The sequence below is a fragment of the Aquarana catesbeiana genome, linkage group LG09 (genome assembly GCF_042186555.1).
Source record: "Aquarana catesbeiana isolate 2022-GZ linkage group LG09, ASM4218655v1, whole genome shotgun sequence".
In the NCBI taxonomy this organism is placed as follows: domain Eukaryota; kingdom Metazoa; phylum Chordata; class Amphibia; order Anura; family Ranidae; genus Aquarana; species Aquarana catesbeiana.
Genome location: NC_133332.1, coordinates 116,585,268 through 116,873,625, shown reverse-complemented (window position 1 = coordinate 116,873,625; position 288,358 = coordinate 116,585,268). Strand labels below are relative to the sequence as shown.

The following is a 288,358-nucleotide window of genomic DNA, read 5'->3' as shown; positions in this document are numbered from 1 at the left end:
AAATATTAAGAGCTCAGTTTTAGGTTCAGTTTAAGAAAGTGGTTTGACATTCAGGCTGATATGTCTTAATGCAAATTATTCACTAAGAGCGTGTTTGTCCCTGTGGTGACTATAGTGATATTAGTTCACTTGCAACAGCACAGCTTAGTACTATCTGTAATACTTCTGTAGCACCCTCCTAGTTAGGTGCTAGCTAGGTAAATTTAGATCTTTAGCTCCTCTGTAATCAGTGGAGCTGCTTGTGATTGTCCTGTTCTACTCTGAGTTTCACTGACTGTAGGTTTGACTGCTTTCCCCTGCCTTCTGCATAGTTCTGAAAAATAGTATGCTGGATGAAGCAAATCAGCAGCTAAATATTTATGTTGTCTCAGCCAATCCGTGGGGGGGGGGGGTTCCCAGATGGTGGCTGGGACAGTGCATAAATAGTTTGAGGCCTGGAGCAGAGGGTTCTTGTCCAGGATGAGGAGATCCCAGCCTGAAGAGCTGCTGCCCTTCTGGGCACTCCAGCTGTGCTTCTATACTTTCATCGAGGTCCCAGCTGTGGCAGAGCTGGGGGCCTATTCTACTGAATTTTGCTGGAGCTGATCAAAGGATTTAATTGGGGATCTGGTCTGGAGACATGTCTGGCTGATATTGGAAGAAGGCACCTAAATATCCAAGGACATTTGTGAGTACAAACTGGTGTGTGAGATCTCAGTGACTGTGTGTTGCTAATATTCCTCTGGCATCAGTGTCAGCCTGTGCTAAGAAGTGGACATTCCTTTTGGTGTCCCTGAGAGGCTCATTCCTTTATTTGCTGTTGCAAGGACTGAGCTAGGAATCTTTGAGAAAGTGTCTTCGGGTTAATACTTACCATTACTGGAGTATAACATGGTTACCCTGCACTCATTTAAGTTCAAGTTTAATAAAACATCAGAAATAGGATATCCCTAGACCAGGGATCTCTAAACTATGGCCTTTCGGCTGTTGCAGAACTACACATCCCACAAGGCATTGTAAAACTCTGACATTCACAGACATGAATAGGCATGATGGAAACTGTAGTTCCTGAACAACTGGAGGGCCATCGTTTGGAGACCCCTGCCCATGACTAATTATTGAGCTAGAAAAGTGACTGAGACGGTGTGCCTGGCTTCTAGTACACTAACTGGGGTACGAACCTTGAGACCAAAACAGCGGGCCCTTTCAGGGGTGAGCACTACACATCTTTATTTGCATATTGCGCAAATAAAAAAAACATCATGTACAGTACCCAACTGTGTCCTTGTATTCAGCATATATTTTGGGAAATCACATTCATTTGAGTGGCATCTCTTTGAGCATACCCTGTAAATGATTACTTTCTGACCCTTCATTTGTTTTCTAAAGTACTGCTCTTTGGTGCTGAAGAGTTAAATGATTTGATGTATGAACAAGACATTTGTAAAGTCAAAAACTCTTAGCTCCCACCAGACACTGGCAGTTCACTTATCTTAGAAATGATAGTTAAGTGTAGAAGGATTTCATTATGGTGCTAGTGGTAGTTTATTAAGTCTGAAATGATGCAAAATTGCTGTTCCCCGTAGACTTGTTTAAGGACGAATTGCAATTCTGCATATCAGAAATAATGGTGGCAAAAAGCGATGCCTTTTAAATGGGTAATTTCAAGTTCTTTAATGGGTCTAATTATTCTAGAGGCCTATTATCCTGCAATGTTTCTCAGCCACTGGTCTACAGGGAATGGGAATAGAAAGAGATGTTTAGCATATCCCTAATTACCACAGCTGTGCCTCTGCAGGGTGATAGGGAAAATACAGTGTTCACTATTAACAGCCTCTGGGGACTGTACCTGGTAAATACAGAGAAAGGGGCATCCCATTTAGCAACAGAAAAAAAGGATAATATAGATATGAATTAGTTTCTAGTACAGATAGCAATAATATAGACGAAGCATTAGAACATCATCAGACTGAAACATTATCTCAGGACTGCAGCTATAGAGTGTCAATTCATGTGATGTTTATTGGAATAGAACGATTGCTTTTGTTTTAATTTGAATTGAAATCTCTTCAAATCAGGAGTGCCTAGTTTCTGGATTTTATCTAAAGCCCAAACTTATTTTACATTTTTCATTACATAGTAAATGATCAAAACATATTTTAGGTTTTTTGCCATCTGTATCCCATTGGAGAGATATCACTTCCTTTCCTATAAACACACAACACACAAACACAAAAAGTGGGGGAAACTCTCTCTTGGACTGTTATCACTTAGAACCATTGCCTTCATTGGAAGCTTTCGTCTCTATTATTGTTGACAATGGTCACCAAGACAAACAAAGAAAATGATTTTCCGTATCTGAGACATAGACTGCAATAAAAGGTTCTACTGTTTCTCCTCACAACCCTTTCTGAAATGAAAAATATGTTTTGACTTTAGAAACACTTTACAGGTTTGGAGAGCCTAAAGCCTTGTACACACTAATAGTTTTATTTTCCGTTCAACCCAGGGATCTAAGGTGGGAGTTTCTGTGCTAACAAACCGATGTTTGTACAGCAATCCTCCCTGCTGTTCTATTGTGTTCTGACAGGGGGACGGCCTTCCCACCAGAACACTCTGGTCAGCGCTCTCAGCCATTGGCTGAGAGCGCTGACGGGGAGCCGGTCGGCAGACCCTTTTTTCGGTTATGCCCATTCGGCCAGCTTCTGACGGACCGGCGGCAGTACACATGGGTCGAATGTAGACGAGTTTCTATTGAACCGGCCGATGTCGCCCAACATTCGGCCCAGATGTACTAGGTTTAAGCAGGCCATACATTAAGCAGTTTTCTTTCCTTCAACCACGAGTTGAAGGAAAGAAAATTGCTTAATTCCCCCTTTAACACATTCAGTGCTGGTGTGGAAATCCCTCCCATGAAGTTATTGTATTCTGACAGCAGGAGGTTTCCCAGTCATCAGAATGCAATGATCACTTCTTGTGGCTATAGTCTCAGGCAGTGATAGCATGAAAAAAAATCCAAGAGGCTGGTTGTACTGAAGTTGATCGATGGATCAACTTCAGTACAACTAGCCTGCCCATACATGGATTAAAATTTGTCTGGTTCCTGCTGAGCCAGCTGAACTTCAATCCATCTATGGCCGGCTTAAGATGCTAAAGCATGCAATGGTTGTTGAATAAAGATTGGGTTGTAGGAAGCAATCCAACCACTAAACAAATTCTCCTTTTTGTGTCTTCTGCAACACAACAATGGTCTTGAAGGAACAAAAGCTATTGGCAGAGAAAATACAAACTCCAATAGTCTTTCTCCTCAAAATTGAATGGATGTAGGTTTCTGCAAAGGTGCCCACAGAAGGTGCCATATCCAGTAGGTACCCATAGCCAACTTCTATGCAATGTTTTAGCAAGATGCAACCCACCATTTTCAGCAAGAAGGTTTGTTATCAAATTACAGTTTCCCATTTTCTTCATTACAAACAAATCAAGTAAGCCACACTTTTCATACATGTTTAAATATCCAAGCAGTATTAAAAACTTTTAACACTTTAAATTAAAGTACCTTTTCACTGTCAAGAAAACATATGTTACAAGTTTTTCTAGTCTTGGGAAACTGTCTCTTGATTTATGTTGTTGTATGTCCACTCTCAGCTGTAATAGGAAATACTGCCTGGAACTTTGAACCATTTTACGACATCTCTTGACCCCAAGGACCTTCTCCCGACAAGCTATAAAGTGACATTTCCTGTAAATATGGATTCACAGCATATTGCATTCAATGAAATAATTTGAACAGATGTCATACTAGAATAAGGCACATTTTTCATACATGCTGTGCCGTGTTTCCAAACAGCTTGTGCCCTCAATTAATGTGCAGGAACCAGTTAAGCAGGCTAAACAAATAAATAACTAAAAATAAGTTTGTGTTCTGAGCACAAAACTGTTACATTGCCCCAAGGAGGAAGGCTCTATGGCTGCCAAAAGGAAGCAATATCCTGTCCTACACCTCCCCCGGGTTTGCAATGTGAGCTCCACAATACCTACTAGTTACAATACAATCTGAGAAGACTCATTTAATACTAATGCACACATGTATTTGCATTTTCTGATCTAATATTAGCTGAACAAGGACATTTGTGACATAGTCTGACCATCTCAGGATGTCTTAGGGGCCAAGGTCTAAAATGCTTTAAATGTGAGCAGTTCTTGTTTCAAGAGTGGAGTGGGAGAGGGAAGCTGCTTAAAAAGAGAGTCTTGATGAAGAGTGTTTAAGGGAAAACAATATCTATACTCCATGTTTTTCTAACCTGTCCAGTCACTATATCCACTAGGGCTGCTTATTTGGGGTTGCTGGGCTCTGTCCCATAGACATAGATTGTCGCACCTGATCTCAATTAGGCCCCATTCACATGGGTGTCCTACAGCATGCACCCGTGCATCCCCACACAGGCAGTCCCATTCAGTGTGCTTGCAGGGTTGTGTACCTTCACCCACACAGCTGTCAAATTGGGAGCAGGGGCTGTGTCCATGCAGCTTGAGCATCCCAATTGATATAAATTGCACTGCCTTTTAATCCCCGTACAGACAAACATGGTCCTTGCACGGGTGTACGCAGTAATACGCTTGTATGAACGAGGCCATGAAAACTATGGGAATTGGAGACTCTAAACGAATGTCTTTGATACCTTGGATAACTTTAGACTTTTAACTTCCCAGTCCTCGTAACCTATTCTAAGGGCTCCCCGTGGCTTATCTGTTACCTGTGTTGGCGGCCTTCCATGGTTTTTACATTCTTCATAGTGAATTCCAGCTCAATGCTGTCTGATCCTGCACAGCACTTTCCATAGACTTAAATGGACAGCCCATTCAAGTCTATGGGTAGTTACTTTGCAGGCAGTGTCAGATGGGTATTGTACATAGAGGATTTAAACACTGTGGGAGGCTGAAAGGAGGTGACTAACCACTTGGCTTTGGGTTTTAGCTTAGAATAGGTTAGGCAGCTGGGGGGGGGGGGGGGCTAGGAGTGTTTAGTAAAGTGAACTGTCCTTCAAAACTACAGGAAAGAAAACTTAAGTTAAAGCAAGTGTTGCCCATAGCAATGAATATAATTTTGTGTTTTGCTTTCCCATTGCAATCTGCCTGGTCAGTCTAGATAATGCTATTTTTTTCTTTGGTCATAGGAAAACTCAGCAGTATCGTGTCAACAAATAGTGAGAATAAAAAAAGCTGATGACACATGTGCGGACCTTTTCATATTAATAAAGAATCAATATTTGCTTTTTGCCATTCAGTGAATGAACCACAGTGGGAAGTCATACTTTCTTATTCAAACTAAAGTAATGTTTTTATTGTAAAAAAAAAAAATGTCCCCAGTCCATGTTTGCACTTGAATGGCATACAGTACTTTTTTTTAAAACGTCAGTCAACTCAAAAGTGACATTGCACATTCTCATCTACAATTTAATATGGTATTGTAATTTTAAAAGTAATTTTAAATAATGTTGAATCTGCAGCTTTCCTTACAGTGTATGTTTTATGATGACAACGTTCATGCAACTGACTCCAATTTATTGCAAGAACGTCATTGCTGCAAATCCTACCTATCACTCCTGTACACACCCTGCCCTGTGCTGCTTTGCTCATAGAGGCTTCCACCTACTGCCAAAATAAGGTGATGCCAGTTTTTTCTAGCCTCAGTTCCTGAAAGCACATATTGGTCACATGGCTGCTGAGCAAATTAATAAAAGATATTAGGAATAATTTTAACTTTTTTGCATGTAGGGGGACTATATATGCCATCATAGAACTGTGCGTGTTTGTGTGTTATATGTAAACATTTAATGTGAAAAGTACAACCAAGAGATGCCTGCAAAGAAAAAAAGAATTTTGGCCCTCCCGCATGAAAATTGTGGATTTGCAGTGTGGCCATTTGGGAGAGGTAAGTATTTAACCTTTAATTTGTAGACTTGGCTTTGTTTATATTTTTTTACATGTCGAAAGAGTCACTGTAAAATATCTAGTGATCCTGCCATGCAGGTCTTTGTTTAGACACCTCCTGTTATAGACAATGCTCTTTCCCTCTGTTCCAGTCTACGTTCCTGCATTGTTACCCTATCATATGGGCTCTTGATAGATGCTATAAGTGGCCATTTCAACAAACATTATGAAGACGTAGTCCACAGTGGTTACCCTCAGGAAACTTGCACCAAGGGCTGCAGAGAGGCTGCAGGAGACCAGCACCACTGAGAAGCAACTAAGAATTTAAAAAAGGTAAATACAGTATTTTATACAAAAAAAAGTCACTTAGGATACACAGAGCTTTAGCAAACTAAATATCATGCTATTTAAAAAAGACAGATCAGCAATAGCAATCTATATATTTTTTTAGCACAAGACCATTTTACAGCTGCGCTTTGATGTGGTGAGGAGTAATAAAAAATCTTGCTTGGTGAGTGCGGTACATAAAAAAATGTTGTTTCCTGCATCTTTGCGGCGGTTTTCAGAAAAACTCACCTTCCTTAGGATGAATGGTAATATTTGTCTCAGTGGGCGACCTCTTCCTTAATTCACACTATAATGCGCATATTGTAGTGTGTTGCCATTCAAAGTTAATTAAAGTGGTTGTATACCCTTTTTTAACCTTTATCTACAGGTATGCCTATAATAAGGCTTACCTGTAGGTAAAATTAATAAATAGATATTTACTTTGCATGCAGCCGCTGACATCAGCAGCACATACGATGTGCAGGCCCCACTGATGGTCCGGCAGGCGCTGCTGGACCTTGCCGGGAAGAAGACTGCCGTGCACATGCACGGGAGTGACGTAATCGCAGCTTCGGCCACTCACAGCGCCGGAGCCTCGATACCCAGAAGACACACCGAGGGAACATGTCAGCTCCCTCAGCGTGCATCGGGATCAAATGCCGAGGCCTCGTTCTAAGGTATTTCATAATGAGCTAGTTGCTGCAATGGAACTGCTGTTGCTCGTTCCGCTATGTATCCCCTGCCCATCTTTTGACTAGGACAGCTTACCCGTTAACCCTCTGACTGTCTGCTGCATAGACTCTAAAACAGCTTTTGCAGACCAATTGGCTGGTAATGGGATGACCCCGCATGCTCAGCATTTAGTGATTTGAGAGTTGGTGAAGGTGCAGAACTATGTCTTTTCACTGATGAACCCTCACTGCTTGCATGGTATTCTGATCTGGATGGTGTGCCCTAGCTGGGGCCTTCATAGGCTTGTTTATGTCACCTTGATGTCCGCTTGGACTTCTTCTGGCATACAAGGCTGAAATACATAAACGTACCAGCATAAGTGCTCTTTTTTTAATGTTGGAGAGGGTCTTGTTCGGGTGGCGTACTGCTTATTTTAGGCAACAGACAGGTAAACTCATAATGGTGGGGGATCTAAACTTGAGCATAGATCCGCAGATAGGTACAACAGGGGGCCCCTCTCGCTATACAGTTAAAAGATAGAAGGCCGTGAAAAAATTACTATTGGAACATCAGCTGGTAGATACATGGAGGGTAAGTCACCCAGGAAATAGATTACACTTTCTACTCCCCAGCCCACGGGTCATTTTCCAGGACTGATTATATCTTTACAGAACATCAACTATTACGGTCTCTTAAAAGTGCGGAGATTAAAGCAATTACTTTATCTGACCATACCCCAGTAGTGATTAAGTTAGAAATATTAAATACTAGGTTGGGAAGGAACTGGAGACTAAACAACTCGCTTATTCAGGACCCGGTGATAATTAAGAGGATCGAGCAGGAACTTGAAGACTTCTCTGCGGTAAATGATACACCAGAAATCCCCCGCTCAGCCAAAATCGTTCCTTTATCCCTAGAATTAAGAACGACCAGGGAGAGATGGTTCACTCGTCCCCGAAAATAGCGGAGGTCTTCCATGAATACTTTAGCTCATTATACAATGTGAATCAGAGAGAGGTACGTAGGGAGGGAGAAATTTACGAGTACCTGAGAGGCCTTGACCTTCCCATGGTGTCTAAGGAGGAACTGGATTAACTTGAAGCTCCAATTACTCCAGAAGAATTAAGAAGAGCAATAAATAGTATGGCTCTGGGAAAGTCTCCTGGCCCTGATGGGTACTCTATCTTATATTATAAGAGATTTCAAAAGTTTCTGATCCCTAACCGAATGTGAATATCTTAACACCCTGGCCGAAGGAGAGACCCAGCGGGAGGAATCATTAATGGCCTATATAACCCTCATCCTAAAAGAAGGGAAGGATCCAACAGCCCCAGCGAGTTATCGTCCAATATCTCTATTGAATACAGATATAAAGATTTTTGCTAAAGTAATAGCAGAAAGATTAAAGCCCCTACTACCAAGTTGGGTAAACAGCGATCAGGTAGGGTTTGTATCAGGAAGAGAGGGGAAAGATAACGGTCTTAAGTCACTGTGTTTGATTCATGAAGTAGAGGGGGGAAGACCCCAGTCGTATTCCTGTCAATTGATACTGAAAAGGACTTTGACAGGGTGGACTGGGGCTTCATGTTGGGAACATTAAGACATCTGGGTATTGGGGTAAAAATGATGAAATGGACATCGGCCCTTTACCATCACCCAATGGCGAAAATCAGAATAAATGGGAACTTATCCCCCCCCTTTGGACTTATTTAATGGGACATAGCAGGGGTGCCCCCTGTCGCCAATGCTGTTTGTAACAGCATTGGAACCCCTGTTAGCGGCTATCCGTAAAAACCCAGATATTGGAGGCGTAAAAGTAGGGGAAAGGGAGCTTAAGGTAGCTGCATATGCCGATGACCTGCTTTTCTATGTATCTAACACTAGAATAACAATTCCAGTTATATTAGATGAGTTAACTAGATACGGGAAACTGACTAACTTTAAAATAAATATGTCTAAATTGGAGATTTTGAATATTACTTCTCAGGGGAGGAACAGCGGGCGATCCAACATAAATTCCCCTTATTATGGTGTAAGGAGGGATTGGGGTATCTGGGAATAAAACTGACTGCATCCGTAGGGACTATGTTCAAGGCCAATTATATGCCAGCGCTCAATAAAACTAAAGAACACTTGGAGAACCTGAGACATAAGCCCCTCTCATGGACAGGAAGAATTAACGCTTTAAAAATGAATATTCCACCAAGGTTGACTTATATTTTCCAAATGATTCCAATAACAGTACCCCAGGAATATTTTAAGAAACTAAGATCAATGATATTAAAATATATCTGGGCACATAAATGGCTCAGAATCGCATATGCAATACTGGTGAAAGCTAAAAGGTCGGGAGGATTAGCAGCCCCAGATTTCGAGAAATACTATCAGGCGATTTGTATTTCTCGGATGGTGGAGTGGATTCATAATAAAGAGGGGAGAGGCTGGGTAAATATGGAGATTTCACAAAGTAAGGTAGATTTAGGGAAGATGGTTTGGATACCACAACAGCACAGAGAATTAGCTAACAGTACAAATCCACTAACTAGAAACACCTTCAAAGTTTGGGATGGTTTGGGAAGAGTGCACCATTGGGACCATAATTCACCATTATTATCGATACTGGGCACAAACTATTTCAAGCCAGGGAAAGAGGAACACATATATTTCACTAGATGGGCAAAAAAAGAAGAAATACTATTACAAGATGTAATGAAAGGAAATATGATTTGCACGTATGAGGAAATCACACAAAAATGGGCAAATTTGTCACTAGATAAATGGAGGCACACTCAATTACAGCATTTTACATAATCACTGCCACAACCGCTACGGGGAAAAGGACACATGAGGACAATAGAGAATTTTTTTTTGCTCTCCCCTTAGTTTAAATCAAAGTATATCCAAAATTAAAAGGATACTAATTAAAGAAACAGAACCAGAATTCCCTCCATATTTGGGGAAATAGAAAGAGGAGATAGACCCGCTCAGAGACAAGGAACATAGAAGGAAAATCTTGAAAATGGTGTGCTATTCCTCAGGAGATACAAAGACAGTTGAAATGTGTTATAAACTCCTGACGAGATGGTATGTGACCCCCCAGAGGGTGCACGGGATTGGGGCAGAGGGACCCCCAACTTGTTGGAGGGGATGCGATGCCCCGGGGACCTTTGCGCACCTCTGGTGGGAATGCACAAAGATCCAACCCTATTGGGAGGGAATCTTGGCAGTAACCTACCAAATCACAGGAGAACAGATTCAGAAGAACCCTTGGGATTGTCTATTTCATGATACAAGGAAACAGCTCCTCAATATAAGAATACCTTAGTTCCATTTCTTTTAAATGCGGCCAAAAGCATAATCCGAGTCTCTGGAGGTCCCAGGAAGTTCCGAGTATGAAGGACTGGGTTGCAAGGGTTGAAACGATAAGAATTATAGAAGAAACTATCCACATAGAAGAAGACTCATTGGAGAGATTCCCGTTAACCCTCTGACTGTCTGCTGCATACACTCTAAAATAGCTTTTGCAGACCAATTGGCTGGTAATGGGATGACAACAACATTTAGGGATTTGAGAGTTGGTGAATGTGAAGAACTATGTCTTTTCACGGATGAACCCTCACTGCTTGCATGGTATCCTGATCTGGATGGTGTACCCTAGCTGGGGCCTTCATAGGCTTGTTCTTATGGTGTACAAGGCTGAAATACATAAATGTACCAGCATAAGTGCTCTTTTTTTTTTTTTTTTTTACTCACCTGGATGACGGTCCCTACCTTAAATGTTGGAGAGGGTCTTGTTCGGGTGGCGTACTGCTTATTTTAGGCAACAGACAGAAAAAGCAACTAGGGAAAGATAAAGGAGTTAGTGACTGATATTTCAGCTGGAGCAAAGGAACAGTATTCCTGAGTAAAGAAAAAGAAAATTACATTTACCATTGACAAAAAACAGGATCCCCTCCAGGGGCTCCCCGCATAGGCAACCTCCTCAGGCTGCCATGCTGAAAGTCCCCAAAAATAAACAATGGAGAGGGGAGGGACATCTGTGGAAGATACAACCCTCTAAAAAAATGATTTTGACAAACAAGGGCAAACAATGTAAAATTCAAGATGGCCACCACAACCTCAGGCCAGAGCGCACATGCGCGGCCGGCGGCACTAGGACCTATGCAGCCCGTCCGACTCAGCCCGGCCCACCGAGCCATCTCCTGACGTCCGCGCATGCGCAGAGCAGGCAGGAAGACACTGAGGGTCTCAGAAAAGCCAGTGCTAGATGCGCGCCGCCCACTATAGTAACCAGGAATGAAGGTACAATATCACAAGGAGGGGAAGGTGGTGGGGGAGGAAGAAAGTGAAAAAGAGAGAGAGGAATGCAAAGAAAGGAAAGCGAGAGTGAATGTATGACAGGAGGGAGAAATGAAAGGCTGAGGCTATGTGAAAAATAGATATAGCTGCCTTTTCTGCTGCAGGCTTGAGCAAATGCCAATATATAAATACAGATAGGAGCTCTTTGTTAAGAGACAACTGCAGTCCCAAATGACCCACAAAGGGGACACCTTATCTTATCAGCACATTTAGCTGCCCAAGAATAGGTACTGCGCCTGGGAGAGGCTTGAACCCAGCTGGAAGCTGCCGACGGCAGAGGAAAGGGGCTTTCGAACCACCATTCATTGACCATGAGGTATGAGGGAAAAAAAGGAGAATGCTGGGAGTGCACTAATCCTTTTCTTCTATAATATTCACGGGTCCTGAGGGAGGAGCCAAGGCGGAGCTTGTCACAGGTATGCTGCCATGGAGGCACCAGGAAAACGTTTTATCTATAGTTCTACTATAAGTGTTATAAAAGATTAGTCTGTCTTCAATCGGCTTTTTACATCTAAAATGGTTCCATTGGAGATTGACATCAGTTGTTTTTGTTCATTGTGGATTAGTAATAATAATAATTATTAATTCTTTCAATAACAAATTTAGCCTTGCTGAATTTTCTAAGGTTGAATAATCTTTTTCTCATTCATGTTGTGACTTGTGGAGAACATGCTGGGACATGTGAGACAGAGGGAGGAGAAGGTGGATCTCAGTGGGTTGCCAACAAAAGACCAAAGGTGGGGGTAGAGACTTTCAAATACAGGAAAAGGTTATTTGTACAGCATTTAGTTGCAGATTTGCTGGAGTGAAACCCGAGAACAAGATGTCGCGAAACAGCTTGAACTGGCCTGGGATATAGATGGGCTTCTTTGTGGTTGGTAACATGGGAAGGTCAAATATACAGAGGAGATAAAAGCCAGTGAAAAGGGGGCTTTACTCAGATTTCTCCACCAGTAGCTCAATATCAGATAATGCTCTCCCAGCTCTCCCTGCCTGCGGTTTGAAAGGCATTGTGCTCTAGGCTAATTGCCATCAACTTGCTAGCTTAATTCGTTTTTAATGTCACAGCGTGCGAGATTTTGATACAAAATGTTAATGTGCTAAAAATAATAGGTGAAAAGTTGGGCGAGCTCTATATTTCTGAATGACGTTTACGCCACACTCTTAGATATTCAAATATCTTGAAAAATGACCTATTAATGATGTTGTCACTTTTTTTTTTTTTTTTGAGCTGGGAGGTTTACTACTATAAAATTAGCTACACAACTTTGTAATTTGTAATTTGTTGTGCGTTCACCTAGCTTGTGATAATAGAGAGTCAGAGAGCCATGCTGTGTCTATGCCAAGCCCACCACTGACAGCTGCATCATGGTGAGGAGGAATGGCCACACACAGTCCCTTTTAAGTCCAAAACAAATCATTTATTTTGGGTGAATGATGATTCGAGAACTTTAGGTGTCATTTATAGACGTGTCCATGAAAATAAAAATGTTCCTATATGGCATTTGCAGGATGAAAGAAGGAGGCTCTCCTACTGCTGCGAATCATAAAAATACTGTAGGTCTTAAAGCAAAGGTCCACCCACCACTGCAAAAATTAAAAGCCAGTAGCTGCACATACTGTAGCTTTTGACTTTTAATAATAGGATACTTACCTGTCCTGGAGTCCAGCGATGTCGGCACCTCAGCTGATGTTTCCATCAGCTGTCGGGTGCATGCCGTCTCCATTGTGAGCAAGGGAACCTGGCAGGGAACCCTACTGCGCATGCGCGAGGCTCCGCTCCTCTCTCCTACTGGCGGGGAAGGAAGAGGGAAGAGGAGGGAGCCCGGGCGCTGACGTCAATACCCACGGCTGAGGCTCCCAGAAGTGGGAATAGGATACCTGTATTAGACAGGCATCCTGTCCCCCCTCCCCCCAAAAGGTGCCAAATGTGGCACCAGAGGGGAGAGGAGTACAACGAGCGCAAGTTCCACTTTTGGGTGTAACTCCGCTTTAAAGACACTATTTGCATGAGGCTCATGTTATTTAGAATGTAAGCCCAGTCAAAGCTTTTTTGTTTTGGTTTGCTTTAAGGAGGGTAAAGCCTAGTACACATGAGACGAATGTCGGGGTGGCATTGACCGGTTCAATAGAGACCGACCGACATTCGGCCCATGTGTACAGCAGCCGTTCGGCTGGCTTCTGTCGAAGGCTCATGACCAAAAAAGGCCTGCCTACCAACTCCCGATTGGCACTCTTATCCAATGGCTGAGAGTGCTGACCAGAGTGTTCTGGCTGGGGGCCGTCCCCCAGCCATTGTGTCAGAACACAATAGCACAGCGGGGAAGATTGCTGTACTAACATCAGATTGTTAGTAGGGCTGCTTTGACCTGAGCTGTCAGGTTTTTGTTTGTTCAACCTGCTGGGTTGAAGGAAAAAAAACGAGTAGTGTGTAGGAGGCTTTAGAATATTAGTCAGGGATAGTTCACCTAATTTCCTGTCCATCCATCCTGGCCATTGTCACCAAGACAGGAAGTAAGGGAAATCGACTTAATCGGAACACAAGTAACCACAAGGACATGACAGAGGTTCTACTAGAAAAAAAAAAAAATTCTATCCAAAGTGAGGAAAAATCTCTTACAGACATTAGAAAATGTCCCTTTTACGCCTTTTCTGGTGACAACCCAAAAGTTTACCCAGACAAATCAACTTCTGAAAGACACCAATAAAAGATTCTAACCTGTCCCTACTTTTAATCTCAAATTAAAAACACATTCTTAAACATACTAAGAGCTTGTTCACACAGTATATGTTGGGCTGCGTAGTGCCTGGTACATGCTATGTGTTTTTTTTTGTTCAGCCCATTGGCTGCGAGCGCTGATCAGATGTCAATCAGCAGATGATTTTCTGGCATACCTGTTCTACAGAAGCCGAATGTTTGTCCTGTTTCTGTTGGACAGGCTGCTGTACACATGGGCCGATATTCGACCTGTGTGTACCATTCTTTAGTTAGACAGTACTGATGTATGGACAAGGTACAAAGTCTTGTCTTCCATTGTTTTAGTTTACACCAACATGGAGCAACAGTGAGGCAGGCAGATTTTTATTGCACCACAGCGTCTTGCAATGTGCTGCAGTGCATCATAATGTATGCATGTTAAGCAATGTGTCTTAAAAAAAATTAAAAGTGCATGTAAAAATCAATTGGAGCACATGTAAAAATGCAACATCGACACTTTTCAATGCATTTGCTGCACCTAAAGCAGCACCTGCACGATTTTAAAAACTGCACTCAGTTACGCTAAATTGATGTGAACGGAAAATACAGAGAATAATGTGATTTCCAATGTTGTGCACTGCAGTGCAACAGAGACGCAGGAGAAATTGCATGAGTGAATGGGGTCCTAGGCAACTATAGATCACTGAGGTTGTTTGTTTTGTAGTCTTAGATATGCGCAGTAATAGCTGCAGTAGGAAATACTAAATTATAAAGTACAGTAAGGAAAATAATTCTGTAGTGCAGATTCTTAGTTCATATTCATATTCTCAGTTCATAGATAAGTCAGTTTGCTCCACGGTGTAAAGCGCGTTAGGACAGTTATGTCAGAGCTGTCTTTGCCTACATAATAACAGTGTCAATTTAAAAAAAAATTATGATTAATTAGGCTTCTGGCCAACACATCACTATCACATCCATATTTTACCTATCAGTTTCCTGAAAACGCTTTATTGACCTTCTCAGTGTTTGTTAACCCCAAAAAACTTATTCAGATTCTGGTCCTTTAAAGCAGATTACACAGCCAGCACAGTGCTTGTGCTGTGTATTCTCCCCCCCTCCAAACTGTAAAAAAAAAAACCTGAACCTGGCACTTCTTGTATTTCCCTCTCTAAACAGACCACAATAACCAGAGCAGCTCTGCCCTGATCACCGTGGTCAAAGTGCGTTCCTCCGTCAGACGTGGCTGTCCTCTCTCTCCTCCTCACCCCCTTCCTTCCTGCATGTCAGCGTCTTCTGTGTCTCTGTCTCCATCCCCCCCAGCCACTACTGTTACAAATAAAAACTCTAAAATTGTCACTGCCAGCCCCTCTATTAGAGGCTGGCATACAACACTATCCAAGTCCTTTGTAAAAATGAGTGCTCTAAATACCTCTTTAGAGCTGTCTTCAGGCCAGTCACGTCACTCGCGGCCGTTTTACAGCTCCGAGACATTGCTTTTGCGGGAGGTCACGTAATCTCCCCCACTGATGTCAGAGGGAGCTGTAAAGCGGCCGCGAGTGACGTGACCCTCCTGAAGACAGCTCTAAAGAGATATTTAGAGCGGACTTGGATAGTGTGGTATGCCAGCCTCTAATAGAGGGGGCTGGCAGTGAATAATATGTTAGAGTTAACAAACACTTTAAGATGCTATCCTGAAGTAATGATGACATTGCAGCCAATCATGATGTGAAAAAAGACAAAAAATGTGTGGTGTAATTGAAAGGAATAACAATGTTTTTGGAAAAATAACTGTTGACACCAACAAATATAATCACTTAACATTATTGCCTTTGCTAGCAGTACCTAATACGCAGTCCTTCGACTGACACCCTTAAAAACTGTCTGCCTGAGACCACCCACTCCACTAGCCCATGGTGGCTGAAAGTATCAGGCAAAGCTTTGAACTCTAGTCAGACCTGAGTCTTCAGCTGTGGTATGCTTCAGAGGAGGCCCTATTCTTTTCAATACTTCAATGTGGGCCTGACTGTTACAGTTAGGCTCTATTCACACTAATGCGTTTTTTGATGCATTTTGCAGAAATGCAGGGAAATTTGTTAACATGGGCTCCTATGGAACATGTTCACATCAATGCATTTTTGTGCCTCTGAGTTTTTGGAAAGGGTCGGGGACTTTTTTTCCCGCAAAATGCAGCATTTTGCATGTAATAGACTTCAATGGACCTGCATTCAAAACGCAAGTACTGCATTTTTACCGCGACTTTGACGTGATTCTCCCGCTATTTGTGTTTTTTTTTTTTACACTGTATATAGCTGGTTGCTAAGGAGGGGGACGGGAAGCCGGCCGCTGCATCCTTAACAACCGATGAGTCATCAGCTGTCAGAGGACTTCCCACTGAATGTAAAAAAAAAGAATTGGCAGCTAAAAAAAAATCGTGAAAAAAAAAAGTGTGGGGTCCCCGGAGGTCCATACCAGGTCCTTGGGTTTAGTATGGATTCAGAGAGGGCCCCCAACGCCATAATTTTTAAAAAAAATGGCGTGGAGTCCTTCCCAATATCCATACCAGGCCACATGCCCCCAACATGGGGGGATGGGTGCTTTGGGGCAGGGGGGGCTCTGCGCCCTCCACCCCAAAGCACCTTGTCCCCATGTTGATGGGGACAAGGGCCTCTTCCTGACAACTCTTGCCCGGTGGTTGTCAGGGTTTGAGGGCGAGTGGTTTATCGGAATCTGGAAGCCCCCTTTAACAAGGGGGCCCCCAGATCCCGGCCTCCACCCATGTGAATGAATATTGGGTACATTGTACCCCTACCCATTCACCAAAAAAAAGTCGTGTAGTGTGAAAAAATACAGTACACAGTCTTTTATTAAAAATATCTTTTTAGTGCATTTAGTGCATTTTTTGTGCTTTTTGCATGTTGCAGATTTGTACTACAGTCCATTTAACATGGGTTCCTATCGAACACATTCTGTAGTGCAAATCTGCAAAATGCAAAAAGCACTAAAAATGCATAGGTGTACACCCCTCCACACTTCAGGAACAGATCTCGGTGATACCGAAAGAGGGTAAAGACCCGACCCAATGCGGCAGCTACCGCCCGATTTCCCTTCTGAATACTGATCTGAAACTCTTTACCAAAATTATAGCCTCCAGACTACAACAACACCTGCCATATCTAATACACTTGGATCAGGTTGATTTTGTACCGACAAGAGAGGCTAGAGAAAACACCATTAAAGTTCTGAACTTACTCCACATAACAAATAAAGATAAAACACCGTGTATATTTCTTAGTACTGATGCTGAAAAAGCGTTTGATCGGGTACAGTGGTGATTCCTATTTGAAACACTGAAACACATTTGTAACACATTTGAAACAAAGTTGTTTAACTGGATTTCAGCAGCATACTCTAACCCATCAGTCAGAGTCAGGGCTAATGGTGTTGTCTCGGATCCATTTCCATTACTAAATGGAACCAGACAGGGATGCCCACTCTCGCCCTTACTCTTTGCTTTGTCATTGGAACCCTTCCTATGCCATGTGAGATTAAACCCAGACATCACAGGAGTTGCAGTACAGGGCTCACAACATAAAGTGTCCGCGTATGCGGATGACTTGATGTTTTCCATCACGAACCCAACCACCCCCCCCCCCCAACTTAATGAAAGGGTTCGAGATCTACGGACAACTCTCCAACCTGAAAATAAATTTTAACAAATCAGAAGCAATGGGAATAGGAATACCACAATCACAACTTACAAATTTTAAACATAGCTTCAACCTGAAATGGACCGATACAGCACTGAAGTACCTAGGTACTTACATCCCCCCGAAACTTTTCCAGCTATTCAAGCTCAACTTCACAATTGGAACAGCGGCCTACATTCTTGGTTTGGCCGTTGTAATATATTGAAAATGATGATGTTACCCACATTTTTGTACCTCCTACAGGCCCTACCAATACATATACCCGCAACTTATTTCAAACAAGTACATTCCATATTTTTAACTTTCCTGTGGGCAGGGAAGAGACCTCGCCTCCCTAGGAAAACGCTGTCACTCCCAAAACAACATGGAGGGTTGGCCATGCCGGAGATCAAAACATACTATCATGCAGTACACTTAAGTAGACTTATTGTTTGGTGCCGACATAAGGAGACCAAACTATGGCCACAACTAGAACAAGCACAATCTTAGATACCTCTCCATAGAGCCCCATGGTGCTGTTCAACACTACCTCCACACCTCCAATGCCAACCCTTGATTGGCAACACTATGAAAGTGTGTGCACGCCTACTAACGCAAGCATCTCTCTCCACCAAGAACTCACCACTGAGACCCATAATAGGTAATCCCCAATTTGAACCCGGAATAAAAGATCCTACATTCCACTTGCTGAAAGACTCAGGTAAACATCAAGCCTCCCACTTTAGTACTATGGGAAGATGGGTGACGCTTGTCGAGCTCTCGGATCCGAATGGCCTATACCGCCTGGATTTTCTGAGGGCCCGACAACTCTCACATTTCCTCAACAGTATGACTCCTCTGATTGCCAGCAGTCAACCTCTCACTACTTTTGAGGAAATATGTACAGAAACTGGAGTACTACTACACATGCTATCTCTGACTTATAATATGCTAATCATCCATCGGAGGATTACCAACACCCCAGCTTCACCAAATGGAAAAGAGACCTGAACTGTCACTGTCACAAGTTCCAGGCAACTAACTACAAGATCTTTACACGTTGGTACAGAACCCTAGCACTTTTACACAAATTCTTTCCTGGGACATCAGATTTATGTTGGAGATGCCAACAGGACATAGGCACATTACTACATATCTTTTGGTCCTGCCCCCAGATACGGAACTTTTGGGAGGAAGTCCGCCGGATAGTACACAAATTCACTGACCATATTGTCCCTGATGACCCGGCATATTTTCTCCTACACGTTACTAACACCCCCTCACGTATATATAAGAAATCAATTGTACGTCATCTACTTGACGCAGCCAAAGCCTGTATTCCTCTTAACTGGAAATCTCCCCAACCGCCCTCCATTGCTTGCTGGCTCAAAAAAATAGACGAAATTGGCAAACTGGAAGACCTAATCCTCACAAGCCAAAACAGGAGTGACACATACTCCAAGACATGGCATTTATGGAATGTGTTTCAATACTCGGAGGAAGGACAAACCCTCAGAAGAGGAGACCCGAGTACCTGAGGGTGCCGGAATAAATTATAGAGGGCCCTCATACTAAAATGCTATCCAAACACCCGATCCGAGGTCTCAGATAGCTAAACTAAGGGCTCCTAGTTCGCGAATACTTACTCCCCCCCCTTTCTTCTTTTACTTTTTTTTACCTCTAATTTCCATCCCCCGCTCCCCGGTCCATACTTTAGAAACGGACTGCCTTTTCTTTTATAGTCAAATTCTGTTTTAAAAAAAAAAAAATGTGAAAATGGAAGGACACACAAAGGGACACCCCACAGACCTGATACATTTATCCTCATTAGATAATCACATTGCAATAGAGATGCATATCAAGTGATTGGGATAGCATTTGGGATACATCCCACTTCGAGAGCCACTTCATATTCTGAGCTTCTGATATGTATCAGCTTCAATTTACGTGGCATTACAAACTTCCCTCACAATGTACACACTAATATTCCTATGTAATGTCTGTGTAAATGTTTATGTTGTTTTGTTACGTTTCTAATAGTGTTGTATTGGTCCTTGTGGACATGTTTCCTGTAATAAATAAAAAATTAAAAAAAAAAAATGCATAGGTGTGAATCAGGCCTAAAAACATTTTTTCCAGAAAGGCGCATATTTGAAAATATGCCAGGGATGAGCAAATCTGCCCAGGATTGATTCACCCAGGGTTTTGCAAACCCTTTTTTAAATTCGGCAAACATGAACTTAGTAACCAACCCTATTGAAGTCTGTGGGGGACAAACCCTGTTAATCAATTCTGTCCATTAGGGCTAAAAAGGAAGGTATTTTAATAAACATGGCAATTTTTTTTCAAATACTGTAAAGTAGGCAGAGGGTTCTTTTCTTGCAGCTTTGGGGGCAACATGGAAAAAACACTAATCCATTAGGCTACAGGTGTAGTGCATGTGGAACGGTTTAACTTTCATGGATAGGCTTGGTGACAGTGTACCCTGGCAATAGATATTTTGGCTGGGGAATTGAGTTTTAATCTTACAATTAGCTTGGTTTACATAAAGTAAAAGTAACAATCTGAACCCTCTTGTACTAAAATGTATTGTAACTATATTGTCTCCCTTTAAAGAGGAAGTAAACTTCCATCTTTAAGTTTTACCTATAGGTAAGCTTATAATAAGGCTTACCTTGGGTACGGTAAATATCTCCTAAACATGCACCGTTTAGGATATATTTACTGTCTTACAGCCAGTTACGTCACTGGCGCATGTGCCGTTTCTTCAGAGCAGTGTGCCATGACCAACGGATCCCGTGCGCATGTGCGGGAGTAACATTATTGCGGCTCCGGCCAGTCACAGAGCTTGAGCCACAAAACCCGGACGGAAGAACGGGTATAGATGGACGTCATCTCCAGCGATGGCATTGCATCACTGGAAGGCTTTGTTTTCAGGTAAGTTTCACATAATGTGCTGGTATGCGATGCAAAAGACGCAAAATTAGACAGATTTTATCTTGCACTAAACATGAGTGTAGAATTTGCGTTTCAGCATTTTGAATCAGCATTCAAAAATATTTTACAGCAGCGGGACAGTGTGTACACCTTTAAATTGACTGCAAATGAGAAAAGACAATGCAGGTTTTATCCTGGAAAGGAAATTAGAGTGTAGCATCTGAGACACAGTAGCCAGAAATATTTTACAGCAGCAGAAAAATGTGTAACAAGTTTCTGAGATCTAATGGACACAAAATTGACCAATAGCAGACCAGTACTTAAAGCGGATTTCCACCTACTTTTATGAGGTGGTCTTAAACTAAAGATACCTATTTTTTTATATTCCTACCTTTTTAGAAGTACAAAGTGTACTTCCGTCCTAGCCGAAGTACGTCATGTCCTCTTCTGCGGCAAGCCCTCCTCCTTCTCCCCCGCTGCCTTCTGGGACCTGTGTGTGTCCCAATCACAAAGTGCTGCACGACTCGCACATTTGCAGTAGGAAACCGGCTGTGAAGCCTGAAGGCTCCACTGCCTGTTTCCCTTAGTTGTAATGGCGGTGCCTGCACCTGAGCTGGTGTATGAATCGGCCTTGGGGGGCCGACATCGCGGGCTCCCTAGACAGGTAAATGTCCTTATTAAAAGTCAGCAGCTACAGTACTTGTAGCTGCTGACTTTAAAAAAAAAAACTTTTTTGTGGCTGGAACTCTGCTTTAAGCAGCTTGTTTAGGCTGCAGAGAGGGAGACACAAGAAAATTGTATCTTGTAGTATCTAAAACATAGTTGCCATGTATATTTTAAAGCAGAAGGAGAGAGAGTGTGAGTACTTCAGTAAGCCCAAAACAGGGTTAGACAAAGCAACTTTAATCCTGTAATAAAATTAGGACGTAAAATATGAGAGATAAGGCCGGGTTCACACTGGTACGACACAAGAATTGTACCACTTTGGATCCAACTTTACCCTGTGACTTGAATGCAACATGCGTCTGACTTCAATGAACAGGGATCCGACTTTGATCCCTGACAATACCAGGCACTGTGTCTGGCAGGAATCGTTAGAGGGAACTCCACGCGTATGTTAAAAAAAAAACGGCATGGGTTTCCCCTGGGGGAGCATTTCAGGCCCTTCGGGATGAGGACAAGGGCCTCTTCCCGACAACCCTGGGGTTTATCGGAATCTGGAAGCCCCCCATCCTATGTGAATGAGTATGGGGTACATTGTACCCCTACCCATTCACCTAAAAAAAAGTCAAAAATAAAACACATTACACGTTTTTAAAGTAATTTATTAAGGCAACTCTGTCGTCTCTTCTGATCTCTTCTCCCCTCTTCGGCTCTTCTGCCTCCTCCGCTGATGTCTTCTGCCTCTGCCGGTTCTTCTCCCCTCTCCGTTGATGCCTTCTAGCCCTCTCCGGTTCTTCCCCCTCTGTCCACTTTCTTATGCCTCTGCTGGGTGTTTTCCGCTATCTTCTCGCTCTTTTGCTGGGTCTTCTCCGCTGTCTTCTCCCTCTGTTCTTCTTCCGATGTTGACTCGACGCTCTCTCCTGCTCTAATGCCAGGTGCACGGTGTGTTACTACTTATATTGGCATGGGACGGGGTCACCAGAGGCCTACCCCTTATGATGTCACCGCCTATCATGCCCCGGGCAGTGACATCATAAGGTGTGGGGCCTCCGGATGACATCGCACGGTGACCCCGCCCCATGCCAATATAAGTAGTGGCACACCACGCACCCGGTATTAGAGTGGGAGAGAGCATCTAGTCAACATCGGGAGAAGAACAGAGGGAAAAGACAGCGGAGAAGACCCAGCAAAAGAGCAAGAAGATAGCAGAGAAGACCCAGCAGAGGCAGAAGACAGTGGACAGAGGGAGAAGAACCGGAGAGGGCTAGAACACATCAGCAGAGAGCGGAGAAGAGATCGGAAGAGACGACAGAGCTGCTTAATAAATTACTTTAAAAACATGTGTAATGAGTTTTATTTTTGACACTTTTTTTAGGTGAATGGGTAGGGGTACAATATACCCCATACACATTCACATAGGGTGGGGGGCTGGGATCTGGGGGCCCCCTTTTTAAAGGGGGCTTCCAGAATCCGATAAGCCCCCCGCCCGCAGACCCCGACAACCAACGGGCAGGGTTGTCGGGAAGAGGCCCTTGTCCTCATCAACATGGGGACAAGGTGCTTTGGGGTGGGGAGGTGTAGGGCCCCCCCTGCCCCAAAGCACCCACCTCCCTCATTTTGAGGGCATGTGGCCTGGGATGGTTCTGGATTTTCACATGTCATGCGACATGAGCTCCCAATGTTGGATCGTTTGTCATACCAGTGTGAACCCGGTCTAATAGGCAAACATTTAGCAATGGCAGACCTGTATATAAGCATCTTAATTAGGGCAAGGACAAGGCAGGTTTTATCTTGCAATAAAAATCTGAGTGGGACATCTGAGAAACACAGTCTAAATTATCCAGTGAAGAAAAGTCGAAGTGTATTCCACAGCATCCAACTGGATTCCAGTTGTTAATACAAACAATTAGAAAACAATTATCTGCCATATGTGACCCAGTTTTCAGTGTTGAAAACTGAGTCCATCTGTGAGCATGTAGATATCCTGAATGAGGCATGTGTTATAAAGTATTGTGAATTTTAGCCCCATTGTTTAAACTTGAAGAGTGTTAGGTACTGTATGTGTTATTTTTTTTTAAAGCAAACATAATTAGACAGCATAAAATACAACCACACCTGTTTGGTATCACAAAGCATAAAATAAACAGATGCAAGGCTTGTACAGACAGTGCCTCATGAACATCATGACAGGTGGTATAATACCATTTTATAAAAACAAATTTGTTGTAGAGCGGAACCCGACATCTATTAATCTTATTGCATGATTTATTAGTTTGGTAATCCCATTTCCCATTAAAACCAGAAGCCAATTTATCATAATTGAGAGACAGGTAAAAAAGTGCTGAGCCATGAAAGTTGGCATGTAAGCCATTGCCTTCATGGCCCAAGAAACACCTTTAACAGGGGATATGTGAAAATGTGCTTGGGCACCATTCCCCTTAGCTGTCTGAATACAGTTTTGTCACAACTTTATAAAACCTTTACAAAATAAATAAAAAAAGTATATATATATATATATATATATATATATATATATGTGATTGGTATCTGTGTATGTGGGGGGGGGGTTGGCTGTCTTGTCCTCCATGAGCAACAGTCACATGATAAGCCTACCCTGGGATGGGTTCTTTTGGGCTACACTAGGCACTTTGTATGGGGTCACTGTCTTACACATGGGGTAATGGAACAGACAACCTGTCTGTGTTCATCTGGAACAGATGACTGTTCACTTGTGCAATTAGGAGGGACATGCAGAGCCCTTGCCATCGCCACCTGTCCAGCGTATCACTGCTACCTCACTCCCAGTAATGGTATGGAGCCCCATCTTGTACCTAGTGCTGACTCCATGCGTGCAATTCACTTGACTCTTCCTCTCCCATACCTGTGTACAGGCTGGGGACCTCTGTAGTGCTGGTCTGCTCCCGTTGCTATGGGAGATGGACCTGCTCACTACCGAGTGCTGACAACAACTACTCCTGCTAGAAGCTGTCCCACCTGTCACATGTACATTGTTACCCTTGATAACCACTGCATCTTCACACTGTATTAACTTTTGTACCATTATCTTCATACCCCACTGTGCTTAGTGACCCAAGCTGTAGACTATATGGGCCAGTTAGTTGCGTAACACCCCTTTAGCAACTTCAGACCAGGCAAAGGCAAAGTTTCAAAAGCTTTACTGAAGAATAAATTAACATGACAGTACAATATTAAGTGCAGTCTTTTCCTAACATCCCTAGTCCCTAACTCAGGTTTGTGGCTGCCCCAGTGTACCTGCATGGAAAAGAGTCCATTCTTGGCAAAGTCCATATTGTTAGTGTCCAGGATTGGCATCTTTAGGGTGGACTTCAAATCTTTTTTCAGACTGTAGCTGGATCCTGAGGGCAGGAGTGCATTAGTTGTCATCCCAAACTTGGCATGTTCAGCAGGCTAAAAGGACAGAATTCGGCAGCGGTACCAACAATTTCTCAGCTCTAAGCTCCAATCCCCAAGCGGGTACAGACCTGTCCCTTCTTTAGTACACAGAACCAGGGGGTCGGACCCAAGAAAGCCCACCAAGAAAAGAACCAGTAAACACAATTAACCCTAACCTTCCTAACTGGGCCAGCGTTAAGCTCTACCTGCCTACATGTGCAACAATTTACCTTTCCATTTTTTGTCTTTTGTTTTGCGACAGCAAAAGATGTGATGCCTCAAAGCAGACAAGAAAGCCACATCTGCAAATAAAACCAAAAATTGAACACCAATGATTTAAAGACCACCTGCGGACTTGGGTGCCCTCCGAGACCTTGAAATCTTGGACACATGTAAAGTGAGTTAAAGCCCAACTCAAGGAAAATAAAAAAAATCCACTCTTGCAGCTGTCTGCAAGGATAAAATGCTCCCCACAGCAGGCTCCCCACTGCAACCACCCCACTTGCAGTTGTTTTGTAAGTTGTGAAAAGCCTCCTCAGCATACCATACAGGGTTAATATCCTTCTATGGTACATGATGAAGCTGAGGCTCCACCCACAGCTGGAGCCAGTAATTAGGTAAATGAAGGAGGTTGTTCTACAATTCCTAGTCATAATGAGAGATTAACCCTTGCAGTGCAGAGGGCCTCATTGCTAGAGTGTATTTTTATTGTTCTGTCCTTGGGCTTTAAAAGATAAAGGGCAGTCGATGATGATGATGACTGCACAGCTATATTTAGACACCTTGCTTTTGTAACAGTGGAGGCAAGACTAGGGGCATGGAGGTTGTTAGCACAATATCTGTGTGACTGAATATCTATTTATGTGTCCTTGACTTAAAGAGATTGTAAAGGCAGAAGGTTTTTTATCTTAATGCATTTTATGCATTAAGATAGAAAAACCTTCCGTGTGCAGCAGCCCCCTTCAGCCCTCATAATACTTATGTGAGCCCCATCTAGATACAGCGATGTTGTAGGAGTGTCTTGGCTGCCCGGGACACCCCTCCTCATTGGCTGAGACAGCAGTGTGACGCCATTGGCTCCTGCTGCTGTCAATCAACGTCAGTGAGCCAATGAGGAAAGAAAGGAGGCAGGGCCGGGCCGCAGCTCCGGGTCTGAATGGACACAGGGAGCTGTGGCTCGGCTTGGGTGTTGCTTGCTGTGGGGGCACTCAACAGGAGGGAGAGACGAAGAGCATCGAAGAGGGACCCGAGAACAGAAGGATCCAGGCTGCTTTGTGCAAAACCACTACACAGAGCAGGTAATTATGACATGTTTGTTATTTTTAACTAATAAAAAACAAGACTTTAGTATCACTTTAAAGGATATGTGTTCTGTGCTGACCAAACATATAACAATAAGATAGGCTCAATTCAATAAGCTTTAATGTGAGGATAATGCTATGTACACACGATCGGACATTCCGACAACCAAACCGTGGATTTTTTTCCGACGGATGTTGGCTCAAACTTGTCTTGCATACACACGGTCACACAAATGTTGTCGGAAATTCCAATTTGCAAGAACGTGCTGACGTACAACACGTACAACGGGGCTAGAAAAAGGAAGTTCAATACCAAGTGCGACACTCTTTGGGCTCCTTCTGCTAATCTCGTGTTAGTAGAAGTTTGGTGAGAGACGATTTGCGCTTTTCAGCCTCGTGCTTTTCAGTTCGTTACTGTTCTTCAGTTTGTGCTTGTGGGTTCATATCTGTTTTTCAGTGCATGTTGTCAGTTCGTATCTGTTTTTCAGTGCGTTCTTGTCCGCTCGTTTCTGATTTTCAGTTCGTTCTTATCAGGTTCTTTCTGATTTTCAGTGCGTTCTGTTAGTTCATTCTGACCAGCCGACCGTTTTCTAGCCATGTTGTGGGTACGTACTCGTTGTAGAGTTAGTGCTGTGCAGGGGCTTGGTGTTGGGGTTCTTACTTTGAGCCAAGCCCAGTCCATGAACAGGGCGAGGAGGAGTTCATGGACGAAGAATTGGTTGCTCCAGCGTGACCAATTCTCGCAGATGCCTTTGTTGCGGGAGATCCGTGAGAATAATCCTGATGATTTCAGGAATGATCTCCAGATGACGGGCCCCGTTTTTCACCATCTGTTGGCTTTGCTGTCCCCTTTTATTATGAAGCAGGACACCTGCATGCAGCAAGTCATCACTCCCGTGCAGAGGCTCGTTGCCACCTTGCGGTACTTGGCGACGGGGTCTGCAGGACATCAAGTTCTCAACAGGCATCTCCCCCCAGGCTCTGGGAATCATTATTCCAGAGACCTGTTCTGCCATCATTCAGGTCCTGCAGAAAAACTATATTAAGGTAAGTTTTCTACATTAATATCACATTCTATGTATTTAATGTTTGCTAATCTATTGTATTTCTTTCATCATTCCCTAATTACCATGATTGCAATATGCTGTGAATGTCCTCTTTGTCCTCATGCATGCTGGAAGCTTTTAAAGTTCCTTTTTTGTCCTTCATGCATATTTTCCTTCACTAGCCTCCCCAGCATGCTATCCTGGGCCCATACACACCTAGCCTAGTCACTTAACCACTTCAGCCCCGGAAGGTTTTACCCCCTTCCTGACCAGAGCACTTTTTACAATTCGGCACTGCGTCGCTTTAACTGCTAATTGCGCGGTCATGCAATGCTGTACCCAAACGAAATTTGCGTCCTTTTCTTCCCACAAATAGAGCTTTCTTTTGATAGTATTTGATCACCTCTGCCGTTTTTATTTTTTGCGCTATACACGGAAAAAGACCGAAAATTTTGAAAAAAAATGATATTTTCTACTTTTTGTTCTAAAAAAAATCCAATAAACTCAATTTTAGTCATACATTTAGGCCAAAATGTATTCGGCCACATGTCTTTGGTAAAAAAAATGTCAATAAGTGTATATTTATTGGTTTGCGCAAAAGTTATAGCGTCTACAAACTAGGGTACATTTTCTGGAATTTACACAGCCTTTAATTTATGACTGCCTATGTCGTTTCTTGAGGTGCTAAAATGGCAGGGCAGTACAAAACCCCCACAAATGACCCCATTTTGGAAAGTAGACACCCCAAGGAATTTGCTGAGAGGCATGTTGAGCCCATTGAATATTCATTTTTTTTGTCCCAAGTGATTGAACAATGACAAAAAAAAAAAAAAAAAATTACAAAAAGTTGTCACTAAATGATATATTGCTCACACAGGCCATGGGCATATGTGGAATTGCACCCCAAAATACATTTAGCTGCTTCTCCTGAGTATGGGGATACCACATGTGTGGGACTTTTTGGGAGCCTAGCCGCGTACGGGGCCCCGAAAACCAATCACTGCCTTCAGGATTTCTAAGGGCGTACATTTTTGATTTTACTCCTCACTACCTATCACAGTTTTGAAGGCCATAAAATGCCCAGATGACATAAAACCCCCCCAAATGACCCCATTTTGGAAAGTAGACACCCCAAGCTATTTGCTTTGAGGCATGTTGAGTCCATGGAATGTTTTATATTTTGACACAAGTTGCGGGAAAGTGACAAATTTTTTTTTTTTTTTTTGCACAAAGTTGTCACTAAATGATATATTGCTCACACAGGCCATGGGCATATGTGGAATTGCACCCCAAAATACATTTAGCTGCTTCTCCTGAGTATGGGGATACCACATGTGTGGGACTTTTTGGGAGCCTAGCCGCGTACGGGGCCCCGAAAACCAAGCACTGCCTTCAGGATTTCTAAGGGCGTACATTTTTGATTTTACTCCTCACTGCCTATCACAGTTTCGGAGGCCATGGAATGCCCAGGTGGCACAAACCCCCCCCAAATGACCCCATTTTGGAAAGTAGACACCCCAAGCTATTTGCTGAGAGGCATGGTGAGTATTTTGCAGCTCTCATTTGTTTTTGAAAATAAAGAAAGACGAGAAAAAAAATTTTTTTTTTTTCTTTTTTCAATTTTCAAAACTTTGTGACAAAAAGTGAGGTCTGCAAAATACTCACTATACCTCTCATCAAATAGCTTGGGGTGTCTACTTTCCAAAATGGGGTCATTTGGGGGTTTTTTTTGCCACCTGGGCATTCCATGGCCTCCGAAACTGTGATAGGCAGTGAAGAGTGAAATCAAAAATTTACGGCCTTAGAAAGCCTAAAGGCGGTGCTTGGTTTTCGGGGTCCCGTACGTGGCTAGGCTCCCAAAAAGTCTCACACATGTGGTATCCCCATACTCAGGAGAAGCAGCAGAATGTATTTTGGGGTGTAATTTCACATATTCCCATGGCATGTTTGAGCAATATATCATTTAGTGACAACTTTGCGCAAAAAAAAATAAAAAAAATAAAAAATTGTCTCTTTCCCGCAACTTGTGTCACAATATAAATTATTCCATGGACTCAACATGACTCTCAGCAAATAGCTTGGGGTGTCTACTTTCCAAAATGGGGTCATTTGGGGGGGTTTTGAACTGTCCTGGCATTTTATGTACAACATTTAGAAGCTTATGTCACACATCACCCACACTTCTAACCACTTGAAGACAAAGCCCTTTCTGACACTTATTGTTTACATAAAAAAATAATTTTTTTTTGCAAGAAAATTACTTTGAACCCCCAAACATTATATATTTTTTTTAAAGCAAATGCCCTACAGATTAAAATGGTGGGTGTTTCATTTTTTTTTTTCACACAGTATTTGCGCAGCGATTTTTCAAACGCATTTTTTGGGGAAAAAACACACTTTTTTACATTTTAATGCACTAAAACACACTATATTGCCCAAATGTTTGATGAAATAAAAAAGATGATCTTAGGCCGAGTACATGGATACCAAACATGACATGCTTTAAAATTGCGCACAAACGTGCAGTGGCGACAAACTAAATACATTTTTAAAAGCCTTTAAAAGCCTTTACAGGTTACCACTTTAGATTTACAGAGGAGGTCTACTGCTAAACTTACTGCCCTCGATCTGACCTTCGCGGCGATACCTCACATGCATGGTGCAATTGCTGTTTACATTTGACGCCAGACCGACGCTTGCGTTCGCCTTAGCGCGAGAGCAGGGGGGACAGGGGTGCTTTTTTTTTTTTTTTTTTTTTTTTTTCTTTATTATTATTATTTTTTTATCTTATTTTTAAACTGTTCCTTTCATTTTTTTTTTTTTTAATCATTTTTATTGTTATCTCAGGGAATGTAAATATCCCCTATCATAGCAATAGGTAGTGACAGGTACTCTTTTTTGCAAAAATTGGGGTCTATTAGACCCTAGATTTCTCCTCTGCCCTCAAAGCATCTGACCACACCAAGATCGGTGTGATAAAATGCTTTCCCAATTTCCCAATGGCGCTGTTTACATCCGGCGAAATCTAAGTCATAAAATGCTCGTAGCTTCCGGTTTCTTAGGCCATAGAGATGTTTGGAGCCACTCTGGTCTCTGATCAGCTCTATGGTCAGCTGGCTGAATCACCGGCTGCATTTTCAGGTTCCCTGTTGAGACAGGAGAGCCAGAGAAAAACACGGAAGACGTTGGGGGGGAGGGGCATTCCCTCCCACTGCTTGTAAAAGCAGTCTAGAGGCTAATTAGCCGCTAGGATTGCTTTTACATGAAAGCCGACCGCTGGCTGAAAAGAATGATACCAAGATGATACCTAAACCTGCAGGCATCATTCTGGTATAACCACTCAAAGTCGTGAATGGCGTACCTGAAGACAAAAAAATGGTTAACAATAAAGCACAGTAAACGGTAAGGTATAAAAAATTGCATACCTGAAAAGCAAACATGATAAAACATAATAACAATAAAACATTGCAGAATAGAATACAGTAAAAAAGAGCAGAACAATAGAGAGAGAATAGAGAGAGAGAGAACAATAAAACGACAACTATTTTTTTTTATTTTATATTTTTGTATGTGTTTTTTTTTTTTTTTTTTTACACTTTTTTTTGTAACTAACTTTTATAACTGTAACCGGTTCCAGGTTCGGGTCTCTCAAAATGCGATGGCATCTTGGGAGACCCTGTGAAAGTGTGCCTAGTCTGTGCAATGCTGTACCCTACGCTAATACTCAACTAGTGTATGGTAGCGTTCAAAACATTCACCAATGCAAAGACCAGGATTGTCAGGACAGGAGGGACAATAATAGAGGGTGTCACGCCTATATCCGCGCTTGCTGCAGACACGACATCTTTTTTGGGGGTTCGTTGGGTAGGGGTACTCGGGAGGACATAAAGAAAATGCCTCTCATGCAGCCGACTGCATTTGGTTGGGGATGTGAATGGGGGAAGTACGGGCGCTGCAGAAGCGGTGGGTTCCCAATTAGGATTGGCGAATGCAGCAGGAAGGGCACTATGGGCACGACGGGCCTGTGTTTGTCTTCTTGGTGGCAGCGGGACACTACTTGTGCTTGCCACCTCACCAGCTTGAACTGCACTTATGGGACTCGCCACGTCACCAAGTGTTACTGCAGTGCTGGTTTGACTACGACCGGGGTGTACTAGGCCGCTGGTGCTTGCCAGTTCACCAAAACGCTACCAAAAAAACTGTTAGCGATCGCAAGGATCAGGCCTGACTCTGCGAACGCTGCAGTTATGCGTTTAGTGTTTTGTAAGTGACAGCGATCGATCGATACTGCACTTGGGTGGGCTGGGCTGGGCCGGGCGGAGGGGCAAAACGCAGGTGCTAGCAGGTATCTGGGCTGATCCCGCTAACACTGCGTTTGTGGGAACCCTAAACTGCTGGGGACGCTAGTATAGATCTGATCGGATCAGATATTGATCCGATCAGATACTATACCACTAAGGGAGGCGTATGCTGCGTGCGTGGGTGTTAGCGGTACTGGCGCTAACCTGACACTGCTTGGGGCTGGTGCTTGCCAGTTCACCAAAACGCTACCAAAAAAACTGTTAGCGATCGCAGGGATCAGGCCTGACTCTGCGAACGCTGCAGTTATGCGTTTAGTGTTTTGTAAGTGACAGTGATCGATCGATACTGCACTTGGGTGGGCCGGGCAGAGGGGCAAAACGCAGGTGCTAGCGGGTATCTGGGCTGATCCCGCTAACACTGCGTTTTTGGGAACCCTAAACTGCTGGGGACGCTAGTATAGATCTGATCGGATCAGATATTGATCCGTACAGATACTATACCACTAAGGGAGGCGTATGCTGCGTGCGTGGGTGTTAGCGGTACTGGCGCTAATCTGACGCTGCCTGGGGCGACGCATATCACCGCCGGGCGATCAGGGGGCTAAACTTTTATTCGGTAATAAACGGCGGGTGCCCTGACACTATAAAAAATAAACAAACTAACCAGCGTCACCCGTAACAGTTATACGGTGATCAGTGGTGAAAGGGTTAACTAGGGGGCAATCAAGGGGTTAAAACATTTATTAGGTAGTATATGGGGGTCCCTGTCGCTATAAAACGCTGACGGCAAACCTAAATATTTACCTCACTAACTAGCGTCACCAGCGACACTAATACAGCGATCAGAAAAATGATCGCTTAGTGACACTGGTGACAGGGGGTGATCAAGGGGTTAAAACTTTATTAGGGGGGGTTAGGGGGGTATCCTAGACCTAAAGGGGGCCTAACACTCACTGCCCTAACACTGTAACTGTCACAAACTGACACTATGCAGTAATCAGAAAAAAAAAAAAAAAAATACTGCTAATGTCAGTTTGTGACAGGGGGGGGGGGTGATTGGGGGGGGATCGGGGGGCGATCGGGGGGGGGATCGGGGGTGTAAGGTATGCCTGGCATGTTCTACTGTGTGTGTTTGTGTTGTGTGCACTTACATGTCTTCTCTCCTCGGCGCTGGACGGAAACTGCCAGACCGAGGAGAGATGACATCACATCCTCTGCCTGTGTGAAACTACACACAGGCAGAGGAGGATTCCCATTGGCTGGGAGCGATCGCGAGGGGGGGGCCACGATCGGATGGTCTCCCCCTCGCCTCCCGACGCTCCCAGTCAGATGCCGACCGCCGCTGGCACCGGGGGGGTCCGATCGGACCCCCCGCCCGCGGGAGGCAGATCACGTATATATACGTGATTCTGCCTGCCCGTGCCACTCTGCCGACGTATATCTATGTTAGGCGGTCGGCAAGTGGTTAACAATGTTTTTTGTCAGCTCCATTGTAGTGCTTACCCTAAAACCCCCTAAAATGTGTACAAATGTGATTTTTGTCCTAAAAGTCAGGCAGAGTGCCAGAGGCTTTTTTTTGGGAGGGGCAAAACTCATTTGGAACCCTCCCCCCCAATCGCTAAGTCAGTTGATACCAATACTCTATCTGCTGACTTTGCCAAACCAATACACACTATACCTACCTCTTTTGTGTTCATATTTATGGATGAATTCACCAAAACATGTAGTGCAAGGGCCTGCCTAAATACTTTCAAATGGTACTGTTAAAAGTTTTGTTCTCCTATTATCTTGATAGGTAATAGCAGAATGTAAAAATGTGCTTCAATTTGTACAGTGTGTATTCATGTTTTTGGATTATGACACTTCTTACCTGCCCAGTGGGCTGCCAATAGTTTAGGCAAGGAGGGGCTGGCCAAAGTAATCCACATTATTTATGCATTCAGCTCTTAATGAAGTGGAGACGGTTACCTGTCCAAAACATCTCCCCCCCACCATGAAATTACAATGGGCCATCAGAGGGGGGGAGGAATCTGATAAGTGTACCTTATACTTTTGTCTTAAAATACTCGTTTCAATAAATGTTATAATTATGTTGGCCAAGAATGTTTGTGTCTAATCTGCTTGCAATGTTTATGTGCAAAAGTACTATTTTTTTTTCTTGTTTGACTCTACAGTTTCCTTCAAACCCACAGGAATGGCAGACTGTGGCATCCGAGTTTGCCCAGCAGTGGGACTTCCCAAACTGCAGAGGGGCAATCGATGGGAAACACGTCAGCATCGTCCCAACCCCCAACTCGGGGTTATACTATTATAATTAAAAGGGGTTTAATAGTATTGTGTTGTTGGCGGTGGTGTCGGTGACATACGAGTTTTTGTATGTGGACGTGGGGAAGAATGGCCGGATGTCGGATGGTGGAGTCATCGCCCAGACGGAATTTTACAGACGGCTCCAGAATGGTGGCTTGGGCTTGCCACCTGCGGAAGACAACTAGGCTGGTCTTCCATTTGTGTTCATCTCTGATGAAGCATTTGGGCTAGGTGACCATCTCATGAGGCCATTTCCGATGAGGACCCTCACCCTGGACCAGAGGGTTTTTAACTACCGGCTGGCCAGAGCCAGAAGAGTGGTGGAGAATGCTTTCGGAATAATGGCCAGCCAGTTCTGCCTATTTCTGACACCAATCCACATGGCGGAATATAGACTGAACCATATTGTACTTGCCTGCTGCATGCTACACAATTATCTCTGCAAAAATGCTACAAACTATGTGGCCTCAGTTGGGACTGAGGCCGGATTACCAACTAGTAATTTGACGGCACTTGAAGCTGGCCGTCCTGGCTTGCCCCCCAAAGCGCCCATGAAGTGAGACAAAATTATCTGGAGTACTTTACGGGTAGGGGGTCCAATAATCTGCCAGCAAATGTGTAAAACATTTTTAAATACATTTTTATTATCAACTAAACTAATATTTCATTTGATTTACTGCTTGTATTTATTTTAGCTGTCTCCTAGGTTCTCCGATGGGCTTTTCTTTTTCATCCTTTACTTTAATAGTGCAAACGTAATTTATTTGATACATGAGGTGACAATCTCTTCTTCAGTTAACTATGTTGTGGTTATGCTACACACACACATTGTTTTTGTTGTTAATGTATGTAATGCATTAATGATAAAAAAAAATCATCCTTTTCAGCACCATGAATTAATAATTCCTTAAAAAAGTCCTTAAAATGGAATGATTGGGGCAAATTTTAGAGCACTGTGGGGGTTATTTACTAAAGGCAAATACACTTTGCACTACAAGTGCACTGAAACTGCACTGAAAGTGCACTTGTAGTGCAAAGTGGATTTGCCTTTAGTAAATACCCCCATTGTCACTGTAAACTACACCAACTTACTCCAAAAACTGGTATTGAGCATTGAAAGAAGAAGCCACACATTGTTGAGTAAAAAGCATTTTACTCCGTGCACATTCACATGTGTGTTAGAAAAGGGTTTTTGGACAAACCAACATCTTTAGTGTATAACATTTTTATGGTTGACATTAGAAATAGCCTTTTTTTTGGTTAAACAGGCATGTTTAAAACCATAATAACATACACAACTCAGGAACTTACAAAGTTCAACTTTGAAAAAGTGAAGGCATTAGTATGTCCAAACTGTGTTGATGTTGCCTTCATCAGATGGGGTGATGTCACCCCTGTAAAAGCCACATTTTGAAGATACACACAAATTAGGAGTCAAAATGTGGATTTCCCTCCTGATCCCATGCCTAATGTCAACATGTGCTAGCTCCCATCATGGGGGATCAATGGATGTGTTTCGGGGGTGCAACCCCTTCCTCTCACCTACTTGAGTTGCGAGGAAGGGGTTGCACCCACAAAACGCGTACATTGATATCCCGTGATGGCAGATAGCACATGTTGACACACTGTGCATCTTCAAAATTTGGCTTTCTATTTACTTTAAGACTTGATTTAAAAGAACAAATTCCATGACAAAACGATACAATTTTTGTGTTTTATATTCTGCCTAAAACATCAATGATGTTCTTCATTTTTTGTTGAACATCATTGATGTTTTCCTTTATCTTTTCTAAATCACGATTGCACACCAATAATTTCCCCCATGAGGACATGTGCACTTGCACTAGTGAAATGAGTTTCTTCTTCCACAACATCCACATCACCTAAAATAAAAAAAAACACCATGTATTATAAATATGCATGCATCCATCTATTACCTGAAGCTGTGGTCTCAGACACTCATCTGTTGTGGTCACTATTTTGCCCACTTCATGTACCTCGGAATCCACATCCTCAGGTTGTGCTGTGGGGATTTCCCCTTCTTTAGGAGGTGTGGTGTTCATGGTGTCCTCTGATGTCCCGAGTCTTTTCTCCCCTATATGAATAAAAAAAAAAGATATACTTAGCACACAGATATTTGAGGCAAGAAATTGGAATATGAAACGTTGCTTGGAAGTGTCGTACAATTGTCTGTTTTGGCAGAGTTCCAAGCTGAAGACATGATTTTTTCCCTTTCTTAAAGCTTGAATACTTACCTTTTTTGTTAAAGTATCACACATAGAGAGACCCCTAGTATCCACTGGAGCACCTGCGTGGGACACCCTAAAAAGGGTGTTCTGGTGTCCCACACTAGTGCTCCTGCGTTCAGATGTGTGAACAGCTGCTGAGTGTCCTCACCTTACACATCTAGACAACAACGTCATAAACTTCTTTTAACACAAATAGGCCTGAACAAATGTAGGTAACCTGCATTTGTCAAAAACATTGTATTAATGGGTGAACAAACAACGTTTACTAAGAACGATTACTGTCCCCACAAACCGGAAACTTGCCATTTTAAATGCCATTTTAAACTGTACAACAGTAAAGAAAAGCACATGGAGCTGCATGCAAGTACTAATAATAATAGGAACACATGACAAAATACTTACTTTTTTGCAGCACTTTCTTGATCCTTCTGTACTGATCCTGCTCCCTCAATTTGAGGTCTGACCATCGTTTCCTCAGTTGCTCCTTGGATCGTCGTACCCCAAAATTCTTCTGCAGACTTTTCACTTTAGTCATGATTTTGGCCTTTCTCACATTTGGGTTGCTGTACGGTCCATATTTCCCATCATAGTTGGCCCTCTTCAAGATGTCCACCATCTCCACCATCTCAACAAAGGATATATTTGACGCCTTAAATCTCCTTCTGGTTCGGGACGTTTCTAGCTCCGGGCTCACCTCGTCATTGCTGCTTTCCTCTGCATGCACCTGTTGTCTCTCCACCATGTGCTCTCCCACTGCGCCGAAAGAGACAGGGCGGGGAATATACTAGAAAGAAGGTCAGGGGCGGAGTAGCGCTAAGCGCCGATCGTGCAAACAAAGGTACCATTTTAACTTGGGGCATCAGTGGCCTATACTGCTTATAGATTGAGGCCTAAATTGGGACAAGATTAGGAGAGTTTAGCCTGACATTTGGGTTTGTCTTGTGTTGTGTCTTGCAGAGAATATGGATAAATTCAATGACCATGACTTCCTCCCTAACTTCATTGAATTGAAACACCCATTTTATAATAACAAACTAAAGAGGAAGGCAGCGCTTGATCAACTGTTGGAATTGGTGAAGCTAGTGATTCCCATGGCAAACATCAACTATTTGAAGTGCAAAATTAGTGGCCTGATTAGCACATATAAAAGAGAGCGCAGGAAGGTCCAGGATTCCATGAGATCAGGAGCAGCAGCAGATGACGTTTATGTCCCCGGGCTCTGGTACTACAACAGACTGCAGTTTTTGTCAGACCAGACTGAAATCAGGCAATCACTCTCAACCCTTCCTTCCACTCTTCCTTCCATATATAGCATTGTTCAACATATTTCTTGACCAAAAATTAATGATGTTAACTAGATGTTATTATTGAGCACTAATTTCAGATTTAACAAAGTGGTTTACATATCAATAGACAGTAGTAGCCAAAAATGGACATTTTTTGGAATGAAAAATGCTGGGGTCAGAAGGATAGTCTTTTCTATTTGTTAACATTCAATTTGCAACAGTCATGAACTCTAAATTGTGTGTGATTGATGACTAAAAACCTAAAACTATGTCCCATTTTCAGACACAGGAAAGTCTCAGCCAGGAGGAGGCCGTGGAAAGTCTCAGCCAGGAGGTGGCAGGGGAAAGTGGCAGCCAGGAGGTGGCCGTGGAAAGTGGCAGCCAGGAGGTGGCTGTGCCCAGTAGCCTGATCGAATCGCAGGTTCCTCACCTCCACCTTCCAACAAAAAGGCCCAGGAAGGGGAGGAACATGGAGGAGTCAGCGCTTGGTTTGATTGGGCAGGCTACTGCGGTCCTCACAAACACCCCTAATGTCCAGGAGGCCTTTGCGAGTATGACGGCCAATAAGATGCAGGAAATGGAGGTGGGCCAACGCCTCATCAGTGAGGAGCTCATATTTCAGGTCCTAAATAAGGGGGTGAGTCACGTATCACCAAGAAAAGTCATGTATGTGAGTTGGACCATACTCCTCCTCCACCTCCTGACACAACACCAACACCACAGCCACAGCCTGGAAGGAATCGTGGAAGGAAGTCTTGAGAGTGATGGCCTGGGTTTGGTGTGGTCTAGCAAAAGACGCAGACTGTTGTACGACCACAGCCTGGGGACATGTATGTCATCTGCTGCTGCTTCTGATCTCTCGGAGTGCTCCCTATTAAATGGACTCATCAGATTACCAATTTGGCCTGTCAAATAATTGATGTCTGCCCTGGGGTACAAAGGCTTTGCCAATTTCAACAGTTTATCCAGCGTTGCCTTCCTCTTTATTTTGTTATGACCCCTAATAAATTACTTTTTTTTTTTTTTACAAATCCTTGGCTATGTGTTTTAGTTCAAAAAGGACAGTTTGTTTGTGAGTAGGCAGGTACATTTCAAAAATACAATGTCAAATTAACAAGGGACACCAACACCAACCAACCTCTTTGAGGTTAAAAAATACAAGATAATAATGGTGTTGTGGTAACTTGACACACAAAACGACAAAAAATATTATGGAGATCACAAAAAAAATCAGGAGAACTTAACAAAAAAAAAGTAGATCACTCTAAAAAAAATAAAAAACATTTATTCTGGAGATCTGGCAAAAAAAAAAAAAAAATTATTCAGGAGATCACAAGAAATAATAAAGAAACACATTTGTCAGAGCTCTGTGTGAATATCAGCAGCAAAACAACTTCATTATTTTAGCATTATAAAGAAGAAGAGAATGCGCTGCATTGAAATATTTCTAAATTTGTAGCGTGATGAATGTGCTGTCTCCTTTACGAATGCTAGTTTTACCAGACCGGGCGCTTCCGTCTCATAATTGATTCTGAGCATGAGTGGAATTTTGTGCCTCGGAATTGTGTACACACGCTCAGAATTTCCGACAACAAAGTTTTTGGTTGGAAAATTTGAGAACCTGCTCTCAAACAGTTGTTGTCGGAAATTCCGACAGAAAATGTCCGATTGAGCATACACACGGTCGGAATTTCCAACAACACGCTCACATCAAACATTTGCTGTGGGAAAATCTGATCGTGTGTATGGCCCATTAAGCTCTAGTTAAGCCATGTGACTACAATTGTATTGCACAGAGATGCACTGAAACTCCTCTTCTGGAGTCCCCGCTGATGCTCTAGGCTCCTCCTCTTCTGTGTCTGCCCCCAAAACAAGCACTTGCTATGGGGACAGATGTGCGGGCTCGCTTCTGAACCGTGTATGTCCATAAACATAAACAGCCTGGCTCAGACCCACCTTGTTAGGGCTGGGCTCAGTGCTCAGCTGTCAGTTAATTGCCAGCACTCATCGTTCCACAGTGCCTCACCTGGTGATCATTTCCTGCTCGTCAGCCAGCCCCTTCTGGCTATTTAGACTGCTTGGTTCATTTCTCCCATGCCTTCACCTTGGTCAACATCTGAAGATTCTCTGCTGTGTTCCTGTTAAAGACTTGTCTGGCTGACGTCCCTTCTGGTTCCTGATCCTGTTTGCCATCTCCGACAACGCTCATCTCTGGCTTCCTGATTTACTGGCTTGTTCTGACTACCTGCTTTGATTACCATACTCTGGCTATGTTTTGACTACGTTTACTCTTTGTACCATTTATACCACTATATTAAAAGGTGTGATTTTTACTGCATTTTCTGTCTCCGTCTGATTCATGGTTCCGACACACCTTCTCCTTCCAGCATTTGGCTCTCACTGCTACCTTTGTCCTGTGAGGAGAGAGAGAGCAGCGATGTTGTTCTTGGACACAGTGCTGGATCAAAAGAGGAGCCGGGTAGGTATTTAGGGTGGGGCTGGAGGAGAGCTGATCATGGAATGGAATGGATTTACCTAAATCAGAGAATGCATTAGGGTAAAAGAAAAATCTTAGGCTTTGGCAATCACTTTAAACTGGAGTTCCACCCAAAAGTGGAACTTCCGCTCGTTGTACTCCTCCCCCCTCTTGTGCCACATTTGGCACCTTTCTAATACAGGTATCCTATTCCCACTTCCAGGAGCCTCAGCCGCGGGTATTGACGCCACCGCCCAGGCTCTCTACTCCTTCCCCGGCCACCGGGCCAGTAGGAGAGAGGAGCGGAGCCTCGCGCATGCGCAGTAGGGTTCCCAGCATGAAGCCGTAAGCCTTCACTGCCGGGTTCCCTTAATCGTAATGGAAACATCAGCTGTGGTGCCGACATTGCTGGACTCCAGGACAGGTAAGTGTCCGATTATTAAAAGTCAGCAGCTGCAGTATGTGCAGCTGCTGGCTTTTAATTTTTGCAGTGGTGGGCGGGCCTCCGCTTTAAAGTCTGATTGGGCCAAAAATACTTTTCACTTATCCTGGTGTGTTAGATTTCTGAATCGTGAATAGAAATTGATTGCACTAAATGTGCAGGTCATTTAATCAAATGTCATTTTCATTAAAAAAGATCCATCACTCATTACAGAAAGTCTGGTCTTATTGCTCCAAATCAATCTTTTTCCTTGCTGTGTTAAAAGATGATTGAGTCGGTGATTAAATGATCATTTATGCTTACATATTGCCTGCATAATAAATCATATTCATTAACCCTCTAATAATGAACAATATGTGTATACATTCACACACATATTTGTAGGTATCTACAGCTGGTATCTAGAGCTGGGTATATACTAAACATTGTCTGGTTCAGCAGAAACTGGGCAAAATTCGCTATGTGTGTACCCCTGTCTATTCAACAGAAGCTTGTCTAACGACTGACTTCTGTGGAATGGTCCTGCTAGAAAACCAACATTCGAGCAATGCATGCAGCCAATGGCAGGGGCAGGGGGAGGGGGGAGTTCTAGAATACGATAGCGCAGCAGGGAAGATCCTTGCATTAACATCTTGTGGTGATATGGGGATCTGTGGGTTTTGTTTTTGTTCAACTCCCCATGTATACCCAGCCTTTAAGAGTATTAGCTACAGATGTTATACACATTTCTCTATAATCCATACATGTTTTTATCTTTCTTTGTAGTTTACCTTTTTATATTTGTATATACTATTTTTTTTTAACTTTATTAAAATGTAAAGCGATTTTCAAAAGGCAGTTTAGATATACTGTATGAAAAATATCAAATGATTAGCAATAAACATGCCATATATAGACCATTGATTAGTAGTTTGGTCACCTGAATATACTTTTTTTTTTTTTTTACAGTTTGATTACCAATATTACAATACATCCATTCAGCTGCAAGTATATCTAAACCCACAAACAAAACTTTTATAAAATATATTGCAGCTTACCAATAGGGATGAGCCGAACACCCCCCCGGTTTGGTTTGCAGCAGAACATGCGAACAGGCAAAGAATTTGTGCGAACACGCAAACCCTATTAAAGTCTATGGGATGCAAACGTAAAAAATCAAAAGTGCTAATTTTAAAGGCTTATATGCAATTTATTGCCATAAAAAAGTGTTTGTGGACCTGGGTCCTGCCCAAGGGGACATGTATCAATGCAAAAAAAAGTTTTAAAAACTGCAGTTTTTTCGGGAGCAGTGATTTTAATGCTTAAAGTGAAACAATAAAAATTAAATATTCCTTTATATATCGTGCCTGGGGGGGTCCTTAGTTGCCTGTAAAGTAGCGCATCACCATCGAGTGCTTGATAGCTGCTGATCCAAGACTGATACACTTCAGGTGGTGTATTAATATATATATATATATATATATATATATATATATATATATATATATATATATATACAGTCTCGTATATATATATATATATATATATATATATATATATATATATATATATATATATATAAATATATATACTAGACTGTATGTATTTATATATATATATATATATATATATATATATATATATATATATATATATACAGTGGGGACGGAAAGTATTCAGACCCCCTTAAATTTTTCACTCTTTGTTATATTGCAGCCATTTGATAAAATCATTTAAGTTCATTTTTTCCTCATTAATGTACACACAGCACCGCATATTGACAGAAAAACCACAGAATTGTTGACATTTTTGCAGATTTATTAAAAAAGAAAAACTGAAATATCACATGGTCCTAAGTATTCAGACCCTTTGCTCAGTATTTAGTAGAAGCACCCTTTTGATCTAATACAGCCATGAGTCAATTTAGGAAATATGCAACAAGTTTTTCACACCTGGATTTGGGGATCCTCTGACATTCCTCCTTGCAGATCCTCTCCAGTTCTGTCAGGTTGGATGGTAAACGTTGGTGGACAGCCATTTTTAGGTCTCTCCAGAGATGCTCAATTGGGTTTAAGTCAGGGCTCTGGCTGGGCCATTCAAGAACAGTCACGGAGTTGTTGTTAAGCCACTCCTTCGTTATTTTAGCTGTGTGCTTAGGGTCATTGTCTTGTTGGCAGGTAAACCTTCGGCCCAGTCTGAGGTCCTGAGCATTCTGGAGAAGGTTTTTGTCCAGGATATCCCTGTACTTGGCCGCATTCATCTTTCCCTCGATTGAAACCAGTCGTCCTGTCCCTGCAGCTGAAAAACACCCCCACAGCATGATGCTGCCATCACCATGCTTCACTGTTGGGACAGTATTGGACAGGTGATGAGCAGTGCCTGGTTTTCTCCACACATACCGCTTAGAATTAAGGCCAAAAAGTTCTATCTTGTTCTCATCAGACCAGAGAATCTTATTTCTCACCATCTTAGAGTCCTTCACGTGTTTTTTCGCAAACTCCATGCGGGCTTTCATGTGTCTTGCACTGAGGAGAGGCTTCCGTTGGGCCACTCTGCCATAAAGCCCCGACTGGTGGAGGGCTGCAGTGATGGTTGACTTTCTACAACTTTCTCCCATCTCCCGACTGCATCTCTTGAGCTCAGCCACAGTAATCTTTGGGTTCTTCTTTACCTCTCTCACCAAGGCTCTTCTCCCCCGATAGCTCAGTTTGGCCAGACAGCCAGCTCTAGGAAGGGTTCTGGTCGTCCCAAATGTCTTCCATTTAAGGATTATGGAGGCCACTGTGCTCTTAGGAACCTTAAGTGCAGCAGAAATTTTTTTGCAACCTTGCCAGATCTGTGCCTTGCCACAATTCTGTCTCTGAGCTCTTCAGGCAGTTCCTTTGACCTCATGATTCTCATTTGCCCTGACATGCACTGTGAGCTGTAAGGTCTTATATAGACAGGTGTGTGGCTTTCCTAATCAAGTCCAATCAGTATAATCAAACACAGCTGGACTCAAATGAAGGTGTAGAACCATCTCAAGGATGATCAGAAGAAATGGACAGCACCTGAGTTAAATATATGAGTGTCACAGCAAAGGGTCTGAATACTTAGGACCATGTGATATTTTTGTTTTTCTTTTTTAATAAATCTGCAAAAATGTCAACAATTCTGTGTTTTTCTGTCAATATGGGGTGCTGTGTGTACATTAATGAGGAAAAAAATGAACTTAAATGATTTTAGCAAATGGCTGCAATATAACAAAGATTGAAAAATGTAAATGCACCACCTAACTATAACCAGCATTAGTTATAACAGTATACCACCAAATGCACGGTAGATATAGGCTACACTGGATGCAGAGTGTATATATATATATATATATATATATACAGTGGGGACAGAAAGTATTCAGACCCCCTTAAAATTTTCACTCTATGTTATATTGCAGCCATTTGCTAAAATCATTTAAGTTCATTTTTTTCCTCATTAATGTACACACAGCACCCCATATTGACAGAAAAACACAGAATTGTTGACATTTTTGCAGATTTATTAAAAAAGAAAAACTAAAATATCAATGCAGCTCACCTTTGCCCATCTGCGGCCTCATCATTGCCCATCTGCAGCCTGATCAATGCCTATCTGCAGCTTCACAATTGCCCATCAATGCAGCCTGATCAATGCCCATATACAGCCTCACAATTGCCCATAAATGCAGCTTGATCAATGCCCATCTGCTGTCTCACAATTGCCCATCATTGCAGCTTGATCAATGCCCATATGCAGCCTCACCATTGTCATGAATGTAGCCTGATCAGTGCCCATCTGCAGCCTCACCTCAGATTACTGCTGCCTCGGAGGGGACAGGAAGGGAGGCAGGACGAGCGCCATCAGATTACATAAAGCAAGAATCTCCTGTTTACTCGGCGGCCTCTTTAATACAAAGTTCTATGATAGACAGAAGAACACTGGTCCAATGCTGGCCCAGGATAGGGGATTTACTATTACAGAGGCCACTGAGTAGACAGGAGATTCTTGCTGTATGTAATCTGATGGCTCTCGTCCCGCCCCCCTCCCCGTTCCCTCCTAGGCAGCCAAAATTGCAGTATTAGCGTATAACACGCACACACTATTTGCACCCGATTTTCAGGGTGAAAAAGTATGTGTTATATGTAATAAATACAGTGCATGTATATATATATATATATATATATATATATATATATATACACAGTATCTCACAAAAGTGAGTACACCCTTCACATTTTTGTAAATATTTTATTCTATAGTTTCATGTGACAACACTGAAGAAATGACACTTTGCTACAATGTAAAGTAGTGAGTGTACAGATTGCACAACAGTGTAAATTTGCTGTCCCCTCAAAATAACTCAACACACAGCCATTAATGTCTAAACTGTTGGCAACAAAAGTGAGTACACTCCTAAGTGAAAATGTCCAAATTGGGCCCAAAGTGTCAATAATTTGTGTGGCCACCATTATTATCCACCGCTGCCCTAACCCTCTTGGGCATGGAGTTCACCACAGCTTCACAGGTTGCCACAGGAGTCCTCTTCCACTCCTCCATGATGACATCACGGAGCTGGTGGATGTTAGAGACCTTGCGCTCCTCCACCTTCCGTTTGAGGATGCCCCACAGATGCTCAATAGGGTTCAGGTTTGGAGACATGCTTGGCCATTCCATCACCGTTACCCTCAGCTTCGTTAACAAGGCAGTGGCCTCTTGGAGGGGTGTTTGGGGTCCTTATCATGTTGGAATACTGCCCTGTGGCCCAGTTTCCGAAGGGAGGGGATCATGATCTGCTTCAGTATATCAACAGTACATGTTGGCATTCATGGTTCCCTCAATGAACCGTAGCTCCCCAGTGCTGGCAGCACTCATGCAACCCCAGACCATGACACTCCCACCACCATACTTGACTGTAGGCAAGACACACTTGTCTTTGTACTCCTCACCTGGTTGCCGCCACACACGCTTGACATCATCTGAACCAAATAAGCTTATCTTGGTCTCATCAGACCACAGGACATGGTTCCAGTAATCCATGCCCTTAGTCTGCTTGTCTTCAGCAAACGGTTTGCGGGCTTTCTTGTGCATCATCTTTAGAAGAGGCTTCTTTCCGGGACGACAGCCATGCAGACCAATTTGATGCAGTGTGTGGCGTATGGTCTGAGCACTGACAGGCTGACCCCCCACCCCGTCAACCTTTGCACCAAAGCTGGCAGCACTCATACGTCTATTTCCCAAAGACAACCTCTGGATATGACGCTGAGCACGTGCACTCAAATTCTACGGTCGACCATGGCGTGGGCTGTTCTGAGTTAAACCTGTCCTGTTAAACCGCTGTATGGTCTTGGCCGCCCTGCTGAAGCTCAGTTTCAGGGTCTTGTCAATCTTCTTATAGCCTAGGCCATCTTTATGTAGAGCAACAATTCTTTTTTTCAGATCCTCAGAGAGATCTTTGCCATGAGGTGCCATGTTGAACTTCCAGTGACCAGTATGAGAGAGTGAGAGCGATAACACCAAATTTAGAAAACCTGCTCCCCATTCACACCTGAGACCTTGTAACACTAACAAGTCACATGACACCGGGGAGGGAAAATGGCTAATTGGGCCCAATTTAAGGGTGTACTCACATTTGTTGCCAGCGGTTTAGACATTAATGGCTGTATGTTGAGTTATTTTGAGGGGACAGCAAATTTACACTGTTATACAAGCTGTACACTCACTACTTTATATTAAAGCAAAGTATCATTTCTTCTGTGTTGTCACATGAAATATATCAAATACACTGCCACTAACTGAATAATCTAACTCAAGCCATCTCTCTGTCCACGCCAACAACACTACACATGGCCGCTGTGTAAGCAGCCTTATATAGTGTGGGGCGTGGACTTAGTCCCCCTGAGCCATGATTGGCCAAAGGCATCCTGCCTTTGACCAATTATGGCTCTCTCAGCAGAGTACGTTGTGATTGGCCAAAGCATGCAGACCAGGTGCATGCTTTGGCCACTCATCATACAACAATGCACTGCAATCTTGCTGTGCATTATGGGGCGTTCCGCGGCGCTCGAATTTACTGCGAACGCCCCATAATGTTCGCTGTTCTGCGAACTGGCAAACACCCGATGTTTGAGTCGAACTTATGTTTGACCCAAACATCAAGCTTATCCCTACCCACCAATCCCTAGATATGGTGGCTGATAAGGATGAGGTTCAGGTTCAACACTCCAATAGGTGAATCTTGCAGGTTTGAGATTTGCTGTGCTGGCAAATTGTTTTGCAGATTCACCTAAGAGAATTTTTAAAAATCATAATGCACTGCTTGGCCCTTGGACTATGGCCAGCATTTTTTATTAAGCCAGCCCCCTCACTTAACCAGTTGTCAACTGCCCTATAGCAGTTTTACTGCTATAGGGCAGCCGCACTGCACAGGATCAGGTATATATACCTGATCCTGCACTTCTGGGTAGCGGGCATGAGTGTGCGCTGCCTGCGGCTCCGTCCTGCTGTGACTCAACACTGCAGGAGCCGATCAGCAGGTCCAGCAGACTTCATGTCCGGCACCCACTGATCGTTCATTACACAGACAGAACAGCAGTCAAAGAAGAATATCGTTCTGTCAGTAAGGAAGGATTAATGCCTTCCCCTAGTAAAAGCACCTCACACAGTACACTAAAACACTATCTAGGCACACATTTAACCCTTTGATCGCCCTCTCATTAGTACAGTCACAGTGCATATTTTTAGCACTGATCACTGTTTTAGTGTCATTGGTCCCCAAAAAGTATCAAAAGTGTTATGCCCTGTATACACGGTCGGAATTTCCGACGGAAAATGTGCGATCGGAGCTTGTTGTCGGACCGTGTGTGGGCTCCATCGGACTTTTTCCAACACACAAAGTTTGAGAGCAGGCTATAAAATTTTCCGACAACAAAATCCGTTTGCGTAAATTCTGATAATTTATTCACGCATGCTCAGAATAAATTTCGAGATGGAACTGCTCGGTCTGGTAAAATTAGCGTTCGTAATGGATATAGCACTTTCGTCACGCTGCAATGTTTTAAATTGTTTAATGCAGCGCACTCTCTTCTTCTTTATAATGCTAGAAGAATTAAGTTGTTTTGCTGCTCATATTTACACAGACTTCTCACAAACGTCTTTCTTTATTGTTTGTTGTGATTTCATGAATATGATATTTTTATTTGTCACATCTCCCGAAAACAATTTTTTTTTATGTTTTTATATTTTGTATTGCTTATTTGTTTTTATTTTTTTAAATCCTGATCTCCTGTTATTTTTTGAATTTTTTTTTGATCTCCAGAATTGTTTTGGGTGTTTTGTGTGTCAAGTTACCACAACACGATTATTATCTTGTATTATTAAATCTCAAGGAGGTTGCTTGGTGTTGGTGTCTCTTGTTAATTTCACATGGTATTTTTGACTTTGTATTTTTGAAATGTACCTGCCTACTCACAGACAAACTGTCCTTTTTGAAGGAAAACACATAGGCGAGTATTATTTTTAAAAAAAACTTTTATTAAGGGGTCATAACCAAAGAAAGAGGGAAGGCAACGCTGGAGAAACTGCTGAAATTGGCGAAGCCTTTGGCCCCCAGGGCACACATCAACTATTTTAATGCAAAATTGGTAGCCTGAGGAGGCCATATATAAGAGAGTACAATCTGGTCCAGAAGTCCAAGAGATCAGGAACAGCAGCAGATGACATACATGTCCCCAGGCTGTGGTCATACAAGAGCCTGCATCTTTTGTCAGACCAGACTGAACCCAGGGCCATCACTTTATTGTCTACCTTCCACTCTTCCTTCCGGGCTGTGTCTGTGGTGGTGGAGGTGTGGAAGGAGGAGGAGGAGTATGATGCAACTCACACAGGTGGGTATTGGGTGTGATTTGGCCCCTCACCCCCTTAGTTAATGTTTCAAAAAGGATTTCCTCACACATGAGACGTTGGCCCTCCTCCATGTCCTGCAGTTTGGTGGCAGCCATGCAGGCAAAGGCCTCTTCACGAGTGGGGGTGGTTCTGAGAGCCACGGAAGCCTCCCCAATCAGCCTGAGCGCTGACTCCTCCACGTTACTCCCCTTCCTGGGTCTTTTGGTTGTAAGGCGGAGGGGAGGGACCTGGGATTGTGTGAGGCTCCTACTGGGCCCGGCCTCCTCCTGGCTGCCACTAACCCCCGCCTCCTCCTGGCTGCCACATTCCACAGCCTCCTTCTGTGTGCTACATTCCACAGCCTCCTCCTGGCTCAGGTCTTCCTGTGTATGAGAAAGGGACATAGTTTTAGTTTTTTCTTCATAAATCACACACAATTTTCATCTCATGACTGTTGCAAATTGAATGTTAACAAATATAAAAGCCTATCATTCTGAGCCCAGCATTTTTCATTCTTGTCCCAATTATTTTTGCTCACTACTGTCTATTGATATCTAAAACACTTTATTAAATCAGCAATTAGTGATCAATAATAACATCTAGTAAACATAATTTATTTATTGACCAGAAATCTGTAGAACAATGCTATACCTGGCTCAAGCTGGGCTCCTCCACCTCTTCCTGGCTGGAAGTCCCAGGTTGGACATCGAAAGCCTCAGCTGGGGTGGAAGATAGGGTGGAAGGAAGAGTGGAAAGTAGGGTTGAGAGGGATTCCCTGACTTCAGTCTGGTCTGACAGAAATCACAGTCTCTCATAGTACCACAGCCTGGGGACATAAACATCATCTGCTGCAGCTCCAGATCTCTGGGAATCCTGGACCTTCTTGCGCTCCCTAAGATAAGTGCTCCTCAGGCCACCAATTTTGGCTTTTAAATGGGGGATGTTTGCCGTGGGGACCACCGGCTTCACCAACTCCAGCAGTTTCTCCAGCGCTGCCTGCCTCTTTTGTTTATGATTATAATGCAGGTGTTTGACCTGCCACAGACAGGGCAGCTCCCTGTATTTATCTATGAACAGGGGGAGGAAGTTGTGGTCATTGAAGCCATCCATTTTATCTGCAATACACAAGACAAACCCTAATGTCAGGCTAAAGTCTCCTAATCTTGTCCCAATATAGGCCTCAATCTATAAGCAGTATAGGCCCAAGTTAAAATTGTACCTTCGTTATCACGATCAGCGCTTCCAATACTCCTTCCTCCGCTCACAGATTGTACGTACGATGCACGCATGTTACGCTTTATATACACTGTGCATGCATGAAACTCTGCCCGCCCCTGACGTTCTTTCTAGTCTATTCTCTGCCCCTTCTCTTTCGGTGCAGTGGGGGAGAGCACATGGCAGAGACACAACAGGTGCATGATACTTCCAGCAACGAGGAGGAGGAGGAAAACCCGGAGCCAGAAACGTCATGATCCCGCAGGAGAAGATTTAAGGCCTCAAATATGGCCTTTGTTGAGATGGTGGAGATGGTGGAGATGGTGGACATATTGAAAAGGGCCGACTATGACGGGAAGCATGGACCAAGATGGGCCAAGATCATGGTGAAAGTTGTGAAGAGTCTGCACAGGAATTTTGGGGTACGGTGATCCAAAGATCAACTCAGAGAACGGTGGTCAGACCTCAAATTAAGGGAGCACGATCAGTATAGAAGGATCAGGAGAGTGCTGCAAAAAAGTAAGTAGTTGTCCTGTATTCCTATTCTTTATTTTTATTACGTTCGTGCTGTTCCATGTGCTTTTCTTTACTGTTGTACAGTTTAAAATGGCAACTTTAACACATTATTCATTCGTAGGAAACATTGTTCGTTCGGCCACTAAAACACCATGTTTTGGCCAGATGCAGTTCAATACATTTTTTCTGGCCTACTTCTCTTAAAATAAGTTGGTTGTCTATATGGGTTTGTAACTAGAATGAAATGCAAACTAGATTCTGTGTAAGGAGAGGACACTCAGCAGCTGTTTACACATCTGGACACTGGAGCACTAGTGTGGGACACCAGAGCACCCTTTTTATTAGGGGGCTCACACAGGTGCTCCAGTGTATACTATAGGGGTGTCTCCATCTGTGAAGCTTGTACAAAACAGGTAAGTATTCAAGCTTTACAAAGGACAAAAATATTTCTTCATCTTGGAACTCTGCCAGAAGAGACAATTGTACCCCACTTCCAAACAATGTTTCATATTCCTATTTCTGGCCTCAAATATCTGTGCTAAGTATACCTATTTTTTTTCACATAGGAGAAAAAAGACTCAGAGGACAACACTTATCAGAGGAGACCACGGCCCCCCCCACCTCAGGAAGAAGGAGAAATCCCCCAAACCCAACCAGAGGAGGAGGAGGGAGACGTTATAGAAATTGTCACAACAGGTGAGTGTCTGCGACCACAGCTTCAGGTTATAGATGGATGCCTGCATATTTATAATACATGGTGTGTTTTTTTGTTTTTTTGTTTTAGGTGATCGTGATGTTGTGGAAGAGGAATGTCATCTCACAAGTGAAAGTGCCCAGATCCTCATCGGGGAGATCATGGGGTGTAATAGGGATTTAGAAACCCTAAAGAAACACATCAATGATGTTCAAAACAAAATGAAGAACATCATTGATGTTTTAGGGAGAATATAAAACACCCAGAAATCCCTAACTTATTGCAGATTTATTTTTGTTTTTATGACTAATTTTTGACATATTAGAAAAGCCAAATTTAGAAAATGCACACAATGTGTCAACATGTGCTATCTGCCATCATGGGAGATCAATGTACGCATTTTGTGGGTGCAACCCCTTCCTCAATTATAAAGTAGCTGAGAGGAAGGGGTTGCCCCCCCAAAACACGTCCCTTATCCCCCCATGCTGTCAGCTAGCACATGTTGACATTAGGCAATTTGTGTGCATCTTCAAAATTTGGCTTTTCCAGGGGTGACATCACCCCATCTGCTGAACGCAATAATGAAACACAGTTTATAAATACTCATGTCTGATATTGCCTTCACTTTCTATAAGTTGAACTTTATAAGTTCCAGAGTTGTGTATTGTTTTATGGTTTTAAACATGCCTGTTTTACCTATTAAAGGCTATTTTGTAGAAATGTGAAATCAAATAATTTTAGACAACAAACATGTTGGTTTGTTAAAAATACCTTTTATAAACACACATGTGATCGTGCTTTAAGTAAAAATTTGGATAATGACCAATGTGTGGCTTCTTCTTTCAATGCTCAAAAGCAGTTTTTGGAGTAAAGTTGTTTTTTTCCCTGGCAATGGTTTACTAAAGGCAAATCCACTTTGCACCACAAGTGCAGTTTCAAGAGCACTTTTAGTGCAAAGTGTATTTTCCTTTAAATAACACCCACAGTGCTTTATAATTTTACACAATCACGCCATTTTCAGGACTCCCCAAATTTCGGTCATGGTGCTGAAAATGATGAAGATTTTTCTCAGTAATGCATTACATACATTAACAACAAAAACAAGGTGTGTGTAGCAGACCCACAACATACTTTTATAATATTAGCCGAATAAGAGATTGTCGCCTCATGTCTGAAAAAAATTTTGCTTGCACTGTTGAATCAAAAGGCCAACTAAATAATACCATTAAAAGAAAACCAAGGAGACAGCTAAAAGAAAGGCAAGCAGGAAATAAAATAAAATATTTCTTAAGTTTGAAAGATATCTTTTATTCAAAAATGTCTCAGACATTGTCTGGCATATTGATGGCCCCCCTACCTGCAAAGTATTCCATGTATCTTAAATGGACCTCATGGGCACTCTGGGGGGGCAAGCCAGGATGGCCAGTTTCAAGTGCCGTCAGCATTTGTTCATTAGGAATTCCGGCCTTAGGCCCAACTGAGGCAGCATAGTTTAGAGAATTTCTCCTTAAAAAATTGTGGAGAATACAGCAAGCCAGGATGATGTGATTGAGTTTATATTCCACCATGTGTATGGGTGTATGAAATAAGCGGAACCGGCTGGCCATTATTTCAAGCGTGTTTTCCACCACTCTTCTGGCTCTGGCCAGCCGGTAATTAAAAACCCTCTGGTCCGGGGTGAGGGTCCTCATAGGAAATGGCTGCATAAGATGGTCCCCCAGTGCAAATGCTTCATCTGCAATGAAGACGAATGGGAGTCCTTCCACATTGTCTTCTGGAGGTGACAAGCCCAAGCTGCCATTCTGGAGATGCCTGTACAACTCCGTGTGGGCAATGACTCCACCATCTGACATCTGGCCATTCTTCCCCATGTCCACATACAGGAACTTGTAAGTAGCCGACACCACCGCCAACATCACAATACTATTGAACCCATTGTAATTATAAAAGTATGACCCAGAGTTGGGGGGGGCAATGTGAACATGTTTCCCATCAATTGCCCCTCCGCAGTTGGGAAAGTCCCACCGCTGGGCAAAGTGGGAGGCCACAGTCTGCCATTCCTGTGGCGTGGAAGGAAACTGTGGAGTCAAACAAGAAAAAAAATAGTAATTTTGCACAAAAACATTGAAAGCAGATTAGACACAAACATTCTTGGCCAACATCAGTATAACATTTATTTTTGGGAGTACTTAAAGACAAAAGTATAAGGTCCACCTATCAGATTCCTCACCCCCCTCTGATGGCCCATTGAACACATTTTAGGGGGGGAGATGTTTTGGACAGGTAACCCTTCTCCACTTCATTGAGAGCTGAATGCATAAATAATGTGTGTTACTTTGGCCAGCCCCTCCTTACTTTACACTATTGGCAGCCCACTGGACAGGTAAGAAGTGTCATAATACAAAGATATAAATACACACTGTACACATTTTATCACATTTTTACATTCTGCTATTACCTATCAAGATAATAGGATACATAAACTTTAAACATTACCATTTGAAAGTATTCAGGCAGGCCCTTGCACTACATGCTTTGGGGAATTCATCCATAAATATGTCCACAAAAGAGGTGGGTATAGTGTGTATGGGTTTGGCAAAGTCAGTAGATAGAGGATTGGTATCAGCTGACTTAGAAGTTGGGGGGGGGAGGAGGGTTCCAAATGATTTTGGGACCCCCCAAAAAAAGCCTCTGGCACTCTGCCTGAATTTAAAGCACAAATAACATTTATACACATTTTAGGGGGTATTTAGGGTAAAGCATTACTATGAAGCTGACAAAATACATAAGTGACTAGGCGAGGTGGATATAGGCCCAGAAAGGCATGCTGGGGAGGTAAGTGAAGGCAAATATGCATGAAGGACAAAAAAAAAATAAAAAAAATTCCAGCATGCATGAGGACAAAGGGGACATTCGCAGCATATTACAATCATGGTAATTAGGGAATAATGAAAGAAATACAATACATTAGTAAACATTAAATACAATAAAATGTGATGTTAAAGGATAAAAATCTTACCTTAATATAGTCCTTCTGCAGGACCTGAATGATGGCAGAACAGGTCTCTGGGATAATGATCCCCAGAGCCTGGGGGGAGATGCCTGTCGAGAACTTGAGGTCCTGCAGGCTTCTCCCTGTCGCCAAGTACCGCAACGTGGCAACTAGCCTCTGCTCCGCAGTGATGGCTTGCCTCATGCAGGTATCCTGCCTGCTGATATAAGGGGTCCATCATCTGGAGAAAGTTCCTGAAATCCTCAGGATTATTCTCACGGATCCCACAGAGCAAAGGCATGTGACAGAATTGGTCACGCTGGAGCAACCAATTCTTGGTCCATGAACTCCTCCTCGTCCTGTTCATGGACTGGGCTTGTGTCAAAGTAAGAATTCCAACACCAAGTACCCGCACAGCACGAACTCTACGATGAGTACGTACATGCAACATGGTTAGAAAACGGTCGGCTGGACAGAACATAGTAACAGAACGCACTGAAGAACAGCAAGGCCTTTGAAGAGCGACCTGAAAATCAGTAACGAACGGACAATAACACAATGATAAATCAATGCGAACTCACTGTACACTCTGAAGACCAGATACAAACCCACAAGCACAAACTGAACAGCAGAAAAACAAACTGAAAACCACGAGTCTGAAAAAGCGTGAATCGTCTCTCACCAAACTTTTACTAACATGAGATTAGCAAAAGGAGCCCAAAGGGTGGCGCGCTTGGTATTGAACTGCCCTTTTATAGTCTCGTCGTACGTGGTGTACGTCACCGCGTTCTTGACGTTCGGAAATTCCGACAACTTTGTGCAACCGTGTGTATGCAAGACAAGTTTGAGCCAACATCCGTGGGAAAAAATGAATTTTGTTGTCGGAATGTCCGAACAATGTCCGACCGTGTGTACAGGGCATTAGTGTCCAATTTGTCCGCCGTAATATCGTAGTGTGGCTATAAGTCGCTGATCGCCGCCATTACTAGTAAAAATAAATAAATAAAAATTCCATAAATATTCAGGGTATCCCATAATTTGTAAACGCTATAACCAATCTATATATACGGTTATTGTGATTTATTTTTAACAAAAATATGTAGCAGAATACATATTAGCCTGAATTGATGAAGAAATTTGATATTTTACATTTTGACAGTCCTTTTATTTGAGTAGGCTGCAAGTGCACTGGACCACGCAAAAAGTAGTGTTTGCACTACTTTTAAAAACGCACTGCATGAAACCACATTGTACTCTGATACCATGAGATTTGGTGCCCACAAATGCAGTGCGCTTGTGATCTGCATTTGGGGTACCGTTAAAAATACATTTGTATTGTAATACATGCAGATCCCAAGGGCAGTGAGTTTACGCATAGTGTGATAAACTTGCATGGAACGCGCTGCCTTCTGACATGAACCAGCTCTAAAAATGGCCAAAATTTAACAAGATTTGCCCCCCCCCATAGACTTTACTGGGATTCAATAAACTTATGGCAAATCAACCTGGGCAGAATTGCCCATTACTAGTAGCTGCATTTGATTACTTTTTGAAAGTACAGAAAACACTTATTCATTGTACCAGAAATACAGAGTCCTTATAGCTTTTTGTATACTTAACCAAAGTCTCAAACATTAAGATAAATGGTTTTGAGGTATCACCACAGAGTGGTGCTGTGGATACCAAAGTAATATATAAATGTGCCACGTACCATTAACTGGAGATACTATTGGTAGGATTGGTACTGGACTTTATAGGCACTGAAGCTGAACTACTGCACACTATGATCAACTCACACCAAGCCTGATAGAACAATAACTGTTGCTTCAACAAGGACATTGTCATAATTATTCAGGAGTACTGTATATTCCTTGGTGTATGGGTTGTGTGTTGTAATAGCACATAGGCAATTCCTACTTTGCAAAGTTTTTTAACTAGTGTTTGTCTGTTTGTACTTTTTTAATCAATCTGTAATGAAAATATTTTTATCTTTAATATTGTGTATCTATTGTGTAAACTACAAAACAATTCCCCCCCCCTATAAAATGGGGATGATGAGAAGGCGAGGTGTTTGTAAATCCAAATCAGAAGAGCAGAGCGGGGTGACAATGCTGCTTATCCATGGATACAGTACAGTGGGTAATCATTGTTGAAAGTGTGTTTCTAGCAGGAGAAAATAAAGAAAAGAAGGCCTAAAAAAAAATAATAATAGAACCACCACACTCAAGGGCTAGAAAGCCTCAATAGCTTACATTTTGATTTAAATATATAGTACTTGCATTGTCAACTTCAAGATAATAGATATTTTCTAACTATTCAGTTTCCAACATCACTTATATAAAACAATGAGAAACATTAGATTAAGTTGGTCATGTACTGTACATTAGATAAAAGTTAGATTTCCTGCACAATATAACTGTTTTTTGGGGGGTTTTTTTTGCAGATAACAATTACCAGTGAGCCTCTGCTCTACTTATAGATATCGCAAACTTTTATGCTCCTTCCAAAATCAGCAGAATAGGCCGCTAACTATCTAATGTCTCATAAATCCCTAAGAAAGACAATTTCCTTTACTCCAGTTTTTATATATGTGGCTGGGTATGATGCTAGCTTGTCATAATTCATTAGAGGCCATATGGTTTCAAAAAATTGCATTGTGCATGGCTAATTTTAGTTTGCATTAAACTTTTCTAGGCAGCTGGTAAATCATTTTCCTATACTGCTTGATGGTTATCAGCTCATCAGCTTGGGAGATATCCTAAACAAATGGTGTTTTCTAGTCATGGTAGCTGGAAACATTATTTGCACAGCTCTTGTTTATGTATTAAAGAAGCTGTTTAGAGAAAGCTGTGCATGAACGCCTTTGCAGATCAATCAGGCTTCCCATCAGAGGATGACTTCTGGTTGGAGCAGAAACACACCTACCATAGGAATTCTGGATCTTAGTTATTTGTAGGGGACATTTTGAACTCTTGCTTGGAAAACTATTTCATCTAACAACAACGGACCTCAAAGAAGTTTATATAAGATTTTTTTATAGATGGTTTGAGCAGAAATTTCTGTTTTTATTGGCCCAAAGTGGATTCTCTTTCCACTAGAAAAGCAGTGTTGCCTACATAAAGCAGAAGGTATTCACATATCAGCCTTCTCATCACAAATACAAAACTAAAGGGCTAATCCCTCATTTAAGATGGGTGGAGATGTGCAAATGACTCCCTTAACACAAACCTGTACTTTGCCTATGTGGGAAAGGGATCAGGTTAACATGATAGCTTGTCACTTCTCCTGTAGATTCTTACCTTCCCTGTAATCTACCATTACCCCATTTGCCGTATAATTGAAATACCCACTGTTTCTCAGTATGGTAGAGCATGATGTTCTCCTCGTCCTCCTGTGATGCATTGATGGGTGTATGAGTAACCATTCACAATGCCTGAGCACTGTACCCTGGGTGCATTTATCTGTGATCCTGGCTGTCCTGAATCTTACAAAGTTATTTTTCCTAGGGCTCCTGTGGCTGAACGGGATGGTAAAAAAAAACAGTGCTTAAGTTTCAATAGAGGAGGTTGCAAGTGTTTCATCAGATTAGGCGACCCGTCAGATTTTGAAACGGAAGTGACAATCGTCGCCGCCATCTTGCTACACCCCACACTCGTCCACAGTAAGGATACAGTAAGAAGGTGGCAAGCAGACATCTTGTTACACTCACTGGAGTCTGGCATTTCACAATTATTTTTACCACTAAACGGGGCTTATATAATGAAATACAGTATTTGGAAAACCTGTATGACTGCTTTGCTGTTAAATTCTAAAAGCAGAGGTGTTCTGTCAGATCAGCAAACCTGTGAGATCAGCAGGCTTTCTGCTGCTTTTACAATTTAACATCAAAACAGTCAGATGGATTTAAAAACACTGAATGTCACTATATAAGCTCAGTTTAGTGGTTAAAATAAGTGTGAAATGCCAGACTCCGGTGGGTGTAACAAGATGTTCACTTGCCATCTTCTCACTGTATCCTTACTGTGGTCGGGTGCGGGGTGTAGCAAGATGGCGTCACTTCCGTTGCAAATTCTGACAGGTCGCTGAATCTGACGAAACACAGGCTGTCAAGTGAACCCTCTTGTTTTGTCCTGAATGAACAAAGTACAGCTTTGCTTTAAGCCACAATGACCAATTGCTCAGGGAGATAAAGATGGTTGGCAACACATCCTAAAAATCTGTATAGCTTTTTTGAGACATTAATAGATTGTGCGGTTGACACTACGTCAAAGATGCCAAAATATACCCCCACCTCCAAACTTAGGTGGATGGAGCTTGCACATCTGCAAGACAGGGACCAGGCCAGTTCAGGGTGCAGAAATGGCAGCAGCTGTCTGGTAACCCTAAGGTTCCCAACTTTAGGTCCAAGGACAACCAAATGAAATGAGGAGAGGTGTTGTGACCTAGTTACACCATTGTGATTTAGTCATAACCATGGTAAAACAGAGCCAGATTTAACATTATCACAACCAAAAATTGTTAAAAGGTCCAAAAAAATGGGCTCTTTTCATCTGGAATTACACATCAAAATAGCAGATTTTATTATGTGATTAGTCCCTCTTATGGGCACAAAAATTATGTTTATAAGCAAGGTCTGTATGCTTATCACTTACTGAACCAAGCTATACAAGGAAGCCATGTTTTCATTTCATTTTTGACATTTACAAACTATAGCTGACTGCAGTTTGAACTTGAATGTCATATAACTATATATACATAAAAAATGATCTACCCTAAAAGGCAGTACAGTATATACAGTATATATACTGTGTGTGTGTGTATATATATATATATATATATATATATATATATATATATATATATATATATATATATATATATATATATATATATATATGAGGGGTGTACTCACTTTTGTGAGATACTGTATATATATATATATATATATATATATATATATATATATATATATATATATACAGTATCTCACAAAAGTGAGTACACCCCTCACATTTATGTAAATATTTTATTATATCTTTTCATGTGACAACACTGAAGAAATGACACTTTGCTACAATGTAAAGTAGTGAGTGTACAGCTTGTATAACAGTGTAAATTTGCTATCCCCTCAAAATAACTCAACACACAGCCATTAATGTCTAAACCGCTGGCAACAAAAGGGAGTACACCCCCTAAGTGAAAATGTCCAAATTGGGCCCAATTAGCCATTTTCCCTCCCCGGTGTCATATGACTCGTTAGTGTTACAAGGTCTCAGGTGTGAATGGGGAGCAGGTGTGTTAAATTTGGTGTTCGCTCTCACTCTCTCATACCGGTCACTGGAAGCTTAACATGGCACCTCATGGCAAAGAACTCTCTGAGGATCTGAAAAAAGAATTGTCGCTCTACATAAAGATGGCCTAGGCTATAAGAAGATTGGCAAGACCATGAAACTGACCTTACAGCGGTTTAACAGACAGGTTCCACTTAGAACAGGTTTTGCCATGGTTAACCAAAGAAGTTGAGTTCAGCGTCATATCCAGAGGTTGTCTTTGGGAAATGCATGTATGAGTGCTGCCAGCATTGCTGCAGAGGTTGAAGGAGTGGGGGGACAGCCTGTCAGTGCTCAGACCATACGCTGCATACTGCATCAAATTGGTCTGCGTGGCTATCATCCCAGAAGGAAGCCTCCTCTAATGATGATGCACAAGTAAGCTCGCAAATAGTTTGCTGAAGACAAGCAGACTAAGGACATGGATTACTGGAACAATGTTCTGTGGTTTAATGAGACCAAGATAAACTTATTTGGTTCAGATGGTGTCAAGCGTGTTTGGTGGCAACCAGGCAGGGAGTACAAAGACAAGTGTGTCTTGCCTACAGTCAAGCATGGTGGTGGGAGTGTCATGGTCTGGGGCTGCATGAGTGCTGCCGGCACTGGGGAGCTACAGTTCATTGAGGGAACCATGAATGGCAACATGTACTGTGACATACTGAAGCAGAGCATGATCCCCTCCTTTCAGAGACTGGGCTGCAGGGCAGTATTCCAACATGATAATGACCCCAAACACACCTCCAAGACCACTGCCTTGCTAAAGAAGCTGAGGGTAAAGGTGATGGACTGGCCAAGCTTGTCTCCAGACCCGGGGCCAGGACAAGGGGTGGACAGGAGGGGCAACTGCCCTGGGCACTGTGGTATAATGTGAGGTTTGTGTTTAGAGGAGGAATTTGAGAGGGGTGGCAGGGGGTAAGAATTGTTCTAGGGAAATCTGGGTAGGTGTGCTAGGAGTAGTGATTTGGGGGGGATTTGTGTTGGGAGGGGAGATGAGTGAAGAGGATTTGTGCTAAGATCAGATTTTTTTGGAGGGGGGTATTTGTGCTAGTAGGGTTGATTGGGGGGTATTTGTGCTAGGAGGGGGGGATTGGAGTGGGGGGGAATTTGTGCTTGGGGGTGAAATTTGAAGGGTAGAAGATTCGTGCAAGGAGGAGGAATTTTTTGGGGGGGGGGGTTTGTGCTGGGGGCATATAGGGTAAGATGATTTGTGCTGGGGGGGTTGGATGGGGAATAGTGATTTAAGCCAGGAGGGGGAATGTCAGCAGGGAGTGGATTTGTACTGTGAGGATGGGTGATTTATGCTTAAAGGACAGGCATGCAGATTAATGCTCGATTTTATTTTTTTTGGTGGGAGGGGGATTTTTGCTGACACATAATTATACATCTTGGGGGGGCACAATTTGGTATGTTCGCCCTGGGCTCCAGATGACCTTGTCCCTGCCGTGTCCAGACCTAAACCCTATTGAGCATCTGTGGGGCATCCTCAAATGGAAGGTGGAGGAGCGCAAGGTCTCCAACATCCACCAGCTCTGTGATGTCTTCATGGAGGAGTGGAAGAGGACTCCAGTGGCAACCTGTGAACCTCTGGTGAACTCCATGCCAAAGAGGGTTAAGGCAGTGCTGGAAAATAATGGTGGCCACACAAAATATTGACACTTTGGGCCCAATTTGGACATTTTCACTTAGGGGTGTACTCACTTTTGTTGCCAGCGGTTTAGACATTAATGGCTGTGTGTTGAGTTATTTTGAGGGGACAGCAAATTTACACTGTTATACAAGCTGTTCACTCTCACTACTTTACATTGTAGCAAAGTGTCATTTCTTCAGTGTTGTCACATGAAAAGATATAATAAAATATTTACAAAAATGCGAGGGGTGTACTCACTTTTGTGAGACACTGTATATATATATATATATATATATATATATATATATATATATATATATATATATATATATATATATATACAGTTTATATATATTATAATATAAAAGCACCTTAATGTAAACAATATTGTCGATTTTCAGTTTTAGTTCACTCACAGCCATGCCCAGCGCAGTCCCAAGGCAAGACAAAAAAGACTTGTTCCCTATTAGGCCAATTCACACCACCATGTTATGTTGGTGTGCTTTGTGTTGGTCAGTGCAGCATAAAATAAACGGAATGAATGGAATGTTACTTGTGATATTTTAATAAAGTTCTGATAAAAATAAAGAACAACAAAAAAAACAGTGTGATTTGCTGGGATCTGAGCATCGGCACTGTTTCCTCCCAGCAAACACCAGAGATTTTCTGGTGTAAACATGCCTTTAATATTTTGCTAAAAAAAATTCTCTGTATATATAGTTTATAAAACTATATGTACAACAGGGAAATCATATTTGTCCATTACATATGCAAGTTTGATTTGACTTCTCTACTGCTGCTTCTAACAATGCAAGTCTGTGAGTCAGCTAACTTACTGAAATTATGCAATATCTGTGAAATTGTATCTCTAGCTCCCTCATCACCTCCTCCCATATCCGCCTCCAGGACTTCTCCCGAGCCTCACCCATACTCTGGAATTCCCTACCCCAATCTGTCAGACTGTTTCCAAATGTATCCACTTTTAGGCGATCCCTGAAAACTTTCCTCTTCAGAGAAGCCTATCCTGCCTCCATCTAACAACTGCACTATTTTCTCCATTAGTTCATCCCCCACAGCTATTACCCTTTTGTATAACTTGACCCTCCCTCCTAGATTGTAAGCTCTAACGAGCAGGGCCCTCTGATTCCTCCTGTATTGAATTGTATTGTACTTGTACTGTCTGCCCTAATGTTGTAAAGCACTGCGTAAACTGTCGGCGCTATATAAATCCTGTATAATAATAATAATAATATTCCTTATGTGATTAGGCAGAGTAAAATGTGGTAAAGAATCTACCCAGTGGTGGATTCCCTACCTAGTGGTAGTCTACAAATAGCTACATTTAAAGCCAAACACTGGCACAAAAAAACACCTTTGCAGTTTGCTCCCCCAGGGTCCCTTCAGCTATGCAGTGAGTCCCACAAAGCCCCCTCTCTAAAGGTGCTCTGGCTGTGGTTGCACACTTGCCTCCTCCCTGTACAATGGAGGGTTAACAGCCCTGTACTGTATGTGAAGATGCCCATTATTCTAGTCCGGTCGTACATCATCACGTTCGAATCCGTCGGACTTTGGTGTGATTGTGTGTAGACAAGTCCGATTTGACGGAAGTCCGTTGAAAAGTCTGACGTGATTCAGTCCGTCGAAAGTCCGGTCGTGTGTACACAGCATTAGGGTAAGTAATACTGCCTTTTCCTTAATCCCCTAGACATGAGGAGCATTTAATCATTGTAGTGTGGGAGGGTAGATTTTGTCTAATTTCCAGAGCCAGTGTACCAATGTACCAATGTTTGGTAAAAGCTTTTTTGAATAGGTATAGCACTTCTTTTGTCACAAGCTGTTCTACCACAGTGCCAGGAGCAATGTTTTTAAAGTTATATAATTTTTTTGCAGGGAGAGAATTAAGTCTGCAGTGAATTCTTGTGTACTTATCCAGTACTATGTCCACATTAAATATACTCAGGTAGCCAATAGTCTGTACACTCTAATATACTCTAATTGGGCACTTGCAGAAATCTCCACCAGACTGCAGTAACTTCCAAATGAGAACAAGCAGTGCACCTCCTTCTAAGCAGCTGGCTCTGTGGTCCTGACAACATTTCCTACTTGCAATACTTTCCATCCCCTCAGCCCTGGCTCCATCCTCCTTTGGTCTAGCTAGAGGGGAGATAGGAGATTAGTGAGGAATGTGGAACAGATGCTGTGGCTAGAAAGGAAAGGGGGCTGGGATCCAGAGGGGTGGCAAAAGAGGAAGGACTGGGTCAGGGGTTTGTCAGCCGCCAATAAAGGTCAGCTTTGCCAATAGTAATTACATGGTGCTCCTCATTCAATTCCTTTAAAGTCAGGCGGCTATCCCAGCAAGCCTGTTGCATTGTTGCCTTAGGAAACCACGGCATGTATTTGATTCCCCATTACACGCAGTCTCATATGTCGCCTGGGTTTTTACTAAAAAGAAGCGATTCATCTTTAGCAAGGTCAGCTAATTTCTCAACAAATGCCAGTTCCATAGTCTAGATGCTGGTTTATTTTAATTTACTGATAAGTTAAAATAAAAATTTAAAAAATCATCTATTTTAATATTGCTTCTTAAAACAGACCTGCTAAGTTTTATTTTAATTTTGGATTTAAATATATTAAAATATGTATTATAAAAATATTTTCGACCTATAAAGACTAAGTTGCTATTAATAATACAGCAATAAGAGCAAAAACATAAAACACTAATAATAATAAAAATAATAAGTAGATGTAAACTCAATTGCTAATATCAGTTTTATCATGTCATAGCCAGATTGGACCCTCTGTATTTATGACTGTAGTTTAGTCAGGTTGAATATACAGTTATAAATATGGTTGCCTTTTAGGTTTGTGTCCAGGGGTGATACCATTGCTCTCTGGTTGCAAAGGATTCCTTTGCTTTGCCTTTATGCCTCCTCTCTGCCTCTTCTTTATCCATTGTGTCTGCATTTGTCCTCTGGGCATGTTGGGTTCTCCTCTGCCGAGAGGGATATTGATAGGATAGGATTCATAGGATAGGAAGTAATTCTACTTTTGATGAAAAAAAAAATCCCCTCTGGGTGATCTATGTACATTGCAAGGATTCTAGCAACTTTTTTTTTTCAGATTCCAGATTCAGATCTTTTTTCTGTTCTGAAGAAATAGCTGTTCATCTCACCATATCCTTTACAGACTGATCCTGGAATGAGAGGGCATGGTTCATTAAAGCCACAGGGTGAAATCTCACTGTTCTGATGAAGAAAGCTGCAGTGTTATGCCCTGTACACACGATCGGACATTGATCGGACATTCCGACAACAAAATCCATGGATTTTTTCCGACGTATGTTGGCTCAAACTTGTCTTGCATACACACGGCCGCACAAAGTTGTCGGAAAATCCGATCATTCTGAACGAGGTGACGTAAAACACGTTCATCAGGACTATAAACGGGGCAATAGCCAATAGCTTTCATCTCTTAATTTATTCTGAGCATGCGTAGCACTTGTGCGTCGGATTTGTGTACACACGATCGGAATTTAACCGATCGGATTTTGTTGTCGGAAAATTTTATATCCTGCTCTCAAACTTTGTGTGTCAGAAATTCCAACGGAAAAAGTCCGATAGATCCCACACACGATCGGAAGTTCCGACAACACAATCCGATCGCACTTTTTCCGTCGGAAAATCCGACCGTGTGTACAGGGCATTAGAATCCCTTTAGAAGTAGTAAACTCTTGGGGAATGTCTCACCAAAACTGAAATTCCTACTACATTGAATATTTTGCCAATTTAAAAAAAATAAAGCTGCTGCAGTTTGAAATGGAATGGTAATTTTAATAACATTAAATTACAAAATAAATTGTGTAGCAATTGTATATGTTTTATTGTTGTTTTGTTTTTTTTTTCTGAAAGTGTAATTATCTTCTAAACTTGCTTACTATCCTTGACTGACAGAAATGTGTTTTTACTGCGTAAGGTCCTCATGTGCCCAGCAGTTGATGACTCCTAGTGTTATTTTTTCGGCTGCTATGCAGGTTGGGTGATGAGGGGGAATGCCAGTGCCTTTATTATATGATCTCTTAGGTTTATATTCCTGAGGTCTTCTATTCCATTCTTGCCTTCTTTGGTATCCATTCTTCTTATTTTGAGCCATGGACCTGGCACCACCTATGTGCCACCAGTCTTTGCTAAAAAAAAGTAAGCAGCATCTTTCAAGTATGGCTTTTTCTTTCCATGTGTACAGACTGGCTAATGGGCTCTTGGTCATTTGTCTCCCAGATAAAGATGATGAAAACCAACAGGTAGTCACACCTATCAAGCACTTATCAAGCAGAGCTCACTTCCAGTTGCCCTGTGCAAGAACCGTCTATCATGACAACATCTAGTTCTCCTCCCAGAACCAGTCAACCAAACCAGAACCTTCTCAGGACATTCAACCTTTTTCAGGTACTTATGAAGGTGAAGATGCATATGACAACTATCTCTATGATGGTTTTGATATTATCCTTTTTCATCCTTTGTAAGGGCTATTAAAATGCCTAAAATGGGAAGATCTTGCAGAGTCCCTGAGAAGCAGCGAAAATATTTCAAACAGCTTAAAAGAGCAATGCAATGTTTACATGATATTTGAACTAAAAGAAGAATATTTCTGAAAGAATTGAAAAACAGTGCAAATCATTTCTTCGCAATACAATTTGTTTTTAAGAAAAGGATGTTCAGCATCTGTAGTCACCCCCATTGGAGAATATAGCTCTACAGATGAGCTCTAATGAGGTTGACCCTACATATAAGTGGCTGGAATGACCTGAGCTCAGGGGAAGTGAGTTGAAAAATGCTGGTCATCAGACTGAGGCCATCTTGTGGTGAAAAATGTACTGTGGGGGAAATCTCTGGATTGAAGATGAATATTGCAGCAAAATCTGGTTTTGTTATTTTTTTTTTCTTTTATTGAGCGATTCATTTTTATCTTGGTATTTCTGGCTTAAGTCCTGCTTTTAAATACATGATTTTGCTGAGCATCTACAGTTTTTTAAGCTGGTGACAGGGACTCTAATGCCCTGTACACACGATCAGACATTGATCGGACATTCTGACAACAAAATCCTAGGATTTTTTCCGACGGATGTTGGCTCAAACTTGTCTTGCATACACACGGTCACACAAAGTTGTCAGAAAATCTGATCGTTCTGAACGCGGTGACGTAAAACACGTACGTCGGGACTATAAACGGGGCAGTGGCCAATAGCTTTCATCTCTTTATTTATTCTGAGCATGCGTGGCACTTTGTCCGTCAGATTTGTGTACACACGATCGGAATTTCCGACAACGGATTTTGTTGTCGGAAAATTTTATATCCTGCTCTCAAACTTTGTGTGTCGGAAAATCCGATGGAAAATGTGTGATGGAGCCTACACACGGTCGGAATTTCCAACAACAAGGTCCTATCACACATTTTCCGTCGGAAAATCCGACCGTGTGTACGGGGCATTAGTCATAAGCTTGAAAATGAAGGGCCTCTTTCCTATTTTTACTTTGTTTTTCTAAACATGCATCCTCATCTCTGGAGAATGTTATTCATTGCATTATCTGCACCTAGTTATATTGTAGTATTATTATTATTATTACTGTTATTGTTATTATTATACAGGATTTATATAGTGCCAACAGTTTACACAGTGCTTTACAACATAAGGGCAGACAATACAGTTACAATACAATTTAATACAGGAGGAATCAGAAGGCCCTGCTCGTTAGAGCTCACAATCTATTTATTATTTTGTATAATGGAGATGAGGGCATTATACAAATAATATTAATAATCATAATAATAATTTACCATCTCAGCTATTTGTGGGCTTTGTAGCACTTGCTGTAAGGGTGGCAGGTACCCAATACCATTAGCTTTTGGCAACAATTGCCACGTCTGGCAAGTAGTGTAGCAAGTGACATTAACTGCCACTTGTTACAAAACCCACAATTAGTTGAGGAGCTGGTTATAGAGATTCTAGCTCTTGTAGCAGCTACCCTTTCAAATCAAGAACATGTAAACAAATCTTACTCTTTACATTGTCTGAATTGTTTTGTATTGAGTCTAATATTGCTCTGTGAATATGTATATTGCTGCCATTGTATAAAAGTAAACTCAAAATACTAATTACAGTCATCTGACACTATATGCAGGAACTTCTGTTTATTGTTTTTACAGTGTCATTTTTTACAAGACTCAATGCTGCAAAAAAGCTATCATTTTCTTCTGCATTAATATGGAAATTTTCAGCACTGGCAATTAATAGGAGAAATCAGAAATGATTTCAGAAAACAGATGAATCTTAGGTAGAAAGCACATCTGCTAACAAAATAAAGAAATAAGCAACATGCAGCTTTTTACTCTCTGACGCATTGTTCTCTTGTGCTGGAAGTTTTCAATAGTTCAGCAATTAAACTTGTGAAAAAATACAATAGACCAAGCACTGTGTTATCTCTACAGAATGGAATGAACTTACCAAGACAATACTCCTTTTCAGCACATTGATTACAGAGATTACCCTGCTATCCAACTCCAAACAGCTGGTAAAACAGTCACATCATTTTGCTAATAAAATACAGTTGTTACTATCATTATAATACCATGTTGCTACATATGTATATGGCATACAGGTGTCCTCATTATTACCCGAAAGTGCTTGTTGATTATTTCACACATTGATCTCACAGCCAAATCTGCAGGGGCCCATAGACATACAATGACGCCTGGATGTTAAATAATAACACCAGCTGCTTGAAGATCTTTTACCAATTCAGCTTTTATTTACACATTCATTGTCATATCCCCTAAAGGTGTATGTGACAGGCAGAAAACCCAGCTGACCCTCTCTTATGATACTAGTGGCATTGTGGCAATCAGATGAAAATTTCCAACCCATGTAATAGATATTTTATCAGTCGGTGTCATCTGCTGAGATCTGCCCAGTTGTTATGGAATCCTGCTTAGATAGAAGGCTTTAGATCCACCTTTCTCAACAAGGTCCGTCCAGAGGTTGCTAGGGGTTCTTTGAGCAGTGGACAGTGGCAGATTGACCTTCTGCCTGATATGCAAGGGGGCACCATACTGACCGTCCTTATTGTAATGACCACAAATTTAAGGGACACTGGTCCCACCAACCAACAATGCAAGGGATTACTACACTGACCAGTGCAAAGGATTACTTCTTCTTGTTCAAATGCCATCAAGGTTACATGGTACTCGCTTAAAAAAAAGGTTAAAGTACATCTGATTCCTCCTCTATTGAATTGCTGTAAAGTGCTGTGCAAACTGTTGGTGCTATATAAATCCTGTATAATAATAATAATGTGTATACATATAATAAAGGATTTGGGGCAACCAACTTGATTGGTAGTAGGTATCTGAAATATAGTAAACCGTAAAGAGAGGCAATCATGAATTCACAAGGGGATTAGTCCCAAAATCAGTGTCTTGAAATGACAATAGAAAAATAGTGGAGAACACCAGTCCTAAAGTTTGGTATGGCCTATACATTTCCTGCTTGTGTAATTGGTTCACTGATTTTCCCAGAAGTCTTCACTAATATACAAGTCAGATTTTTGGCATCCCCTACAACAAAACAGTCATTTTTGGTAAGATAGGCCCAATAGGAAATCACGTCTAAAGGGATGCAGACCCTGTAATTTTCCTCATTAGAGCCCTGCAGCTGCAACAGCTGGTTGATAATTATGAAACCACTCCCATTAGACTCACTCAGCCCAGGGGCACAAAGGAACAAACAGTGGGGGAGAGTTACTAAAACGGGAGCATTCAGAACTGGTGCAGCTGTGCATGGTAGCCAATCAGCTTTTAACTTCAGCTTGCGCAATTAAGCTTTGACATTAAACCTGGAAGCTGATTGGTTTCTATGCAGAGCTGCACCGGATTTTGTACTCTTCATCAATAGTACAGTAAATCTCCCTCAGTGTTTTCTTAATTTCTTTAGAATAACAAAAGGAAGTAATCTGCAACAAAGTTTGTTAAAAATCCCTGCAATGTACATAGATCACCCACAGGGGAGTGCTTTTTTCTCAACAAAAGTGGAGTTACACTTTAAGATTATTATCTAAAATTATACAGTATAAGTGTTTTTTTTTTTTTTTACTGATGCGCAAGACCCAGAAGATACCATGGTATTTGTATACATACGTACTTTATTTGCAGTTTTTTTCCCCCTAAAACTCCAGGTCAACTTTAGACATATGGTTGATTTTAGGCAGATTGGGCAATGATCTTTGTTTATTGTTTAGGGCAAACACCCTAAGGCAACATTCAATTGGCAGGGCTTGATATCTTAACTCAATTGCTATTGTTTCTCCAGAGATAAGAGTGGTTTGCAAACTACCCTCTATTGCATAAACATCCATGAGTGATACAGTTGTTTGTCAAAGAGTATCATTCATCAGTCACATTTACCACATGTCTGATTACTATCTAATGCTTATGGACTATGGTGTCCGTTTATCAAACTGTGATCAGCGGCGATCCCGAGTATCAACGCTCATCACAGGTCATAAACAGTTTATGAAAATGAGGTAATCAGCGGAGAACATGTTCTCCACTGATCATCGCAGCACACAGAGAATCTGTAATTGACTGTCACAGAAACGGCCAGTTTATGAAGGTGTGATCTCGGCACCTCACTGGCGATCTGTGACAGAATTCTCGCTCTCTGATTCACCAGCTCAGAGGTGGAGAACCAGAGAGAGAAGCGCGAAGCTGGCTGAGTATTCTGGAGAAAGCAAGAAGTCTTTTGACTTCCTTCTTTCATCCAGTGGTCGAACAGTCAGAGCACATCTTCCCCACCATTACACACCCCAAAATGAGCAGGTTAGGAATTTATAGTGTATATATATCTATATATATATATAGATATATATCTATATATCTATATATATATATATAGATATATATATATAATGTGTGTGTGTTTATTTCAATGTGTATATATATCTATATATATATATAGATATATATATAGATATCTATATATATATAGATATATATATAGATACCTATATCTATATATATACAGTGGGGACGGAAAGTATTCAGACCCCCTTAAATTTTTCACTCTTTGTTATATTGCAGCCTTTTGCTAAAATCATTTAAGTACATTTTTTTCCTCATTAATGTACACACAGCACCCCATATTGACAGAAAAACACAGAATTGTTGACATTTTTGCAGATTTATTAAAAAAAGAAAAACTGAAATATCACATGGTCCTAAGTATTCAGACCCTTTGCTCAGTATTTAGTAGAAGCACCCTTTTGATCTAATACAGCCATGAGTCTTTTTGGGAAAGACGCAACAAGTTTTTCACACCTGGATTTGGGGATCCTCTGCCATTCCTTCTTGCAGATCCTCTCCAGTTCTGTCAGGTTGGATGGTAAACGTTGGTGGACAGCCATTTTTAGGTCTCTCCAGAGATGCTCAATTGGGTTTAAGTCAGGGCTCTGGCTGGGCCATTCAAGAACAGTCACGGAGTTGTTGTGAAGCCACTCCTTTGTTATGAGCAGTGCCTGGTGAAAAATTTAAGGGGGTCTGAATACTTTCCGTCCCCACTGTATATTTTAGATGTTCACGTCTCTGGCTGGGTTTACGATTGTGCGAACCAGCGTGATTCCTGTGTGGGTTTCCATATCGCACCTGCATTGACATCTGCGCACCACTACGCGTGTCAATGTAAAGTTAATGACACCCCCAGATCATTTCACAGATGCGAACTATGAAATGGTGCAGGAATCAGATCGCATGGGTGTGAACACCCATGCGATCCAATTCCATTGCAGACCAAATAAAGGGTCCTGTACCATTTTGGTGCAAATGCAATATGATTTAAATTTACATCGCACCAACATTGCATGTGATATACACAGCAATGCATCACATGCAATATCTGTGATTGCACAATTGTGATGCCAGCCTCTTTCCCTCTCCCTCTATCTATTTACAGTATCTCACAAAAGTGAGTACACCATTCACATTTTTGAAAATATTTTATCATATCTTTTCATGTGACAACACTGAAGAAATGACACTTTGCTACAATGTAAAGTAGTGAGTGTACAGCTTGTATAACAGTGTAACAATTTGCTGTCCCCTCAAAATAACTCAACACACAGCCATTAATGTCTAAACCGCTGGCAACAAAAGTGAGTACACCCCTACGTGAAAATGTCCAAATTGGGCCCAGTTAGCCATTTTCCCTCCCAATGTCATGTCACTCGTTAGTGTTACAACAGTGGTTCTCAACTCCAGTCCTCAGGACCCACCAACAGGCCAGGTTTGCAAGATAGCTGAAATACATCACAGGTGATATCACTTGCTGCTCAGCGATTGCAGTATTCTAGTCTGCAACTCCCCAAGGTAATACTTAAAATCTGGCCTGTTAGAGGGTCCCGAGGATTGGAGTTGAGAACCACTGTGTTACAAGGTCTCAGATGTGAATGGGGAGCAGGTGTGTTAAATTTGGTGTTATCGCTCTCACTCTCTCATACTGGTCACCGGAAGTTCAACATGGCACCTCATGGCAACGAACTCTCTGAGGATGTGAAAAAAAGGAATTGTTGCTCTACATAAAGATGGCCTAGGCTATAAGAAGATTTCCAAGACCTGTAAACTGATCTGCAGCACAGTGGCCAAGACCATACAGCGGTTTAACAGGACAGGTTTCAATCAGAACAGGCCTCGCCATGGTCGCACATAGAAGTTGAGTGCACGTGCTCAGCGACATATCCAGAGGTTGTCTTTGGGAAATAGATGTATGAGTGCTGCCAGCATTGCTGCAAAGTTTGAAGGGGTGGGGGATCAGCCTGTCAGTGCTCAGACCATACGCTGCACACTGCATCAAATTGGTCTGCATGGCAGACCAAGAAAGAAGCCTCTTTTATAGATGATGCACAAGAAAGCCCGCAAACCGTTTGCTGAAGACAAGCAGACTAAGGACATGGATTACTGGAACCATGTCCTGTGGTCTGATGAGACCAAGATAAACTTGTTTGATTCAGATAGTGTCAAACATGTGTGGCGGCAACCAGGTGAGTAGTACAAAGACAAGTGTGTCTTGCCTACAGTCAAGCATGGTGATGGGAGTGTCATGGTCTGGGGCTGCATGAGTGCCGCTGGCACTGGGGAGCTACAGTTCATTGAGGAACCATGAATGCCAACATGTACTGTGACAAACTGAAGCAGAGCATGATCCCCTCCCTTCAGAAACTGGGTCGCAGGGCAGTATTCCAACATGATAAAGACCCCAAACACACCTCCAAGATGACCACTGCCTTGCTAAAGAAGCTGAGGGTAAAGGTGATGGACTGGCCAAGCATGTCTCCTGACCTAAACCCTAGTGATCATCTGTGGGGCATCCTCAAACGGAAGGTGGAGGAGTGCAAGGTCTCTAACATCCATCAGCTCTGTAATGTTGTCATGGAGGAGTGGAAGAGGACTCCATTGGCAACCTGTGAAGCTCTGGTGAACTCCATGCCCAAGAGGGTTAAGGCAGTGCTGGAAAATAATGGCGGCCACACAAAATATTGACACTTTGGGCCCAATTTGGACATTTTCACTTAGGGATGTATTCACTTTTGTTGCCAGCGGTTTAGATATTAATGACTGTGTGTTGAGTTATTTTGAGGGGACAGCAAATTTACACTGTTATACAAGCTATACACTCACTACTTTACATTGTAGCAAAGTGTCATTTCTTCGGTGTTGTCACATGAAAAGATATAATAACACATTTTCAAAAATGTTAGGGGTGTACTCACTTTTCTGAGATACTGTATATCTATGTATATATATGCACATACACATCTAAATAACATATCCACATATCCACTTGATCACCAATGACATAGCAGTAAGTCGCTGTACTGCAAGTGGTTATACTGTGATGATGGCAGCTGAAATCACTGTTATTAACGATTCTTTATATATACATATATATATATATATATATATATATATATATATATATATATATATACTGTATATATATATATATATATATATATATATATATATATATATATATATATATATATATATATATAAAATTCTACCTGCATTAAAATGCTATTATTAAAGTAATTTTATATAATTTTTAATTTATTAGTAAAAAAAATTGTGTAAACCCTAAAATATGGTTTTATCCAAGGACTGTTCTGTTACAGTTATACGGGGGTTTATCAGTTATGAAACACATTTTATTTTAATCTATTAATAAATATTTATATTTGTATACTTTATTAAAAATATTTTTTTAATGATTATAAATGTATTCTTCATTTATTTGAATGGTGTTTAGCTACATTACATATGTGGATTCAATTAATTTACTGTACACCATTCACCATTTAAATAGGCACATATATGATCTTTAAATATTGATAAAAACAATGTTTTTGAATAATTAGGTTAATGTATATTGTGTAGGGGGAATGTAACTTTATTATTTTATTAATATGAGGTGTGTAATGTGTGGTGCTTTGTGTTAAACTTCCTATTACTGTAATCCCGCTACATCGCGCGAGATTACAGTGAGAGGAGCCGTTCTCAGGATTTCCAGGCGTTTGTAGATCGCTTCACAACTCAACAGGAGAAGCGATCTACAAAGCTTGATAAACAGGCACTCAGAGGAGAGCGATCTCCTCCGAGTAGGGATGAGCTCCGGCGTGTTCGCATGGCGCACGTGCCGAGCCCGCCAGGAAGTCGGCACGGAGCAGCGCTAATCACAAGCAGTGAGACATTTCCCGATGTGCGGCTGCAGAGATCGGGAAATGTCTCCCTGCCTGTGATTAGCGCTGCGCCGTGCCGACTTCCTGGCGGGCTCGGCACGTGCGCCATGCGAACACGCCGGAGCTCATCCTTACCTCCGAGAATGCCTGAGAACTGAGTAGCAGTATTTTACCGCTGGATGATAAACGGACACCTATGTAACTGCCAATAGGTAGATGTGTGCAATGTCTACTCTGCTTGGCTCAGCTTTATCAGCTCAAAACAAGAATATTTCAAACAATATATTCTAATCAATCATTTTGACACCGTACACAAGCATACAGTATAGGCACATTTTTCCTAAAAACTGTCCATAACCTGTCCATAACCTGCAACAGTTTGACTATTTTTTTTTAAAGAAAAGTAAAATTGTTGCTGGTTTACAGTATGATAAAGGTTACAGTTGATTTTTTTTATTTGAGTGATCATCCACCATGATCTCCAGGCGAATAATCGATTCAAATAATAAACAATGTATTTGTAGCACACTTGGTGCTACTACATGTTTAGTGAGCATAAGCAATTAACTACGGGGTTATCATTGGTGATATAGAAATCATTGGGAATAGTTGAAAATAGTTGAATTCGCTATGAATTTAGGTAACGAGATAGCAGTTAGGATTAGATTGAGGTTTTATTGATTTAGGTTGATTAGGCTTAGGTCTCAGACAGGTTTAAAGAGTAACTCGACTTTTCCCCGAGAAAAAAACAAAACAGTCTCACCTGGGATTGCAAGGATTTTAACAAACACTGTTGCAGATTCCTGTTTTTTTCTGCTCTGAAAAAACAAAACAATTTGTTCCCCTTTGTGTCTTTGGACACTGGTTCTGAATGGGAGTGACTATTTCATTTTAACCACTTAACCCCCTGGGAAGGTTTTACCCTCTTCATGACCAGGCCATTTTTTGCAATACGGCACTGTGTTACTTCAACTGGTAATTGCGGCGTTGTGCGACGCTGTACCCAAATAAAATTTATGTCCGTTTTTTCCCACAAATAGAGCTTTGTTTTGGTGGTATTTTTTGCACTTGAAACAAAAAAATAGGGACAATTTTGAAAAACAAAAATATTTTTTACTTTCTGCTAATCCAATCCAATAAAAAAATTTAAAAAATCGAATTTCTGCTACATATTTTTGGTAAAAAAAATCCCAATAAGTGTATATTGATTGGTTTATGCAAAAGTTATTGCGTCTACAAATGATGGGATATTTTTATGGAATTTATAAAAAAAAAATCTACTAATAATGGCGGTGATCAGCGATTTTTAGCAGTAGTGCGACATTGCGGCGGACAAATCAGACACCTAACTGACACTTTTGACACTTTTTTGGGGACCAGTGACACTAATTCAGTGATCAGTGAAAAAATATGCACTGTTACTATACTGACACTGGCAGGGAAGGGGTTAACACCAGGGGCGATCAAAGGGTTAGGTGTGTCCCTAGGGGGTGCTTACTAACTGTGTGGGGATTGCTCTGAATGGGAGAGCAGAAACACGGATCTCTATGTTCTCCCCTTTCAGAACAGCGATCTGCCTTGTTTACATAGGCAGATCTCTGTTCTTCCCCTCTGGGGAATGAACGTGGGTGGCTGGCAGACATTGCGTCCACCGGACCCGCTGATTGGCTCCCCCTCTGTCCCCAGAGGCTACTGCATGAAACAACATACAAGTACGTTGTTTCGCACAGCTGGGTCGCCTTGCCACAGTAAATGGTTAATGGTGGGGTTATGACGTGGTTAATCTGCTGGTGCACTTTCATGGTTCTGATGAGAAAACTTGCAGTGTTTGCCTCCCTTTAGAAGTAGGGATGATCCCGATGTTTGAGTCGAACATAAGTTCGGCTCAAACATCGGGTGTTTGTTTGTTCGTAGACATATGGGTTGCTCGCGGGACGTTCATGCGCCAAGGAGGGCCCCTTAATGCACTGCGAGATCGCAGTGCATTGATGGCTGCTGATTGGCCAAAACATGCACTTGATCTGCATGCTTTGGCCAATCACAGCGCGATGTACTGTCAGAGCCATGATTGGCCAAAAGGCAGGGTGCCTTTGGCCAATCATGGCTCAGGGGCTAAATCCACACCCCACACTATATAAGGCTGCTTACACGGAGGCCATATGTAGTGTGTTAATGTGGAGGCTGGAGAGAGATTAGGCAGGTTAGTTAGTGGAAAGAGCGTGCAGTCAGTGTAGAATATATAATACAGTGCAGTCAGTGTAGAATATATAATACAGTGCAGTCAGTGTAGAATATATAATACAGTGCAGGCAGTGTACAGTATATAATACAGTGCAGTCAGTGTACAGTATATAATACAGTGCAGTCAGTGTACAGTATATAATACAGTGCAGTTGGTGTACAGTATATAATACAGTGCAGGCATATAAAAAAATAGGCGTGGCGTCCCTCCCAAAATCAATACCAGACCCTTATCTGAGCATGCAGCCTGGCAGGCCAGGAAAGGGAGGGGACGAGCCCCCCCCCCCCTGAATCATACCAGGCTGCTTGCCCTCAACATGAGGGTCCTAAAGCCTGACTTGTATCTTAGTGCAGGAGATGACATTTCTGTGGAACTTTTGTACACCAACTGTGTACAGAACGCCTCCAGGTTGACATATTTCATTGAATTTCAGACAAAATGACAGTACTGCAAAAGGAAAGGTCATTTTTAAAAACATCAAAAAGCAGTTTTAAACCCAAAACCAAAAATGTAATGTTTTGCAGCTTACCAATCATTAGATGTGGTGGCTGCATTGGTTTTCCTTTTTGCGCTTTTCCCCCTCTGTTTTCACCTGGTGATCTGACCAGTAACACATCTCCTGTATTAGGCCGGGTTCACACCTATGCGAATTAGATGTGGGGTTTCCCCGCATCCAATTTGCATAGCAGGAGAATGTGACTGGCTCTGTATGGAGCCGGTTCACATATCTCCGTTGCGGCTGCGGAGCACACTGCACAGAAATGCTGTGCATCTTTGGCTCCATTTCAGGGCCGAATTCAGGCATAGAATCCGCCCTGATTCATCCCTGAAACAGGGAAAAGGGACGCACAGCACTCCTTTGTGATCCGCAGCGGGTTCCAGTGTGAACCCGGCCTCAGAGTTTCATTCACTCTGGATGAAGGAGAACAGGGGGCACCTTTGGACAGCAGCAATTTTAGTCTGGGGGCAATGTTAGATGTACTAGTAGATTTAATTACATTACCAAATTGAAAACAAATTCCAGCTCACATTGCAGTTACACAACCAGTTACAGCAACAGTTTTTTTTTCTTTTGGGATAAAGGTTTTAAAGGATAAATAAAAGCTGATCATTGTAAGCATCCCAGGCAGTGGTAAAGGTTTGTCTCAACACTCTAACTGGTACATTTGCAGGAGAGCTTGTTTTGTTGAAAAACAAGACTTACTGACCTGATCACCAGATGGAAATAAAGGAATAAAACTAAAATAGAAAATTAATTGCAGCCATCACAACTAAGAATTGGTAAGCTGCAATATAATAAATGTTTGCTTTTGGGTTTGACACTTTAAATTACAACATGACTTGTGCAACAATTGTATACGCTATATTCATTTTTATTTTTTATTTTTTCCGTGAAAGTTGAGTTACTCTTTAAAGTATTGCTTGAATTTCAGGCTTAAAATATATTTTTAGGGTTTAGGGCCTAGAGGTGGGGTTAGGATTACTGTAATTGCCATAGTTTTAGGTTTTTAGGTATGAATTTTGTTGATATGAATTACCATTTATACTGTATGTGCCAATACCTAATACATATTGAGGGCAAAAATGTACTCATTTACAAAGTATTGGTATTGAAATTTCCTGTTGCAAAAACTGTTCAGCTGATGGAGCAGCACCAAAAACAAGAACATCAACTTTAAGAAGTCACCTGTAAACATATCATGACTTTTGACTAATCGCCAGAACATTTTTTTTGTAAATTAGAAACAAGCATTCATATCTTGTCCTTATATGACAAATGTTATGAAGTGGTGAAGTGATCTCTGCCTTAAAGCAATGGGGAAAAAAATTCCATCCTGTCTGTTTAAGATTTCCTTCAGAAATGATGCTTCAAGGTACAGCATAACTGCCAAGTTATTAATGGGACTTGACAAAAGTACAGGCATCAGCCTGTAAACACAATTATGTGCACAGGTATAGCTGGATGAACTATTGCTACAAAGCTCCGTGATGTAGAACTGCTGACTTATTTGGGTTTTTAGCAAAAATATGCTAAGCTAGAGCTAAGCACGCTAACCTGTTGTCATTGTGATATGGTTTGTGTCCCTTGGCCAGACAGCCAAAATTTGCCCATAGAGTCTTGGCTGTGATGGGGAGTTGATGGTCATATCTATACTCAGGGACACAACTGTACTCAGGGCTTTTTTCAAAGATAACGTGGGGGAACACAGTTCCAGTACCTCCAGCACTGAATGTATGTAATGACAAGGAGTGATGGGGTGTGATGGGTGGTCTATTGATACTGGCTGCTGGGGGATCTATTGTCGCTGGTAGGGATCTATTTTTGCGTGGGGGTCTGTTGTCGCTGGGAGGGATCTACTGTTGAGGGAAAGGTCTACTGTTGCTGGCTGCTGGGGGATCTATTGTTGCTGCAGGGTGGCTATTTTTGCGTGGTGGTCTATAGTTGCTGGGTAAGTTTATCTTTGCTTGGGGGGGTCAACTGTTGCTGGGAGGGAACTACTGGTGAAGGAAAGGTCTATTGTTGCTGGCTGCTGGAGGGTCTATTGTTGCTGGCTGTTGAGAGATCTGTTGTTGCTGCTGGGGGTCTATTGTTGTGGGAGGGGGCCCACTGTTGCTGGGGGGTCTATTTTTGTGTAGGAGATCTATTGTTGCTGAAGGGACTGTTGTTGCTTGCGGGGTCTAATGTTGCTGGGGTGGAGTCTATTTTTGCTCACTGCAGGGGATCTATTTGACTGTTTTATCATTAACAAATTCCATACAAATTACTTAGTAGCAGAAAATGATACTTGTTTCTGTATTCTCTAAAGGGGGCAGTACTGGGAGGTGGGTAGGGGGTGGAACCAAGGGATGGTGCTCATAGGTGGGTGGGTGGCAGAGATGAAGGGTGACTGAGAAGTGAGGAGTTCCTGCACCTGTTCTCTGAGAAAAAAAGCCCTGACTGTACTATATAATTATGCAGGCAGCATACATATCATCCAATATACTGGTCCTTTTCATTTATAAGTGGTATTTCAATGAGAAAGGACAATAGGTAACTGTTTCAGGATCGTTTAAGTTTGCAAATGAGGACTGGAACTAAGATGTCAGGAGAGCCTTGAATGCTGCTGGTAACTTAAACTGGAATATATTATTTTGCACTTTCAGATATTCGTCCTGTTATTGAGAACATGTAGTCCTGTAGTAGTATAATTAGTGGGTAGTTGCATAATGACCTGCAGGTGCATAAAACCGCTAATTAATAATGGTATCTCCAATGTAATTTTCCTAATCCACTGTTATGCCCCGTACACACAGTCGGATTTTCCGATGAAAAATGTCCGATCGGAGCGTGTTGTCGGAAATTCCGACCGTGTGTGGGCTCCATCGGACATTTTCCATCGGATTTTCCGACACACAAAGTTGGAGAGCAGGAGATAAAATTTTCCAACAACAAAATCCGTTGTCGGAAATTCCGATCGTGTGTACACAAATCTGACGGACAAAGTGCCACGCATGCTCAGAATAAATAAAGAAATGAAAGCTATTGGCCACTGCCCCGTTTATAGTCCCGACGTACGTGTTTTACGTCACCGTGTTCAGAACGATTGGATTTTCCGACAACTTTGTGTGACCGTGTGTATGAAAGACAAGTTTGAGCCAACATCCGTCGGAAAAAATCCTAGGATTTTGTTGTCGGAATGTCCGAACAAAGTCCGACCGTGTGTACGCCCTATTACTGTTAATGTGAAACTAGTGTTGCATTACCATGGGCCACTCACCTTTATACAGTATCTCACAAAAGTGAGTACACCTCTCACATTTTTGTAAATATTTTATGATATCTTTTCATGTGACGACACTGGAGAAATTACACTTTGCTACAATGTAAAGTAGTGAGTGTACAGCTTGTATAACAGTGTAAATTAGCTGTCCCCTCAAAATAACTCAACACACAGCCATTAATGTCTAAACCGCTGGCAACAAAAGTGAGTACACCCCTAAGTGAAAATGTCCAAATTGGGCCCAATTAGCCATTTTCCCTCCCCGGTGTCATGTGACTTATTAGTGTTACAAGGTCTCAGGTCTGAATGGGTAGCAGGTGTGTAACGTTCAACATGGCACCTCATGGCAAAGAACTCTCTGAGGATCTGAACAAAAAGAATTGTTGCTTTTTTGCCAAAGCCATACAGTGGTTTAACAGGACAGGTTCTACTCAGAACAGGCCTCGACATGGTCGACCAAAGAAGTTGAGTGCACATGCTCAGTATCATATCCAGAGTTTGTCTTTGGGAAATAGACGTATGAGTGCTGCCAGGATTGCTACAAAAGTTGAAGGGGTGAGGGGTCAGCCTGTCAGTGCTCAGACCATACGCCGCACACTGCATCAAATTGGTCTGCATAGCTGTCATCCCAGAAGGAAGCCTCTTCTAAAGATGATGCACAAGAAAATCCGCAAACAGTTTGCTGAAGACAAGCAGACTAAGGACATGGATTACTGGAACCATGTCCTGTGGACTGATGAGAGCAAGATAAACTTATTTGGTTCAGATAGTGTCAAGCGTGTGTGGTGGCAACCAGGTGAGGAGTGGAAGAGGACTCCAGTGGCAACCTGTGAAGTTCTGGTGAACTCCATGCCCAAGAGGATTAAGGCAGTGCTGGAAAATAACGGTGGCCACACAAAATATTGACACTTTTGTCCCAATTTGGATATTTTCACCTAGGGGTGTACTCACTTTTGTTGCCAGTGGTTTAGACATTAATGGCTGTGTGTTGAGTTATTTTGAGGGGACAGCAAATTTACACTGTTATACAAGCTGTACACTCACTACTTTACATTGTAGCAAAGTGTCATTTCTTCAGTGTTGTCACATGAAAAGATATAATAAAATATTTACAAAAATGTGAGGGGTGTACTCACTTTAGTGAGATACTGTATATGTATGTCACCCAGGCCAGTAGAAGTGTAGTCACACATGTGCTGACATTAATTAGAAAACTATTGTAAAATATTAAATTACATTAAGTGCCCGGGAAGATCAGATGGGCATTTATTGATCTGGGATTTTTTGGCTGGATTGGGTGCTGACCAATGTCTATGGCGCAGTGCACAACAACCCCAAATGAGTGATCTTGAATAAACAAAGCAGTTGGGCAGACTAAAGCCAAGGATTTTTGTACTTGGTTCTTCTTCCACCACCTTTGCCCTAAATAATATGACTTGTGCCAACAAGAAAATGTTATAAGATGGTTGGATTGTGAATACATGTACAACTGTTTACTAATATCTATAACCAGCTTTAATACAAAGTAAGAGTAATCAGCCTGTGACAGGCGGTGAGGGGGCATTGTATCACCTCTGCAATACCTGTTTTAACCACCTAAATGCCTCACTGACACACCACAACCGCAGTTTCAGTGCTACCCCATTCCCTTGAATAGGTCGCATTCGGTGGGCGGTAGTGCCCTCTGAAGGGCTTGTTTACACTAGTGGTTGGGGGACAGTAAAACCACACAAATGAGCTGAATTTTTACTGCCCCCCAGCTGCTCCCTCTTTGGCTGGAAAGACAGTGGCCGGGGGTTGTATACATGTCATGATTGCAATGCTTTGCTTTGTGGCCTTGGCAAGATTTATACCTCCTGTCACATTTGATGGGCACTACCACCTGCTGAATGCAACCCATTCAAGTGTATGTGGTCATGGCGTGTTAGTGCGGCATTTAGGGGGTTTAAAACAGGCAGTTAGGAGGTGATACAATGCCTCCTCAACACCTATCAACTGCTCTCTGAGGAGCGATCTAAATGTAGTCTGCTCTTCAGTAAGCAACGCTACTATAAACTAGCCCGAATGCAACAGGGGGGTATAGTTCCTGCTGTGGCCATGGCATGTGTACACCCTCACCCACTGCCTTGCCAGCTGAAGGGGTGAGCAGTTGATGTGCAGTAAAAACGTGGCTCAACTACGTGGTTTTACCACTCCCAACATCCTTTATATACAAGCCTTAATTGTGAAAGATACAACTGGAAATATACAGCATACTAATTTTACAACACCAGGTTACAGAAACAGGGACATGGAGCTTATAAATGGTAATATACCATCCCCGTCCTTTTCTAATGACATCTGTTAAGTAAAATTTCCCTTTGGGAAGTGACGCTAAACAAGTAGCAAAACAAAAAGGATTACTAATATGTGTTTCGACTCATTACACTGTAATCATTTTCCTTTAAAGGCACGCTGTATTCTTTTTTTTTACAGCCAGTAGCATGTTTACTTCTCCCATTTATTTGTACATTTGGAAGACAGCTCGAATGTTATTTAGTGGCTGTTGCAAGAATGAAGGAAATGCCTCACATGATCCATGAACACATTCTCTGAGCAGTCACAGACAGCCGGCCCAACTGTCCTGGCACAGTGAGAGACCTCAGTCTAAGAAGCCTCATAAATCACATACCATATTACTCTGATACTTTTCCACACCTTGAGAAAATAAAATGTGCGCACTGTGGAGTGTGTCTGCTACTGGCAGCCAATCAGACACAGGCAGCTGGATAAATGATTCTTTTTTTAATAAAGTTTTCTCACATTTCTTTTGCTTAGGTTACAGTCAACCCGTCTTGTGTAATGAGTATGACTTATGATGATCGGACAGTATAGACATTAGCTAGACAGCGGTGATTAGTGCTTGTCAAGTATCAGAAGTGCTCATTATCTCATAGGTGCTCATTATTGCACACAGTCACAGAGATTTTCCTGTATTTTTCGAAGATCCTTGTATGACCAAATGCTGATCTTTACCTTATGTGAGCAAAAACCTTTAATATATTCCAACCCGACAGCATCTGGCGGGGGAGACGATTTCACAACAGATCGGCAAGCAGGCCCTTTAACAGGAAGGCTCCTGCTTGGCACACAGTGACAGTCCCCATCCTGTCCCTCCTCCACAGGAACCTGACCCTACGCTAATCCCTCTGTCCCTAGCCAGTGGGAGATCTTTCCCTGTCCTACCCACTACGCGGAATGCATGCCAATCCAGAGGGGACAGTGCTCTTTATAAGCACTGAATAAATAGATTTTGAACATTTGAAAAGATCACCTCCCCCTTATGTTATGGAGTTGGAGGGGTGTTCTGTAGTCCAGCAGAGAACTGAACAGGGCTGTCAAAGAGTTACCCCAACACTTCATATTCCTGAAATGTGCCTGATGTACCATGTACTTATATGTGAAAGTATCCTGTTCTCATTGTATTGCTTTCTTTATGTGAAATCCCTGGTGTTCCTGCCAGTCCCTCTGCTGTCCTATTACAAACTGACCACACTAAGCAGAGAGCACAGCATGGTCTGTTCTCTAGCTATGCTGGGAACTCAATATGCTCACCTCTAATGATCAGACTTGTCCTGACACATCCCCATTGCACAGCCATTCACTGGGAAGCTCAGTGTGCTGCTGCTTCTCCTCCCCCCAGCTTATATGCAGCTAAGAACAAAGGGAAGGTGATCACTTATAACAAAAAATGGAAAAAAGGTATTAAAATTAGTTTTTTATATCTATTTTCATTTCTATTTTAAATGGAATGGGTTGTTTTACATGGTGATTGTTTACAATCACTTTAACACTACTTGGGATATCAATGCAGCAGAGACACTGTGTTGTCAGTTTAAAGCAGTATTAAACCCAAAATCAATTGTAGAGCACTCCCTTAAGGGCCGCGGTTGAACTGGGATCCCCCACGTTGTACAGCCAGACACACCAGAGATTATGGGATGCCCACTTGACAACCACAAACTTCTGGGACAACTCTTTTTATATACAGTGTCTATGTACAGCTCCTCTTCTTCCTCCAACATACACTTGCTTGCAGAACCTAGCTGGAACACTGTGAATATCTGACAGTCACTCAGTCACATGAAGCAATAGTCCATTACAGGTAGGAACCCGAGGCCTCTTCGTTGTGTACCAGAATGTCAGTGTCCAGCTTGCATCATTCCTGTGGCTACTGATCCCAGCACCACCTCTTCATGCACTGCCAACCCACCTGGCTGCAGCTAACCCTTTCACTAGCCCTCCAGGCTAACTTCTCCCCACAGACTTCCAGACTGACACTCACCAGCCCACCCGGCTGACTCTCAAGATCTCCCAGACGTGCTGACATGCTCCCACTGTCATCTCTCCTTGCTCTCGTGCTTCCAGCCAGCACTTGAGCCCCAGACCGGAGGTCACCCCCCCAGACTAGAAGGCACCCTCAAGGGCCACCTCAACACTCCATCTCCATCTTTCACCTGACTGCCCCTGTTGGCATGGCCCATGTCTATTTATTAGGTAAGCTGTGCACCCTGCCGGCCTAATTCTGGGGATTGGCTGAGGCCTCATAAATATGCATGGCAGCCCTTCCTTACTCCCACCCTCCAGCTCTGGAAGTTTCTACAAACTTCCAGACCGAGGAAAGTGCTGAGAGAGCTGCCAGATGAGTCATCCAGCCCTGAGTCACTGAACCCTGACCCAGATTCACAGCTTAGGCCTAGACCTGAGCTAAACTAATTTTTACCTACACTAACAGTAAAACCTATCTACTACATCTATCTACCTATCTACATCTAGCACACATACTAGAGGGTGCTACACAAACATTTCTTATATTGCAGCTTACGAATTCTTTGATGTGATGGCTGCATTTGTTTTCTTTTTTTTTCTTTTATTTTCACCTGTGATCCTGACAGTAAGTGTTGTTTTTCAAAAGTGCAAGCTCTCCTGTAGGTGTAGCAGTTACAGGAATGAGACAAACTATTTACCACTTACAGGGATGCTTACAATGATCAGCTTTTATTTATGTAAAACCTTTATCTCAAAAGGAAAAAAATGTTTGCTGGAACTACTTAAGGCGGAAGTCCACCCACCCTGGCAAAAATGAAAAGCCAGCAGCTATACATACTGCAGCTGCTGACTTTTAATAATAGTACACTTACCTGCCCTGGAGCCCAGCGATGTCGGCACCGCAGCTTATGTTTCCATCATGCAACAGTGTATACAACAATGTCCGTCAACGTCTGATCAGTTAAGATCCGTTTTGAAGAAATCATTTTTTTTTTTTTTTGTTGTTTATCTGTGAATTCAACCTATGACCCAGGCAGTAGTTGGACAATAGGAAGTACATTGGAAGTATATACCCAAGGAGAACCATGGCCAGAGATGTCTCCCAGGAGAATCTCCTAGTCACAATCTGCTTTATCTTGCTCTCCTTTCTCCACATATAGGCAAATATGACAAACAATGTCACGCTGTCCCAAAAATTGTTGGAATCCATCGCACAACGCAGATAGCACACACAAGGACAAGGACAAAGGAAGGACAAGTCACTCACTTAAAACTATAATGCAGCATGGGAGGAGCAATGCTTTCTGAGTAATGTCATCAAAGCCACAGAAACAGATGCAATAACGGATAAATTACATAGTTGCCAACAGTCCCGATTTTCCCGGGACAATCCCGATTTTGGGACCCTCGTCCCGATTGGAGGCTGTCCCGAATCGGGATTTTCCATAAGGAAAATCAGGAATGTTTGTCTTTTTGTTTTTTTGGAGCAGCGGGCTCCAGCAAAATGGCGGCGGCCGCCACCGCTCTATCTTCCCCTAGTGTTGAGTGGAGAGAGGAAGGGGGCTCGATCCATGCAGCCAATGAAGCGGCTTCTTTAGCTGCACGGCCCCTCCCCTCTCCACTGAAGCAAGCAGAAGACACGGCGCCGTCGCCGTGTCTTGCTGAAAGTTCCCCAGCCCCGTACTGTGCAAGCGCTGCGCCTGCGCAGTACAGGGGGTCCTCCATTACTTTCTCGGCAGAACACCGGCCGCTCCTGCACTGAGCGGGGGCCGGGCTGCATTGAGGGGGGGCTGCACTGAGGGGGGGGGCTGCACTAACTGAGGGGGGCTGCACTAACTGAGGGGGGGCTGCACTGAGGGGGGCTGCACTAACTGAGGGGGGGCTGCACTGAGGGGGGCTGCACTAACTGAGGGGGGGCTGCACTGAGGGGGGGTCTGCGCTAATAGAGGGGGGCTGCACTGAGGGGGGGCTGCACTAACTGAGGGGGGGCTGCACTGAGGGGGGGCTGCACTAACTGAGGGGGGCTGCACTGAGGGGGGACTGCACTAATAGAGGGGGGCTGCACTGAGGGGGGGCTGCACTAACTGAGGGGGGGCTGCACTGAGGGGGGGTCTGCACTAATAGAGGGGGGGCTGCACTGAGGGGGGGTCTGCACTAATAGAGGGGGGCTGCACTGAGGGGGGCTGCACTAATAGAGGGGGGCTGTACTGAGGGGGGGCTGCACTAATAGAGGGGGGGCTGCACTGAGGGGGGTCTGCACTAATAGAGGGGGGGCTGCACTAATAGAGGGGGGCTGCACTAATAGAGGGGGGGTCTGCACTAATAGAGGGGGGCTGCACTAATAGAGGGGGGCTGCAATAATAGAGGGGGGCTGCACTGAGGGGGGTCTGCACTAATAGAGGGGGGGTCTGCACTGATGGAGGGGGTCTGCACTGATGGAGGGGATCTGCACTGATGGAGGGGGTCTGCACTGAGGGGGTCTATACAGACTCTGGCGGGGGCACCTGATGCAAGGACAGACTCTGCCGGGGGCACCTGATGTAAGGACAGACTCTGCCGGGGGCACCTGATGCAAGGACAGACTCTGCCGGGGGCACCTAATGCAAGGACAGACTCTGCTGGTGGCACCTGATGCAAGGACAGACTCTGCCGGGGGCACCTGATGCAAGGACAGACTCTGCCGGGGGCACCTGATGCAAGGACAGACTCTGCCGGGGGCACCTGATGCAAGGACAGACTCTGCTGGTGGCACCTGATGCAAGGACAGACTCTGCCGGGGGCACCTGATGCAAGGACAGACTCTGCCGGGGGCACCTGATGCAAGGACAGACTCTGCTGGTGGCACCTGATGCAAGGACAGACTCTGCCGGGGGCACCTGATGCAAGGACAGACTCTGCCGGGGGCACCTGATGCAAGGACAGACTCTGCTGGTGGCACCTGATGCAAGGACAGACTCTGCCGGGGGCACCTGATGCAAGGACAGACTCTGGCGGGGGGCACCTGATGCAAGGACAGACTCTGCCGGGGGCACCTGATGCAAGGACAGACTCTGCGGGGGGCACCTGATGGAAGGACAGACTCTGCCGGGGGCACCTGATGCAAGGACAGACTCTGCTGGTGGCAGGCGACGTGGCTAGTGACACGCTCAGGGATCCCACTGATTCGGCATTATGGTGAGTTGAATGATTTAATTTTATATTACAATGTAATAATAGAAATAATGCGCTTCAATCATCCTGACACCATAACAACCATGGTGCCGGGATGATTGAAGCGTTAACACCAGGCGTTTGGAGTATCTTTATCTGCTGATTGTTAAACTTTCTAGAATACACATATTTCTATTGTGTAGGATCTGGGGCTGCTGTCCTGTCATTTCCCTCTCCCCCTTTCCTTCTCCCCCTTTCCCTCTCCATCCCTCATTCATCTCAGACTCTAACTACACCCTCTTGAGCCACTCCCATTTAAGCCACACCCACTTTCACGTAAACCACGCCCACTTTCACGTATGTCATGCCCACTTTTCACGTAAGCCACTCCCATTTTTGCCACGCCGCGCTTCGCGAGCCGCACTTATACATTTTTGCTAAGCCACGCCTACAAACAAATGCCCCGCCCCCCTAATTATTGTATGGCTCCGCCTACAGCCAAAAAAGTGTCCCACATATTTTTTTTTCAATGTTGGCAACTATGAAATTAATGGATGTAAACGGATGTTAACCGAACGGAAGATGGATGAAAATGGAAATTAACGGAATGGGATAGATGAAGCAATGGATAAGAACTGATACCTTTTTAACGTGGTTAAACTGATGGTGCCCATGTGAATGAGGCCTAAATGTTTGATTTATTAGTGTGCTGGTAAACATTCTCTTTTTTTTTTTTTTTCAAATGTCCTATCTATCTTGTTTAGAGACAGTAGAATTTAAACTACCTTTAGGCTAGGAAATTATGTCAATACACTCCATAATGCATTGTACATTAATGCCACCATATAAATGAATAAAATATATATCCAAAGCCAGGATTTGTTATCTGGCTTGTTAAATGATGCCTGATTTAGGTATATTTTTAGAGAATTGTGATAATGTACAGGAAGGGTGTTCGACCTTTAGACATTCTTGGGCCAAATTGGAATAAGAGGAATTGTCATACATAAAATACAAAAACAATAAGGATAGCTGGTGAGCAGAAAAAGTTGGGTAGATCACAAGTTAACGATCACTGAATAATGTACCTATCTGAGTAATCAAACTTAATTTTCTGTAATATTTTCATTATAAAAGTAAAATAGGGCAACATAAAACTAGTGCAATATTCGTTTTTGATAAACCTTTTGATAAAACACATCAGTATCTGGTTTGATGCACGTAGTAGCAATTCTCAATGAATTTTCAAAGTACTCATCAGATATTTTGGTTGTAGTTTTGCCTTCATGCACTTCATCCTTAAAAATAGTTGCTCACAGCTATAGGTGCTGCCAAAACTGATAACGTGAATAAGGCGTGCGTGTTTGTGAAGAGTGGGATATTTTTCTTTGGGGATATAAAACTTATAAAAGTCTAGTAAAGAGACACTGTAATTTCTTTTTCAACGGCATGTGTTCCAAAAAGATTAAAAAAATAAAAATAACATTTTTTAAGGAAGCTTACGATTTTATGTTGGGCCACATTCATAGTCGTCTTGGGCTGCAGGTTATACACTCCAGATGTACAGTAAATGAACAAAGGTCATTTTAAAATTTAAAAGTGTAGAATAACATTTTTTGAGGCTATATGTTATTTTCACAGTGGTAACTAGGGATGGGCCGAACAACCCCCTGTTCAGTTCGCACCAGAACTTTCAAACATCTGGAAAGTTCAGAACTGAATAACAAACACCATTAAAGTCTTTGGCACCCGAACGTGAAAAATCAAAAGTGCCCATTTTGAAGGCTTATATGCAAGTAATTGGGCATACAATGGTTATGGGGGTCCGGGTACTGCCCTGGGGGACATGTACCAATGAAAAGAAAGTTTGTAAAAAACTTCATATTTAAATGAGCAGTGATTTATTGATGCTTAAAGTGAAAGTATAAAAATGAAAAATTCCTTTTAATACAGTGCCTGGGGGTCCCCTTAGTCCGCCTGCTGCTGCAGTAATAATTGCATTTATAAAGCCCCAAAAATTACATTTTCACTGCAAGCTTTCTTTATTTTGTAAGCAATGGCTTGGGGAGCCATTCTGTATAATGACGCCACATGGTAGTGCACTGGGAACAAGATTAGAGGTTTTTTAGATAAATTCTGGTGTCTCTACCACAGACTTTGAATTTCTACTTCTGTAACGGGTGCAGAAAAATTGTTCTTTGGGTGTCGGTGGTGCCTTCACACCATAACCCTATAGAGGTATTCTTGATGAAAGCAAGAATTGGCCTTGCTGTCAAAAATTGTAATGATATGCACCTGTCAAACAGGTGCAAAAAAATTGGTCTTTGGGTGTTAATTGTGCTCATGAAACCTATATCAAAAACATTCTTCCAGATCAAATGAACACTCACAACACTAGGTAGCCTAGAAGTCCTACAGAGATTCCTTAATCAGCAACATCGGCACCAGGGGCTGCATAGCTGCTGGTAATCCAGGACTGATTAATTTTGATAAAAGTCAGGCAGTCCACGGAGTATGTGGACAGATGCGTTCTATGATCAGCAACAAAACCTCCAGCAGCACTGAATGCCTGTTTGGAAAGCACGCTGGATGCAGGGCAGCCCAGCAGCTCAATAGCATATTGGGCAAGTTCTGGCCAGTGGTCTGTTCTCATGACCCAGTAAGCCAGTGGCTCGTCGACTGGAAAGCTCTCCATCTCTGTTTTCGCCCCTAGATAATCTCTGTGCCCTGATTGGGCGACTCTTTCATTGCCTTACTAAATCAGGACTTTCAATGCACTGTGCGGTGAAACAGTGCATTTGGTCGTTCAGCAGGCCGAACAAACAGTCGAACGACCCTATAATTCAGTTGTTCGGAGAACTTCCGAACAGCCAATGTTCGGCTCGAATTAATGCTCGGGCCGAACTGTTCGCCCATCCTTAGTGGTAACTTATGTGTAATTCATTTAGGTGCAAATACTTTGGTGCCAATTACTTTAAAAGACAAGAAACAAAATAATCTGAAAAAAAATAAAAAGCAGCACTAGCTAAGCAACCCTTAGGTTCCATTCATTCTTGCAAATGGGACCATTATCTGGGGGAGACGTTCAGGGACGATCATTCACTGGCAATCACTGCATCAGCAATTATGGGAGCTAATGCTTTCAATGGAGCTGCCCACCTGCAGTAATCGCAGGGAACCCTTGCTGTGTCTCCTGCAGCTAATGGCAATCAGCTCCTTTCGCAAGTGTGAATGGGGACTTAATGTGTATTTCCTCTTTTGCAGTCACATTTGAGAAAACCCCACTAGATGTTTGTTATGTGGTCCCATACTCATAGAATACATAAAAAAATGTTTACAACATTGTAATAGTTCTTACATTTCAGATGTTTCTTAGGAGAAGGTGTCATGGCTGGCTGCAAGCATTTATGAACAAGTTCATTGTGTGTGGCCCGGGTAGAAATGTTAAGGATGGGCTCAGTTTCCTCTCATTAACATACATTACAGGAGGCCAGCTTCTAAATCTGGGTTTCCTCCAGGTATTCCTGTTTCCTCCCACTCTCCAAAGATATGCTGGGAGGTTAATTGACTTCTGTCTAAATTGGCCCTAATATGTGTATGAATGTGAGTTAGAGACATTAGATTGTAAGCACCTTGAGGACAGGAACTGATGTGAATGTATAATATATGTAAAGCGCTGCATAAATTGAAGGCGCTATATAAATACCTGTAATGAAAATATAAATACATAAATCATTCTTGACAGAGAAGTGAGGGGATGGGGCACGTGGCGGAGGAAATAATATGAGCTCAGTTTTGGATAGTTTGAGGAAGTGGTGTGACATTCATATTGATATGTCTATTAGTAAATTAGTGATGCGTGACAAGACTGATGGGGTGAGCTGAGGGGTAGAAAATTTTAGGTTTGAGTGCAGTCATTTACATGCATACGCATGTATGTGCTTGTATATTGCAACACTGGAAACTAGGAGGCTACATTCACATGGAGGTAAAAATGATACTGATGTTCACAAGTTCCTGCATTAAATGATACCTGCTTTTAGATCTGTTTTTAAATGCATAAAATTGTTCTGTTTTTCTTTTTCAATACCAGAATGCATTTGCATGTCCTCAGATGTAGATTTTTGAATCTTGTGCTATGAATCTGAATGCAGAGCATGTTTACGCACCTGCGTGAATATCTCAATTGAAAATAACGCAGCTGCATTCAGATCCATAAATGAAGAACGCTCGTAAATGAGACCGAAGAGCGTAGAAAAATTTTACGCATCTATATGCATATACACGTGTATATGCAAGGTCTTTATGGAACATTTTACTCAGGATCTTTCTATCAATAAGATCTTGAGTATAAACATTACTAAGTGATTATGTCTGTGAATGTAAAAGGGAGCAAATAAGAGCAGTTTATTGTTAAGCTGTAGATACACCCCCGACCTGCTATAGCTCATCTTACCCACACTCCCTCTCAGCTCCATTCTTCCATCAGGGCATTGAGTACTAACCTTGAATAAGCTCCATGTCAGTGTCAGAACTTGCTTAGAGTTTATGATGTCATCCCCTTCTCCTTTAACAATGGCTTGAGTACTACAAGCTCATCCGTACCTGGAGGGTTTGGTATTTTACAATTTTTCTGTCAGAACAGGTGGCAGGGTAGAGTTGTGAGGGTAATTATACAGTATGGCTATATTCACATATACCTGCAGTGGATTCCTGTGGCAAGAATCAATATATTCTTGAAGCTGGGATCACAAACAGCTATAGCCAGTAAGCCTGTACAAAGCAAGGACAGGCTGACAGGAGCTGGGGCTGTTTGCATGCATTTACACATCTAACAGTTACCTGAGGTAAGGGATGGATGAGCAACCCTAGACACAGAAAGAATGCGTCCAGAGTCAGACATCCCTAACCACCCATATCCGATGGATGTGGGAATACAGTACATGCGAACAGCGGTGGCTCCTGTCAGCCTGTCATTGCTGAAATCCAGTGTGTCAGAGATAAAACCCTTGGCCGTTTGTTTTTTCAACTGATATGCACCCAAACAATAAAATTTAGGTGAGATTCCCATAGTGAATTATCTTCCTTCTCTGATCACCCTCACAGTCTTCTTAGTATACAATACCAGTCATTTGAAGTGACATTTTTGCCCATTCTTCTTTGCAAAATAGCTCAAGCTCTGTCAGATTGGCTAGATAGCGTCTATGAACAGCAATTTTCAAGCCTTGACAGTTGGATTTTGGTCTGGACTTTGACTGGGTCATTCTAACACATGACTATGCTTTGATCTAAACCCAGTGACGTCACTAGGGTTGGTGTCACCTGGTGCGGTAAAACATGGTGTCACCCCCCCCCTCTGTGTATCCTGCCCAGCGCCCTACAGGCAGTGCACGGCTACGGGGCACACCCCAAACCGGTCCCTGTATATGATAGTATAGGGTGGTATAGGGGCAGGTTAGAGTAGTATAAGGTGGTATAGTGGCAGGCTAGGGTGGTGTAGTGGCAGGTTAGGGTAGTAAAGGGTGGTATAGGGCAGATTAGGGTGGTATAGGGCAGGTTGGGGTGGTATAAGGCAGGTTAGGGTAATATAGGGCAGTTTGGAGTGGTATAGGGCAGGTTAGGGATCTATGCAGTGACAGTTTGCAGCACCTTACAGCATAGCTGCAGATGAAGACACTTGAGGCTGCTGTGTCCTCGCCTCTTTCTCCTCCTTAAGCAGTGGGATCAGCTTGAGTAAAGAAGTCTGTGGAAGGAGTGGAGGAGGCAGCCACACCCCCAGCTCCGCCCACCAACCCCGGCTGAAGGAGATATTGAAGATCCCCAAGGGTTAGTTTCACTGACTGGGGAGTGTTATAGGCAGTCTCCCTCGCACGGCTACGTGTCCTACTCACACCGCTCCACTGCAACTCTGCAAGTGCATGCAATATAGTGCACTGTGAAGCGACGGCCCCCAGGGTCACCCCTCTGGCGGGTGTTACTCGGTGCGGGCCGCACCCCCCCACCCCCCCATAGCGACACCACTGTCCAAACCATTCCATTGTAGCTCTGGCTGTATGTTTAGGGTCGTTGTCCTGCTGGAAGGTGAACCTCTGCCCCAGTCTCAAGTCTATCGCAGACTCTAACAGGTTTTCTTCTAAGATTAACCTGTATTTGGCTCCATCCATCTTCCCATCAACTTCTGACCAGCTTCCCTGTCCCTGCTGAAGAAAAGCATCCCCACAACATGATGCTGCCACCACCATGTTCACGGTGGGGATGGGGTGTTCAGGGGGATGTGCAGTGTTAGTTTTCCACCACACATAGTGTTTTGCTTTTAGGCCAAAAAGTAAAATTTTGCTCTCATCTGACAAGAGCACCTTCTTCCATATGTTTGCTGTGTCCCCAACATGGCTTCTCGCAAACTGCAAATGGGACTTCTTATGATTTTCTTTCAACAATGACTTTCTTCTTGTCACTCTTCCATAAAGGTCAGATTTGTGGAGTGCACGACTAATAGTTGTCCTGTGGACAGATTCTCCCATCTGAGCTGTGGATCTCTGCAGCTCCTCCAGATTTACCATGGGCATCTTGGCTGCTTCTTTGATTAATGTTCTCCTTGTCCGGCCTGTCAGTTTAGGTGGACGTCCATGTCTTCGTAGGTTTGCAGTTGTGCCATACTCTTTCCTTTTTTGGGATGATGGATTGCACAGTGCCCTGTAAGATGCTCAAAGCTTGGGATTTTTTTTTATAGCCTAACCCTGCTTTAAACTTATCCACAGCTTTATCCCTGACCTGTCTGGTGTGTTCCTTGGCCTTCCTGATGCTGTTTGTTCACTAAGGTTCTCTAACAAATCTCTAAGGCCTTCACAGAACAGCTGTATTTATACTGTGATTAAATTACACACAGTTGGACTCTATTTACTAACTACGTGACTTCTGAAGGCAATTGATTCCACTAGATTTTAGTTAGGGGTATCAGAGTAAAGTGGGCTGAATACAAATGCAGGCCACACTTTTCAGATATTTATTTGTAAAAAAAATTGAAAACCATTTATAATTTTCCTCCCACTTCACAATTATGAGCCACTTTGTGTTGGTCTATCACATAAAATTCCAATAAAATACATTTTCGTTTTTGGATGTAACATGACAAAATGACAAAGTGTTAATCCCTTCCCTGCCAGTGACATTTTTACAGTAATCAATGCATTTTTATAGCACTGATTGCTGTATAAATGCCAATGGTCCCAAAAATGTGCCAAAATTGTCCGACGTGTCCGCCATAATGTCGCAGTCCCATAAAAATCGCAGATTGCCGCCATTACTAGTAAAAAAAAAAATTAATAATAAAAATGCCATAAAATTATCCCCTATTTTATAGACGCTATAACTTTTGCGCAAACCAATCAATATATGCTTATTGCGATTTTTTTTTTTACCAAAAATATATAGAAGAATACATATCGGCCTAAACTGAGGAAAAATATATATTTTTTTATACATTTTTGGGGAATATTTATTATAGCAAAAAGTTAAAAATATTGCGTTTTTTTTCAAAATTGTTGCTCTTTTTTTGTTTATAGCGCAAAAAATAAAAACCGCGGAGGTGATCAAATACCACCAAAAGAAAGCTCTATTTGTGGGGAAAAAAAAGGACGTCAATTTTGTTTGGGTGCAACATTGCATGACCGCGCAATTGTCAGTTAAAGTGACGCAGTGCCGAATCGCAAAAAGTCAGGAAGGGGGTAAAATCTTCTGGGGCTGAAGCGGTTAATTAATATATATTGAATGTTTAATATGACCACTTTTAAACTTGATCTTGTGAATTTAAATTAGCATTTTGGATTACATGTCCTACAGTGAATTTAGTGCTACCTTATGTTTTTAATTTTTTGTAATATTTGGTATTACAAATTAAGTGGTGGCAGCTTTATTCGTCATTTCTAATCTTGTTTACCCCAGTGAGGATTATTATTTTTCTTTCTTTTTTCTGTTTTTAAAAAAAGCCTTCAGTCACACTTTAATGTGATGAATCCTATCACTGGAGTTAGGCACTGTTCACAAGAGTGTAAAGGACAAGCCTGGCGTTGCATTAATGAAATTTGTGTGATGTTTAATCATTAGGATTGAGTTTCCTGCAGAAAAAAAGCTTTACCTGTTTACCTCTTCTGTGAACATAACCTTTAGGGCTCATTTACATCTGTTGCATGCTAATATGCATTGCTTTAAGACAGTCTGTTTATTTGAATGGGCTTCCTAATGCACCCACAAGCGCAAAAAAAAGTGTTACGACCAATTTAAGAGAAACACTGCACCACAATACAAACATGTGAATCTGGCCTAACGGTTCAGAGTTTTGTTTTGCATCATCCATGAGGCCCAGCTCCTGGAAACCTAAAAAAGAATGGCTCATTTAGATGGACAGTAAAAGCACTTTACTTACCTGATCCCCAGTTCCCCCAGCAGTACATGCTCCCCCATGCTCTGGCAGTGGACTGTGCCTTGGTGTCTTCACCTTCTAATTAAGGAGTTCTGATAATGCCAAAATACTTCATACTTCAGACCGCCAGAGCATGGGGGAGTAGAGGCTGTGGGGACTGATCTAGCAGTGTGGAGGAGCCTGCAAGAGCAGAGGATCAGATAGATAAATGTACATTTTACAAGACCCCTAGACAGAAACGGTAGACAGTCAACCTTTGCAATGCACATAGTAAATTAACATCTAATTGTGGCATCAATTTTACATTATGTTTTGTATCTCTCATAAAACTAGGTATGCTTTCTTAACATATAATCTTTAATTATACTTGATGGCAAGCTCCATTTTATTTCCTTTGGACAATTGTAAATAAAAAGTAACTTTATGTCTGGAATTCAGCTTTTAAAGCTCTCACATGGGCAGCTGGGGGGGGATAGTGGTGGTAAAAACAGGCGGCCCCCCCGAACTGTATCAATACTGCCGGACAAGATTATACACAAGCCATAGCCATAAGGCTTTGCTTTGTGGCTGTGGCATTTTTTATCTGGGACTGCATTGGATTCAATGGGGCTGCACCGTAAGGCTTGATTCACACAGGGGCAACACGACTTCAGCGCGACTTTGCAAGGCGACTTCAACACGGCTTCAACGCGACTTCAGCGTGACTTTAAGCAATTTACAGCGCGACTTCAAGTTGCCTCCAGGACAGGCGACTTTGGCTGTGGCCAATCACAGAATAATCAGCTCTCTGGGAGGGAGGGGTTTGCCTGGGCAAACTAATTTTTTTAACTGTAAAGTCGCTTCAATATAGATGGAGATCCAACTTGGAGGCGACTTCCATTGAATTCTATGGGTACAGGTCGCCTAGAAGTCGGATCCAAGTAGTACAAGTAGTACGCTCTGAAGTCGGAGCGACTTCAGTAGTGTCAATTAAGACGCTCTCATTCACTGTAATGTAAATCTCACAGTAAAGAGACTTGGGGCGACTTGAGGGCTTACAAGTTGGATCCCAAGTCGTCCTAGTGTGAACCGACCCTAAGACCCCTTTCACACTGGGGCGGTTTGCAGGCGTTATTGCGCTAAAAATAGCGCCTGCAAACCGCCCCTAAACAGCCTCCGCTGTTTGTTCAGTGTGAAAGCCCGAGAGCTTTCACACTGAAGCGGTGTGCTGGCAGGAGAAGAAAAAATCTCCTGTCAGCTGCTTCTTTGGAGCGGTGAAGGAGCGGTGTATTCACCGCTCCAAAACCGCTCCTGCCCATTGAAATCAATGGGACAGCGCAGCTATACCACGCTATACGAGGGGTTTTAACCCTTTTTCAGCGGGGGGTTAAAACCGCACCGCTAGCGGCCGAATACCGCTGTAAAACAGCGCTAAATATAGCGCTGTTTTACCGTCGACGCCCCCTACCGCCCCAGTGTGAAAGGGGCCTAACTGCAAGCCAAAATGTAAAATCTAAAAAAAATTAAAGGCAGCTGATGTTATAAGCAAACTGTCAATGTGATGGGTGACCAGTAAGAAGACTCATGAGATGGGTGAGATAGGCCAAAAGAACATTTGCTGGACACGTGTAGAGTTGAATTAACCACGTCAGCCCAGGAAGGTTTTACTCCCTTAATGACCAGAAATTTTTTTGCGATTTGGTACTGCGTTGCTTTAACTGACAATTGCGAGGACGTGTGACGTTGTAGCCAAACAAAATTGATGTCCTTTTTTTCCCACAAATAGAGATTTCTTTTGGTGGTATTTGATCACCTCTAAGGTTTTTATTTTTTGTGCTATAAACAAAAGAAGAGCGACAATTTTGAAAATAACACAATATCTTTTACTTTTCGCTATAATAGATATCCCAAATTTGTTTTAAAAAAACTAATTTTTTCCTCAGTTTAGGCCAATATATATTCTTATACATATGTTTGGTAAAAAAAAATCGCAATAAGCATATATTGATTGGTTTGCGCAAACGTTATAGCGTCTACAAAATAAGGGATAGATTTATGGCATTTTTAAAATTTTTTTTTTTTACTAGTAACGGCAGTGATCTGCGATTTTTATCGGGACTGCGATATTGTGGTGGACAAATTGGACACTTTTGACACATTTTTGGGACCAATGACAATTATACAGCGATCAGTGCTATAAAAATGCACTGGTTACTGTATCAATGTCACTGGCAGGGAAGCAGTTAACGCTAGGGGACGATCAAGGGGTTAACTGTGTTCCCTAGAGTGTGTGTTCTAACTGGGGGGGATGGGACCGACTAAGAGGAGAGAGAGATAAGTGTTCATACTTAGTATGAACACACGATCTGTCTCCTCTCCCCTGAGAGAACCGGGATCTGTGTGTTTACAGTCACGAGTCACGAGCGATCAGTCACGAGCGATCGCGGGTGCCCAGCGGTCATCACGCCCGTCGAGCACTCGCACCGGAGGCGAGCCGCGGGCGCGCGCATGCCTCTGGCGGCGCACGTCCCCTGGTGGTCAAAAGGTAATGTCGTTTCGCCCACCCATGCCATTCTGCCGCAATAAAACTGAATCGGTTAAACAAAACCCTCTCTTGTGACAGCCAGGATTAAATACGGGAGCTGCCATTGCTGCTTTGTATTTAAAGTTGCAGGCTCCAGGGCTCTTACTGTGATGTTTTCGTTCTCTGCTTGGTGATTTAGTTACCTAGAATATAGATAACATACTGTATATTCTGTCAATTCTTCACTAACTACATAGGGGATGTACATGTACTGCATATTTTTTTGTTTGTTTGTTTTAATTTTCCTGAGCATATACTTTAATCTGAGTGTTAGCTGTAAGAAATGTTTTGGTTTTAAAATGTTATAACATCAAACTTCCTGTATGTGAGAGAGAGCAAGGGGACTTCAGTAGGTGTGTTTCCTGTAACACAGCTTTACCAGAATGCCACATGGAGGCCTGGACAGGTTTCCTATCTATTTACTAATGCTAGCAGCATTAGGCCCCTTTCACACGAAGGGTCCAGTCAGGTCTGCCTGTGAGAGTTTTGCCCCGTACACACAGTCGGACATTGATCGGACATTCCGACAACAAAATCCATGGATTTTTTCCGATGGATGTTGGCTCAAACTTGTCTTGCATACACACGGTCACACAAAGTTGTCGGAAAATCCAATCATTCTGAACGCGGTGACGTAAAACACGTACGTTGGGACTTTAAACGGGGCAGTAGCCAATAACTTTCATCTCTTTATTTATTCTGAGCATGCGTGGCACTTTGTGCGTCAGATTTGTGTACACACGATCGGAAATTCCGACAACGGATTTTGTTGTCGGAAAAGCCTGCTCTCAAACTTTTTGTGTCGGAAAATCCGATGGAAAATGTGTGATGGAGCCTACACACGGTTGGAATTTCCGACAACAAGGTCCTATCACACATTTTCCGTCGGAAAATTCGACAGTGTGTACAGGGCATTTGAGGTGGACCTGATCAGACGGTCCTTTTACACCTATGGACTGGTGGGCATAGCTCCCAACTGTGCCCAATTTTGAGGGACTGTCCCTGATTTGGAGCAATGTCCCTCTGTCCTTCTTTCCTCCTCATCTGTCCCTTATTTTGGTCTGATCTATATAGTTGTATATAAAATACACTTTCTATCTTTCAAAAAATGTTTCCCAGTGCTAAACCTTTCTTCCGATTTCTAAATTGCTGGATTTGTAAATGTCAAAAGCCAATATAAAGGAATAGTAGTGGTAAAAAAAAGAACAAATCATTTTTTTAATATAATTCTCCTTTAGACCCCTTTCACACTGAGGCGGTTTTCAGGCGTTTTAGCACTAGAAATAGCGCCTGAAAACCGCCTCCCATTCATTTCAGTGTGACTTTTCACACCCGGGCGGTACAAAAAATTCCTGCAAGCAGCATCTTTGGGGCAGTTTGGGAGCGCTGTATGCAGCACTCCCAAAATGCCCTGCCCATTGAAATGAATGGCTAGCGCTTCCAAAGCGCCTGAGAAGTGTCGCAGCACGAGTCCTTTTAACCCATTCTTAGGCCACTAGCAGGGGTTAAAAGCGCACAGCTAGTGGGCGAAAAGCGCCGCTTAAACAGCGGTAAAGCGCAGCTAAAATGAACAGCGCTTTACCGCTAATGCTCGGGCGGCCCCAGTGTAAAAGGGGTCTTTAGGGCGCATGGCAGGCAGCTCTATTGAAGTCGCACCTGAAATCGCCAAAAGTAGTGTGGGAATTACTTTTGCAAAACGGTGCGGCGCCGCCGCAAAATCGGTGTCGCGTCGATTGGAACAGTGCCATTGCCTTCAATAGGCTGCGACTTGTCATGCGATTTGATCTCTCAAATCACATGACAAATCGCTGTAATGTGAACCTAGGCTAAGGCATCAAGTGAGTTCAATTACCACCTTAATCAGCAGCAAAACCCGTGTAATTCATAGGTGTTTGGTTTTAAAGGGATGAGATAGCAACCCTAGGTATGCTGGTGGGTGTAAATGGACTTCTGTTCGTTTACACCCACCTCTGATCTGATCTAGTAGGGGATCCATCCTCCTTTGTCTAGGTGGAGCGGATCAGAGGGAAGTCAGGTATAAACCAAAAGCAGAGTCTGTTTATTCTCGGCTGCCCATAAAACAGAGAGGGCTGTGTCAGGATCTACTCTGCAGACATGGATGGCTCATCCTTCCACTCTGCTCTGATCAGTGGAGAGATCCCCTGCTGATCAGAACCAAGCCAGCCCTGTGTGAAATGGGCCTAAGGTTTAAAAATAGTCAATGTTGATTAAGGCCTGGTTCACACCTATGCATTTTTTAGTGCGTTTTCAGTTTTGCAGAAACCAACTACAGTCCAATAAGTTGGGTCACGTTCACATCTATGCATTTTATGGAAAGGGCCAGGGACTTTTTCCTGGTTTTTGGTTCCATAGACTTCAATGGATCAAAAACGTGTGTTAAAAAAACACAAAATGCACCTGGATTATGCAAACTGCAACCTGCATACATGTGAACCAGGCCTGAGAGAGCGAAGTCCAATTACACCCAGCAGCATACCTTCCACCTTTTTGAGATAGGAAAGAGGGACAGCTATTAGCAAAAGTATGTAGGCATAGGATACATCCCTTACCATGCCCCGTAAAGACCCCTTTCACACTGGGGTCGCCCGAGCGTTAGCGGTAAAGCGCCGCTCGTTTTAACGGTGCTTTACCGCTGTTTAAGCATCGCTTTTTCGCCCGCTAGCAGGGCACTTTTAACCCCCGCTAGCGGCCGAAGAAGGGGTTAAAAGGACCCGTGTTGCGGCGTTTTGGAATCGCTGGCCATTCATTTCAATGGGTAGGGCATTTTGGGAGCGCTCCCGGGTGTGAAAAGTCACACTGAAATGAATGGAGGGCGGGTTTCAGGTGCTATTTAGAGGCTATTTCTATCGCTAAAACGCCTGAAAACCACCTCAGTGTGAAAGGGGTCTCAGCCTGGTTTCACACATGTGCGGTGCGAATTGAAGCTCAGGTTTCACTGGGGAGATAACAATCTCCTGTTCAACGGATTCATCGCGTTTTTGCTCAGGATTAGAGAGCAGGGAGAGGGGGAGGGGGGGGGGGAGAGGGGGAAGTGTAGTGAGGAGAAAGAGAAAATCCTTGTTCAGAACGCAATGCATCTGCGAATCAGATGCGTTCCCATAGGAGATAATAGGCTTGTAGTTCGCACCGTAATGCCCAAAAAACGCACACGTTTTTTGTGCAATGCGCAGTGCGAATGCAACGCACATATGTGAACCAGATACATTCATATGAATGTATTTTAAAATGTCCTGCGAATTAGATGCGGTGTAAGCCGCATCTAATTCGCATAGGTGTGAACCCGGGCTAAAGGGGAATTATATGAAAAAAATGATTAGTTCTTTTTTTTTTACCACTACTATTCCTTTATATTGGCTTTGGAAATTTACAAATGCAGCAATTTAGAAATCGGATGAAAGTTTAGCACTGGGAAACACTTTTTGAAAGAGAAAAAGTGCATTTTATATGCAACTGTATAGATCAGACCAAAATGGGTAACACCACTTTTATGGAAAAAAAATAGCAAATAAAGAAATTAAATAATATAGCGTATACAATTGCAACACAAGTCATATTATGATTGAATGATATTAAAATGTTCCTTTTCTTTTCAATCTGCAGCTCTGTAATTTTCTGTAAAATGTAATATGGCTACCTGGAGGTGTTCTTGGTGTACAGAACGCACCCGAGAAACATCATTTCCTGCTTGTGTGATTGGCTCATCCTGCTTGTGTGATTGGCTCACGGATTTTCCCAGAAGTCTGCAGTAAGATACAAGTCAGATATCAGGCATATCCAGCAACAAAAGTGTCATTTTTGGTGAGATACCCCCAATAGGAAATCACATCTAAAGGGATACAGACCCTGTCACTTTCCTCATTAGAGCCCTGCAGGTGCAGCAGCCGGTTGATAATTACAAAACCACTCCTATTAGATCACTTTTAACATGGACACAGACAAACACACAGAGATTTCTTTAGAATAACAGAAGGTAGGAATCTGCAACAAAGTTTGTTAAATCCTTGTAATATACATAGAACACCAAGAGGGGAATGTTTTTTGTTTCTCAACAAAAGAAAAAAGGGGTGCAATCCTCACATTCCCACTGGATGACTGACACATAGAAAGAGGCGTATTAGCTGTTGTAATGGCAGCCATCATCTCTGGTGAGTGTTCACTTCACTGGGATGCTGTGACTAACCTCTGAGCGCTGACAATTATATGTTCACTTCAGAAGGTATTGGATACAGTTTCACTTCACTTTTTTACTTGACTTTTGAAATAAGACTTTTTTCTTATCTATCATGGAGGACTGATTTTATTATCTGGTGACTATTCACTTAGTTGTGTTTTGTTTATGGTAAACCGATTAATGGATTGTTTTCTGGCGCTACATATTTTTGTACATAACAAAAGTAGAGTTATTCTTTAACTGAGTCACTACGACTCAAGCAGCGATATCTTACACCAAACAAATAACAGTTTACCAACCACTGTTCACCCACAAAGTGGGCGACATTACCCCATAACGCACCGCGACAAGGAAAAATCGAGAGCAAAGAGAACGGTGAGTGGGGGAGCAGGTCAAAATATCCAATAGGAAGTCTAAATATAATCCAGAGGTGAGTCCAGGTAACTCCTGAACCTGCCCAGTGACAGGAGAGGATATTCAAGTAGAAGGTTACCCTCATTGGCTAGCTGGTTTCCCAGCCAAAAGATTTGTCACCAATCCAGCGCTCAGCTGACTAAAGATCTACCACAGCAGGCAGCTTGTAAACTGAAACACAAAACACAAAAGAAACAGCAAAGCAGCCTAGAGAGACGTGTACCTCACAGTCACCATAGTACTCTATTAAGAATATACAGAAACTAATTTAAGGTAAGACTAAAGGCATTTTTTTTTTTCATTTTAGATAGAATAAGGGAGAGTTATAATCTCTGTCAATGTTTTTATTTTATTTTGTTGCCATCTGTTTCCCATTGGCGAGATTTCCCTTCACTTCCTGTCCCATAGCCAAAACAGGAAGTGCCAAGAAATCCCTACAAAGTAAGGGAATCCCTGGTGGTCCCTGGGGTCACCTAGGACATGGGTCCCTATTGGAAGATACAAATGGAATCTCCCTGAGAACACAGACAGAAATAAAAACCTGACAGAGGTTCTAATCGCTCTCCACTTTATCCAAAACTAAACATAAAATTGCCTTTAGGTATACTTTCAAAACAAATGGGCAATAGGGGTGACAATCCCATGGGGCCACTTTTCTATTTTTTTCTTTTGAGCCTATAACATTCTTTTCCCACTGCCAACCAATGTAAGGAGCACTACTCCTACTGACTACCACTCTAAGGGCATTTCTCTCCTACCGATCACCAATATAAGGGGCCCTACTCCATTGACTACCAATCTAAGGGCATTTCTCTCCTACTGATCACCAATGTAAGGAGCCCTACTCTATTGACTACCAATCTAGGGGCATTTCTCTCCTACTGATCACCATTGTAAGGAGCCCTACTCCATTGACTACCAATCTAAGGGCATTTCTCTCCTACTGATCACCATTGTAAGGAGCCCTACTCTATTGACTACCAATCTAGGGGCATTTCTCTCCTACTGATCACCATTGTAAGGAGCCCTACTCCATTGACTACTATTCTAAGGGCATTTCTCTCCTACTGATCACCAATGTAAGGGGCCCTACTCCTACCGACTACCAATCTAAGGGCATTTCTCTCCTATTGATCACCAATGTAAGGAGCTCTACTCCATTGACTACCAATCTAAGGGCATTTCTCTCCTACTGATCACCAATGTAAGGGCCCTATTCCTATTGACTACCAATCTAAGGACATTTCTCTCCTACTGATCACCAATGTAAGGGGCCCTACTCCATTGACTACCAATCTAAGGACATTTCTCTCCTACTGATCACCAATGTAAGGGGCCCTACTCCATTGACTACCAATCTAAGGGCATTTCTCTCCTACTGATCACCAAACTAAGGGGCCCTACACCTACTGACTACCAATCTAAGGGCATTTCTCTCCTGCTGATCACCAATGTAAGGAGCCCTACTCCATTGACTACCATGCTAAGGGCTTTTCTCTCCTACTGATCACCAATGTAAGGGCTAGACGTGCAATTCGTTTAGTTCCAAATTAGTTTTTTAACAAATTTAGACAAATTTGTTAATTCAGAAATATCGGAAATTCGAATTTTAGAATTTCCGAATTGTTCCAAATATTCGGAAATTTGAAAATTTGGAAATTCAGAAATTCGAGAATTCGGAAATTCAAAATTCGAAAATTTGGATATTCGCAAATTCGGCATTCAAAAATCAAAAAATTAGAAATTTCGGAAATTCTGTCATTCGAAATTCGGAAATTCAAAAATCTGAAAATTGTAAATTTCAGAAATTCGAAAATCCGATAAGCACTGGTGGGCACTGATGGGTGCTGATATACTGCACCAATGAGGTGGCATTGATGGACAATGATAGGCTGCATTAATTGGCACTGGTAAGGCTGCATTTTATTGGGGGGTTGGCGCCGGCGTGAAGCGTCACCTCCCTGAAATGAGTTTTTGCAGGTTGGGATGTCTAGATTGGCATGAGACAGATCTGCAATCATGACAAAACATGACTTTGAAAATTGTGTGAAGCTTGTCACCTAAAAAAGAGGCAGGAGCTTATTTTGGGCGACAAATGCACATGAAGCAGCCCATTGAAGTGAATCGCATGAAAATTGCCCACGCAAAATCGCGAGCAGGATCGAAAGTTCTCGCTACGTGACGTGTGAACGGGGCCTATATATATATATATATATATATATATATATTTATATACACACACAAGATGAGCGGCGTCTTTTGGCACCTTCTGGAGTATAAAGTCCCCATGCCCTGTACATGGAGTCCAGCTTTCAGGAAGTCTAGGACCCTCTGAGAGATTTTGCTCCAGGGAAGAAGGTGTTAAATGTAAATTGCACAGATCCCAATGAGTGAGTGAAGTGCACATTCCTGAGCGCTGTGTACACACAGCCAGCATTGTACGGGCACACACGTATTCCCTGCAGGGGTTAACAGCTGACTCCCCCCCACCCCCCCTCCTCTCTCCCGCATTCCATGCTTCTCCCTGGCCACACCGCGCATGCGCTCCTTGTGCTCCTCGCACCCAGTGCCAGCTCCGTATACACAGCGCCCCGGACAGTCTCCGCCGGAGGAGGGATCAGTGAGCAGAGCTCAGCTCTCCGCCAGGGGCCCCGCCACACTTGTAGAACTTCTCCCGGACATCCCGAGCCTTGTGTCCGAGCCGGAGCCTAGAGGAAGCGGGCTGAGTATCTCCCAGGAGTAGAGTGTCCCGGTATCCTCAGCCTTTGTCCCGGTACTCCTCCGCCATGCTCCGGACGTCTCTCCCCCCTCTGCTGCTGCTTTGTATTGTAGCGCTCAGCAGCCTCTCCGCCGCCGGGGCCAGCAAAAGTTGTTCGGAGGTCCGGAAAGTTTACGTGTCCAAAGGCTTCAATCAGAACGATGCTCCGGTCTATGAGATCAACGGTGAGTCATCCCAGGGGGTACCTACCGACCTCCGTGTATGGGGGAGGGGTGAAGGGTCTCCACTATCATGTGCAAGACACGTCAGTATAGAGGACTGATCTCCGCTCCTGTGTCCAATGGGGGGTCCCCTGGTGTGCAGTTATGGGGGGCCTGCTGTGTGTGGTCATTTAATGAAAATGGGGGGGCTGTGACCCTTACAATGTTGGGGGCTGTGATCTGTAGACTGTTGGGGGGGCTGTGACGCGTAGACTGTTGGGGGGGCTGTGACGCGTAGACTGTTGGGGGGGCTGTGACGCGTAGACTGTTGGGGGGGCTGTGACGCGTAGACTGTTGGGGGGGCTGTGACGCGTAGACTGTTGGGGGGGCTGTGACGCGTAGACTGTTGGGGGGCTGTGACGCGTAGACTGTTGGGGGGGGGCTGTGACGCGTAGACTGTTGGGGGGGGGCTGTGACGCGTAGACTGTTGGGGGGGGGGCTGTGACGCGTAGACTGTTGGGGGGGGGCTGTGACGCGTAGACTGTTGGGGGGGGGCTGTGACGCGTAGACTGTTGGGGGGGGGGCTGTGACGCGTAGACTGTTGGGGGGGGGGCTGTGACGCGTAGACTGTTGGGGGGGCTGTGACGCGTAGACTGTTGGGGGGGGGCTGTGACGCGTAGACTGTTGGGGGGGGGCTGTGACGCGTAGACTGTTGGGGGGGGGCTGTGACGCGTAGACTGTTGGGGGGGGGCTGTGACGCGTAGACTGTTGGGGGGGGGGCTGTGACGCGTAGACTGTTGGGGGGGGGCTGTGACGCGTAGACTGTTGGGGGGGGGGCTGTGACGCGTAGACTGTTGGGGGGGCTGTGACGCGTAGACTGTTGGGGGGGGGCTGTGACGCGTAGACTGTTGGGGGGGGGGCTGTGACGCGTAGACTGTTGGGGGGGGGGCTGTGACGCGTAGACTGTTGGGGGGGGCTGTGACGCGTAGACTGTTGGGGGGGGCTGTGACGCGTAGACTGTTGGGGGGGGGCTGTGACGCGTAGACTGTTGGGGGGGGGGCTGTGACGCGTAGACTGTTGGGGGGGGGGGCTGTGACGCGTAGACTGTTGGGGGGGGGGGCTGTGACGCGTAGACTGTTGGGGGGGGGGGCTGTGACGCGTAGACTGTTGGGGGGGGGGCTGTGACGCGTAGACTGTTGGGGGGGGGGCTGTGACGCGTAGACTGTTGGGGGGGGGCTGTGACGCGTAGACTGTTGGGGGGGGGGCTGTGACGCGTAGACTGTTGGGGGGGGGGCTGTGACGCGTAGACTGTTGGGGGGGGGCTGTGACGCGTAGACTGTTGGGGGGGGGCTGTGACGCGTAGACTGTTGGGGGGGGGCTGTGACGCGTAGACTGTTGGGGGGGGGCTGTGACGCGTAGACTGTTGGGGGGGGGGGCTGTGACGCGTAGACTGTTGGGGGGGGGGGCTGTGACGCGTAGACTGTTGGGGGGGGGGGCTGTGACGCGTAGACTGTTGGGGGGGGGGGCTGTGACGCGTAGACTGTTGGGGGGGGGGGCTGTGACGCGTAGACTGTTGGGGGGGGGGGGGCTGTGACGCGTAGACTGTTGGGGGGGGGGGGGCTGTGACGCGTAGACTGTTGGGGGGGGGGGGGCTGTGACGCGTAGACTGTTGGGGGGGGGGGGCTGTGACGCGTAGACTGTTGGGGGGGGGGGCTGTGACGCGTAGACTGTTGGGGGGGGGGGGCTGTGACGCGTAGACTGTTGGGGGGGGGGGCTGTGACGCGTAGACTGTTGGGGGGGGGGGCTGTGACGCGTAGACTGTTGGGGGGGGGGGGCTGTGACGCGTAGACTGTTGGGGGGGGGGGGGCTGTGACGCGTAGACTGTTGGGGGGGGGGGGGGGGGCTGTGACGCGTAGACTGTTGGGGGGGGGGGGGGGGCTGTGACGCGTAGACTGTTGGGGGGGGGGGGGGGCTGTGACGCGTAGACTGTTGGGGGGGGGCTGTGACGCGTAGACTGTTGGGGGGGGGGCTGTGACGCGTAGACTGTTGGGGGGGGGCTGTGACGCGTAGACTGTTGGGGGGGCTGTGACGCGTAGACTGTTGGGGGGGCTGGGCTGTGACGCGTAGACTGTTGGGGGGGGGGGGCTGTGACGCGTAGACTGTTGGGGGGGGGGGGCTGTGACGCGTAGACTGTTGGGGGGGGGGGCTGTGACGCGTAGACTGTTGGGGGGGGGGGGCTGTGACGCGTAGACTGTTGGGGGGGGGGGGCTGTGACCCGGCATGCTCAGCTCCTAAGGCTGCGTTCAAACGACGGTGAGACCGGAACGCCCACAGAGAGTTGGTTTTGCGGTTTAGATGCAATTTGGAGCTGATTTCTGAAGATATCCAAATGTCTGTTTTTGTGGGAGGAAAGCAAAGACTCACCATAGTGCCCTGCATATGCGTGCCAGGCGCCTTTGGAGCATTTGGCTTCCATTTATGACATGCGTCCATTGACTTGGATGGCAGCATTTGGGGCACTTTACTATTGACTTGAATGAAAGTATTAGGGGTTAGCCTATTGACCTGAGTGGAGGTGTTTGGGGTGCTTCTGTTGATTTGAATGGAGCTGCAACTGTTGACTTGGAGGTGGTTGGGGCACTTCTGTTGACTTGAATTGAGGTGTTTTTGGGGCGCTTCTATTGACTTCAGTAGAGGCAATTGGGGCACTTCAGTTGACTTGAATGGAGGTGTTTGGGGTTCTTCTGTTGACTTGGAGGCTTTTGGGACACTTCTGTTGACTTTAAGGTAGGTGTTTTTGGGAGGCGATTGGCAAGCTTTGAAAGTGGAAACACCTGGCAAACATTGCAGTTGATCTGACATTTAGCGCAGTGATGCAGACGCCCCGTGTGTACCAGACTGTTCCCTATTACTGTACAGCGCCAACGTTTACTTTGCATCTAAATGTGAATCGAACGCCTGTTCTTTCTGACTGTGAAGGAGGCCGAATGTGCTTTTCCAATAGTTCCTGTAGTTAGTGTGAATATAACATTCATTCTATTAGGAGGCACATTGATCCCAAACTTGCCAGTTTACGCTACACATACACCTGGTGATTTCTGAACGATGTTTAATTGATCTATCATTGATTAAAATATGGAATGATGCAGTAGTGCACTCGGGATTTTGTGCTTTCTGAGACATTGAAAACACTCTTCGAAAATATGATCTGCTGAAACCAATCAGTATCAATTCGAATCAGTTCTGACAATCGCAGATTGTTTAATTGGAAGTGATCTAAAAATTGTTTTGATAACTTGGAAGAGTTAAAAATGGATTTCAAGTCGCATCAAAGTCTGACCAAAGTAGTGCAGGGACTACTTTGAAGTCGCACAAATATGAACTATACTTATTGGAAATGATGGGGTACGACTTGTCATGTGACTTTGCAGCCACAAGTCACACAAGTGTCAAAGGGGGATTAAATGAAACTGCGGAGGGTCTTTGGCCTACAATCCTTATCAGTTTAGTTGCAGCGAATGACGACTTGTATAGATGTGTGTGGCCACCATGACCTTTAAAATATGAGCTGCGTTGGTATACAGATTCTTGTATAGACACAGTATTCCATTTGTCTAGAGTTTTTCCGTGACAGCTAGCTAAAGTGCAGATTATTTCCTAGCACAGATGCTTGTGCTTGGTATATGTAGCCTGTTGCTAATAATTATAGTTTTATTGTAGTGGTTGTTTGTGTTGTATGAGATGTGAGCTGGTACAGCTGCCTTGTGATGGCACTGATAGGCTGTATTGGAGGGGGGTGTCCTAGATCCAGTATACCCCACATGTGGTGGTAGGGCCAGGTAAGTAGGGAAGCCTCCCCTCCCTTGGCTGCTCCTCTGCTGAGTGATTCATAAAGAAGGGGGTGCTTTGGGGAATCAGTCATATAGTGTGCCATAGAGCATGTGTAATTCCGGCACAGTCTGCTCTTCTATGCAGTCACACTTGTAAAGCGTACCTCGAGGCAAGCTTTCCTCATTTTACCTTGTTACTCCGTGGATGTGTTCCCTATTGTTCCTACTAATGTATTCAGCCATGTGCAGCCTGGCTGGCTATTGTTCAATGTCGCACCTCTTCCCGTGCCCTTTCACACTCCTAAGGCGGCCAAGGTGCACGTTAATGAATGTGGATTCACATTAGTTTGTAGGAATGTGTTCCCCCTGAATATGATTGGCTAGTTGTTGTGGTGTTATTTGTGAAGGAAGTAGTCATCCTGTATATAATCGTTTATCATCTGTGTTTGCCATCTTCAGTTAATCTTCTAGATTGTAAGCTCTAAGGAACAGGGCCCTCTGATTCCTCTTGTATTGTAACTGTATTGTTTGCCTTAATGTTGTTAAGTGCTGCGCAAACTGTTGGCGCTGTATAAATCCTCTATAATAATAATTACTGATCCAGGCACTAGAGTAGAAAGATTATTCTTGGAGGAGGATACCTTGTTGCCCTTTGCAGGCAGAGAGGAACCTTGTTGGATTTGACAGTTGCTAGGGGCAACAATATGTTGTCAGCATGATGTTCATACAGAAGCCAGGTCTCCATGAACATGGGGGTGGGGGGAGATTTCCATGTTTGCAAACATCCTGAAAAAGGAACAAAAAGAAGACAAAACTTTAATGTGTAGTCTGATGTTACTGTAACTCTTTCAGTCCTGGTTATTAATGGGAAGGAAGGAGATCGGAATTCACAAATTGCGTACTTGTCAGCTGTGCTGCGGATTTAAAAACTTTGTACTGCAGCGTTAAATCAGATATTTTACTATCTGTTTCCTCCGCTTTTGTTTTTTTTCTTCCTCCCATAGCCATGATTGTGGTTTTCTTTAGGACTTCTTATTTGTTATACTGAAGCCATCTAAGAAGAAAATGTTCTCTCTGGTTATCTGAGCAGTGGAAAGTCCGATTAAAATCATGGGATCTCTGACTGGCTCTGATAAATGACCAACCTTGGGGGCTATTGTGAGCTCTATAGAGCTGACCATATGTTACAAGTCACTTTTCAGTACCCTGTGAATGTAACGCTGCCTGCAAACAATATGACATTGTGATGTCATTGATCTTATACAGTTTACTCTCCAAAGTTATTACTTCCTATTAGCATAGCAAACTTTCTATTCTAAAAGCGTCCAAAAAAAACTCACCTATGCCATAGGACACTCATTTTAAAGTTTACTGCAAAATCCTTTTTTCTTTAATTGTTTGCTTTGGTATCAAAGTCCACTTGAGGCCTGGGGAAAACATATTGCTAATAGTGATAAGGTTTAGCTTCATGCTCCACTCACACCTATGCAGGCACGATGGAGCGCACATGTTTTTGCATGGTTTTCATGCGCTGCATGGTGGATAAAAATCGATAATTAAAAAAAAAAAAAAAACAAAATCCAAAAAAATCGGATTTTTGATTTAAATCATTTTTATTTATTTTTAATAAAATGCTTTTGTAGTAAAAATATAGTTTTCTATTTAATTAATAAGTTTATTCAGCATGAAATGGCTCTTAGTTATGTAGCATGAGGCTGTGTATTCTGCAATACTTACATTTTTGGTAAACTTCTTCAATGAATCCAAGCTCTGCAAGCTGAGATAACATGTTATGGATTTCTCCAGAGCTTCTCCTATCTTTTGGAATTCCCTACCCCAATCTGTCCGACTGTTCCTTAATCTATCCATCTTTAGATGATCCCTGAAAACCCTTCTCTTTAAAGAAGCCCATTCTGCCTCTAACTAATACTGTTTTATTTCCTCCATCAGCTCATCCTCCACAGCTATTACCTTTTGTATCAATTGCCTTTTTAGATTGTAAGCTGTAATGAGCAGGGCCCTCTGATTCCTCTTGTACCAAATTGTAATGTAACTAATGTCTGCCTTTATTTTAAGTGCAAACTGTTGGTGCTATATAGATCCTGTAGTATAATAAAAAAGTTATTTTAATTAAAAGAATTTGAGCAGTTCTCCAACTATGTGTGATTAACCTAAAATCGTTTCTGATATCGCTGTTTTACTAACCTGACAGCTTGTTTTTCTAAATAGGAAACCTTCATGTTGGTTGCAAATATTAGATTCTAACTATCAGCAAGAATAAGTCCTTACATTTAAAGAGCGCCTTTCATTTCAGATCCATCATGGCAGCTAGGGATGCACTGATACCATTTTTTTTTTTTTTTTTCAATGAGTACAAGCACCAATACTTTTTTTTTTTTTTTTTTTTTTTTTTTTGTGCTCATCGATACCAATTACCGATACCTACTGCAACTGTTTTGTTTTAACTTCAGCTATCAGCAATGGTACAAATGGAAAAGTTATTTACAAATGAAATAAATAGATTTTTTTTTAATTTAGCGCTTTTTCAATGTGAAATGTGTAAATATATGTTAATATATATGTGTAAAAATATTCACAAACAAAGCAAACAAAAAAAAAGTGTTTGTTTATCGTTTTATAAAATAGACGTGAACAAAAGAAAAAAAAAAGCAGGTAAATAATAATTAAATGGAGAATAGGGAGCTAATTAAGGCTGATTAGAGTAAATTAAGGGGTTAAACATTTGTTCATCCCTTTTGATCTGCAAATGAAGAAACAGAAACATACAAAAAGAAACAATGTTTTTTTATTTTAGTGTTTCAGGGCTGAGCATATGTTGTTAGTAAACATTGCCGGCTGCTTTATTTTTTTTTTTTTGTGACAGCTCCAATTACCGGACTTCTTTAACACTGGGGAGACCCACTGACAACCTGAAAGTATCGGTTTTAGGTATCGGTGCATTTGCACGAGTACCAGTACTTGTGCAAATACTTGGTATCGGCACCGATACTAGTATTGGTGCAACCCTAATGGCAGCGCCTGTTAGCGGGCATCCGCTCGCATGCTGCCGCCATGTCCCTCACCTTGTTGTGTCACTGCCACATCACCAACCATCCCATTAAAGAGGAACCACTGTGGGACAGAGATGACAGTTGCTCTTTAAAAAGTGATTTAAATCAAATCCACCCTGATGCGCTGTGTTTAGGGCAGCCTTTTCAGTTTGCTGCCCTATGCTCAAGAAACATGCAAAATAAATGCCTGACCCTTTTTAAAAATCCTCGCCACACCAAAACGCACGGTAGATTCTTCCTATGCAGTTTGGTGTGCGCATTAGCAAGATGTTTGGGCATCTATTGGGAAATAATGGCTGCACATTTCTGTGTGTTGCGGGAAAGCGCACAGTTTTGTGCCTGCAACACATGAGTGAATGGAATCCTTTGGCCTCATTCACACTGGAAATGTGCATTTTTGCACATGTTGGCGGAACATGTGAAAAAAGTGTTTTATGCTTGCAGTGCCATTGATTTCTAATGGCATCCTAAACGCGGCCAGCAGACACGTGTTTGTTGCACTACAAAATGTGTGAAAATCGCACTGCAAATGCACTAAAACATGCTTTTTAAAAAAAAAAAAAACCCAAAACTCGTAGATCCAAATCTCTATGCCTGTAAAGGTTTCAGAACCACTTTGGTGCATTTTGTTGCGCATAGGGCAGCCAATTCACTTGAACGGGATGCCCTATGTGCAAAAAAATTTGCATTCATCACCTTGCGCTAAGCGTGAATGGCACCTTAAAGTAGAAATCCAGCCTAACACTAAAATCTCTGCACCTACAGGCATCCACAATCTAACACTAACCTATCTAGCCCTGTAAAGAAGGAATCAGTATACATACCTTTTTTGAAGCCGATCCGGGCTCCAGCGGGGGAAGCTCTGCAGAGGACTCTATTATTACTCTACTATGGAGCTTCTGTTGTCGGCTGTGTCCTCCTGCACCTGCCTACACAGCGAAGCCGCAGCTGACAGCTCAACGTGGCATTGGGTCAGATCAACTTCAAAAAGGTGTGTATACTGATTTCTTCTTTGCAGGCTAGGTAGGGTTAGTGTTAGATCGTGGATGTCTGTAGATGCAGGAATTTTAGTGTTAGGGTAGACTTCTACTTTAAGGTAAAAATGTCATCTTCTATTTGGTTTTTGTGGCCAGTAATCATCAGATGTTGTGACTACATTATTTTTCTTTTCTTATATTTCTATCCCTCTGTTTTTACCTGGTGAATGGGGAGACACACTGTTCCTGTATTAAAGTGCCCCCACTCTGGATGAATGCACACAAGGGGCACCTTTGGACATTGTCAGTTTGGGGGAGGGCTCATGCACACTGTAGCTCAAAAAAAAAAAAACAAAAGTTGCTTTTACAGGCATTTGAGATTTAATTAATGTTGACATGAAGATTCTCACCAAAATTTTGGCTAACCGTTTGAACTCCTTCCTCCCCCGTTTAATTAAAAAAGACCAAGTAGGGTTTGTACCACAGAGACAGGCAGGGGATGCCATTAGGAGAATCATTCAATTGCAGCACCTTGCCCATAACCGTTCCCTGGAAACTATGCTTTTCTCACTGGATGTGAACAAGGCCTTTGACACTTTGTCTTGGCCTTATCTCATGACAGTACTCCCCAACTACGGCTTTGGCACTTCCTTTCTAAGTTGGCTGGCAGCACTGTACGGTGCCCCTCAGGCTAAAATGAAATACTACGGATTTGAATGCTCTATTTTTCCTATCCGGAGGGGCACACGACAGGGCTGTCCGCTTTCGCCTCTCTCGTTTGTCCTGGCTATGGAACTGCTGGTGGAGGCGTTCCGTTCACATCCAGATAAAACAGGTATTGAAGTGGCGGGTTCTGCTCATAAGATCTCCTTGTATGCAGATGACATCCTATTGACTCTGACAGCACCCAGAATCTTGCGGCCTAATTTATTCTCCCTTTTGGAGACCTTTGCATCTCTTTCCGGACTACATGTTAACCCTACTAAGTCTAAGGCGATGTCCGTAAACCTTTCCTCCTCGGAACTGACCTCTCTAAAAGCCAATTTCCCATTTCAATGGCTCCCCTCATTGCCCTATCTGGGTATACGTCTCACTCCTAAATATGACGGACTGTACAAGGCCAATTTCCCTCCTCTCTTTAGAAAGCTCACTAACATGCTATCCTCCTGGTCCCACCTCCCGCTATCCTGGTTTGGCAGGATCTCTGCGGTTAGTATGACCTACCATCCAAAAATGTTGTATCTTTCGAGTATCACCAGTCCCAATCGCTTCCTCCATATTACAAATTCACCAACGCAAGCTCTTGAAATCCGCCTGGGGTCCCACACAACCGCGGATCAATAAACATTCGGCGGATCAATGGGGGTCTTTTGGTCCCCAATCTTCAGGCATACTACACGGCAGCGAACATAGCCCCACTATCTCACCTTCATGACACATATCAAATGCGGCTTTGGACCACTATTGATCTGGTCAAATGTCACCATATTCCCATTTCCTCTATACCCTGCCTCCCCCTCCCCCCACAAAGCGCCCACGTGTGTTTGGGCTGTGTATGACACACTCTCTTTGCCTATGGGGCTCTGTTAAATTCTCGGACTACTATTCCCCCTCCTTACCATTACTGCGTCTTACTGCACTTTATTTCCCCCCCAGTTGTGAGAATCCTAAACAATTCTCGTGGTGGGCGGATAATGGATTCACTGACGTTCATTCTCTGTTCACCCCTACGAGAATAATAACATTTGATGTTCTCAGATCTTCCCATGATATCCCCCTTTGAGAACATTATAGTAACCTCCAAATTAAACACTTCCTCCAACAATTTACAAAGGCCCGACCTACCCCATACACCTTAACCCCCTTTGAAAGCATCTGCAGGGCTAAACCCCATTCCCCGGTATTAATATCTTTACTCCTCAATCATTTCCTCTAGGAAACCCTCAGTGAGATCGTATCATCTCCAATGGGAGAGAGACTTGGGTAAACAGTTGGACCCAGAGGACTGACAGATCATGACAATAGCCTTTAAGAGTTTTAGGAAGACTAGCTTGTTTTATTCCTTCCTTTTCCCCTCACTGTTACCGGGGTTGTTCGCAGGAAGGTACCATTGCCCACATTCGGTGGAGTTGTCCCAAAGTATGTAGACTATGGGTTAGGGTCCTATGCCCTTCTTCGTTACATGCTCCATTCCAACCTTAAAAGAGACCCCTATGAAGCCCTTCTGTGTAAACCTATCTCTGAACTCCTCCACCCGGAACGCCAATTGGCCCTGCGCCTTTTTAATGCAACCAAGTTGACCATTGCGAGGGCATGGAAAACCCCAGTACTCAGCTTCGAAGCAGTTAAAAACCGCATGATTGACATTATGATTAATGAGAAAATGGCGGCCCTCACCTCTGCTTCTCACAACTTTCTCGGGTCTGGCAACCATGGATATCATACAACCAATCTTCCAGGTTCAGCAGCCTACATTCAATGTAAGGGTCTTTGGAATGCACCCCCCACCAGACTCTTCCCTCTTTCTCTCCTCCTCCTCTTTTTTTTTTTTTTTCTCTCTCTTATATCCCCCCTTGTCTACTACAGAGTCTAACCATTCCCTTTCTTTTTCTGTATACTTTCTCTGACACTCCTGGTTTTCAGGAGTTAATCCAGTGAAGATGGGTACAGTGATGGGGAAAAAATAAAATAAAAACCAAACAGTTATTTTTCTCTCTTATCCATAATCAATATGCAGTTAATCTATGTATGTATGAACCCCTCTTTATTGCTTGGGGTTTCCGAGCCTTTGCCTACCATACAATATACCTGGGACATTAAATGATCTTCATCGTTTTCTGTTGTACTGATGAATGTTGTACCATGTATATAACATCCCTTTGTTGGGATCTTCCTCTCCATCTTATGTTTCATGTAACCATCACACTGTTGCACTAATCTGTTGAATTTACTTTTCTACCAATAGAGACTTTGTAAAAAAAGATTTTATTTCTCTGCCTAAAAGCTTGAAGAAACTTGAGATCATTTGAGCTTTTTTGAGCATAAGCATTTTTTTTGGCGGATCGGATGAAAACGGACAGTCCTTAATCATCCTTAATCATCCGAAAGTGGACTTTCTGGCAGGTCGTCCCTGCACAGAGTGCAGAGACGGACTTGTCATCCACCGGCTCAGCTGGGATCAACGGCGCGATGCCCGCTGAGTAAGTGGAGTAGTGAAAACTGACAGCCCTGTGTGAAAGGAGCCTTAATGTTTTACCAGAGATTTATACATTTTTCTAATTGGATTCAGTTGCAAAATATGAATCTTTTGGTGACAGTTGTATAAATTTTGTGTGAAATCGATTATAAATTAGATCCCAAAGTGTCTGTAGAATGTATTTTAATGTTTTAATGTATTTTTGGCAATTATTGTTCCTTTACTGCACACGTACTTCAACTGTTTAAGTATAGAGTAGTTTTAGCTAACGTTACAATAGTGTTTACATGATTGAAGCAGCATTTAATTAACAAGGGTAACGACACGACCGATTCATGCTTAATGGTGATGGCTACCTCAAATCTTCCAGTTTCTGAGTGGAGAAATTAGCATAATCTTTCTACATTAAACATTCCAGATCAGATGGAAATTCTAAAGCTCTGCACAGACCCTCCAGTGTTCTCTTGTGTAGGTATATTTTACTGTGCAGCTGGTAAGCTCATGTGTTTCTTTCCAGTGGCAGCATTTGGACCATAAATAGTCGCTGTTGAAAATGGGAAGTGTCAGTCTTTATTCTGCACAGTATCATGCATTTTAATTGAAGTGAGACAGTTTGTTAGCTTCCAATGTAAATGATGCTGCCCTCCCCATCACTTTCTACTGTAACAGGGATTTACTCTTTCCATTCTCAGTTCCTTGTTGCAGTTTCAGGGCCTAATGGCCACGTTACAGCCCTGATTTGTTCAATAATCAACCTTTGTTTTTGTGGCTTTTACAAGGACCTTGGAGCCTAAAGCTGGCCATAGATGATGCGATTTTCTTTGCAACCACATGTTGCAGGAAAGCAAATTGCTCAATTTCCCCCACCAATACAGGCAGTGTTGAGGGGCGAACTTCTCCCGCGGAGCTATTGTGTTATCCCAGTGAGGGGAACCATCCCTGCTGGGAGTGATTATTGCTAGTGGCTGTAGCCGCTGGCAATAATCGCATCTAAAAATCTAGCATGCTGGTCGTACCCAAGTCAATGGATTGACCTGAATACAATCAGCCTGCTAATAGGTGGTTCAAATCTCGGCTGGTCCCTGCTGAACCGGCTGAGATTCAAACCATCTTTGGACGACTTTTTGGGGTTTTGGATAAACAGTGTTTTTTATTCTGGGATTTTCCCTCCCTTCATGTCCCTTCTGATGTCCTTGCAAGAAATGAAGGAGGATGAGAGCCCCCAGATAAGAGGACAAACTGCAATAAAAACTTTGTCAGCAGTGCTATTTTTTTCTAAAGCCAGCCATAGATGGAGCGATATTCTTTCTTGCAACCACGGCTTGTAGGAAAGAAAATCGCTTGATTCCCCAATCAACACAGTCAGTGTTAAAGTGGATCTTCATTGCATCACAAACCAAAAGTACTATCTAATTTTTAATATTCAAAGAAAACTCCACCCCCCCCCCCCCCCCCCAATCCATCCATTTTTCACTGTTTTATTTTGTTGAGAAGTCACTTTGAAAAACACCCCCATAGCTTTTCTGGCCGTGGCCATTTTGAGTAAGGGCGGGTGATCTATGTAGCATTTACTTCCTGGAATGCCATCTGCCACTGACTCAGCCATGCAGGTAAGAGGGTTTGCTTAGCTGAGAGAACCCCTCCTGCAGACTCCTGGGATGTATGACATCATTTGCCTAGGCAATAAACCAGAAAATAGCTGAAGAAATGTGAAAAAAAATAAAAGTAATTATGATATATGAAGGGATATGTTTACTAATGCTGTCGGCATGGGGTTTAAAAATATTCAGTGTTTGAATAGCCGCTAGCAGTGTTGATAGCTCAACTTGGGTACAATTAGCCTTGCCAGTACATGGTTCAAACCTTGGTTGGTCCCTGTCGAACAAGCCGAGATGTGAACCATCTATTGAAAAAAACAAAAATGATCTGCTCACTCTGATGATGGGTCGGGTTCAGTGGCTAACCATGCAATGAACAAGGGGAAGTTACACCAAAAGGAGAAAAGGTGTAGGAAAGATACCACATATAGAACTACAGAGAGATAGTGTCTGAAAAAATGACTAATGAATTATAACAAAATAGAAATGTGTGTGTATAAATACACAGTAATTGACTACACTAAAAGTATAAAATCAATAACCGCCACCATTAACTATCTAATGACAATGTTGATGTGAACCATCTATGGCCGGCTTAAATGAACTAAAAATGTGTTCTCTCTCATTTGGAGAGACATTCCCTCTATTGTCATTACAGGAAGTGAGAGGAAACCTCCCCCATTGGGGCACTAATGGTAATAAAGCCTGATAGTGGGTCTAACCCTTTCCCACTCTATCCTATCCACAATTTAATAAAATGTTTTGGCTGGAGCTGTGCATGTGTGGACATAAGTAAATTATTATTGGGGTGTAACAGAAAATTTTTCATTTTGCATGATCAAGATTAATTAAAATCATGAACATATGGTTATTTTGTACAGTTGATTACAATATTCCCGCATATCAGTTTTTTTGTTGTACATTGGGTGACTTTTTGAGTTTAGGCCAATGGGAAAAGGAGAGAAGGCCTGGGAGTTGCACAGCTGACCCATGAAATGTCTGAATATCAGGTGGATAATCGTGGTCAAAGTTCTTCAACCAATCTGATATCGATGACTTAAAGTGTTACTAAACCCACAACAGTGAACCTAAGGACTTAAAGCGTTTGTTAACCCCCAAAAAAACACAGATTCTGTTCCTTTAACGCATGTTACACAACACAGTACTTTGCTGTGTAATTTGGCACCCTGTAACACCTGTAATACCTGGCTGAGCCCCTGACATCGTGGTCTGTTTAAGTGCCTCCGTCATCCGCAGCCTGCTCTTCTGTGTCTCCTCTGTCACCCCCCCTGTGTCAGCGCCCACTCCACCCGCTGCTCTCACATTTCATTAAAAAACATCCCATCTGTGCTCTAATATACCAGTAAATGTGCCTGTGTTGGGTAAAAAATATATGCTTATCTGTGTGTATAACAGGCGGCTCCCAGCGCTCAGCTGACTCTGCTTTTACTCTCTCCTCTCTGGCTGCACATGCTCAGTTTGGTGTGTGTTGCTAGAGGTTTTTTCCTTGAGAGAGTGCATATGATCAGCACAGGGCCAATCAGCACTGGGGGTCAGGGGTCCTGCATTCTGATAGGACAGCCAGTACAGTATGAAAACTCCTCCTACAAGCTTTAACCAGGCTCTGATAGAAGCCACAAGACTGCTAAATACTGCTGATGAGGAAAGGTATTTAGCAGTTTATATTTACTAAAACAGTTGCATTTCCATGTTTTGTGTACTGCGTGAGACCAGATATAGTGATTGCAGGGTCCTGAGTTTAGTACAAACTTTAAGCTTTGCTTTGGGGAAGGTGTCTGAGGTTTCTTCATAGACATGGAATCCTTGCCAAAGAGCCTGTTATCTAACTTGGCAGTAAAAAAATGTCAAAATACACGTGAGCAGCTTTACCATGTTTGTGACTAGATCAAATTAAAGAGTCAAGCTTATCTATGATCTTTCAGTTTAAGAAGAGAAGTGACTGAATTAAGTAGCAAATGGCAAGCAATCATGGCAGGAATTGCTGTGTGGTCCAAGCAACATATGTTCAGTTTGTCAAACAGCGTCACAATGGGCACTAAACGATGACATCAGGCTAGTGGCGACTGCCAGGAAGATGATCTTCAGTGTTGGAGAATGGCTGCATAATTGCCTTCTGCTGATTAGGCAGTGCAGTGGATTGCTTGTCTGATGTGAACTATCCAGTGAATGTATATATTTGATGATATTATAATTGGTTTAATGTCTGTTCCCCATTGTATGATATAAAGCTTGTGCATGGGGGCTTACTACTAAAAGTATTTGTAGATTGGCATGGCAGACCTAGGAGATAAGCATCTTCCAGATCTTGTGACTTTACAGAGAATGTGATTGTAAAGGGATTTCCGCTTTTATGGTTACCACAATATGGCTCTCTTTATTGCGTTAAACTCTTATATTTAGAAATGCTATAGAAACTTACAAACTTTTGGTATACTGCGGATGAAATATAACGCTTCATATAGCTTTATGGTCCTATGCGTGTTCTGTTAAAGTGAATGTCGCCCTAAAAAAAAAGGAATAAAAAGTGCCTGTTAAAGACTAGTTATTGCCTCTTCTGCCACTGTCTTTGTTGTCTTGTAGCACTACACCCAACGGCAGAATTTCCAGCATCCGACACTTCTGGGTGAGTCCAGTTCCTGTGGTCAGAGAGCTGTAGTGGTCAGTTACCCATGGCAAGCATCAAGCTTTTAGCATTGTGGTGTAGAAGGAACGGTGGAAGATGTAGCTGCTGGTTAATGCACTCTGCAATGTACAGTTCCCGTAGAATAGTCAAAGCAAAAGCTGTCCTTAACAACTACTATTCCAATAATGTTAGGGCTTGTTCACACCAGAACCACCCATTTCATTCATATCCATTAATCATAGCTCTGAAATGTACTGTATGCACCATGTGGTAGTGTGAACTGACACAACAGGAAAAAAGGTCATTTCCCTTGACTATACATTGGACTTCATTGGCTGCTTATTGCGGTCCCTTTGCATCTGGTGTGAACGAAGCCTATAAATATTCTTCAGGAAAACTAAAAGTCCAGTTCCCTCATCGCATCCCCCCCCCCCCCCAATATTCACATATGTGTGGGCTGGTTTGCAGTGCGATTTCAAAGCTTGGTCCGGTGCAATTTTGTTCAGCCATCCAGGTATGGTTCCAATGTGGATTGTAGTGTATGAGATTAGAAATTACTCCTGAACTGAAACCGCACAGGACTCCTTTTTCTAATCGCACTGCGGCCGGCTCGCACATATGTGAACAGGCTGTAAAAACTCCCTGAAACGCACATGAAAACTGATGTCTCTGCGAGTGATATCATCTGTGCAGTTTTCCGAACAATTTTCATGCATGTATGGTGTGAATAAAGGTAGTGGTATTGGCGAGTACTTAAAGTGGTTGTAAACTCTGTTACACCACTTGTACCTACAGGCAAGCCTATAATAAGGCTAATGCCCTGTACACACGACCAGTTATAAGATTTTTCCGACGGAATTCCGCTCAAGCTGTCTTGGATACACACGATCACACCAAATTCCGACCGTCCAGAACGAGGTGACGTACAACACGTACGACGGCACTAGAAAACAGAAGTTCAATAGCCAGTAGCCAATAGCTTCCGTCTCGTACTTGCTTCAGCGCATGCGTCGTTTTTGGTCCGTCGGAACAGCATACAGACGAGCGGTTTTCCCGATAGGAATTGGTTCCGTCGGAAAAATTTAGAACAGGTCTAGGTCCATCAGAATTTTCAACATAAAAAGTCCGATGGGGCATACACACGATCGGAATATATGATGAAAAGCTCCCGTCTGACTTTTTCTGTTGGACGTTCCGCTCGTGTGTACACGGCATTACCTGTGGGTACTGTGAATATCTCCTAAACTTGCACCGTTTAGGAGATATTCATGAATGCATGCAGCCGATGATGTCATTGGCGCATACTCTCTGATGGTCTGGCTTACCGTCAGAGCTCATGCGCAGGAGTGACGTCATCGCGCCCCCGGCCACTCATGTAGCCGGAGGCCACGAACCCGGAAGTAAGAATGGGTGAAGGTATGTGATGCATACTAGCACATTATGACATTGCCTGGCAGGATTTTTTTTGTTACAACTGCTTTAAAGCGGAGTTCCAAACACATACACTTTTTTTCTTTTTTTTTTAAATCCATCTCTTACTATCATATGTATATTTAGCATTGGTTAGTCTCGTAAATGCCGCCGCTTTTCTTAATATCCTATTTAAAAAGTTACCTTAAGATGGTAAGCTCACAAGCATAAACTTCCTGGATACGGTGCTGCTGTATAACCAGCATGCACCGCTATTCTTGTGCATGTGCAGTAAGGACACCTAGCGGCGCAGGAAACTTCTCAGGTTGCCATCACACTGGGCGTTGTCGGAAGTGCCCGCCCTGTTGTGATGTCAACCAAGATGAGCCTTAAATCGCGTCATTTCCTGTTGGGAAATAATGCAATTTTTTTTTTTTTTGCACACAGTCCTGCCCACTGATTCCTGGGAAATGACTCCCATTTCCCAGGAGCACAGTGGAGGGTGGAAGTGATCAGAAGTGGCAGTTCAGGAGCCACCACCTAGCAACAGGGCACTTCTGGTACGTTAAAAAAAAAAAATTTCACTCCAAATGTTTTTTAGTATTAATAAAGGACTGGGAAAATGTGAAAATATTTTTCAGGGTGGATCTCCGCTTTAAGAAAAAGCATTAGTACTTGGTCTTAAAAACTGGTATCGGTGTATCCCTAGCCATATCTATTAGTATAAATCAGTGTTTCTAAACTCCAGTCCTCAAGGCGCCCCAACAGGTCATGTTTTCAGGCTCACCATTATTTTGCTCCGGTGATTTGATCAGTTTCATTGCCTTGGTAATTACCACAGCTGTTTCATCTGAGGGAAATCCTGAAAACATGACCTGTTGGGGCTTCTTGAGGACTGGAGTTGAGAAACACTGGAGTATATATAATGAGGGCCTACCTAAACAGTCCTTTAAAGGGATAGTCCATCTTTTCACCTACATCACCCATCCTGTCAGTGCTCAGTGAGGCTGGATTTCTCCCAGTGAAATTTACTCATAAACAGAAGGATTGTTGCACTTTTGTAGAACAAGATAAATACATGTAATATCCTTACAGAGTGCAAGTTAGAGAACGGCAGGGCTGACATTTCCCACCTGGCTTTGCCAGGGGATACAATATTTTTTAAATATCCTGTTCTATGCATTTAATCTGTTTATGCTTCGTCTCTTTTCATATTATCACTAGAGAGGCATTCTGTGATATGATTTTTACTTAGTAGTAGTGAAAATGAACATGCTACAGATGTTTTGAAAAGGTAAACACAGGAAATGATGATTTCTTTTGTTAGTAATACATGTGAGTAAGGGATTAGGTGTTGCTCGGTGGGTGTTTTGTACTTGGTGTATATGAGGACTCATGCATCAGCTCCAAACTTGTACTTTGCCCCTTTCAGCTTGCTTTAACCCTCCAATTCCCAGAAATGTACCTTTGCTCTCCCTCTGGTTTCTTCAGTGATGAGAGGTGAAAGAAATACATGATACCTCCTAGTATAGAGGAACTTGTGACTTATCCATGTAACAGCGGGGACCATAGCCTTCTGTGAGCGACAACTCTGGTTATTTGTAGCTTGCACAGGGCTTTGATTTCACTGCTACCAGCAGGGAAGTGAAAGGAAGAGAAGTATATGTGCCTGTTGGGGGTCTGCATGGGCAAAGCACAGATTCACTTTAATACATGCTGTGGTAGCAGGACAGATGATTGGGCTGTAGTGTCAAATTTGGGCAGACACCTCACTGATTGCATGTGCTGAACTATTTGTTTCTACACATTTACATCTTCAATGGAAACTCAGATGTGTTTGGAAAATGTCACAAATGTGAGCCAAGTGATTTCCCATCACTTCCTGTCCCTGGACAAAAAATGGCATCTCACCAAAGTAATTAAAGTGGAACTTCACTCCGTATCAACATTGACTATTTTTAATCCTTATGCTGCTAGCATCAGTAAATGGATAGGAAAGTAAATTATATTTACTTGTTTTAAACTTTTTTTTTTTTTTTTTTTTACATTTCTTCAGTTACTTTCTGGTTTCCATACCTAGGCAAATTGTCATACATCCCAGGAGTCTTTAGGAGGTTTTTTTTTCTCAGCTAAACACACCCTACATGCCTGAGCAAAGGGCAGATGGATTCCAGGAAGTAAATGCTACGTGAATCATCTACCCTTACTCAAGATGGCCATAGCCAGAAATGCTTGGGGATTCTTTTTCAAAGTGATCTGTCAACAAAATATAGCATGGAGAGATGGATGGATGGGGGAGTTTGTTTCAAATATTAAAAATCAATTAAATGGCTTTAAGGTTTGCGGTGCTTCAGATGCAGTGTAGTTCCGCAAAACTTTTGCATGCGGTTGGCCTTTAAAAAAAGATTCTATATTGTTCTAAGCTCTGGTTAAATATTTCAAAAATGCTTTTAGCAGGGTGCCAGCATTCAGTTAAGTCTCTAGGCCATGGGCCTATCTGATTAGCAGTAGAAGTTTTTATACTTGATTGTAGAGTCTTGAGTTTAGCCCACTTATTCTCCAGAGAAGCAAACTCAACTTGAAAAAAATGTTTGTTATCCTTGTCTAACCTTTTTACTTTTCGTTTTAATGTCCAGCGTGAGCAAATCTGACAATGTAAAATCTCTTCACACACACCCGGGAAATGGGCCTGCAGTGGGAAGGATCTAGACATGTTTGCTGGCTCTGTTGCATAGACCTCTTGTGCTAATTGAACTTTTTTTTTTTTTCCCCCCATGGTGCTCAGGAAATCCTGGTCTAAAAGAACAGTTTACATTTTCAGTCATATTTTGGAATTTTGGACGGCTCCCTTCATACCAGGGATTCGTTAGGAGTGGAAAGTCTGCTGCCGTATTCCTTGCCTTATAATGCAGCAATTGATTCTTGCTGGGATGTTCTCAGCTATTTGCTTGTCTTGGTTTGTGGCTTATTACCTGCACAGGACATTTATTAACATTGGAACTTGGCAATCAAACAATCTTATAGGAGTTGATGGAATTCTCTTAGATATATTAAACTGTGGGCATAGTGGGCCTCATGTATGAAATGCAAAGCAACCATCAAATCTCAGACTGGTAATTTCCAGTGCAAGTTTTAAAAAGAGAGGAAGATTCTGGCTGCTGTGATTGGCAGGAACGCTTTTCACTTGGCTTGTTTCCATAATGGAGGCCCACTATGCAGATGTGTTGGGGAGAAACATAGCAAAACCTAAAGTTAAAGGGCTTCTGTGCCTGAGAACTGACTGCTCAACCTCTGGCTTTCCTCCATCTTCAGAATGGCCGTTGAGATCAATATCGGGTTGCCAGAGTGAAAATCCTTACTTTTCTGAGGTGTTAGCGCTGTTAATGGAAACGCATGTTTCACGTATCCAGCTCAAATGTTGTATTTCAGTTAAAGTGATATTAAAGGTAATAATAATAAAAAAACCAAAACATTTTATAACTACCTTCTGTGCATTGATTTTGCACAGAGCAGCCCTAATCCTCCTCTTTTCAGGTCCCGTGCTGCCCCTCCCTCCTGCCGAGTGCCCCCAGAGCAAGTAGCTTGCAATGGGGGCACCCAAGCAGTTGCTCTCTCCCGAGCCGCTGCTCTATGTGCCCATTCAGACACAGAATTGGCTCACTGGCTGTGGTGGACAGCAGTGGGAGACAATGGCTGGGGGTGATGCTGCACAGAGAAGGTTTTTTAACTTCGTGCATAGAATAGATTAGGGTAAAAAAAAAAAAAAAAAAAAAGAATTCTGGTTGAGCCTAGGTTCACACTGACGGCAGGATTGAAATCAGCTGAACTCACACGATTTCATAGCTGCATGTCAGTCTGACTTCGGGAGTGATTTCAGAAGCATCTGGGCGAGTTTCTGCGCAGATGTCTATACAAATCGCACCCTGAAGTCGCCAAAAGTAGTACAGAAACTATTTTTGGGAAGTGGTGTGGCGAATGGAGTGAGAGAGCCCCTGGATATTGATTCTAAGGGCTGAGGCAGGTGTACAAATCGGGGGTCTTCACTCTCCCAATCAACATTGATTATTTTTAATCCTCATGCTGCTAGCATTAGTAAATAGATAGGAAAGTACATTATATTTATTTATTTTTTTTTTTGTATTTCTTCAGTTACTTTCGGTTTTCTTGCCTAGGCAAATGTCATACATCCCAGGAGTCTTCAGGAGAGGAGGGTTTTTTTTCAGCTAAGCATACTCTTGCATGCATGCTTGAGCTAAAGGCTAAAGGATTCCAGGAAGTAAATGCTACATCATTTGCCCTTACTCAAGATGACCACAACTACTGAGGTTTAGACGAGAAGGCCTGGCTCGCAGTCACCACTCAAATTCACCCCAAAGGTGTTCTATTGGGCTGAGGTCAGGACTCTGTGCAGGCCAGTCAAGTTCCTCCACCCCAAACTCGCTCATCCATGTTTTTATGGACCTTGCTTTGTTCACTGGTCCAAAACATTTGGTGGAGGGTGGATTATGGTGTGGGGTTGTTTTTCAGGGGCTTGGCCCTTTAGTTCCAGTGAAGGGAACTCTTAAGGTGTCAGCATACCAAGACATTTTGGATAATTTCTTGCTCCCAACTTTGTGGCCTCTTCCTGGTCCAACATGACTGTGCACTGGTGCACAAAGCAAGGTCCATAAAGACATGGATGAGTCCTGACCTCAACCCTATAGAATATCTTTGGGATGAATTAGAGCAGAGACTGTGAGCCAGGCCTTCTCGTCAAACATCAGTGCCTGACCTCACAAATGCGCTTCTGGAAGAATGGTCAAACAGTCCCAAAGACACACTCCTAAACCTTGTGGACAGCCTTCCCAGAAGAGTTGAAGCTGCAAAGGATGGGCCAACTTAATGTTGAAATATTAAACCCTACAGACTAAGATGGATGTCTTTAAAGTTCGTGTGGGTGTAAAGGCAGGAGTCCCAATACACATGATAATATAGAGTGTGTGCGTGATATATATATATATATATATATATATATAATAGTTTTTTTTTTTTTTTGTATAGCTATTTTGTTATGGTGCAATTTTTAATTTGAGCTTTCTAAGGTTTAGTTTTATATATGAACAGGATAGAGGGTCTTTTTTTCTCCATCATCCAAACTTCCCAGCCTGAAATCTACTTATCGTGGGCTATACTCTTTTATTGTTTCCTAATTTATTTAAATTTATTTATTTATTTTTTTAAATCTCCGTAAAAATCAGAAAATGTACTGTATATTTTTGAATCTGGCAAAGCTGCAGCTTGTTTGAGTAGGAAATGGTAGCTAATATGTCACCCAAAAAACATTCTCTCCCTTTTTTTTTTTTTTTTTTTGTTTCATCCTTCATCTCTCTCCCAAGGCTGCTGCTGCCTTTATTTGGACTTTTCAATGACCTACTGGACGGCTTTATCTTCTGGAACAAAGAAGATGCCTTTTTAGTCAGAAACCTTGGGAGACCACCAAGGACTCGAGCTCCTGCAGTGCAACTTCGCACCCCATTCAACAATAACAAAAATGCATGACTGAATGGTACAAAAATGCAGAGTGGCCGAGGCATTCATTAAAGTCTAGGACACTGTCACAACACAAACAAACCCAAGCAAATACCTCTGGACTGCTAAAATAGAAGCGAGGGTAATCTTTACTGTTACTTGCGTTGTGACATGAATATATGATTCCTGTCCGTCACTTGCTCCAAAACAAATCTGACCCACTGGACCGCTTCCAACAATGCGAGTGTCGCAAGTCTCAAGTTGAAAATACCGCCATTTTGTTGAAAGTCATGTCTTGCTGTTTTGAATGATGTAGACAAAGGCTCTGTTATGAATATCCTCTTCAGATTTCAGAAGTATTTGTGTGTTTTTTTTTTTTTTTGGATGTTTATCCATTCTTTTTTCTTTGAGATGAAAAAGATAAAAAGCAGCATTTAATTTTAAACTGTAAAATAGTATGAAAAAATGTGTAGATTTCACAGAAACATTAGAAGTCCTTATCCACATACTTGTTCAGGGACAGTGACTTGACACTTTGAATCCAGAGGACCACATGACAGCCCAGCTGATGGCATTTTCAGAATGTGGAGTCTGCTGTGGCAACCCCCTTGTGTTTTGGATGGCACATTTACTTTAAAGTTTTGAATTTTTTTTCCCCTTGGCTACTTGGTTTGAATTTCACAGCTTTGTAACAACTTTACTTTAAAGAAATTACTTTTCTTTTGTAAATTCTCTATATTTTTGTATCTCTGGATTCCTTAATGTTCCATTTAATTAGTTCTTTTTCTTTCTTTTTTTTTTTTTTTTTACAATTACAGTTCTTAATTACGCCTCTGCCCTTCTGTGATTGTGCAGTGAAGGTTATAAATAGTCAAGAGAACTCTGTACCTTACTACGCAGTTTGACTCAAAAAGAACATTTGGTGTTTTCGCTTTTTTTATTTATTTTTATCCAGATTTTTTTTTCTTCTTCTTTCACATATGTTCCTGTCTGTTTTCTGCCCATCTGCTCACTGCCTGCACTTCCTCATTGATTTTTCATAGCTTTCCATTAAAAGCAGCATGTGTGTTGTTGTACAACTTACTTCCTGCTAAACTGCGAGGTACATTCCAGCCCAGCAATAATTTATGAACGCATATGTCATAGGCTGCCTAAGGCTTGTCTAAACATTGCATGTTTGCTGTCTGCGTAAAAATAAAACCATATACTACTAAGTGCGTGTTCCATGCATTCACACATACATCCATTCACCGCATATAGTGAATTGTTTTATAGCTCCACACACATTTGTCTAATGAGCTAAGATTGCAAATTAAAGTGATTTGTAAATTACTTCTTTTAAAATAACAAACATGTCATACTTACCTGCTCTGTGTAATTGTCTTTTTTTAATTTTTTTTTTTTTTAAGCCGGCCATAGTCTGTTCAAATCCTGCTCAACCGACTGCAGTTCGAACCATGCATGGGCAAACCGAATGTCCCCAAGATGATCGAGCCACTTGGATACAACCAGCCTGCTGGATATTACATGCAATTATCCCTGTTCTAGTAGCTAGCAGTAATCACTGTGCTCTCCCAGAGGGGACGGCACCCCCCCCCCCCCCACCCCACCATTTTTTAAAATGAAACAAGGCTGTGTCCTTGTTCTGAACAGATGTAAACAAATGCCATCCATTTCCATCTCTTTTGTTTATACTTTTGTCACAACTGAACTGAAGACATAGGAAAGTTCCATCTTTAGAAAACCCAAAATGAAAGTCCAGCCAAATAGATGAATTCTGTGATATTAACCACTTCAGCCCCGGAAGGATTTTCCCCCTTCCTGACCAGAGCATTTTTTGCGACGTGGCACTGCGTCACTTTAACTGACAACTGTGCGGTCATGCAATGTTTCACCCAATCAAAATTGATGTCCTGTATTTTCCCATAAATAGAGCTTTCTTTTGTTGGTATTTGATCACCTCTGCGGTTTTTATATTTTGCGTTAAAAAAAAAAAAGAGTGACAATTTTGCATACCATGTCATACTTGCCTGCTCTGTGTATTCATTTTGCACAGAGCAGCCCTGATCCTGCCTTTTCTCCTGGCCCCTCCCTCCTGTCGAGTGCCCCCAGAGCAAGCAGCTGTGGGGGCACCCAAGCAGGCTCACTCGCAAGCTGCTGCCCTGCGTGTCCATTCATACGCAGAGCTGTAGCTTTGCCCCACCCCCTCTCCTCATTGGCTCACTGGCTGTGATTGACAGCGGCGGGAGACAGTGGTTCCTACTGCTGTCTTGGCTGATGAGGAGAGTGAGTCCCCAGAGAGCCAAGGCTCTCGTGTACATCGCTGGATCGCGATGGGGCTCTGGTAAGTATTGGGGGGGGGGGTATTTTTGGGTGCTGCTGCACAGAGAAGGTTTTTTTATGCATGAAGGTAAAACAACCTTGGGCCTTTACAACCACTTTAAATATATAATTCTGTTATTGACAAAATCTTGCTTTTTATCCACTGTTGCCATGCAGCTACCAAAGTCGATGCCTTTCTTGCCCACGCATGAATATCACCTCATTTGTTTTATTTATATTTTATTTTATTTATAATTACGGTATTCTTCTTTTTTTTTTTTTTTTTGCAAGGCAGTTTAATGAGTAGACATATCTTTTGAACAGATGACAGAAAATCTGTCTAGAGCATGGCTGTAGGAGTTTATAACCGGTCTAGAAATTGAAAAATGCTATTTAGAATCTATAATTTAGTGTAATTGAGCTATTACATAACTTGCATTCATCTTGGCAAGCCAGTGGTGTGTCTATTGCACGCAGATCGCTCAGTTGTGTATTCGTGCTTCATACGCAGAGTTTCTGATGGGATGAAATGGCGCATCTGCTTTCTGCAAAGGCCTACAGTTGTTTCAGATAAAAGTAACGTGGATTCATGTTGTCCTGTTGGTGCCAAAATATACTGGAAGAAAGTTGTGTTCCAAGTGAAGAGCCGATGAGTGCCAAGCGCTGAGGATCTTTTTAAGTGTTGGGCTGTTTGTTCTTCAGTCTCTGGCAGTACACAACCGTCTTCTCATTAAAGGTTTAGTAAATATTAATTTTGAAATGCTGTAGACTTTGCCTTACTGTAAACTTTTGAAAGGAGCCCTGTTCCAGTGTACAACTGTTTAACACTGCTGTATTATACAGGGGCAGAATGTGCGGCTTAATTGGGAGATGTTCCACTTTTTAATGTGTATGTGTAAATCTTTTTTTGGCTGGGAGGGGAAGAGTCATTCGAAATGAGGAGATTGAGCGGGAAGCATTAGAGTTTCCAATATTTAGTTCAAATGTCTGACTTTTTCCAGCCCCGTGTATTAGAAAATATTTTACATTGGCTTATTATTTTGGATAAGGTGATGATGAAAATGGGACTTTTTTTATACACTGGTTACCTAAAGCATGAGTCAGTGTCATCCATGTAAAACTATAAAGGACCATTAGTCCTATAATCCATATTGCATAAGAGTGGGCTGTTAGGATATTAACAAACATCAAAAAGGGTGGAGAAGGCCTCAAAGGGTTATATTAATGAATACAACATCAGAAGAAAAAGGGGAAGGTATCATCATCCTAATAGACTTGAAAATTTGGGAGTGGAGACAGTTCCCCAAACTGATCTCCAATGAGGAAAATGACTACCTCGGTACCAAATAGAACAATTTGAGTAAAAATTTTAATTTTATTATACACATAGATAAAAAAACAGATGTTCCAAACAAGAACCTCACTTTCCAATGTTCGAGACGAAACAGTATAAAACTAGGGATGTCTATACAATTGTGCTGGTACTTGGTATACTCCAAAATGGAGTCAAAGGTATGGTAGTTCCCACGGGACATAAGGTGCTCTACCTGTTTTGCGGTCTACCACCGCTTCGTCTAAAATAAGAATAACAAATTATACATAACAATCAAAAATACAACAAAATTATTGTATACATATATAAAAGAAAATACACATCAACATACTAGATCCCAAATACATTTGATCACAGGAAATCCTTATCCTCATTTGAGATCAGTTTGGGGAACTGTCCCATCCGCCAAATTTTCATATTAACAAACATAATATATGAAAGTTTCAGATTCCTAAAGTATGGGAGCTGGGTTGAAGGGAGCCTCACTCCAAGTGCCCCATAGAAAAAAGCAAAGCAGATGCTCACTGACGACATATATTTAATCAGTTATTCCAGTCATAACCACAACTATAGTTTTAAATTGGAGACCACCCAGAAGTCCTCTAAGTTTGATATGGTGAAAATGCGGCAGTATGAGTAGTCTCGAGGTGAGGACTGCGGCTATAGTTTTCGCTAGAATACAGCATTGATTACCATTATGTCATGTTTTTTTTTTTCTGGCTTCTCCCCCTTTATTTCACCCGGTATTTCTACTGTTCTCACACTTCATGTCCAGTTGCTTCTGACTTGGACAACAGAAGACCACCTCCCCTCCTCATCTCCATAAAATTGTGGGGAGATTTTCTTTAGTCCACAGGTGAGCTGAGCAGGGCTAATAAACACTGCTTATGATATCAATGGAACATGGGCAGTCTAAATGGGTAGTTAGGAACTTGGTAGATTTTCAGCAGGCTCAGCCGGTATTTTTCTGTACTTTCTGCATTTTTAAAGCAACTGCATTTGAGGGCATTCATTGCAGAGAAGATTAAATTTATATATATATATATATATATATATATATATATATATATATATATATATATATATATATATATATATAACATTTTTTTTAAATTGATAATATTTTGTCCAGACAGAAACTTTTATTTGCTCCAATTTTTGGTCATTTCTCATCTGTTTTTGTATTACACTTGTGTGATTGGTATTTAGTCATCGTGTACTTATGTGCATCATGTCATCTAAGATGAACATGTGGGGGTGTTATATGAATAGGGATATATAATTTCAGTCATTGTTGACACATAGAATGAACTTTCCACAAAATATGCATGTCGCACATAAATCTTTTGTTTGTTTATTTTTAAACCCAAAGGCTTGTGGAGACCTCTCATGCCATTTAAATGCCACAAATTATTATAAGACCACTTCATCTAGGCTACTGGTTACAGTCTAGTTATGTTGGTGTGAAGATCATATGACAAGGGGCATCAAGTATCTCCAGACATCAGTCATCGTTTACCTGATTTGCTGTGACCCTCTCTGAGCCATGGGAATATGATACGGCATATTGGGATATTTTTTTCTTTCCTACTGCTTAGCAGCTCATACATTTTTTTTTTTTTTTTTTTTGTTTTTTTTTTTATCCTTGGATGTGGTCAGCTCTGTAATGACTGAATCATGCCAGAGTAGTCCTAGACAACATCTTGTTCTCCCCTATAGTGTTATTGATAAAATTTGCTAGTGTTACTGTCTTCATACCTCATTATGAGAGGGAATTATCCTGGACTGTTGTAATGGTGCCAGAGACATAAGTCTCAACAGCCTTCCTACGTTGTCCACCAGTAAAACTACCAGCACCTTGCTGCCACAATATTTTAAGAGGCATGGTTGTGGCCTGGAGAGAGGGGAGGAAATATATATCCCAAATGCCTGTACTTCATACAGCCTTCCGCTGATGGGCAAGCCAAGGGTTTACGCATCTGCACCACCACTTTCTTTCTTTCTTTTTTATTTTTTTTTTTACATGCACACGCTTAGGTACTGCTGTTAATGCAGATAAGCCACCAGAGGCATGGCAGATCACTAATTGCAATCAATGCCTCTCTGCTCAAAGTGACTGTATTATCACAAAGGTGGCTCTCCTGGCAGGCCTTCATCTGGAAATGTCTGACTTCTGTATGTTTTTTTTTATAGCCTCGGAACAAGCATGCTGTAAATTTGTTTCAACTACTTATCCCTTTAATTGAATTAAAAGAATCAGAACAGCAGCCACGAAACTAAGGCCGGCCATACAAGGTTCGAATCTTTAAGATCAATCAACTTGGGTACAACCAGCCTGCTGGATTTGCTTGCGATTATCGCAAGCGACTGCTATAGCCACTAGCAATAATCACAGTCTTCAACATGAATCTGGGCCAAACTTCCGAGCAATGGCGCTGTGGCGCAGTCTGCCGGAAATGGGGAAGGGTACATGTCAAAAACAGGTACCCATCCCCCCCCCCCCCCCCCCCCCGAAAGGTGTCAAATTTGGCACTGGAGGGGGGGAGGAAGCAGAAGTTCCACTTTTGGGTTCCACTTTTGGGTTGAACTCGGTTTTAAGTTTCATTGATTTTTTTTTTTTTTTTGAACTGGCTTCTTTGTACATTTGTCCACACAAATTCAGTTTTGTAATACTCATTTGGTAGGGATGGTGGTCAGCAGGTTAAAGAGATTTCATACATGGACATTGTGTATTTTTGATGTGAGCCACCCATGACCTACTGAAATACGGGGATCAAACGATCAATAAGGAAGTCGTTTACTTGAAAGTGCTCTGGCACATTACATGTGCGTGGAATTATCAGGGCTTTATTAGTCTTTTTTTTGCTGTAGCCAAAATTAAAATAAATACATTACATATTGTTGTTTGGCTAGGCAGTGTTTGTGAAGCTAAGGGAGTCTGAAATCTTTATTTCTCAAGGGCATTTAGAGGGAAAGCTGGCATATTTCTGGTCTTAAATCATTAAGATGATTTCATGTGAAACAGTGCTTTTTATGTATATAACACTTCTCCACCCGCTGTACATAATTTTATCTATCAAATTGTTTCCGTTGCTATAAGACACATTAATAACATAAAGCAAACTTGGCCGTTGTGAGACGCCAGACTTGATGCCGTTATCTCTTCTGGCTTTACAAATTGAGAATTGTGTCCAGCTCTTTTTTTTTTTTTTTTTTTTTTTTTTTTTAAAGATCCGTCCCAACACACAAAACGTTTGTTCTCATGATTACCAACCATCAATGGTTTTGTATAAAGTTGTTGTGTTTTTTTTTTTTTTTTTTTTACATTACATTGAAGTGGGGATAGCCTGTTTAGAGGTAGGCCAATGAGGAGAGAGTTGCAGTAGTCGAGGCGGGAGATGACCAGGGAGTGGATTAGAAGCTTTGTGGTGACATTGGTTAGGTAGGGGCGTATCTTGGAGATGTTGCGGAGGTTAAGGTAGCAAATTTTGGATAGCGATAGGATGTAGGGCCAAAAGGTTAGTTCAGAGTCCAGGATTTACACCTAGGACCTTGGTGTGGGGTGACAAGTTGATAGTTGAGCCGTTGATATTGACAAAGAAATCAGGGGAAGCGGCACCTGAGGGAGGAAATATCATGAGCTTGGTTTTGGATAGGTTGAGTTTGAGGAAGTGGTGTGACATCCAGGCTGATGTGTCCGGTTATCCAAAGATATCACTGTGCACTTGCCTGTGAGAGATGTACATGCATGTCAAGAGAGCTTGCCCTCGAAAAGTTGAAATTTTGTTTGTCGTACTTATATTATGTAAACACAGAACATTTACTTCAAACCACCAGTGGGCAATTATTATCTTGTATGCCTATATTTGGCTACTGTATAACCTGTACAGATTTTTACTAGCATTTGGTGCACATGGGTTGTATACACTCACTGTTCCTATTATCTTTTGTAAAGGATTTTTTTTTTTTTTTTTTTTATTCTAAAATTATACATTTAAAAAAAAAAAATTTTGTTATGCCTTCAGCTCCTAATTTTTATTGTTGCAGGCTGGCAACACAACGCATCGTTTCTTTAGGCTGAATGGTGTCAACGTTGCCCAGTTGTTTTGGCTAAACTACTGAAATCTCCCCACTGTAATTATCTCCACAGCATAGGGACTAATACTGTAGTCCAAGATGAGAACTAAGAGGGCTAATCAGGCTCCTTAGGATAACACAGGAAGTGTGCAGAGGACATCTCAATTTCTGACATGAACAACCAGTATATTTTTGAATCTATTGAATAGATAAGATGCAAAACACTGTTTCAGGCTATATTTAACAAGCCCAAAAGGGCGAAGTTCATTGTTGGGCTTTACTTAAGTCTTCTGTACAAAATATATTTGATACAGATATGTTTGTGGTACGCAAGTTGGGAGCCCTGCTTTCCATCATCCCTAAAATTAATGTAAATAGCGGTGGTAAAATTTCTACACACGTTAGAATCCTTTTTTAGTTATGTTGGACAGATATTTTTGCACTGGTATGACTTAATTGGAAGCACTTCCTTTAAAATTAAACAGTTGCTAATACATCTTTTACAGTGGCTGATCCTGAATGCTTTTTTCACCAAGGCCTTATGTGCTTGTCGCTAATAATACAACTAGCTGAACCATGTTAAACATTGCTCTCTACCTTTTTTGTCCTCCAAGTATTCCCAACAAATCGCATTTCCCCAAGTAGTGATAACTTGGATAATTTTTAGCCATGCATAATGAAGAAAATGCTGAAAATGTGATCTACAGGCAGTCCTCGAGTTACCGACACAATAAGGACTGTAGGCTTGTTCGTAAGTCGAAGTTGTTCGTAAGTCACAACACTGCATAAGTGTAACTTCCGGTCGGAACACTGCATTCGTAAGTGTAACTGCCGCCTGTGCATGGATGTGGGATGTTCCGGGCACTTGTTATGTTATCTGGGGCGTAGTACGGCAGTGTGGGATGTGTCCGGAGGTGCTCGAAAGGTATCCAGGACCAGCGTGGAGCACAAGTGGCCGGCATTTGAGGCTGTTCGTAACTCGGGGACTGCCTGTATTTGGTTACCTGAGGACTGGAGTTCAGAAGCCCAGTTATACATCGTCAAAATATAAAACCCTTTTGAGTGATGGGTCTAAACAGCATTGTTGTACATCCTAAATTGTGTGTTTTTTACAAAAATAAGTAACAAAATATTTTAATGAATCAGTCTGGTTTTGGCAGTGGCTGAAAATCTTATTTCTGGGAGATTTTGACCTTTGCTCTTCATGGCTACTGGAACTGTTATGTGGTGGGCTCATGTTCCTTGTTGGACACTTTCATTTTCTTTTTTTACTTTTTTATTTAAAGCAGGGTTCTACCCAAAAATGGAACTTCCTCTTTAAGGGAAGGTGACCCCCTGACATGCCACATTTGGCATGTCATTTTTGGGGGGTGGGGGTTGGGGGTGGAGCAGATAACCTCTTTTTAGAGGGTTCCAGCTCCCACTTCCTCCCGGCGCACTGCAGCACCGGAAGGGAGATCACCTCTCCCCACTCCTTCTCTGTAATCATATGGGACACATCACAGGTCCCAGATGATTGCCCGGCCAGTCACGGCGTGTTGCATGGCACCCACAGTGACAATTCCGGCGCCGCAGAGAGGAGGGGGAGACGAGCGGGGGGTTCGTTCCCCCGCATCGCTGGACCGTGGGACAGGTAAATGTCCGATTTATTAATAGTCAGCAGCGGCAGTATTTGTAGCTGCTGACTTTTTATATATCTTTTTTTTTTTTTTTTTTAAGCGGAACTCCGCTTTTAATAGCAAATTCAGCTAAAGTAGTAGGCCCTTGGGTCGCAGTGCTAGCCACTGTTGAAGATAATAAGAAACCAAGGGTTCATTTAGACCACCAGCTTCAATCTATAAGATATCACCTTTGGGTAGACTGGAAAAAAATATCTTGGCACAGTGCAAAGGTTATCCTGTGTTTGTGTGTATATAGGTATATGCTTTATCTATCAGTCACTGCTGTATTTTATTGTCACAACTAACATCAACATCATAAATGTTTTTGTTGAGCAAGGTTCTGGATTTTGTAAAGAGTTGACAAAAACATATCTCAGTTACTTGAGAGATGTTGACAAGTGTTTTAAAGTGTAAATTCTGACAGTTTTTTTCCTTTTTTTAAAGCGGGGGTCCACCTATCTATCGTTTTTTTTTTTTTTTTTTTGTTTTTTTTTTGAGTTCATTCACAAACTTTTCTTCTCAGCATTACATACTCGCATATTGTGTGTAATATGTCCGCCTGTGTCAGATTTCGTCGGAAAGAATAACTTATATTATTCACTGCAGGCGGTTTCCATCTTCATTGTGGGCATTTGAAGCCCACAAGCATTTATTTCCTGGATGTGGTGAATGCTGTGCTCCCAGCATTCACCGCTCATTCCCGCACATGCTCAGTGGCATCCTGGGAAGCCTGAGACAAGCTCCCAGGAGTCTGGGAGAGGCTAGAAACACGCCTACTCCCACGGGAGGAGAACCAGGAAGTGCAAAGAAGAATAGAAAAATAAAAGGTAATTACGGCGATTTAAATTTTTTTAAATGGCATGTCAGCATCTAGGCAAGGAAGAGAATTCATACAGATATTGTTCAAAATTTGGGTGGAACCCCGCTTTAAGTTGGTAAATGGATAAGATTGTAGGAGAGTTGGAGCCTCTATCAGCCTTTATGTCCCCATTGAGAAAATTGTTCCCCACTTCTAGCCAAAACGACTGGAACAGCAGGTGAGGGAAATCTCTGAGTATTTCTTTAACAGTTACCACTATCTGAAATGTAGGATTTCAGCACACTTCCTGTCTTGTCACTTAGGAGGTAAAGAGAAAATACAATAGTAAAAATCTGACAGAGATTTTAACCCTATGCTAAAACAAAGCCTGGAGTTCTGTACCTAAGCTACGCAAAAGCTGTACTTCCCTTTTTTTTTTTTAATTTTTTTTTTTATAGAAAATGGACTATATCTATAAATCTATTTAACATTTTGCAAAAGCTCAATTTAAGACGGAACTGCTGTCACTGGAGCTTTTGGGTATACTATTTTAACGAGTGACAGATATGACGATAGTGAGGTTGAGGAGGATACCATTTTAGGTTTGGCTAAACCCTAAAGGCGACCATACATGGATCGACCGTTAACTGCTTCAGATGGCGCCAGCCAAATTTCGATCCAGTATGGGCAGGGTGGTTGTACAGAACTTAATCTACCAACTTCCATACAACCAGACTCTCGGATTTTTCTTAAGCGATCAGTGCTTCAGGCTATAGCCGGCAATGCTGATCAGTGGGTCGTCCCCCCCCCCCCCCCCCCCCCATGCAGATAGTGTTTCGATGGGGGAATTGTATCTTTTTGGTCGTTCAACCTGCCAGTTGAACAAAAAGAGATGATTAATGTATGGCCATTTTAAGGGCCTTTTTACACGAGCGTCATAGTTTCAGTCACACTTTGTGCTAAGAAAATACTGATGAATACAGATTCAGATTACATCCGTTTACAAATCCTTCTTGAGTTTAGTTCAGTTCACGTAAGTTTTTGCATTTGTTTTTTACATGACTGTTTTTGTTTTTTTTGTTTGTTTTTTTATTTAGTTGAAAATACTTATAGGTGACAAAAGCATAACAGGTTCTTATTACAGATTATGTGAGTAGACTGCAGTTCCTCCTCAAATCTTTTCGGGCTGAAATGGTTCAAGGATAAGTTCACTTTTCTGAACATTTTACGTTACACCCGTATTTGGGGTACGTCGTGTTGAACATCCCACTACCTCGCCCCCTGAGCCGGCCCCTCCCTTTGACTGTGGCCATGCAGGGACTCTGCCCACAAAGTCTTGTTCCTCATTCAGAGTTCTGTGAATGAACCAAAACCACCGTCGGCCGCAATGACTGGCAGCTTGTAGCTCTTGATGAACTGTGAGGGTGTTGGTGAGAGCTCTCGTAGTCAATTGATCTTTCTGTACTTCAGTAACTGCCTGCTCGTATCGGAGGTACAGGCAGAAAACTGTCCTGAGAGTCTACAAGTGCCTGACATTGCACACTCGATCTGCTGATCACAGGTGCAATACTTTACAGACACCCAAGAAAAAAAAATGTACATTTCCATTTTTTTTTTTTTTTTTTATATTAAAAGGTGAACTTATCCTTTTAAAAGGGCTAAAAGTACGGCTGAGTAGCATGCAAGAGAAACTGACATGGCCCATGAGTTTGTTCATGGCCTGCAGCTAGACATTAAAGGATCACTAAAGGTACTTTTTTTTTTTTTTTAACAAACATGTTATACTTACCTCCACTGTGCAGCTCGTTTTGCACAGAGTGGCCCCAAACTTGGTCTTCTGGGGTCCCTCGGCGGCTGCCTTGGCTCCCCCCCGCAAGGACTCAACACCTTCATGTGAGCTCCCTCGCATGGTGTTGAGTGCTTACGGGAGCGCTCCCGTGATACAGCCGGCGGCCATAGCCGCTCACTATATCACTCAGCCCCGGCGCGCCGCGTCATTGGATATGATTGACAGCAGCGCAAGCCAATGGCTGTGCTGCTTTCAATCCATCCACTGTAACCAATCAACGGCCAGGCTGAGCGGTGAAGAGGGGCGAGTGCGGGACTTTCGAGGGGTCAGGTAGGTAGAACGGAGAGGCTGTATTGTCGGATGTTTTTTCACCATAATGCATAGCATGCATTAAGGTGAAAAAAACTTTTACCTTTACAACCCCTTTAATACGCGGGCCAAGCTGAAATAATTCTGAGTGTTGCCTATGACAGACAAAGGCCAGGAGCTACTAGGCTTTACTAAGCATTGTTCTGCTTCTTTTTACGGCCTTTAGTTCAGAATTGTTGCACTGTTCTTGGCCTTAGATGAACTGGGCTGCTTTTTTATTTGTCTTGTAAGGCATAAGACTTAGTTCAATACAAGCAGGCACTGAGCATGTCTATAGCTGAGGACACTTGCCCCTACCATAGAAAGAAAGGGAGCGTTAATCTGTTTTATTACCTTTTCAATATCCACTCAGCCTTCTTATTTACATAGGAATCTCTATTCATGACTGTGTTAGTCTTTTTCTTTTTTTCATTGGTAATTTTGTCTTTGTCGTAGGCTTGTCACTTGTCTTCCTGTCCTCTGCTTTGTCCCCCTGCATTGTTTTCCTCCCCCGAAAGCAATTAAGTTGGTTATCCCTGCCAGTGGCACAAATCAGGGCCTCTTATTGTTAGGCAGTAGGAGACCTGGGGTTAGTTTTGTATTCCATCTCTTTAGGAGATTTGTTTCCTGATTTATAAATAACCACTCTTCTGGGCATTATATTTTTGGAGCTCTATCTTCTTTGATTACAAGTGATGTTCGAATCCTGACACTCTTCAGTGGTAATCATAGGGGCAGCAGCAGTTACTTTTCATTTCTGCAGTAAGTGGGAGTCTTGTTTTCATTGGCACTCACTTCAGAGGTAGCAGAGGCGTGTTGGCCAGCATACAGTTATTCCTTTCACTCTGCTCCATTGTCAAATTATTGCCCATTGTCATAACTGCCATGATAAGAAGTGAATACTGATTATCGGGAGCTTATATCTGGTTGTAGCTGTGCAAAGTGGATTACGAGGATCTGGCATGGTTCTGTAGAACCAATTGGCCACCAAAAACATTTTTCCTAAGTCTTCGGATCTTCAGGTCATTTTCCAAAAATCCAGGCCGTTCATTTCAACAACAAACTTCCCGTAAGATATGTGCATTTTAGGCAGGTTATTTACTTGTAAAAGTCTCCCTTGGGTAGACCTCCAAAAAGTCCTGAGAAATCTTCTGGACTGTGTGTATAAACTCCGCTTCTACGATTATTAAGCCTCAAGATATTTTCAGATATTCTGCAAAGCTCAAAGCTTGCTTAGGAACTGGACTGACTGCAATAGTTAACAAAAAGTTTGTGCCTGCTTCCAAGAATACATTCAGAATATAACAACGTAACACTGATGGATTAGAAGCAAGCGATGCTTCAAGAGATGCTGTAGAAGTGCTGCAAGAATATAATTTTCTTCCTCAAATGTGCATCAGCTAAAAGAGAAAACTTTGTCACATATTTGCACTATATGTATTTTTATATATTTGTGGTTTGTATGCGCCAGTCTATCTGAAGTATCTCAGAACTTTAACGAAAATGTATAAAAATCTTGAGAAGCGGAAATATTAGAGAAGTAACTTTTCGACTGAACTCTTGTCTGTCTCAGTGTGAGCTTACTTGAAGCATGCATGCTTTTATATTAAACAATCTGATCAGGGGTAGATAAAATAATATCAGAACTTTTGTTCTGATCCAAATCAATGTCAGCAGAATAAGAGCTGTTGCTCAACTGGAGCTCTTAAGTGGTTCCAAAGCCTGAAGGTTTTTAACCTTCTGAGCTGCAGGGATCTTTAAAGTTGGTGTCAGGGTCCCTTTAACATCTGCGTGTTTTAGAAATGCTTTTGACATGCTTGATAAATAATAATGTTTTATAGCTGAACAGTCGCTTGTGATTCAGTACTTGACTGTAATTGGTATTGTAAGCGTAAAGAAAAGTTTATCCTTTTTGCAAAGTGATATTTTTAAGACTTTGCCAAACATGAAGTCAGCTGTGTGCTTGGAAATATCACTGCCACTATGTCCTTATTTTTTTTTAGTTTAGAAAATTATGAAGTTTACTAATCCATAAGTGACATCATAAAATATCAAAGGGCATAATTTCATATTATAGCTGTAACACACGTTCTTAGTAATATATCCAAAACTTTCAAACACTAAATCTAAACAAGTAACCTTTTAGCAAAAGTTTAGTGAAAGTATTACCATCTTATCTGTTGGTCTATCCTAACATATGTTCTGCTTCAGATGATTTCCAGAATCTTTTACATACTACAGAAGTCCAGATGCAAATCTTTGCCGTAGTTTTTCGCTGCTGTAGATAGAGAATGAAGTACAATGAACACCTCTGCTGTGTCCTCCTGGCCTAAAGAATTTAGATGCACATAGATGTGCAAATTTGAGATAGAGCTGCATGATTATTTGTCAAGAATCGTTATCGCGATCTTGACTAAAGTGTTTTCCGATTCTTTCTATGCAAAGATTTCTCTATACTCTTCTGAAGCCAACAGCCATCAAAAGAAAGGAAGAGAAAAACTGGGCAGTCTGCCAAGAATCAAAACATTCTTTATCAGTTGAACAAAGTATAATCATTGTAACAATTTGTCAATGGAATAGACTGTGTGTGTGTGTGTGTGTAAGTGAAAAAAGTTTAACCACTTAAACAGGCCTCTTTCACACGAATGATCCGTTCAGGTCCACCTGTCAGTTTTCTAGGCGGACCTGAGCGGCCGCTCCATAGACCTCTATGGAGCGCCGGATGTCAGCGGTGACATGTCCGCTGACATCCGACCCGCTCCAATCCGAAAAAGTGTGACGGAGGAAAAACCTACTTTTCCATCCGTCATCGGATCGGGTGACGATGGACTCTACGGTCCGTCTTCATTCGATCCCCCATAGGGGAGATTGGCGCTCTGACAGGTCCGTTGCTGCACAGTGTGCAGCGACAGACCTGTCATCTGCCTGCTCAGCGGGGATCGACGGAGCGATCCCCCGCTGAACAGAGCGGGCTCCGTACACAGACACGTCAGTGTGAAAGAGCCCTAAACCTTTTTCTGACATTTGTTGGCTTCAAGTTAAAATCATTTTTTTGCTAGAAAATTACTTAGCACCCTCAAACATTATATATATATTTTTTTAGTAGACACCCTAGAGAATAAAATGGTTGTTGCGATATTTTAACCCCTTCCCGCCGACCGTACGCAGATATGCGTACTCGGCTTTCCGGGGTTATACCGGGATGATGACCACAGCTGCAGGCATCATCCCGGTACCGTTGTTTACAGCGGGCGATCGGCTACCCGTGTATAACAACCGATGCGGCTAAAAACCGCTCGGCTGTTATACCGGAGGAGCGGGAGGGGACATGCCCCCCTCCCGCCGCCTCCCGCCGCTGTTACCGGGCCTCCCGTGCGATCGGGAGGCCCGGTGTCCATTCGGCTGCCTTCGGCGGCTGGGGGCGGGCTGGAACGAAGCTGTGAGCGGCCTCGTTCCAGCCTTCTCGTTGTAAATGCGTAAGCGACGTCATGACGTCACTTCCTGTTTACTCGGCTGCCAATGGAGCCGAATTTAAAAAAGTACACAGTATTCAGAATCGCCGTTTTCGGCGATCTGAATACTTTGAAGTGTAAAGGAGGGATGGGGGGTCTTTTAGACCCCCCATCCCTCCATAAAGAGTACCTGTCACCACCTATTATTGTCACAAGGGATGTTTACATTGCTTGTGACAGCAATAAAAGTAAAAAAAAATAATAATTTTTTAAACACAATTTATAAAGTACAAAAATAAATAAAATAAATAAAAAAAAAAAAAATTTTTTTTTAAAGTGCCCCTGTCCCCGCGAGCTCGTGCAGCGAAGAAAACGCATACGGAAGTCGCGCACGCATATGTAAACTGTGTTCAAACCACACATGTGAGGTATCGCCGCGATCGTCAGAGCGAGAGCAATAATTCTAGCCCTAGACCTCCTCTGTAGCTCAAACCTGGTAACCGTAAAAATTTTTTAAAGCGTCGCCTATGGAAATTCATAGGTACCGTCGTTCGTCGCCATTCCACGAGTGCGTGCAATTATAAAGGGTGACATGTTTGGTATCTATTTACTCGGCGTAACATCATCTTTCACATTATATAAAAAAATTGGGGTAACTTTACTGTTTGGATTTTTTAAAATTCATGAAAGTGTCACTTTTCCAAAAATTTGCGTTTAAAACACCGCTGCACAAATACCTTGTGATAAAAAATATTGCAACAATCGCCATTTTATTCTCTAGATTCTCTGCTAAAAAAATATATATAATGTTTGGGGGTTCTAAGTAATTTTCTAGCAAAAAATACGGATTTTAACTTGTAAACACCAAATTTCAAAAATAGGCTTAGTCATGAAAGGGTACACACTGTGTTTGCGCAGCGGTCTTAAAAAAAAATTACTTTAATGAATAAAAAAATAAAAAAAAAACCTAACCAGTAAAGTTAGCCCGTTTTTTTTCTTGTATAATGTGAAAGATTTTACGTCGCGAGAATCGTGATCTTTTTATTCTAAGCAAAAAAATCGTGATTCTCATTTTGGCCAGAATCGTGCAGCTCTAATGTGAGGTATGCTGGAAATCTGCAGGCATGCTGTGTGTAAAAATATCAGCCTTTAGTCTTACAGCAGGGGCATGCATGAAGGGGTGACAACGCCAGAGCTGCATTGTAAGAGTGTTGTCACTATAGAACTGGAAGCAGAAATAAATTCATTGATCACAAGGTAACAGAGCTGCAGTAAAATAGCAAGAAAAAAAAAATTTATAAAACCTGGGCTTTAGGTGTTTTATGTTGCTTGAATATACACACTTTTTAATTTTTTTAAATTTTTTTTGGTTTACATATACTTTTCACAAACTGTATTGGTGTTGTTTTTTCTAAAGTGTTTATGTGCTCAAGCGGTAATTACTTTCTCACACTTTTTTTTTTTCCTGGTTTCAGACTGACTATAATTAGGTCTTTAATTTTGTGCCTTAAATAGTATGGCTTGCGGACCCTTGAAGGTTGAGATTTCAAATCTTAATTGAATATTTTACTACCTTGTCTCATTTACAAGTCCTTTTGTCTTTGGTTTGTTGTAGTGCTTTCTCTACTAGTGAAGGTTTGCTGTTAATCGATAGGGCTGTTACTAAAGAGCTGGGACTTTATTATATACACTTTTTAGTTTTTTTTTTTTGTTTTTTATAGCACTATCCTCCCTTTTCTGTTGAAAGGAAAGCCTGGGAGAAATGATTGCATTCTTTACTCCCATCCCCTAAAGCAATAGTCATTTGCTGCACTGGCCAAAGACACTTCAGCAGTTCTGAGGATAACAAGATGGCTGACAGCTTGGAATGCGGCTTTTATCAGGAGCAAAAACTGGCAATGTTCCCTACCTTATTTCCCTTCTAAACCAGCTTTTCCAAGAGCAGCTGCGCAGTACTTGGTTATGGTTTGTACCTCTGTGCCATTCTACAGCCAAGATTTTTTAGGAAATGTAATTCTTTTTAACTTTTTTGCAAACATGGAGTGTTTATCCTACAACTCCTAACAAATGAATCAATTAAAGGCACCTTCTTCTTTTTTGTGTAGAGTGGGAAAAGAGACCCTATCATAGGTTTTTGTTGCTGTCTCTTTACCCTGTTATTTGTACTGGGTGACCATTGTCACACAGAGAGAGAGATTCCAAAATCCTTGAGCTGTCTCCAGAACCATAGGTAATGGGGACACCTGTTCCAGGGACAACTGTCTAAGGCCCATTTCACACTGATGTGATGCGGTTTGACCACACCCTGGGTACAACACAGTATACCGGTGGGTTAGCTACGCTTTCACATTGACTTCTATTATGTCCTGCAGTTTTGCTGTGCTTTCAGAAAGGGACCTACTGTATTTTTCGCTCCATAAGACGCACCTGACCATAAGACGCACCTAGGTTTTAGAGGAGGAAAAAAAAAATATTCTGAACCAAATGGTGTACTAAAATACTTGCCAGTGCCCATGAAATGCATTCTGACCACACAGAACTCTCTCACGGTTTTGAATATTCCGGCGCCCACTGTAACAAATTCCCGCCTCCTATGGTATAAGTTACACTGATTCAATGTATCATTGGCTTAGTGTTCCATCTCGCTAGGAGGCAGGAGTTTCAGTTTTCCACCTCGCACAGACTGGCATTCCCTGGCGAGGACATCACACACGCCTGTCTCTCAGAAGACAGAGCAGCCCGGGCAGCCGCAGCAGGCATACTCCATTCGGCCGCTCCGTCTTCTGTTTGGGGTTGATTGACAAGCCCAGTCGGGAGATCGCCCGACGCTCGTGGGAGACTTGGGATGTCTGTTCTCCTCTCTCCTGCCGGTATTGTAACATGGTGTCAATATTCGCTCCATAAGATGCACAAACATTTCCCCCCATTTTTTTGGGGGGGGGCAGCTTATGGAGTGAAAAATATGGTACGTAGAGAATTCTCGCTATGTTTAGAGATTTCCTGAAACTTCCTGTTGCTTCTCTGGGAAATTTCCCCAAAATGAAAAAGACAGCAACACATAATCTGACTAAGGTTTTAGCCTTTCCCAACTCTACTTAAAACTTAAAGCGGGGGTCCACCTATCTATTGTTTTTTTTTTTTTTGGAGTTCATTCACAAACTTTTCTTCTCATGATTATCTACTCACATGTTCTGTGTAATAAGTCCGCCTGTGTCCGATTTCTTTGTAAAGAATAACTTATAAAATTCACTGAAGGCGGTTTCCATCTTCATTGTGGGCATTTGAAGCCCACAAGCATGTATTTCCTGGATGCGGTGAATGCTGTGCTCCCAGCATTCACCGAGATGTTGTGATGACACTGTTGCACAATGCATGCTGGGAAGCCTGAGACTAGCTCCCAGGGGACTGTGGGAGGTCTGGGAGAGGCTAGAAACACGCCTACTCCCATGGGAGGAAAACCAGGAAGTGCTAAGAAGATTCGAAAAAAAAAGGTAATTACGGCGATTTAAATTTTTTTACACAGCATGTCAGCATCTAGGCAAGGAAGAGAATGCATAAAGATAATGTTCAAAATTTGGGTGGAACCCGCTTTAAGTAAGAGCTATACATCCACTTTTATACACACACTATATATACACTTAATTTTGGTGGTAGTAACAATTCCTCATTGTTATTTTTGCTGTTACTACTTTATTTCATTGTAATAGGTGTCGGACAGTTGACTAATCCTTTCACAAACAAAATGTAGAGCACCCTCTCCTGCCTCATAGAAGTCTATGAGAATCTACTACAGTACAGTCAGTGTTGATTTATTTATTTTATTTATTTCATGTACTTGTATAGTGCTGTCAAATTACGCAGGGTGGTTGTACCCAAGTTGATCGATCAATTTGGGTACAGTCAGCCTGCCCATTCATGGTTTGAATCTCGGCCAGGCCCTGCCGAGCCGGCTGAGATTCAAGCCGTCTATGGCGGCCGGCTTTAGTAAATCTTCCCTTATTGTGTGAAGGCAGCCTATTTATTTTGAATGGGCTCTCAATAGATAAAAATCACACTTGTACTATTTTCACCACTTATTTTTTATGCGCATTATGTTCTATAGTGCAGATGCATATTTTGCATTTACCGAATGTATTTGAAATTAACAATGGAAAACAATGCATCTCAATGCACATACAACAGTGAGTTACCATGCGTTGTGATGTGCAATAAAATCCATTGTTATTGCATGTGCTATGATGTGAATGACCCCTATATGTCCATATAACTTGAAGAGAATTAGTCCTTTTTGGTTTATGGTAGATTTAGATTACTAATAAGCTTTTGGGAGGAGCTTATGGTATACTCTTGTATACCAAGAGGCCAAAATTCCACAGCGGTAAGGTATACTAATGAGGAGATAATGAAAGAATGCGTGGTTGGACTGTCATTGAGCCGGGATTCATTTGTGAAGATAAAATTCTCGTTTGTCTTGTAACTGTAGATGCTGATGTGAGTTGGGTAATAATAGCAACTATCCAAAGGATCTGTGCTGGGAGAATTCTGTTTTAGTTTTTGTCCCCTTTCCATTTTATCTGCTGAGATTAATGTAGGTTGTGGAATGCAATGGGGAGGTCTGATTTTCTTGGAAATGTATTCAGAGGACATGGTTGCTTCTCTGACATTGGTCTGTTGGGTCAGGCTTTGAACATGCCTCACTGCTCATCCAAGGGACATAAAAACATTCTTGTGTGGCTCAAAGACCATTGTGTTCTAGTTTTTATTTTTATTGCAAGCTGTTTGTTGAGCAGAGGTCTTTGTACTTCATTTGTTGTTTGTTTAAGAGCGTACCAGTAGGCTCTACAACGTGAAATGCTTGGTGACGGAGAATGGAGGGTTGCAAAACTGTAACACAAAGTAGACGTACATTGCTTTTGTTCTTCATGCGTATGACCTATCTTCAGATAACTGCCTTTGTGGCTTTTTGCTGTGCTATTCCAAAGGACGTATACAGTTGTGCCCTAAAGTGATTTTTTTTTTCTTTTTACACAAACCCATTATACTTGCCTGGTCTGTGCAGTGGATCCTTTGGATGCATTTCTGTGGAAGTGTTAACCCTATTAAAACCAACAGTTGAAAAAGTCCCTTTGAAACGTTTGGGTGTGTGTGTTTTTTTTTTTGTTTTTTTGTTTTTTATTTTATTTGTCCTTCCAATATATTTTACTACCTCTGAAAGTCTTTACTCTCAGGAGCCTCTGCTATACCCAATTCATGTACTGCTGGGCTCCCAGGCTCCAGTGATAGCAGTCAGTGCTGGGTGTGAACAGCCTGGTGGGTTTTATATTTAATGGACTAACAATAGGTTGCAGGGCAGGATTGGGCTGAGGATGGGTGTGTTTTTTCAGAGAGGGAGGGTGTGCGGAAAATTAGACCACCTGACTGCATATGTCTCTAAATCATGCTGTACTTCCTGAAACACAGTTGGGTATTCGGGGCAGGTGGGGTTATTCAAAAGCATTGTCACCACATTAAGGGAACCAAAAATAAACTAAAAAAATGCTGTGGGTGTCTGTCTTGTGTTCATTAGTGACTATATCCTTGTTTGCTCTGTGTAACAAGAATTCAGATCCCATCCTTTCACTGCAGTTCTGCCCCTATGGAGAATGCAAGAAACGGTAACTGGCCTGTATTGGCTGCGGTCAGAATATAAATATCAACCATGTGTAGTCTGCGTTGCCTTCGTGTCTGATTACACACTTAATATTTACATGTCCACCCTGAATGACCGCCTGCATACTAACAACTAAGGATGCTATGCACCAGGAGCTGCCCTGCATCCTAGCAACCAAGGATGCTAGGCGGTGTGAGCCTCTTGCTTCCTAGCAACTAAGAATGCTAGGTGGCAGCATGAGCCACCTGCTTCGATAGCAGCCAAGCATATTAGCCAACCCTTGGCAGTGTGTGTGTGGAGCTCTCCCTACGTAAGTGCTCTAAAGTGTAACTAAACACATTTTTTGCAGTTTTGAATAGAGTGCAGAGGGATCAGAACACTGGTCAAGTCTGTGTTGCTGTCTATGCTCCCATCAGAGAGATTCATTTGTCTTGTTTACCATAATCAGAGAGTGAAAGTGAAAGAAAATCCAAAATATGGATATGTCACCAGAACCAGAATTAGAGGACAAATCTTCCCATAGGGACAGTTCTGGTTGCTCCCAGGGATTTCTTCATGTTGGAGGAATTTCCTCACTTCCGTTTTTGGCTATGGGACAGGAAGTGAAATGAAAACTCCCAACTCTTGGGTACCACCAGCCTGCCAGATTTTACTTGCGATTATCGCTAGCGGCTGGTATAGTGGCTAGCAAACTTCTCTCGCTGGGGGCGGCTTCCTCTGTTCTTCTGCTGTTAGGCGATCAGGGCAAAGTGCATTTTTGAAAAGATCCAATCCTGTGATGCTCATCTCTCCACCCCCCCCCCCCCACCCCCCGGTTTCTACTTCATCTCAGTTGCCACCAAAATATCAGTGCCCACTTATGGTGGAGTCTAGACAGTATGGTGACATCACCTTCTCCATCGCTTGACAGTGCTCCGGCCTTGCAATTGCCTGTTACAAATTGAGCACTGTCACATACACCCCATACACAGAAACCCTGATTGGGCTAACGATATAAGGATACGTATCAGACATTGTCACTGTGCCTCAAATGGACATTTTGGAGGTAAAAGTGTGATATTTTAATTTTTTTTACATGTTTTAAATCTGCCAGAAGAAATGAGCATACTTCCAATGTCGAGCTACTGCTGAAAATACAGATTCTGGTTCTTTGAATGTAGAGTGTCAATGCTTAGAGCCACTGATCTGGAACACATCGCAGCAAGTGAAGTTATCCATAATTCCTTTTTTATATACCATACTAATCATCTAGATCAGAATGACAGCCAGGTAACTAACATTTTCTGAAGAAGATATTGGTGCCAGCCTCTATCCGTTTCCTTTAAATCCCATTTTTTAAGATAACATGTTCAGTAGTAAATATTCTGCACAATGATCTTTCTAAAATGCTGGCTTATCTCAACATGTACCGTGTTTCAGTGCTATCCATTTGGGTTATGAATTTTGATGTTAGGGATATTCTTTGTGTAATCGAAAAGAAAAAATCAGTTCAGATCAATAAAACAAAATCCTCCCGCATCCTGATTATATAGGTGTGGTGTGGATAAAGTATATCCAAAACGAAAAGAAGTTTTGCTTTTAGTTAGAGTGGAGGTGGATTAGAACAGTGTTTCTCAACTCCAGTCCTCAAGGCGCCCCAACAGGTCATGTGTTCAGGATTTCCCTCAGATGAAATGGCTGTGGTAATTACTAAGGCAGTGAAACTGATCAAATCACCTGTGCAAAATAATGGAAGGCCTGAAAACATGACCTGTTGCGGCGCTTTGGGGACTGGAGTTGAGAAACACTGGATTAGAACATCTGTCATATTTCATTACTGGCTATGTTTCCATTAACCGTTGTCATTGAAACTAAAAGGAAAGAAAATCCCACATTTTGGGATGTCCCCAGAAAAGCAATAGAGGGGGAATCTTCCCATGGGACCTGGGGGTCCCCAAAGAATTCCCTTTTTGTTTGTTGCCATTTCCTCTCACTTCCTGTTTTGGCTATTGGACAAGAAGTGAAGGGAAATCTCCACAATGGGACACAGATGGCAAATTATAAAAAAAAAACTGACAGGATTTATAAACCTCCATTGGTCTATTGTCCAAAATAAAAGTGTGTTGTGTTTGTTTTTTTTGTCCCGTTTTTTTTTAAGTTGACTTTAAAAATGCAGCACAATGGCAGTATGCTTAACTAAGTGACTTCTGTATGGTGTAAATGGGCCCTAATTTACACAGCTGTGCTCCCCACTCCTGTTTGTTAATGCTGATTCTGAAACTTGATTTTTTTTTTTACTGTATTTTCAAATGATTTGTATTCTTTGCTAATATTTTTACCAATCTGTATCATCATTTTCTATCCTTTCTCTAGTGGTTGTGTATTACACACACTTTCGAAAGCTGGTCACAAACTGTGAATTTTGACCAGTTCCTGATAGAATTTGCTTTGTTAGTGACCCTGTCCCTCCTGACATCTTTCCATTGAAAAAATCGAACGAGCTAGTCTGAAAATTGTGGACTGCACTGAGGCTATATCCACTCAGATATGGCCACTGTTTCAAAAAAATCTATTAGTGTATGGCTAGCCTAAGGCATCCCCCCCCCTGCCCCAGTTTGTTTGTGGAGTGTGGGATGTAGCTGCAGTACTTGAAGAAACCCCCACAGTAAGGCTTAATGTAGACGTGACGTTTTTACAACCTCTCCTTACTAGATAGTAATGTCCGTTTTGCCACGTTTACATGCCACGGTTGCATTTAGAAGCGTTTGTGAAAAAAAAATGTTTTTTCTTCAAAATAGCCAAAAATGAAAAATGCCTGTAAAACAAAACGCAGCTAAATGCGAGTTACAACGTTTAGCCACATTTGGCGTCTGAACTAATTTTTTTGCCTTCAAAGAAAAGCCTATAAATGCAACTGCCTAAAAACAACATTAAATGAACCTGTGTACATGTACACATAAGATAACATTGGATGAGTTCAGGGGCAGTTGAAAAAAAGCATCCAACTGCCTCTGAATGTCCGTTTACCAGCAGCAGTGTACATGGGGCCTAACATAGGAAGACCATCAGACAGGTTATGACCTTGGTGGGCATGAAGTCTAGGACCTGCACTATAGCGAAGCAATGATATGGTGATATGGTGCTTCAGTAGTGTTTTTTTTGCTGAAGATTTTAGAAGGTTACAAAACTGGTTGTATCTGCTTCAATAGCAGTGAATTAACTGAAATAGAATACAGGCCCTAGAAAGTTATCTTTTAAACAGGTCAAGTTATGGATGAGTTGTGGGGTGGAGCCCTGTGACCTTTTGGTAGGTTTCTGGCTTTGGTCTATGACATTTGGCATAGAGTGAGTGACATATATGTAAAGAATTTTTGACCAGTGGTTCACTGAGCGTAACAAAATGTGAAACTTTGGAAAATTGTCTAGTGAGCTCTTGATTGAATATGGAGTCACAGGTGTTCTCTAGCTACTTAATAAGTGCTTCAATTTATTAAAGTGGTGACATAAAGTAATTGTGATCTCAAATAGCTGAGTATATCCAGGTCTGGCTTTACAGGTGGAATTTTTCTGTCCATTTGTTGCTGCATTGAAATGTTGTTCTCCACATACATTCTGCAAATCCCCCAAGAAGCTGTTGACCTTTTATGAATGGTATAATGAAGAGCTGTTGATACGTTTTGGATAGTGGGATTAGCGTTGAAGAAAATGTCTGAATTTATGAAACAGAAGTTGGCCCCCTTTAATCCTTTTCAGGAGCTATGTGTGGAGAGATGATTTCAGCAGCAAATCATGGCCAGTTTTCAAAAGGGCAAACAAACATAAATGTCATTTACTTATCAAATATCAAACTTATACCTTGCATATGAAATTATGTTGGGGTTCTTTAAATGGATGTGGGCTGAAGCAGTAACTTGCATCAAGTACTCTTCCTTTGCAAGGCAACAAACAAAACCTCCATGGCCAAGACATGGCTCCCTTCCTCAAATAATGGGAGGAGTATTATCTACATGAGTCCTTCTTAGGTCATAAAGTGGACCTTCACCCATTGAATGAACTTCCTCTCTTCTGCTTTCTCTCCCCTCCCTCTTAAGCTGGCATAGATGAATAGAATTTGTACACTGACAATTCTCAGAACAATTTGAATGTCAATTTAAAAGATTTTATTTGCTTTTGACATTTTGATTTTAGAATAAATGGACATTACTAAATGCTGTTAAAAAATTAGTTTGTTCAAGGAAAATGTTCCACCCCGCTTCTTCAAATGCTTTCGTCACTAGTAGGAAATGAACGTCGATTTGACCCACTAATAGGAAAATGGAGGAACTTTCTTAGAATATTCTTTTCCTAGTCTTTTTATTTGGAATTCTACCCATCTATGGCCAGATTTACACAGTTGCTGATAGTGTTACTACTTACCTACCCTTCCCGTTTTCTTGCCGAGGCAAGGATGATGTATAGATCGGCTCCTTTGTCTCCTGTCCACGTCACATAGGAGGCGTTTCTGTAAGAGGTACTTTTCTTATTCAGCGCAAAGCAACAAGTTTGATTCCATCCCCCGTCTCTCTCCAACGTACACCCATCTTTCCTTGCTCGCTGTCATTTTAGTGCCAGGAGCTAAAGGAAATACCTAGTACATCTAGATATGGAGAAAAATGTGGCCACTCAGTGCCGTCACATAGGGAGTCCATAGCCCTATGTGACTTTTAACTTGAACAGGTTTTGCTTTCACTCCAAGCAGCTGAACGAAGTGATGCTTTTAGTAATATCTGATGAAGAAACCTAACTTGTTGCAAATGTACCTCTTGCCAACCAATTTATTCATGCGACCCACATGCCACACATATGTTTCCATGGTGCACTGCTGCTCTGTGCTCACTGACACCCACAACCGATGACTTTCATGAACCATTTATGTTGGGGAGCAGGCGGAAGGAGCTCCTGATGATGTGACCATTGTGACAGCTGTTCCTAATGGCCACGTGACCAGGAGCTCTGCCGCCTGTCCTTCAGAAACCTATAAATGGGCAGACAAAGAGGTAATAAAGGCAAACTTTTAAAGGAGAAATATAGGGTTTGTAAAAATAATATATCCATGTTCACCTCTCTGCTGCAACTTTGGTGTGAAGCTGTCCTACTTTGGCTCTGAATTCGAGAAGTGAGTGATCACATGACCGTTAATTGCTCAGTTCTCTGTCCGCTTGTAGCGGAGAGCAGGGATTGTCAGTCACTGCTGTGACCTCTACTGCTCACTGGATGCGCTGGGCAGGGGAAGGGGTGAGCACAGCTGTCTGTCAGCTGGGTGGATCCTGACAATATTGTTGTGCTCCTTCTGAAGCCTGGAGTGGCTCTGCCAAGTCAGCTAATAGCGAGCAATAGCCTATTAGCTGACTCTGGGCCACAGGAGAGCAAAAGTAAACGTCTTTGTGACTCAAAAAAAGATGTATTGCCAAAAAAGCTCTCGCTATACTTCTCTTCTAAGGTTAGAGAGTAAAACATATCACTTCAGCACCAAACTTTTTGTTATTGTTAACCCAATCTGTAGGGATTTTGGTGATATGTCTGATGTCACCATTCCCAGCCAAAACTTTTTTTTTTTTTTTTTTTTTCTTTTTTAACTTCTATTTTTATTAATTTTCTTTTTTTCGTGCCAGAAAAAATCCTAGGAACAGTTTGCTCCCTTTCTCTTGCATACACTAACCAACAAGCTAGAAGCAATTACACTGATATATTCAGCCATCTGTCTCAGCGGAGACCAGAGATTAACTTTCACTTGACAATTATTTATGGATGCCGTTACAAGTCTGGTATGTCTTGGCCCTTCTGCTTGTATCTCCTTCCTGCCTCAATGTCTGCGCTGTATTCTCTCCACGGGATATTGTCATCACCCTCCGGAGACTGAAATGTTGTGACGTTTGCTTATTTTGCCGAATAAGGTCCATGCCAGGCCTTGTTTTGTACTCAAATGACCCTCTGTTTTTGCTGACTCGGCTAAGTACATGCGCATCTCTAGAGCACAAATGGTCCTATCTGCACCAGTTGTTCCTTTGAAGTCCACCTCCATGTAGCCACAGTCTGCTGGCGGAGAATTTAAGCATCACATCTCTACATGATAACAACGCCTCATATGCTTAACATGTGTGCACCTCTTTTGCAAGACTCTAAAGCTGTTATCATTTTATTTTCAGTCTGTTGACTTGGGCCTAATAAACTTAAGATTTAGTAAATACAGATTTCAAGTTATATATGTATAACTTAATTAAGATGAAAGTGCCCAGTGCTATTGGGAAATTTGATGAAGGAATCAAATCTTACATTTTTACTCATCTGCTATTTTAATGATGACCTTTTGATGGCTGTGTTTTTTTTTTAGATTAGAAATCCAGTTGTATGCCAGTTTCCAATCTCATTGGGGCTCATTAATACAGCAGCACTGGGCTTTGTGTGCTAGCATTGCCCAAATCCATCCCAGTGAAAGAACAAGGCAAGCTGCCTTCTGGTTTGAATTCACACCAATGCAAGATAACGTGTTGGATTTTTCCAAAGTGTGTTCTGATGCTCTGTAACTTGTTGCAATGTCCTGCAGTTTATCGTAATATAAAGTAAAGAAAAATGTCTCTTAAATTGCACCACCATGAGCATGTAAGATACATTGCAGCACAACTTAAAGCGGAGTTCTGCCTAAAAAAAAGTAAAGTCAGCAGCTACAAATACTGCAGCTGCTTACTTAAAATAAGAATACTTACCTGTCCAGGGCGCCCGCTATGTCCTCGCCCGAAGCCGGCCCACCCCTCAGCTTCAGGTGGAGGCGCCGGCAATTCTAGTAAGAGAATCAGGAAGTGAAGCCTTGCGGCTTAACAGCCTGGTTCCCTACTGCGCATGCGCAAGTCGCACTGCGCGTTCTAAGTGGTCCTTGCCGTCTTCTGGGACCTGTGTGTCTCCCAGAAGACAGCGGGGGGAGGGGCAGGACAGGGCGTAGATCGCCGCGGGTACTGCGGCTATCTTTTTTGCGGGAAGTGGGAGCAAATGCCTGTATTAGACAGGTATCTGCTCCCCCCTGAATGGTGCCAAATGTGACACCGAAGGAGGGGAGGAATTTGGACAGCAGAAGTTCCATTTTTGGGTGGAACTCCAATTTAACAACGTATACCAGCACATGCACATTAAGGCCTGGTTCACACCTATACATTTTTTTTAGTGCGCTTTCAGCTTTGCAGAAACACACTACAGTCCATTTAACATGGTTTTCTATGGATGTAGTTCACATGTGTGCATTTTATGGAAAGGGCCAGGGTTTTTTTTTTCTGGTTTTTGGTTCTTTAGACTTCAATGGATCAAAAATGTTCATTGAAAAATGCACCTGGAATATGCAAACCGCAACCTGCATAGATGTGAATCAGGCCTTAGTGCATGAATGCTTTAAACACAGCTATTAGTTTTGTATTTGTATGGTTCATATGAAATTTCAAAATTGTATTTTTAATTTTTACGCAATTTTTTTTTTTTTTTTTTTGCATTGGTCCCAATCAGAACGTGCTAAGGCTGTTCAGCTTTATTTGCCATTCCGTTTATATACAGTAATACCTTGGATTATGAGCATAATTAGTGCCAGAAGCATGCTTGTAATCCAAAGTACTCGTATAAAGTGAGTTTCCCCATAAGACATGATGGAAACTTGGGAACTGTTGACACTTTCGGGTGCTCCGACGCACGTTGCGCCTGCCCCACTCAGCTGGGAGTGTCTTCAAGCGTCTCTCCAGCGCCCCCCGACCTCTGGCCACATATGGTAATACGTACACCAGCGGCTTGAGTCCTGCTTGTCTTTCTCGCCATCTCTCGCATATAAAATCAGGATTAAAAAAAAAATATAGCTCGTCTTGCGAAATGTTCGTATACCGCGTTACTCGCAAACCGAGGTATCACTGTATTGCTTACCTCTCCCTGTAGACAGAGGTGAAGAAGACTCCTATTTCTGATCTCCAATGTAAAGTTATATTCTGCCACTAACCAAACCTCTCAGATCTGAAAACCATGTTTCTCAGAAAGGAGAGAATCTAGATGTCCTATAAATAGCACTAATGCTTGTTTGAGAGAGTTAATTGGGGGTTTAGAGACCAACACCTTTTATTATGGCCATACAGAAGGCACAAACCTCCGCAGGGCAGCCTAGTGGGTCATTGAGCCAACGATTGATACATTTTAGTTCGGAATACTATTGTCTTCTCTCAGTGTGTGTTAATTTATGCTGTGTGTTTCATACATTTGATGTTTTATTTTATTTTTTACATTATTTTTTAAGGAAAGGGGCTTTCTCCATTTTCTCTATATACATGTGATAAAACCAATATACACAGTGGTCTTCAAACTATGGTCCTCCAATTCCCATCATGCCTAGTCATGTCTGTGAATGTCAGTGTCTTACAATGCCCCATGGGATGTGTAGTTCCACAACAGCTGGAGGGCCGTAGTTTGACGTTCCCTGCAATATAAGCTGAAAACCAGGTCTAATGTTAAACACAACATATGAAAACACACGGTTAGGAACAGTGTAATTGAAAACAATGGTCTGTGCTTTTTGATGTGGGTTAGCGTACCTAAACGGCACAAGTGCATATTTTTAAAAATTTAGAGACCCGTGGCCGTATTTGGAGACCAGTTACTCCAAATACTTTTACAAAACATATCTTGAAACTCCTTTATACTGTAGTCATCTCTGCCCTTGCAAAGCTATGCAGGTGTGTAGTTTATATAGTATAATGGCGTTATAACCTCAGGAGAGGACAAGTTCTCTAGGGGTGTTTTTTTTTTGGTTTTTTTTGTTTTTGTTTTTATACCTGAGTATTTGCACTAGTTGTGTTTTAAAATACAATCTAACTTTTAGGCCTCATGCACACTGGACGTTATATAAAAGCCAGAAGCTTTAGCTGTAGAATGCTGCGCTAAAAACGCATGTTTTGACAGTGTTTTTTTTTTGCGATTTTGCATTAGCGTTTTTTAGAAAAACTATACTCCCACAAAAGCTTATGGCTCAATAACTCTCATAGCTGCGTTTCTCAGAGTTAGAGCGTTTTTACAGCTGAAAAACTCCTCTTCAAACTCACTAGTTCTGTTTTGTTTTTTTCCGGCCAGGAAACACCCGTACCAAAAAACAGCTGTGTGCATGGACACATAGGATAACATACTGGGGAGTGTACTGACTGCAGAAAAAATGCTTGACGCCAAAAACAGCATCTGTAAAAACGTCCAGTGTGCATGAGGCCTTAAAAATGAATAAATAACTTTGTATAAATTGTATGTAAATCCGATCAATGAATGTCCTCTATTAGTTCCCTTTGGTCTGCTAAATATAGCGTCAGACACCTGTGTGTTGTGGGAACATGCGTAAAGATACGCACTTTCCCTCAATGCACAGAAATGCACAGATTTGCGGCAGTGCCGTTCATTATTATTGGAACCCCCACACATCTTGAAAATGTGCGCCAAAACGCATGGGTACTGCAGTGCCATGTATTTTGGTATAGTGTGAATCTTAAAATGTGTCGGCATTTTTTTTGCGTGTTTCTCAAACGTAGGGCCGCCCTTTGACGCTCGCATAAAAGCCTGCACTGTCACACCTTTGAGGTGTGAATGGAGCCTAAAAAAATAAAAATACCTCCTTGATATTTCCAGAAATCCCTGCACTGATGACGATTGTGCTCTTGGCCTGTGCACAAGGGGGAGCTCTTGGCCAGTGCGTCAGAAATGAAGTAGGCAGGGCTGATAACACATGCTTTGGTGTTGTCATGCCAGAGAGGAAGGTTTTTTTTTTTTTTTTTTTACTGTACCTGCAGTATTTAAAGGGCTAAAACATGGGGAAATGTGCAGGTACTGCAGAGATGTGCAATAATGGTTTTATTCTATCTTCTCTATAAATTCAAAATCAACCTTTTTTTTTTTATCCTGCCAAACATTTTGTAGGCTGATCATTTTAGGTTTGCCTCTACTATCAAGATCTGTTTGGACTGTAGAACATCTCCCCTCTGTTATGGAGAAGAGGAGGTGGTTTTTTTTTTGTAGTGTTCTGAACCCTATATTGTCCTAGTGTGACAATGCTGCTCATCCATGAATACAATGAAGGAATATATGTATGTGTGGAAAATAAAATCCTCAGCATCTTCGAGCTATAGGTCACTCTGGAGAATTGGAGACACATTGTATCCAGCAACCAAATGTATCAAACCATATTCCAGGCATGAGGAAGGCTCAGTAATGTTATTCTTTTGTCTGTGGCCAATTTTAGTGTGAGAAAATGAGGTGCCAATCTTTAGGGAGAGGGTGGGGACATGAGAAAATAGTTTTTTTAAATTATCTTGCATCTTATTAATTCACCCCCCTTGTGTCGCGTACATTGTGGAATGTCATATACAGTTTGTTTCCACAGTTTAGACTCCAGTGGTCTGTGGGAAATGTCAGTAGGGTTGAGAGGGTGTTTTTCTTCCTTGTGACCCCGATCTAAAAAATCTGGCAGATCTTCACTTATTTGTTCACAGAGATGAGAACCGCTGTCTTGAGGCTTAGAATCTGTCTGAGCTCCATGGCTCTCCTTTCCGGTTTCCCTGGTCTTCTCATTAGTCTGTTTGTCATCAGGGTCATCTTATTCTACAATGAAAACTCCACTTCAATTATTGTTATACTAGGATATTTCTTTAGTTTGTGTTAATTTTTTTTTGTCTGCTCTGGACCAAAGATGTAGTTGGAGATGAGCAAATGTATACAAATCTACAAGAGGGACTGGGAAGATCCCAGTGGGCAGGTAATCAATATCATTGTCAATGTCCAATGTTCAAATCTGTAACTGGTAAAATGCTTTAGAATAAGTGTAATGGTAAAATGCAGCATGTGCTGCACTATATGCAGGTGTTATTGACGGTGGCTTTTCTTGTGGTCATATGAATTTGTAAATGCTTGAACAGCCCCCACAAACACATCTGGCTTAAACAGGCCCTAGTTTGAGGGATGCAGGGATAAGGTGTATTACTTATACCTCAGCCTGACAGGCTCCATTGCTGTTGTCTTTTGTCCATAGCTCTTAGCTGTGGATGGTCCCTCAGACTCCACGCATACAGGACAGGCCTGTAATCGCTACATCATACGTGGAGCACCTGAGCAGACAACCATGGCCTGAAGCTCTTTAGAGCGACAGCAGCATTGGACTGGTTGTATGGATGGATGGAGCCCAGGAATAAGGTGACTTATAGACCGTATCACTGCACCCCAAGACTAAACAAGTGCTTGGGCCACACTGCAAGAGTAGATTGTCTAATTCCCGGAGTTCAGGTAAAGTCTAGTTGGTTGGCTGGCGCGACTGAGCTTTCTTTTGCCATTTTTAATTTTGAGGTTAGAAAGGCTGAGGCCCCATCACACTTGAGTGTTTTGTAGCTTGAAGCTCAAAAACGCTCAGCAAACAAAAACCTATTGTTTTCAATAACCCTTGTTCACATCTGAGGGTCCTGCCCCTTATAGCAAAATGCCTTTGCAAATTGAGCATTTTTGTCCCCATAGACTTCAATGGAAACACCTGAAAAGAGAGAGTGAGCTTTTTTTCAAGTGTTTTTTTTCGCATATTTCCTGCTCAAACAGCAGCTCTTCGACACTTTTCCAGCAACACTCCACACCTTTTTAGTTGAAAAACAAAAAAACAAAAAAAAAGCTGCAAAAAAAGTGCAATTCTTCTTCAAAAAACACTCAAGAATACCTGAAAACCTGATGCTTCGGTGTGAATGTAGCCTTAGTGCATGAGTTTTCTTTTTTTTTTTTTTGTACTGTTGCTGAAAATGGAGACTTTTTTTATTACAGCACCACAGAGTTTTTGTTTTTTTCATATTTAAGCCCCCCTTTCACACAGGTTGGATCAGTTTCTCTCAGCAGGCGATCCATCTGATCCCCTGCTGATCGGAGCGGTTGGATGACAGGGCCCGTCTATGCAGCGTGGACATAGACACAGCCTGCTCTGTTCTATGGGCAGCTGGATGTAAACAGACTGTCTGTCCCTTTTACACCTGACTGCCCCCCCCATTTTGATCTGTCCAAACGGAGGGGAATGAATCTCCTTGCGGGTTTAAGTGGATACTAGTCCTTTTCCATCCAACTGTTGATAGAGGAGAATGGAGGGTCCGATTGGGTCTGGCTGCCTTGAAAAGGAAGGGGCCCGCTAATTATATTTGCATTTAGCTTATTTGAATTTCTTGGTTCGTAATGCACCCAGGAAAAAATCATCACTTTTCTACCTTGTAAGCTTATAGAAACTTTTGCTTCTTGTGCTGTGAAATGTATATATTTTCCTCCCCTGTGCCTTGTTAAGCACATAAAAAAAACCCACAAGCCTTACCCCACTTCCTATCATTGAGGATATCTTTACCTTTCATCAGTGTGCTGTTGTTCTACGATCCCTGGAGGACGGATGAGATACTGCTGTGATATTTCCTTCAGTGCCTTGCCAAATACCCAAATATTATTTCCTCCCTCAGTGAAACAAATAATTGTTTCCTTAAATATTTATATTAGAGACACTGACCACTCTGTGAGGTTGGGCTGACCTAGACGATTAGTGAGGAGCTACATGAACGCATTCACAAAAGCAATGAAGGAATTTCTGTGTCATAGCTAATTAAGTATGCTTGGATCTCCTATCATTTTTCTGCTCTGCTTCACAAAGTAATTAGACTTCCCTTCTGCTGGGAGGGCTCTTTTCAAGCACTGTGATCTAGAAAGAATATCTCTCCTGGTTGGTGCCTCCATTCCCCTGTAATCCCACAACCTGATTGTTTTTCATTTTGTGTAAAAGGGTATCTTAAGTTTTTTTTTTTTTTTTTGCAAGATTCCAAAACTTTAGATATAGCGTGATCCATTATTGATTCCTTTCAGCAGTTACTGTCTTTTTGCAAGGATTTCAGCAGTTCAATTCAGATAGAATTCTTGTATTGTTTGAAAGAACATCAGCATGGTGTAACTTTATAAGGGAGTAGTGACCAACCATTTTAGGTATAAAGCCGACCATAGATGGACCCTGCTGAACTGGCTGAGATTCGACCCATCTACAGTAGAGCTGCACAATTCTGGCCAAAATGAGAATCCTGATTTTTTTGTTTTTTTGCTTAGAATAAAAACATCACAATTCTCTCACGATTCTTGCGGTGTAAAATCTTTCACATTATACAAAAAAATTGGGCTAACTTTACTGGTTGTTTTTTTTTTAATTCATTAAAGTGTCATTTTTTTCCCAAAAAATTTCATTTAAACGACTGCTACGCAAATATAGCGTGACATAAAATATTGCAATAACTACCATTTTATTCCCTAGGGTCTCTACTTAAAAAAAAAAAAATATATATATAAAAATATATATAATGTTTGGGTGTTCTAAGTAATTTTCTAGAAAAAAAAAATAAAAAAATGATTTTAACTTGAAACCAACAAATGTCACAAAAAGGTTTAGTGTTTAAGTGGTTAAACTTCCCTCATTTTCACATTAAAGTGTATTCCTTTGATCTAAAAGACAAATTGTTACAATGTTTATACTTAAGTTCCACTGCTAAAGAATGTTGTGATTCTTGGTAGACTGCCCGTTTTTTTTTTTTTTCCTTTATTTCGACTGCTGTGGCTTTAGCAGAGAGTATTTTCTGCATAGAAAGAATCAGGTTTTTTCAAGATCGCAACAGAGAAAAAAATTGTGATAACGATTCTTAACGATTACTTGTGCAGCTCTAATCTACAGTATGGGCAGGCTGGCTGTACTGAATCTGATCCATCGATTGCCTTCTGTACAACTAGCCTGTTTTTCCATGCGATCACGACTGCAGTGATCATTGTGTTTTGCCTCCGTAGAAGGCTCCCCACGTGCAGAACACAATAGTGCTGTGGGAGGGATTCCACCATCAACACTGACATTCTATGCATGAAGATAAAAAAACCTTTTTGTGTGTAACAGCCACCCCAGCACCCCCTAATTGTTTACTTGAGCCCCATCTCTCTCCAGCGATGTCCACGATTGTCTAAGCCGCCTGGGACACTTCTCCCGATTGGCTGAGACACAGCAGTGGTGCCATTGGCTCCTGCGACTGTTAGTCAGCCAATCAGGGGGGAGAGAGGGCAGTGCCAGGTCGGGCTCCATGTCTGAATGGACACACGGAGCTGTGACTCGGCTTCAGTCCCCCCATAGGAAGCTGCTTACTGTGGGGGGCACTCGATAGAGGGAGGGCCAGGAGCAGCAAAGAGGGACCCAAGAAGAGGAGGATCCAGGCTGCTCTGTGCAAAACCACAGAGGAGGTAAGTATAACATGTTTGTTTTTTATTTTAACAAGACTTTACAATCACTTTAACTTGGCACAGGGAAGTGTGTTTTGTAACTACTAAAAATAATGTAAAAAACCTTTTTTAAAAAAAAAAAAAAAAAAACATTTGTATTTGGCTGAAGAGTGGAGCAGGCAGTGATCTGTTGTTTGCTGATGGCCTGGGAGAGCCATGTACATTGCTGGAATATGGTTAGTAGCAGGAAGCCAGGTCAAATGCCTCAGGTGTATCATAGATGACCTTTCCCAGAGACTTGCAGCTAAATAAACACCCGGCCAAGCCTAGACTGCTGATAACCAACTATTTGGACATGAAAAACAAACCCTCATCAAGGAGAGTGGAGCTGAGGTGACTTTTCTCTTGGAGATCTAAGTACCATATAATTGCACTTGTTTGCTTGATACAATTCTGGGAAACGTGTCCTTTATTGGGAGAATTCTGAGATGTGCCTCTTCAGGCTGATATCTAAAGTCAAAATTTAGGGCCACTTCAGGCTGCAGGTTTATAGTAAAACACTTGTTTTACCACATTATAAAACCTAAATTCTACTTGCGATGTGTTGCAGTGCCATTGATTTTGAAAGGATCCTGACACACCTAGCTGATAGTAAGGCACATGCTTTTTAGTATACTGTCTGTGTTATGGGACATTGCATAGATAAAAGAATGAAAACACTCCAGTGAGTGTGCACCACATGGGTCTGAATGCAGCCTTAATCATGTTCTTTTAAGCCTTAACTACACTATATGGTGGCTTTGTAAAACTGCTGGAGTACAACGTTTGGGGTTAAATTGTTGTTCTAAAATGTAAAGTATAGACAGAGGCAAAACTTTTTTTTTTTCTTCTTTTTGGATAGAGTGGTGAAGGGATAAAACTCTGTGAAGTTTTTCATTTCAAGCTTTTATCTCTTGTGTCCCTGTTTAGAAAGATTTATGCTGGCCATACACTATACGAAAAAACGTCCGACCCCAATTTTCGAAAAACGAACATTCATCCGTGAGCGCATACGATGGTGCCATCATGTAATCGATAAATCGTTCAGTGGACATTAATGCATTTTTTTTTTTTTTTACATATACCTAGTGCAGACAGTTCGGACGGGAAACACATTAACCTTTCAATTTATTGTTCGTTCGGCAGAAAATTTCCAAACGTCCTTAATTTCTTCGGCTCAAAAACGTCCCAATGATTATTGTTTTTGTGCCCATTAACTGGTCAAAAGACGAACGAACTGTCTAAATGACTGAATTTTGGCCGATTTTTCGTATAGTGTATGGCCAGCATCAGTCTCTCTAATTCACCAATATAACCGGGAATTACGGGGTAAATCCACAATTTTAAGTTTCCATAAGGACAGGAATGGAGGGGAAATCTTCCAGTTGTTCTGGTGGCAGCTAAGAAGAGATTTTTCTGACATTGGAAAGCTATTCACTCTCTTCCTGCAGAGTCTGCAACAGGGTGGATTCGATTTTAAATCACTAGTAAAAAGGCTTGATTTAAATCATAATTTTTAAAGAGCAACTGTCATCTCTGTCTCGGAGCGGCTCCTCCTTTAACCTGCTGTTGACTCATCGACAGTCCCATTCACTTTAATGGGACGACTGGTCATGAGTAACACAACAAGGTGAGGGACGTGGCGGCAGCAGGTGAGTGGATGCCCGCTAACAGGCGCTGCCATGATGGATCTGAAATGACAGGTGCTATTTAGGTTTCAATATTTTTTTTAAAGGTTTTCACAAATAAAATAAATTCCAATATTTATTTCGAACAATACGCAATATTGACAGGCGCTCCTTTAAATGTAAGGACTCCTTCTTGAAGGTTTCCTATTTAGAATAATAAGCTGTCAGGTTAGTAAAACGGTGCTATCAGAAGCAATTTAATCATACAGTTTGTAGTGCACATAGATTTGCAAAACAATGGGATAAAGGAATAGTCCTGAACTTTGTTTTATCTCATGGTTACTGTGAAATTGTATGCATCAATGCAGTGCAGGTTAGCGCAGCTTACAGAGCTTGGATTCATTGAATGAGTTAACCAAAAATGTAAATATGGCAGAATATACAGCCTCATGCTATGCTACATAACTAAGCTCCATTTCTTGCTGAATAAACTAAATTATTAATGTATCCAACTATCTCTGTTGGATATTATTAAAATACATTTGATAAAAATCTGATTTTTTTTTTTTTTTAAATCATTGATTTATAGCCAGCCTGGTCTGCAGGACAGGAGGTGTGTGGAAATCTCCTCAATGGGACACAGATGGAAGAGAAAAAACTGACAACAGTTTTATCCCCTCTAATTTAAAATTAAAGAAAAGTTTTGTCTTTAGATATACTTTAACATGTGATTTTTTTTTTCTTTTCCCCCTTTTACATGTTTCATATACAGAGTTTTTTTTTGTGTCTCCCTCTAGTGGCTAATCTGTATGTCAGCAAATCTAATTATTATAGTGTACTTCAAGCTGGAGTGTTTTGTTTTTTTTGTTTTGTTTTTTCTTTTGTTTTGGTGTAAGTTGAGGAAAGATTAGAACCTCTGTTTTGGTGGTTTTTTTTATTTTCTGTGTTGTCCATGAAATGTTTCCCTTCAATTTTGCTCAAAAACAGGTGTTGCACATGTTTTCCAGGGCAGAGACAATTCAATGTGTTTTTGGGTGTTTTCTCTAAGCTTTACTTTGCCATTTTATTAAATCCCAACCAATATTATATTTAGATAAATTCCCATATGCTGTAAGAACATGAAATATTCTGTGATACGCCAACCTTTGCAGTGTGGTTGAGCCACATGTTTGAAGTAATTGGCCATTTTAGCCTGGGAAAAAGGCTAGCTGCAAATTCCTACCATGTCATTTCTGGATAAGTTGGCTGGGTGTAGGAAATGGCTCCTGCTTGAAATGCAACTCAAATAAAACTGAATGCTTTTTGTGAATATTATTTCTTATGTTTTGAAGCTTGGGTCCCAGCAGACATAAGTATAAAAGTGAAAGGGCAAATAGATTTGAATATGCCTTGGCTACTTGGCAGCTTTCACAGTAGCCATTAGTGATGAGTAAAGGTAAGGAATAGCTTGTTTTGAATCTGTCGCATTATTATGTGTGATTAGTCAAGTAAGAACTTCTCTCTGCCTGGAAAAAAAATAAAAAATGTCTGCTGCCCATGTCACTGAATGCCACTCTGATGATCAGGAATTGCCCCCCAAAGTCTGCTGGGGCACAGATTCTTCAGGAAATGTTGATCTGGCATTACAATAGTAGATTTTAGAACAAACTTTCATATGGACATCTGAAAATTTGATCACATGATGACTGTTAAAAGTACATCAAAAAAAGTTTGCTTTTAACATTTGATTTTGAAGTGAATGGACTTTCTCTAACAAACCATGTTCAGGCCGGGTTCACACTGGTATGACACAACAGTCGATCCTACTTTGCCCTGCGACTTCGGTCCTACTTCCATCCAACTTGAATGAACAGGATACCATTTTGCTCCAACTTTGAGATAGTCCGACTTGTCCTTTGACCAATCAAAACAATCCCAGTATGACATAAATTCCTTTTCCTGCTGCTGTAATCAGTATGTCGGATGTGACAAATCGTATGGTTAGAACAAGGATCCGACTTCAGTGATATTGAATGGGCTGAAAACGGGCCAAAGTCAGACCAAAATAGCGCAGGAACCTTTTCTAAAGTCAGACCGACTTGTGTCAGACCAGTTAAGATGGCTCTTGTAGGGAACCATTGATTTGTACACATCATGCACCATGTGCTCCCAAAGTCAGAGCGTATGTCACACCAGTGTGAACCGGGCCTCACTGTTAAAAATTCATTTGGAAAAAAAATGTCCATTCTGTTCCTTAGTTTTTTGTCACTGTGGTCAAAAATTAACATTGATTTGATCCCATTAATGATTAGAAAATCTAACAAACATTACTAATACGATACATTTTGAGCAGTATTCTAATAGTGTATGGCTAGCTTCAGTCCTCCACAGCACTCTCTGGATCCTCCCATCTACCTCTGTCACTACAGGACGCTCCCGGAAGTGTCCGTTTCCCCGCAAGCTTTGGGAGAAGATTCCTTATCAATAGTGTCACCATGTGCAGCAGGGAAGACTGTGTGTAGTGTATAGTCTTTTTTTTTTTTTTAATTTTTTTTTTTTTTTTGACCAATTTTAATTTGTAGGTCAGTGACAGGGGTTGCTTTAAAATAATCTTTGTTCAGTGTACTGTGTTTTAAAGTGCATTATGATCACAGAGCATTAAAAAGAAACTGGTAGGCCATGTAGAATTTGAATGTGCCATTTTTAGAGCTCTATTTCTACATTTGTCATTGTTCTAAGGCCCCACATAACATGGTTCTCATTAGAATCCAATATAATTAAGAAATAGAAGAGTCCTTTTTAAAGTGAAAACAGTATTAAAGTATTACTAAACCCACAACAGTAAAATCAGTCTGTATATGCAGTAAAGCATGCTTGTTATACTCACTGTGGAACCTAAGGGGTTAATCCTCTGCATTGTGTAAAAAGGCTGTTTGATCCTGAATTCACAGATCCTCCTCTTCTTCCACTGACTCCAAAACCGGTCCGGATAAGACAGAGTGAGTGGAGTCAGTCTGCACATGACCCGTTTGGTGTGTATTACTAGAGAGGGTGTTTTTTTTTTTCTTGGGAGAGTGCATGGGATTAGCACAGTCCAGACAGAGGGGTCAGGGGTCCTGCATCCTGATAGGTCAGCTCAGTGCAGTATGAAAACTCCTCCTACAGGCTTTACCAGGAACTGATAGAAGTCACTTACAAGACTGCTGTATCCTGCTGATGAGAGAAGGTATTTAGCAGATTATATTTACTAAAATAATTGCTTTTCCGTGTTCTGTGTACTGTGGGAGACCAGATATAGTGAATGCAGGGTCCTGGGTTCATTAACACTTGGGGGGCCGTTCCTAGAACACAATAGCACAGCAGGGGAGATCACTATACTAACATTGGATTGTTAGTACAGCGGCTCCTCCTGAGCTGTCAGGTTTTTCTTGAGCTCTGCTGGGTTGAACGGATAAACACTATAGTGTGTACTAGGCTTTAATCAGTGGGGAGCATGACCCATGTTTGAAGAAAGCATCCCTGTACCTAGAATCGTTATCGTAATTTTTTTTCCCGTTGCGATCTTCAAATAAGGGTTTCCCAATTCTTTCTAGGCAGAGAATTCTCTCTGCTTTGCTGAAGCCACAGCTGTCAACAGAAAGGAAGAAAAAAAAAGTGCCAAGAATCACAACATCCTTTAGCAATGGAACTTAAGTCTAAACATTGTAACAATTTGTCAAAGGAATAGACTTCTGTGTAAATGAGGAAAGTTTAACCACTTAAGCACTAAACCTTTTTCTGACATTTGTTGGTTTAAAAGTTCAAATCATTTTTTTTGCTAGAAAATTACTTTGAACCCCCAAATATTAAATATATATATATTTTTAGTAGAGACCCTAGAGAATAAAATGGTGGTTGTTGCAATATTTTATATCACACTGTATTTGCGCAGCTGTGTTTCAAATGCAATTTTTTTGGAAAAAATGACTTTATTTAAAAAAAAAAAACAGTAAAGTTAGCCCAATTTTTTTTGGTATAATGTGAAAGATTTTACGTTGCGAGAATCGTGATCTTTTTATTCGAAGCAAGAAAATCGTGATTCTCATTTTGGCCAGAATCGTGTAGCTCTGCATGTACCCCTAACTGATATCTTGTACCCCAAGTTAGGAACACAGTGCAATGACCATAACTTGCTGCATTAACTTGGCACAGTCAAGAAAGTTCCTTCAGGATCTTGTTGAAATCAATGCAAAATAGTCTTATCAAAACAAGATATTTTCACATGTCTCCTTTCCGTTTATAACCTGCTCAGTGAAAGCTCTCCTTGTGTGCTGCGGAGAAACGGTGTTTGCGGTAAGCGTGCAAATCGCTTATAATGGTCTGCCTTAATGCTGTTTTGGACTGGTGCTTTTTCTAAAGTGTTTGTATTGGCCTTCCATTAACGAAATATGGATGATACAGCATTACAAGAGGGTGTTGCTGGTAACGTCCAGCTGACAAATCACTTTATTAAATACTCGTTCAGCCAAGACACACATCCCGTTTTTTTGAGAGCTTGTATTATTCCAACTCTCTGAAAATAATCTGTCTGGCAGTTTTTAATGTATTCTTCTTTAGCTTTACCCGGGAAATTGAGAAATTCTAAATCCTTCAGAATACATACCAGTTCAAGTTACCTGGCCAAAAGAGAAACTTTTCCCAAAGAGTCGAGTTTCTTTGAACAGTGTCATTTTTGTATCAGACAATTAATATTGTAATTGCCTTGGGAGTTGATTAGACCAATGAAGGTGTTTGTTTAATGGAAAGTAGTTTGTCGGGATTGAGGGAAGAAGCTTAACGTTGTTCATTTGAAAACCTTGGTCAGGTTTCCACAATCGTACAGCTGTGGGATCAGGTTTACATTGATTCACTTGACCCAGAGTCATGTATCTCTTCAACAAAGCTTAACAAGTATAGCCTATTCATGTGGACAAATTGCACTTGATATTTTTTTTTTTTCCCCAAGCACCACAATTATTTTCTGAAGAAAGACCACTTCTATTTATTTCTGAGCTGTGAGTTTTCCATAGACTTGTCTGATAAATACATAAAACTGAAGTTAGACTTCAAGTATAACTAAAGGCATAACTTTTTTTAGTTTTGGGTAGGGTAGAGAGGAATCGGGTTGTTACTGCTTTGTGTCCCTTTTAGGGGTATTCACAGTATCTTTGTGCTGTTATCAAGAGTGAAAGTAAAAGAAAATGCCACACTTTGGGCTTGTCACCAGAAAAGGAATGGAGGGAAAATCTTCCAGTGGGGACACTAGTGCTAGTGAACCTAATGACAACCAGGGAGTCCCTCACTTCCTGTTTTGGCTATGAAACAGGAAGTAAAGGAAAAATCCTCTCCAATGAGAGACAGTTGTCAGACTGCTGGCCTCTTATCTCTTTGGTACCCCTACAGAGTTCCTGACTGTTTAACCACTTCAATCCAGGGCACTTATACACCTTCCTGCCCAGACCAATTTTCAGCTTTCAGTGCTGTCGCAGTTTGAATGACAATTGCGCGGTCATCCAACACTGTACCCAAACTACATTTTTATCATTTTGTTCCCAGAAATAGAGCTTTCTTTTGGTGGTATTTGATCACCTCTGCTAAACAAATAAAGACTGCAAATTTTGAAAAAAATAAAAGTTTTGTTTCTGTTAAACTTTGTAAATGAGTACGTTTTCTCTTTCACTGACAGGCACTGATAAGGCGGCGCAGATGAGGTGGCACCAATGAGCGGGCACTGACTGGCACTGACGATGGGCACTAATATGCGGCACTGATGGGCATTGATAGGCAGCACTGATGGGCATTGATAGGCGGCACTGATGGGTGGCACTGGTGGGCACTGAAAGGCTGCAAAGATGGGTTCTTATGGGTGGCACTAATAGGCGGCACTGATACGCTGCTTCCCTGGTGGTCCTGGGTGCAGGTCTCACAAGCATGGATCCTTAGAATTTAAAGTAATAAATCCAATTTTTTTTTTTTTTTTTAATAACAAACCTGTTATACTCACCTGTTCTGTGCAGTAGTTTTACACAGAGCAGCCCCGATCCTCCTTTTCTTGGGTCCCCCGACGGCATTCCTGGCCCCTTCTGAGTGCTCCTAGAGCAAGCAGTTTGCAATATGGGCACCTTGCTCCCGAGCCATGGCTCTGCGTGCATTCATACACAGAGCTTCGGCTTGGTCCCGTCCCCGCTCTCTCCTCATTGGCTCACTGGCTGTTATTGACTGCAGCAGGAGCCAATAGCTCCCACTACTGTCTCAGCCAGTGCGGAGGGAGAGACCCCCGAAAGCTGAGGCTCTCGTGTACATCACTGGATCGCGATGGGGGTGAGCTGGGGGGCTGCTGCACAGTCAAGGTTTATTTTTATGTTCATGCATAGAAGGTAAAAATCTTGAGCCTTTAGAACCACTTTAAATACTCCAATGGGTAACTCTACTTTTCAGAATCTACCGTAACATGGACAAATTCTGGCTTAACAGACCCTTTAAATTTCTACTATACTCCACGTTGGTAATTCAGTGTTGGGTCAAATCCAGAGTGTCTGAGCACAGGCTTGCATATCGGGCCCCAGTACACAGGTTTGAGAAGTTCTATAGAAGCTCCATACTAAATTATTAATTCATTGCTCATTTCAAAGGCTTTAGGCTGGGTTCACACCTATGCAAATTGGATGTGGGTTTCCACCGCATCCAATTTGCATAGCAGGAGAATGTGGCTGGGTCTCTATGGAGCCGGTTCACATATCTCCGGGTCGGCTGCGGAGCGCACTGCACAGAAATGCTGTGCGTCTTTGGCTCCGTTTTAGGGCCGAATTCAGGCAAATTTCCAGCCTTGATTTGTCCCTGAACCGGAGAACAGGGACGCACAGGGTTCCTGTGCGATCCGCAGCTGGTTCCAGTGTGAACGGAGTCTTTTTGGGGTAGTTGACTTAAAATGTGAATTGAAAACTATTAGCACTGGAGTAAATGGAGTGGTAAATGCAGCCAAGGTCTCCCACCAGGGGAGGAAACAGCAGCAACAGGAATGTAGTTCTTTTTTTCATTAAAGATGAATAAGTCCCTTCCTGCACTTTCCATGTGTGTGGTGTATGACATGTCCTAGAACTGCCACTATCTTACTGATGTGGTTAGTGGGCTGTGAGGAGTTCATAAAGACTGCAGCGTTTGATAATTGGAGATCATTATCACTTGGGTTTGTATTGTGCAGCATATCGCACATTTCACTTGTGGTCGTCCATATGCTGGAAATCATGCTGATATCCTTGTTCAGTGTTCTACTTGCTGTAAATCATTCCACATTACCAGAATAAGCAGTGTTCATGGAGCCTGATATGACCTCAGGATAGGGTATCTGTTTGCATTGTGTTTATTTACTTGAATACTTTGCCCTGATCTGTTTGACGTTTTAAATTTTAACTCCTCCATTCAACAGCTTTAACATCTGACGGCTTGCAGTCAGTGTTACTAGACCCAGGACCTTGCATTCACTATATCTGGTCTCTCACCATACACAGAAATGCAATTATTTTCGTAAATATAAACTGCTAAATACCCTTTTCTCATCAACAGTATATAGCAGTCTTGTGACTTGTATCAGTTCCTAGTAAAGCTTGTAGGAGTTTTTATTCCCCCCCTGATCCTCTGTCTGGACAGTGTTGATTGGCCCTGTGCTGATCACATGCACCCAAGAAAAAAAACTAGCAATACACACCAAACTGAACATGTGCAGCCTGTCCACTGTCAGGTTATTTTTTGTAGACGAGGAGGATCAGGGAGACGGGATCAAACATCCTTTATACACAATGCAAAGGATTAACCCCTTAGGCTACTTTCACACTGGGGCGCTTTTCAGGCATTTTTGCGCTAAAAATAGCGCCTGTGAAGCACCTGAAAAGCGCCTCTCAAGCCACCCCAGTGTGAAAGTACGAGTGCTTTCACACTGGGGCGCTGCGCTTGCAGGATGAGAATGGGGGATGCAGGATAGGGCGTTACGAAAGCGATGAATACACCGCTCCTAAAACGCCCCTGCCATTGAAATTAGTGGCCAGTGCTGCCAAAGCACTTTGGCAGTGGCGCTTTTAACCCTTTTTTTGGCTGCTAGTGGGGGTTAAAAGCGACCCACCCAAAAAAGACTAAAAATTTTGAAGATAAAAAAAAAAAAAAAAAAAAAATTTTTTCACTTTCTGCTATAAAACACATCCAATAAAAACATTTTAAAAAATCTAATTTCTTCATAAATTTAGACAAATATGTATTCTGCTACGTTTTTTGGTAAAAAGTCTTACTAAGCGAATTTTGATTGGGTTACGCAAACTTTTTATAGCCTCTACAAACTATGGTATATATTTTTATTCATTTAATTTTTTTTATACTAGTGATGGCGGCGATCAGCCAAATTGCGGTGGACAATCGGTTATTTGACCGTCACTTTTGACTCTGCAGAAACCAGTGAAATTAATAGTATCTTTGCTAAAGATATGCACTATCACTGTACTAATGACACTGGCTGGGAAGGGGTTAAACATCTAGGGCGCCCAAAGGGTTAAATGTGTGCCTAACCATTGATTTTGTGTACTGTGTGGTGCTTTTACTAGGGAAATAGATGCATTTTAGTCTCTGCTTTGCAGGAACACAAAATCCACCCTCCATCAGAACAGAACTCTGCCTTGTCTGTCCGATTGGGTGCCCGCAACCCGCAGACCAGCTTCTGCTGTGAATAATCACAGCAGAAGTGGTTTGGCGGCACGTATGCGCCCCCCGCAGGAGGAAATGCTGGGTCACATTTATAGACGTAATCTGACACGTAGCTGCTGCCCTGTAGCAGTAAAACTGCTATAGGGTGGTTAGCATGCCTTAATTGCTTATCGAGGCTGATTTACTAAAGGGGTATTTTACCAATCATCTGCACATAGATGCAGTCAGTGGGATAAAAAGGTCCAACCTTCACAACAATTACCTGATGATGACTTCTGTTAGATTGTCCTCAAATGAATCAGACTTGAAGTCTGTGGGTCTCTTTTTTTTTTTTTTTTGCGCATTCACTCCCCCAAATGTTGAAAGTGATCGTATGCAGTGAAAGATCTGCAGGTTCTCTCTGACATGACTTCAAGCCCTAACTTGGAGTGTTGATTGGGTGAGTGGATTAGGCCCCATTCACAGTTACACATCGCGCTAACGTGCATTTTTTGCGCAACAACATAGGGCAGCCTATTTACAACAAACACGGCAAGTAGCTCATGGAGCATTTTGCCAGATTCTGTTTTGGTCTTTCTTTGCCGGGCGTTTTGCCACATTTGTCGCATGACAAAACACATTTCCTAGCTGTGTTTGGGGTCCTATAGACTATTAATGGCACTGCAAGCTCAATGCATGTTTCAGGAACACGTGTTTCTGTGCACAATTCAGGAACACGCAAGTATGTATGAAGAAGTAATGTTTAACCCAGGACTAAATTGCATGCAGTTCCAAATGATAAAAGAGCAAATTCACTTTTTAGTCGTCGTTTTTGTATGTGGCAAATTTTACAGCTATGAACACAAATGACTCTTTGATAGTCCTCACAGAACAAGGTTTTCTGAATGTTCCTGCTAACCAAAAGACAGAGCTGACCAAAATGTGTTTGCTGACTTATTTGAATGAACTTTTGCCCTAACCCAAAAAATCCTGTTCACAATGAACAGTGCAGTTATCCTCCAGACCTCCTTCTTTTTATTTTAACCCCTTTCTAAAGCAGTCCTGTTCATGGTTGATCTATAAGTTTCCTTGAAGTATATGAACTTTTACCTGTGATAATGGGAGTGATAACAGCCATGATAATTCTTATCTTTTTTTTTTTTTTTTGTTATAGTTTTATATTAGTAAACCTGAACTATTGCCGACTTCTCTGGCCAGTTTGCTGATCCAGTAGCATAAGTACTTTTGAGCCACTGATCTGGAACAAGTATTTCGATGAATAGCCTTAACTTTGAATTTCTCATCTGCATGCTTGATCCAGGGCAGTGACTGAGAATTTATTAAAGTCATCGACAACTTCTGCATTTTTCTCAGGACAGGTTTTTTTTTTTTTAACAGAAGGTTAAAGATGGCTTTAGCACAAGATGGTTGTTGCTGGGTGAGACCACCATCTCCATATACTATGTGCCGCATGTTCAGGCAGACCGCTCCTGGGAATGCTGGGGTGGGAGATCGACAGGACCGTTATATAAGGGATCATGCACACTGTAGCTCAAAGGAGCTTAAAGTGGTTGTAAACCCTTACACATCACTTTTACCCACAGGTAAGCCTATAATAAGGCTTACCTGTAGTTACTGGATATATCTCCTAAACCTAAAAGGTTTAGGAGATATTTAGCATATACGCCAACATCATCGGAGCTTGCGCACTGAAGTAAGGGCACTATCGTGCTGTTTCTAAAGGGCCTGTGCCGTGATGGTTGGCTCCCGCGCATGCGCCAGAGTGACATCACACGACTCCAGCCAGTCACAGAGCCGGGTCCCGGAAGGATGAGGGGTGAAGATGGACGAGGCCACCAGCAGAGACATTGCGGGCTTTGTTTGCAGGTAAGTGGCATATAATGGACTAGTATGTGATGCATACTAGCCCATTATGCTTTCATTTTGCAGGGAACAAAAGAGGAAGTAAAACCCATCATGGTTTACGTCTTCTTTAAAGAAGCGGCTTCTACAGGCTTTTGCGCTCTTATTTTTTCTGCCTGGAAACTCCCGTTCATGTTACACAAGGTGTCCATGCACGCTACGGCTTTTTCAGGCATATGCTTCTACAGGCAGAAAAAACCCACCAAACGCACATTTTTGAGAGGAGCCTAGCGACCCAAAGAGCTCAAAGAAGCTGCAGTCTTTTTTGAGTTGCAGTGTGCATGAGCCCTAAATCTTGCTTTCCCACAAATAAGCTTTTGCAAACTGCATTGCCTCCACACGCTCAATCCTACATAGGCCTTCATAGCCCAAGGGTTCAACACTTGGGCAACCTCAATTTGCATTTATATGTAAAGAAAAAATAGCTGTTTTTAACCAGTTATAATAATTGGCCATGTTCAAGGCTTTAAAAGTTTAATGCAGACTTGCAGTTTGAAGGATGTGCAGTGAATGGGCAAGTTCTGAAAAATTTAGCCACACGTAAAATTCATGTTTTAAAGTGTTACTAAACCCACAACAGTAAAATCAGTCTGTATATGCAGCATAGCATGCTTGTTATACTCACAGTGGAACTTAAGGGGTTAATCCTCTGCATTGTGTAAAAAGGCCGTTTTATCCTGTATGCACAGATCCTCCTGCACTGTCTATCTGGGGAAAGCCAGCTAACACAGGAAGGGTAGCCAACCTGCACATGCTCAGTTGTTTCTTTTATGCTGGAGAGAGCATTTACTTGTTCTCAGAGCTAGCCAGGTCACATGAGATTGGCATCATACATGTGTATGTGTATACAGGCTGTAGTGGAAATCTCCTCCTACCTGAACTCTCAGCACTGGAGAAACTGTGCAGTTTATCATGTAATCGTGGTATACAGATCATCCAGAAAGGTATTTAGTGGCAGTATTTTAATGTAAAAAGATGATTTATAAACTGTGGGGGGGGGGGTACATGAACTATTTTTATAGTATTAGTATTCCTTCATCCACCTTGCTTGTGTGGATGGAGGAATCAATTTTTTTTCTGTTTTTTCTTTAGCCTGCTGTTTTAAATAGAAGAAAAAAAAGACAAAATGTTGAAAATTGTATCTATTAAACCCCTTTCACACTGGAGGCGTTTTTCAGGCTCTTTAGCGCTAAAAATAGTGCCTGAAAAATGCCTCCCCTGCAGTCCCAGTGTGAAAGCCAGAGTGCTTTTACACTGGGGCGTTGCGTTGGCAGGACGTTTAAAAAAAAGTTCTGCATGCAGCATCGTTGGGGCGCTTTAGAAGCGTGGTATACTCTGCTCCTACACCGCCCCTGCCCATTGAAATCAATGGGCAGCACATGCAAAGTGCCTCGGCAGCGGCGCTTTTAACCCTTTATTCGGCCACTAGCGGGGGTTAAAAGCTCCTCGCTGTCGGACGAAAAGCGACTCCAAAACGACGGTAAAGTGCCACTAAAAATGGCGCATTACCGCTAACGCGGCCGCACTGTCAATGTGAAAGGAAGGCTAGGCTTAGTTCACACTGGCATTGTGAGCAGGGATTCGAGAGGCGTTTGACATGTATTTCAAATGACTATGCACAAGATATAAAAGACAGCACATTGTGTCGTTCACACTAAGCGTTAGCGTCGTGTTGCTTCAAAATTGAAGCCTCGTGTTGAGTCAGGAGGTGTTTGAAGCCTTTTAACACCTCCCGTTCAAGTCTATGGTAATGCTCTGCAAACGCTCTGGTAGGCATTCACTGCACTGTATTGGTGCGGTTGCAGTGCATTAAAATTAGTCACTTTCCTTTGTGGAGCAGTTTTAACGCTCATCTAATGCTATGAAACTGCGCATAGGGCGTCTAGGGAGCATTTTTAACACTTGTAAAACGCCCCATTCTAAAGCTCATTGACGCCTGTTTGACACCCATACTAACGACATACAAACGCTATAGGAGCCTTTGTTGAGCGTCACAAATTTAATCAAGTGTGAACAAGCCCTTATATTATCTCTAGAATACCTAGGGTAATTGGGGTACTGTACTGTGGTTACATAGCTTGAAGATCATTTCTGACCAGTTGCATCATCAGTACATTTATCATTAGGCTCAATATTAAAGCCGACCTTCACTCTCCCAATCAACTTCGGTTATTTTTAATTCTCATGCTGCATTAGGAAACAGATAGGAAAGTATATAATTTTACTTTTTTTTTTGTAATATCTTCAGTTACTTCCTGGTTTCTTGGTTAGGCAAATTATTTCATACATCTCAGAATTCTTCAGGAGAGGAGGAGGGGTTTTCTCAGCTAAGCGCGCACACATGCCTGAGCGAAGGACAGATGGATTCCAGAAAGCAAATGCTATATGAATTATTTACTTTTACTCAAGATGGCCACAGTCCAAATTGCTAGCGAGGTGTTTTCTAAAGTGACTCCTCAGGGTAAGAAACCATGGAGACATGGATAGATGGTGGAGATTGCTTTGAATATTAAAAATGAATTAAATGATATTGTATTTGGTTTGTGATGCTCAGATGCAGTAAAGATCCACTTTAACTACTTTCCATCCAGCAACGTACCCGCGTGTCCCTGGACTTTCAATGGTTATAATGGGATGATACATACAGCTGCAGGCATCGCCCCGGTATCATTTTTTTTTTTTTCAGAGCCGGCGGTCAGCTTTCTTGTAATACCAATTGGAGCGGTTAACTAGACACCCTCCTCCCCCGGCTTGCTAGGACTCTCCTGTTCCACCAGGAGACCCTTGCGACCAGCCCGCGCATCCACCAGATGGCTGTACAACCAAGCCAAGGGGGATCGGCTGTTCATGATGGTAACCTGGAAGTGATGACATTTCATCACTTCTGGTTTACTCGGAAACAATCGGCACCTTTTTATAGAAATTGAAAGCATGCAAAAACATTGATCTTGGTGTTTTGAATGTGGAGAAGGGATTTGGGGTCTTATATACCCCAGATCTCTCCATAAAGAGTACCTGTCACATGCCTATTGCCGTCACAAGGATGTTTACATTCCTTTTTGACAGCAACAAACGCAAAAAAAAAAGAAAGTGCTCCTGCAATGGCAAACAGACGCGTCAGTCTTGCATCACCTATGGATAGTAAAATTTACTTTGCTTGTTGCCATTGCACAGGCGTGTGCAATTTTAAACCGTGAGATGTTTGGTATCTATTCAGTTGGTGTAACAAAATCTTTTATATCTTACAAAAAAATTGGGTTATGTATTTTTTATTTTTTTTTTTTGCATTAAGTTTCAAGAAAGTGTATTTTTTTTCCCCACAAAATTACATTTGAAAAAACGCTGAGCAAATACCGTGTGACAACTCTACCCTGCTCTATCCAAAACAAAAACTTTTTTTTTTTGTTTGCTGGAGGTTGACGTTGGGAAAAAACAATTTTTCTTTAAAGTCTTGAACATGAGCTTGGTAGGATCAAAGTTCTTTTAAAAACCTTGTGGAACAAAAAAAGACTGTAATTTAATAATTATAGAATGAGGTGGTGCAAACTGAGTAACTATGACCAGCCAGGTGGGCAAAGACTATTTATATGGAAGATCATCTGTAGAATTCCGTTAGCATTTGTATAATTCCCTCTTGTTTTATTCTCCAGGTGACCACCTAAAGGTCTGCTCACAGGGGCACACATGCTGCTCCCAGGCCATGGAGGAGAAGTACAATCAGCAAAGTAAACATGACTTCAAGGTCGCTGTCACTGAACCATGCAGTAGTATGCAGAATATTTTTGCTTCCAGATACAACAAATTTGATGGTAAGTAATAATTCTTTTTTTTTTTTTTTTTTATTTCAACTTGGTGTTTTTTTTTGTTGTTTTTTTTTAGGAACTTTACTATACTTGTACACTCTGTATATTTAAAAAACAGACGTTACTGTTGTGTCAGTGGATGTTTTCTTTACTGGGACATAAGCTGATAAAATCTGCTGATGCAAACATGATTTTCTTCATTTCCGCTCATTTCAGTAATATATGATTTTCGCTTTTACGCCCTTTTACCAGCGCACAGACATATGAAAAACATGTGTTGTACCCCCGCTTCTCCAGAAGAAGGCTTTAAATTCTGTTCCTTGGCATAGGAAACCTGAATTATTTGTAGAGTTTGGGTTGATGATTATTTTAATGCACATCATCAAAGGCTTGCGCGTATATATATATATATATATATATATATATATATATATATATATATATATATATATATATATATATATATATATATATAATATTCTCACATTCTGCTGTGATTTAATGGACCAGTAAACCTGCTTTGGAAGTTGAGGTATAGAAACCTAGGCAGGGGTAACATCTACAGCTGTATGTGTTGAAAAGTTTGTGTACGGAAATGTCTCCCCTACATACAACTGACTTGCTGGTGAGTGTGAAATATACATGCACACACTGAAGCCATTTTTTTTAACCACTTCAATACTGGGCACTTTAACTCCATTTCTTCCTAGGCCGATTTCTCAGCTTTCAGGACTGTCACATTTTGAATGACAATTTAATCACCACTGGGGTTTTTATTTTTTGCTAAATAAGCAAAAAAAGACCAACAATTTAAAAAAAAAAAATGTTCTTAACTTTTTGCAAATTAGTAATATTTCTTCACTGATGATCAGGGCACTGATGGGCTCTGGTAATCTTGGCACTGATGGGGCTAACAGCTGTTTACATTGTGACAGCTGTGATTGGACACCGCTGATCACATGGTAAAGGGTTGCTGTTATTGGCCCTTTACACTGATTGTGATCAAAGCACACTGTGGTCACAGAACGCACCCGATGCACTCCTCAGGGGGCTTGCGAGGTGCCCACCTGGGAAGATGTCCAAAGATGTCCTCCGAGAACTGGAGGCCCGCGTTGTAGGCGTCTGTTGGCTACAGTGTGGGTGGAAAGTGGTTTAATTTGATATGGGGAAAAAGTTCCCATCAGATTTTTATTTCTGCTTATGGAAAAATTAGTGAGATACTGTCTGTGTCATCGGGAATGGAAAGCAATAAATATATTAAAACAAACAAGTGAATGGTGATTATGGGAAATAGGGGACTAAAATGAACCTGTTTGTGTTCAGACTAGCCATAGACATTAGTCAGGATCTGATTGGATTACCTTATAAGGCTGTGGCTACATCAGATATGACCAGCTGTTCATGAATAGGAGTCATAACTGTCCAGTCACTATTCTTTTCTCTGCAGTAAGCTGCCAATTGAAGTGTCTGTCCACTAAACCTTCCTCCTCCATAGGAATAAACACTGTGTCAGCCTCCCCAATGTTTGTTGGTTATTTTGTTTTAATATTGTATCTTCTCTGTATATTTAGGCTCTGTTTATTTAATCTTTAATTGGTTTCTTCTGGGACTTGAACCCAATTTGTCCTTTTTCAAGCTACCTTGCTGGCCACCACCCCCTCATTTCTTTGTTTGGCAGAGATCTTTAGTCTCTAAATTTATGTGGAGGTTTTTTATTTTTTTTCCCTTTTCCTTTTTGTTGTTTGTAGACGTCTGGCATTGCAGTTGGACTTTCATGTAAGGCCTGCTGACCTTTCCCTGGCTTCTACCAACCTCTAAGTGCTCTTAATTGCTCTCCAACCAAATCTAATTCTGCTTCTAGCCAGAAGAACAAATTCCTTTTGAAATAGGTTTGTTATAGTCATAAACCTCAGAGCTTTAACAGTGTCAGTAAAGTATAATGGACAGCTGTGTGGAGAGCACTCGGTGCAGAAAGCTTATGTATGGCCTTGCCAGCTGGTTGAAGTTACTTTTAGCTCCCATTGTTGAAGCGCGTGTGGGGTGTATGTACATGTGTAGCAGGCATTAGGATTCCAACCAGGCCTTAGCTTCTGATGACTTCCCAGCTCTAGATGAGGTTTTGTTGATGAAGAAAATTACTTGTAATTTTCTTCTGCACCAGAGTCTGAACTGTGGGAATGTGCAGCCAAAGCTTTACACACGCCTCCAGTAAGCAATTCCTGTGCGCAAAGTTTTTGTTCATGTTATATATACTGCTCTTGTGCCAAGCTTCTTATACCCACGCATGTTTTCTTACATAAACATTGTATAATTTGGGACTCCTTACACAGTTGCAGCTTTAGTTAGTATTCTGACTTGACATTTGAGGTTAAACTAAACTCCTACACATCATTGTCTGTGTTGCACTGTATACAACTTGTTTCTGTGTCTCTCATCCACATGTTGTACTGAGATCATTATTAAATTTTTCTGATGTGGTGGTTTGTTGTTTTTGTTTTTTTTTGTTTTTTTTTTGTTTTTTTTAAGGGTCCACGCACACTGGGTTTAAAAAAAACACCAGTTCTTTTGGCAGAAAAAAAATGCCCATGTAGAGCGTTTTTGTACAGGCGTTTAGTATTTTTTTATGCCAGAAAATGCCTCTCAAAAACACAAACCAGAAGGTGATGCTGTCCCCCTCTATTTGTGTCTTTGGATATGTTTTTATGGACTTGCTGAAGTAAAGGGGTTTTACTAGACATGTGGCCAACCAGAATTCAAAGGCAGGCCATATAGACCAGTGATGGAGAACCTTGGCACCCCAGATGTTTTGGAACTACATTTCTCATGAGGCTCAACTACACTGTGTAGTTGCGCCTCATGGGAAATGTAGTTCCAAAACATCTGGGGTGCCAAGGTTCGCCACCACTGCCATAGACCGTGCACATTTCTTTCCAGGTCAGCCTGTCCTCCCTGCTCCTTCATTTGGCTGCTGTGCTATCTGATAGACACGGTAAGTAGCCCAGCCGCTAAGGCTTGGTTCTGGGAATTGCAGCGATTCCTGCAACTAGCTGCAGTTGAAACCGTGCGCAGCTGTTATTCATTCTGAATGGCACCCCCATGCATGTAAAATCGCAGTGCGAGTGCAGGAACTGCTAAGAAATCACACGATCAAAATGACCATGCAATTTCCCTGCGGGCCGCGTTTTGAAAAAGATGCATGCAAAAAAGAGTGTACCCTTAAGACTCCATTTACACCTATGCAGTTGCTACAGTATGTGCATATATTTGCATGATTTCAAACGTCACATTTAGAGGAGCTGATTATTTTTATGGGCTGCCCTACATGTGAAAATCGCACAAAAGAAGTTCAATAATCTTAGTTATAAATTGTGCCACACCAATATGCATGGTACATTTGGGGTGAACTAGTGGCACAGCCAGATGTCTGCAACAAGGAAGCAAGTATTTTTGTGCGTTGCAGGAACTCTCTGTAATGTACGAATGTGAACGTCGCCTAAGGAATAATTGAGTGGGGTTGACTACACTCTGAACCTGCTGACTGGACAGTGAAAGGCTACCATTAAACCAATGAGGTCATCTCTCTGCTCTCCCTCCTATCAGCATGGTTTTTGTCAACACACTTTCATGTAGCACACCTGGTTGTCCCCCAGTACTGCCCCTTCCTCTATGTAGTTCTTCTGTAAATAGGATTGCACTGAGGCAGAAATTAAAGTGGTGTTCCGGCCAAAATTATACTTTTTAAATATAAATACCCATATAATACACAAGCTTAATGTATTCTAGTAAAGTTAGTCTGTAAACTAAGGTCTGTTTTGTTCATTTATAGCAGTAGTTTGTTATTTTATAAACTTACAGCAGGCCATGGCCATCTTAAGTGTGGGCATCTGAAGCCAGACTGTATTTCTTCCTGAATCTCATCCTTGCAGATCTCGCACATGCTCAGTGCAGCACAAGCAGTGTAATAGGTTTCAGGTCAGGTTTCCATAGCAACGGCAGTGTCAGAGGAAGTTGCCGCCCCTTCCCAGAAGGCATTGCAAACAGGAAATGATGTGATGAGCCACGGCTAGGGAGGAGGAAGTGAAAAATAAATACAGCAGATATACAGTAAGTGCTGAGAAAAAAAATGTAAAAATATCCAATTCGTTTGCAGTGCACAGTTTAGTGAGGGATGCTGAAGAGTTGTAAAAGTGGGTGGAACTCCACTTTAAGTTAACCTCCATTATTCTAGATGCATTTAAAAAACAATACAGTTTTTTTTTAACTTTCTCTAAATTAACATATCTGTTTTGACTGGAGTGTACTTTTAATGAAAGTTGATTTGCACTGGGTGGGGATACAGTTATTGCAATCCTCTCCTTTGCAATCCAGCTTGTGTAGTGGTTTTATTAAACTTGTATGAAACTGGAATAATATGTTTCATAAAAAGAGCCCAGATCTAAAATGTGTTCAGTAAAAGAGGATCTTACCCCCCCTAGAGACACAGAAAGCATATTGTGAAAAGTGTGCTTACTCCCTTGCTGCTTATATTCTGGGAAGAAGTTTTCTGTTGGCCTGCAATATGATGCTGAAAAAACCAACACTGGTGTTCTGTTTCTTCTTTTTGCCTCATACTATTCTTTTATCTGTCCAGATTAAACTGCAAGTTGCTGTTCCTATTGTGTAACCCCAGCTGTAGGGTGGAGGAATATACCTGCCTCTTGGGGAACAAAGAGCAGCACATGTAAAGGCACAGGCATCTGTTCAATGTGGATGTGTATATATTTCACTTTCCTGAAATTGCGCATGCAGCTGCTTTGTCATGGCTTCACATTACTGTACACCTAGCCTCACCTTGGAAGGATTAATTCAGGGAGGTATTCTTGTGTATGGGCTTAGCAGGATACGCAGGCTCCCTTAGTCACATAAGTTGTATATCTAGATTAGTTGCAGAAAAGACAAGGCAGCCCAATGGGTTCTCAGCACATATTGGGGGAAATCACATCTGCATAATAAATGGCTGTTGGGAACAAACAGCAGGAAAGTGTTTGTACATATCAACAACCTGTAAGCTTCTGCTTGTTTCTCTAATTCAGGCTGAGAGATCATTTTCTCCATTTTATGAGACATGCTTTTACTGGTGATCCTTGGGATAATGTCCACTCTCATGTAACTGATCGGTGTCTTAAACAATTGTCTAGAAGCCCTTTTTTACTAACCTAAAGCCATGATCCTCCTTTGGGTGTCCACGTCACTTTCTGTCTGACGTGGAAACTTCTTATAGGCTATTCAGGGACTGGATTGTCTCGGAATTCAGATAAGGAATGACATCAGTGCGAAAGTACTGTTGGGGACCAATCAGTGAAGGACCTTATTAGCGGTTCCTCACCCCCTGAAACAATGGCCTTACAGGATGGGTTGGAGGGGGTACTAGTAATAGTCTTAAGTTACATACAACTAGAAATGGTAGGAACCATCACACACAGCCTTTTCAGACCAGAAGGTGCTTTGACAGAAGTCCTGTTTTTTACCATTTCCTCTGTGCAGGGAATTACAATCTTGCAGTGGTTATTATCCAGTGCAATGACTCCCGATGCACTGCTAAAGCCATACAAGGCATGAGGCAAAGGGTCTTTACAACTGGGGCCACACACAAATTCTAAAACTATCAACTGAACATAACTCACCCCTAGTAAAGCCACATGCAGTGTGAAGGGTCATGCTGCCCATACAGGGTCAGGGTCTAAAAATGGAAGGCTGACCACCTACGTGCCAGGAATAGTGATATCATTAGAGGGATAGCATCCCTCTAAAGATATCATAATTTGGCCAGAGTTCCTTATCTATTATACCAAATAAACATGTCTGAGGTATACACTGAAGCGGCAGTAAATTGGCAAAACAGTCGCCATCTTCTAGAAGGTTGAACTTACCAAACAATACAGTAATGTATACTTTATTGAACTTGAGACCTGTCCTTCTAGAGATTCTAAGCTGAGATGTGTTCTAAAAAAAAATGGGGATGATTTCAAAGGATGTGATTTAAAAAAAAAAAATTAACATTGTGTGTGCAAAATTAATATAACTTAACGGAGACCTGGACAAATCTTACCCAGAACTGGGAGCCGGCTTTAAAAAAAAAAAAAAATCTAGGAGCCAGCTCTACACAACCTGCAAATGATTATATAGATAGCCAAAAGAGGAGTAAAAGATTAAATTTTTGTTCTGTTATTTTAAAAAGGCCATAAATTACATCAAATAATAGAAGAGTGTGTGTGTGGGGGAGGGGGGGAGCCATGACAGTACATCACTGGAGGGCTCTGTCTGTAGGTAAGTCTGTCATAATGTACTTGTGTGCAGTGCATACTAGTAAATTATGACTTAAACCTGCAAGGGGCACTATTTTTATTTTTTTTACATTAGTGAAAATACTTTACTACCACTTTCATAATATCCTAGAACAGTATATAGAATTGGGGGGACCTCATCCCCCCCAGTTACATCATAGAACAGTATAGTGGTGATGAAGGGACTGCCACCTCACCAATGGCACCGCAGAGCAGTTCATAGAGCTAGGGGAAGGGTGTCATGCTCTAATGACATCGCTTATCACAAGAGTAGGGGACAGCTACCAATGACGTGACATGTTGTACAAAGCCGGTGAAAGATTCACGCCACTAGTAATGTCATAGACCTGTGTATACAGCTGGAAATGTGTCATGGCCCCCGGTGACATCACAGGAAATGCACACAGAGTTTAGGGGCAGCATGTGTAGGTTTGAAGCCCTCAGGAGAATTGCCGGGGGCCCCATGCCATGTGTCTACCCCGATGACCACATCCATCCTGGAGCCTTTACCTGTTGGCAATGACCTCCAGGGGCCCTCTGTCCCTTGTTACTGCTCTGGCTTCCAGCCACTCCCTGCTTCTTCACACCATCACAAAGCACCCACCAAAATACAGTCCCGAGGTCCCACTATACCAGTGATGGTGAACCTTGGCACCCCAGATGTTTTGGAACTTAATTTCCCATGATGTTCATGCACTCTACAGTGTAGTTGAGCATCATGGGAAATTTATTTCCAAAACATCTGGGGTGCCAAAGGTTCACCATCACTGCACTATAGAGAAGCTCGGGAGTGCCGCCTCTTTTACTTCCTCTGCACACAGCGACACTTGTCGGATAGGAAAGGGAAGAGCATTGCTGATGACCATGGCATTTTAGCTCCCGACTCCTTATATGCTGTAATTTTCAATGACCCAGCTACCAGGGTTTTTCAGTCACCATGACAATCAGAAATTGGCCAGCTCTGGCTTAACCGAAGAGTCCAAACGCCTTGCATTTTTTCCTTACTAGGAAGAAAGTGTAGTTAATGAAGAGAATTAATTAATTAATGAAGAGGGTTTGAAGGAAATTGAGCAAACAGCACCTACCTTTGTTCAGAAATTGTTTATACATTCAGAAAGGTATGATTTTGCCATTCTCGAGTACTTTGTGTGTGCCTCTTCTTTTTTTTTTTTTTTTCCTATTGAGTTTGTGTTGATGTGGTGATTTAATGAGTGTACTGTATTTGTCGTGCAGCTATAAAACATGTTTTTACAACTTGGCAAAACAGGAAAGTAATCCTTGTGTGTAGGACTTTGTTCAAGTGACTTGCAGCAGAGGTGTTAATTTATGGAACCACGGAGTCCAGACAGGGAACACCAGCCATTATTCTTGCTTAGAGCAGAAACAACATATTTGATATTTTTTTTTTTTTAGTTAGTTTGATGTGTGATGCTGTTGAAAATGTTTTTTGAATCTTTGGTTATGTCCATGACTATATTTTATGCTCTACAATTGTATTATGTTTTTATTTTTAGTACTATCAAAAAAGGAAAATGTTCTGGTTTTGTTTGGGAAAATTTTATTTTAACTTTCATTTATCAGGTGATATTTCCAACCGATATTTCATGTATTTTACTGTCTTTTTTTTAAATTTTTATATTACTCATGCCAATGAAACGCAAACAATCTGTACATTGTGGTGCACTTATAGTTACTGTATATATGATAGTTGGTGTACTGAATACATACTAGCCACTTAAGGACCAAGCCTTTTCTGGCACTTTTTGTTGACAAGTAAAAATATGTATTTTGCTAGAAAATTACTTGGAACCCTCAAACATACATATATAAATATAAATATAAATATATATATATAAAGCAGAGACCCCAGAGAATAAAATGGCGATCGTTGAATTTTTTTTTAATGTCACACAGTATTTGCACAGTTTTTTTTCAAACGCCATTTTTGGGGGAAAATGTACACTTTAATCAATTTTAATGCTGAAAAACACAATATATAACCCGTTTTTTTGGTAACATATAAAAGATGATATAGATACCTAATATGTTATGCTTTAAAATTGCACATACTTTTGGATTGACCAAGTACGATACTTGAAAATCTCCATAGGCGAAGCTTTAAACATTTTTTACAGGTTACCCTGTAGAGTTTAGAGTCAGAGTAGGTCTAGCACTAGAATTATTGCTCTGACGTTCCCAGTTTACATATGTGCGCACAACTTATAAATGTGTTTGCTTCTGCAAGGAGGCATGGGGGTGCTTTCCTATTCTTTTTTTTTTTTGTTTTTGTTTTTTTTTTTTTCTTATGGATTTTATTTTTACACTGTTCATTTAACTTTTTTTTAATTACTTTTATTCCTATTACAAGGAATGTAAACATCCCTTGTAATAGACATAAGGGATGACAGGTCTTCTTTATGGAGAGCTCTGGGGTCTATAAAACCCCAAATTTCTCCTCTAAATTTTAACAGCAAAAGATAAAAAAAAGATGTTTTGCTTTTTGTTTATTTCTATTTTTTTAAATTTACTTCTGCCCTAGACCGGAAGTGACATCTGGAGGTTGCTCCAGTCCTCCAAGGTCATAGTGGTGCTCAGACGATCTGGTCCCTGGTAACCTCTATGGTCAGCTGCGTGAACCGTTGGATCGTTTCCTGGGCTCACTAGTAAAAATTGTAAGCTTGAGAAACACCAGTGGTGACCCCTCCCGCTGCTTCTGAAAGTGATTCAGCAGCTAACTAGCTGCTCAGACTGCTTGAACGAGAGAGAATTGCTGGTTGCAAAAAAAAAAAAAAAAACAGAATTCTGGCTGATGGCTTCAGTCATAACCCTGGTACACCACTTGCAAGCCGCAACGTATATATACATATTGCGGTCAGCAAGTGGCTAGTGCACATACCAGTGCAGTAATGCTAATGCATTTTTAAAGAGTAAATTCACCTTTACAGAAAAATCTGTAAGGTGAACTTACACAGGACCAGTCACGCTGACCTGGAGCGTGGCGATCTCCCGCTATGAGTCCTGGTATAGCCGCCTCGCTGGTCCGGGGCTTCCGGGGAAATCCCTGTGGCTTAATCTCCAAAATGTACTCCGTCGGAAGGGCGGCACCGACCAATCAGGACCCGCCCAGCCCATCCTGTCAGCGATGAAGAAGAAAGAAAGCTGAGGGGATTTCTAAGCCCCGAACTGGTGAGGTGGCTATACCAGGGCTCCTAAAGGGAGATCGCAGCGCTCCAGGTAAGCGGGACTGGGGGGGAGGAGGGGTCCTGTGAAAGTTCACCTTCCAGATTTTTCTGTAAAGGTGAACTTACACTTTAAAGTATTTGTTATCCCAACACTTCATATTCCTGACATGTGCCTGCTGTACCATGTTCTTGTATGAGAAAGTATCCTGTTCCTTGTATTGCTTCCTTTATGTAAAAATCCATGGTGTTCCTGCCAGTCCCTTTTTGATTTCCTATTAAAAACTGACCACACTAAGCAGGATAGCACACCATTACCAGTTCCCTAGCTATGCTAGGAACTTGGTGTACTCTCCTCCAGTGATCAGACTTGTCCTGACATACCCCCGCAGCACAGCCATTTGGGAAGCCCCCCCCCAGCCATTGTGCAGCTGAGAACAGAGGGAATGTGATCCTTTATACAAATGGGGAAAAAGGTACTTCTAATGGCTTTTTTAGATCTATACAAATATGTTTTTCTATTGTATAACAACCCATTGTGTTTATAAGTTGATGGTTTATAATCACTTAAAATTAGCACTGCCTATTAATAGTTTAGTGTGCAAAACAGAGAATAAAATACTTCCTAAAATTAAAATTAATGTAACTTTTTATATTTAAATATCTGTATTTTGCATTAAAAAAAAGTTATTTGAGTGATCAGTATGTTCCTTCAAATTTATTTAAAAAAAAAAAAAACACTTAAACGCGGAGTCAATAAGTACATTGAAATATGTGGTCTAATTTCCTTTAAATCCACCCTGAAATATGTTTCTCCAAGCCACTGCAGTCTCTCCTTATGTGAAAATAGACTTTTCAGCAGTTTGTCTTGGTAGCTTTGTATTACTAAGATGGGGCAAAGTTGGTATTCCAAAAATATATACCTTTTGTAACATACAGTATTTCAGTTAACCACACAAGCCTGTATTTTATGGTTATAATGAAAGTTAGCAGCCACTGTTTTTGTATAGAAAAATTTGCAGATTAATATGTACGGCCACATAAATTCTTAACATTCTAAACTTAACCCCAAATTCCTATTGAAACAGGAAATGCCACTTGTATAACTTTTTTCCTTAACTTTCACCAAAATCACTTTTGAATTCACGGTGTTCAGGGCCAGATTTTAGTTATGTGACCCCTGGCCAACTGTGCACCCCTGGCTTATTGTGCACCACCCTGTGACCACAGATCTTTGTGGCTACACTGTTCTGTGAATCTGACATTTTACTATTTCTGTATGTGGTGCGTTTTTCTTTTCTTTTTTTTCAAAAATGCACTTTGTTTAACCATGGGAACATGGGAGTTAAAGCCCAGCTGCAGCCAGAGGTTGTGTGTTTTTTTTTTTGTTTAGTACGAAGGGTTAGAGCATCTATCAGATTTTTACTGTTCTGAAACATAACAAAATATAGCCATGCTTTTAACATAATTAAGTTCTTTAAAGCTTATGATTTGCAAATATTTGAAAAGTTATATATGCGTATGTAACAAATAAAAAAAAGAAAATGCACATATACTTTATACAGCTGAGGGAGTGTGCTCTCTGCTCTTTATCTATGTGCTGTCTTTAACTGCTTGACACCTGCCCACAGTAGTTGTACTGCGAGTGGGTGGCGGCTCCAGACGGGGCGAAATATTGGTATGTCGCCACCTTTCTTGGGTTCTGTGACTGGACACAGCAAGAGTTTGGCAGCTGATATCAGCCAATGATTTTAGTTGAAGTCAGCTGATCGACTGTGGCCAATCACACACAGAGTTCTGGGTGAACTTCCCAGCCATTGTCAGCTAACACCAGATTTCCCACCACGCTATCACAGTCGCATTATAAATCCGGGTACACCCCACTGGTTTGTGGGGGTTTTTTTTTTTTGTGCAACTGGGTTGCAAGCAAAAGAAAAAACTGATGGCTTCGGTCGGGAGCCGCTGTACTGACCATGCAAGATTAGTCCAGCGATCTCCCCTGCTGAGCTGTTGTGTCTCCCCCCCCCTCTGGAACACTTCAATTAGTGCTTTCCGCCATTGGCGGAGAGTGCTGATCGGGAGTCGGTCGGCTGCAGGTTTTCCAAACAGCTGGCTTCTCTCAGACAGAGCGACATACACATGGGCAGAATGTCGGGCAGTACTTTTTTGTACTGGCAGATGTCTCCCGATATTTTGCCTGTGTGTATGGGGCTTAAAGCGGGGGTCCACCTATCTATCGTTTTTTTTTTTGTTTTTTTTTTTAGTTCATTCACAAACTTTTCTTCTCAGCATTACATATTCACATATTGTGTGTAATATGTCTGCCTGTGTCAGATTTCGTCGGAAAGAATAACTTTTCACTGCAGGCGGTTTCCATCTTCATTGTGGGCATTTGAAGCCCACAAGCTTTTATTTCCTGGATGTGGTGAATGCTGTGCTCCCAGCATTCACCGCTCGTTCCCGCACATGCTCAGTGGCATCCTGGGAAGCCTGAGACTAGCTCCCAGGAGTCTGGGAGAGGCTAGAAACACGCCTACTCCCACGGGAGGAGAACCAGGAAGTGCAAAGAAGAATAGAAAAATAAAAGGTAATTACGGCGATTTAAATTTTTTTAAACGGCATGTCAGCATCTAGGCAAGGAAGAGAATACATACAGATGTTGTTCAAAATTTGGGTGGAACCCCGCTTTAAAGCACTGATCTCTGCCATTAGAGTATAGTGTCTATAGCTGTGTAAATTCCATTATATATACTATAATTTGTAGAAGCTTTAACTTTCACACAAACCAATATACATTTGTTTTCTTTTTTTATCAAAGACATGTAGCAGAATACTTTTTGGCCTAAATTTATTAAGACATTTTTTTTATTTTATTTTTTTTTTTTATTTGATGGGTCTTTAACAGTAGAAAATGTTTCTTTTTAAAAAATCTTTTCTTTTTCGTTTATCACAAGCCAATAAAAAAAAAAACAAGTGCTGATCAAATACCACCAAAAGAAAGCTCTATTTCTGTGAAAAAAAAATTGGTATAAATTTGCATGCAGTGTTGCATGATCGAGCAATTACCTGTTAAAGTAGCACAGTGCTGAATAGGAAAAAAAAATGCTCTGGTCTTGAAGGGGGTAAAACCTTCTGGAGCTCAAGTGGTTAAGAGTAAAACAACAAAACAAAACAAATTATTATATCAGTATGTGGTAAGATCAAAGCTCCCACTTTTGGGAAGCTCATTCAAAGCTGTTCTTTTTATATATAAAAAAAAAAAAAAAATCTGTAGGATGAGTCACAGAAGAGGTACACAACCATACTCCTGTCATAGCCCTTATGGTACCGTCTTGCATAATCAGTTAGTCTGCCCACAAGCATGCTGGCAGCGCTGAAAGTCCTGCATGCTTTGCAAAAAGACTGTTTTGGAGGCACTTTGTATAAAATGTTTGTTAAAATCGAAATTGTAAATACATTTTAAAAAGGGATTTAAAACAGAAAAAAAGCTTAATACTGTCTCATTAAAGGACCTTAAATTGGTTGTAAACCTAGTTACACCACTTGTACCTACAGGTAAGCCTTATTGTACTGTAAATATCTCCTAAACCTGCACGGGTTAGGAGATCTTTCCCATATACGCTTCCACCGACGTCATCGGCCCATGCGCTGTGAAGAAATGGCCCTCCGTGCCGTTTCTTCAATAGCAAGTGCCATGACTGATGGCTCCCGCGCGACTCCAGCCAGTTACAGAGCCGGAGTCTGCGGCCCCGGAAGGAAGAGGGGCAAAGACGGATCCGCCCACCAGTGGGGACAACGCAGGCTTTGTTTGCAGGTAAGTGCCACATAATGGGCTAGTATGCGATGCATACTAGCCCATTATGCTTTTACTTTGAAGGGGAAAGCAGGGGCAAAAAGAGGAAGTAAAACGCATCAGGGTTTACTTCCTCTTTAAAAGCACAATAAGCCACCCTCCATAGCAATCTTAAAGTGGTTGTAAACCTCAGTCATGGAATCTGAACAAAGCACATATAGCTGTAGTGTTTACTTATCTCTCTCCAAAGCTCTCTGGTGCTTCATTACTCTGTTATCAGCATGAGTCATTTGACACATGGGAAAAATTTGTGTTGGGGAGGGAGTTCAGCACTGAGCTTGTCTATTCAGAACACAGTTCCTCTGCTGTGTGTGTGGAGGGGGGTGTGTTCCTTTCCACCAATCCACTCTCACACACTATAACTGAAGTCTCGCCACCCCCCTCCTCTGTGCTCCTGACAGATGAAGAAAGGTTTGAACACTTTTCTGAACTTTTGAATGGGTGTAGGAAAGAGAGGGCTGCAGATAAACAAGTACAATCTACAGTGGATATAAAAAGTCTACACACCCCTGTTAAATGTCAGGTTTCTGTGATGTAAAAAAATGAAAAGAAGATAAATTATTTCAGAACTTTTTCCACCTTTTAATGTGACCTGTAAACTGTACAACTCAATTGGAAAACAAACTATAATCTTTTTTTTTTTTTGTTTTTTTGTAAAAGTGCTCAAAAAAAATTTAAGGGAAAGTGTAAAAAGTAAAGCACACACCGTCCCTGCACGCTCACACGCAGAAGGGAGCGCATACATACTGCAAATGTAAACGGCACTCAAACCACACATGTGAGGTATCCCCGCGATTGTTTTGAGCGAGAGAAATAATTCGAGCCCAAGACCGCTGTAACGCTAAACAGGTAACCTATAAAAAAAAAAAAAAAAAAGTAAAACTTTGCCTATGGAGATTAAGTTCCTGAAGTTTGGCACTATTCCAGGAGTGTTTGCAATTTTAAAGCATGTTTTAAAGCGTGACATGTTGGGTATCTATTTGCAATGACCGCCATGTTATTCCTTAGGGTCTCTGCTAAAAAATCACGAATAATGTTTGGGGGTTCTGAGTAATTTTCTAGCCAAAATTGATTTTTTTTTTTACATGTAGGAGAGGAGTGCCACAATTGGCTTAGGCTGGAAGTGGTTTAAACAATTGCTGTACAATTTTAACAATTGATATATATATATATTTTTTTTTTTTTTTCTATTAGAATTCTTCAAAGAACTTCTGAAAAATGCAGAGTCCTCATTGAATGACATGTTTGTGCGGACGTATGGACGATTGTACATGCAAAATTCAGAACTTTTTAAGGATTTCTTTGTGGAACTGCGGAAGTATTATATTGGCGGGAGCGTAAATTTGGAGGAAATGTTAAATGACTTTTGGGCTCGGTTACTGGAGCGCATGTTCAGACTGGTGAACCCACAATATCAATTCACAGATGAGTATTTGGAGTGTGTCAGCAAATACACTGATCAGCTGAAGCCATTTGGAGATGTGCCACGTAAGCTCAAGCTCCAAGTCACACGTGCCTTTGTGGCAGCTCGCACCTTTGCACAAGGTCTGGCTGTGGCCAGGGATGTTATAAACAAGGTTTCCACGGTAAGTTTTTTTTGTTGTTGTTCTAGATATGGATCAACTTGGCGGAATCTAGGGATTCAGGATATCATAGTTGCATCTGAGCAAAGTTTAGATAGGAGGTAATGGCCAAAATAAGATGCTTTTTTGATTTGGAATTATTTTTATCTATTTTTTAACTAAAAAATGGTTTTCCCAATGTTTGCTAGATAGCAAGAAAACCTTGAAATGATAAATTATAGTTTTATCAGGTGAATGTGTCCATCTTTGAGGAGGTGACCTGATGGTTTCCTGAAAAAAAATGGAAGGCAAATTGATGACAGAGGGTGTCACATATATGAATTCCTAATTATAATGATAAATGAATCTGTAATGGAGATGGAAGCTTCCTAAATGACATTCAAAGAAAGGAAGGATTTACAACTGATGATGCCTTTGGGGGAAATTATGCAGATCGTTTAACTTATCTCTACATGCCCAGTTTAATATTTAATTTACTTGCATGTGTTTTAACTTATAGGGCAATTTCCTTTTTTCCTTCTCTGTTCCCATCACTCCTAGCACTCTATGCTAAACCTTTCTACATTAAAGGAGACGTAAGGCCAAAGCTCATTTGGCTGTACTTCTCCTATGGATCCCAGGAGTGAAGTTCGTATTGCACTACTGTGACCCGTTTTCAGCAGAGAGCTGAAGTCCGCTCTCTGCTGATGTCACCAATGTCAGTCCTCACACCACGTCATCCCAACAATGGAAGTCTCTATAAACCAGGTGCCTGGACTGACACCCCGCTTAGCCTCTCTGAGCCGCTGAGATGGCCGATCCCTGACCCTCCACAGCCCAGCGCTCCAGTGAGCAGAGCAGAGAGCTGTAACTGACAGTCTGCTGCTCTCTGCTCACGGAACTCTGAAAACTGAGCGATCGGCGTTGTTCAATCGCTCGGTTCTCAGTGCAGAGGCGTCGGGGGGGACAGATGCCGCATCGGACTGATGCTGCATCCACCTAGGTAAGTATTAATTTCCTTTTTTCTTTATCCTGCACAAAGATGTGATATTTGATAGACTGAGCTTTATGGGTAGTGCCATAAAACTTCTGTAGGGACCAGTTAGAACAGAATATTTGTGGAGAAAATTAACAATTTAGACATGAGAAGCCTCTCTCAGTAGTAAGGCATTTTCCTGACACTAAATGTTTGTCTGACCATATGAAGTAATGAGAGGGAAACTGAACAATCAGTGTTTGGTAATGAGAAATGGATGCAGCTATTGCAGACCCGTCTTTCTGAAGATGCTAGTTTATTGGTTGTCATTCTAATGTTTCGATCAGTACTTTGGGGCAATGAACAGTGAATCCAGGTGAAGTGACTAGTATTTTTAGAAGGTCAGATTCTCTTGCTTGAATAGATGGCAAAGTGGAGATATGGGACAGATTCAGATAGTTTATTTATTTTTTAAAGTTCATTCACTTTAATGGGACGGCTGGTGATGCAGCAGTGACACAACAAGGTGAGGGTCATGACAGCAGCAGGTGGGTGAATGCCCGCTAACAGGCACTGCCATGATGGATCTGGAATGACAGGTGCTCTTTGTAAGGACTTCTTGCTGGTAGTTAGAATCTTTAATATTTGCAAACAAAATTAAGATTTCTTGTTTAGAATAATAAGCTGTCAGGTTAGTAAAACAACGATATCAGAAACGATTCAATCATACAGTTTGTAGTGTACAAAGATTTGTAAAACAATGGGATAAAGGAGTATTCCTGAACTTTGTTTTAACTCATGGTTACCGTGAAATTGTGTGAATGCATCAATGCAGAGCATGTTCTCTCAGCTTGCAGAGCTTGGAATTATTGAGTTTACCAAAAATGTAAATATTGCAGAATATACAGCCTCTTGCTACTTAACTAAGCTCCATTTCATGCTGAATAAACAATTATCTGTATATTAAATAGAAAACTAACTTTTAAATAGATTTTTTTTACTCCAAAAGCCTTTTATTTAAAATAAATTGGATTAAAAAAATCAGATTTCAATTTAAAAAAAAAATCAGATTTTTATGATTTTTTTTTTTTAAACAAAAACCATTGATTTTTTTTTTTATCCACCCTGAATCTGACAGACAATACAGAGCGGAATAATTATGGCAAAAGTGACTCCCCAGCTCCCTTATAAACATTACATAGAAAAGTAAGAACATAGGATATTTTAGTCCTATTTCTAGAAAAATAGCATATAAGTTGAACAATTTTTTTATGTTCTAAAAGGTGAACTTATCCTTTAACATGTTACACCCACATTCAGGGTGTAACGTGTTACATATACAACATTCCCCGCTCTCCCCTAATCCCCCGTTCTGACAGCTAGCAGGGGATCTGCCCGGCTGCATCATCCATTCACAGTGTGCTGTGAATGGGAGAACTAAAGGTCCGACAGCTTTAGTGGCTGCCGACTTGTAGTTCTCAGTGAACTAAGCCCTGGTAGTTCATTGAGCTTCCTGTCTCAAGTGTAACTGCTTGCACAAATCAGAGGTACGGGCAAACAGATGCACAGACAGTCTGCAAGACTGTGGCATTACACCTACGATCTCCTGATCGTGGGTGAAATGATTTACAGGTCCTTAACAAAAAAATAAAAAATTTTTACTTGCAAAAAATGTGATTTTTTTTTTTTTGTTTGTTTGTTTTGTAACGGGGAACTTATCCTTTAAAGTGGTAGTAAAGTCTTGAGTTTTTCTTTTCCAATGGGTCCCCCCGGCAGCTTTAAGCAAAACTCTAGGATATTATGACAGACTTGCCTACAAACGCAGCCCTCCAACGCTCTCCCTTGTCCCCAGCCGCTTCCATCTTTGTTCGGACGGTCTTCTGGGTTTGCGATCTTCGGCTGCTTGATAGGCTGTGCCGGGGCGACGTCACTCCCACGCATGGGAGTGACATCACAGCAGCACACAGAGCGGCTGTAAATGTGGTCTGAGCTGTTCATGTGCGGCTCAGATCACATTACTCGCTGACAGGCAGGGGGTTGGGATCTCTTGTAATAAAAACCCTGCCTGTCAGCTAGATTTGAACTGACTGACTTTACTACCACTTTAAGCTATGTAGATGTAATAAATATAAAGTAGGCGTTGTCACGTTTTGGCTTCAAAAGTGGAATTATACATTAAAATTCCGGTCCACACCCTATGGCTTGGTATCCACATGGCTGGAGGGCAGCCAATGTTGATCTCTACAATGTCTGATTAGAATATAAAAGTAGGACTATAGGTAGAACTTTTTTTTTTTCTTTCTCGTTTTGGCTAGAGTAGGTGGGGGGGGGGGGGGATATAACCTCTGTCCGTTGTTTTTTTTTTGTCATCTGTGTCTCATTGGGGAATTTTTTCTTCACTATGGTTCTTAACCACTTCCCGCCCAAGGCTGTCATATGACGTCCTGGACTTTTCAGTGGAGAAATGAGAAGAAAACCCTTCAAATTAAGGGAATCCCTTGGGGCCACCCAGGTCACCATTGGAAGATTTCCCCTCTATTACAGGCGGTCCCCGGGTTACAAGCAAGATGGGGTGTGTAGGTTTGTTCTTAAATTGAATCTGTAAGTTGGAACAGGTACATTTTTTTAAGTGTAGCTCCAGCCAAAAAAAAAAAACAGTTCTTTAAACTTATTTGATATAATAGGGAAGAGTTAACACCCCTCTATCATTTGTTGTTTGTGCCCCTGGTCAGAAGATTTCACCTCGCTTTCTGTCCCAATAACAATTGGATTTGGAAAATTTTGGGCTGTTGTGGAAACAAGGATTGGTGATAAAGCATCAATGGAGGTACCTTTTTCCCCATAATAACTCTTACAGGAGTGAATTTCCCTTCCTAGGGGTAGATTTTCTCTCATTTCCTGTTGTCTCCCTCCGTTTGTAAGTAGGAGTTGTTTGTAAGTTGGATGTTTGTAATTAGGGGACCGCCTGTACTTTAATGGGGACAACCCACAATTTGGGGTTTTCTTTTTACCTAAACTTTCGATGATAATGGTGCCTTTATGGGGAGACAGACAGCAATACAAACTGACAGGTGTTTTAATCATCTTCACTTTTTCCAAAACTAAAACAAAGTTTTGCCATACTTATATGTAGCAACTGCACCAGGATGATGTGCATTCCCATAGTCTCTTTTTTCCACTGCTATCAAAGCGACTTGATTTATTCAATTCAAATTTTTATTTGTTTGCCAAATAAATGCCAAAGACATGACCTTCTAGGTATCTACATTAAAGGGGTTGTAAATAAGGATGCACTGAAATTTCGGCTGCCCTGGTGTCGCCGCCCAATGCGGGGGTGTATTCCTGGCTTGCCTCAGTCCTCCCTCCTCCTCTCCTCCCTCCCACAGAGCGACGATCTCCGTGTGTCACGGAGCTGTGAATTGAATTGCATGGGCCGCAGTAACATTGTGCCGCCTCCTGTGACAGATGGCACACTGATCCAATGGTGGGACATTGAATCAGTGTGACGTGATCACACGAGGCGGGACATTGTTACTGCGGCAAGTGCAATTCAATTCACAGCTCTGACACACTGAGATCGCCCCCCTGTTCCGGGGGGACTGGGGAGGCTGCGTCTGCTGGGCACTGGGGAGGCTGCGTCTGCCGGGCACTGGGGAGGCTGCGTCTGCCGGGCACTGGGGAGGCTGCGTCTGCCGGGCACTGGGGAGGCTGCATTGATCTCTTGTATCACGTCTGCAATCTCTGACCATCTCCTGTATATCAGATGGTTAGAGACTGGGGAAATGATACATGAGATGGTTAGAGACTGCAGACTGCATTTTTCTTGAGCTTTTCTTGTACTAAAGGTGCCAATAATGGCCAACAATAAATTCATATTAATTTAAATTGATGATATTAATTAAAAGTCGAATATAATACAATTGTGAATAAAAATATAAATATTTTTTAAAAACTGTAATTTTCGGTATCGGTTTCGGTTTTCGACCTAATGCATCCTTCACGTTCGGTTTCGGCACCAAAATTTTCATTGGGTGCACCCCTAGTTGTAAACTCTTGTGATTTTTCACCTCAATGCATTCTATGCATTGAGGTGAAAAACCTCTTGTAGTCCACCAGCCCCCCAGAGCCCCCCTTTTACATACCTGAGCCCGATCGTTCCTGCGCCAGGGACTAGCACACCCGCTCCAGCCGGTGTCTTGTGTCCTGATTTGATAGATTGATAGCAGTGCAGCCATTTGCTCCCAATGCTGTCAATCAAAGCCAATGCCTCGGGAGGCGGAGCCGAGTCCTGCTGTCTGTGTCAATGAACGCAGTAGCAGGACAAGGGAGCGCCCGCACGAGGGAGAGTGGCTCTCCGGGGTACTCAAAGAGGAGGCGCCAGGGGCGCCGCTGGGGGACCCCAGAAGAGAGGAGGATCGGGGCCACTCTGTGCAAAACCAACTGCACAGAGGAGGTAAGTATAACATGTTTGATTTTTGTTTTTTAAACTGAACCTTTAGTTATCCTTTAAAGTCTCTCCTTTCAAATATGACACTTATAGATCACTATTTACCATTATTTCTGCATGGACGACCCACAATATTAGATTCCATCTGCAGATAAATCTTAAGATTGGAACCCTGCTTGTGCTACTACAAGGATGGGAATAAAAAAACACTGGTAACAATTTGGAAAAACCGATTGGGGCTCATACATATGGACATTTCATAGCATCTTTTTTTTTTTTTTCGTGTTAATGTTTATATTCTAAGCATCCACGTATGTATACGTGAATCTTTGGGGCCCTTTCGCATGTTTTTTTTTTTTCTAAGAAAAAAAACAGATAAATACTGATAGTTATTCAAGTTCTATCCCTTTTCAGTTTATATCAGCTTGTATTTTAAGTTCTGTTCAGTTAATATCTGTTTTTGGATCCATTTTCATTAGACGTTGAAAAAACTAATCGTAGATGACAAAATATAAATAAAAAATGTTTCTTGCTTATAACCAGACGTAAACGGATGGCAATCATTTACATCCGTACAGAACGACATGAGTGTAGGTGAATGTAAACAGATGATCATTTGTTTACATTCGCAAGCCCATAGGAATGTATTGCTGTGTGAAAAAACCGACAAATGAAAAACCAACAGGACACCTGTGTGAAAGGACCTTTACAAAAGTGCTGACATTGCTTTGCATCATTTGAAAATGTGTGCTGCGATTTTTTATTTTTTTTTTTCTCCTTCTGGATGCGCTGAGGCTGATAATGTAAGTTAAAGAGGATGCTGAATAAATCCACAGAAAATGCCCACAAGGCGTTCTTTGGAGTTATCTGCGATAATCTCAGCCCTTTGCTTTGAATGGATGGTTGGCTTTAAATGCTTGTTAAAACTATATAGGCATTGCTAAGCTTCAACAAACCTTTTATGCATTTTTAGCATGAATTCTTAAAGCTGCCCCTCTCCACTTAATGTGCATGCTAAACGATGTTCTCTTGTGTAATCTCCAGCACCACCTCCTGTATCTACGGCTGTGGCTGCTGTTTACATTTGCATTATGCATAAAGTTTATTTAATTTGAACATGGCAGTAGTCATGCATTGGCTGCTATAATGCAAAGATCTCAACAGTTGAACCTTATGCAGCGATCTCACAACAGTTGAAGGCTATACAAGGACCCGCCCCCATTATACTTTGCAAAGGTGGCTCATGATGCGATATCATATGAAGATTGAAGAAGCTCACTCACTGATAATGTATTTTACAAACCATCTCTTATTCAGAAGATTTTTTTTTTTTTTTTGGCCTTTGCACTTCGCCCTTGTGTTGTCATAACCTATGAAGTGAAGGAGTTAATGATTATGCCGGCAGTTTCCCAAAGTAATAATTACTCAATTGCCTTTGTTCCCACTGTTAGGCCAGGCATGGCTGAGAGGTGTTGAAATTCTAAATGGTGTGACTCAGACCTATGAGTCAGACGAGAAACATCCTGTATAAATCCACACGAAATTGCCTTACTTCGAGCCTCCCTCGCTCCAACTCTTACACCTTCTGGCCCCAAATGTAATACTGAAAGGAGCAAAGTACTCATTAGTTGAGGAATATTAAGCTTATGTATTATCATATATATTATTTTTTTTCCTTATCATATGCAGTCTGAAAGTACTAAAGGTGGCCTTGGAAATGCAATAAATTGGATTAGGGCAACCTGGCCTCGCTCACTAAAAGGCTGCCTAATTAGACCTGTATTCCAGCAAACCACCCATACAGAGGAATGTATTCTTCTGCAGCACACCACATTTTAGCATTGATACCAATGTGAATGGTAAGTACAAGTGTCATTCTGCTAGGCACCTGATTTCAGTGTCAAGTAGGCTAAGATAGCCACTATAAAATGGCAGAAAGAGTAGCAGTGCTTCTTGAAAAAAAGATTAGGCTGGACACTTGAGCTTTTTGTACTCAAACAAAGGGGAACATAAAACAATAGTTTTATGGGCTTGCATGATTTTTTGGGGCTGCTATTTACACTTTGAGCAAAATCAATCTAAAAGATATATGCAAAGTTATAAAAAAAATTGTACTGATCATACGTCTCATACAGTCATCTGCATAACAATTCGGGGAAAAAATCTTGACCCTTACCTCTATCATTTTATCTGTCTTTATTAAATGTTTTTGTACCCAGAAGACCGCAGTAGTGTGTTTTGGTTCTATATTGCAGGCATAGTCGTTAAGTCTTCACATCGCTATTTTATTCCTTCTAAAAGGAAACCGACTGTAAGGGCTTGTTCATCTGGGAAAACAGTGTTTTGCAAAACACATTGGGTTTTTGTGCATTGAGAAATATATTGGGCTACTTGCACACAGAGCGTCTAGCTGCTGTATGCGCTATTCAGACATTTTAGTGTATACAGGAGACACAAGTGCAGCATCCACCTAGGCAAGTATGAATCCAAAAAAACCCAAACCCATGCTTCTCTTTTAATTCTTAATGGCACCCCATGCATCTTGAAAACACGTGCACCAAAACACATGGTGGCAGCTCTTTGAAACAAATAGGCTCCCCTAGATGTGACATGCGAGGATGAGTTACAGCTACAAATCGCTGGGTTGTCATTCACTTCCACTTGTGTTTATCATTTGCATTAATGGAGCTTTGTAAACAGCCTTTCTTTTTCATACATAATGGAACACAGAGTCAGGCTAGTATTCATTACCTGCTGGGTTATACTTCATCAGGTGAATGGACACTGGTAGACCAAAGGTCTTGAGACAGGAAGTGATCCCCTATATAACCCCTCTCATACAGGAAGTAATTTAGTTTTTTACCAGTGTCTGCAAGTTGGATGGCACGGTCTGTTTGAGTTCTCTGAGCTCCAGGTCTCTAGTCCCACAAATGGTTCCAAAATGAATCAAGGGCTTGACAGATCGGATCCATTTGACACAGGCTTTTATGATAAATGGTACCCAAGCCTCACAAAGAAGACTCAAGATCCTGTGAGGTTTTTCCTGTAATGTGGCCTGCGGGCGCTGGACCCTGCGGAGTGGAAATCCTGGACACTACAGCGCTAGGACATTTCCAGCAGGGTGCTGTACAGGTCCAAGGGAGTGGACCCCTGTTCACCTTCTGGAGAGTGCTTTGGCTTATACCCAATTTTAGAGTGTAACATGTTCCAGTACATGTCCTCCTCAATAAATGCACATTTCTTTTTCATACATCATGGGACACAGAGTTAGACTAATATTTATTACCTGCTGGGTTATGCTTCATCTCCAGGTGAATGGACAGTGGTAGATCAAAGGTCTTTAGACAGGAAGTGATTTCCTATTTAACCCCTCTCATACAGGAAGTACTTCAGTTTTTTTTTACCAGTGTCTGCAAGATGGATGGCAAGGTTGTTTTGAGCTCTCTGAGCTCCAGGTTTCTAGTCCCATAAACGGTTCTTAAATGAATCAAGGTATTGACCGATTGGATCCATTTGACACAGGCTTTGTGTGCTTAGATAAATGGTACCCGAGCCTCACAAAGAACACTCAGGTTACTGCGAGGTTTTGCCTGTAATGCTGTCTCCGGGCGCTGGACCCTGCGAAGTGGAATCCTGGACACTACAGCTCTAAGGCATTCCTGCAGGGTGCTGTACAGGTCCAAGGGAGTGGAACCTAAACATGAAAAGGCTTCCCAGCCCTTGAAGATCCAAGTGATAGGAACCCGCCGTGAAGGGTAAAGATTGGGCCCTCAGTCTCTAATTGGCCCTGCACCTTGACAGGTAAGTGAAACCCCTTTGTTTTATTATTGTGGTGTGTCCAAGTGATTGTAACAATCGGTCAAGCTAGCTAAAAGCTGGACACCTGTGTGCGGTGACCATACGGGGGAGTTCTGGGCTAGCTGTGGGTGTTTGCAAAGTGTACCTTTTTTGCTTGTGTCTGGCTGTTTTTTACCTGTATGATGGCGCACGACGTGCCATTTTGCCCTGGTTCACCATGGCTCATGTGCGCCGCTGTACATCCCCCCCACCCCCGCCCCCGGAGTCTCCTAGTCTGGAGCAGGAATGGGTTGAGGATGGGGAAGAGCTTAAAGCTCAGGATTTGGTGGAGTGCCCGGCAGATAAGTCTGCATCCAAGCAATCTGGACAAGATGTCCAGTCGATGTCTGCCTCTCAGTCGCAGAGGTTTTTGATCCTGACTCTGACCAAAATGGTTTGTTCTGCCTTTAAGTTGCCTCTTGCAGAGGCGACTGGGCCCCCCTAGTCCTCTTTGGGATCGCTTTTTGCCATCGGGTGTCTGTGGCTCAGATTTGTAAGGCTGCCACCTGGTCTTCAGTGCATACGTTCACAAATATTATCAATTGGATGTTCGAGCAGCTGAGGATTCGGCTTTTGGCTGCAGTGTACTGCGGGCTGCCGTATAAGTTCTGATAGCTATTGTTTGTCACGGTGTCTCCCTCCCCTCAACGCTATTGCTCTGGGATGTCCCAGCAGGTCATGAATATTAGCCTACCTCTGTGTCCCATGATGTATGAAAAATAAAAGGATTTTACAGGTAAGTATGACAAAAAAAATCCTATTTTTTTGCATATTTTATTTGGCTAAAAAAAATGTTTTTTTTAATGGTTTACCTTTTGACCATAATGAAAAAAATGTACAAAGCCACTACGTGTTTCCTTATAGAAATTAAGCTTCGTGAGCATTAAAGTGGCAGTTCAGGCTAAATCTACTTCCACCCCCATTCTTAACCTATTCTGTCTAACCCTGTAAAGAAAAGATCTGTATACTTGCCTATTCTAAAGCCATTCTGGTCCAGTCACATGATGGCTTTCCAGTATCGGCTTGAGTGTAGAGCAGGGGCAACCAACAATAGATGCCCCATAATAAGCTTATGAGCGTTGTCCCTGCACAGGCATTTGCAGCCATTGTCAGCGATATCTCTTCTACACAGAAGCCACCGCTGGAGAAATCATGTGACCAGACCAGAGTGGCTTCAGAATAGGTAAGTAGTACAGATCTTTTCTTTACAGGATAAATTAGGCTTAGAATGGGGGTGAGAGCTGGTTTCGCCTTAGTTAGAATTTGCCTGAACTTCCACTTTAAGTTTCTGAACTAAGCCCATGGTTGGTACATTTTTTTTTTTTTTTTGCGCTCCAGCCAGTATTATCCCACCAGTTCAACTCCTTTAACAATCGTAAAGAAATGTCAAAGTTCACAGAATCAGGTTTGCATAAATCCTAAGCATTTTAATAACGCCCCATGTGACAGCGCTTAGGAATGTCGATAGTGTGGTTGGGCACCTAGCACTGCAATATGAGAGGCAGGGACCGTGCCAGTGCATACACCTTGTATGCACATACTTGTTCTGGGTTAGTGGCTTGGTAAGTAGAAAGGTATAAAATAAACAATAGTCCTCGCACCTTGTCTGTAACTTTCTTCTAAAAATAGTATGCCCAATATCTAATCTATCTCTAAAAGTCTGGGATTGGGCTCAGGTAAATATAATATTGGGGGGGGTTGGGCGTGTGTGAGCTGCACCCAAAACGTTTTTTTACTTTAATGTGTAGAATGCAATAAGGTGAAAAAAATAAAAAACTTCTGCCTTTTTAGAACCAATTTAAGAAAGGCAATGTATTGAAAGTTCAGGTTTTCAAAACCTGTTGCGTTTCTTGATCGGTCTTGATTCTCTGATGCACTTTTGATGTCAGTGATAATAATAATAATCTAGAATGCAAGTAGCTACATCTACTTGGGGTTAGGGTTTAAACAAGTTTCCGACATCTATTATCCCTGGGTTGAACTGGAAAGTCCTGACTACTTTAGTCTAGACTACGGAGGATTCCTGAGATTGTCCCATGGCAGTGGTGCAGAAAACTTGGCAGTGCAAGAATAATAGGATGGATGTATAATTGCAGGTCACAGCATGCAGAGCTGATAATCATAAGGTATTGCTGACTGCTCTGGTACACTGGCTGCACTGTAGATACTTATTTTGCTGTTCTGTCTTCTGGACCACACTAACATGCAGCACACCGCACGCATTGCTTCCTGACCCTTTTGACATGTGAAGGTGTTAAATGCAACTGTTAAATGCAACTGTTAAATAAGTTGCTTATAGTTTATATTGCTTTGCCAAATTATTGCTTCATATAGGAATTAAGACACAGAGTCAGAAATCCGTGTATCAGTTCTTGAGCATAATGGACTGCTGCTCTTTAATCTTTCCAAGGCCTTTTATACAAACAATAGCATTAGCACAACCCCCCCACACAGGGCAAGGGTAAACAACAACAGGAGTCACCTGGGCTACGAACACAAGCTTCAACACCATGGCAATACAGTTACAAGAAAACAAAAGCAGAGTTTAACAGCCAAAAAGTTACATTCAAAACAGATTTACATGTAGTCATCATATTAAGTGAGAAAAATAAATCCCTGACCTTATCAATTTCCCCCTTTGACATCATCCTCTCCTTCCCCCTGGGTCCTCATGAATAAGTTCTAGTCAGTTTTTCCCCAGAGTCCTTTCCCTGACCGCGGGTTGTCAGAGGGGTAGAACCCATCCCCCTAGGTATTACCAACATCTTAAAATTCAAGAAGAGGAGTTTTATAGGAGTAGGGTGATGTCAATACACATTTATCGGTATTCCCTGTCTATTCTCCTAATTTTCCTATTTATTTTCCTGTATACACATATATTCGTGATTGTAAGTGATATTAATATTAGAATAATAATTACCATTGGACTTAACAACCAGTGAAAGGTATTGGTTGCTGTTGAAGACATTCCACTAAATATATCCCACCAATGTGGTGCAGTATCCTGTTGTATCTGTGAGGAAAGATGTACTAGTCTACCTTTGTCAATAATCGCGGATACGAGGTTATTCTGTAGGGTATGTTCTAGTGTTTCTATGTGTTGTCTTAACAACTCTGATTGTTCCAAAACCTGTTTTAGTGGTTCTAAAGAAATTATAAAGGGTGTAGTGTCAGTGAGATTATGTACCTCATAGACTGAAGAGAATACCTTATCGGCGTCTGGTTCAAAAAGATAGGTGTCGTTACCCCATTGTAATATTTTAATCTTTTTTATACATCCCGCAAACGGCGCCGATCTATTTAACGCTAACATGGTGCGGTTGTCATTAGTAATGATACAAATATGCTGGGGTCCTATTTCTATGAATCTATTGTTCACATTTATCGGTGTTCTTTGCATTTTGCATATGCTAGTTTGGTATTTTAACAAGCAAGGTTCATTTACTGGGGAACTTCTGCCACATACCATTCCCTTATTAGTTCCTTCACATAGAGTTAAATCATGGGTTCTGTTTCTTTTATCTACATATTTCCCATATATTTCTGGATACCAAAACTCGTCTTTAATTACTAGTGGCATGACCACTATTTTACACATTTCCATTACATCTGCTACCCGGTATGCTTCAAACCTTCCTACACACCATTTATCCTCACATTCTATCTTATCCCCTTTTACTTGGAACCATACACCATCGTCAGTTAGACCTTTAAAATATTTCATCCAGGTATGATAATTTCCCAACTGAAGTTCAGTCCTGGCCCTATTTATTTGTATATGATAGGATAAGAGGTTAAAAGAGCACTGTGTGAAATTTACAAACTGTTGATTTTGATTCCACAGCTGGAGCTCTGCTCCTATCGTGTGATTTATTAACCCTCCCAAAAATTGTAATAGGGGTATTTCTTGCAATTGGGTTTCAAAAGTGGTGGGTAACCATTTGCTTGTGATAGTCAAGCTGTCAGCTATGTGCCCCCCTGCATGCTTCCATCTGTTGTTCATTTCTTCTATCTCGACCGAGTTTAAAATTCCCATCCCTGTACCTGTCAGTCCCAATAGTGTGTCGTACCATTCTCGCTTATACTTACACTCTGGTATTGAGGGAAAGGTGATATTGAATTTTATTTTTGTTTTCTGTTGTGATGTTGATACATTTATGCAAGTGTTTGGTACGGGTGTTAATATGGAAGATTCAATTGTTGGCATTACTTCTTCCTCCATTTGTATGTGAAACCCATAGGCCTCTGCACTCCAATACCACCCATCATTTCTCTCTTCCCTCCACCAAGAGGCACAGAGGAAAGTACTGGATTGATTAACGGTAATATCTGTCAGATTGAACATCCCTTCGGTTATATTCCCTCCTTCTGCCATGACTGTTAATATTTGGTACATTTGTCCCACTACCCGTTCCCGGGCTTGTTTCCATGTCTGTGAAAGGGATATTTTATGACACCTATGGTTCTTACTATTGTTAAAGGGGAAACCCATATTATCATTCCACTGGAAAGTTACGGTTACTTCTGAGAGGGGGTCTGCCTGTATCCATGCTATACCTACATCTACATGAAATGGTCGCCTATGTCCTTCAACAGTATAATTACCCACAGTGTAATCCTTATTTATCTCATATCCTGATACATTTGCTACTTTAGGATCATCTATACTCCATTCAAAAGTCATTGTTTCTTCTACCTCAAGTACATTAATACCAGGAGTCCATGCATATATTTGTAAAACAACAATCTTCAACAAAAAATATGTAAGTAGATATTTCATCATGTTGTTTTCTCGGGTTGTTTCTTGCAATGTGATGCGTGTATCCAGGTAGGTTTTCCTTCCAGCTTTACTGAGGTGGCTGTGGTCAAGAGTACTTGGTAAGGACCTTCAAACCTGGGTTCCAATGTCTTTCTGGTGTGTTTCTTTACATATACATAATCCCCTGGTAGCAGCGTATGTGTACCTGTTATTGAATTAGGGTCTGGAAGAGAAGAATACACACTTTCGTGGATCTTAGTTAGACGTTGTTGTAATTGTATCACATATGCAGTCAAACTATCACATTGCAATTGCATACTCTGTGGAAAGTATAAACCCAATCTAGGTGCATTCCCAAAAAGTATCTCATATGGGGATAATCCTGTCTTTCCTGTTGGAGTGTACCTTATAGAGAACAAAGCCAAAGGCAGGCATTCTGGCCAAGGCTTGTTTAACTCTTGCATGGCTTTTTGTATTTTTAACTTTATTGTCCCATTTACTCTCTCCACTGATCCTGAACTCTGTGGGTGGTAAGGGGTGTGAAAACTTTGTTGAACCCCTAACATGGTCATCACATTCTGCATGATTTCTCCTGTAAAGTGTGTCCCCCTATCTGATTCTATGGTTTCAGGAAGACCAAACCTAGGTATTAACTCAGTGATCAGTTTCTTAGCTGTGGCTTTAGCTGTAGCCGATTTTACTGGATAACTTTCGGGCCAACCTGAGAATAAATCGATACACACGAGGACAAATTCAAAAGGGCCGCTCTTAGGCATTTGTATGTAATCAATTTGCAGTCTCTGGAAGGGGTATTGGGCCCGGACCTGGTGTTTTCGTGGGGTTTTTACTTTCTGTCCTGGGTTATTCAGGAGACAGATTTGGCAGGCTGCACAGTAGTTTCTTGCAGTACTACTGAATCCAGGGGCGAGCCATCCTTGGTTCACAATCCTATACATGGAATTGGAACTGACATGTGTGGGTAGGTGAACTGCCGCTGCCATTGCTGGGTACAGAGAGGCAGGCAGGCATATTTTGCCCCCTTCCCTCCATACATTGTCAAGGTCTGGTGCTGCTCCCATTCTGACCCACTTATCTTTCTCGCTCTCCCCTGCTTGCTCCTGTAATTTACTCAGCTGCTGCCATGTTGGTTCTGGGATACTCACCTCTACCGCTGCTAAGGTCTCAGGGCTTCCTTCCCCTAGAGCTGCCTGTTTTGCAGTCAAATCTGCAAATGCATTTCCTTTTGCCTCAATTGTTTTTGCGCTCGTGTGTGCCGCTATCTTCATGATGGCTACTCGTTTAACCTTTTGAAGATTGTTCAGGACTCTCTTAATCCCTTCTTCATGTTTTACAGGTGTACCTGCTGCTGTCAGATAACCTCTAGCCTTCCATATATGGCCATAATCGTGCGCTACACCATAAGCGTAGGCGGAGTCAGTGTAAATATTCCCTTCTTGTTCTTTTAAGTATTCTAGGGCTTGTTCTAAAGCTTTTAATTCTGCTTCCTGTGCTGACATGTGGGCTGGTAAGGGCTGTGCTTCAATTACCTGCGTATCAGTCACTACAGCATACCCTGTGTGATATTCACCCTTATCATCAGCAAACCTACTGCCATCTATGTACAAAGTGTGCTCAGCATTTAAAATCGGTGTGTCTGAATCCCATTGTCTCCTGTTCCATGAGCTAAAAACAATCATTCCTCTACTTCTTGAAACATTCATCTACTTTTTGAAACAAAAGAGTGTCAGTTTCCTCATCTCCTTCCTTATTAGCACTATTAGCACTATCATTCCCCCTTGCCAAATCTGGTGACTGAAGAGGCAAAAAGGTAGCCAAATTTAAGGTTGTACAGCGCTGAAAAGTGACATTTGGAGGTAAAAGTAAAGTACACTGTAGCCTTAATTGCCTAGCCATGGAAATGTGTTTGGGCTGTACCTGAGACAAGATTGCATGTATGTCATGTATGGTGTGCACTACGACTGGATTGTCTAGAACAATCTCTGATGACTTATCTATGATAATTGATACTGCAGCTACCGCCCGTACACAGGACGGTGAACCTCTAGATACTGGATCTAATGCTGCTGAAAAGTAAGCGACTGGTCTTTGTTTTACATGTGCCTGTGTCAGAACACCTGTGGCGTGTCCAGTGATCTCAGCAACGTACAGATTAAATATCTTAGTATAATCTAAAGTGATAAACGATTCATAAGCTACTTCTGTAAGCATATACAGTACAATTTTCAAACAATCGTATAATGGCTGCATCAAAGCGCTAGCATGTGGTATCCACTGTCTACAATATGACGCGATACCTAAAAACATACGCAATTGTTTGAAATTCCGTGGGGGTAACATTCCCTTTATCACTTGAACCCTCTCCTCAGTGAGATGTCTCGTACCCTGTGATATACAATGTCCCAAAAAGATAACTTTTTCCTGACACACTTGTAACTTTTTCTTATTAACCTTGCAACCTTTTTCTGCCAAAAATCGCAACAAATTAAGGGTGGTGTGCAGGCTTTCAGTCTCTCACTTATCTGTGGAATTAATCCTTCCATAAACTGTCTATTGAAGGCTCGGATCGTGACTGGCAGCTCTAAATCCATTCTCTCATCTGCCATCATACTTTCCATAGACAAGTAAAATTCTGATACAGTCTGTCCTGGCATTTGTTTCATGGGTGATATTGACCCCCTCTCTTGTTGTTTTGCCTGACAGAAAACTTCTAATCTAACAATAAAAGGGGCCCTTGAGTCTATATGTCTGATTGCCATCCCCCTCAGCTTGTCCTGCAGGTCTGTGTGGACCTATTTCTGTCATAAACTGGTTAAAACAGGGTCAGAGTCATTTTGTGTCTGCATAGATCCTCCCCATCCTGCCAGGTTGCTTCATGTGTATTCATTAACTGTGTCACAAATCTACAAAAAGCAGCTGGCTTTACTATAATGCATGTATCAGTGCGTACGGGAGCTACAGTTTCTGAATGAAATTATTATACTCCACAAACCTGAAAAAAAAAAAAAAAAACAAAAACATTCTCTACCCTTAAGTATAGGACATATCTTGTGTGGTTTACGTTCTATGTCAGTATATGGGGGTGGGATGGTTGAACTAAGATTATTTAAAATTTCAACATTTTTTGTTCTTCTGTCTTTCATATCCCAACCATCACAATCTGGATTATGTTTCCACCCCTCTTCTTTTTCTCTATTTGAAACCTTAATTAAGCACTGAACCTGACTCATCCATTGCTTCTCTAACACCTCTCCTTGTCTGTCCCTTTTTATTTCACTCCATACATCCGGGTCTAAGCCCGCTGCTCCTTTCACCTTAAATTTACGAAGGACATCCTTTAAGTCCTGTGCTTCGGTTTTCCCATAAATGTTCTTAATTATCTGTGGCACCGTATAGTGCGCCACAATTCCCTGACGGGGTTTTGTGTTCCTCTGGCCCATTCTAACAGTCCTGCCTAGGTAGCGTGTGGGACACTTAGTGTACAATATAATGCGGCTACAACATATACAAGAATGAATAATTACTTTATATGCTAGCCCTATAGCATACCAGCTAAGTTACACTAGTTCCTCGTTGCCTTCCTCCTAGGGTGCTAGAATTCTAGAAACCTCTCCGGAATGAGATTTCTGAAACCAAATTACTTTATATGCTAGCCCAAAAATAAATAATTACTTTATATGCTAGCCCAATAACAAACCAGAATGCGGCTATAACATATACAAAAATGCGGCTACAACATATACAAGCATTCCTTTAAGTGGCCAGGTATCCGACTAGATCTCGGGACTTTGTTGAGATCTTATTCCCCCCTCGTATCTGGGAATCCCTCTCATACACTCTTATCCCTGCTTTATGGAGCAGACAGGGCTTATACTCTCAACCCGTCTATGGTTTATGAGTTAGATGTGAGGTTAAGCATAAGCGTCAGACCCCCAAGCTCACAAGCCCTCAGGTTCCCAATCGTGTGAGGTAAGGCGCATTCCGTTGCTTAGTTCGGCAATCCCCTTCTAACTCATACCATCCTTGACAAGGCTCATTCACTTTCTCAACAAGACAGACAAGACAAACACAGATAACAAAAACAAACAAATAATTCCAGCAATATAAACGAAAATATGCAGTAATTCTAGACTCACCACTACAGAGGCTGGTGTTTTAAAACCAGGAGAACCGTAACTGACAGAACGGATAGGCACAAATCAGGGGAGCACAGAATATAAGAAAAATAAAGCTTTTTCTTACCTGCGCAGGTTTTTTTTTTTGATCTGTGATTCCCGGAGTGCCTGTCTTTTGGTTCCGTCAGCGTAGCTCATCCACCTCTTGTAGTATCATCGGTGAGTCCCTGTTCGGGCGCCAAAATGTTAAATGCAACTGTTAAATAAGTTGCTTATAGTTTATATTGCTTTGCCAAATTATTGCTTCATATAGGAATTAAGACACAGAGTCAGAAATCCGTGTATCAGTTCTTGAGCATAATGGACTGCTGCTCTTTAATCTTTCCAAGGCCTTTTATACAAACAATAGCATTAGCACAACCCCCCCACACAGGGCAAGGGTAAACAACAACAGGAGTCACCTGGGCTACGAACACAAGCTTCAACACCATGGCAATACAGTTACAAGAAAACAAAAGCAGAGTTTAACAGCCAAAAAGTTACATTCAAAACAGATTTACATGTAGTCATCATATTAAGTGAGAAAAATAAATCCCTGACCTTATCAAAGGGTTAATGTCTTGAATTCCAGAGCACACAAATTCCACTTAATGATCATTCTTGAATTTTTTGTGTATCTGGTTCTCCCCCCTCCCTTATTTCCTAGCAAAACAAGCGTTCTGCAATGACGACAGTGATGAAGAGCCTAAATCAACTCCATATGTAGTTTTGTTCCTATTTAGCTGAAATATGTCTCAACACAAGAGGTACAAGTGCTACATGAACTGTTAAATTATATTGAAGAGGATGTAAAATTTTGTTCATTTCTACCAGTATAAGCAATGCGACATGTTCAGGTTTCATGTGTTTGCGATACAAAATAATAAAAAATCTTGGCCTGTCATGGTCCCCTTTCTCATTAAGGCCCTGTTCCCACCGTATGCTTTTGCCATGCTAAAAGGCACTTTTCCAGTGCAACAAAAGCACATGAAAAATGCTGTTAAATTCTATTGGTTCACATCTCTACGTTGCGTTTTTGAAAAGCCCTGCATCTTTGGTGCCCTGGTTGAATAACGCCTCCTCCACAATAGGTAATTGAACCACACCAAAAACGCACTGTGCATTTATGTGCGTTTTATGAGTCGCTTGTCAGATTTTTCCCCAGGTGACCAGGCATGCAAAACGCATGCAATTGCGCAAGTCATTTAAAACCCACTAAAAACATAATATGCGTTTTCAAAAAATGCATATTGCATTTTAGAATGCACCAGTGCAACTAAACCCCCCCCCCCCCCAATAATCTTCTAGTACAGCTGGGGTTAAGGGTTAATTCACAGCACAGTACATGTGCATGGCATTTTTTCTGTGTTGCAGTGCATTTTATATGTTGCATTTGTTGGGGTTTTTGTGGTGCATTGCATTTACACTCATTTGCAAGTTTTGCTGAAAAAAAATAAAATGTAGTGCTTCCTGTACTTTTTTTTTTTTCAGCACTGGGCAGATGCAGTGCAACGCACTGATGTGAACTGCATTCATGGGGAACCATTATTTTTTGGTTGCTGCACACCTGGTGTAACTGAACCTCAGAGGAACAGCGTCTGATCATCCCTATTTTTTTTTTTTTGCCCCACTTTCAGATACTCACCCATCTAGTGGATCCAGCATTGGCCCGCTGAGATCATCACATGTCTGGCCACAGCTCCGTCCTGCGCTGCCATAGTTTCTCTGACGTGCCAATAGGCCCACCCCTCCTCCTGTTTTTTTTTTTTAATGAAAGCCTATGCCTCCTTGGATATGTAATATACATATTCCGGGAAGGACATCAGGCAGTGTGCGGGGCGAACTTAAAAAAAAACACCTAAACAAATTTAAAAAAAGATAGAACTGTCTTATTTATTTTCCTTTAGATTTACCTTTACCTATGTAGTACAAGGGCCTGGCTGATTTGCATACAGATTGAAAGTGTTTAGGTTTGACCTTCATATTATGTGTTTTTGGTAAATCTAAAGGAAAATTGTATAATGTATGGCAATCTTAAAGTGTAACTAAAATCTTGCTTTTTTTCCTTTGAAAATAACAAATGTGTTATACTTGCCTGCTCTGTGAAGTGGTTTTGCACAGAGCACACTGGATCCTCCTCTTCTCTGGTCCCTTGATGGAGCTCCTGACCCCTTCCTTCTGCCGAGTGCCCCCACAGCTAACAGCTTGCTATGGGGGCACACAAGCCGAGCCGCAGCTCCGTGTGTCCATTCAGACATGGAGCTGCGGTTTGGCCCTACACCCTCTCTCTTCTGATTGGCTAACTGACTTTGATAGACAGCGGGAGCCAATAGCGCCACTGCTGTGTCGCGGCCAATCAGGAGGGAGAGTCCTGGACAGCCAAGGCACTCTTGGACATCGCTGGGTAGAGATGGGGCTCAGGTTAGTATTAGGGGGCTGAGGGGGGCTGCTACGCACAGAAGGTTTTTTTATCTTGATGCATAAAGATAAAAAACCTTCTGCCTTTACAACTACTTTAAGTTTCTAAGAATGAAGCCTAATCTTTGAATGGAGGGGGTGGATGATTTAAAGGTCTGCCCCCTCCATTATAGATTGCTTTTCGGTCTTAAAAGCTGAGAGAAAGTGGGTGTAAAAGGGTGGGCATAGACGGGCATTTTTGAAGATTCTGTAAGATGTTAAAGCAGAGTTCCACCCAAAAGTGGAACTTCTACTCATTGTACTCCTGCCCTCCTCCGGTGCCTGTCTTTCACAGGTATGCTTTCCCCACTTCCGGGAGCCTCAGCCGCGGGTATTGACGTCACAGCTGGGGCTCCCCCCTCCTCCTCCTGTTGCCGGCCCCGGGCCAGTAGGAGAGAGGAGCGGAGCCTTGCGCATGAGCAGTAGGGTTCCCGGCGTGAAGCCAAAAGGCTACATTGCCGGGTTCCCTTACTCACAATGGAGGCGGCATTGCGCCCGACAGCTGATGGAAACCTCACATGATCACTGACATCACTGGACTCCAGGACAGATAAGTGTCCGATTATTAAAAGTCAGCAGCTGCAGTATGTGCAGCTGCTGGCTTTTAATTTTTACAGCAGTGGGCGGACCTCCGCTTTAAGGCTTTACGAGTAGGTTGCCCCCTATAGACACAGATGTCACTGATGTTTCTATTAAAATTGTGTTTTGTCTTATTTCCATGTGTTGCTCCGGTCACTGACTTTATACAGTGCCAGTGATCAGCTTTGATGTATGTAAAGAAATCAGATGTAGGCTGCTGTAAAACTTCCCAGTGCTGAAGGTGGGTTTTTATAACCCTTAGTCCCATGCACTTCAGCTCCTCAGAATCAGCAAACTGTATTTACAAATTGTATTTGCATAGACGGAATAAAAATGGTCACACTTCAATTTTGCTGGTAAACTGTCCATCCAGCGGTCAGACAGGTCTTGATGATATTTCCGGGTTCTGGTACAAAGTATGGACAGGTGTCCCCCTTTATTGTCCAACAACCCCCCTCCCCTTTTCCAGGTGGAATGATTTACAGTATACCTGAGCATAGAAGTCTGAGGACCAGTAGAGCACACAATGATGATTTTCCATGTGATGTCCCAAGCAGGGGTTCGGGAACTGGCTTATTCTTTCCAGGAGAACCAGGGACCTAGTCGGATGTCTGCAACCATGTTCCTACACCATAACTGATTGGTGCAACATGTTACAGACTTGCATCAGTTCTGTCAACTAGTTTTGTGTTTGGTCACATCCTTTGAACTTTTATATTATGCCATCATTCTAATGCATTAAACACAAACCTCTTATGGAGTTTATTTGCTAGGCTTCTTGATTAAAGTATAACTAAAGGCAAACGTGATTTTTTTTTTTTTTTTTTTATATAGATAAAGTAGAGGGGGATTAAAACACCAGCCAGGTTTTTATTGGTGTCTGTGTTCCCAAATTTTGGTTTGTCCCCAGAACAGTAATAGAGGAGAAATCTTCCAATGGGGACACTAGTTCTAGTCAGCTTGGTGACAAACCAGGGGTTCCTTCACTTGGGGATTTCCTCTCACTTGTTATGGGACAGGAAGTGATGGCAAATTTCTCCAGTGGGAAATTGGTGGCAAAATAAAAGGTCAGGAGGTAATAACCCTCCCTTAATTTATCCAAAATGAAGAAAAAAGTTTTGCCTTTTAGTTTTACTTTAGTATTCTAAGTTCCTGCCTACAAATTTAGAACAGGGAGCCATGTTCATGTCTTTAGAATGATTCTAATTTCTAAACAACATCTGACAAGAATAAACACTGCCATAGATGGCCCAAGCCTTCTGGGTTTATAATTTCCAACGTTTTCTTTGGCCATTTCTATAACTGGGCTCAATTCTGGGAACCTTGCACACTCCTGTAGACTCATGTTACAGAAATGAATTCCCCTGTGTGGCTTACAGTATGATTGTAACAACTATTTGATAGTGGTCAGTTGGAAGCCAGTTGCTAACCTGAATTATTGTATTACAATAAATATTCTGCAGTTTTGCTACTGGCATGTCAAGATTTAGGACGACCACATGGCATGGCCAGGCCTGTGCTGACACCTAGTGTGGAAGTTGGAGGTTATACAGCATTGTGTTTTCACCTAAGGGCTTGTTACTACCAGATATGTTTTTGTGCAATGCACTGCAGTTTTGCAAAAACATTTTTATCATTAGTAGCTCCTTTTCAATCTGTTGTGTTGCAGTTGGTTGTAATAAAGTCCTTTATCCTGCATCTGTATGTGCATTGACCTGCAGTTTGCCAGTTCAGTTTTTTTTTTTTTTTTTAAATGCAACACCTAGCCACATGTGTCAATTCCATAACCCTTGCATTCTGTCCCTAACATTGTACTGTTTAGACCTATAATAAGGCAGCCTTTGAATTTTGTACATTTATATTGGCTTATGTAGACCACTTGGTGTGGGTGACTTTTTATTGCTCATATTATATTGATCTTGGATTCGCTAAGTGATATACTTGGTCTGGGTTTGCGATCCATTAAGTAGTAAAGCAGGGACAATTATGCCATCCCTGGAGCTTGAACCCTCAAAACTGTTTAGTATTGGCAGCACCCATCTTTCTATGTTTGCAGCTCAGAGGCATTTAGGCTGGGTTCATACTGGTGCGAACACAGACATCACATGATTCGCACTGCATTGCTGTGCAGATCACATGCGATATCTGCAATGCGAATTCAGCTATACAAATTGGCTGAAATCGCATCACATTAGCATCAAAATGGTGCAGGACCCTTTTTTTGGTCTGCACTGGAATTCGATCGCTTGGGTGTTCACACCCATGCAATCCAATTACTGTACCATTTGACAATTCGCACTGTGATATACAAAAACCAATCTGGGGATGTCATTAACTTTCTATTGACATCCGCAGTGGTTCGCAGAGGGCAGTGTGAACTGCCTGCGTGTAACGTACAATGTGGGTATAATTTCCCCAATTCTCTCAACATTGGTGTTTCAAGGGGCAAAGTGACAGTACATGTTAATGCAAAGATCTTTGAAAAACAGAACAGTTGTAGGAACACATGGGGCCGGTTCACACCAGAACGCGGCACAGAAAAGGCAAATTTCCCACACCACCTAAAACGCACTTCCTTTGTGATCTGCTGCGGTTGCCAGTATAAATATAAAGGTACCCAAACCCATATTTTGCACGCAGTGCATTTGTGGACACCAAATTGCATGATACGACCATACTGTCCGATCTGGTGTGGCACATTTTTTTGAAAGTTCATACTTTCTCTGCATTTTGGTGCGATTTCAGCCTATTCAGACGAATGGTCTGCAAAATCACACCACACAGGAACGCGCAGAAATCACACGAGTGCATGCTTGCGTTCCTGTTCGATCCTGATGTAAATGGTTTTTGGTGTGAGCTAACAGGGACCATTTACATAGGGTAGGTATCCCTATGTGCTGGTACCACTCGTTCCACCATATGTTTCTGAGAAAGGCTTGTGTGGCCCCTCCTGTGGATTTTTTCTCATAGTAGACAGACGCATCTCATGCCAAAAACGATGGGTGATGATTTACCATCTTCTCACATTACTACACTCTGACTTTTCTCTCTGAACATTTGAATTGTAAAACTATTTATTTTAAAAATCGTAAAATACATTTCTGTCAGAGCTGCATGCTATAACTATTCCTCAGTAGTTGCCACCTTTACTGCATTTCTGTTTCAAGCAGTGCTCAGATTGGTCATGTTGACTGCAAATATTGAACTGTGTGTGGACAGCCTTAGGGACAGTGCAATCCTAAAGTATTCAGACCCCTTCCACTTTTTTCAATGTTATATTGCAACTTGATACTACAGTTGTAAATTTATCTCATTAATCTACCGGTACACTTAGTTTTTACTTTGTCATTTTGGGGTACTATTTTAAAAATGTCTGAATTTATTAAAAAAAAAAAAAAAAAACTGAAACATCACATGTACTTAAGTATTCAGACCCTTTTACTCAGTACTTTGTTGACGAACCTTTGGCAGCAATTGCATCCTCAAGTATTTTTGGGTATGACGCAACAAGCTTTGCACACCTAGATTGGGGGATTTGCTGCCATTCTTCTTTGCAAATCCTCTCAAGCTCAGTCAGGTTGGATGGGAACTGTTGGTGGAAAGCCATTTTTAGGTCTCTTCAGAATGTTCAATTGAGTTCACATCAGGGCTCTTGCTAGCCCACTATAGGACATTCAGAGTTGTCCCTAAGCCACTCCTGTGTTGTTTTGGCTGTGTGCTTAGGATTGTTGTCATGTTGGAAGGTGATCTTTCAGCCCAGTCTGAGGTTCTGAGCGCTGTGGAAGAGGTTTTCAGTAAGGATATCTCTGTACTTTGCCTGACTAGTCTTCCAGTCCCTGCTGCTGAAAAACACGCCCACATCATGATGTTTCCACCACCATGTTTTATGGTTGAAGTTGTATTGGGCAGGTGATGAGCGATGCTGTAGTATCAGGCTGCAACATAACGACATTGAAAAAGTGAAGGGAGTCTGAATGCTTTAGGAATGGCTGTATACTGTTGTGCACATAGCACCGTAAACTAAATTTAATTATTTTCTATATAAACATGTCATAAGTGACATTCCTTTTGAAGCTGGTATCTAATAGCTTAAAAATTGCAGCAGAGATATAGTTTCCCATAGAAACCAGATGCTTGCCTCCATGTTCTGCTTGCTTTGGAAAACTGACAGCTGTACGCTGGGTGTTGTGAGTAGTCATTTGCAGTCTTTACTTCCCATAGGCCTAGAACAAAGGAAGTTGAAGGCTCAGATTGAGAGATGTACAACCCATAAATTCTTGGCAAAAAATATCCATAAATAAGCAATAAATTCTATGCTTTTTGCTTGGATAAGAAAAGAAGCCCCAGGAACACACATTTGCAGATGATTATGGGTATGGTATGCCAGTGATTTGTTGGATGACTTCAAGCAGTGTTGAAAAGCAGAATCCTATATATAATTAATTCCACTTTTGTCAAAGCCTTGTTGGCAGTTTGCGGGGTAAAGGAGAAAGAAAGAAAATTCAGTGCATTTCTCCATTTATGAATGTAAAATTCAACATTAGAAGCTTTCCTATTGAGGATTTTTGTTCTGTAAGGTGCATTGCTACAAAGTTAATGAGGTTAAATCCAAAATAGGTTCTCTTTAAAAGATATGTTCACCTTCTGGAGCGTGCTTCAGCTTATACCCAATTTTAGGGTGTAACATGTTCCAGTACATGTCCTCCTCAATAAATACACATTTCTTTTTCATACATCATGGGACACAGAGTTAGGCTAATATTCATTATTCGCTGGGTTATACTTCATCTCCAGGTGAATGGACACTGGTAGACCAAAGGTCTTTAGACAGGAAGTGATCCCCTATTTAACTCCTCCCATACAGGAAATACTTCCGTTTTTTTACCAGTGTCTGCAAGTTGGATGGCATGGTTGTTTGAGCTCTCTGAGCTCCAGGCTTTTAGTCCCATAGACGATTCTTAAAGGAATCAATGTATTGGCCGATTGGATCCATTTGACACAAGCTTTGTGTTCTTAGATAAATGGTACTTGAGCCTCGCAAAGAAGACTCAAGTTACTGCAAGGTTTTGCCTGTAATGCGGTCTCCGGGCGCTGGACCCTGCAAAGTGGAATCCTGGACACTACAGCTCTAAGGCATTCCTGCAGGGTGCTGTACAGGTCCAAGGGAGTGGACCCTAAACATGAAAAGGGTACCCAGTCCTTGAAGGTCCTCAAGTGACAGGAACCCACCATGAAGGGTGAAGATTGGGTTCTTAGTTTCTAAGCTGCCCTGCGACTGGCGGGTAAGGGAAACCCCTTTATAATTATTATGGGGTGTGCCAGTGATTGTGGGCTAGCTGTGGGCGTTTGCAAAGTGTACCCTTTTTGCTGGTGTCTGTCTTTTTTTTTTTTTTTTTTTTTACCTGAATGATGGCACACGACGGTGCGCTATTTCGCCATGGTGCACATGTGTTCACAAAAGCGCCGCTGGGCCCAGCAGTTTATTTGGCGGCCATGACGCATGCGGCTCCACCGCACATTCGCAGTAGCCTTTATCTGGGCGCACGAAGATTCGTGTCATACGTGAATACGGCCACACCCTTTCATTGGGACCGCGTGCGCATGCATGCGCAGAACGTTCGGGCGCACAGCGAGCTTATTTAAGCTGTGTATGCCAAGCATGCAGTGCTTCAAGAAGGCAGCTGTGGGACACAGAGCAGGCTCTGAACCAGGCACTTGCAGCGGTTCATTTCTCCTTACCCGGGTCACGTGAGTCACTAGGTGTTGCTTGGCAGACTAAAGGTGCTTAGCAGGATTGTTGCATAGGGGCTTGGTGAGCCCTATTAATAGGTCTCCCTTCTGAGGTGTGTTAATAATACTACAAAAAGAAAATAAAAAGAATGTGAATATAGTCCAAAAAAACACAATGAATGCGTGTGAACTTGCAACACAACAGCAGCCTATGTATTGCACAAATTCAGTCCATATGATGTGCACCAAGTATGTAATCTTGAAATAAACACCACTGAGAGACTGTGTACCTCCACCACATAGAGTGCGTGCTTACCAGAAGAATTTGGTGAGAAGAATCTTGAGCTAGGCACTAGGCGACCAGGGAGACTCTTATCAACCAGTCGACTGTCGGCTGTTTTTCTTGATGATTTTACTCTGCCTTCCGCGGGAAGTTTAAAATCTTGTCAGTTTGTTTGAATTTTTTAATTGATTTTCAGATTCCATCACTTCCTGTAGATGCTTTCACTTCCTGTTAGCCATCTCCCTGGGAGATATTATCATGACATTATTTTGCCTTCTTTTTTCTCTCATCCTCGTTCGGCGTAAGAGACACGACTGCATTCTTTGGACGTTGTCCGGGCAGTCAAGGTTTATTTGTCTAGACATGCGGAGATCCGAGGATCAGACTCCTTTATTGTTTTACCAAAAGGACTCAAGAAGAGGCAGGTAGCTTCCAAAGCTTCCATTCCAAATTTTGTCTGTCAATTGGTCATTCAGGCCTATGGTCTGAAACCTAAAGCTCCTCCCTTTAGGGTGAGAGCTCATTCTACCAGGGGTGTAGGAACCTTCTGGGCTTTTTGCCATCAGGTATCTGTGGCTCAGATTTGTAAGGCTGCTACCTGATCTTCAGTGCATACGTTCATAAAATTTTATCAAGTGGATGTTCGAACAGCCGAGGATTCGGCTTTTGGCCCACAGTGTACTGCTGGCTGCTGTATAAGGTCGGATGGCTATTGTTTGGCATTGTCTCCCTCCCCTCAAGGCTATTACTCTGGGACGTCCCAGTAGGTAATGAATATTAGCCTGACTCTGTGTCCCATGATGTATGAAAAAGAAAATAGGATTTTTTTTTGTCATACTTGCCTGTAAAATCTATTTTGTTGAGTATATCATGGGATACAGAGGTCCCTCCCCTCTTTTTGAGGATTCAGTGCTTGCTACAAAACTGAAGTACTTCCTGTATGGGAGGGGTTATATAGGGGATAACTTCCTGTCTAAAGACCTTTGGTCTACCAGTGTCCATTCACCTGGACATGAAGTATAACCCAGCAGGTAATGAATATTAGCCTAACTCTGTGGCCCATGATGTACTCAAAGAAAAGGATTTTACAGGTAAGTATGACGAAAAAAAATCCTATTTTTTTTTTTTTTTAACCTGCAAAATTATGTTCATTTTTATTAGGTGTACTTAGCCTGCGGTTCATATTGGGTGCTCCGTGTGATTGGTCGTTATAGGGCATAGTCATCATATTGGATAGTTGCATAATATGCATCAAGTATTGCTTTTGCATACATAGGTTTAGTCAAACTTAATTAAATAGACTTTGAACCATTTTTATTACAAACTGCAGCACAGAATAGAAAAATAAAGCACATCGTAGCGTGCTCTCATGTGAGCAAATAGCGCTCTTGAAAATCAATATACAACCTCCAGCACAGTTTGGAGATTTTCATGTGCGATCTCTCAACTGCGACCATATCTTTACAAATAATGTACTAGAACTGTCTTACAATCACCAAGCTGTATTCTCATGTAAATATAAAGTATTATTTCTGTTTTTTTTCTGTAAATCCACTTTTTTGTAAAATCTAAAATAAGGAATGTTTAAAAAAATATTGCTGTTGCAAATCTAATGTAAGAAATTCTTTCATCAAATCTCTATAGCAATTATGGGTGTATACAGATGTTATAAACTATTCTTGTACATTTATGACAGTGTACAGATTGAAGGTGACTGTATCAAATGCCTCTGTAGAAGAGGTGTGTGTGTGGGGGGGGGGGGGGGGTGTAGGAATGCATTTATATAATATGCTTTCCTGACTATGGAGTTTGGATGCACTGTCCATTGAATGTGCGAGGTAGGATCATTCTACAAAACAACATCCGATACTGCTATGCACTGGCTTTTTATCATTTAGAAACCCTCATTTATGGTTACCCACAAAAACATGACCCTCCATAGTGCTCCTTACAGGAACACTGTCCATGCCTGGTACTAAGCCACTGGCACCAATAAAATCAGTCCTCCCCAAGACAGATTGTGGTGGCTCTGTCTTTTGAAGATGGAAGGGATGAGTTCTAGCTCTTTGTATTCACCACTCTGTTCTGGTATTATCGGAGGACCGATGATGCAAGGAGAGAACTTTCTCCCATCCTAATGCCTGGTTCACACCTATGCATTTTTCAGTTTTCCAGAAAAACACTACAGTCAATTTAACATGGTTTCCTATGCATTTTATGGAAAGGGCCAGGAACTTTTTTCTGGTTCCATAGACTTCAGTGGATCAAAAATGTGTATTGAAAAAACGCAAAATGCACCTGGAATATGCAACCTGCATAGGTGTGAATCAGGCCTAAAACTAGATCTGCACCTTGACTCTGATTAGGAGAAATTCTGGTATGGTGGGTTGGCAACAACCCACAGAGATTTTAGTGTCCTTTTATGTCTAGTATCTCAATTCCAGCAGAAAAAATTAACTCCTCATATTGTGTGAAATAATTTGCAATGTTTCACAATGACACAAACTGCGTTTGGTTAATTTATCTCTTGCAGAACATGTTTTTCTAAGCTGTTACCAATAGTCTGAACGTTGTAGTCTGTGATGAACAAGTGAGAGAGTGCAATATCTTTCCTTTGGATTTTATTGTGGCCTCTTGGCAAGGAGTGGCTTCCTTAACCTAAGTGCCTTTATAATGATAAGAAGTAAAAGGCAAATTTTGTTCACAAATTTATCAGACAAGGTAAGATTAGTGGATTGGTTCACTCAAGTACTAGATGATTCAGTTGTGATATGATTCAGACCTTCAAGCTTCTTTATTATGTGCTTTTGTGTTTGCTGCATTTGTTAGTCGTTAATTTGGCTTATTCAGTTAGGCTCCATTCACACTAGCGCGTTTTTTGATGCATTTTGCATTTTGCAGAAATGCATGGGAATTTTTTAACATGGGTTCCTATGGAACATGTTCACATCAATGCTTTTTTGTATCTCTGCGTTTTTGGAAAGGGTCGGGGACTTTTTTTCATGCAAAAAGCAGCGTTTTGCATGTAATGGATTTCAATGGACAAGCATCAAAAACGCAAGTGCAGCGTTTTTGGTGCGTTTTTGGTGCGTTTTTGCCGGGTTTTTTTTTGTAATTTTTTTTTAAGACTGTAAAAAAAAAATGAAAAAAAAAAACGCAAAACGCAAATCGCGGCAAAAACGCTACAAAAACGCTGCTCAAAAACGTGCCAAGCATGAAAAAAAAAACTCCAAAAACGCTCAAAAGCAACATGCATAGGTGTGAATCGAGCCTTAGGGCTTGTTCACATCAGAATGCAGTGTGGAAAACCCACGTTTCATGTGCGTTTCCCACACCACATTCAGAATGTACTTCACTTGCGATCTACAGCTGTTGTAATTGCACTGTTGACCATACCCCAAACACAGGTCACAAACGCTGTGCTTTGGCTGTACAGAAGTACCATGCAATCCGGTTGCAGTGCGTTTATTTTATTTTTTTACAGTAGTGCATGCACTACTTTTGGTGTGATTTCAGCCCATTCAAATGATGGATGAAAATGCACTACAAAATCAAGTTCTTGTGTGATTCTTGGTGTGAACCGGCCCCTACGAAGATTGTAAAATGAAGAAGAAAAAAAAAAAAAAGAGAGATGGTTGTAAGGTCAGGGTACAGATTGTGTATTTATTATGGTCAGGGGAATACGTATGAATGTGTGTATGTACAGTGCCTTGAAAAATAATTCATACCCCTTTAATTTTTCCACATTTTGTCATGTTACAACCAAAAACCTAAATGTATTTTATTGGGGTTTTATGTTATAGACCAACACAAAATGGCACATATGTGTGAAGTGGAAGGAAAATGATAAATGGTTTTTCACATTTTTTACAAATAAATATCTGAAAAGTGTCCATTTACTCTGATACCCCTAACTAAAATCTAGTGGAATCAATTGCCTACAGAAGTCACCTAATTCGGAATTGTCTACCTGTGTGTAATTTAATCTCTGTATAAATACAGCTGTTCTTTGAAGCCCTCAGGGGATTGTTGGAGAACCTTAGTGAACAAATAACATCATGAAGGTCAAGGAACACACCAGGCAGGTCAGGGATAAAGTTGTGGAGACATTTAAAGCAGGGTTAGGTTATAAAAAAAATATCCCAAGCTTCATCTTACAGGGCACTATTTAATCCATCATCCAAGAATGGAAAGAGTATGGCACAACTGCAAACCTGCCAAGACATGGCCATCCACCTCAAAATACAGGCCGGGCAAGGAGAGCATTAATCAGAGAAGCAGCCAAGAGGCCCATGGTAACTCTGGAGGGGCTGCAGAGATCCGCAGCTCAGGTGGGAGAATCTGTCCACAGGACAACTATTAGTCGCACACTCCACAAATCTGGTCTTCATGGAAGACTGGCAAGAAGGAAGCCATTGTTTTAAAGGTAGCCATAAGACTTTGCGAGAAGCCATGTGGGGGACACCGCAAACATGTGGAAGAAGGTGCTCTGGTCAAATGAGATCAAAATGGAACTTTTTGGCCTAAAAGCCAAATGCTATGCATTTCAGAAAACGAGCACTGCCCTGAACACACCATCCCTACCAGGAAATGTGGTGGCAGCATCATGTTGTGGGGATGCTTTTCTTCAGCAGGGGCAGGGAAGCTGGTCAGAGTTGATGGGAAGATGGATTGAACCAAATACAGGGCAATCGTAGAAGAAAACCTTTTAAGAGTCTGCAAAAGACTTGAGACTGGGGCAGAGGTGTTCACCAACAGGACAACATACAGCCAGAACTACAATGGAATGGTTTAAATCCAAACATATTCCAGTGTTAGAATGGGCCTTTCAAAGTCATGACCTAAATCCAATTGAGAATCTGTGGCAAGACTTGAAAATTGCGGTTCACAGATGCTTTCCATCCAATCTGACAGAGCTTGAGCTATTTTGCAAAGAAGAATGGGCAAAAATTTCACTCTAGATAGAGGTGCAAAGCTGGTAGAGACATACCGAAAAAGACTTGCAGCTGTAATTGCAGTGAAAGGTGGTTCTACAAAGTATTGACTCAGGGGGGCTGAATACAAATGCATGCCACACTTTTCACGTATTTATTTGTAAAAAAAAAATTGAAAACCATTTATCATTTTCCATTCACTTTACAGTTATAATACACGTTGTGTTGGTCTGTCACATAGAATCCCAATAAAATATATTTACAATTTTGGTTGTAACATGACAAAATGTGGAAAATTTCAAGGGGCATGAATACTTTTTCAATTCCTGCTTGGATGACCTAGGGAATCTGGGCAGGGGGGGAAGTGGGTACCTGTGAAAAGAAAAGAAGGTACCCCCCCCCCCCCCCACTCCCCCAGCGATGTAAAATTTCCAGAAATTTTGAAGCTCAGAAAATAACCCGTTTTTTTGGGGGGGGAAAAAATGAAATTTTCGGAAAAATTGAAAGTCATTCTGTTACTTTAAGAACATAAAATATGACTATGGACAATTTGACTTGGCATAAAATTATCACAACTAGCATATTAAAAATACAGTGTAGCCAAACAATTATCACAAACAGAATTTTTACTTTTTTATAATATTTATTTGTAACAAGGGGAGCAACAATCTCCTGAACTGCTTACTAGTTTATGTGGAACAGCCAAAAAGCCTTCACAAAACAATTTTCAAAACCAGAAGTAACAATTTTTTCATATTTCCTCTCCACAGTATTAAAAATAAAAACCCCATTCTCATAAAAAGAATTGAAGATGGGGGAAGTGTTAAGAAGAGAGTGGAACTAAGTTTTAATAGACATTTAATCAGAATCATTTTCTGAGCTAAAATTGTCAGTATCCATCTCTGCTTCTGCAGCTACTCTACTTTTTTTTTTTTTTTTTTTCCGCCATCACAATTAGGAACTTCTAAAAACTTAAGGTGAATATAAAATATGTTTATCAAATTTTTCAATTTTTCCAATTTTTTGGAAAAAAACAAAAAAGCCTTCAGGAAAAAACAGAAAAAAAAGTTTTTCTGAATTTTTCCTTTTTTTTTCCGGGCCTTCACATCTCTACAACCCCCCAATCCCCCCCCCCCCCCCCAAAAAAAAAGAAAAATAATTCCCAAAAATGTGCCAGAGGAGGGGGGTAGGAAGAAAACAAGCAGAACTTCACCTAAGTAAAGCGCTTCTAAACTAAAGTGTTTTTTGCCTTTAACGTATGCTCTGCATTTTTTACACAGATTAACTGCAGGTGCTGATCAAAGAAATTTTTCCAGCGTGACCATTCAATAGATGTTGATCTACTTATTGATTTCTGTCGAATTGGGAGGGCCACACACAGATCAAAATTCTGCTGGTCCCTGGTGAACCAGCTGAATTTCGCTTCGACCCACCTTAAAGTTTTTGTTGGTTTACATATCCTTAAGCTGGCCATAGATGGCTAGAATGTCACGCCATTCTGGCTGAACTGGCTGAGATTCGATTAATCTATGGGCAGGAAGGCTCCCTGCCGGCAGAACACCATAGCACTGCCGGAGGGATTTCTGTTTCACCACTGACTGTTAATAGGAGAATCGAGCAATTTTTCTTCATTGAATGCCGGAAAGAAAATTGTATCATCTTTAGCTTGCATTATACTATTTGCTTTTACAAGGCAATTTTTTTTTTTTTTTTTGGGTGACACAATCTCTTTAAAGCGGAGTTTCACAAAAAAAAAAAAAATTTAGATGTCAGCAGCTGCAAATACTGCAGCTGCTGACTTTTAAAATAAGGACACTTACCTGTCCCGGGGTCCAGCGATGTCGGCACCCGAGACCGAGCCGTCCCTCGGTCCTCGGGTGCTGCCGCCGCCATTCTCACTGAGGGAATCGGGAAGTGAAGCGTTGCGGCTTCACTGCCCGGTTCCCTACTGCGCATGCGCGAGTCGCGCTGTGCGTCTACACTGGTCCCCGTTGTGTTGTGGGAACTGTGTATTTCCCACAACACAACGGGGGTGGGCGGGGAGTCTGCGGCTAGCTGCGGCTAGCTATACCCGGAAGTGGGTGCAGATACCTGTATTATACAGGTATCTGCACCCCCCCGAAAGGTGCCAATTGTGACACCGGAGGGGGGGAGGAATCCGATGAGCGGAAGTTCCACTTTAGGGTGGAACTCCGCTTTAAGGTCTGTGAATACTTCTAGTAATCAAAAGCTGACAAACCTCTCACCTGAATAAGCCTTTCAGTATCTATAGTCTTAAAGTTCATGCGGAATTAATGAACAAGGTCAATTAAGAGTGTTATCAGCTATTGTGGGAAATTTATCATTCTGACACAGAATTGTTGATACCACCAAATGGGGTTTTGTTTGCTTTTCCTTGAACTAACACAACAAAAGTTAAACATGGCATATTTACCTTTTTATTTTACTTTGGTGTTGGTTGCTGAGCTGATTATTGACTTCCTTTTGTTCAAATCTCATTCTTGGTAAATTTGGCTGAATTTTTTATTTGTGAAAGAAATATCAGGAAACATTTAAACACAGGATGAGAAAAATGCTCCTCCCAACACTTAATACTTTATTTTTAGTAAATGCTTTACATTTATGTAAAGTCGAAAATCTGTGCCACCATTTTTTTTTTTAAAAGTCATCTTTGGGTCGCCTTCACTTCTCTGCTTCCCCATCAACTGACATTTGTGCATCATCTCACGCCTGCACCCGAATGCATCCAATGAAAAAAAATTGAAGCAAAAAAAGTTTTGTCCTGAGATCTTGTGGAATTTTCAACAGAAGTGTGTAATGTACAGCACATGTCCAAGAGGTGGCACAAGTGGAGACGAGCTTGGCACTCGTAGTTACTACACACTGCAGCATTGTTTTAAATGTAAGTTGATTGAACTTGTTTTATTAAATAAATATACCTTTTATATGGGATCACGCTATGTGCGTCTCTTTCCCCCTCACACTGTACATCACTACTCTACCTGACGAACACTGAGGAGAGAGGCACGGGGACATATTCCAGTTTCCAGGCACGGGGACAGATTCCAGATTGGTTATACTCCTGGAGGCATACGAGCTCGGCGCTCGTGGATTGATGCCCACACTCACTTCATGAAAGTGAGTGCAACCTCCCCCTGTGTGTGTCTTGCCCCCCCTCCACTGTGGTCATTGCAGAGTTATTTTACATGCTGTATACTTTTTATTTTTTATATTTCGCTTGGCATGTTCATCATTGTCACTACCTTATACACGGAACGTCTACACCTGCGGGTCATTTGCAACACAGGCTGTACACCTTACAGCTGTAAGGTAAGCGGCTTGCAAACACGGAGGTGTCCTCACTGAAGATCCCCCCTCCCTTCACGATTGGAATTGTTTTGTGTTTCTCATCACAAGTTTTTGTTTTTTGGACTGGATGATAGAACTAATATTCATGTTTGTCCTAGGGATTTGTCACTTGTAGTTCACCAGGATTTGGCACGTTTTTGCTAATGGGGCACTAGCCCACATGTATTTTTCTTGCATTATATATTATTTTTTTTTGTATTGTGTCACTATTCATCCTATTTGTGTTAGTATATGCATTTTTGCTTTGCTATATTCAAGCAGTCACTGTTTCACAATTAACTTTATATATTAGGCTTTGTCTGCCTGTAACATTATAGTCATGTTGATCAGCTACGTTGCACTGCACTGCATCTCCACCATGTTCTTTTAGCATGTAGGATCCATTCATGCATTGGCCCGTTTCTACTTTTTTAGTTCACTTTGCCACTTTAGTCATCTTTGTAGCCCCCCCCCCCCCCCCCCCCCAATTCATCACAGCGCAACTACCATCTTCCCCCACAAGTGCCATGTGCTAGTCTTGTGCGTACACTCTGACATTACACTTATCCTTTGAAAGAAAAAGTTTTTTTTTTTTCTCTAACAATTTTAAGCCTACGTCATCGCTCTTGTGATGTATCCTTTACTGGGTGCATGTATGAAGCCCTGGCTATGTTACCAGCACCTCCAGAAAACCCTTAAAGCGATTGTAAATATAAAAAAAGTGTCTATACTTGCCCGCTCTGTGCAATGGTATGGCACAGATCGGCTGCGGACCTCCTGTTTTCAGGTCTCCCGTCGGCGTTCCTGGCCCTTCCACTCTGTCCAGTGCCCCCATGGAAAGCCGCTTTCCATGGAGGCACTTGTCCATTGACGCAGACTGTGGTACTCAGCTCCGCCCCCACATCACTGACTTTGATTGACAGCACTGGGATTTAATGGCTCTCGGTGCCCCAGCAAAGCCAGTGAGACCCTGAAATGAGGGGACAGCAGCTGCAGACATGCATGGCGATAGATCGAATTAAGGGCTCAGGTAAGTAAAGGGGGAGGGGGGTTAGGGGGATACCAATGCCTTAACATGTTTTACCATAATGCAAGGAATGCATTAAGATAAAAAAATGTTTAGGCTTTACAACCACTTTAAGTATTTTTTAATAGTTTTTTTTAAGAGGCTGAAAGCTTAATGTTAATCAGAAACTACTGGTAAAATCTTACCTCTGTCCCCTGTTGTGACCCATTCGTGGCCAGTGCTCATTAAAATATTGTTAACCATGTAGCTTATATAGTGGTTATAGAAATTCCAGGACATGTTGGGCATCTTAAAGAACACCAAAAATACTCAAAAGAAAAATAATGGATATGAACTCAACCCCTGCTCTTTCACTCAAGTAAATGCACTTTCAAACTGCGCTCTCAAATGATTTATAAATTCTAATATTCACATATCTCAATGGGAAAGAAAGAGAGAGGAATGGAGGGGGCTGTGGTGGATATTCATGTATGACTCTTTCCATCCATATGAAAAAATTAGTCTTTTTTTTTTTTTTTTTCTTCTCCTTCAGAATTTGATAGATAGACAGATAGACAGATAGATAGACAGATATATATTGATAGATATATCTCTAGATATATATCTCTACAAAACTCACAAGATGTTCTAACCAACCTGCTCCTATTTATGGGTCACCTATGTCTAAGTGTGACTCTGGGCCACGCTATTAGAACTATTGGGCCCCAAAAAAGCTTGTGATCGTCCTATAGTTGATTAGCACAACCCCCTATCTTCCATCTTGGTGGAGGCAGGGTTTAGTAAAATAGGTGTGCCTAGGCACCCTTACACACCAGAAAGTGCACTGCTACCTTTCAGGACCAATTCCAGAAAAAGGATACTATTTTTTTAGGGTGCAACTTCAACACAATTATACCACTATAAAATGGCAAATCTTCAAAGGAAGATTTCACTGTTTCACAACCCCTCTGCATAGTGATAAAGTATTCCAGCAATCTACAATGGAATTCTGGACATGTTCTCAAGCTTTGACAAACTGGTTCCTGTTGGAGTAGCAGAAGCTTGTTAGTAGACTTCCGTTAATTGTTTTTCCAGGCTCAATTCTTTCATAAAGATGATTTCTGAGAGTTTGGGTTTAGGGTTCCCAAGTATGGGAAGCTGTAGGTGGTGGGTTCACCTTCCATATCATCAGAAGAGTTTTGTAAAATAGGTGGAATTTTATTTTAAAAAGTATTTTTTTTAAGCCTGTGCAAAGTGCAGTATCTTATAAACTTTTAATATTTTACCTGATCTCAGTATGGTAAACTGAAGTCAGGTTGTTTGTAATGAATGACTGCACAGAAGCATTTACACTTGTCTGACATGTCTACATGTTTACTTACTCGGCAAACATGCCTGGCACCAGACCTATCTTGGATGAACAATAGCACTTGGCTAGTAAAATCTGCTTCTACAGTCAGTTCTTAACTAAAGGTCTTTAAAAAAGGTCACAGACTGCTTGTACGCAATTTCCCTGTTTGACGGTAATTGGCCAAGTTATGCAATGATCATTTCTTGTCTTTGGATACCTCAAGGCTAATTTCCCCCCCAGATGCATTGTCCTGGACCTTGCTGAATTTAACAGCGCAAGACGTGTGGATATCAGAAAGTCCATGGTATTAAACAGTCTGTTCCTACCAATCCCTTACATTGTAATGAGTTTGAAAAAGGGCCTCCATGTTGTATTTGTGTGTTTAGTGTTTTAAAACCACACTGTGCATTAATGTAACATGCATTAAGCTGTCCATTCTAATGTGAATAAGCCCTAAATTTGCAAGTTTTTGGTAATTGCATACTATCTATTGCTATATACTAGTCGGATTTTCGAACAAGTATTCGTATGAAGATTGTAGATTTGATGACTGGACAGATGACAATTGAAAGTGCCTCAATTTAATTTTGCTTTTAAGAATCCAAACTACCTGCCTGAAGTTTGCATGTTCTCCCTGTGCCTTTGTGGGTTTTCTTCGGGTGCACCGGTTTCTTCCTACACTCCAAAGACATGCTGGTAGGCCAATTGCCACCTGTCTAAAATTGGCCCTAGTATGTGTATTAATGAATGTGATTTAGGGACCTTGGATTGTAAGCTCCATGTGGGCAAGGACTGATGTGAAGTAATGATGTAAAGCGCTGAATAAATTAATGGTACTATAAGAATAAAATAAGCATTTGATTTTGGAATAAATGTAATTTCCTCAACGAAGACCACAGATACTTAGAAATTCATTTGTGCGAGAAAAAATTTCCATCCTACTCTTTCAAAGGTTCTCATCACTGTATTGAAACAGAACATTGATCTGAGTAATACAACTAGTGTATACCCAACTTTACTGGATGTATCCATTTGTGATGTTTCGTGTTAAGACTATCTATAAACCTAAGATGGTGCTTACCGAACTCCTGTTTGATCTTTCACACAAAATGATTCAATTAGCAGTAAATATGTTCTCCAACTAATGCTTCATGCACACTGGATGCTGTTTTTGGCTTCAGCCATTTTTTTTTCTACAGCCAGTAAACTCTCTAGCATGTTATCCTGTGTCCATTTACACATAGGCTGTTATCAGCAGTTTTTTGGCAGGGGCGTTTTCTTCCTGGAAAAAACCCCTAAAACTAGTGGGTTTTAAGAGGAGTTTTCAGCTGTAAAAACGCTCTGAATGCTGATAAAAGCGTAAAAATGCAAAAAATAAAGCTGAAAATGTGGCTGTTCAGTGTTTATCAGCACTTTTGAGCCATAAGCTTTTGTGGGAGTATAGTTTTGCTAAAAAATGTTGAAAAACGCTACTGCAAAAATGCTGAAAAATTTATTCTACAGCTTTCTACAGCTAACACTACTTTCTTTTTAATAATAATCAGTGTGTGCGAAGCCCAAAAAAATGATAAATTGCTTGTGCAACCTGATTTTTCCTGACAGGTTGCATTTGCTTTTATGGTGTATTATGATGTAATTCAATAATTTTAAGGACCCCTTTACAGCAGCTTTTTTTGGCTTCAGACATTTTTTTCTGCAGCCAGTAAACTCCCCAGCATGTTACCCTTATGTTTCCATTCACACATGGGTGGTTATCAGTGTTTTTTGGCAGGGGCATTTTCTGGCTGGAAACTGATGCCCCCCCCACCCCCCACCCCACCCAAAACTAGTTTTTCACTTTAAAAACGCTCAAGAGTTGATAATGGCGAAACGCTGAAAAACACAGCTATTCAGCAGCATTTTTGAGCCATAAGCTTTTGTGGGAGTATAATTTTGCTAAAAAAAAGAGGAAAAAACGCCAAACAAAAGTGCTGCAAAACTCATTCTACTGATACAGATTTCTACTGCGAAATCTACTGGTGTTTTTGAACGTCCAGTGTGCATGAGGCCTAAAGGTAATTATAGTTTGAAAAAGTTCTGACAAACATACAGAAGGTTCCAGCTATAGAAACCATCTTTTCTGGAATACTGAAAAAAATGCTTAATACGATCCTTCTGTGACCTTCAGTTCTAAATGTCCCATTTCTTCTCGCCAACTTGATCTGGTGCTTGTGTAGCCTAAGCCAAGACAGCAGCAATGGTATTGCATTTCTCTGCTAAGAAACTGTAAAAATGTGCCGTACTGCTGCTACTGTTCTCTTTGTTGTATCACGGCAGTGTCATGCTCTGAAAAGTCAGATGCCTGGTAAGCATACAGATGAAGTATGCCATGATAATCCCATCAGTAAATATGTTAATCTATTCCTGGGTCACACAATGCAGTTTTCAGCTTCTCCTAGTAACTAGGACTCTGAAGTAACATGTATTGTCATCCTGGAGAACGCCAGACCTCAGAAACCTTGAGAACAAATGAGTCGTTACTATAGTGAAGTGGTCCAACTCAATGGTGATATACTGTATATAAAGCCATACAAACCACCCAACTTTCAGCCTTTACCTACAAAAAAAATCTGGTGAGCTGAAATGGAATAGTTGGCTCAGATTGTAAAAGTGATAATATCCTGTACTAAATGTTTGTAATGAGTGTAAGCTTTTCATACTCATTGTTTTTCCCCATTTATTTGACTGTAGGTGAACCCTACGCCTCACTGTGTACGGGCCATGATGAAGATGACCTACTGTCCTTACTGTAGAGGACTGGTAACTGTAAAGCCTTGCAACAATTACTGTTTGAATGTGATGAGAGGCTGTCTGGCCAATCCAGGAGATCTGGATACTGAATGGAACAATTTTATAGGTAGGTGACATTTATGTGTGGTTTTTGAAAAAACAAAAAAAAAACATGTAATATTTTTGTATTAGTGTTGCTTACTTTATCTTGTTGACTTGAGGCTTTTTCACACTGACAGACTCCGCCGGCTCAGCGGGGATCTGCCCGCTGATCCCCACTAAGCAGGCAGATGACAGGTCCTCTCCGCTAATGCAGAACACAGACACGGCCCGCTTTCCTCTTTGGATGGTCAAATGTAAACGGACCGCCTGTCCGTTTACATTCCGCTTTCTATCAATCCGCCATCTGAGAAATGTGGAATGGATCCTCCATCTGTCTGCTTTTAGCAGGTAGGATTGGATGTCGGCAGGTGTAAAGGGACACATGTCCCTTTACATCCTCTGCCGCATAGAGGGTAATGAATGGTCCGATTGTGTCTACCTGAAAAAACTGACAGGAGGACCCAGACGGTCCGTCCCCTATGAAAGGGCCCTTAGGGCTTTGCAGCTTTTTTTGCCTGCTTTAGTTCCCAAAATCCTACCCTGAAAATAAAATGTTGCCATTTTCTTATCCACTTTCTAGTAATGAAAGTACACAATCCCAATTCTTCTGACTCCAGAATACTCTATTGGGCTATGTAAAACATATTTGTCTGTGCTTCCATGTATAAGGATGCTTTACAGCATTGGGGTGAAGCACGACAAAGTGTAGACATGTTTGATCGTGTTTGTTGGTCCTTACTAGACATGTATTTAAAGATTTACAGCTAAACTCTAGTCTTGATAGACTGGATAGTGCTGTATTGCAGAAAACATAAATCATCCGCAACGCAATATTATTGTTATACGGTGATGAAAAAAAGTATTTGATCCCCTACTGATTTTGTACTTTTGCCCACTGACAAAGAAATGATCAGTCTATAATTTTACAATAGGTTTATTTAAACAGACAGAATAACGACAAAAAATCCAAAAAAAAGCATTTCAAAAAAGTTGTAAATTGATTTGCATTTTAATGAGTGAAATAATTATTTGACCCCTTTGCAAAACATTACTCAGTACTTGGTGACATAACCCTTGTTGGCAATCAGAGGTCAGACGTTTCTTGCAGTTGGCACACATCTCGGAAGGGATTTTATCCCACTCCTCTTTGCAGATCCTCTCCAAGTCATTAAGGTTTTGAGGCTGGCGTTTGGTAACTCGAACCTTCAACTCCCTCCACATATTTTCTATGGGATTAAGGTCTGGAGACTGGCTAGGCCACTCCAGGACCTTTAATGTGCTTCTTTTTGAGCCACTCCTTTGTTGCCTTGGCTGTGTGTTTTGGGTCTTGGTCATGCTGGAATATCCATCCCCGACCCATTTTCAATGCCCTGGCTGAGGGAAGGAGATTCTCACCCAAAATTTGCCGGTACGTGGCCCCCGTCCATGCAGTGAAGTTGTCCTGTCCCTTTAGCAGAAAAACACCTCCAAAGCATGATGTTTCCACCTCCATGTTTGATGGTAGGAATGATGTTCTTGTGGTCATGAGCAGCATTCCTCCTCCAAACACGGCGAGTTGAGTTGATGCCAAAGAGCTCGATTTTGGTCTCATCTGACCACAACACTTTCACCCAGTTCTCCTCTGAAGTTTTCTAGTGAACATCTGAATGAATCAGACGGGCCTGTACATGTGCCCTATATGTCTTTCTAGTGAGTTTATTGAGCTACCTCTGTATACTGAATGACTTCTGCAGATTTGGCCATTTTAGACATTTGGTCTTTGACTGCACTGTGTTACTTAGAACTGTATAGGGGCCTTAGTGAATATTTAGAACATGCAGAATCTAAAAAGCAAGACGTTTGTATGTATTTGGTGTGTAAGAAATTACTAATTGATGCTGCAGAGATCTGTCACATCAAAAAAATTGTATCATACTTTACACACTATAGAACGTTATCGCCCTCGGGTGGAATATCTGTTTTTATAGTCTACTCAGGAGGTCAGAAGCATTCCAATAGGTCTTACATTGCTAATTTGCAAACTGGGCATTATGAGTTACATAAGTACGATGAAATATTCCAAGTTGAGAAGGAATGAGTAAAGCATTAAACCTCAAAGTTTTTGCAGTTTGTGAATTAGAATAAAAAAAAGTAGAGCTTAAAGTGATTGTAAAGTGTATACTTCCCTGCTCTGTTGCAGTGGATTTGCACAGAGCAGTCTGACTCCTCGTTTTCTCGAGTCCCTCTTCTGTGCTCATGGCCCCTCCTTGCTATGGGGGCACCTGACCCAGCCCCACCCCCTCTCTCCCCTGATTGGCTAGCTGACTTTGACAGCAGCTGGAGAAAATGGCACAGCTGCTGTGTCTCAGCCAATCAGGAGGGAGAATCTCGGGAGGCTGAGACATTCGTGGGCATCGCTGGACAGAGAGGGACCTAAGGTAAGTGTTAGGAGGGCTGCTGCACACAGAAGGCTTTTTATCTTCATGCATAGAATGCATGAAGATAAAAAAAAACCTTCTGCCTTGACAACTATTTTAAGACTAAAGAGCATCCTGGATCTAAGTCTGAACCCTTGAAAGATCTTCAAGAGACACTGCCATCCATTCTGCAATCTTGACAAGTTTTCCTGTAAGTGGAGTACCAAGATGCCTGTTGATCTTGGCATAAAATCAGACCAAAATAGGACAAATGTTGGTGAAAGTCTGCAACCTGTCCTGTAAATGTTTTTTAAATTTTCTCTTTAGTGACTTTTAGAAGCAGTTGCATGAGTTGGGGTACATTCACACCTGTAAATGTACCCTGCCTGCAGTTAAATATGAGAACCCCTTGCAATTGGCTTGGAGTAAGCAGCCCATTTGAAAGCAATGGGAGGCTGCCTGCTTCTGCAGCTAATTGAGCCCACTTACTCGCTTCACTTAAAATATAGCACTTCACATGGACAGTACTGTTTTTAAGACATTTTGGTCAGAACCATTTGCACTGTTGAGTACCATTAAGCAGAAAAATCCCTGTTCCTTTGTAGACATCATGCAGTTGATTTACTAAAACTGGAGGTTGCAACATCTGGTGCAGCTCTGCTTAGAAACCAATCAGCTTGTAGGGGTTTTTTTGTCAAAGCTTAACCACTTAAGCCCCGGAGGATTTTACCCCCTTCCTGACCATAGCACTTTTTGCTATTCTGCACTGCGTCGCTTTAACTGACATTTGCGCGGTCGTGCGATGTTGTACCCAAACAGAATTCACGTCCTTTTTTTCCCCCACAAATAGAGCTTTCTTTTGGTGGTATTTGGTCGCCTCTGCGGTTTTTGCGCTATAAACAAAGCGACAATTTTGAAAAAAAAACGCAATATTTTTTACCTTTTGCTATAATATCCCACAAAAATTATATAAAATAAATAGTTTTCCTCAGTTTAGGCCGATATGTATTCTTCTACATATTTTTGGTAAAAAAAAATCACAATAAGCGTGTATTGATTGGTTTGCACAAAATTTATAGCATCTACAAAATAGGGGATAGTTTTATGGCTTTTTTTTTTTTTATTAGTAATGGCGGCAATCTGCGATTTTTATCGGGACTGCGACATTATGGCGGACACATCGGACATTTTTGACACTATTTTGGGACCATTGTCATTTATACAGCGATCGATGCTATAAAAATGCATTGATTACTGTGTAAATGACACTGGCAGTGAAGGGGTTAAGTGTGTCCTAGGGAATGATTCTAACTGTGAGGGGGATGGGCTTTAACGCACAGGACAGTGATCACTGCTCTCGATGAGAGAGCTGTGATCTCTGTCCTGTCACTAGTCAGAATGGGGGAAATGCTTTGTTTACAAAAGTATCTCTCCGTTCTTCCTGTCCGTGACATGATCGCGGGCACCCGGCGGACATCGAGTCCACGGGACCCGTAATCATGGAGACCGCCGCGGACGCCGCCGGCCGTGTGCATGTGCCAGCGACACCACTTCTTAAAATAACAAACATGTCATACCTACTTTGTGCAGTGGTTTTGCACAGAGGCCCAGATCCTTCTGTTGGGTCCCTCACCTGCGCTCCTGGTTCCTCCCTCCTGTCGCGTGCCCCCACAGCAAGTAGCCTGTGTCCATTCAGATGTGGAACCATGGCTCGGCCCCACCCCCTATCTCCGCATTGGCTCCCTGACTTTGACAGCAGCAGAAGCCAGCGGCGCCCACTGCTGTCTGAGCCAATCAGGAGGGAAAGTTCCGGACAGCAGAGGCTCTAATGCAACATTGCTGGATTGAGATGGGGCTCAGGAAAGTGTTGGGGGGGGGGGGGGCTGGGGGGCTGCTGTACACTGAAGGTTTTTTTTTATGTTAGGCCCCTTTCACACTGGGGCGATTTTTAGCGCTGTTTTACCGCGGTATTCGGCCGCTAGCGGTGCGGTTTTAACCCCCCGCTGCCGGCCGAAAAAGGGTTAAAACCCCTCGTATAGCGCGGCTATAGCCACGGTATTACCGCGTTATAGCCGCGCTGTCCCATTGATTTCAGTGGGCAGGAGCGGTGAATACACCGCTCCAAAGATGCGGCTGACAGGAGATTTTTTTCTTCTCCTGCCAGCGCACCGCTTCAGTGTGAAAGCCCTCGGGCTTTCACACTGAACAAACAGCGGAGGCTGTTTAGGGGCGGTTTGCAGGCGCTATTTTTAGTGCAATAACGCCTGCAAACCGCCCCAGTGTGAAAGGGGCCTTAATGCATAGAATAAAAAAAAAAAACCTGCCTTTAAACATCAAGTGGATTTAATGTCAACTTACAGTGCTGCAAAAAGAAAAAAGGCATTTCCCTGAATTTCTCTCCTTTTTAGAAGGGGCTGTTTCCAAGGGAGCATTGCTTTTAAGGCTTCATGTTATTACTCTGTGTACCTTAGCATAGTAACTTAAGAATAAGAACAGCTTACTAAATATATGCTCTTTAAGAACCGTTTGTACCTTTTGACCATACATTTATATTTATCTTTATGTTAGTATTTCTCAGTTTATTGCCTCTCATGTGGTTATATTTTAACTTGTTTTCTGATAATGCACATCTGCTGTCTGCCAGGATTTGCTTCCAGGAAAATTATATATTTTTTTTTCTGCCGTCATTGAACTTCGCTATTACTAAACTAATTCTGCTATAACCTTAAAGCCAACTGGCTATTTCCACAAAATCTGTTTTCATTAGGCGTTTCTCTGAGATGATCTCTATGTAGAAGTATTTTGGCTGCCCTGCTGGTATATACACTGTTACTTAATGCACATCAGGTTTCAGGCGCCCTAGGCACTGAACAATGCTGTAATCCCCAGAACCATGTCATGAATTTAACAAAATGCTTTAATTAATCTTTTCCTTGCTTGCTACATTTTGCCCTTTTAACATTATTGTTTTAGATCCTGTCTTCATGCTGTTACCTCTTTAGTAGATTTTTTTTTCTAGTAATTAAATACTATTCATATAAAATGTGACAGACTTCTAAAAAAAAAAATAAAAAAATATATGTAACCAGCTTTTAGGCAACCACTCCTCTTTTGTTTCTGCTCCTTAAAGGCTAATTTCACCTTCTGGAGCATGTTACACCCATATTTAGGCTTTAACATGCTCCAGCAGTTACCCCCGCAACCAAACTCCCACACCCCATCCCCAGAGACGGTGGGCGGGGGTTTCTCTCCCCGCACCCACTGTCACTTTCCACCATGAACTGTGAGGGTGCTGGTGAAGCATGCTTATAGTTCATTCCCAAGCCCTGTGCCCTTCAAACTCTCAGCCTTTACAGAGGTACAGTCTGATGGCTTGTAGGGGTTGTCTGCAGGAGCCTGACATGGCTTGTAATGCCTGCATGCTCCTGGTGGCAAAAATAATTGCACTTTTTTTTTTTTCTGCAAAAATATTTGCATTTCTTTTTTCCCAAAAGGGTGAACTTCTTTAATGGTCTGACACAACTGACACTATAAATTGAAATAACCCCGAGGCCTCAGTTTTGTTTGATGCTGTCATTCTCATGTTATTGTCATGTAGGTTTTCTGGCAGAGGAGTCAGTGTCTCCTAAAGTTCTTGTTCTAAGGCTACTTTCACACTGAGGAGCTTTACAGGCGCTACAAATAGCACCTGCATAGCACATGTAAAGAGCCTCCACTGACTCTCCAGTGTGAAAGCCCGAGGGCTTTCAATTTGGAGCGGTGCGCTTTAAGGATGGTAAAAAAAAGGTCCTGCAAGCCGCATCTTTGCAGCGCTGTAGGAGCAGTGTATACACCGCTCCTAAAGTGCCCCTGCCCATTGAAAACAGTGGGGCAGCGCCGGCAAACCGCCGCTGCAGCAGCGCTTTGTGGGCAGTTTTAACCCTTTTTCGGCTGCTAGCGGGGGTTAAAACCGCTCTGCTAGCGGCCAAATAGTGCTGCTAAAACAACGGTAAAGTGGCGCTAAACATAGCACCGCTTTACTGCTGGCGCCTGCCCCAGTGTGAAAGTAGTCTTACAGTTATTTCTAATTTTACTCTAACCGCTGCACACGTGTAGCACAGTGTACAATTTCAGCATGCCAATTGTAAAGCTGGCTATATATGGCTTGCATTTTGGCCAATTCCTTTGAATCAGCTGAAATTGGAGCAGTTGACACCACCTGACTCAACGCGCTTTTTTTGAGAAATTGAAGTAACCAAATAGAAGAGAATTGGCCGAATTATAGCGGTCACTGTTTGGGTATTCAGACCGTTAGTGCTGTTGTAATACAATGGACAGAAGCAGATTTGGCCATCCATGCTTTTTAACATTATTAACAACTGAACATGAGAAATCTTTGCATGGCCAGCCTAAGCATTTTTAGCAGCAAATCGAGAAGGTTGATGACTTTGGATACAGAAGACCTGGAGAAGATGGGGACACAGATCTTCGCCGGAGGAGGGCACTTTGGGATATGTCTGTCATCTGCTGTGCATACCTGCAAACTAGGGCACGAGTCCCAGGGACCGCTATCACATTTAATTCCACTTTTAAATTTGTATGTTTCATGACCAAATGGCTCAATACTGTCCTAGAATACTACTTTTTTGCACTCTGACATGCATCGGAAGTGACCGAAAAAGATGGACAATGTCTATCTGAATGTTATCAGCCTCTACTTTCATGTTTTAGCAATTAAAAAATGTCTAATGAAGGAACTGGCCAAGATTCAAATCAAGAAAGGGCAGGCTGTATGTACCAAACTGATTGCTCGATCAACTTGGCTTGCTCGATCAACCAGCCTGCCAGATTTTATATGCAATTAACGCTAGTGGCTGGTGTCACGGTCTTCTCCTGGCAGGGACTGCTTTGGAATCGAGCAAATTTCACAGGTTGCAGGAAAGAAACTCATTCCATGTATGGGCATGTCTGACTGTGCAGTTTAATAAACACAAAGATTAAACCCGCATTTAGTAGTGAGCCATCAGTAGTACAATTGGACTCTTCAGCTTAGTTTACACTGGTGGTTGAGGAGGCAGTAAACGCCATATTTATGAGCCCCCCTTAAGCAGCAAAAGCATCCAGATGGGGTAATGCACATGCCATGGTGGCAATGCATTGCTTTGTAGCATGGCAAAAATGACTGCCTGTTTTTCAGCGGGCAGTTCCCGCTCCAAATGTGACACATTCAGTTGAGCCAAATTCTAGGATTGCTCTTCAGTGACCAACACACGTGTAAAAAAGAAATTCTTGAACACAAGTTGCTGCGCTGTGATCAGCTAAGCTAGTATGAAGCACAACAGTGTGAGAGCTGCAAGTGGTGGAAAACAATTGCATAGAATTGTAAAGAAAAATTAGGTTTGCCATGCTAGAAATCAGATAGAAATTCAGTGTGACAAAAATTGAAAAACAAATCCAGTGTGTCAAAAAAAGTAAGTCCCATGTGATGAGCAGTCCATTATAACACCTCATATAGCATTCGAAATGTGAAGACTGCTATGTATTTAGATGCCCAACATGTACATCCAATGTAGGTTATAAATGACAAGCCAACAGGTGAATCGCTCAAGTGCACCTCCACCGAAAGGTAAAAGATTGCTTCTTACCAGAAATAATGGACTCTTAGTCAAAAGCGCTGTGCAAATAAATATCGCTTGATATAGAAACCATGCACTCCTTTCCTCCTCTCTGGTTAGAGTGAAATTACAAAGAATGGTGGGAGTTGCTCCATCATGACATGCATAAAAGATTATTCAAAGATATTCACAGTGTAAAACTGTATTTTATTTATTAAAAGCAAAGAAGCGATAGTAACTCACAATGGTAATAAAATCAAGGATGTGTACAAAAATACCGGCCACGGGAGCCGATTCGACCCCCTCGTGCTTTCATCACGCGCGGTGACGTCATAAGCGTGAACTCCGTCCTAGGCGTGATGCCAGAATTGACATCATTGGGGGCATAGGGCGGATGTCATAGGGGCATGCTGTCTACACTGATTTTGGGTTATTTTCACCAAAGAATTGTAACAGAATACATTTTGAACTAAATTTATAAAGAACCATTACTTATTTGCAAAATTTTATAGCTGAAATGAAGAAAAACACGTTTTTATTTTCAGTCTTTTTTTTTTTTTTTATTGAGCAAAAAAATAAAAAACCCAGTGGCTCTTTTTGTGAAAAAATGATACAAATTTAGTATGGGTATAGTGTTGCATGACCACGCAATTGTCATTCAAAGTGCGACAGCGCTGAAAGATGAAAATTGGTCTGAGCAGGAAGGGTGTAAAAGTGCCTGGTATTTAAATGGTAAAGCTAATTCGGTGGAGTAGGGAGTCGACTGTTTCCTGCGATTCCTAACTTTCTTCTTTGTCAGTTTATTTCATATTAGGTGCTGGCTAACAGATACAATCTGGTGTTTCCTCAAGTCTTGTTTAGCATAGAATTCTATTGCCAAGAATATTCCTCACTGCCAGAAGAGATACCATCGTGGATGTACCACAAATAAAATACTATAGCCTAAATGCACACTATAATTTTTAATGAGCTGCTCCCTCTTTGCACTCTATTAGTGTCTATCTGCTACAGTTGAATATATTCTTGTCAGCCAATTATTATACTCTTAGCTTTTATAGCTCAGTTCAGATGCTCAGCTGGAGGCCAAATGCATTTTCTGTATTGGCAGTCAAAAGCAAGTAGAAGGGGGAAAAAAACTTGCATTCCTTAGCCCTGATACAAGTAATGCCATGGCATCAAGAATGACAAAAGGCCCAATTCGTATACAATTCCCATGCTCTTGTGTATGGCCTGGCTAGCTCAGAGTTTACAAAGACCCCAAACAGCCTGAAGAATCAGGGGTTTGTGCTTCTTTTCAGGCTCTCACAAACACATTATTAATCTCGAGCCTTTACTAACCACAGAGGGAATACTAAATTACCAGATTAAATAATTTGCTTTTAGGTGACATGAAGTTAAAAAAAAAAAAAATACATATAGAGGATGAAAATTAATAGAAAATGTATTATTAAGCACTTGAAATGCCCAATAAAAATGGGGACTTAATCCTGTCAGATACTGACTAAAGAAGCAGCTTTGATGACAAGTAGCTAGTTCGGCTTGTGCTTTTCTATTTTCCAAGCCCTCATTTGCTGACACTTCAAAAGAATTTTTCCCCTCCTGTATCACAATAGTATATTCATCCCAATGGCCCTTGCTCAGAGATTTGAAGCAACTTTTTATTGAAAGCCATCACAAAACCGTCTGACTCCTTTGTTTTATTACATTTTCTTCCTTTCTACAAAATATGCATTTAGTCAGATTCCTGTCTCCAGGTCACATCAACCAAATTCCGTAAAAATAAAAAAAAAATGTGTGTGTGTGTGTGTATATATATATATATATATATATATATATATATATATATATATATATAAACACAGTGCCTTGAAAAAGTATTTATACCCCTTGAAATTTTGTCATGTTACAACCAAAAACGTAAATGTGTTTTTATATGATAGATCAACACAAAGTGGCACATAATTGTGAAGTAGAAGGAACATGATAAATGGTTTTCAAAATGTTTTACAAATATGTGAAAAGTGTGGCGCACATTTGTATTCAGCCCCCCTGACTCAATACTTTGTGGAACCACCTTGTAAGTCTTTTTGGGTATGTCTCTACCAGCTTTGCACTTATAGAGGCCAATTTTTGCCCATTCTTCTTTGCAGAATAGCTCAAACTCCGTCAGATTTGATGGAGAGCGTCTGTGAAAAGCAATGTTCGAATCTTACCACAGATTCTCAATTGGATTTAGGTCTGGACTTTGTAGCTCTGGTTGTATGTTTAGGGTCGTTGTCCTGCTGGAAGGTGAACCTCTGCCCCAGTCAAGTCTTTTTCAGACTTATAACAGGTTTTCTTCTACGACTGCCCTGTATTTGGCTCCATCTATCTTCCCATCAACTCTTACCAGCTTCCCTGTCCCTGCTGAAGAAAAGCATCCCCACAATATGATGCTGACACCACCATGTTTCACGGTGGGGATGGTGTGTTCAGGGTGATGTGCAGTGTTCGCTATGTGTTACGGAAAACTTTTTGCTTTTAGGCCAAAAAGTTCAATTTTGGTCTCAAATTACCAGAGCACCTTCTTCCACATATTTGTTGTGTCCCCCACATGGCTTCTCGTAAACTGCAAACGGGACTTCTTAAGGCTTTCTTCTTGCCACTCTTCCATAATGGCCAGATTTGTGGAGTGCACAACTAATAGTTGTCCTGTGGACAGATTCTCCCACCTGATCTGTGGATCTCTGCAGCGCCTCCAGAGTTACCATGGGCCTCTTGGCTGCTTCTTTAATGCTCTCCTTGCTCGGTCTGGCAGTTTAGGTGTACGGCCATGTCTTCGTAGGTTTGCAGTTGTGCCATACTCTTCATTTTCGGATGATGGATTGAACAGTGCTCCGTTAGATGTTCAAAGCTTGGGATATTTTTTTATAACCTAACCCTGCTTTAAACTTCTTCACAGCTTTATCCCTGACCTGTCTGGTGTGTTCCTTGGCCTTCATGATGCTGTTTGTTCACTAACGTTCTGGAACAAACCTCTGAGGGCTTCACAGAACAGCTGTATTTATACTGAGATTAAATTGCACACAGGTGGACTCTGCTTACTAATGAGGTGACTTCTAAGGGCAATTGGTTCCACTATTTTAGTTAGGGGGTATCAGAGTCAAGGGGGCTGAATACAAATGCACGCCACACTTTTCAGATATTTATTTTGTAAAAAATTTGGAAAATCTTTTTTTTTCCTTCCACTTCACAATTATGTGCCACTTTGTGTGTACGTGATCACATAAAATCCCAATAAAATACATTTGTTTTTGGTTGTAACATGACAAAATGTGTAACATTTTAAGAGGTAAGAATACTTTTTCAGGGAACTGTATGTGTGTATATATAATATGTATATAATGTGGATGTATGTATATGTACACCCCATTTTTGTAAATATTTTGTTATATCTTTTCATGTGACAACACTGAAGAAATTACACTTTGCTACAATGTAAAGTAGTGGGTGTGCAGCTTGTATAACAGTGTAAATTTGCACTCCGCTCAAAATAACAACACACAGTTATTAATGTCTAAACCGCTGGCAACAAAAGTACACCCCTAAGTGAAAATGTCCAAATTGGGCCCAAAGTGTCAATATTTTGTGTGGCCACCATTATTTTCCAGCACTGCCTTAACCCTCTTGGGCATGGAGTTCACCAGAGCTTCACAGGTTGCCACTGGAGTCCTCTTCCACTCCTCCATGACGACATCACTGAGCCGGTGGATGTTGGAGACCTTGTGCTCCTCCACCTTCCATTTGGGGATGCCCAATAGGTCTGGAGATATGCTTGGCCAGTCCATCACCTTTACCCTCGGCTTCTTTAGCAAGGAAGTGGTCGTCTTGGAGGTGTGTTTGGGGTCGTTATCATGTTGGAATACTGCCCTGGGGATCATGCTCTGCTTCAGTATCTCACAGTACATGTTGGCATTTATTGTTCCCTCAATGAACTGTAGCTCCCCAGTGCCGGCAGCACTCATGCAGCCCCAGACCATGACACTCCTACCACCATGCTTGAATGTAGGTAAGACGCACTTGTCTTTGTACTCCTCACCTGGTTGCCGCCACACATAATTGACACCATCTGAACCAAATAAGTTTAGCTTGGTCTCATCAGACCACAGGACATTGTTCCAGTAATCCATGTCCTTAGTCTGCTTGTCTTCAGCAAACTGCGGGCTTTCTTGTGCATCATCTTTAGAAGAGGCTTCCTTCTGGGACGACAGCCATGCAGACCAATGTGATGCAATGTGCGGCGTATGGTCTGAGCACTGACAGGCTGACCCCCCCACCCCTTCAACCTCTGCAGCAATGCTGGCAGCACTCATACATCTATTTCCCAAAGACAACATCTGGATATGACGCTGAGCACATGCACTCAACTTCTTTGGTCGACCATGGAGAGGCCTGTTCTGAGTAGAACCTGTCCTGTTAAACCACTGTATGGTCTTGGCCACCATGCTGCTGCTCAATTTCCGGATCTTGACAATCTTATTAGAACCAGGCCATCTTTAAGTAGAGTAACATTTTTTTTTTTCAGATCCTCAGAGTTTTTTGCCATGAGGTGCCATGTTGAACATCCAATGACCAGTATGAGAGAGTGAGAGCGATAACACCAAAATGAACACACCTGCTCCCCATTCACACCTGAGACCTTGTAACATGAATGAGTCACATGACACCAGGGTTTTTTTAATTGCAGTTCAATGTGTAGGCCATTTGTAAAGTATTTCAGATTTTGGTGGGTGCTGATGTGGCCTATACATATTTCAGCTTTTATTTGTGATACTGGTAATTAGATCTGCAAGTTTTAGTCCCGGTCCTGTACCCTGTGCATTGAGGCTACTTTATGGAATTTTACATTATTGTTGATGAATATCCTTTTTATTTTAGGCAATAGGGGATTCAGCAGGTGGAGTGTGGACCAGTTTTGTTGGCTAAATTTGGCTGTGATTGATGGACAGAATCATAGTGTATTTTTGTGAAACCCCAATACTAAGCTGGCTCATATTTTTGGCCTATTTCCTGCTGAATCAGCAAAAATTTGATACGTTCCCTAATGTTACCACCAGATTCAACAAAGTTCAACTTAAAAATCAAAGGAGCCAGGTGGGAATTTTTTGGCCAAATAGTGACTGCATCCAATCGGATATGGTCACTACTAAGGTATTTAGACAACCATGGACATGCTGTGGCTGTCTGGATACAATAGCCAGCAAAGAAGTTTTCTCCATCCACACTGTATGTGTGGCTATAGGAATCTAATCGAGAAATTGATGTATGCACTAGATATAACTAGATTTGGCTTTAAATTCTCCTTTGTTGTCTTGTGTAATTTAAAAAAAAAAAGTCTTAATTTTTTTATGCATTATAGCAAAGCTGTGGCCAAGATATATGCAGTCTAAATGGAGTCTACTGTGGTTTAAATAATCAATCTTGCCTAAAGTGTTATGCTTTTTATTAATTTACCCCATTCTCTTATCATCCAACCAACCAAGCCAACTTGCTTTTTATGTCAGAATTTCAACTAATTGGAAGGATAGGTGCAGTCAGACCAAATTCAATTAACTGTAATGTTTATTAAAAATAAATAACACATGGAGCACAGACAGATAGTCTAGAGTAGCTTGGCAAAGTAACTGCATGTTTATAAATCTTAGCAAGGACTTTGCAATAGTGATATGGTATGACTGATATCGCATTGATTAGACTGTGTATGGTCTATAATGTATACCAATATAATGCATACTAATAAAAACATACAACACACTCCTCCAGCTGTTGAAACCAACATACATCTGTCAGGTGTATGATGGGTGTATACATCAAAGGCTGGTTGCACATGCAGTGGTCAGACTACCCTAGTTGTGAGCAGTGTTTGGCCTAATTATTCCTCTATACATATAGGTATTACGAAGTCTTTAATATCTAATCATTTATCATTCATCTTCAATGTTTGTATAAGGGGAGCATCTAAAGAAATGTTTAAATGGCCTGGCCACTTTTCCATGTGACCACTAAAGATGAGCCAAACACCCCCCGTTTTGGTTCGCACCAGAACTTGCTAACAGGCAAAAAATTTGGACGAATACCGTTATAGACTATGGGACACAAACATGAAAAAATCAAGTGCTCATTTTAAAGGCTTATATGCAAGTTATTGTCATAAAAAGTGTTTGGGGAACTGGGTCCTGCCCCAGGGGACATGTATCAATGCAAAAAAAACTTTTAAAAACGGACGTTTTTTTAGGAGCAGTGATTTTAATAATGCTTAAAGTGAAACAATAAAAATTAAATATTCCTTTAAATATCATGCCTGGGGGGTGCCTATAGTATGCCTGTAAAGTGGCACAGTTTTCCAGTGTTTCGAACATTACCACAGCAAAATTACATTTCTAAAGGGAAAAAAGTCCTCTAAAACTGATCGCGGCTGTAGTGAATTGTCGGGTCTCGGCAATATAGATAAAACTAATTGAAAAAAAGTCATGGGTCCCCCCCCCCTGTCCATTATTAGGTGCGCTTCGGGTTTGGTATGAATATTAGGGGAACCCGGAACCAACCATAAATTTAAAAAAAAATGTGTGGTGGTCCCCCCCAAAATCCTTACCAGGCCCTTCAGGTATGGATATTAAGGGGAACCCTGCGCCAAATTTAAGAAAAAATGGACCTAGGGGTCCCCCCAAAAATCCATACTGGTATTGATTTTAAGGGGAACCCTGCACCACGCAACCTGGCAGGCCGCAGGAAAAGGGGGGAACAAGAGCGCCCCCCCTCCTGAACCATACCAGGCCACATTCCCTCAACATGTTGATGGGGACAAGGGCCTTGCGCGGTGGTTGTGGGGGACTGTGGGCGGGGGGCTTATCGGAATCAGATCCCCCCCCCCCCCCCCATGTGAATTGGTAATGGGTACATAGTACGCCTACCATTTCACAAAAAAGTGTCAAAAATAGTAAAAAAAAGAAAGAAGACACTTTGGGACAAGTCCTTTATTAAAAAAATTTTAAAAATTAAAATGTACCGCGATGTAGATCAATCTCACGCCACCCGACGGATCCGAAAAAGAGAAAAGCCGCAACAGCTCCGCCACCATCGGAGGCTCTCGCCAAGTGCTACTCCAAAGCACCCTCCCCATGTTGAGGGCCTGTGGCCTGGTACAGTTCAGGAGGGAGGGGCGCTCTCTCATCCCCCCCCCCCCCCTTTTCTGCGGCCTGCCAGGTTGCGTGCTTGGAATGGGTCTGGCATGGATTTTGGGGGGTAACCCTATGCCATTTATTTTTTCGATTTTGGCACAGGGTTCCCCTAAAAATACATACCAGACCTGAAGGGTCTGTGACTAAAGACTGTGACTGAAGACTGTGACTAAAACTATATTAAAATTTGTTGTCAAAATGAACACTGGGCGATAAACATAGAGGAAGGGTTGTCTGAAAGTCTGATAATTTCACAACAGTCCTATCCAACATGTATGGCCTATGCCAGTGATGGCAAACCTTAGCACTCCAGAAGTTTTGGAACTACATTTCCCATGATGCTCATGCACTCTGCAGTGTAGATGAGCATTATGAGAAATGTAGTTCCAAAACATCTGGGGTGCCAAGGTCCGCCATCACTGGTCCATGCAATCTAAAAGAAAAAGGTCTGCCTGAGTTGTGTTCTAAATAGGGGTGGCATTATTAATAGCCCTAACATATTATGGCCTGCAGAAATATAACTGGCCATAGTCATTAGAGCATGGTCTAACATATGCAGGTAAGATCTGGCTACCCTTCAGCATCTATGCCAGTGAACACATCCCTAAACATGGTCCTGATGTTACCATTTGTTCTAGACCTATGGAGCATGGTGGGGGAATACTAAATACATGTTAATTGGACATTTTCTAGATTTTTACACTGATAATCCTGAACCAGCTGTCTCTGTGGTTCCTCCATCAACATCAGGTCTTCACTGAAGTGGGAATCATCAAAAATATTTGAGTACCTTTTTCTTTAGCTTTATCAATTTAGAAGTTGATAAAGTTAATACACACCACTGAATTTTCCTGCTGAAAAGGAGCAGTGTTTGCTCTTGAAGCAATTTACATTGGTTAATGGATTGCTTTTTGACCTTTTTTTAACAGTTTAAATATTCCAACAAAACATTCTTGGTCTTGGATTCATTAACTGTTGAATTTTTGCCAGGTTTAGATTTCCTGCTTTGACAAAATGTGCAGTTTATATTGGAGTCCTAGCATTTAAACTTCACAAAGTGCCCTTTGAGCAGAGATTTTAAGCCCGTGAGATGAGATTTTTTACAAATGCCATACTTTATGGAAGTTACGGTTGTAGCATTTTACTTCGATTGTGGCAGTTTTTTGAAAAGTTTTGATAGCTTTATGATGTAAATTAAATGTATGTGGCATTAATTCTAGTAGAAAAAATAAATAAAAAAATAAACACTGTGATGCTGTGTTGATCTTTAGCAAAAATAGGGCCCCGTATCGTTGTCATTTATTCATGGTGGGAGAACTAGAAAGTGCCATTTGGCTTTATTGAACTTTGTGATTTACTGTGCAACCTATGTCTTTAATTCTCACTCGATAACCATATTTATATGAAGGTACATTTTTATTTTAAACGTTAAAACGTAATACTTTTGTGACGACATGTAATTTACTGATTTCATGTTATTACAGCTCAAAAGGCAAGGGGAAGGGGGAAAGGAACAGGGATACTCGGTATGGAGAATATCGAGGGGGAAAGTAGTTACTACAGCAATTATTGGTCAGAGGATGTCAGTATCAAAAATAACAATTTATTAGGTATAATAATATCAGTTAAACATACTGAGGCTATCCCCTCTTACCCTTCCCTCCTCCTCACGGTCAACACCACTAAGCACTTTACTTCTTTATATTCCATACACATTATGCAAAATGATTTGCGGGAGTCCCCACATGTGAAGGACCTAGCTGTAAACAAGCGTTTATCATTTTGACCGTTCTTTGAAATGTGCTGTCCATAATGGACGGAATGTATGTTTTAAATTGCTGCAAAGACAGAGATACCATTTCCGTTAAATTACACCCTGATTGGATAGGTTACATCAACACACCACCACATATAGGCGTGTGTTAGTTCCACCAATCATACGTCCATGAAGAAGCTACGCCACTAAGCTCAAGTGAAACGTGTTGACGTCATCAACGGCACCGCCGCGGTCCACGGAGCTGGCTGTGCAGAGAGAGCCGAATGGCTGCGCGGCATAATTGAATGCTGGGACACACACTAACATGGCTACAAGCCTGCCTAAAAGCGGGATATACGGAAGGCACCCCCAACACCGATGTGAGCTCGTCCAGAAGACTCAATGCATGGAAGGTATCTTCACATTAGATGAGGACCGCCAATCCTGTGTGACGGCTATCGCCAGCTGAAGGAATCCTACTGAAACTTTAGTCATCTAGATTTCGCCATTACTCCCTGGACATCGACCTTGGACCAACGCTTCCTATAACCCAAGGGTGGTAATGTATGAACACCCCTATCGGGCATGAAATGAGGTGATTACTATCTGCACACTGAAGTACGGTGCTCCCACTATTGTCATAAACAGATTGAATCACTGTACGCTACACTTCACTGCACCTAATGAACAGCATAAGAGGCTGTCACTGCATACAGGGGACTGTGACCTCATCCACTCAATGTAATGAAGTGAACTTGACCAATCAATGATACTTGCATCTTATGACTCATCCACAATTTAGGAATGCACTCCTAACTTCTTTGCTGCAGACCCTGTAAGGTCCATATTCAATGCCCATGGTCAGCCCTCACCAAACGGCTTTGCCAGGTGCCTATCCCCGGCCATTTCCCCTTCCCCGCCTGTGCCCCTCTGCCCCCCATGTTCCTCTAGCTATATGATGCTCAGCAGCTTACCAGACTTAATTGCAATATATAATTCTTCAATATACACTCGTTTGCAACACCATTGTGTCATTGCTGCGATCTGATTGGATTACATTGCTGCTGACCACCATATCAAGTCCGGACCGTGTCTGTGCTGGTTTGTGTGTCTTTTGTCTTAATGTTGTCCTGTCTTTAGTTTCACCTTTTGAATACTACGGTTTTTGTACTCTTCATATTGTGTATGCCCTTTATTGATAGCCTCAGTATGTTTAACTGATTTTAATACATACCTAATAAATTGTTATTTTTGATACTAACATCCTCTGACCAGTAATTGCTGTAGTAACTACTTTCCCCCTCGATATTCTCCATACCGAGTATCCCTGTTCCTTTCCCCCTTCCCCTTGCCTTTTGAGCTGTAGTACCGATTTCTTCAGTTAAAGCGATAACACCATACTTGGTGGTTGGTCAGACTACGATCAGTCATTGTACTGATCAATAATTAACACTGAACTTGCACCGTGTCCTTTCTCCCATTCACCATTTTCTATACCATGATTTCATGTTATGTATGAACTTTAGTGAGAGGTATTTGTTTTTTTAGGGGCCTAAGCTTTGTCTCTCCTTTTATTCAGTTAGAAATTGTGAAAGATAATGAACATTATTATTATACAGGATTTATATAGCACCAACCGTTTGTACATCGCTTTACAACATGCTCTTTATCATGTTCTAAAAGTGGGCCTCTATTCCAGGTCACTGTTACTACATGGACAACCAAGCTTGCAGTCTTAATCTAATAAGGCATCTTTTGGGTATAGGCCAGACTTACCAAGGGCTCCCAGTCATAAAGGTCAAAATTGTGCTTTGCCACATTGTGACCAAGTTCTTAAAAATTGGTTGACTGACTGCAAATAACTTCATTTTTTTTCCAACATGTATTACATTTGATTAAGGGACAAAAGATTGATTTAACAATCAGTATATTGACCAAATGATGGAATAGCACACTTGCTCTCTATTCAGAAAAAAATAAAGTTGATCTCTAGTGATTTTTTCTTTTTTTCTTTGTTTTTTTGTTTTTTTTATTGTGAAAAGGTTAGACCTTCTGTTGGGTATTTATTGCTGTCTCAATTGAGGAGATTCATCACTCTGTACTGGTTTGTCACCAAGAAAAATGTTTCAGAGGGGAAATCTTCCAATGGGGTCACCCATCGTTTTAGGATCAACTATCTAAGAGGGGAATTCCCCTCATTTTGGGAGATTGTGAATGAAAATTTACCTAATGGTACACAGACAGCAAAAAAATAAACTGGCAGGAGTTTTAACCTTTCCTCACCCCGCCTAAAATCTTTAGCTATACATATACTGTAAGGTTGGGCTTAAGAATTTGCTAGATATTGCCTAACTTAAATGTTTTTCTTTTATAGATGCTATGTTATTATTAGCTGAAAGATTGGAGGGCCCATTTAACATTGAGACAGTCATGGACCCAATTGATGTAAAGATTTCAGATGCCATCATGAACATGCAGGAAAACAGCATGCAAGTGTCCCAGAAGGTATGTGCCCAGAGCCTTGAGAAGCCTTGTTTATTTTTTTTTAATGTGAAAATGGTTAGAGGAAAAAGTTATGAAATATCTAGCTTTACATTTACTGTTCTTTCAATACTGTCTTTTACTGTCCCTTTGACAGTCTTTTACTGTCTCCCTTTTGTCTTATAACTAGATGTATTAGCTATCACTTTTTGCTTAAAGTGGTTGTAAACCCAAAAAATAAAAACCTGCAAGACAAAAGGCATAATGAGCTAGTATGCATAGCATACTAGCTCATTATGTATTACCTTAGATCGAAGCCCCTGCAGCGGCCCTCGTTTACCGCTCCGGCCAGCGACATCACTCCCGGAGTTACTTCCGGGTATCGCGGGCTCTGGTGCTGTGATATGGCCAGTGCCGCGATGACGTCACTCCCGCGCATATGCGCAGGAGCCGCCGGTAACAGCACAGTCTACCTGATGCAACGCCACATACGTGCCATTGCTTCAGTGCGTATGTCCCGATTACGTTGGCACATGCAAATACAGGGGATATCTTCTAAACTGTTCAGGTTTAGGAGATATCCAGGGTAGCTACAGGTAAGCCTATAAGTGTGTTGTAAGGGTTTACAACCACTTTAAGATGCTCGTCTGTCCTTATGCAATATACAAATTGTTGTTTTTTTTATTTTGTATGTGAATAGTGTAGTGTTTAATAGTGTTTAAAATGTTATATTTTTCCCCTCGTGCATTTTTTTAAATACACTTTCCCCAAAATGACATGCTGATCAGTAAGAATTACAGTGAGAGGGGGTAGGACAAACTAGAACATTGCCAGGGGTGCTTACAGCAGCAATCTTCTAGTCTCATGATTGCTGGATCTTCTAAAGCAGACTTGGAAATTATAGTTTGTCCCATGCCCTGTCACTTTTTGTCAGCTTTGTTTGTATGTCGTGCAGAGAAAAATATAAGCAAATGTATGTGAAATAAAAATAGTTTGAAATTATATGTCTGCCTTTTTTGTATTTTCAACTGCTTTTTCTCTTTTTATCTAACTTTCTCAAATCACCTGTCTCTTTCTGTATTACAATTTTTATTGTAAAAGGTGTTTCAAGGATGTGGACAGCCAAAGCCCCTTCCTCCAGCAAGGACTTCTCGGTCGGTATCGGGGGCAAATTTCAATGACCGATTTAGAGCCTACAGTCCTGACGAACGTCCAACAACTGCTGCTGGAACAAGTTTGGATAGACTGGTGGGTTAGGTTTTTGATTTTGTTTTTTTTTTTTTTTTAACCTGTTCTCTTGATTAGTTCAAATATGTGCAATGGGTATTTCCTTTGATGTGACTTTCTTCCATGTTTTGGACATTATTCTGCTGCTTGTAAAATTATGCAGCCTGAAATACTGATCTATATCTCAGTTTCCTCTGTTTGCTGTCCACAGGTATCTGATGTAAAAGAGAAGTTGAGGTCTGCCAAGAAATTCTGGTCTTCCTTACCCATTAGTATTTGTAAAAACAACTGGACATCGGGTGTTAATGAAGATGACTGTTGGAATGGAAGTGACAAAAGCAGGTTTGTATAAGACTTTATCTGGCAATCATTGTGTACATATATTGCTGTCAGTCGTGAAAATTATTCCCAATGGAAAATTACCTTTCTTTATCGTACATCATAGGACACGGAGCCTTAAGTAATTACTTGGTGGGTTATGGGCCTACCTTCAGGTGTTGACACTGGTATAACCAATACAGGAAGTTGACTCCCCTATATAACCCCTCCTCCTTCCAGGAGTCCTCAGTTTTTTTGCCAGTGTCTAAGGTGTTGGTCACGAGTGAAGATGTGCTCTGAGGAGCTCCAGGGAGGGATCCATGCTGGATTTAAAAAACCTCCTCAACCGGATCCATCCTCGCCACTGAGGCCATAGGATGGTACCTGGGCCTCGCATTGAAGAACGAGCTTTTGCCTGTAAGCTTCTCTTTAAGAGCTGGACCCTAGGAACCAGGACTCTCTTTGGTTTTTCATATTACCTAAAGTTGTTCCTGAGGGGTGCTATACAGGTCCAAAGGAGCGGAACCCCTTTAAAAAGGGCCCCAGTCTTTGAAGGTTTAACTACGCTGCCCACCATGATGGGTGAAATTTGGATCTGTCTGTTAAATCAGCAGTATCCTGCAGCGAGGATAAGGTAAGGGGAGCAGCCTAGGAACTGTAAAAAGTCCACCTATGCCTTTTTCTCCAAAAAAAAAAAAATATATATATATATATATATATATATATATATAAAACATATAACTGTATGCCTTAAAATGTCTCCTCTAGAGGGAGTATATTACACTTGCCTAGTACAATGCTTTTTCAGCAGCTCTGTGTTCGGCTATAGCAGCGGGTGTGGTCCCTGCAGCCAGAGGGGAGTTCTTAATTGAACAGATGGTGTTCCTCTTCTGAGGGATCTAAAGGGGTTACAGCAGTAGTTTATGAACATACAAAACCAGCCATTTGCATTTTTTTGTATAAAGTGAAGTTTTCCTTTAAAACTAGGAGCTTAACAAACACTGCTGATAAAAATTCCCCTCCCCCTCCCCTCTCCTCCTGGAGAGGTGCGGTAACAGCTGACACTTATGTGTAATCAGGTTCTCACCTGAGGCTTAACACAGACGCTCTCAGTTCATATGCTGAAGACAGACGTCTGTCACACTAAGAGACACAGGAGCGCTGGGCATGTAAAGGTCTGTAAACAGGTATTTCCAGCACAGGAAATATTATGGTACTCAGCATCAAAGGCTGATCCTTATGGTGACATTGTTTTCTTTTTCTAAAACTATTGTTCAGCAAATACCATAATTTGTTAAAGTGCCTCTGCTGTTGTGCTTAGCACATTTGATTTCCAGTGTACCACAAACGTACCAAGGATTCCATCCCCAATAAAAGAAAGAATGCAGGCACAATCCAATGAATCCTCCGGTGACAGAGTGACATGAGAAAATAGAGTGACTGTGGTGACAAAACATGGACCTCCACCTTCGGTAGTAATGGCCGCTCACCTCAATGGATGGACCCCTGAGTGAATCAGTCAGGTCAAAACGGCTGTTCCCTCACAGGGATAATAACACAGGAGATGAATGCACAATCAGATATCAGCAACAGCGGCTTCAAATAGCAGACACCCAGGCAGTATTCACATGTAAGAGATTAAAAAGGATCTAGTGCTCTCTGAATGATACTCAAGCAGGTTTATTTAAAATAAGCGAAAATACACTCACAATGTAATGCACTGTGCCCCAGTGCGAAGGATAACAGCGTGGATGCAATAGATAATGGATGTCCCATTCAGGATTGACGAGAGGAGCGCGGGTGACGTCACGGTCAAGACACGTACACAATGCCGTACGCGTTACGTCCCTAAAAGTGGGCGGGACTTCCTCAGCGGCGACGGCCGAGCGTAACGACACCCATATAAATACAAGTCCGCTCCTCCCTGGCAACCAATAGGCTTAAGTGTTTACCTATCACCATGGTGACCAGGGTCAAAGTACTCCAAGAAACCAGGAAGTAACTATGTCCATAGAGAACCATGGGCATTTATAATAATAGGTCATTGCTAGGACACCTATCTTTACTATACTAAGAACAACATATCCCCAAACAACTTGAGGCATATGAAATAGCACCATAAAAAATATAAATAAAAATGAAATAATTGAAAGGTAATTAATATACAAATATACATAAAACTAATATATATCTAAAAAAGACGTGTACCCCGCACATCCGCTCATCATCCTGGGTCACCCAATAACATATACAAATATGAAAAGCACATATTAAGATCAAAAATTAATACACCAAAAGATCAAAAATTAATACCAAAACGGTTTTTAACGGTCAGAGATGAAGCAGTTAACATCAAACTCGACGTTCAAGCCCCCCGGAATCAGAACCTTAGTCTCGTGAATCCAATGGGATTCTCTACGACTAAGTTGACGCAGAAAGTTACCCCCCCTCCAATGTTTATTAACTCTCTCAATACCCCAGAAACTCAAACCCCTGGGATTTTGATTGTGTACCAGTTTAAAGTGTTTTGAAACATTATGAGTTTTTATGCCTTTCTTGATGTTGTTAACATGTTCCCCTAAACGAACATGTAAGGGGCGAGATGTCCTACCAATGTATTGTAGGCCACACTCACACTGTAACATATAGACAACCCCAATTGTGGTACACGTAATGAGTTGATCTATTTTGTATTCTTTACCTGTGGAGGTGGCCCTAAAACTTTTGCGTTTTTTATTATTGCACTTAGAGTGCCTACATGCTGTGCATCGCCCACAGGCATAGAATCCTGAAAGGAAGGAAAAAAGTCTACTTTCTGATTGTATGGGGGGATCCACCACCCCTGGGGCTAGGCGATCTCGTAGAGAAGGGGCTTTTCTATAAATGAACAAGGGGCGGGGAGGCAGCAGGGGACCCAGCACACGATCCTGTTTGAGAATTGACCAATTCTTCGAAACAAGTTTTTCAAATTGTTTGTGCTGAATGTTATAATTTACTACCATTTTAAAGTTGGAGACATCTGAACTGGTGTTTTTGACCCTATCAGAGATCAGGGAGGCTCTGTCCATAGCAAGAACCTTCTCAACCTCACTATTTAATGTGTGTATATCGTATCCTTTTTCTACAAACCTCGAAGAGAGCAGGGCAGATTGTGAAATAAAATCACTATCTTGTGTGCAATTTCTTCTAAGTCTGACGAATTGTCCCCTGGGTATGTTACAGAGCCATGATTTATGGTGACAGCTTCCCAGGGGAATGTAAGAATTGCGGTCAGTGGGTTTTAGATAGATGCATAATCTAAACCCTGCATTATCCTTCCAGATCTCAAGGTCAAGGAACACTATTTTTTCTTTGCTGGAATTCCAGGAAAGCTGAATGTTCTTAGTATTGTTATCCAGTTTCTGGACAAAAGAATCCAAGCTAGACTGATCCCCTTCCCAGATAATGATAAGGTCGTCTATGTACCTTTTGTAGCACACTAATTCCGGGGGGCGATGCTTGAACACTACGTCTTCCTCCCAGTGGGCCATAAAAAGATTGGCCACACTGGGAGCAAAACGAGCGCCCATCGCAACGCCCCTTTTCTGAAGAAAAAATTGGCGATTAAACCAAAAATAGTTCTTGGCTAAACAAAAAGACAAACCCTTCAACAGAAACTTTTTATGATTCTCCGGGAGGTCAGAAAACAAGGACAAGGCCCATTGGACAGACGATAGAGCATCCTCATGCTCAATTATGGTATAAAGGGACCCTACGTCAGCAGTGACTAGAATACTAGAGGGGGAACATCTGACAGATTCAATGATTTGAATATGTTTTGTGTCTCTAAGGAAGGCATCCGTTTTGAAAACAAGTGGTTGAAGGAAATGGTCAATATATTGACCTAACCTGGAGGAAATGGAGTCAATCCCATTTACTATGGGCCTCCCAGGGGGATTATTAATATCCTTATGGATTTTTGGGAGGCAGTAAATGATAGGGGTTCTACAGAAGAGGGGATCCAAGTAGGAAGCCTCCCTCTTGTTAAGAATATTCTCCTTTTTACCTTCCTCTATCAACCAGTGGAGCTCATCCTTATAGGCCAACATTGGGTCCTTGTTCAAAATTTGGTAGGTATAGTGGAGGGGGAGGAGCTGACGCCCAAGATGGCCGCTTAGGGAGGTCGAGTGACTGACACGCTGCACTGACTGGAGACGCTGGAGATCAAGATGGTCTGGGCGGCTGATTCAAATGCCTAGACACCTAAGTTAAACAGCCGAATTCTATCCCCGTCATTGGAGTGACTTGTCAAGCAGTAGCAAAAGCAGCTGAAGCAGGAGGTGGTTGAGATCGAGAGCCCCGGGAGGAAACGTCACCTGTGGAGTGCTGGGAGTGGGACCGAGGACGAAGCCAGGAGATAGCGCAGAGACAAGCGAGTGCCGCTGCGTGTCTGCTCATACAGGCGGCAGGGGCGGCTCGCTCGTGAGACGCACACTCCGGCGGCGGTTCGAGGGTCTCAAACAGCAGGGATCAGGAGGACCGGGAGATCTACCTTCCTATAACACACAGTTGCTGGGCTACAGGGAAGAAGTAAGGAGACCAAAGATGCCAGAGACCAGGTATGATTAAAGATACACAAGGTCTAACAAAGGATGTTGAAAGTGGCACAGAGACTGCATAAAAATCACAAATACTGTGGACTGAGATAACACTATTAGTTTCTTTTTGAGAGAGGGATGCTGTATGAATTAAAGGGACTGGTGCAAGTGATTATAGTCCTGGAATAAGAGCTGGTCAAATATTATTCTACAGTGTGATTATTAATAAGAGTGTTTACCCAATAGAATTGTTAAGCATTTCTAACTTCAATCTAAGGGGTGAACATAGGAGGTTAAAAGGTGATACACACTACCCTGTATAGTATGGACATCTAAAAAGGACACTAAAAGGTTAATAAGTGGATAGAAAGAAGGAAGAGGAAAAGAAAAGAGAAAGGAAAGGAAGAAAAAGGAAAAAAAACATAAATTTATAAGGAATCATCCTAGAAAAGGAGAAGAGAGGAGAAACAAGATCTATCAGAAGCATGGCACCCAAGAAAGGAAACAAAACACCACAATCTCAAAAGGAAAAGAAAGATAAAACAAAAATCAAAAATAAAAACTCTACAGGGGCACAAATTACACAAACATCTGATATAAAGGAGATTTTTCAACAATTGCAGCTGCAATCCCCCCAAATAACTCAAGTTCTACATACATCACAAGAAATTTCAAACATTGCGGAAGTCTCGGGGGCATCTAGATCATCAGAGGAAGAGCAGATGGATCACCCTAGAAACAGCTCACCAATAAACACAACAGGCTCACTGAGCGACCCAAGAGAACAAGGGGGTAAAGAAAATTGGGACTTGAGAAAATACATTCAATCTCTCCCAACTAGGACGGATATGGACCAATATGTGCAAAGATTGGAAAATTCATATAAAGTAGAGATACAAGAACTGAAGATATCCACAAAAATTACACAAGAAAAAACAGCTATATTAGATACCAGAATCTCAAAAACAGAACAAGAACTAACTAACATAAAGGATAGAGCTCAAGATCAAGAAAAACAAATAAATCAACTAATTAACTGCTTGGATGAGCAAGAAAATAGAAATAGAAGATCTAACATCAGAATTAGAGGGTTAAAAGAAGATGTGAGCGTAAAAGAACTGATAACAACACTCCAAAAAATTTTTCAGGAATTAATCCAGGATATAGAAGTAAAAGACCTAATAATTGACCGTGCCCATAGAGTAGCGGGGAAAAGGAGAATAGATCCGAGTAAACCACGGGATGTCATCTGCAAAATGCACTACGCTCATATAAAGGATAGAATCATGTTTGCAGCACGTCAAAATAAAAATATCCAGCATGAGGGAGATCCATTGCTACTATTTCAAGATCTATCAAAATTTACATTGGATCGAAGAAGAGCATTAAAGCCCCTAGTGGAACAACTAAGAAGAAATAACTTACAATATAGATGGAAATTTCCATTTCAATTACAGGCACAGAAAGAGGGACTAACGGCTGTATTTAGTGATATGGAAGATTTACCGCAGTTCCTGGCAACTCTTAAATTACCAGTAGTAGAATTACCAAACTGGCCTATTTCGTTCATGAAAGGATTCAGAAAGTCCTGATTAGTCACTTGTAGATAAACTGGGGCTGGGGGAGGTATTTTTAGTATATAATATGACGGTATTCACAGGAGGAGGACTTAATTAACTCGGTGAGATGAAGATAGTGGGTAGATAGAGATGGTGGAGCAAGGGGGAGTGGGGGCTGCTTATTTACCCCCCCCTTTTTTTTTTTTTTTTTTTTTTTTTTTTTGACTTACTACCTTAACATTAGCATAACAAATGGTTCAGATAAAGAATGTTCAACACCAATAAGGGAAATGATAAAATGGGGTAGTGGGTGTTTTTTTTTTTTTTTTTGGGGCACATCACTTGTGAATGGTTTTTGACACATTATGTTATAAAGGGCACAAACATTGGGGATAGGTTATTGGTTACAGTGGGGTGTGGATATGTGCACATAGTTGGGGGAATGAAAAAGGGGAGTAAGAGAATCGGTAAGTAATAAGCACGGATCAGGGAGGAACAGATTTTAATTTCATATCATTGTTAAATAGACGCACAAAATATATTACACAACAAAGATTAGCCACTGGGGATGATAATAAGGACCACCCTTTTTTTTTTTTTTTTTTTTTTTTTTTTTTTTTTTACAGGAAATATGGAATAATGAGGAATAGATTCTGGTTTTTGGTTGTTATTATATAAATTGATGCACAAAATATATCACATAACAAGGTATAGATATTGGGGATGTTAACATGATTGTTTTGTAATATAGAGTAATACAATTTATGATTTACTATGGGTGTAAAGATGGGAGGGGTTTTTTTTTTTTTTTTTTTTTTTTACGACATAGGGGTTAGAGGTAATGATTATGTTATAATGTGTACAATGATAGGTGACGGGACCCGTGAGGGTTTTTTCTCCTTTTTTTTTTTTTTTTTTTTTAATAAATTACTAGATGTATGGAATAGTGAGGAATAGATGTTGGTTCCTGGTTGTTATTGTATAATTTGATGCACGAAATATCTCACACAATAAGGTATAGATATTGGGGATGATAACAAGAATGTTACAACGTATAGTAATACAATATATGATCTTCTCTGGGCGTAAAGACGGGAGGTGTTTTACATTTTTTTTTTTTTTTTTTTTTTTTTTTTTTTTCTTCTCCCTCCTCTCCCCCTCCCTCTACATCTCTTCCCGAGATAAAGCAATTACAAGCAAGCGTTATATATGACAGGAGCAGAAATCTTTACCTCTGAGATGTCTCCCCCACCCCCTTCCTACCCATATGCTCCCCCAATTTTTTTTTTTTTTTTGTTTTTAGGAGGGGAGCAATGAGAAAAGAGGGGATAGAAGGAAAATAAGAGATTAAAAATTTAAGTCAATAGAATTTAGAATGCGGCGTGTGGTCATTGTGGTCACTGACTGAGCGGCAGATTTTGGTCGTCAGTGTCCGATTCCCCCAGTAGAGGGAACTTACGCTGTTTGTAAGATAGACTTTATATAAGTCAATAGTTTAGGGTTTTTGTGTGTGTGAGTGCGGGGGTGGGTTTTTTTTTTGGTTTTTTTTTTTTTTTTTTTTTTTTTTTCCCTCTCTTCTCCCTTCTTCCCTCTCTCTTGGTATTGAAAAACAATGAAAATATGTTCTTATAACATTAGAGGTCTTAACTCAGCATCAAAGAGGTCTCAGGTTCTATACTCTCTCCATAAACAGAAGGTAGGGATTGTCTTTTTTCAGGAGACGCATTTCCGCACAGATCACGTTCCCAATCTTCAAAATAGATATTACACTACATGGTATCATGATTCTTATACTTATTCCAAGTCGAAAGGTGTATCTATCGCAATACATAAGACGATACCACATCAAGTGCTTGAAAAATGGTGTAATAGGGATGGAAGAGCAATATTACTTAAACTTAATATATATGGTAAAAAATTTACTTTTATTAATTTATACCTACCCAATCAAAATCAGCTTAAAATAGGGTCACAATTGATTAGTGAGCTCATGGAAAAGGTGGAGGGGATAACAATAATAGGTGGGGATTTTAATTTTGTGTTGGACAGGAGTATAGACACCACAGCACCCTCGATTGCACAGACGAGTAAAGAAAAGAAGAAATTTAAAGAACTTATGGTAAAATACCAACTGGTTGACATCTGGCGGGCATTACACCCAGGGGAGAAAGATTTCACATTCCGTTCAAATGTCCATGGGTCTTATCATCGAATCGATTACTTTCTGATTAATCAGTTGGGAGTGGCAATTACTTCATCAGCTGAAATAGGTAGTGCTATATGGTCAGACCACACCCCAATATTTCTGACACTTGACTTACTCAAAGGCGAAAATACTAGAGGAAACTGGAAGCTTAATGATAATCTGCTATACGATGAGGCGTGTGTACTAGAAATAAGGAAGGCAATAATGAACTTCCCACAGGATCATATTGGAGACACTACTCCTTTACCGATTCAATGGGAGGCACTAAAATGTGTAATCCGAGGACTATTCATAAAACATGGGGCCAGACTGAAAAAAATTAAAAACAATAGAATAACTCAATTATTAAAGGAAATACCGGAAATAGAAGCTCAACATAAACAAAGTTTAACACGTGAAATCTTGTTAGAATTAACAGATAGGAAGACAGAGTTGCAAACTCTGCTGAATGAGCATACACTACGTATAAGAGATAATAATCGTTCTCTATACTACCAACAGGGCAATAAGCCAGGTAAACTCCTGGCAAGAGCCCTACAAAATCGGTGTAAGACCTCGCCTATAGTTAAGATTAAGACAGAAGCAGGGAATATGAGATATGACCCGAAGGGGATTCTAAAAGAATTCCAGACATTTTATACGAAACTATACAATATATCTAATCACAAGGCTATTGTTAATCCAGAGGGTTTGCAACAAGATATCCACCAATACATTAAAGAAACTGCACTTCCTGTATTAACATCATTAGAAGTAACGCAATTAGAACAGGAATTCTCAGAAGGTGAAATACAAAGGGTAATAGATTCATTAGTACCGGGGAAGAGCCCAGGCCCGGATGGTTTTACCCCAAGATTCTATAAAATATTTAAAGAAGAGCTTATTCCCATTATTAAACGGACTTTTAATGTAGTGTCTACATCGGTGCCTCTTGTCCCACAAAGTTTGCAAGCATACATCTCACTCATACCAAAACCGGAGAAAGATCTCACTTTATGTGGCAACTATAGACCAATATCCTTAACAAACATTGATTTAAGATTATATTCTAAAATAATCGCGAATAGACTCACCCCCATGATGCCCACATATATACATCTAGATCAAGCGGGTTTCGTAAAGGGAAGAGAGGCAAGAGACAATACACTGAAAACACTCACACTGATGGAATTTGCACAGAGAGGCTCCATCCCATCCTGTTTACTTGCAATAGATGCTGAGAAAGCATTTGATAGGGTGGGATGGAGCTTCCTTAAGGAGACATTGGTACAGTGGGGGTTGGGTCCTGTACTATTGGACAAAATAATGGCTCTATATCAGAACCCAACGGCTAAGATTCGGGCGAATGGTGGCATATCGGAGGAAATTGCTATAACGAACGGAACCCGACAGGGATGTCCACTATCCCCAATATTATATATACTAGTGATGGAACATCTATTAATTGCGGTCCGGGAAAATAAAGACATACAAGGAATTAAAGTGGGTGATATAGAGTATAAGATGTCGGTGTATGCCGATGATATACTGCTATATATTACAAACCCCCTGATATCATTACCAAACTTGATATCAGAATTTAAACGCTTTGGGGTAGTGAGTAATTTTAAGGTAAATTACAATAAATCTGAAGCACTGAATATTAATTTGTCAAATACCATGGTGGAACTGCTCAGAAAGGATTTCTCCTTTAAATGGCAGGTTAATACAATTAAATATCTTGGTACATATATTCCCACTGATTTGAACAAATTACAGGAATATAATTACGTCCCGATGGTACAAAAAATAATAAATACATTACAAAAATATGAAAAAGGGACATTTTCCTGGATAGGTAGAATCAACATCATAAAAATGGATATACTCCCTAAAATATTATATATCCTACAAACAATTCCCATTTTTCCTGCAACAACGATCCTGAAAAAACTACGTAGAGCGATTGGACAGTTTGTCTGGGCAGGCAAGACACCCAGAATCAGTAGAATAGTGCTAAATAAGACCAAGAAAGATGGTGGTCTCGCCCTCCCAGACATAATAATGTACCTTAAAGCAATATTTATAACTAGAATAGTAGATTGGTTCCACAACAGGGATAGTAAACAATGGATAGAACTTGAGGAAGAGATTACAGGCCTTAAATTGAAATCATTGCCTTGGATCAAAAGAGAGCAGAGACCCCCGGAGAGCACTATGCCCTCTATAGTCGTATCAACATTGAAAGTATGGGATATTATGATAAGGGGAGGGTTGGGATCTACTTACAGAGGTCCTATGACCCCACTATTTAGTAACCCAGAATTTCCAATGGCACTAGAAGCCAAGTCATTCCTTAAATGGAGAAGATGTGAAGATACCAGAATAGTAGAAACAATGGAAGGAAATAGAATTCTTCCACTGGAGGCTATGGGAGGAGAATATAAGAAGGAATGGATGCAATATGGACTACTCCAACGGTATATTTCATCCATGATAAAAGAATCCGAATTGGATAGGCCCCTGACAACACTAGAGAAAGTTTTTATACAAGAACATAGACCTCTCCATGTCTTATCTAAGATTTACAAATATTTGAATTCAGAAAATAAAATTCAGGAGTTACCATATATTAAGAAGTGGGAGGTAGAGCTTGGGATAGATATCCCAAGGAAAAAATGGGAAAAGGCTATTATGGTAACTCATAAACTTTCATTATCTACCAAACACCAAGAAAGGAATTATAAAATCTTAGCCAGATGGTATAAATGCCCTGTGGATATGCATAAGATAAATCCCATTAACGGGGAAGAATGCTGGAGGTGCCTTAAAGCTCAGGGCACATTGTCACATATTTGGTTCTATTGCTCTAAAATCCAACCATTTTGGCAAAAAATTTTTGAGATTTATAGTGTTATGACTGGGATCGATATGTATCCGGATATACAAGTGGCTGTATTATCTATGATCCCAGGATCAATGAAAAATATAAAGAAAGGATTATTGAAATATTTCTTGACGGCAGCACGAACTATTATAGCAAGAAATTGGAAAAGCACAAGTGTGCCTTCCATGGTAGAGTGGGAGCGGGAGATGGCGGAGATGCGTGCTCTAGAGGAGAGAAAGGTGTTAGAAGAAGGGTTAAGTAAGCAGATATTAAGTACATGGTCTAGATGGAGAGAGTTTAGAGCCTCCTCACAGCTCCTCGGAGTGACTGAGGAACCTAATGAAACAGAATAGGACAAGACCTTTTGGGAGGGAGGGAGAGATGGATTCTTTTTTTTTTTTTTTTTTTTTTTTTTTTTTTTGTGTATGACGGGGGGATGGGTTATGGTATGGTTGGTTAAGCATATGAGAAACACATCCATGAAGTAATTTTGTAATGACCTATATAGAGAAAGGAAGAGGATTCCGAGTTTGAATAATGGGTTCTTTTAATTGTTTTGGATGTGTATATGTTTTGTTATATATGTAAAAAATTGTAAAATTGTTTTGATAAATAAAGATTATAAAAAAAAAAAAAAAAAAAAAAAAAAAAAATTTGGTAGGTATCACGATCCTCCAATAACCTGTGAAGTTCTTCCAAGTATTTGGACTTGTCTAGAATCACCAGACCACCTCCTTTGTCCGCTGGGCGGATGATGATATCGTTCCTTGTTTCCAAGGATTTAATGCCCTGCCTAATGGGTAACGGGTCAACTGCCTTTCTAACTTTCATTTTATCCAGGTCATTGAATAACATATTCTTGAATACCTCAAGGTACTTGTTATCAGTATTGAGAGGATTGAAAGTAGATTTATTGCGTAAATTGGAGTGATGGCCCCCTGCAGTGGTGGCTGGTCTGCTGGTGTTTGACAGAAAGTATTTTTTCATATTAAGATGTCTCACAAATTTATGGATATTGATATAGGTGTCAAATTTGTTCAAGTTTTGGACGGGAGCGAACTTCAGCCCTCTGTCCAAGACTTGAACTTCACTTTCACTCAAAACGACACTGCTTAAATTGTAAATCCCTGTTCCTAGTGGGGTTTTTTCTTTTTGTAGTCGCCTACCCCCTCTAGTTCCTCTCTCTCTTTTCTTTTTCGAGGTGGGCCTGTTGTATGTGGAGGGGGAGTTTGTGGCCGATATTTCCACTACTCTCCCGGGTTGGGCTGGTAGGACTGCGACCCTCTCCCTGGTCCACTCTGGGCCCCTGAAAAATCCCCTCCTTCATTACTATCCTGTTGTAATGGTGCAAACCTGTTATGTAAGGGTAGTTGACTCCCATATGCATAATGAGGTGGATCTTTTTTCCCATCATAATTATGATGAGGATAAGGACCTTGTTTCTGATCTACCCATCCCCTAGATGACCCATAATCCTGCTGATAATATGGGTGGTAAGAATAATCTCTACTTGGAGTATTTGGGGGGCCCCTTCCTCTGCCTCCACCTCTCCTGGCATTCCCTCTATTTCCCCGACCCCCCTCTCGTAGGAGGGGCAGGGGAGGGATAACCATAAGATTTGGATATGGCAGGGGGTGGAGCTAGTGTGCTAATGGGATCATTCTGAGAGGTGTGGGTAATTGTCCCGGGTTGATTAGGAGGGGGAGAAGCCTGCCATTTAAATATATTCCCACTCCTAAAATCATCCGAGTCTCTCATATATTTTTTCTTTTTCTTGTTTTGAACCTCTAGGTCCCATTTAGTCAGTTTGTTACCAAGATCATTAGATAACCTAAGGAACTCTTCACTGTTTTTAAAAGGTTCAATGGTATTTCTAATATCGCGAATTTGCGATTCAAGAAGCTCCATTTTCCTCTCTTTACGTGATAATAGTAGTTGTAATAATTCAGAACCCTTTTTAACAAAAAAATCTCTCCATTCAATCATAGATGCCTCATCTAAGAGGCCATCATTTGGTGGGATATCCCACCTAAGCCTCCTGGGGACAAGATTGGAGGAAAGATATTGTTTAAATGAGGCAATATCCCACCAGGTTTTCACCTTTTTCTCAAAAATGTGATTCAATTTTTTGAAAGAAGAGGTCAAGTCATTACTTTGTTCTGACATGGGCGTATGTGAAAAAACCTCATCTAATTTAATTTCTCGTTTTTCTAAATAATAGAAAACATCCATGGTTGCAGCTGAAGTTGTGATAAATTAAAATAGACAAATGTGAACAAAGTCAACCAGCGCAAAACCCCAAACCCTAACGAAAAGCAGCTGTGGTACTGAGGGTAAATTTATCAAATCCCATACAATGACATATAAAAAAGGCAGTACAGCGCATACAAATGAAAATAGATAAGCAAAGCTAAAAAGTCCAATAAAAGAAAGAATGCAGGCACAATCCAATGAATCCTCCGGTGACAGAGTGACATGAGAAAATAGAGTGACTGTGGTGACAAAACATGGACCTCCACCTTCGGTAGTAATGGCCGCTCACCTCAATGGATGGACCCCTGAGTGAATCAGTCAGGTCAAAACGGCTGTTCCCTCACAGGGATAATAACACAGGAGATGAATGCACAATCAGATATCAGCAACAGCGGCTTCAAATAGCAGACACCCAGGCAGTATTCACATGTAAGAGATTAAAAAGGATCTAGTGCTCTCTGAATGATACTCAAGCAGGTTTATTTAAAATAAGCGAAAATACACTCACAATGTAATGCACTGTGCCCCAGTGCGAAGGATAACAGCGTGGATGCAATAGATAATGGATGTCCCATTCAGGATGGACGAGCGGAGCGCGGGTGACGTCACGGTCAAGACACGTACACAATGCCGTACGCGTTGCATCCCTAAAAGTGGGTGGGACTTCCTCAGCGGCGACGGCCGAGCGTAACGACACCCATATAAATACAAGTCCGCTCCTCCCTGGCAACCAATAGGCTTAAGTGTTTACCTATCACCATGGTGACCAGGGTCAAAGTACTCCAAGAAACCAGGAAGTAGCTATGTCCATAGAGAACCATGGACATTTATAATAATAGGTCATTGCTAGGACACCTATCTTTACTATACTAAGAACAACATATCCCCAAACATCTTGAGGCATATGAAATAGCACCATAAAAAATATAAATAAAAATGAAATAATTGAAAGGTAATTAATATACAAATATACATAAAACTAATATATATCTAAAAAAGACGTGTACCCCGCACATCCGCTCATCATCCTGGGTCACCCAATAACATATACAAATATGAAAAGCACATATTAAGATCAAAAATTAATACACCAAAAGATCAAAAATTAATACCAAAACGGTTTTTAACGGTCAGAGATGAAGCAATTAACATCAAACTCGACATTCAAGCCCCCCTGAATCAGAACCTTAGTCTCGTGAATCCAATGGGATTCTCTACGACTAAGTTGACGCAGAAAGTTACCCCCCCTCCAATGTTTATTAACTCTCTCAATACTCCAGAAACTCAAACCCCTGGGATTTTGATTGTGTACCAGTTTAAAGTGTTTTGAAACATTATGAGTTTTTATGCCTTTAAAATGGTACTAAATTATAACATTCAGCACAAACAATTTGAAAAACTTGTTTCGAAGAATTGGTCAATTCTCAAACAGGATCGTGTGCTGGGTCCCCTGCTGCCTCCCCGCCCCTTGTTCATTTATAGAAAAGCCCCTTCTCTACGAGATCGCCTAGCCCCAGGGGTGGTGGATCCCCCCATACAATCAGAAAGTAGACTTTTTTCCTTCCTTTCAGGATTCTATGCCTGTGGGCGATGCACAGCATGTAGGCACTCTAAGTGCAATAATAAAAAACGCAAAAGTTTTAGGGCCACCTCCACAGGTAAAGAATACAAAATAGATCAACTCATTACGTGTACCACAATTGGGGTTGTCTATATGTTACAGTGTGAGTGTGGCCTACAATACATTGGTAGGACATCTCGCCCCTTACATGTTCGTTTAGGGGAACATGTTAACAACATCAAGAAAGGCATAAAAACTCATAATGTTTCAAAACACTTTAAACTGGTACACAATCAAAATCCCAGGGGTTTGAGTTTCTGGGGTATTGAGAGAGTTAATAAACATTGGAGGGGGGGTAACTTTCTGCGTCAACTTAGTCGTAGAGAATCCCATTGGATTCACGAGACTAAGGTTCTGATTCCGGGGGGCTTGAACGTCGAGTTTGATGTTAACTGCTTCATCTCTGACCGTTAAAAACCGTTTTGGTATTAATTTTTGATCTTTTGGTGTATTAATTTTTGATCTTAATATGTGCTTTTCATATTTGTATATGTTATTGGGTGACCCAGGATGATGAGCGGATGTGCGGGGTACACGTCTTTTTTAGATATATATTAGTTTTATGTATATTTGTATATTAATTACCTTTCAATTATTTCATTTTTATTTATATTTTTTATGGTGCTATTTCATATGCCTCAAGTTGTTTGGGGATATGTTGTTCTTAGTATAGTAAAGATAGGTGTCCTAGCAATGACCTATTATTATAAATGTCCATGGTTCTCTATGGACATAGCTACTTCCTGGTTTCTTGGAGTACTTTGACCCTGGTCACCATGGTGATAGGTAAACACTTAAGCCTATTGGTTGCCAGGGAGGAGCGGACTTGTATTTATATGGGTGTCGTTACGCTCGGCCGTCGCCGCTGAGGAAGTCCCGCCCACTTTTAGGGACGCAACGCGTACGGCATTGTGTACGTGTCTTGACCGTGACGTCATCCGCGCTCCGCTCGTCCATCCTGAATGGGACATCCATTATCTATTGCATCCACGCTGTTATCCTTCGCACTGGGGCACAGTGCATTACATTGTGAGTGTATTTTCGCTTATTTTAAATAAACCTGCTTGAGTATCATTCAGAGAGCACTAGATCCTTTTTAATCTCTTACATGTGAATACTGCCTGGGTGTCTGCTATTTGAAGCCGCTGTTGCTGATATCTGATTGTGCATTCATCTCCTGTGTTATTATCCCTGTGAGGGAACAGCCGTTTTGACCTGACTGATTCACTCAGGGGTCCATCCATTGAGGTGAGCGGCCATTACTACCGAAGGTGGAGGTCCATGTTTTGTCACCACAGTCACTCTATTTTCTCATGTCACTCTGTCACCGGAGGATTCATTGGATTGTGCCTGCATTCTTTCTTTTATTGGACTTTTTAGCTTTGCTTATCTATTTTCATTTGTATGCGCTGTACTGCCTTTTTTATATGTCATTGTATGGGATTTGATAAATTTACCCTCAGTACCACAGCTGCTTTTCGTTAGGGTTTGGGGTTTTGCGCTGGTTGACTTTGTTTACATTTCTCAGTTCTCTATCTTGGAGGAAAAATTCACAAGGGTTGGAAATACTAGCAGTAGACGCTGTGATTTCCAGCATCAATAAAGATGCATAATTGCTTAAGCATCCAACAGATAAGGAGTTGGAATTTTTTTGTTAAAATCCTCCTACCAATGGCGCTATGTTTCGCCATAGATGCCATAAAAGATCCTATCCACCAGGCGTCTCGCCTTGCGCTTGTGCTAAAACACATGCTTAGGACCCTGTGGTTAAAAGGGTTGGTCAGCCGAAGCATCTTGCAAAAAAGGGTGTCTGACTAGTTTCCCTTTTCATTGGGGAAGGTTTGGTGAAATACATCCAAATGATTTCTATCAGTAAAGCTCTTTTGTCCAGTAGAAGGTATAAATGTCCTTTTATTTAAAGTGAAGCCACAACAGCTCACAGGTTAAGTACTCTGATGGCCAGTGCAGTCATGGTAGACTTCCTGACAGACATGGGTTCAGATCCACGTCGGCGTTCACTAGTGAAGGAGCCACTCCTCACAGGTTAACTACTCTGACGGCCAGCGTAGCCATGGGAGGCTTCCTGAAAGACGTAGGACCTCATCCTCACGTTGACTCCTTGTGACCTTGGACAAGTCACTTAAACAGACTCCTTCCCCTGCGCAGGGGCAGCTGCCTCTAGGCAGTGCTGACGGCCTCCACCTCAGACTCTAGGGCATGATTTCCAAGAAATACTGTTCAGATCTGTGCGACTTCAAGGTAGTCCCTGCACTACTTTGGTACCACTTTGATGAGACTTGAGGTCCATAAACCTCTAGAATACACAGGCATTGTTTCCTGTCGCATCAAAATCGCACCCCGACGTATTCTCGACGGCAAAGGATCACAGTAAAATCACACAACTTTGGGGTTGCAATAGTGGAAACTGAGCCTAAGAGGAGAAAATATTCAGCCCCTGTATACATGATTAAAGATGTGTTTTTCCTCCGCCCTGCAGGGCCTAGAAGGAAAATTAGCGACTTTAATCGCATCCGCTATCCTAGGATGAGAAGCGTGTTAGACCCCCCTCCCCCACCTGAGATCCCTTATCAAGGGAACAGTGGGTAGAGGATGAAGGATTACCCTCAGGTAATCGGGAAGAAAGGCAAACCGAGTACTCCTCTGCAGAGGAGACAACTAGAGTTGAACTTTTTTTCAGCCTCGCAATCTGAGAAATTGCTGGTACAAACCTCTTACAGAGATGATTTGTGCCTCTTTCAAGCTACCTCCAGTAGAGTCAGCTGATCTGTTTTTTCTTAGGTTCCTTGGAACCTTCACTGCCTTTTTCATGCATTTCCTGTACATGTACAGAGCCACGCAGAAATTCAACAGATCCATTCTAGATCTAAAAGAATCTAAATCAGTTCCTGAAGATCCGCTCCTTTCTATGGAGTCGATCAAGTCAGTAGTTTCTATCCTGCAAGGAGGAAAACTTCTGGCGCCTATCGGCATCAGGGATGCATATCTGCATGTCCATATATTTCCCGCTCACCAAAGGTTTTTGCGGTTCAAAGTAGAACAGCAGCATTTCAATTTATAGCCTTGCTCTTCGGGCTAGCTACACAAGGGTGCTAGCCCCACCTGTAGCCAGGTCAAGGGCACAGGGCTTAAACAGTCTTGGCATACCTAGACGATCTATTGCTAATAGACCAATCGCTGTTCGGAGTAAGGTGTACGCATTACAACCAGTTACCTGGAAAGGTCCGGGTTGCATTCTCAACCTAGTAAAGTCTCCATTAAAATCGCTAAAAAAGGGCTGCAGTATTTGGGTCTGATCATAGATACAGCCCAGAAAAGGTCTTGTTAGTACATCATAGGACACAGAGCTCCCGCCCCTCTGTTTTATGGGGTGAGAGTTTATTGCTTATATTGCTTGGCTACAAAAACTGAGGACTCCTGGAAGGAGGGGTTATATAGGGGAGTCAACTTCTTGTATTGGTTATACCAGTGTCAACACCTGAAGGTAGGCCCATAAGCCACCAAGTAATTACTTGAGGCTCTGTGTCCTATGATGTACTCCAAGAAAAGGATTTTACAGGCAAGCTGTTTTAAAAATCCTATTTTTCAGAAGGTAAAGATAATGTTCATTTTGGAACACCTTATGCACCTGCAGTACTGTGGTACAATCTATTCCTTAGTTTAGTTGAAGGAAAAAGAATGTGAACAGAGCCTTGCAATATGAAAGGCTTGACTCACATTCCCCTAACCAGTAAATGCTGGATTATGTTCCTGATGCTTAATAGAAGTGAAGACGCTGCTTTGATAATCAACATTACACAGAACAAGTTCAGTTGAATGAGACTAACTACTACAATGCCTTGAAATTTTCCACATTTTGTCATTTTACAACCAAAAACGTAAGTCAATACTTTGTAGAGCCACCTTTCGGTGCAATTACAGCTACAAGTCTTTTTAGGTATGTCTCTACCAGATTTGCACATCTAGAAAGTGACATTGTTGCCCATTCTTTGCAAAATAGCTCAAGCTCTGTCAGATTGAATGGAGAGCATCTGTGTACAGCAATTTTCAAGTCTTGCTACAGATTTTCAATTGGATTTAGGTCTGGACTGGGCAATTCTAACAAATTAATATGTTTGGATCAAAACTATTCCATTGTAGCTCTGGCTGTATGTTTAGGGTCGTTGTCCTGCTTAAAGGGGAATCTCTGCCCCAGTCTCAAGTCTTTTGCAGACTCTAACAGATTTTCTTCTATATTGCCCTGTATTTAGCTCCATCCATCTTCCCTTCAACTCTGACCAGCTACCCTGTCCCTGCTGAAGAAAAGCTCCCCCACAGCATGATACCACCATGTTTCACGGTGGGGATGGTGTCTTCAGAGTAATGTGCAGTGTTAGTTTTCCGCCACACATAGCGTTTTTCTTTTAGGCCAAAAAGTTCAATTTTGGTATCATCTGACCAGAGTACCTTCTTCCAAATGTTTTCTGTGTCCTCCACATGGCTTCTTGCAAACGAGACTTCTTATGGCTTTCTTTCAACAATGGCTTTCTTCTTGGCACTCTTCTTGCCATTTGTGAAGTTCACAACTAATAGTTGTCCTGTGGACAGATACTCCCACCTGAGCTGTGGATCTGTGCAACTCCTCCAGAGTTGCCATGGGCCTCTTGGCTGTTTCTCTGATTAATTATCTCCTTGCCCAACCTGTCGGTTTAAGTGGACAGCCATGTCTTGGTAGGTTTGCAGTTGGGCCATACTCTCAGTGCTCTGTGAGATGTTCAAAGCTTGGGATATTTCTTTATAACCTAACCCTGCTTTAAACTTCTCTACAACTTTATCCCTGAACTGTCTGGTGTGTTCCTTGGCCTTCATGACGCTGTTTGTACACTAAGGTTCTCTAACGAACCTCTGAGGGCTTCACAGAACAGATGTATTTATGCTGAGATTAAATTACACACAGGTGGTCTCTACTAAATAGGTGACTTCTGAAGGCAATTAGTTCCACTAGATTTTAGTTAGGGTTATCAGAGTAAAGGGGACTGAATACAAATGCACACCACACTTTTCACATATTTAACCAGTTCTGTTCCTAATTGCCACACTACAGTTTCCTTCTGCACTGCAATCTTGTAAAGACTAAAGCGGAAATCCACCCAAAAGGGAAGCTCCGCTTGTTGGCACCCTTCTTCCCTCCACTGCCACATTGTGCCCTCTTTGTCTGGGCACTTTGATAGACAGATCACCCGTCCAATCCAATCAAAGTTCCCCCGGACAAGGGGGAGGGGCTTATGTGATGGCACGCGGCAGGGAACACACAGCTATTGAAATGAAAGCTGTTATGTTCCCGGCGCTCTAATCAACCAGGCAGTGGCTCTCCTCTCTCTCTTCTGCGCTATAGGACACCCCCACGCCCCATTTTTGGCTCCATTATCGGACATTTTTTTTCTTTCAGCAAATTGGCGAAAAGCCCATTTTCGGCCAATCTGTTTCGACAGCCGAAATTTCGGTGCATCCCTAGCTTCAATGAATGGCAGGCATGGACCTATCCGCCATCCACCCATCCTTCCTTTAGAGATTGTTATCCACACAGTGCAGCGCAAATATACTAGGTATATGTGAATATATATATATATATATATATATATAAATTATGTGAATAGATATATAGATATATCTATATATAGATATATCTATATCTAGATATATCTATAGATATATCTATATATATATCTATATATCTATAGATATAGATATATATCTATAGATATATATCTATATCTATAGATATATCTCTATCTCTATCCACTATTGCATAAGTACCATCACTGGAAATATACACCAAACAATTATATACCAATTTACCATATATTCACTATTGCATAAATACCATCAAGTTATACAGCTGCATGAACATAAAGTGATAAAAAATACAACAAAACAATATAATTGTGCTGTGTCCATCCACTATATTTATGTGATCCTGCATTTCACCAAGTTCTTATTTCTATTCTTATTTATAGGAAATTATAAATCCTCTTTTTAATTGTGAAAAATTACCCTATGGTGTTGATATAATGTGCTTGTGTTCACTGTGCTTGCCCACCACCAGTGCGTCTTGCTGTCATCATCTCAATTTGACCCAATATCAGTTAGGTCAATAGCGCTTTGCCCTTTAAGATAGGACAGATTCAAACAGGAAAGCCATACTGAGTCCACTCAAGGTTCTAATTTTTAACTAAAGGAAATGTACTATTCTCTTCTGTGTACAACATGTGAGTATTCGTTGGGATGGCCCAGGATGGCAATGGATTGACTTTCCAGAATTTTCAGAGGTGCTAAATGAGGCATCCAGAGGAACACACAAACCCTATCTTAAAGGGCAAAGCGCTATTAGACCTTATTGATTTTGGGTCAAATTGAGAAGATGAGAGAGGTATTGCACAGGTGGTGGGCAATCGCAGTTTATCAACGCACCATAAGGTGACTTTTTTTTTCACTAGAGGAGGATTTATAGTTTCATATAAATAAGGACGGAAATAAGGATAACCTGGTCAAATGCAGGATCACATAAATATAGTGGAGATGGACACAACACAATTATTTTGTTTTGTTGCATTTTTTATGACTTTATGTTCATACATCTGTATAACTTGATGGTATTTATGCAATAGTGAATATCTGGTAAATTGATCATATAATTGGTGTATATTTCCACATGGTGATGGTACTTATGCAATAGTGGATATTTGTGAGATCGGTTGTATACACATATTTATTCACATATACTTGGTATATTGTGTGGCACTGTTTGGATAAAAAAATTTCATGCACGGGTGTAGGTTTGAACACTTTTTTGTGTCAGCAGCAATATTACCTATATTTACAGGCACTTCTACACATGTATATATTTGTGCTGGAGTACTTCCTTTAGAGATTGCTTTCGATTTGAAGAAGTTGTAGTACAGACTTGAATATGGCACAGTGGGACGAGGAATCAGAGGAAGATTTCTTATAAAGAAGGACACTGCAGAACAAGGGACACATCTCGCTAAAGGCAGACTTAGGCTTTAAGAACTGCTAGTAAATATGCATAGCCAGTCATGCTAAAGATTTTGCTATATAATAATCAGGTCAAACTGATTTGTTGGTGTATGAGCTATTGTCCCCCCTTCCAAATGTCCTCCCAACAAATGTATGTTTGTTTATTTTTTTCCTAATATATTTTTCTTTGTCAGGTATTTGTATGCTGTCATGAGCAATGGTCTGGCAAACCAGATAAACAATCCAGACGTGCAAGTGGATGTCACAAAACCAGACATGGTCATTCGCCGGCAGATAATGGATTTGCGTGTGATGACAAACAAAATGAAGAGTGCATACAATGGCAATGACGTGAATTTCATTGATATAAGTAAGTGGTTTGTTAAATTGGTGTGCAATATGTTAAATTGGGTGCTTCGCAATCTCATTTTTTTTAAAATATTTTACAATAACAAAAAAATGTGTTTTATTACTTTGAACCATGTTTAAAGAGAAGTATAGGTTTAAAAAAAAAAAAAAAACATTTATACCCTCCTAGGTGGATGCAGAACCAACCCCCCCCCCCCAGCTTCTGAGACTGAGAACTGAGCATTCAAAGACTGTTTGATCGCTGGGTGGATGAGCCAGCTGCCGCTACAGGCTTCTTGGTGGATCCCGACTGTAAAGCCAGGATCAATCCAGAGCCTGGACCGGCCGAGGGACATCAACCGACAGTGGGCTTTGGCCAGCCGTCAGCTGAAAACGGGTAACAGAAGTGCAAAACTTGCTGAACTCCTGTGATCTCCCAGAGAAGTATAGCCGAAAAAACTTTGGCTATACTTTTCCTTTAGGGAAACTCCAAGTTATTAACACTAGGTGATGCACAAAACTACCAAATATTAAATTAGAACTGTCCTTCTGAGGTATAAATAGACTGAAAATTAGCTTTGTGTAGTAAAATGGATATTCCAACAACTTACACTATTGCCTAAAGTGTAAGGACAAGTGAGCTTTTACACCTACTAAATGACTTAATGATATAGACATTCCTCCAAATGATTGTGTTCAGGTGTTTCCAGTGAAGGGTATGGTTAATGCTGCAGCATACGTTTTGGAACCAAAGACATTGTTTGATGAGTTGCAGCTATTAGACCACTTTCACACTGAGGCGTTTTTCAGGTGCTAAATGGCTAAAAATAGCGCCTGAAAAACACCTCCCCTGCAGCCCCAGTGTGAAAGCCCAAGTGCTTTCATACTGTAGCAGTGCGCTTGCAGGACGTTAGAAAAAGTCCTGCAAACAGCATCTTTGGAGTGGTTTAGGAGCTGTATACACCGCTCCTCCACCGCCCCTGCCCATTGAAATTAATGGGCGCGGCTGCCGAAGCGTCACTTATCAGGCACCTTTAACCCTTTCTTCAGCCGATAGCGTGGGTTAAAAGTGCCCCGCTAGTGGCCGAAAAGCACTGCTAAAACTATTTTTAGCCTTGTTGACTTATTGGTTGTTTATGTTGCAGGTGATGAGAACAGTGGTGATGGTAGCGGAAGTGGGGACTGCGAAACCTCACCGTGTGTATTTGCTGTACATCCAACACAGGGATCAAAGACTGGCAATGTGCAGCCAAAGGGCAGGATCAATTTACAAGAAAATGAAACCAACAACCTGCCTAATGCAGCCTGGACCAACACTGCTTCACTCTTCATCATCCTTCCAAATATCCTGTTTTTGGGGAGACAATGGAGATAATAGAGGAATTTCAAAATCTTAATGAAAAACAAAAAGACTTCTCAGTATGGAGAGTGCACCTTTTATTAGAACCATCGAACAATTTTTATGTCTTTGTAAGCTGGACAAAGGTGTATTGTTTTTATTTTTTACCACGTTGCCACAGAGTCAAGTGCTGGAACTGTTATCCCTCACTTATTTACCTGGAAAATGGACTTGTCAATCTTTCCTGATACTCTAGGTTTATTGTGGCAAGTAGACATGTATATACAGATTTGTAGGTAACCGTGCTTTATCACATTTCCATGTCGATAGTCCCAGAGTCACACACAAAACGTTTTTTATTTTATTCCCTGACTCCCCCACACCCATTTTTCCCTTTAATTTTATCTGTACAGAATCAAATTTTATTTATCATATCTTTTGGGGAAAATGACCAAGCAGCCAACAAAATTATGATTTTTAAGTGAAGTGTTTGTTTTAATGTTTTCACAGATTAGGAATATCTGTGCAGTCTAATATTACTGGCAGTGATGTATTTGGGATGTTGACCAAGTGTCAAAATTAATGCTCAGGAGAAAATTATCTTCACTTTGTAAATGTGTATTGTTTTTCCTTTGTACTGTTAGATTCAGCCAGTTTAATTAGTTGTGCAGGAAATGCATTTCTCCTGCTTGGTTGCCATTAGCACAAATTGGGTCTCAGTGGAGCTTTCTATCAGTTTTCTAGGTTCACTGTAGTCACTAGTTTGTACTGCTTCATGCATGTACTGGTTGTGGGGACATTAAGAATTTTAAGAAGTGTCTGTTGATTGATGTTTTGTGTTTGCTAAAGCATGCAGTTATTAATACAGGTGTTCTTGAGTCAAACTCAAATCCAGCCTTCTTATTTCTAAAACCTTTGGCTCAAAGTTTGTGCTATTTTATTCATAGCATATTTGGACTCCGACTGGCTCATGAAAACTAGCTCAGTGTTTTATTCCTAGAAAGTTGGTCCAAGTGAATAGAACATCAACACAAGCAGCATCTTAAAAAAAAAAAAAAAAAAAGGTTTTGAAGGATACAAAAAATAAATCTATGTGTTTAATTTTGCTAGAACATATCATCATCTTTGACTGTTTAAACAAATTATTAGAACCTTTTTTTTTTTACAAAAAAAAAAAAATGCAGTGGTTCATTCAGCAATATTTTAAACACATTGACAATAATAACTTTATTTCATGGAAACATTTTCTGTACACTATCTGAAAAAAAAAAAATCTTCAAAAGATCATGCATTTTTCAATGTATAGATGTGACCCACAGTGGGGGGGGGGGGACATTTTTTGTACAAAATTAGTTGAACCTGATTTTGTGTATTTGTTTGAAGAGCAAAGATTTCCTTGCATAAACAATTTTTAACACACTTTGCCAAGCGTTAAGTCCCCAACAGGTGTGTTTTTAGGATGTTGACAATTTATGCTAGCACACTTGTTATGGAATCATTGATTAGGTCATAGCCTGTTATTTATTATGACATGTTCATAGTAAAGATCTTAATAGAGTTTTTTTCAATTAAAAAAAATATGAAAATAAAACAAAGAATCCAGGGAAAAAAGATGTTGTAAATAACTGAAAATGTGCCGATACTTAGTAACTACCTCAATTCTGAGGAATTTCCTTTAGTTCATTTTGAGGGCTATTTTATGTAGGAGTAAGTCTGGTATTCATGCTGTAGTTACAACAGTTATCCCTACAGGCTTTGCTTGATTGCTTTAAATGCAGAGCACTGAACCCTTTCCAACTGTTCATTATATTTTTTATAACTTAGTCTGTTAAGCACCCAAAACAATTTTCATTGCTGTTTAAGCACCCAAAACAATTTTATTTTCTCATCCAAATAAACAAATGTTTTAGAGATGACCTTTTGTACAAATGACAAAAATCGAATTGCTTAAGTAATTAAAACATTTGTTTAGGTGCCTTTGATAGAGTTTGTGTTTACTTGCTCGTTTCTAGTCCACCTCTGGAAATCTGTGTGAGCAAACTTAAGATGAGTGGGACTAGAATTGGCCATTGGCCAATGAGGTATTAGAACTGATGTTCAAGTGTTGGCAAAAAAGCTGGATTATATGTATTATTCTAAAAAAATAAATAAATAAAAAAAAGTGCAAAAAAATAAGTAAAACGTTCTCCTCCCAGAAATCGTTTGAGTTTGTATATACAATGCGCCTTGAGAAGGGTGTTTTTTTATTTTTCTTGGCTCTATTAAAGAAAGAAATGCACAGCCTAAGGTTAGCAGTTGGCAAACTTGGGGCTGTAGTTCATAATTAGTGTAAAGTTATATATTCATAATTCAATTGCATTTCATTTGTTTTTCATATTTTCTCACAACTGTATTCCATTGCTTTAAGCGTTCAGGCAAAGATTTGCTATAGTTTTAAAGCTGTAATTTATGGTACACCATTCTGAATTCCATAAAAGATTTTGTATTACGGTTTATAGGAAAATGCAAATTTTTACTCATATCAACAGATGTTAAATATTTTTACACTATGGTACTACCATTTAGGTTTTTCAATTTTTAGTAGATAGTTATATGAGGGGGAAAAACACAGGTATTGAAAGTAGCGATTTGTTTCCTTTTATTGCTCTTGGTTAACATGTCAAGAACAGCTTATGAAATCTGATTGTTAGGAACCCTGAAAGTAAGAAGGGGAGGTCGACCAACCTTGGAATATCTGTCTGCATAGGTAATAATTATTTAAACAATGAAGGAAAGAGCAAGTAGTTGTATATTAATCTATGATAAACTAGGTGTGAATATATATATTTCTGTAAATGTAATCCTTGAATATACATATAATTGGCAACAGACTTTTTATTAAGGCAGCACAGTACTTGTTGCTTTCTTGGCATACTCACACCTCCCAAACCACCCCATTTTCAAAGGAAGGTCCCAGTTTGAGCTGGACAGGACTTAGAGGATAGTTTGGGTTTTTCTCATATACTGAAGTGACTGCTTGGCAGATTTGGGTGGAGCTCGGGTGATTTAGATGTGAGATCTTTGGGGTATGTAAACAAGTGTTGGAATCCAAATATACACATTTCACTAAGTACAGTCTTTCTGTTATTTTTCTGTAAAGTTTTCTTTAAAATGACTTTTAGCATCAAAATACATTTTAAATACTGTATGAAATGCCATATGTATATATTTCAGCCAAGTAAGAATTTGGGTATGTACGTTCATACTCAAAGTAGTTCAAAGTACCAATATATTCATTATTCATTGCTTTAACTTCTTAGCTGTCTCAGAGATGGTGGACACTACAGGCTATTTTAACAGCCAGTATGTTAATGGTATTTTATAAGAACTGCTCTTTTTATTAATGTAATTATTTTTTTATTAATAAATGTGCCTTTTCAATGTAGAAGACTTGCTTTTTCGTCTTTGGCTGTCATGATGGGATTTTTTTTTTTAAATATAAAGACAAGCCATTATATAAATAAAAAACCTGTACATAGTTTTGTGGGGCATACCTATTTGTGGTTAGCGATTAATCCATAATAAATCCATATTTGCATTTTATTGTTTTAGCAACTTGTTACCAAAAATTGTACATGGAATCTTTTGGCCACATTATTTTAGAGTTTTGTTTTAACCATCTATCTGTATCAAAACACTACAGCCACAAATGTGAATTGTTTTGACACAAAAATCCTGTACCCCAAGTTTCTTTTTTTAAATTAAAAAATGTTTATACATGCACTAAAAAAGTTGTATTTTGTGCTTCTATGCACAGCTAAATCTGCTTTTTCAGAATATATTTGCACAAACCAAAACCTGACAAGTTACTTAGTAACTATAAAGAAATTTAGTAAAGGAAGACTGTCAGCCTTTGCAGGGTTTTTGTAATTATTTAGGTTTATTGGATACTTTACATGTATGGAGAAGAGGAATGTTGGTTTAACAGTAGTACTTGCTAAAGTATTTAAGTTTGTAACTGTACTGGGATTGTACTACAAAATTTGGAAGCTTTAGTATCCCTTTTCCCTTTTTTTTTTTTAACCATATCATGACAAACTGGTTACAGAATAAAGTAATTTGCAAAGTGTGATTAACTGCAAAGTAATTTACCAAAAGAAAACTTGATGAAAATGTGTTCATTGCTCAGTTCAAACATTATTTCTATGGCCGCATGTTGATACAAAAAGTTTAGACTTTTTTTTTAATTATTATTATTAACATACCCACTATAAGGATGATGCTTCTATATGACATTGTTTAAGAAATGCTAGTTTTATCACTAGCTACTTGTGAACATGGAAATTCTAACCAGTTGTGAATATGCCAAACAAGTGCAAAGTGTAGAAACCGTTGTCTCTTTGCAGCCTTAGGTAGGAATTAATTAGGCAGGTTCTACACTAGAACTTTCCCACTAGAAAAGAGGTAGCCCACCACCCTGAAACATGGTGAAGAACACATTCCCCTCTCCTGATCACCTTAAAATTACTCTTAGTCTCCGTATAGAGTTTTTATTATGAAACGATTAATAATCCCTTCCACTTCTTTAGGAATCGCAATTTTTCACATTAGCATTACCACATTGAAAGGTGAGGGGGGGGGGATTTATATTTTTATATATTTGCTACACAAAGACAACATAGACCTCCCACCTACCATTTATTACAAAAATTTTATGTGTAATTGATTTTTTTAGTACTTGGTTTCCCTGATTGGTGATGAATTTTTTTTTAGGTATTTTAGGTACATTTGCAATCTTTACAATTGGTTCAGTTGGACAATTAAATTGGGTAATTTAAACATTTGTATATGGTTGCAGCCTATGCAAAAATGTATTTGGGACGAATGGTTGTGTAGTTCACACATCTGGAAATTTAATTGTTCAGTTTTTGTCTCTTATGTATAATAATGTGCATGTTGTACAATCTGTTTTACTGTCAAATTTCCTGGCATTAAATACCCAAACATTATGCTCCAACAGACCGAATTAAATAAATAAGAGTACATTTTCTTTCTGTGTGTTTTTTCATTTTTATTTTTTTCATTTGATGTTGTGGTATTTATCCTTAATGGTACGTTTTAACCAGAACTGAGCATTAAACTTTGAAATGCTGACAGGGAAGATGACTGGCCTGCCTACCTGCCCTTGAATGCGATTTAACAGCCAGGCACAGTAGTAGTGCACAATACCATCTTACTGCTAGAAATTGCCTTGCTTGCATTAATCTTGTGTTCTAAGAAGACCAATAGCTGGAGCCTCTACACAGCAGCAGAAGGTGAAAATTACGAGAATGTAAGAACATCACATATAAAATTAAACTAAGCGGACTTTCTTCTGGAGTGTAATACCAGTTTACTTATTAGTAGTGTTGCGCTGACACTAAGCATTTGCACAAGTTGCTCCGATATCTTAAGACTCAGTTCACATTAGTGCGGGCCAGTTTGCAGTGCGATTTCAAAGCCCGGTCTGGTGTCATATCGTTCAGTGGTTCAGGTGATTCCAATGTGAATTGTAGTTTCTGAGATTAGAAATTGCACCTGAACCGGACTAAAATCACTCAGGACTTTTTTTCAAATTGCTCTCAGGCTGGCCCGCACATATAGTATGTGGGCAGGCTGTAAAATCTCGCTGCAACACACATGAAAACAGATGCCTCTGCAAGTGAAATCTATGTGGCCAGGAGGAGAAGCCGGAAGACAATAGCGAATATTTGCTATTGTCACAAGTGGGTGGGTTCGGGGTGCAATGCTCTGCTCCCGGAGCCCAACCTTTTTCAAGCCAATTGGATCCTCAGGCTTTAATCATGTGGCTTGAAAAAAAAAAATCATACAAATGTATGAGTCTGGCGCCAATTATGGACTGTGGCCGCTCCTGGTAAGACCCCTTTCACACGGAGTGGCCTCTGTCAAGCAGATCCGCCTGCTCAGCGAGGGATCTGTCTGCTGAGCAGGCGAATGTCAGGTCTGCGTCTGTTCTGCTGATGCAGAGCAGACAGGGACACAGCCCACTGTTCTCAGTGGTGCGCTTGGATGTAAACTGACCGCCTGTCCATTTCCATTGGATACCATTCGATCCAATCTGCTAGATGGATGGGGAATGGGATCACCATCCATCTGTTTTTAGCAGACTGGATCAGATTGGATGCAGGTTGGAGTAAACACACATATCCATTTACCTTGGCCTCTCCATAGAGAACAATGTGTGGTCCAATTGGGCTCGCCTGAAAAAACAGACAGGCAGACCCGATCGGTCTGCTTGTGTGAAAGGGGTCTAAGGCCTTGTTTACACAGGGCATACACAGCGTACCTTTACAGGGATGCACAGGTGTTCCGTGCATCTCTGTGCAGGCAGTCCCATTGATGTCATTTGGGATGTATCAACTGCACGAATAGAGCTGTTGCTCACAATTTAACATCCACGTAGGTCCGCATGCATGTCCCTGAGCTTGTACTGTCTGCATTCGGGGTCATGTACCCACATCCACTCAGATGTCAGATTGGGAACAGCAGCTATGCCTGTGCTGCCTTTACATACAAATTTACATAAATGGGACTGCCTGTATGGAGATGCACAGAACACCTGTGCATCTGTTTGCGGGTAAACATGGCCCAGTTGTATTCAATGCTTCTATATGCTTATAGTTTTGGTATAGCCACTATGGTCTCTGGAGCACTCTCCAGTTTGACTTTTGTTATAGGCTCCCAATCTTTTCTTGTGCTGACTTGGAGTCTTTGCCTCACCTTGTTTTGACACTGATTTGGAGGGGGGAACCAACTCCAAAAGCAATTTGATATAGTTGCTAAATTTGAATTGGCTCACAAGAGATCCCCATTACTGACCACTGCAATTCTACTTAAGAAGCAAGTAGAGACACTTGTGGTTCTTCTACATCACACTAAGTCTCGGCCTATCAAAGTCTCATGAGCATATTATAAATTCATTAACCGAGTGGGATGCTTGCCCATTCCCTTCGAGAGCTGGCTCTCAAAACTTTAATTTCCCTTGTGATAAATGCCTAAGGTAGACGCTGCCATCCTTCATTGCAAATGGCCTCAGCATTTCAGGAGTATTCACTCCCCTCGGTCCCCACAGACCTGGTGGAATCCCTTAATGCCCCATTACCAGTGATGAGCTTCTGTTCCTAGTTTATCTCCTCTGTTCCTAGGGGCTTTTAACTCTTTTTCAAGATCTCTCTCCCCCACCAGACTCGCTGCTGGCACATATCTCTCTGATCCCTAAAAAAAGGCAAAGATCTGACCAACTGTTCTAACTACCACTGTAAAACACAGATGTAAAAATATTTATTAAGATACTGTCATCCCGCTTTATGCCTCTTATCCAATCCCTAATTCACTCCAACCAGGTTGGGTTTGTCCCGATGAAGGATGCAAAAGACAGGACCACCACCCAAGTCCTTATCCTACATTTGGCACAAGCACGCAATATCCTGCTCTGCCTTTTATCCGTTGATGCCCATAAACACTTGATAGGGTGGACTAGCATTTCCTAAGAGCCAATTAACCAACGGCACATGACAGGGCTGTTTGCTATTGCCCTTCTTACAGCATATTCAACAGAACCCAGATATATAAAAAGCCTTCCTATAGGAAGGACATACCACAAGATTTTGCCTATGCGGGAAAACCTCTTATTTTTTGTTACCTCTTCTGCTGTCTCTTTTGGATCCATCAGGCGTTCATGAACCCCTAGGGTTCATCCGTGTATTGGCCCCACTTTTCGGGCCCTCATGCAGGTGAATACCTCTAGCAGGACTCTCTCGTAAGCTTCTCCGCATGACTTTGATAATGGGAAACCCAGAGTTTCCTCTGGGAATCTCCAACTGCTGAAGTCTGAAAACCACCGATTAAGGTACCTTGTTAGTGATACGGGCCCAAAACGCACCCACCACCTCCAGCAGATGTTTAATTCCCCCTACCCCCCCAGACCTGTGGAGACTTCAACAATTACGACACAGTCTTAGAGACATACTCGATTCTATTTTGAAGCGGCCTTCAAATGCATAGACCCTTCACTGTCTGCTCATGCTGTTTTAGCCATGTACAGGCATCTAATCCTCCCAGAGGATGTTTGTCCCTCCATTTCTACTCAAATGGGAAGGAGCCATAGGGACTTCATTTACACCCACCCAAAGGGAAGATATTTCTTTTTCATACATCATGGGCCACAGAATCAGGCTAATATTCATTACCTGCTGGGTTATACTTCTTCATTAGGTGAATGGACACTGGTAGACCAAAAGGTCTTTAGACAGGAAATGATCCCCTATCTAACCCCTCCCATACAGGGAGTACTTTAGTTTTTTACCAGTGTCTGCAAGGTGAATGGCACGGTTTGTTTGAGCTCTCTGAGCTCCAGGTGTCTAGTCCCACAAATGGTTCCAAAATGAATCAAGGGAATGACCGATTGGATCTATTTGACACAGGCTTTTATGCTTAGATAAATGATACCCGAGCCTCGCAAAGAAGACTCAAGATCCTGCGAGGTTTTGCCTGTAATGTGGCCTCCGGGCGCTGGACCCTGCAGAGTGGAAATCCTGGACACTACAGCGCTAAGGCATTTCCTGCAGGGTGCTGTACAGGTCCAAGGGAGTGGACCCTAAACACGAAAGGGTACCCAGTCCTTGAAGGTTCAAGTGACAGGAACCCGCCATGAAGGGTGAAGATTGGGCCCTTTCTAAGTGGCCCTGCGCCTGGACGGGTAAGTGAAACCCCCTTTATTTTATTATTGTGGGGTGTCCCAGTGATTGTAACAATCAGTCAAGCTAGCTAAAAGCTGGAGATCTGTGTGCGGTGACCATACGGGGGGAG

The 288,358-nt window shown here is 41.6% G+C and overlaps 1 protein-coding gene across 1 annotated transcript; it reads left to right on the top strand.

Moving 5' to 3' along the window:
- Positions 1 to 104,699: 104,699 nt before the first annotated feature.
- Positions 104,700 to 284,540, top strand: GPC4 (glypican 4). The gene is made up of 9 exons (XM_073599174.1): positions 104,700 to 105,094; positions 178,899 to 179,057; positions 193,601 to 193,992; positions 234,578 to 234,743; positions 254,056 to 254,186; positions 255,264 to 255,410; positions 255,601 to 255,731; positions 278,019 to 278,194; positions 279,318 to 284,540. The coding sequence occupies exons 1-9, from the start codon at positions 104,938 to 104,940 to the stop codon at positions 279,545 to 279,547; spliced, it is 1,689 nt and encodes a 562-aa protein (XP_073455275.1). The 5' UTR covers positions 104,700 to 104,937; the 3' UTR covers positions 279,548 to 284,540.
- Positions 284,541 to 288,358: the final 3,818 nt, after the last annotated feature.

What these genes read in the sequence shown, in the direction of transcription:
- GPC4 (XM_073599174.1), top strand. Translation starts at nt 104,938, where the DNA reads ATGCTCCGGACGTCTCTCCCCCCTCTGCTGCTGCTTTGTATTGTAGCG. An exon ending in CAGATACAACAAATTTGATG is followed by an intron (nt 179,058 to 193,600) that starts GTAAGTAATAAT and finishes TTTTTCTATTAG; the next exon opens with AATTCTTCAAAGAACTTCTG. An exon ending in AATGGAAGTGACAAAAGCAG is followed by an intron (nt 255,732 to 278,018) that starts GTTTGTATAAGA and finishes TTTCTTTGTCAG; the next exon opens with GTATTTGTATGCTGTCATGA.